Source organism: Apus apus, chromosome 14 (genome assembly GCF_020740795.1).
Source record: "Apus apus isolate bApuApu2 chromosome 14, bApuApu2.pri.cur, whole genome shotgun sequence".
Taxonomy (NCBI): domain Eukaryota; kingdom Metazoa; phylum Chordata; class Aves; order Apodiformes; family Apodidae; genus Apus; species Apus apus.
The window spans coordinates 4,616,987-4,900,064 of NC_067295.1; the positions used below are offsets into that span (position 1 = coordinate 4,616,987).

The 283,078-nt window shown below is 46.3% G+C and overlaps 6 protein-coding genes across 13 annotated transcripts; 3 read left to right on the plus strand and 3 right to left on the minus strand.

Annotated features, from left to right (window-relative positions):
* Positions 1 to 7,185: 7,185 nt before the first annotated feature.
* GNA12 (G protein subunit alpha 12) lies at positions 7,186 to 48,594 on the plus strand. The gene is made up of 4 exons (XM_051632345.1): positions 7,186 to 7,952; positions 19,315 to 19,530; positions 40,187 to 40,237; positions 41,247 to 48,594. Exons 1-4 carry the CDS (start codon positions 7,632 to 7,634, stop codon positions 41,814 to 41,816), a joined length of 1,158 nt encoding a protein of 385 aa, XP_051488305.1. The 5' UTR covers positions 7,186 to 7,631; the 3' UTR covers positions 41,817 to 48,594.
* A 5,584-nt stretch (positions 48,595 to 54,178) lies between these two features.
* On the minus strand, positions 54,179 to 62,622 carry AMZ1 (archaelysin family metallopeptidase 1). Its single transcript, XM_051632618.1, has 6 exons — positions 62,171 to 62,622; positions 61,376 to 61,543; positions 60,410 to 60,538; positions 59,906 to 60,069; positions 58,404 to 58,580; positions 54,179 to 54,901 (listed from the first exon to the last, which is right to left on the minus strand). Exons 1-6 carry the CDS (start codon positions 62,472 to 62,474, stop codon positions 54,332 to 54,334), a joined length of 1,512 nt encoding a protein of 503 aa, XP_051488578.1. The 5' UTR covers positions 62,475 to 62,622; the 3' UTR covers positions 54,179 to 54,331.
* A 22,250-nt stretch (positions 62,623 to 84,872) lies between these two features.
* On the minus strand, positions 84,873 to 94,553 carry BRAT1 (BRCA1 associated ATM activator 1). 3 transcript variants are annotated; one of them, XM_051632393.1, is made up of 13 exons: positions 94,307 to 94,553; positions 92,843 to 92,997; positions 92,105 to 92,252; positions 90,825 to 91,197; positions 90,626 to 90,745; positions 89,819 to 89,910; positions 89,447 to 89,565; positions 88,787 to 88,973; positions 88,338 to 88,411; positions 87,663 to 87,765; positions 87,287 to 87,385; positions 86,095 to 86,237; positions 84,873 to 85,850 (listed from the first exon to the last, which is right to left on the minus strand). In XM_051632393.1, the coding sequence occupies exons 1-13, from the start codon at positions 94,482 to 94,484 to the stop codon at positions 85,128 to 85,130; spliced, it is 2,514 nt and encodes an 837-aa protein (XP_051488353.1). In that variant the 5' UTR covers positions 94,485 to 94,553; the 3' UTR covers positions 84,873 to 85,127. The 3 variants fall into 3 exon arrangements, with proteins under 3 accessions (XP_051488353.1, XP_051488352.1, XP_051488355.1); XM_051632392.1 differs by having other exon boundaries at positions 86,095 to 86,273; XM_051632395.1 differs by lacking the exons at positions 92,105 to 92,252; positions 92,843 to 92,997 and having other exon boundaries at positions 86,095 to 86,273.
* A 400-nt stretch (positions 94,554 to 94,953) lies between these two features.
* On the plus strand, positions 94,954 to 124,820 carry IQCE (IQ motif containing E). Of its 5 annotated transcripts, none has more exons than XM_051632323.1 (22): positions 94,954 to 95,112; positions 96,458 to 96,505; positions 97,136 to 97,178; positions 97,707 to 97,850; positions 98,144 to 98,275; positions 99,263 to 99,333; positions 100,077 to 100,190; positions 100,844 to 100,894; positions 101,418 to 101,488; positions 101,708 to 101,780; positions 102,176 to 102,225; positions 104,841 to 104,998; positions 105,485 to 105,540; positions 106,234 to 106,439; positions 107,246 to 107,350; positions 108,084 to 108,186; positions 110,398 to 110,493; positions 111,207 to 111,230; positions 112,204 to 112,299; positions 113,308 to 113,438; positions 114,158 to 114,276; positions 118,590 to 124,820. In XM_051632323.1, the coding sequence occupies exons 1-22, from the start codon at positions 95,071 to 95,073 to the stop codon at positions 118,718 to 118,720; spliced, it is 2,064 nt and encodes a 687-aa protein (XP_051488283.1). In that variant the 5' UTR covers positions 94,954 to 95,070; the 3' UTR covers positions 118,721 to 124,820. The 5 variants fall into 5 exon arrangements, with proteins under 5 accessions (XP_051488283.1, XP_051488285.1, XP_051488281.1 ...); XM_051632321.1 differs by lacking the exon at positions 94,954 to 95,112 and having other exon boundaries at positions 96,221 to 96,505; positions 118,590 to 118,726; positions 123,016 to 124,820; XM_051632325.1 differs by lacking the exon at positions 97,707 to 97,850.
* A 4,558-nt stretch (positions 124,821 to 129,378) lies between these two features.
* On the plus strand, positions 129,379 to 206,843 carry TTYH3 (tweety family member 3). Of its 2 annotated transcripts, XM_051632259.1 has the most exons (15): positions 129,379 to 129,602; positions 168,535 to 168,704; positions 176,404 to 176,515; positions 177,147 to 177,367; positions 178,138 to 178,233; positions 180,746 to 180,818; positions 181,144 to 181,219; positions 187,779 to 187,834; positions 189,058 to 189,150; positions 189,271 to 189,363; positions 190,103 to 190,239; positions 192,188 to 192,364; positions 193,287 to 193,362; positions 195,514 to 195,615; positions 201,099 to 201,178. In XM_051632259.1, the coding sequence occupies exons 1-14, from the start codon at positions 129,480 to 129,482 to the stop codon at positions 195,592 to 195,594; spliced, it is 1,584 nt and encodes a 527-aa protein (XP_051488219.1). In that variant the 5' UTR covers positions 129,379 to 129,479; the 3' UTR covers positions 195,595 to 195,615; positions 201,099 to 201,178. The 2 variants fall into 2 exon arrangements, with proteins under 2 accessions (XP_051488219.1, XP_051488220.1); XM_051632260.1 differs by lacking the exon at positions 195,514 to 195,615 and having other exon boundaries at positions 201,099 to 206,843.
* Positions 206,844 to 212,951: 6,108 nt separating this feature from the next.
* On the minus strand, positions 212,952 to 224,557 carry LFNG (LFNG O-fucosylpeptide 3-beta-N-acetylglucosaminyltransferase). The gene is made up of 8 exons (XM_051632398.1): positions 224,102 to 224,557; positions 217,064 to 217,112; positions 216,036 to 216,135; positions 215,740 to 215,893; positions 215,567 to 215,652; positions 215,100 to 215,265; positions 214,708 to 214,793; positions 212,952 to 214,618 (listed from the first exon to the last, which is right to left on the minus strand). The coding sequence occupies exons 1-8, from the start codon at positions 224,489 to 224,491 to the stop codon at positions 214,552 to 214,554; spliced, it is 1,098 nt and encodes a 365-aa protein (XP_051488358.1). The 5' UTR covers positions 224,492 to 224,557; the 3' UTR covers positions 212,952 to 214,551.
* Positions 224,558 to 283,078: the final 58,521 nt, after the last annotated feature.

Sequence of the window (283,078 nt, forward strand, 5' to 3'; positions counted from 1 at the left end):
TTTTTTATCCCCCTGCAAACTGAAATATATATTTTTTTTTCCATTCCCAATTAACTGCCTGCCACCCCGCTTGGGGTAAAACCTGATTTATTTCTCCTTCTCTGCACTGAGAGGACAGGATACTTAATCTCCTCTGGGTGGATGCTGAAACACCGTCTGAATAAAATGCTGATCACTCATCTAGTTAGCTCCTGCCAGCTCTCCTCTGCATTCCTGCTGCCTGGGTTTTGCATCACTTGCTGTCGTTTCTTTAAATGACAGTCCCTTCCCTCTCCATTTTTGGAGACTAACAATTCCTAATTAGCTGGTAGTCACGTTTAGGTGTGCATGTGAGTGTTTATCCTTTCACATTATCCATAAGACCGTGAACATTCACAGGCTAAAAAGGATTGTTTGGATAACACTTTGAAAGAGTATTAAGCTGATAGCTACAATTAATTACACTTGCTATTCTTTTGGGACATTTTTTTGTTGACAGGGACCCCCTTTTTCTGTATTAACGTCCACTTGGTAGCCACAGAGCAATAAAGAAGGCTTGGGATCCACCCCTCCCCCCCCTCCGTTCAGGGAGTCATGAATAAACATGTTGTACAAACAAACAAATATAGCAGCCCCACGAAATAGCATTTTGAGAGCCTCTGTGTTTGGTACCCATCTGCAAAGCAAAGAATGAGGATCAGCTCTGTGTGGCTGCCTGCACACGTGTTTGCAGTGGCAAGCTCCTGCAGATGGCAAACACTCACTGCAAGTGCCAAGGGTTTTTTGCACATCTTGAAAATATTTGTGTAAAAAAGGGAAGAGAAAAGATTGTCCATCTGTGGCAGGAAATCCTGTGGACAGAATGCACAACATGTGCTGAGTGAAGGGAGCCAGGTGAAGCAGGTGAGGAATGGAGATTTCTTCCTGGTGAAGCCTTGGGAGACCCATTTAGTGACATCTCCAACAGCTCATTTTTCAGCTGCGCGTCCATTCTGCCTCTTCCTCCAAACTAACCTGGGCTGAGAAACTTCACAATGAATGCAGCCAGAGGGCCTGGAAGCCTGACCTGCCAGCCCGTTAATGATCCCAGGCAAAGGCTGTGGACTCTGTTCTATTTATTCTTCCTAAAGTGTAGGTGTTGAGAAATATGAGGCCAGTAAGTGGGTGACAGGCATCTGCAAGCGTCACCTCAGCAGTTCAGCTTAGCAGAGAGCCTTGGAGTAGGACTGTAAAATTGCATCATTTGTAATCTTTTTCAGCACCAGCCTTTTAAAAAAAAAAAAAGGAAATAATAAAAAAAATATAACCAACAGCTTTCCTTTGGACACGAAGAGAATAACTAAAGAGAACATCTGTTTTCCCTTTAGATGTGGAACTGCAATAGCAAGCCATGCATAAATTTTATTAAGGCTTGCTAATTTCCTATGAGTTTGGGGAGCTACACGTTACCCGTGGAGATACTTGGCTCTGCATCACCAGATGAAAAGCCATTTTATAAACAATGCAGAAAAAAATGGACATAGCTCAGCAGCAAACGTGTTAGGTTCTGTTCTCTGGGAACTCCATTTTCTTTAGCTTTGTTTTTGCACATTTTAGATTTGTTGTTTTTTTTCCCCGCTTAATGTCACTCCTCTTGTTTTCCGATGACTTTTCATAACTAAGAGGACTAAACAAAACATGCACCTGAATTGACAAAACCATCTACTGCTTGTCTTTTGTACTCAAAATCAGAGGTCCAAACACTTTTAGGACTGATATCTGGGTTTTATTTGTTTCTGAGATGCCAAACTTTTTCAGTATGTTGAGAACAGACACTCGAGCCACCGTGTGCCTGGTCTTGTCCCTTTGTGCTCTAGGAATATGTCTCCAGAGTAAGAGCTCAGAAGGAAGGGCTGCAGAGACACAGCCCTGCTCAGATCCCACCAGCCAGCTCCTGTGCCCTCTAAGGAAACACCTTTGAGCAGAACCTCACTGATCCTCCTGTACTCTCAGAACCAAGGTTCACCATCTCTGTGGGTAATCACAACTTACCACAGTACAATTTGGGTTGGAAGAAACCTTAAAGATCATCTAGTTCCAACCCCCCTGCATGGGATAGGTTGCTCCCACTAGACCAGGTTGCTCCAAGCCCCATCCAACCTAGCCTTTCTTCACGCCAAGGATTTAGAGCCTGCAGGACACTCGCCAGGACATGCCTGGAAATACACAGATCAGGCCTTGTTGCATGAAATAAGTAGAAAAGTCACAGGCTGGGTTAAAAAGATGTTTGTCTTCTCTGAATAATTAATTGTTTGGAGATTAATATGAGGTTTTGTGTTTTGAAAGGAAACTAATCCACTCGTTGGCTGGTGTGCAATGAAGAAGAACAGGCAACTGTCAAGCAGTTTGAAAACAGTGAAAATTAACTACGTGAAGTGTCACAATTCACGTATTTTATGTATATGAGTAATGTATCCTCTGTGGGACAGAAGATGAAAATATCACATGGAAAAGAAAAAATGATGGCTACAAATGTAAGAAAAGAAGCAGGCATATTTTGTTTTGGCATCATTTTGTATTTTTACTGCTTAGTGGCAGCTGGGCTGGACTCTTGCAAGAGAATCCATGTTTGTGAATTCACAAGCAACATGAAGGAAGAATTCTGCAGCCTCTGTACTCACAGAGCTAGCAAAGGGGAAGGAAAAGAGTTAAAATTTGAAATACACTGAAGTAAAAAATTTAAGTTGAAAGGACTGTTTGATATCTATTTCTCTTCCAGTCTTACCATGCCAAGGCTGCTCATGGTTCACTAGTTCTTTGTCTGGACCTAGTTTCCAATGTCATGATGTCGCCAGTTAGAAGCACAATTGAGTTCAAGAAAATCTGGATCAAAGCAAGGGATGTGTGTCCTGAACAACAATGTTGAAAGGGACAAGGCAAATATTGAGATACAAATTCACTAGCAAGTGTATTTTTTCTTGAGAGATGCCTAAGTCCCTCAGTGTTCTTTGGCTTCAAGGGAGTTAAGACTGTAATCACTGTGAGGAACTGGGGTCTCTGAGAAAGAGCATATTACAATATTGATCATAGAGTCCTGCAGAAAACATCCAGCCAAGGTCTCAACACCTGCAGCAACCTTAGTACTTGAAGGTTCCCATGTACTTAATGATTTTTCTAGAAAACAGTTGATCTATCTGAAGTATTCTTGTTTCATTCCTCCACAGGAGAACATTATTTACTTTGTCTCTCTCTACTTTTTTGTTCTGCTACAGGGAATGTGCAGAGAGAAGGCCATTGAAAAAGCCACATAAAACCTCTCAGAATGTAATAAGCAGAATATGGCTCTTTTAATATGACAAAACTACCAGCTTCAATAAGGGCTTGAAGTGCATTTAAACTTCAGCACCTCCTCAGGCAAAGAGAGTCACAGGCTCAACAACAGAGAAGCAGCAAAAGGAGCTTAGATAATAAATCTTTTTCAGATCTAGAAGCTTTGCTACCTGAATGCACAGCAAGTGACTCAAGGGTCCCAACATCTTTAAATAAGTCAGACTAAGCCAGGAATGTTTCTGCCCTGTGGTAACAACAGTTCCATAGTTTGACTCAGTTTGTCCCTCTAGCACAGCAGTCAGAAAGGACAAGGTGGATGATTTATCTACTCACGTGATTCCATCAGTGCATATTTTTTCTTGCTGTTGTCTTAAGATTGCTAAGTTCTCTCCTAAACTCTGAAGTTTAAGCACTAGCTCTGATATTGCTGCCAGGTGCTACACTGCAAGGTGCTAAGGCATATCCTACTTCTCGTTTCTTTGCTTTCCACTTTCACTGAGCAAAATATCCTTCCTGGCACTGACAATGTCTGGTAGAGCTCAGAAAAGCAACAGCCATAACCCAGGGATGGGCAAATACTCAGTTTGGTAATACTTCCAGGGTCCACACCTCAAGTGGTAGCCCTGTGGCTTCTCTGCTGGTTTTGATGATGCACTTTCAGAGGCCAGAACACAGGCTGTGACTATAGGTCACAGTGGACAGGGTAGAGAACGGGCCATCATCACCCAGGTGGGGCCTTGGGCAGACTTTGGGAGCAGTCAGCTGTGAGCTTCAAGAGACTGAAATGATGGCTCTGTGTCCTTTCAATGGCTGCATCCACATGTCCTCTCTGTGCCTGACCCGGGTAGAAATGCCTGGGGCCTGAAACACACAGAACCAAGGCCAGGCCCTTCAGCCCTCCTCATTTCACAGACTTTGTGCTGCCAGCATTCCTCAGTGAAGCCATGTCCTCTTCTGGCCTTTCCGTAAGCAGAAAATGGGACTTCCTGACTGGAATTCAGTCAGTGCTTTTTCTGTAACTGCTCCTTCAATTACCAGGGCCCAGATGTCACTCCCAACTGCAATAAGGTCTTCATGGTCAAGCAGTCCACTAGCTTCTCCAACTGCCCTACAGCTTTTCAGCTTTAACATTCTGTTATCTGTTTTCAGAGCCAATGCCTCAGAATTTCATGCTCCAGCCTTTCCCCCAAGATCTCCCTGTCCTTCTGCTCCTAATTCAGTTGCTTTGTAGTCAAACAGGGCAATGGAAATAATGTTGCCTCATTGCCTCATTCTTTCTATCCTCCAATCCTCTATTTTCTTCTTCTTTCAGTCTCCTTCTCCCTCTCTCCATATCTATGGGAGATGAAGGAAGGAGAAAAAGAAGATGAGGAAGTACAAGCATTTCTTCATCTCAGCAGAAAAAAAGCTATAGGAAGAAACAGAGATGAGGAAAGGGAAAAGAGTGGAAACAGAAAGAAGGTAAAGCTGGAAAAGCGAGAAATTAAAAGACAGAACGGAAATATTAAGTCCTTAATGTATTATTATTATTTTTGTATCAATAGAAATTGCTTTCATTTCAGTCTAAGCCCAAAGAAGGGAGATAAAGTGGAAATCCAGAAGCATGGAACTGTGCAGATAATAAGGACACAGACAAAGGAAAGGCATTGAGGCTGACTACAAGGTTCTCTCTTACAAGGTTTTCTTGGGGTGCCTACACCTATTCTTACACTCATAAGTAAACAACTGCAGAAACATCTAGAGGGACCATCACGTGTTTGTGAGGTGCTGCCCAGTCCCTCAGCAGAGCAACAGAAGGCGTGTGCTGCAGGTCTGCAGCAGTAAACAAAATCCAGTTTTGTCCTGGTTTTAGAACAGCTTCTGAATGATTAGATGAGGAATAACAGTGCTGCGGGGGAGAGGGGGAGGGGTGGACCTTTTCCTTTTGACAATTAGATGTGAGCTGTTGAAAGCTGCTTTCATGGATGAATGCAGAGAGAACTAAGGACGTCTGGCATCTGATTTGATTAGTTTATTGTATACGATAATTTCACTCTTACAGATGAAGCAAATCTGTCGCAGGAATTGAACTTCACAGTTGTTTGAATTCTCTGCCCAAACCCCTCAGAACCTCAGCAGTTTGAAAAGAACCTCAAGTAGGGCACAACGAAGCTAGTGGGGCAGGAGTAACTGAGCTAATCAGCAAATACCAGTTAGGGCACTTAGGAGTCGCACAGGGTCTGACTGGCAGGCAGCTTAGCATCTGTGGATTCCAGCGGGGGTCCTGAGAGCTCAGCTGTTCCGAAAATCAGGCCTATGGAGTATGGGGTGCCCGGGGGTTGAGTTGTCTCCATCCTACTGGCCAGACTGGCTTCTTGTAGGACAACGATGACATCCAGTGGAGACACTCCTGAATTACAGAGATGTTAGACGGGCGATGAGCTGCTGCCGAGGCTCAAACTGCAATCGAAGGGTAAGATCCTGGAAGAGAAAAATCACTTTGTCGACAAAGGGTCTGTGCTGCAGAACGGCTCATGACTGAGGCTTCTGCTGTTCTCCTCCTGACTTCTGCAACACCTAACGGTGTTTTCAAGTGTCTCCTCTTGGTAAGGAGAAAAAAGACCTGCTCTGTGGGGAAGCGTTGAAAACAGCATCAGTGTGATTAACAGGCACTCAGGATTCTCACTTCCAATAATGGTTTTATTTTATTATCTAACTCTGTGACTCCTTGATCTTTTGGGCTTCTTAACAATCTTAACTTTCTACAAAATCTGTCCTTTTAGTAGTTTCCCTCAGCTCTTGGTGTCATTTGCCCCAGTACGTGCTGGCCTAAGCTTGCCCCAGGGTTTGGTACAGGCCTGGGGCCGGATAAATTGTGCAAAGCTTAAATTGGATTACATGTTTATGCCCTAAATAACCGGAGGCACAGACAAGACCCAATGCAGAAAGGACCATATAATCTCATAGCACTGAGGGCAGGTGCCTCGTACGCGGCCGGGAGGTGCGGGATCCCAGAGGCAGCGAGGTGCCCACACACCTGCTGCTTCTGAAAACGGCTTCTCTTCCTCCGGTACCTAAATCAGGAGACCGAGGGGATCTTCCTTCAGACACTGTAATCCCCGCCTCCTCATCAGCCCGGCGCCAGATCGCTTCAAGGCGCCTCGCAAGGAATCACACCTGACAGCCGGGAAATCACGGCTCCCCCCCAAAGGCGCAGCAGGGCACGGGCCGCTCGCTGCTCTCCGGGCTGAGGCCAAACCTCGGCGGCCCCATCGCAGCCCCCGGAGCCGCTCCCGAGGCAGCGCGGGCCCAGCCCGCAGCCTGCGGACACCAGCCCTGGCACCGCCTTGCAGACCGGCCTCCGCAGACACGGCGGCTGCGGCAGCGCCCCGGCCCCGCACCCCTGCCACGGCCGGGGACGCGTTTCTCCACGTCACTGAGCGGCTTTTTCACCCTGACGGCTGAACCGCCCCGGTGCGAATTAACCCCCGCCGGCGGCTGCGGCTGCAGCTGCCGCCTCCGGGACCCCCAGGACCCCCCAAATCCGCCCCCTCAGCCCCCGCCTCCCGCCGGCGGCGCGAGACGCGACGTGACGTCACGGCCCTCGCGGCGGTCCCGCCTCCTCCTACCGCGAAGCCCAAGCCCCGCCCCCTGAGCCATCCCTTGGCCGCCCCCTCGCCTCTGATTGGCTCTCGCCCCGCCTCCCGCGGGGAAGCTCCGCCCCCGCCCCCGCCCCTGCCGGCCCTTCCCGCCCCGCCCCGTCTTCAGCCCCGTCGCGAGCTTATCCCCGCCCCACGTGGCGGCTTGCCCAATTGGAAAAAGGCGGCGCTGACTGACAGTCCTGCTGCCCAATGAGAAGCAGCGGTAGCGGGGCGGCAGGGCGGGGCCGGCCCCTCCCTGCGCAGGCGGTGGCGGCAGCGCTCCCTGACGGAAGGGGCCGGGGGCTCCACCGAACCCCCCCGCGCCTCGGCGGGACCGGAGGCGGCCGCTGGCGGAGCCCGGGCCCAGGGGCTCGGGGCGTCTTCCCGCCGCTCTCCGACTCCTTGGCGCCCCTCGTCGGTCGGAGAGGAGTGGGGCGGCGGTGCCCCCTCCCCGGGCAGGGCCTTGGGGCCGCGCCCCGCGGCCGCCGCCACCCCTCCCCCCGGCCGGCCGGCCTCCCCGCGCCGCGCCCCGCCTCCCGCCCTCCGCAGCGTCGCCCAGCCGAGCTAGAAGAAGGGGAATGGGCGGTCCCGGCTCTTAGCCCCCGGCTGCGGCTGCTCCTCCTCCCGGGTCGCAGCGTCTCGGTGGCCTCCGCCCGATGCTGGCGGAGCTGGCTGGGGTCTCCGCAGCAGCGTTGTGAGCGCTCCTGCCGTCCCGCAGCCGCCATGTCCGGCGTGGTGCGCACCCTGAGCCGCTGCCTGCTGCCGGCCGAGGCCACGGGCCGCACCGGGGAGCAGCCGCGGCGGGAGGGCAAGGAGCGGAGCCGCGATGCGGAGCGGGAGGCGCGGCGGCGGAGCCGGGAGATCGACGCGATGCTGGCCCGGGAGAGACGGGCCGTGCGCCGTCTGGTCAAGATCCTGCTGCTGGGCGCCGGCGAGAGCGGCAAGTCCACCTTCCTCAAGCAGATGAGGATCATCCACGGCCGCGAGTTTGACCAGAAGGCGCTGCTGGAGTTCCGGGCCACCATCTACGAGAACATCCTCAAGGTGAGGGGCGAGAAGAGGTCCGGGCCGGGAGGGGAGGCGGCGCTGGGGCGGCCGGGGACCGAGGCCGGCGCCGCAGTTTCGGGAGTTTGGGCCGTGGCCAGAAATCGCCGTCGGAAAAGGATGTGAGCTGGGCCGGGGCGGCGGCTGCTGCCCCTGGGTCGTTCCGCCGTCGCTCTCCGTCGCTCCCCCGTCGGGGAGGGGGGTTTCTGTGGTGCAGGTGCTTGGGAAGGCGGGTACCTTTTGTGTGACTGTCGGGGGGGGTGAAGGGGGCGAGACTCGGTGGGTTTCCAGCGTCATCCGTCAGAAGGCCTCGGTGAAAAAAAAAAAAGGCTCAAAGAAAACTTCCCCGCAAAGGGGATTGAGAAAAGCTTTGTGGAAACGCAGAGGAAAGAGGATATAGGTGTGGCCTGTGCTCTGGAAAAAGCATTATGAGAGCATCCTTTAAGTCAGAAGTGGAGAAACTTCAAAATGGCAAGAAATAAAGAATTTCTCTGTCTCTGCTCAGCACCCTGAGGCCCTGTACCTCATGATGGGACAAGAAGTGGGTCCCCATATGGGTATTGTGGCTGCGAGTGGTTCCTGCTTGGTCCATCCTTAGAAGCAGGGGAAGTGTTGGCCCTTGGAGTTGCGTAGTGTGGGATGGAATCAAGCTCAGCTCTGAAATGGAAAGAACTTTGTTTTGGTACCTTTGCAGAAAAGGTTTTTGTACAGTGCGTGTGCAGGCTGTACAGTGTCGGTAATGGATTCCTCCAGTGACTGCAGAATATAAAGGCTACTGATAGAGCCCACAGGTAGAGCCTTTGGTCTACAGGTGATTGAAGAAAATCAGCCTTGACAAATACTGTTTCTTTATGGTAAACAAGCCTTCATTCCCTGTGCAGGTAGAAGTGATCATATCTTAGAAGATACGTAAAGATGCATAAAATGCTTGCTTAAGAATATATCCCTCTTCATCATCATAATCTTTCTCTTAAAGAAGTGCTACTTTCCTGCCTATATTTTCCTGTAGGACTGTCTCTGTTCTTACATGGGTATGGATTCTTGAGGCTTTATCAAACTGCATAGAAAAATAAAGGGAACTGTACAAGTTAAAGATACTTCTGAATGTTCAGATTTGCTTTGAATAGAGGAGCTTTATATGCAGTTAATAAGTGCACACATACAATGGTTCTTGTTTTTAAGAATGCTGCTATTCCATGAATGGACTTTGCTTCTGGTAGTGAACAGGAAAATTGTTGACTGATTTTCTTTTCCTTTTTTCAGTCCAGTTTCAGAGCATGTACATGTATTGCAGGAACCCGTTTACTGCAAGAACATTGGAGCTCAGAAGCTTCTCTTTCATTGAAGTTATGTGAGCAAAGAGTGTGTCAGGAGTTTTTATCTATACGCGTAGAAATAAGGAGCCTCATTTTGGAGATCTGAATGTTTATTTTGGTATTGGCAGTGATTTATTTGTTACTGATATAAAGCAGTAGCAGAGGCTTTTAAAGAAGCTATTGGTGAAAACAGAAAAAATCTGAGATCCCTTCCTCTTTAGATTTTCTAAGCAATACTAGTTATGGTAAAATGTAATATTTTACCATAACATGGTATGCAGAAGGCATAGAGCTCTCAGCAGTAGAATTTAGTGTGCTTTGGAAAGGAAAGTAAGTGACTCCATCTTATAGCAGGGGAGGCTGAGCTGTGCACTTGAAACACTTGTCTGCTGTGTGGCTTTAGGCAAATTTGCAAAACGTGGAGTAGAATCCAGGTCCTCAAGGTAGCAGTCAGACAGTCTGATTTCAAGACTGGTAGTTAACAATACTTCTTGGACTGTTGTCAGCTGAACACCTTTTTAAGCCTTCTAATCATGAAACTAAAATTCGGAAGTGTTTTTAAAGTGAGTTGATATGGCTCAGCAGGTCTCCTTTTTGGCCTTGTGGTTGGTTATGGGAGTGTGGGTTGGGCTGCCTCTCTAGGAGCATGGACCACATATGTCTGCCTGCCCTTCTCTTTTTTCCCCAGATGACAGAGATGGCTCTTGCATATAAGAATACAGTTTTACTCTTCACCCATAGGATTTGGGGAATGGTCGCTATGGAAAGAGTATGCAGAAGGAGGGAGAAAAACAATGGGAACTAAATGAGTTTTCTGTGGGAAAGAGACTGGAGTGTAGGGAGAAGCCAGTGGATATTTTGTTTGCTTTTTGCTCGTCTGCAAGAAACCTGATAGCATCTTGATACTCTGCCATAATCATCAGGAAGAAATCAAATGCAAAGACAGAATTACAAGGCTTTCAAAACAGTGATGTTGTCAGTGTAGTTATTTTAGGGTAATTGTGTAATACTTTCTTGTATTAAACTTTGTTCTGTGGAAATCATAAAATGTTTCAAGTGAAGTTACATTGCTTCTTTGCTGATGTAAATTGTCAAGTGAACATGTTTGCCATTATTTCTTTAATAAAATGTTTAGACTACAGGTTCTTTTAGCTTTTTTCAGGAAGTTCAGACTAGGATGATCCATGAAGACTAAATGGACCAGAGATCACAATGTATGTGACTTACAAGAAAGGATATAGGGTGAATTTTTATAATGCGATACGTGGACAATGTGAAATGAAAATTATCCTATCAAATAGCATCTAAATCTGTTTGACATTGTGAAATACAGCTGCAGCAGACTTAGCCCCTTTTTCCGCACAGTTCTCAGCGTGGTGAAACAATGGTCTGTTAAGCTTCTGCAACACTGAGATCTGAGTTAGAAATGCAGTGTAAATCTCTGGGATTAAATGGTCAATTTTCGTTTTCCAACCATGACTAAACTTCTCTCTGAAGAAGGAGGATTACTACTCTTTCAATAGTGCTTCATATTTCTAAAGTGCTCACTGCAGTAGTTATTTGGGCAGTCTGTGCAGCCTATGGAGAATGAAGGAGCTGATTCAGAGAACAGAACCTGAGACCTCTTAGAAAATAACGGTGCTAAGTGTGAGTTGACATTAGTGTCAGGTTCTACTTTATTTTAAGCTTTCAGCCTCTTGCTTTTCTGATATCTTCTTAATGCTGAGTTCTTTTCTTAACCTAATCTCTCTGTTTCTTATCCCCTGCTTCAGGAAACCCTCATTAGGAACAAAATGTTGAAGTGAAATACGTCTGTGATACAGAATTTACTTTTCCATTTAGTACAGGTGATGGTTCAGGGCCTTGCTGGCTTTTTCTGGCGTTTGTGGGACAGTCTTCAAATACATTAGTTTTGCTTTGGTTGAAGGTAAATAGTCATCGGTTAACTAGGGCTTTGCTTGTTAGTCGAGGCTAAGTTTCAAAGTAACTTTCTGGAACTTTTTGATGATTGCAGTGAAAAGCAGTAGTGTTAATGCTCTGGTATGAGTACACAGGCTTCAGGACTTTAGCACACCCACCTGGAAAAGGAAAGTGGAGAGGACAGGAGGAGCTGCTGCAGAATGAGTTTTAAGGCAACCCTTGGATATAGAGAGAAACTTGGAAAACTTTTTTGTAGCTTAAGTTTCAAACCTAAGAAATGGCTGCTGGTGTTACATGAGTGTTTTGATGCCTTCCAACTGTAGCTGAAGGAATAATCTTTTCATACCTTTCAAAACAGATGGGCTGGCCTTGCTACTCTACTTGCTTCCTTTGATAACAGTTGAAGAGCTTAGATACTTGATGAATCATGTCTCTCATGTTCCTTGTCTACATGTTATTTTGTTTCAAGTATGAAAATATCATGCTGCTTTAAAAAACCCAGTTTAGCTGCGTAAGAAAATAATTAATCTACAAACACCAGAATGGTACTTGCAGCAGCTTGTTTGAGAGATTTCAATCTGAAGAGAGAAAAAACCCTCAGCTTTTAAAAGCCTGAAGTACAATCTGTTGAATGTTTTGGTGATTAGTTTCCATGTTGAAAATGGGAAGGCCAGCTCAAGGTTTTAATAAATATGTTTTCTTGTTGTCTTGTTCTGATGATTGACTAAGGAATTGAAAAGCCTGGAATTGGAGAGGAAAAAACTACTGGAGAAATGATGTGAAATGTCATTTGTGGGCTCTGGGTGGGGAAAGAACAACCAAAGATTTTGAACATGAAAAGTTCCTGAGGAGCCATCTTTGGGGCTTTAGAGTTCAGATGCAATTCATGTGGGCATACCTGAGAGCATTTCTCCTCAACGGCTTCATTGTAAGTGACAGGAAGGAAGGCAAAATGAGTAGCCTGTGCTGAAGTCCCTTGTAAGAACAACTTTGGACCTCTGTAACCAGTGCTAAGCCTAGACTGCTGCTGCTTCCTCCTTGCATTCACTCTGTACACCTTGAATGGGCTTCTCTTGCCTCTGTGCTCTCCGACTATAAAGTAAACGTACCTTGTGTCACTGGAAAACAAAACTGGAAAACTCACTTGCGATCTGTGAGCTTGAGTACAGACGTAAACTCTGGGAAGTGGGAAAGGAATAGTCCTGAATTTATTTGGGAGCTATGCAAACATGTTTCTTCTACTGACCTACAAGTGAAGGAGGAATACATCTTTCCATTATGTGAACTCCAGTTACTCTTTAAATTGACCTGAGTACATGTATCTTTGGATTTGCATGCCAATGGCTTTGGTTAGGAGGTAATGGTAGTGACAATCTGTTACTTCAGAGTTGGGATCTAGCTGTAATTGACTATTTGATTGCAGGACAGTGTCAGTCTTATTTCCACTGTGATAGCTTCTTTTGAAAGGAATTACAAGGAAATACTTTGTTGGAACTGTGGCTAATTAGGAGTTTTTCCATTAAATTTAACATAAAAGTGCTAAAGCTCCATGGTAGAACTAGTGTTTAAATCTGATTATCTTTGCTTTGTGCTTTTACTCCTTAATATGAAAAATGTTATTCATGGAATTATGTAGAAAAGAAAAAAAACTCTTAAGTGAGTCTTTTTTTTCTTTCTCTTTCAGGTTCATTTAATCAATGAAACTCACTAACTTCCAATTGATGTGTTTTCTGTCTCTTAAATATAAATTCCATCAACTCTGGAGGTCTCTTTGCATTTGGGGTGTCTCTTGGTTGCGTTAGGAGAGAGCAATTTGTCTTCATCATGGTCGATAGTGGAAGAACAGTAATGGTCAGTATTAAGTGATACATCTTTGTTGGTCCAAAATAGAGCTCACAATGCTCTTGTGATGTAGTCATTAGTATTGTAGAACATTAATTAGTCCCTGGAGACTGGAGACACACACACTTTGATGTGTTCCAGACAAAAGTTTAGTATTTTCAGTGACTAAATTTGGAAACTTACATTATATTCAGTTGCCTGGTTGCAAGTAAAGCTTGCTGGGCTAACTGGTACTGCTTCCACCCCTACCCTTGTGTCTGTCTCCTCTGACAGGAAACTAATATAGGTGGAGGAAAACACTTTTTATATAAATGACTATGTTTTTGGTGATATTTGCTCACTGGATTGGCTTGTGGGCTCAGACAGGTGATAAACAGATCAAACAGCAGCGGGTGGAACTACAGTACCAGGAAAGATGCCCCATTTGATGGTACTTGCCTGTTACTCTGACTGCTCTGTAACAGGAATCCACATTCCTAACATTGGGTTCTTGGCTGCTGCTTGGCTATAGTGTTCCAGGGACATAAATAAAATAAAACCAGTTTATACTTTTATGAGAACATGCAGTAAAAATCTGATTGTCTTGCTATGACTTTGACAGTAGTAGACCATCTTCTTCCCAGTGTTCCAGACAGCAATTTTTAAAAAGTGTATGTGACTATATTTGCAAATATTGACAGCTTTATTTTTTAAAAATTCTATTTGAAAATGTCTTTTTTTAGAAGGTTAAGAGATGTTTTCTAGAAATACAAGTAGGTTACATTTTGTCATCTTCCTTTACTTGCCATTGCTGCTGTCAAGCCCAGTCCCCTCTGTGTGATTTGGCTTCTCTCTTGTACTGGCACCAGTGACCACGGAGCTGCTGCAGGCTTTGGATTTGCTGATCCAGCTGGACCTGTGCTTATATAGCTGCAGTACTTTGTGCTGTTCCACTGGTTCAAAGGGTGTATTAGAAATACCTTTCTGAGGTGGCATTTACTTTTGGCGTTAGTTCGGGTTGATATTGATCTCTGGGAATGGAGATCCCTAGGCTTTGTCAGTTCCTTGTCAACCATAATGAGAGAAAGCACAGTGTAGGAAACATGTTTGATTCTCTCCATTGCCTGCAGTGTTCATATTGGTTTACAGCCATAGGAGAAGACACTGTTGCCTGTTAGGTGTGACTTGGAGTTCCCGGGTCGAGTGTTCAGCAGTTACCATCACTTCTCGCACAACAGTTTCTGTAAGTGATCGAGATGCTGGAGATCTAGGGCTTTGGTATGAGGCTGAGCAGTGTGTTAATGATAAAAGCTGAAAAAGCAGCTGCTGCAGTATTCCATGTGTAACAGTTACTGTGTTTTTTGTGGTCTCATACCCTGTCTTAGTTCCTTAAAATTATTTTGAGAAAATGCTCTGTAGGAGCCTTTTCTATTTGTATACAAACACTAAGTAGTTTTGCAAGTTCTCTCTAGACACTTGACTAGAATAATCCAATCTTTTGATCACTTGACTGTCGGTTTGTGGCTGGAAGAACCTGTCCTTGCTTATGAGCAAGTCCCCCCCAGACCTATTGTTTCCTTTATGTTTGGTGCTTCACTGTGGTGTGTTCTCTCTGCCTCTGAGTTAGTCCATCTGGTGAAAGGTGTGGGATTGTTAGGATAACAAATCCTTCAAGTACTGGTGTATGTGAATAGTTTAAAACACGAATGTTGTGTTTTATGTAGTAGTGTAACTACTGATGTAAGATACACTTAAATCAAGCTGCTCTTTAAAAACTGCAGCTCTTCAGATATTGGCAAGCATCACTGCTTCATGTGACATTAGCTGGTGGTAGTCTTCATAATAATTCCCACAAAATAATTTAATTATTATTTTTAAATACTAGACAGCCTGGAATTTTTTTCAAAGCTAGAGCACTCTCAAAAGTCAAAGGTGACAAAATATATTTGAGCCAGTCTTAGTAATGGCCATTTGTGCAAATGCTCCTAAGCCTTTATGCTGCTGGTGAGTAGCAAACATTCTGCTTAGTGCCCAGCAGCTGTGCTCTGTCAGGCCAAGGATCTGGCACTTTGTCTCTGACATGAAAAAAAAACAACACCTAAATGGGTACAAGAATAAGGCAATATGACACCTGGGTATACTCTTCCAGTTACTGGCAGCTTTTGGGTTTGGAAACTTCTTGAGCCAGGAGCAGCATCTGGAATGTAATCGAATAGTCCTTTTTGGAGCCTTCTTCCTACAATTTGTCTTGATTGCTTTTTGAGTCCATTTATATTTTTGGCCAACATCCTGTGTAAATGAGTTTGTCTCACTGGGGGGTGTATAGGAAAAACCCTTCATTTCATTTAACCTTCTCTTTGAGAACTATGTTTCAGTAACCACTGGTACTTGTGTAGCAAGGGGCAGGGAAGAGTAGTCTTTTTCCACTCACTTTCTCCAAGTGGTTTGTAATTTCTGTAGATTTCTGATACATCATGCCTTAGTTGTCTTTTTCTAGATCTCTTTAATGTTTTCTTCTGTGTAAGACATGATACCTCACAAGTTAGATTTTGTGTCATGCTCTTATTGCACCTTTTCTTGGTCTACCATATCTCCATTCAGGTACTTGCCAGGGATTTAGACAGTGACTTGAGTATGTCACATTATTAGGAAAGGACTGGACCAGAGAATTCCTCTTTTTTTCCTGCCTAACTGGTAGATTTTGAGCACAATCAACATTGTACTCATGGAATAGTCTCCCAAGGGAAGTGGTTGATTTCCCAACATTGGACAGTTTTAAGTCTCAGCTTGACAGGGTGCTGAGCCACCTCATATAAACTATAGTATGATCTAAAAAGGTTGTACCAGATGATTCTGGAGGTCCTTTCCAACCTGGCATTCTGTGATTCTATGAACTGGTGTTTCCAGTATGCTGCTGTTTTGCCATTTTCTAATGCCTGACACTATCCTTACTGTGATTTTTTTAGTTCTTTCCATCTTTGCTTATCAAATGGTCATGGATTATCAAATGGTTACTATGTCTGCAAAAAAATAGTGTTGCCAGTAACTTTGAATAGGGAGAATAGCAATACATGGGGTCTAAATTTGAGCATTTATCTCTTTCTCCTAATCTTTGGCACCTGCTTGTAGCATTTGTAGAACCATTTTGTGGGGATGGACAAATATAAAGTTTAGATTCACTTTACTGGGGATCTTGCTGAGTCACAAATACTTTTAACAGCTAAAAGATGAGAAGAAACATTGGCTATTTTGCTCATTATGTGAAGCTTTTTTTCCTCCTGATGCATTTCAGGTGTATATCTCAAAACTGTTGTGTTCTACAAATTCTGATTTGAGGGGTGCTGTTTCTGTGGGCAGACGTAGGACAGCATTCCTGCTAACCTGTTTCCTGTTTTTTGTGTTCTTAATTTGATGCTTAAAATGGACCTTCTCTGTGTCCATGTGTCTCTGTTCTGTCAGTGATGTATCATCTGCTGATGTATCTACATCTGAACCTGCCTCTTGTTCCCAGGTTTGGGCTCTGTGTGTGATTTGGTGGTAACTGTTTCTGTCTCTTGAACAGTCAAAAGAAGGTACTGATGCTACATGCTCCCCATGGGTGACCTTATTGTAGTTAATGCACTCATGTAGGGTCTGTGAGATCTAAGTTTAGTTCCCTGTCTTGCCCCAGGGAGATTCAAACCGGCACTGCCAAGGAGCAGCAGCCGGCAGATAAGTGACTATTCTGGGACTGGAGCCGTCACTGCACCCTTGATTGAAACTCTGTTCTTTGGGTTTCTTCAAACAAACAGTGAAACTCTCCCTAATAACAGTCTCTTGAGATCTTTTGTCTCCAGTGGGAGCAGAAAAAGGTAGAGCAATAGTGGGGGGAAAATGCCCCAAGCCTGAGGTCCCACTGCCTCTGTATCCGAACAGAAATGGTGCAATCTTGTGGTCATTCCTTTGAGATGCTCTGAAGGGACTGCAGTAGCTGTGAGATGGGTAAGGATTAAATCATTCCGAAGGCTGTAAGATGGAAAAGCTGGAGCTGCTGGGCTGGGGAAGATGGCTGGAGATGGCTGCAGAGCTGCAGCCGAAGCAGGTGAAAGGTCAGAGCTGGCTGGCGTGTGTGGGCTGGGAGCTCGCAGGGCCCGCGGCTGGGGAGATGGTGATCGCAGGCCGACACACTGTGCCCATTAACTATTTCTCTTCTCGCTGAGCAGGAACAAACCTGTCATTAAATATCTAGAAACAGCGGTGTCCCACCAGTCTCTGTTACCACAATAATCTGGAAAGAATTAATCTCAAAAGTTCTCAGCGGGGGGTGGGGGGATGCTGACACTGACTTTGAATTGCACCCAGGATAGTGTTTGCTACAAGTGATGGGCTTGCAAGTGTCTAAGGTCGTGAGATATAGTGCAGGCATCTGCAATTCAGAGGCAGAACCTTGTATTTTTTTCCACATGCTTACATTTGTTAACACCATTCAAATAAAGCAGATCTAAAGGCTTCTGTTAATAAAGGGATAAGCTCTAACTAGGACGGGGAGTCGGCTTTTGGTTTGTATGACAGAGTTACTGAATAGTTATGTCTGGAATTTAAAGCAGCAGTTTGTAAATGTACTGAATTTTAGTCTTTTTGTGGTATTGTGGAGAGATATTCCCTGCTTTATAAGAACAAGTTAATAATCACTGGAGAAACATAAATATTTACCTTTTTGGGAAACTGCACTTGAGGAACACTGCTGCACAGTGGCAACTGCAATGCTTCACTTGGAGTTCCTGTTCTGTGCCACTCAGACTAAGTTGCTTCTCCCTTCCCTCTCCAGTCTTCATTTCCATTGGGAAAGTTACTGTTCTTGTGTGTGCTGCTAAAGGACTGGAGAGGTGAAAGGTTCAAGTGTTAAGAAAACATACGTGCAGTCTTGATAGCTTAAAGTATGCAAAAAAAAAAATCCAGTGGTGTGGAGGTTGTGAGTAGCTGTGGAAACAACTTCAATTTTGTTTTTCTATTTATTTTTTTTTTCGTTAGCTGTAAAAGCAAAATATCAACAGGATGAGAAAAGTAGTTTAATATAACCCACAGATTTTACTGTTGAGTTAGATGATACTTGAGATGCTAGGTCACCATTAACAAAAGTATTATCTGTTATTCAAATGTTGCTTATTATTGGGAAATTAACTATAGGCCATCTTAAACTATTTAAGTGTTGGCTGGTTAGATTCAAGACTGAAGTTTCAAAGTTACTTAACCTTGTGTGTTTGGCTGGCTGCCATGAACATGAAATTAAGTTTCCATAAAAAACAGCAAAATGTGAAATTAAACAGTCTCGGTAATCCTGAGTTAAATTTGAGAACTAGATCACTTCCAGATTTTTTTCCCAGAATGAGAGTATCAAAACTTTCCTGTCATGACAACTTAGCAAATGTGTGGCAAGCTCAGAAGCAAACTGCTGCAGATGGAAAGCTGCACCTGCTTTACTGAGCCTAGTAGCTTGAAATTTGTGCAATGTCTTCAGTCCTTTTGCTTCTAGGCTTTCCTAGTGGAGGTAGCCATTTGGATGAAAGTGTCTCATTGGAATGTGCTCATTTACAGCTATTTTTCAAAAAGTTTCTAAAGCTGGATAGCTGTGTTTTCTTGAGCTGTTCCCTGTTGTGTAGCATCCAAGTAGATTGTATCAACATGGTGCTTTACAGCAACATGCTTTTTGGATCTTGCTATCTTTTTACCTAAGTGTTTAACCAGTTATTGGACGAATATAGCACTGTAAGTTACTAAGTTTTTTCAGTTTTGGATGCTCACTATACTTTGTGGCACCAGAATATACAGTATGTTCTTTCAACAATACTTTTTTTTAATGTTCTTCTGATCTCTTAATGCTTGAGAAAATTAGTGTGTCCCTTTTGGTATCTAAAACCCAAACACAAAGAAGCAGCTGGAAGAATACAGGTTCAGGCATGGTGTTAGTTTTAAAACTACAATTACGAGGTTCATATGTTAGTTCCCAGACACTTTTCTTACACATATGATATTTACTTTTATTATGTGTTGGTAGTTCTGCTTGTGGCAACTAGCTGTTGCTGCTAGTATTTTTTTTCCACCTGAATAAATATAGTGTGGCTGAGTTGCTTACACAAGCAAGCTCTTTCTGTCTTATTTCTGTTGGAGATGTTGCAATAAACAATGTTTATGATTCTCTCCTGAGTTCAGTCTCACCAGAAGAGTGTCAAAAAAAAGGAAATAAAGCCTTCGAGTGCCTCAGAGTCCTTGTTCTTTTACACTTTAACTTTTTTATCACCGACTTTCTTATCTGCTTCATTCTTTAGGGCTGCAGGGTTCTGGTTGATGCACGGGACAAACTGGGGATCCCTTGGCAGTACACAGAGAATGAGAAGCATGGAATGTTTTTGATGGCTTTTGAAAACAAAGCTGGAATGCCCATCGAGCCTGCCACCTTCCAGCTGTACGTACCTGCCCTGGGCGCGCTATGGAGGGATTCAGGAATCAAGGAAGCCTTCAGCCGTCGGAGCGAGTACCAGCTGGTGAGTATCTCCATCTTCATGGTGGGGAAAAAAAAACCCAGTTGCCTGCTTTATAAATCTCTCTTCAGTTGAAAGATTGCTTGCTACGTGCATGATTTAGCCATCATAAGAGCTGTTTGTAGTAGCACTAAATCTGAGCACTTGAGCAGCAGAAACAAGTGGTAATTGGAGCCGAACTTGAAAAACTACATGGCAGTAAAGAGGGAGTGGAAAAGTGCACATGACTGGATAAACTGGAAGAACAAGAGAAACCAAAAAAGGCAGGAATTGGTTGAACTAAAAATATTATAGCAGCTCAGTAGGTCTGTTCATAGTAGGTCACTGATGAACGCACACTTAATTTGTAACTTTCCAGTCCTGCCAGCTTGCACTATATTGATACTGGCACACTATTCCTGCATGCAGACCTTTTGAAGTGAATGCAACACCCATTCTGGCTGCTGCTATTGGACTGTTTCTTTTCATCCTGACGTCTGCAAGTGAAACTTGGATAAGCAGCTGAAAGATGACAGTGAACTTAAAAATGTGCTATCTTCCTTGCCTTCTTGCTAGTATGTTTTCATGCTCTTGTGCCAAAATAGCTGCACTTCTGGTATGGAATATGTTTCTGACAGATGTTCATAATCCACTCTTTTCCTCCTATGTGCAAGTTGGAGATGCTTTTTTTTTCTGTCTTTGTTCAGTGAAACAAGGTACTGATCCATGCAGCTTAGAATCACTGGTACTAGTTATTGGAAGATTATATGGGATCATAGCCCAGTAGTTCTAATAAATGTATCTTTATTAATTATGCAGTAATCTACAGGTGGAATCTTTGGCTTGGGTGTTGTGTCCCCAAGACTTCATTCAGCTTTTCTTTAGTAAAAAAAGAAGACTCCTGAAGGTGAAATACTTCATGCCTGGATATGTGATCATGGTTTAATTAGAGGAGTTAAGCACAGGTTAGAAACATGGCTTTGTATAATCTGCCTCAATACAGCTGTATTGACATTCAGCAGCGAAATTCTCCGTTTGTTTCCTCATGCTGTTCCTCTGCATGGGTTCTCTGGTGCCTAATACTGCAGTAAACTCATGTTGCAGCCTTTAGGTCCTCAGCTGTCTCCACTACTAGGATGCCTGTTTGAGTCTTGCTGCATATTTTGGAGCTCTGACTGTAAGGTATTGTGAGAGTGGTAAATGGCTAAAGAATAATGATGAGGTAAAATTGTCACAGGATGACTGTATAAACCTCATTTCCTTTGGCTAAAAATGTAACTATTTCCATGTTATGGCATGGGGGGGGGAAAGATGAACAGGAGGGAGAGAAGATAGATTGTTTCATAATTCCTAGTGTCTGTAGACACAGACTAAGACTTTGCTGTTCTAAGCACTGTTGAAATGTAGAATAAAAAGCTGGCTCATGCTACAGGGAACTTGAATTTAACATGAGACAACTACTAAGAGAATCCAGTATAATAAGCAGTAATTGCATCAACAGTCTGTTATTATTATTTTGTTTTTCCTGGGAAATGCTATGATCGAGCCTGGGTTTGTTTTTGGGGAATATTCATATTGGGATCATGTGGGAGGTTCATTCCTGTACTTGTTAGCAATAAAATTGCATCAAACTGGAAAAAACGAAGTCCGGTTTGTTGAATACATAGCATTCCAAGACTACTAGGCCTACCTCTGCATTCTCTGGCTTTGAGAGCAGGATTAAACAGGAAATACCAAAAAATAAAAAAACCCCACAAAACCCAAACATAACAGGCATGCAAGTGATCATTTAATATGCTGTCATCTCCAACATCATGATACAGTTTTATCAGGCATCTTTTTTGGGTGGCATTCCTATAACCTGTGTAATCTAGCTGGGGCAACTGGAACTGCTGCAGACACCAGGTCTGTTAACTTGTATGGTGCAGTACAGAAATACTGTGTGACCCAGCCCTGCAGCTGTGGTTCTAACAACTTGGAAATCCTGGATGCTATTCTTTTACTGAGCAGGCTGCGTCATCGGGTGATTATAAAGTACCTCCATTTAAACATTTTTAAAATGTAATAGATTGTTCACAAGGATACGGCTTCTGGATTGATCACTAAGCAAATTCTTTAGACCTTAGTGTCTTGCAAAAGTTTCTGTGTCTTGCTTCTAGATTCAGGAGAAGTCTAATTCCCTGAGTATGTAGGGATTAGCAGTAGTAAAATTTCTTTAATATAGAAGATGAATTCAAAACTGCTTAACTTCTTAAAGAAAACAGGTCATTTAAGAAGATGCCTTATTTATACTTGCATATGATGTTTATAAACCCATACCTTCATTTAGTTTAAACCTTTGCTGCATATAGACTCTTGTAAATAAATAGAAGCCAGATATAGTAGACTCTAAATAAATAAATCCTTTATCAGAAAATAAACTGATCTTAACTAAGGCTAAAGAAAACCTCTGCATCAACACTCCTTTTCTTAATTTGTATATGTGAGCTGTTACATGGAATATGCTTGGTTTGAACTGAATTTATTATCTTTACATTAGTTTTAAAATCATGACCAAAATTCAAATCTTTACTATGATTTTTATGAGTGTTTCTGGTCAATGTTTAATATAATGACCTTGTTCAGCACTTACATTTTCTTCATCCTGGGCTTTACAGTCAACTGAACACCAGCTCTTTTTTTTTTTTTTTCTTTTTTTCTTTTTTTTTTCTTTTTTTTTTCTTTTTTTTTTTTCTTTTTTTTTTTTTTCTTTTTTTTCATTACTATTATTGTTGTTAATTTGGCTTCTAAACTCTAGGCTTATATTATACTGCTTTTGAACTCTCTGGACTTCTCCTGGAAGTTGTGTGACTTTGTTTAAAAATAAAAATGAGAACCTGTCGGTTGGTTAACTAGAGCTGAAAATTGCAGTTTACAGGTGCCTTCCTGTGGTCTGCAGTGCGGGGCTGAATGACTGACTCAGCAGTAGAAAACTTGTTGAAAGAAAAAGGCTCTGACCATAACCTCATACAATCTGAAAGCTGCTTTTCTGGGGCCACAGAAGCAGCCTCTGGGCATTTGAGTGTTTTCGGCTTCATATTCAGTGCCTAGAAGTGCTGGCTGTAAATCCCTGTCTGGGTCTTTGAGCATTTCAGAAGCGAGTGGGTGGATTCTACAATAGCAGGGTGCTTTTTTTTTTTGCTTTTTTTCCTTCCCCATCTCCCTTAAAGCAGACTAACCAATTTCACTTTCTTTTCACAAACATCAGCCTCTGGTTCTTCCCCCTCCCCAGCCTGTCCCCACCGACCCAAGTTCCTCTGTTCCTTGTATGCAAGCCAAGTAGTTGGGGGACAAAAGCTTCATTGTGTGTTTGGTTACATTGTCACATCTCTGTCCTCATTTTTTAACTACTAGAATAGAAATTCCTTTGTAATCAGTATGTGATTCTTCTGTCTTTTCCCTTGCCCTCATTATCCTACCTCGTTTTCTGTCTGTATGTTAGAAAGGAATACATTTATTATGTGTCTCAGTGTAACATTTTTTTCTTTTGAGGTTGCCGGTGGTAGTTTGGCCAACTGGGTGTTAATTTTTCGTTGCCAGCAGGTGGAGACAAATTCTATTTTGAATGGTTTCCTCGGAGAAAGGACCTTGGGATTTCAATTATGGTTTAGCCAAAAAGGTTGAAGCTTCTTCACTTTGAGCCTAGTAAGAAGTATTTGGGTATATTTGGGAGTTCAGGTGCATGTATCTGAAAGCTTTTTTGCACCCATAAGTGGCGTTTCATTTTATGTCTTAAGCCATGGAGACTCAGGTCAAGGTAGGAACTGTGTTGGTCAGGTGGTTTCTGTTTGGTTTTCTTGGGTTTTTTTCTTCCTCCCAGGTCTCAAGTGGCTGAATGTGAGAAGCCATTCACTTTTGTTTTAAATGTGTCCAGAAGAAGCAAAATCTTAAGTGAGGTTTGCTACTTTTTGGACTTCTTGCAACTTGGCATCCTTCATGTCATTATGGGTAAGGATGGGACATGCAGGGCTCCTCAGGCAAGAGAATACTTTTGTCATGGTCTGAACATGTTAGTCCCATGCAGCCAGACTAGCTTTTGCCCTTCTTCACACAGCAAAGAGCATGGCCATCCAGGGGGGCTGTAAAAGGCATCTGTTTGAATGCAGTTAATCTTACTATACAGAATACATTCATGATCCATCACTACAGTATCAATTTAAATGTAAGTGTTAGTATTTGTGTATTATTATTCATGTTCACTTCACTATTGAAAGATTTTCTGACGCTTTTATACTCCTTTCAAAAAAACCAAAACAAACCCCACAAAAAAATCCTCCATTTATCATTAATGGGAAGTAGTGGTTCCTGAGAGGGAAGTAAGGGGCTTGCAAATAGAGACAAAAACTTACTACTGTGTCCATAGCTATTTTTAGATCTCTGCACAGGGAATTGTATGGAACACTTCCAGTAATACTTCAAATACTAAGAGCCTCTGAAGCCTTGAGTGTGGGAAGGCTATGGAAAGTGTTCTAAAGACTCTCTCTTTTATATCAATTCACCATTCTCTGGGTGTTTTGATGTGTGGGGGTTTGGGGGGTGTTTGTAATGGGACATGAGTCACTCCCCTATTAACTAACTAGGTGAGTTTTTTTCCTTCTAAGCAGACACTTGAAATAAATCAAAGTGGTTAAATTATGCCTGCCAGAACAGATAGAGTGCTGGAAATGTTGCATAGTGAACAGCCTGCTCCTTGTCTTAGTATAGCGTTGTTGCTGCCTTCTGCTTATGCAGGGAGCTGATGGCCTCAGAGCTTTGTAGGCAGCCAGCTGTGTGTTTTGGGCAGTGTGGAGGTGAGGCACTAGTATTCCCACTACAGAGTGGACAAACTGGTGCTTAAATGGCTCTATTTTGGTACAGAAATACTAAGGCATAGCAGTAATGTAAGGTGATCAGGAGTCAGGCTATGTCTGAGCTGCTGTAGCATATGGAGGTTGTGTGGCAGGATTTGACTGCTTCTGTAAGCCAAGTGAATTGAGAGGTTGGGCAGCAAAGGAGAGTACTTCCTTGGCATGAAGAGTAAGTGACTTCTGAAGTGATATGTTAAATGAAATCAACAGGAGTGATCTCTGTTTCGTCAGAACTCTTCAGCGCCCTTGAATAGGGATTTCTTGAATCCTTAAGTAAAAAGTTTTGTAACTGATCATGTGTCTTTAAGACACAAGGGCAGAGTAGAGTTAGCATTTAACTCTCCTTTCAGCATCCATGCCACAGCCCTGAAACCTGCAGTACTTGTGCCTGGTGTCAACATAATGCCCTGGCTACTGCCCTTCCTCTTCAGGAAACACCCAGTGTCAAACCCAGCTCATACAATTGAACATAACACAAAAACGAGCTTTTCTTTTTGCAAACTGCTGTTTAAATATGAGCTAGAAGAAGGTATTGATGTTGCTTATTCTGAAAGGATGAATTCTTTAAATTTTTTTTAGAAATCCATTGGGGCTTTGCCAGTATTGGTGAGATGTTCAAAGGAAGTAGCCAAACTGTTCCAAGTGCCATCATGGGAAATCATGTTACCATTTAATACACAGAGTTGGGTCCAGACAACAACTCTTGGCAAAATTACTTTTGAGAGCTTGGGTTTTTCTAGTTTGGAGAACTCCAGTGAAACTAGGTTATTGCTGGAGAAGTTATGTGAATTTTTTTATTTTCTAAACCTGGGTGGGACACAACACTCTGACCCAGACTTTTTTTTAAAAAAACAAAAACAAAACAAACAAACAAACAAACAAAAACCACCTCAAAAAAGTAGTGCTACAAACCAGAAACTCATATTTGCTGTTGCTGAGCCTTGGTATTTTGTGATTACAATGTTGGTGCTGAAAGTCAAGTAGATGTGTTTATAACAACATTATGTGACAAAAAAGCTAATTATGAAAGTGTGGATGATAAATAAGCCTGTTTGAATGTAGCATTTATACATAAGAAGTCATAGTGCTATATAAACTAAATCTTCCCTTAAATTTGCCACTTGTTTCTTGTTATAAAAATAACAGCAATAATCTGTTATAATCTGGTTTTGTTATGTTAGAATTCTGAAACAGTGGCTTAATATGACATGTCATATTAACTTGAAAGATAATTAACTTCTAGACTTTCTGTGTGCAGCTTGAATAATATCCTCCTCTCGACTCGTAGGAGGGTGAATTATGGAGGTGTTTTTCTTCAGTTAAATACCTAAGCAAGGTTTTACACCAGTATTGTGGCAACTTAAGTGACAGAGATCCAGATTTAAACTCTTAAGTTCTAGGTCTGTCTTCTGATTCCAAGACCTCAAAAGTTTATGGTCAGGTTATGGAGCTTGACTCATCTTTGTACAGCCAAATAAGTTAATTGCTTGTTTAAATATAATACTGCAAAGCATTGTGGCTGCTCTGTAGTAGGAAGAATTAGCAGTTAGAGTCCCTGACTTCTAATCATGTCTCTAAAACAAAAAAAAATTTTTTTAGATCAAAGTCTAAAGTAAGAACTCTCAAACAAAAATGGCATTTCATTAAAAGAGGTGAAAGTTAGTGAGTTATAGTTTTGGTTTTATTAAAAATTGAGAGGTAATATAAAGCAAAATGCAGCTGGAAACCTTTGCATAAAATCCTGTGTATGTATTTGCTAATACTGTATGTTTTGTCAATTTGCATCTACAGCAGTTAAATGCTCAGTCTCCTACTATATTTGCAGTACTCTAAAAATAAATGCTTAGATGAGATATGTCAATGGGCCTGCTGCCACCAGAAGAACTTCTTGAGCAGTGTGGTGTTTGGCTGCACTGCAGCTAGTGTGTCTTGACAGTCACTGAGATTCAAATTCAGGGCCAAGCTGGAGCAGGAGGCAGAGCTGAGGATGCCTGCACAACACATTGTCACCTACACCAGGGAATACTTCACAGTCTCAGTTTTGCTCTGAGTGCCACTGAGCAAGAAGTGAGAAAAACTTGCATTTAAAGTAGGCTGGATTCAAACCCATTTAGAGAAGTAAAGGCGATAAATCATTTTACACTGCAAATAATTTTGAATTCTAGGAAACTCTACTTGTGCAGTAGCTTTTCTCAATGACAGCAGCCATTCTCTTGAGCAGAGGCATCCACAGAAAGCTGTGAGATGGTTAAAATGGTTATTAGCTGTTCTGAAATACTTTCTGCTATTGGAGAGAAATAACACGAACCAGAAAGGTCAGAAGTGCAAATGTGAAAGAGAAAGAGAACAGCAATCTGTTACAGTACATACCTGAAGTCTCCACCAAGGATTAAAGCCCTCTCTATTAATGCTCTGTGGAAAAATAAAATTATTCCTGCCACTGTTTGCTCCTGGCCTTAGGTTATGACAAAATGTAACAGCTGGATGAAATGCAGCCTGCAGGGAATTGGGATGATAAGTTAGAAAGTAATGAGCAGATCATACATAATAAATAAGTGGCTAACAAGAAATTGATATGCCTACCATATGGGAACTGAGGTGGATGCAGAATAAAAAAAGCTGTGCTACTGGCTGTTGTAGTATTCTATATAGTGAATTCCTGGCACTCTATAATTTTTTTCCTATTCTTCCTCTTTTTTTTTTTTTTTTTCTCCTTCATTTAAAGATCAAGAACTTGGGTCAAAATTATCTCTAAAGTCTGTAAAATGTAAAATGTGTTAATGCATTTCATTAATGCCCTGCTGTCTATGGATACCAAAAGGCTTTCAGACTTTTCAGACTTTGTGTGGTCCTACTTTTTAACTTTTAGGTTCCTGGAGATAGATTAAAAAGCATTGTATTTTTATGGTACTGTGTAAGGCTGCCTATAGGAGTTGTTGCTTTTGGTCCTTGAATGCCAATAAATCTGGACTGTTTTCAGTGTGGTTAAGGTGAATAAGAGATACAACTTCATAGATACAGCTCCCACGTTGAAAGTTTGTTGTGAGAATTTGCATCTTGCTTAATGGTTGCCACTTGTCTAGTTAAAAGGTTTCTTTTTACTGATATTTTATTAAGAACAAACTTTTTGTCTTCACCTCCTAGTGCCTGAGCCCATTAGAGCACTGTCTGGGTGTCCCAAAAGTTTGACAGAATCAGTAGTGTATCGTCCTTGTCTCTGTATGCATATGGCAGTAGTTCTAATTTGGTGTCTTACCTTCAGCAATAACACTGAAACAGAAAATGTAACATTCTTAGACTGGAAAAGCCCTCTTGGCTCCCAGCTCTGGAGAATAAATACCACCCTGCTTCTGGAAAGCAGCTTTAATTTTATTATGTATAAAATAATTAGAAAAAATACTCAGTATGTCTGTCTTTGCAGAATTGTTGTTCTAAGCCCTCATTAGTGCTACTCTAAATCTTGCAGGACTGTATTGAAAATAAGGATTTGTTCAGAGCAAGTACAGCTGTAATTAATCTTAGCATTCCCATCAAGAAATGCTGGCACATGCTGTGAGAAACAAGGAAGGAAACTTTTCAGTTCAGGCTGCCTGAGCCAGTACCCAACTGCAGCTAAAAACCACTGGAGTAATCTCTTTATCCCTTCCTAGTGTGCAGGAAGGTTCTGGGCAGAGATACATCTAACCCAGGGAGCAGCCTGTAGCTTTTCATTATGCTGTTTAATTTCCATGTTCAGAGAGACTCTAATGGATCTTGGTAATTCAAGAGACTTCAAAATTGGCAGCTAGTTTGTTAGTGCAGATTCCCAGTAATGAGAATGTCTTTCAGAAATCTGAGCAAGTTAAATACATTTAAAGGTGTGCTCTTTGTATGGCTAAGGGAGTCTAATAAACAATTCCTTCCTACTGAAATTTGGTGGAAGCAGGAGAGAGCTCCTATGTTAAGTAAAGAGCATATGCATAGGTTAAAACCATGGCAGCACATGAGGACAACTTTTCATCTAGTTGCAATAAAATACCTGCATTATGCAAAGGCTTACAAGTTAGTATTTGTTTACACTGCAGTCTAAAAACAATCAAAGAACACTGTATCTAGTGGAAGGGCTCCAGGCTCCACTTGTCAGACTGGTTTCTACCCTTCAATCTCAAAGGTGCAGCCCAAATGGAGACTCATATTTGTGTTCCTTGATACAGGTTTTCAAATGGTTTTGTGTATTAAAGCTACATGCACCACTTGAAGACCCAGCGAGGACTGTCTTAGCTGTGTCAAAGAGAAGAGAGGGCTCCTGCAACTTGCTATGTGCTACATTAGCACTTTTCTGATCCTATGGCTCGTTTCAGGAAATTAGGCCAAAAAAAAGGCACTGCAGAAAAAGAGGTGAACAGGTTTTTTAAGTATCTCCCTGACTTGGCTCACTCTGCTCAGAAGAGCAGTGCTGGCAATGCACTTTAGAAAGTTCCAGTTTTACAAGTCATCCTTTTGCACCTCATTTGTATGTTCTCTGTAGTAATTCTTTCACACTGGTACCAGACCTTGTCTTCTCCACCTAGAATTGGGAGGGTGAACAAGGGTGATTTGAGTGTCTTTCAAAATTCTCTAAAATGTTCCCTTGAGAAAAAACAGTAAGAGGTTAAGGCTTGGATTTTTCCATGGGGCCACTGAATTTAATAGGATAATAAGTAATGAATGCTTTCAAGCTTTTCTGAATATCCTAGTTTAGAGTAAGCTATGTAGGATCAAGAACAAGTAACAAACACAGATGAACAAATAAGCAAAATATTAAAAACTAGGTCTGTTTTTATGAGGAAGCCTTACTGATGTATCTTCCGTATTTTTATACTTAAGAGAACAGATATTTGAAGGTGTTCTTAACTTGTGACATGGATAGTTAATTATGTTTAATGAGCCTGTGTTCTTTTACAAGACAGGATCTGGCAGAAAGCTGAGAAGGAAATTGCAGGTAGGATAGGTAGCAATAACTTGCTCAGTTGGCTGTGATTGTGTTCTTGTTAACTGCCCAAATCTTGATCCATCTACAGTGACTTCTTGAAAATATTGTCATTTTCTTCAACCTAATTTTCTTCTGTTTTCTTCCCCTGCCGTCTCCCTAACAAGCCTGCTCTGCCTTAAAACAATGACTGTTTTACTCAAGGTATTGTGCAAGGATAGAGCTTAACTTGGGCTGTAGCTCTGTGATAATGATGGTGAGCAATAGGAAATGGTGGTTAAAGGAGCTCTGCTTTGCCCTATGCTTTTGCTTATGTTGGCACAACTGGTTTTTGGAAGCTCTGCTGTAAATCGGGAAGCTCGTCAGAGGCCGAGTCCAACCCTATGACTGATGGTAAGCACAGCCAAGGTAGTGACATGCTGTGGCTGTGTGAAGGAGCAAGCAGCTGGCATCACACGTGACCACAAGTCACCTTCATGTGGTGCTTGCCAGGAAAAGATGGCAGTGTCTGTATCTCACTGATCCTTCATCGAAGCAACGGTTCCTTTCCTCCATAAATATTTCCTGACACTAAAATAAGATGCTTGTACTTTGAGGATGCTGTGTATTTTTTAAAATGTTTGTATTCCAAGTTATCAGAATATACAAAGTGTTTGCATGCTGTTCAGAATCAAGATTCTGATCCATGGGTATTGAATGTAGAGGAGGAAGTGGTGAACAGAGGGAGGGAAGAAACAAAGTATTTGACTTTTGAGTTTGCGTTGAATTATAGCTGTATGACAGTGGAGGTTTAGACGACTTAAGGATGCGTCTGAACATGATACTGTTCCAGAAGTACCTCTCAGAGATTCTCTACTGTCACAAAGCAGTCAGCTGATAATTGAATGTTAGGGGAAGGAGCAGAGCAGTTGTCTTCTCAAAGGAGAAGAGTAAGGTTAGCTCAATACTCTGCTGCTCCTTTTTCTGAACCTGCACTAGCTGGGAAGGTTTTCTGTTACAAAGGCAAAAGGCAGCATGGTCTCTACCTTGTCCTTAGTCTGCAGCTGTACTTAGAGTGGTTCTGTGGAGTAAACCTGTTTTGCTCTATTATTCACTTAGTATTTGGGGTTGAGGAGGAAAGCTTCTTGGAAACATCACGCAAGATTTTCTGTTTGAGAAAGTGGAAAACATGTTGCTCTGAGAAGTAATTTACTGACACCTTTCAAATGTCACCTCTGTATACAACACAGATTCCTGCAGTTCAGACTGTGGCAGACTTGTGCTTCATTTGGCTTTACTCCTGAATAAACTGTTGGTGTTTCTCCTTGCAAGGTCTGCTCTCCACCACACCCCCAAAGCCTCTTAATTTGACTTGCTTTCCTTGATACTCACTTAATTCTACTTTGGAAAACTCAGTAAAATCTGAAACTGAAAAAATAGTGATTTATTGATTGAACTCTTTCCCATTCAATTCCATCTCTGAATTCTGCTTATTTAAGACTTATCTCCATCTAGTTTCAGTCTGGTCAGAGTACAGTACTGAGTCACTAATGATGTTAGATGTGGGCAGAAGACAGAAAAACCACCTACTATATGCTTTTTTCTGTCTTCTTTCTCCCAGTCCAGCACATGCATTCTAAATTACAAGAAGTTCAGATGGCTGTCTGCATGGTTGGACAGTTTCCCTCTCTGCGGTTCAGTAGGTTGTGACTGGAGCTTTAATTAGAATTATTTTTCCAATAGGCTAGTCTGCTCAACAGCTTGTAGAAGTTTGTTAAATCAACTTGTGTTTCCACTGTGGCTTGATTAATTTACATGTGTAGATAAGGCCTTAAGGATGGAAGCTAAGTCACTTCTTTCAAATTGCTTATTTCATATTTGTATTTGTTGTTGGACGCTGATAAACTGAGGTTTGTTTCAGATCACCAATGGTTGTGTGAGGTTCACTGTCATTTATCTGCTGAACTCAACATACAGCATTGTCACTGGCAGTAGAGCAGGAGAGATGAGGTTCTAGGGAGGGCAGTCACATCTGGGGTGAAACACTCAGACCCACAGTACAGCTGGGAGCTAATGAAGTGGGTGTTCCTGGCACAGGACATGAGACAGCTCGGTCACTAGTGACCTGTGGGATTTACGGGGGCACGGAAAGGTCACACTTTGTAGAAGTCAATGCCAATCTCAAGTGTAAGTGGGTGAGTGAGAGATGTTGAGTAGCTTCTCAGTGCTGAGAGCAATCTAATATATGTTGTGAAATTCCATTGATTTAAGAAGTCACTGGAAAGCAAGCATGGTAACAGCTGGCAGAAACAGTGCACTTTGTAGTTCAGAGTTGGTCAGTCTCTTAGAATTAACAGAAAAACGTTTTTTTCTTTCTAGGGCAAAAGATTTTTGAAAATCAGACACTGGCTTGAGGAACCCCTCAGGCTTGGAAGCTTTGTGTTTGCTGTAGTTGAGCTTGCTGAGTGCTGAGGTAATGGGCATGCTGAAAAACTTCAGAGTAGTGCAAACAAAGTGGAATTAATTTTTGTTTTCTGCACTCTGCTGCGGGCACACTTGTTTATACAGGAATTAATCTGTTAAATAGCACACCTGAGTGCCATTCAGTTGTAACTTGCGTTTTACCTTTGTCTGATTTCCACCTAAAACCTAATATTCAGATACTGAACAGCTTTCTGAGTCTTACAAGACAGTGAGAGGACAAGAGGTAATGGATCGAAACTGGAAGAGGGGAGATTTAGGTTAGACATTAGGAGGAAATTCTTTAGTGTGAGGGTGGTGAGACACTGGAACAGGTTGCCCAGGGAAGTTTCTGATCCTTCTGGTCACATTTTAACAACAGACATAGACAAATTTCAGTAAAACATGTCTCGGGTGATGTTTTCACAGAAAGCAGAGCCTTTGGGCACTCTGCACCAAATGCTGTGGTGTAGAAAGCATCATTCTGCAAAATACTCAAGGTTATGCCTGTTGTATTGGTATTCAAGTTGCTTAACTTTCCCACTGGCCATCTGCCATGGAAAAGTCCAAGCCCAACGTTCTCCCATGCTGCTGTAAGCTTTCATTTTTCAGCCCACAAGATCTAAGATACTATTTCCCGTCCCTTTATCTGATAAGATTCGAAAGGGAAACTCTTTGGTAAACTTGTGATTCAGTCTTGATCAGATGGTCATCGCTGCTGACCAGATTCATTCAGAAGGTAATATTTTTTTGTGTCTAATCTAGTTCAGCAGATGTCTTCTGTAAATAAAACAAGTTTCAGGTTTGCATACTGAGCTGCTGAAAACAAAGCATGGGACCGGGGTCACCGAATAACGTAATTGTGCGTCGTTCCTGTTGAGCTGTGAAAACATTTAGTTGCTTCTAAATGCTAATGTATTAAAATGCCCATTTTTGCATGGCAGCTGCCCACTGAGACTCAACGGGATAATTTTGCTAGTGGTTGACCAGAATCTTGGATCCAGCCTACCATTTACTCCTTGGAACTTTCTATTTTAACCGTGGCAAGATTGCTGCTTTCAGTTGCTTTCTCTTGTGCGTCTTAGCCAACTGTGCTTGGAATGAGAAGCTGGGCTGGCATGTGTTGGTGCAGCTTCACCGAGAATGGCCCGTGTCTGAGATGAAAGGGTTCTGGCAGCAATTTTAGACAATGTATTTGCTTAGACAGTTGGCAAGGAAACAGGAAGGAATCCTTTCATGGGATGCTTATGGCTAGGTCTGTTGTTCATCCGTGCCAGGATGAGTGTGTGTGAGCTGGGCACGCTGCTGGTGTTGGATGCAGTCATCGGACTCTCTTAGTTCATAGAATTCTTAGAATCATAATCATGATTCCTCCATATGAATTGGGTATCTAAACCCTTGCTAGTTGCCAGTCAGTGAAGGTTATGAAATGCTAAATCACAGTAACTAGTGTACAAGTCTGCCTCATTAGGAATTTTTCTAGAAATTAAAAAAACACAATAATTAAACCCTTTTGTATTGCAGCATGCATCTTTGTTTTGTTTATTACGAGTAGTGTTTTCTCTGCTTTTTGCACATGCTTTTCTTCCAGTCATAGCAATTCTGTGAAACAAGAATAGCAGAGATGAAGGAGTCAGTAAGTAGGAGTAAAATCAAAACAACAGGATTTTTTGTTAATGTTTCTTGAAGCTCATGGTGTAGGATGAGCTTGCTTTAGTCTATTAACAGAAAATTCCTTTCTTTCTTGAGACACTGTTTCTAGTGTGCATATTTGAGACAAAGAGACAGAATTGTTAACATAGTATCAAAAGTAATTTATCTCATCTACATCCTGTTCTTGTAGAAACACCTAGAATTTCTGGGAAAATGTAACTTTTTACATTGCTGCACTCTGAGACGGAGTTGCTGTATTTAACTGCTGGGAGAAGCTTGCACATGTACTAGTTGCCCTTCACTAAGAGTGTCTCTTAGCTGGAAGGTTGGAATTTCACTTGGTCACAATTTTTGTGACTGATGTGAGAGCTCAGATTAGCCTAGACATTTTGGGGAAAATTAAATGAATATTTATCACCTTTATCTTTTGTCCATGTGCTGTAAAGCATACAGTTTGGCCAGTGTGTTATGTGCAGGGAGTTTATAGAAAGCCAGCCTGACTTGGACAAACAGATCTTTGCATTGCCTGTTTGTACTGAGCTGATAAAGCATGAATTTCTAATATATTTTCAAAGATTAACATCTGATAGCTAGGCAGTAGAAGGAAGAGATAGTTTTTAGAAGAAGCTGGAACCAAGTGGTACTTTTTTGTAGTTGGTATGTTTGTAGGATACAGATAGCAGCAACTTGGATAAGCTCTGGAGTTGCTGGATGGAAGCCAGTGGCTTAGTCTGTTGTTAAGGAGGAAGTAAAATAATACTAGAGGTTTGATAGTTAGAAATTTGTATGGCTTAAATAAGGAGAAGTGATTAGTCTCTGCCTTGGAACTCGTGATTGAAAAATCAATGTTTGTCTTGTGTCAATAAATTTCAATGCCCAGACAGGGTGTAGAACGGCATCTACAGTGTAGAACAGGCATCAGCATTGCAGGACAATTTAGTTTCCCACAGCATCCTTGTGAGTGAATGGTTAACAAGCACAGACTTGTTTACCTTCTTGGAAAATAGTTCATTACAGAAGAACACACTTTTGACTGTAGTAAATCCATGCCCTGTTACCTGTGAGGCTGAATAGAAGTGCAGATGTAGAAGTAATCTGTTGGAAAAGCCTGCAGGTTCAGGGATGGGGGGGTTGGTTGTTTATAGTTGCACCTCGTGAGAATTTTAAGCCTGGGTCTTCAGGGTTTGTAAAGGACTGCTATTTCCCTCTGACAAAACCTGAATGCAGAACCTGGAGCTGTGGCTGTGCTCAAAGGATACATGGATTATGGTGGCCAGATGTTAAGCTGCTTGTAATGACCAGTAGGTCAGATTTCCTCTGTGTTTCTCAGCTCTGCTGCTGAATGTTTTGCAATCCTGAATGGAGAAGGGGATACAAACACCCGCTGTTCTTTAATTCATATTACTGTTGCTTTCACCTTGCAGATTCAGTTGCAGTCTGTGGTAGTTACAGTATCCGTTTCTCCCTGTGTTTTGCTGTGTTGTGGGAATCTTGTTAGATCTGTATTATATGGTTCCTTCCTGTGGGGTTTAATTCATCATCTGAAACAAGCTAAGACTGACAGGTCTACCTTAAACTGTGCTCTCTAAATTTAGCAGCTGCAGACAGAATGATCAGGAAGGGCTAAATTAATATTATGTCAAAAAAAAACCTTGGGACAAGGAAAAGGGAAAAAGCCAGTTTGGAACAGAGAGTCCCCTTTCAAGTCTTTTAGTTCAGATCAGAATGTAGAGGAACTGCTTTTCAGAAGGAAAAGTTTGAAATGCATCTGTATTTTGGGGGATTGGACAATAAAACATTTCATTATCACTTATGATCTAACCAACTGCCAACTCTGAGTAGCTGGCTGAGGGGTAATGTGAGAAGTTGATAAATTCTAGCCTTTCTTCTCATTCCCGAGTTTCTGTGGGTATTTTAAAGCAATCCACATATTATCTGTTGTGCAGTTATTTCCATTAAATAAATGCTGCTTGGTGACTCTGCTCAAGTGTTTTCTGCTTGCTTTTTGCAATGAAGCTCTGAATGGCAAAGGAAGTGATGCCAGATGAGTTATATTCTTTCTTTAGGGAGATTTCATATGTGTTATGAGCTTAACCTGAAGGGGCAGAGATGTTACTTTCAAGGTAACTTATTTGACAGTAATGGTAAGATGATATTCATATAGTAGAAAATATATACCAAAAAATGGAATAAATATTTATCCATTTTGTGTCTTTTGCCCCTTGAGAATACTGTGTTCAAAATAATCTAGGATATAAAAGAAGAGCCTTAGAGCACTATTTCAGGAAGTGTGTGTGTTTACGTTTTACCTTTCCTCCCTTTCTCCTCCACCAGTCAGTTTTTAAGCAAATTGTACTATTCTCTCTGGCTTTGCCAAACTTTCAACTGCAGATAGGGCAGTTCTACAAAAAAATAATAATAATCCAGTGGTGATGCTGCAGTGTGGGACTGGTGGGCTCATTTAGGCCTTCTGTTTGTGTTTCTCGATTCATACCCCCCCCAGTTCCCAGATGTGCAGTGACTCATCCTGCGGAACAATGGGAACAGCATCTCTTATTCCTTCTCTTGGTCCCAGTTGGCAAAACGGTTACTCAGAGGATATGTATTGCAGAGGGAGAAGAGATCAGCAGTGAGAGAATGAATCATCCAAGGTTTGTGGTAACTCTTGCGGGGTGAGCAAGAACTTAAGGAAGACCAATGTCTATACTATGCACTGGTTTACTCAGGAGTATCTGAATTATATAAAATTCACAACCTGAAAGCCATTCTTCCTTCCCTCCACCAGTGTCCCAGAAAACACAGGACATGCATGGAAAGACAGCATTTTGGCATCTTGATGTATCAAAGATTATTTTTTTTTTAAAGCTAGCTGGTTTGTAACAACAGGAAAATAGATGATGGTCATCTCAGGCTTTGCTGATATAACTTTAAATGCAAGATATGCCAATAGACTATTAGTTAACAATTTTTTTACAAGTCAGTAGAGACAGGAATGAAATAGTGTCTTTCAGATCTTAAGAGTAAAAAGGAATAGTGTGCCAACAAGGAAATACAAGAAGATTTGACTCCTTTTTCAATCTGAAAAGACAGAAGCTCAACAGTCTTCTATGAACGTGGTTGATCTGGGGAAGTTTCTTGAGCTGCTGGTTTTTGTTGACACACCAACCTGTAAAAGATGGACACATCTGACCTAGATCTTTTTTTTGTTTGTTTTTTTTTAAGTGGACACACCAAGATTTTATTATCTTTAGGTATTTAAATATAGTATAAATAACATTTACGTCTTTCACTTTGCTGCTTGCAAGCGTAGTTCAAAACAGATTGCAATGTTCAAAAAATTACTGAATTAACTTTTTTCACTACAACCGTTAAAATTGTGGGATTGAATTAGCCAGTCTGAAAAACTAAAAAGCTATTTTCTGCTGAATCTATTGCAAGTATATGTTGCTACTTGTATAGGAAGTCATGCTAGTGAACCCGATACATCTGAGATCTGGAAAAGGAGAGCATTCGAAGTGCTGAGCCAGCTTTTGAATGTAGTTGAATGACTAGATGACTTTGGAGAAACTCTGAAAGTTTGTGCTGAAAAAGCCACATCAGCTTATTTATAGTCAGTATCTTCAAGAGAAAAAAATAATTCAGCATGAGAGGGGCAGCTGAGAGGTTTTTATTTCAGTAATAATTCGCCTTGAATGGAAAACCTACCTTGATTCATAAACTTGGGGTGTGTGTGTTTATTTATATATTTATACACATATACACAAACACTCATGTGTTTGTATGTCTGTATAATACTTAAAGCATGGGGTAGCATTTCATAGGTAATAATTTATTGATGGCATTCAAAGTTGCATTCAAGTGCATCTTGATATAAAGCTAAATAAATTTGACTTCTAGATCTAATTAATATTGCTATTTGCTTTCCCTGGATGACAAGGAAAAAATTAAAAGCTAAATAGATGCTCAATTGATAGAATTGTTTTGATTAAAAGTACTAATAGAAAACAGTCCTAACACCTGGAGCTTCCGTATTTCCCTCATTTAAATCCATTACAAGTTCTTCATCGAGTCAGTTGGTGCCATCTGCAGTTGGTCTGTGCTGCCAGCTCGAGGAACTGAAATACCCCACATGCTTTCCAGAAGCAACTGAGTTTGGAATGAATCAGAGTAAAATGTAGAGCAAGGTTACATAGGCAGTAACACAGGACTTAATCAGGGAATCCGCTTTAAAGTAGCAGATTTTGAGTGTGTGGTGTGGCTTGATTATTTATTTTTTGGGGGTGGTGATGGTGGTCGTTGAGTTTTTTTTCTTCTCTCTGTGGGTTTGTGCACTTTAATGTTTTGAGCTTTTCTGAACTTCAAACCCCCTGGAGCTTGTGAGGGATTTGTTGTTTTGACTGGAAACAGATATTTTGACTTAGGTAGCGAATGTCTTTGAATTCTGGGCTAGAAGAGAATATTCCGACACCTTCAGATCTGTCAGCCCATGCATATGGTGTTCACACCTGTTCCAGCAACCTGACTCGGCTACCCAGCTATCCAAGTGTTTTGCAATTACTGCTTAAAATCTCCCAGAATGAATTATTTGGCTTAATTGCAACATTACAAAGAGCTCTGTAAGAAACTCAAGAAGTCTAGTTTCCCTAAATCACTGCAGAAATCAGATGTTTATTTTTTCATTAATCATGCTGTTTTTCTTACCTTCTTATAAATGTACAAAATGTTAAACTGATGCATGCGTGGGGCAGGAAATGGGGGAGGCAGGAGCTGTAAATCAGGTGAGTTTTTGCTTGTGTGTCCTAGCAGTTTACAAGCATCCAGCTGTTTCCTGCTTCCAGCGTGGGAGGGTGCATGGACAAGGCAGGGACTCTTAAAGCAACTGTGTAGAAAATAGGAACAAGTTGTATCAGAGATGGCCCATCTGCAGTCTTGTTGCACGTGTACAGGCATTGTCTAGGACAATCCACAATAGATAGAGAAGGTTTTTTTTGTAGCTTTTCTTTTTTGGGCTCTCCCATCTCCTAAATATGAGTAATGCTGTACAGGAAGATCTTTTTTTCTTACTCATGCAGTCTGTGATAACTCTTCTGATCCAGCAGAGTGCCAAAACATACAGGAAATTACTTTCACCTTATGAAAATTCATGATTGTAAGGAAGCTCTTAGAGCAATTGTTCTTTAGAAACTTCCCCCCCCAGGAAAGTAATTTTTTTCTGCTAGTGATCCTCCGTAAAACTTTTGCAATACACAGGAGTTTTTTGCAAAGATGTGTGTTTTATCACTTTGAAAAGACACTTCAATTGTAAATGTTAGGAAATAATAAGCTACAGCTCCTTTTTGTCTATGCCTTATGCTGAAAGTATGTACTTGTACAGTACACTGAATCCTCTGATCTCCAGTCTGATTCTTTAAAATGAACTGTGCTGTTGGCATCTGTTTCCAGTTGCACTGGAGGGGAGTAATTCCATTCTGCTGTCTCAGGCCTATGGTGTAGAGGAGAACGTTTGGTTTAAGAGTTTGTATTGCTGTTGGAATCTGAGATGGTATTTTGAGTGTTTGCATTCTGGTAAGGACACCTACTGTCATTACTGACACAGCCCTGTAATGTGACATATGCAATGTGTTTTGCTGCCTAAGGTGATTAAAAGGCAGCAGGGTTTTCCATTGTATCATTCTTACAGCATGGCTACAACTGCAAGACACGAGTCCTAAACAATGAAGATACCCTCTTACTGAGCAGATTATCTTCATCTGAACAAGTGAAAGGGAAGTGTTTGAAGGAGAATGGACTTCTGCCAAAGATAGTTTTACTGCAGAAGTAAAGTCTGCATCTATATGGAAACAATTTTATTTCTTCTAAGGAGTATGTGCAGGGCTTTTTGGATCCATTAATGTGAAGTGGCACTTGATTTGAGGGTGATTTGGGGGCAGGCTTGTTTAAAGAAGAAAAAAGAAAAAACAAAACCACAAAAACCTCTTATGCATTTTCACGCAAGAATAAATAAATGTCTTTGTAAATGTTGCTTATGTTCTTCTTGATATAATAGCTCAAGGATTTTGTACAAGAATAGAAAATCCATTCTTAAAACTCTTGAGCCTAAAAGGGAAGCTATCTGGAGAAGAGAAATTCCTTCAGAATGTTCCAGATTTGGGGAGGAGGGATTGATAAGCAAGCTTAGCTTAAATTATCGCAAATTGTGGGTACGTCTTTCACTTTTCTAAAGATGAGCCAAGCAGTCTAGGATATGCTTTTATTCACTGTTACAGCTTTTAAACAAAATACAGTGGTTTCTTAGAAGTGTGTTCCATCTTGACTCCCACTCACTGTCAACTAACTGCATATATTGTACAAGGGGATAAAACCTAATTCTTTACCCCAAAGGACTGACTTTAATAACACTTTCTTTTCATTGTAAAGACTTACTCAGTAGATTTGAGCATTTATTCAGATCTTTACTCAGCTTTGATTTTCCTAGAACTAATAGAGAATCACTTTTAGAGGAATTATTACCTTACCTACATGTGGGTGGTGTGTTCTGGCAGCTCCACTTCATTATCAGCAGTTTCTGTGAATGGAGCTATGTAGTACTTCTGTTGTTCCAGCTCCTGAAGCATACCAGGATGTTATCCAAGCTTCCACTTATGATACTGCTCTGTTAGATCTCAGTGCATGTTGGACAGTGAAAAGGCTACAGTTCAGTTGACTTTGCTGTCCTAGAAACAAGTTTAGTTCCCATCTCTTTTCTTTTCCACAGGGCGAATCGGTGAAATACTTCCTGGATAACCTGGATCGGATCGGTCAGCTGGTAAGACAGACCTTATCTTTCTGAACCAAGAGAGCTCAAAGAGATAAAGGAAGCCTGAGTGTGCTTTTTGGTTTGGTTTTTGTTGGTTGTTATTTATTTTTTTTATTATTATTATTCTTTATTAGTTATTAATAATAATAATGCATTAAACAACTTCAGTGTTTTTTCTCTAGAAAAAAAAAGCCTTGTAAAACTGAAGCTTAGTATTTATCTAATATTTTTTGACAGACAACAAATTTGGCTTATGGAAGTTGTATTTATACATGCATTTTCTTTTATAAGTCCTCCTACACATTCTCTGGATCTCATTCCCTTTCTTATGATGATCTGATGGCTGGTGCTACTTAAGGTGGCAGAATGAAACATTACCAAATAAAAAAAAATTAGTAGCGTTTGTGGAATTCAAAGTCTGTAATGAAAACATCTGTCAGGAGACTTAGGGGAGAAAGAAGGGAGATGATCTTCCTAAATAGTAACAGTGATAATCTTTTGAAGAACAAACCTCTCTACAGGGGTGGACCGGGCCACAACCTCCAGGGAGTACAGCAACTGTATTCACTGGTCAGGGAGTGTGAACCTGGAAGAAGTATTTACTCTAAAGCTTGCAAGGTGTCCTTTGTAAGAGTCATGAACTGTGACCAACTAGGTTGCAAAGAAATCATTTCAGTGATGCCTTCTTTACTGAACACCACCTAAATGGCAAGAACACTGCAGCTAAGAATTTCATAATTCAAAATAGTCTTCAGCCTGAAAGTGAGAGGCTTGAAGGATGAATACATGAAGGAGTGCATTACTCCTGTATTTTTACTCTCATATGTCTCAGGAACTTTGGTAGCTGTTTACCAGTGTGTTGAGATAAATGGTCAACAGTCCATTATTTTGAAGTGGAGTATTCATTTTTCACTTGACAGTTATAAAAACATATCTTTGGTTGATTTTTCCCATCTCTGGTGTTACCCAGCATTTTTTGAAGGACTTCTTTTTGACACTTTTCTCCTTTCTTTTACAGAATTATTTCCCCAGCAAACAAGATATTTTGCTGGCTAGAAAAGCCACCAAGGGAATAGTAGAGCATGATTTCATCATTAAAAAAATACCTTTCAAGATGGTGGATGTGGGTGGACAGAGATCTCAGCGTCAAAAGTGGTTCCAGTGCTTTGATGGAATAACTTCAATTTTGTTCATGGTCTCCTCCAGTGAATACGATCAGGTTCTCATGGAAGACAGGCGCACAAATAGACTTGTGGAGTCCATGAATATCTTTGAGACAATAGTCAATAACAAGCTTTTCTTTAACGTTTCTATTATCCTATTCCTCAACAAGATGGATCTTCTTGTAGAGAAGGTAAAGACTGTCAGCATTAAGAAGTATTTCTCGGACTTCAAAGGCGACCCTCACAGGCTAGAAGACGTTCAGCGTTACCTGGTGCAGTGCTTTGACAGAAAGAGGAGGAACCGTAGCAAGCCACTCTTCCACCACTTCACCACTGCCATAGACACTGAGAACATCCGCTTTGTGTTCCATGCCGTGAAGGACACCATCCTTCAAGAGAACCTGAAGGATATTATGTTGCAGTGAAGGAGAGCAGCCGATGGTCTGTTGAAATTGGCCGGAGGGTTAGATCAAAGTTTTTATCCTTTCTTTGTGGCCCTTGCATGTGGTGTAGGACCCATGCTCGTTTCTTGGCTCAGGAATGCTGTAAACTAGCCAGTCCAAACATAGGAGCTGTAGGCCGAAGGAGCCAAATGTTGATGTTAGCTACTGAATCATTTGGACTAGAAACACTACTGAAACCTGGCCATTGTAGGTTCTGTACCTAGTTTGGAATGCTGAATAATACAACCACCTTCTGCCTTCTTAGAACAAAGGAACCTCTGAGAAACTATGTACGGAAGACACATTGTTTTCAGTGAATATGCTCATTTTTCAGAGACACTAGTCATACAAACTGCCTTTTTTTTTATAGTTTGGAGGTGCTGAATCGATCAAACTAATCTAAATGTAATGAGATTGGCAGCTGTGTTGGAGAAGGTTAATAGAATTTTCAATCTTAACCATCAGATCATGTGTGCATGTTCAACTTTGCCAAAGGTCTGGAATCCACGTATCAACGTGGATGCACAGCTCTTGTCTGAAGGCTTTGCTTGAGTCTCCGGAGGCAAAAGTCTAAAACTGTGTGAGGAAACCCGTGTTGGAGTAGATTGGATGAGAAGTTCAGGCCTTGCTGACATGGAGAAGGGGTAATTTTGCACTATGTGTGGAGGGTATTACATCATGGTAGAACTGATTTCCTTGGTGAAGCAGCCTATGCTAGAGCACCTGGCCGTGTGTCTGCACAGCGGGTGCTCAAGGAAGATGTAGTTCATGGACATCCAGCCCAGTTCTCTCCCCTGCAGTTGGCAGAGTTTGTGAAGGTCCAGTGTCTCACATGACAGGGCTTTGTCAGTATTCAGAAGTTTGAAAGCTGATTAAACTCGTAGGCAGAGTTTTTGGTAGTACAGCAGCTGCTTGATTAGTTCCCAAGAGCTGACCTTGAAGGAAAACTGAACACTCTAGAGATCCCACTTTTACAGCTGCACTGATGTATTTGGACAGCAAAACCTTGCTGTAAAATTAGCCTTTAATCTGTGTCTTAATGGGATCTTTAGCCTATAGTAATGCACACATAATTCTGAGTACAGTCAAGCTTGGAGCTGCCCGTCTGGGGCAATGGTTTGTGTGTAAAACTGCAAGAGGCTCTGAATAATATTGATATGAACTGTTAATTTCCTAGCTCTCAATCTGTGTAACTAACTACCAGGTGCCTTTATTGTGTACAAACATATTTGATCTTTTCTACTGAAGTGGGGTACGTGGACAACCTGAAGATCTGCCTTTTATATCAACATTGTAGTGTTATCTGTTAGGTAATTTTTCAAACGTAGCTTCCTGTGCAAGAATAAAACCTGAGGGGTTGTTTGTACCCATGAAAAGTCAGCAGATTCCCTGGAGTTCTTCTCCTCTTTGAGCCTATAATGGCATGTCAAAACAAGCAACGTTTTACTTCAGCTGGTAATCTCATGGGAAATGTGGTCAAAAAAAGTCCTGTTCTGTTGTCCTTTCATGTTAATTTGGATAAAATCTGGAATCTTTCTTCCCCTCTGAAGCTTGCAGATGTTCATATCAGTATTTTGCTGTGGTTTCCTAATGTAGCAGACTCTTGGCTTTCTTTGTGCAGACTTCAGGGTGGAGAAGATGTGGCTGTTTCAGTGCTATGTCACTTGCACAGTATCGAGGTAAGAAGCAACTGAAAAGTTGCAGATGGGAAAATCTAACTTAAATTTGAGCAAACTTAAACAGGAATTCTCTTCCTTCTAACAAGTCTTATTTTTGCCAGGACCAATTCTGTCTTTTAAATATTTATTCATTTTGAACCTTGAAAGGGGAAATGTTATGTGACTCTAATATTCAGATGGGGGGAAACTCTTTAAGATTATTACATTTGAGAAGGTAAATGTTTCAACACACAATGATGCAAACAAGTTTGTTCATCATAGAAGGTTCATTTCTCTAAGCTAGCCCATTTGTTTGGCTGAAGACTAACACTGTTTCCAAAGCTTTCAGATATTCTTGGAGTTCTTGGTAGTGATTTCCCCTTCACACAATACACTGGGAAAGAGGAGGTAGTTGTGGGCTGACCTGACTTCTAGGTTGACTTGACTTTATTTCCTAGTTTGCAGTGAGCTTTATTCTTTACTAAATTTTCTAGATGGATTAATATTATGCTTGGTTTCTCAAATGAGTTAAACATTCCCTTCCAACTGTATTTTTTCTCAAGAATTACCTCAGTTTTATGTCTGAATCTACTGTAGTTTTACCTGGGAGGCATAGCGTGGAATTTCCTGTTCCATTTTTCTGTTCATGTTCATCCTTGGTTTTCTATTCCTGGTCACCTTATGGATTTAAAACTCTGAACAGAACTAATAATGAAACTTATATTTTAAGTAACTTAATCTGCACCTGGAAAAGGAACAGTGAGAAGTATCTCATTGAGCTCTCAAGCATTTTTTGGTATGTTATGGCAGTTTTGCACACTAAATCAGAGTTCTGGGGAAGCAGTTTGATCACTTCAGGTCCATTATTGCCTTCTTTCTTATTGATAAAATGGGCCAAAGTGTGATGCTGTAGACTGCAAAAACAAGTAATTTGGCTCTGGAGGCTGTGTTCTGACAAATGTTGGTAGTGATGGTTCACACCAGGAACCCAAGATCAGGAAACTCTTCTTACAAACATCAAGCACTTCCCAAATTAGCAAAGGATCTGGCCTATGAGTAAAAAAGACTTTTTTTCTTCAAGTGGCAGCTTTCTCTGCAAAAATACACTTCCCTTCTTGCCACAACTGAGGGTCTTTGTGTTTAGGGTTTTTTTTTTTTTAGTGTATGTTGTAGTATAATAAAGCCAGAAAGTCATGTTCTGGTAAATCAGTTCATTATGAAAGCAAAACTTAGGTAGGTTGGGTCATACAAACATCTCAGGACAGGCCTGGTCGGTTGCTTAGTCCTTCCACATGAAACAAATAGAAAACTTTATTTTAAGTGACATCCTGGAGAACTTTGCAGGTAAACACAGCTGGAGAGAACATCTTTTTTTGTTAACTTTATAGGCTTATTGTTCATTTAGCTAGTCAGGAAGTGGGTCACAGACAGGATGATAATCAGATGGAGACCTTGAACAACTACTTTTTTTTTTAAAAAAAGCAGCCTTTTACTGTCCCTCCTCTGACACCCACAGGTCAGTGACCAGTGGCAGGGTGTTGCAAACAGGTTGTCTCTCACAGGAACAAAGAGAGGAAGTGCTCTCAGAAGAGACTTATCTTGCAATTTTAGGTAGAAAAACTAACTAAATGGGAGTAATTTATCAAACACTACTGTGTATTTGTTGTCCTCAAAACAAGCTCGAAGCTAATTCACTGTCAGTCAGTGCCATTCCTTCAGACTGCAGTGCTGTCATTCTCTCAACCATTTTTGCATTGCATTAGGAGGTGACATGGTGAATTGGAATGAAAAAGAAAGAACAGTTTTCTGTGACATGTTTAATAGGCAGTTTTCACTTTGAAGGAATGAAATAGTTCTTAATGCTGAAAATGAATGAATATCGATTATGGAATGGAAATTACTGGCCATTCAACTTTACACTACACTTTATATTACAACTCAAAGATGCTTCCAGTTTGAAATAAAGACTTGATCTTACTTTATTTAATATGGCAGCATAGATTATTTGACTTATTAACATGTTAATATATTTTTAAAAAAATATTGCTGTGCAAAGCCTGGAACTAGGCATGTAACAAGCATGAAGAAACTCCTGAAGATGACAGTTTATAGGCTTTCTGAGCCAACTGAATGCTGAACCTCAGCCAAGCAGAGAGGAGAAACTAATGGCAAAAAAAACCAAAAAACCTGTAGTGAAATAGGAGTAGGAAGAGCTCATCTGTATGTGGCACTGCAGACAAAAGTGTCACTCCATTGGGATTGCTAAAGTAGTTTTTGGTATGAGAAATGGTGCATTGGAAAAGTGTGTCATCCTGTGTGTTGCCATTCCCCATCCCCTCCCAGGTATTCACCAGTCCTGGTTACTGTAATCTGCAAAGAATTGTAGAATTAAAGAAATAATCATAGACATGGAACCACTGAAGAAACTAACAGCCTTCTTGAGTGTCAGACAGCTGCCTTCTACAGAGTGTCATTTTATAAAACAAGTCCTTTGCTGCCTTTAGATGGTTATCTTTGTGGATATTAACTCATATTTTGGAGCTTTTGGACTCCTTTGAGTCTCTTCAGTTCTCTTGGAAAAAAACCTTCTGCTGCTTGGAACTACAGGGCTTCAGTAAAAAGCCCCTGTGATTGTCAAGCAGTGAGTTTTGACACCTGACTCAGCTTTGCTTGTGTCATCAGATTTTCAGGAGTACCTGCTGGGTTGATAGACAGTTTGATGTGTGCCAGCTTGAGACACCAACGTGATATGCAGTAACACCTCCATGCAGTGCAGCTTGTCCTGTGAGCCAGACTCTGATCTCATGATGAGAACTATGTTGATTCCTGTAAGTTTAGTAGTAGCCTCTTTTCTAAATCATTTTTCAAGTATAAAATCACATGGTGTAGTCAGGGATTCTCATATAGCACTGCCAACTCTTTACCTCAGTACACTATCAATTCTGTAGCACAGGAGTGGTGGGTAGGGTGTTTCAGTAACAACCATAAAGCATCTGTGCCTACTTTTGTTAATGGGTTTCTAACAGATTTCTAGGGAGCATCTGTTAAGGGACAGGAGGACTGGCATGGTCTGGGCCAGACTTTGGCTGAGTTAATACTGACTTCTGGGTGAGGACTGTCTTAGCCTAGTGAAGAAGTAATTGGCAAGACAATACAAGATCTAATGCTTTTTAATATTGCCTGTTTTGTAATTAGGTGGGGTGATCTCTGCTTTGTGCTGTGAAGTGGGCACTTCTTTGTTTTAACACTAATCTTTTTTTACATAGATGGAAATGAGTAAAGCCAGAATATTTGGAGCTGAAACTGCTGCTCTCCTAACCAGGTGATACTTAATCTTTGCTCATCTGGGTGGTTGGACAGTTTAGCTTGATTCTCAATGTTTTTATCTTTCTAATGGCATTTGGAAAGCAGTGTTGAAGCTTGTCTATGTGTCTGTGCTTGTTTTCTTATTGGGTGGGGAGTATGGAGGTACTAGATTGTCAGTGCTGGTGGTTCTGTGCCTGACTTGAAGAACTGTATCACAGCCTGGCTTTTGGCCAAGGTCCCAAGGTTGTATCTTCTGTCCCATGTGAAAATATTCACAGCTGGAGAGAAAAAAAGGAGCAGCACTGACTTCCAAGGTGGATGTTGTGGTTAAAAAGCCGAAGTATGTTGGAAGGGAGCAAGAGAGGGGAGCTATTTTCTACACAGATCCCAAAAGCTGATGGTGCTTGGAGACTGATTGTTGAATTGAAATGCCATCTGCATTGACCCCTGAAGCTTTGAGTGACTCCAGAGAGCTATTGGCTGTGAGTTGGCAGCAGCAGGCTGGCAAGGCTGCACACCCTTCCATTGTAAATCTCTCTTCATCTGTTCATAACTGAGTGATAAAACTCAACTCCTACTGAAACATGGTATGCAGATCTCTGGCCAAACAGTGTCTTACTCCTTTCCAGCAGCTACTTAACCTTTCTTCAAGGTACCAGAGCATGAGAAGCGTTTCAGGGGAACAGCTAGGTAAGAGACTGTTGCCTTTATCTGAATAAAAACTGAACTGATGGAGAGCAAAATTTTTGTATAAATAGGACCTGACAGAGCATCTTAGGAGGGAGGAAGCATTTTGAATAGCACTGCTTCTCTGCTGATACTTCTCATCAATCTCTTGTGCTGAGCTTGAGTGCAGGTGGTTGGGCACAAAATCTGAGAGAAGGTAGGAGGGAGAGGGGGGATGTGGAAGAGAAATGATCTTTTGGTAGTTCAGAAGACTTGGAAAGCATGCTTGGTGGACCTAGGTTTGGAAGTGTCTGTTCAAACTCACCTTTGCGTTGAAGCCAGTAACAGTCTTTAGGATAATGAGTGTTTTTTCCAGTGAACAGGCTTCGTTATCTGGCATGTGTAATGAGCTTGAATTGATGAAACATGTTAAACAGTATTTCTGGAGACTCCACGTAACAAAATGGCTAGTATTTATTGCTCTTGTGATGAGTTGTCTTGTTTATGGAATCAATATGTATTAAAGCAAACTGACAGAAAACAAAGTTATCTCGTGACACAATCATGTAGCTAGGAAGCCAATTAATGTTTCCTTTTATTCTGCAATTTACTTGCTCTCTGGTGCCTATGCATTGTAACACACATACTATGCAATATCATTCTTTGTTTTTAAACCAGTTCACTGCATTGGGCAAGAAAGGCCTGAGTTTAGCCTTAATTTTCTAACAAATCACAGGAAAGTACTTTAAAAACAGTGACAGACTAAAAGAAGGTGAAAAATGCATAAAGTAAAAGCACATTTCCAGACTGCTCACATAAGTGTCTTTCTAGCACCAAAACAGCATCCATGATAGAAGCAGCTACTTGCTGTAATAGTTTCAATTTATGAAAACTGTGTACTAGATAAAATTATATTGTGATGTGTAAAAAGTGTATTTTATAGCTTTGGTGACTTAGTTTACTGTTTTGTATATATGAATTTTATAAATCTATTAAAACTTGACTTGTTATACTGTTCTTCATGGGTTTCATCTTTCAACAGAGTCTAAAGTGAGTTTTTTTTGCTTTGCTCAGAATTTTTCTGCAGAAGAGCTGCTTTTTGAATAAATTACACCATGGACTGCATGAAACTACAGCTGTCATGCAATAAAATCTTGTCGTGTAATCTTTACATGTCTCCTACCTCTCCAGTTCTGGTCTGAATCATTCTTCCCAAGTGTGACTAGGAATTGAAGGCTGGTGAAACATTAACCAACAGAAAATTTCCAGCTTGTTTGTCTGCAGCATTTCAGTAGCTGACTTGGGCATTAGAACTGATGGGAAATGGGAGGGGAGACACAGCTAGAGTTTGTGCTTATGTATTTTAAGTTCGGCATGAGAAGATAATTAAGCCTGTTGAGTTGGCAGCACCTGTTAGAGATTCCTCTTCTGCTGTGTAGCATCTGATAATAGCCATGGGAACTACACTTGCTTCTCTCCCAGTGCCAGTCCCCTCTGTTGCTCTTCCTCACTTGTGTGCTGTGGTATCTTGTGCAGCAGTGCAGAGCCAGTGACCTTTGGAGAGTCATTCCCTGCCTTACAACATTGCCTTCCTGGCATCAACTATTTCTGCCAGAACTTGAGCTCCAGTTCTTAGGAATGTCGTTAACCTTTCCTCACTTGCGCTTCCAAAGGTCACATCTGGCAGATCTTTGTGGCAACTCTTACTTATTCCTTGTGTGAACTGCTAATGCCTCATCAATTACATTGGCAAGTACACAATGTGAGACACTTCATGGAGTTTCATTTGTCCTTTTTCTGCTAATCACTGGAAATGTTAGATCCTCAGCTACATCAAGCTTTTGGTTGGTAGGGTTGATTCCTTTTTTTTCTTCCCTGGAAGTGCTGAGCACTTCAGGAAACAATGTGTAATGTCTGTGTTCAGCATGTCTGAAAATGAGGGTGGATGAATTGCAAATCCAACATGCACTAATAGGAGCTTTTGGGGCATGATCATGTCCCTTCTAATCTGAAAAGCTCTCAGCAACAGCAGCAGCTCCAAGTGATCTCTTTGATCAGCTCCATGAAAGCAAACCGGCCCTTTTCTGGGCCAAAATATTGCTGTTAATTACATCCCTACAAGATAGCATTTAGAAAAAGTGCACCAGGTTTCTCATGGAAGGAAGGAAGAGCTCTTGGGGGCAGTGTCTGCTGGGACACACTGGCATTGTGACAGGGGCTGTGCCAGGCTGTTGAGGCACTTGACCAGCAGACAGACAAGGGATTTGTTTGAAGTTGTTACTTTTGTCTGCTCGAGAGCTGGTTGGGGTTTGGTTGGTTTATTTTGATGGATTTTCTCTGATGTCTGAATTGCTGAATCTCCAAAGCTTTCATCAAAATCAGAAATGCTTTTTCACTGAAGAGCCTGCCCCTAACCCAGCCTTTCCCCAGTCAGCAATCATGAGCAGGTGCTTAAACTGTACCAGTTTCAATGGGATTTAAATTTTTCTTTGGAACACAAGGTGGGAGTCTTGATCAAGATATCTTGGTGACACCATTTTTCAATACCTGTCAATATCTCTGCATCTGAAACTATCGCACTTCACACAGCAAAAAATGTCCCTTTGATAACTCAGCTGCACAGATGCTTCCCCACGAGAACAGAAGCTGAAGCAGTTGATCCTGCAGGTAAGTTTGTCTGCTCAGTGCTGATGGATGCTGGTACCCCAGGGACGGCCTAAACTCTACATGTAAACCTTGAATTCTCTTGCCTGGTTCAGCATGGCTACTTGTTACTACATTATATCTTCTGCACTTTTGATAATCCAACATTGAAGATAAAAGGAGAAAACATGGCTGTGTCGCCAGGGAGAGGCTTCTCTAAAATGCAAGTAGGCAGGGCTATCCAGCTTTGTGTTTGTGCTCAGCTGTACAAGGTATAATGTTTGGGTTGGTTATTGTAATGTTTAAGTATTCAGTACAGCTCTTAGAGAAATTAAATCCTTGTGGTTTCTAGCTCCAGTCTGGTATCTCATTATCCTGTACAGACCTGGGAGGAAGTTTAATCAGTTACTAATGAGTTATGCCTTTTCTTGCCACTCTCTCCAGGACTGACCAGTATCTTGCGGAGCAGCGTGGTGTTGAGGGAGGAAGTTATTGGGAAGAATGTTCAGAGATTTTTTACAAAAAGCTTTCCTTCAAGGCCTTAATTTTGCACAGGGGAAACGGACTTCAGTGAAAAATACCATTTTTAGGGGAGGGAGGTGGTTATATCTACTGTTAAATGAGAAAGTACTGGAAAAGGAATGTCTATGGAAGATGCTGGTTTCTCCTCTCCCACCTTTGCAAGCTGTTGTAGGGAGTTTCACTCCTAACGAGCGGAGTCTGGAGGGGTTTTGTTTTGTTTGTTTAATTTTCCCTGGACAGTTGCATCGAACCCCTACTCCCTTCAATTATAGCAACTTTTTGTTTTAAAGGAGCAGAATGTTCTGCATGTTTATTCTTGGGAGAATATATTTGTCTTTATGAGCTTGTAAAGCTATTAAAAGACTGTGTTTTCTGCTCTGCTCAGGATTATAGACTTCAGAAGTTCCTTCAAAACAAGTATCCTTGATCTTGGGGCAGAAAAGATATGACTGGAGTTACTTGGGTTGTGAAGGATGCTCCAGGTAGCCACAGGACGGTGTGATCTGGAAGATGTTCTGAGCCAGATGAGTCTGATTTGAATCTGTGTTGTACCTTTGCCATAGGGACTGTTACATGAAAGGTAACAGCAGCTGCAGGGAGGAGTGACCTGGTCCTGCTGGAGGATGTCCTGAAGGCAGGTCATGTGCAGAGTTAATTTCTAGATCATCTACCTGCCACATGCAAGGCACCCAGAGGCCACGAGGCAGAGGAAGAAAAGCCCTGCCTGCCCAGGATGCTGCAGCTGGGGCCCAAAGCTATGCCCAGAGGAGCTCTGTGTCAGGCCACTGGTGCTGCAGCCCTTTGACACTTGCCTCCTTTCCCGTCTGGTTGCCTAACTCCTTTTGCTTCCTGTCCTCCAGCAGAAGGCTGATCAAACTGTGGCTGAAGTGCTGCACAATCAACACCCAGGTTCTTCTGCCTGCTGCCTATTACACAGTTAAACTGTTCCTCAATCATTGTAACCAACTCACATCTTGGCTGCTGAGTTGCAAGAAACTTCTGGGTGTGCATCTATATATGGAGTACTCTCCTACTTGCTGTTGGCTCATCTGCAGCTTGACCTTCTAAAATGACTGCTAAGTATCTTGTCTGTATTGGTTTCATAGCTTACTGAGCAGATTACTAGCTGCAAGTTATGCTGCTGTTCCCATACCCTTCCAAGTGGAAGTCTTTCTCCAGAAACCTGCTGCTTAAAATGTAGGAAATCTTATTTATTTTCTGCCCCTCCGGCAGCTCTGGGACACACAGAAGAGTAGGAATCACACCTTTATTCTTTAGTCCTTGTTATAACTTTGATTTTCTGTGTAACCTTGGCCAGTCATTTTATTCCTCTGTGACCCAGGTTGCCTCCAGTCCTTTCTCACACTGGTGCAGACTGTGTAGTGTAAGTACCAAGTGCCACTTACAGCCCCTGGGAGCAAAACATGCTGTAATGTACAGCAGCAGTGCTGGAAACCTTGGCTGATGTGAAGAACAGCCACCTCCATGGGACTGTCTTTGTATGAACAAAAACCTGCAGTCTAATAGTGCATGGACCTGCTCTCCTCCAGCTGCCTAAGGACTTAAAAGTATATTCAGCCACTTTCTGCCATTGATCTTGTCTGTGGAGCTGCCCATGCCAGTCAGTGAGGCTCTGAGTTGCCAGGTTCATGTACTTCTTACCTGGTGCACTTCTGGACAAGCTGAGCTGGTAAGTGGTGGTTCTGTCAGTGATGGTGTCAAAAATGCCTGTTACCGGTAAGCAGCAGCTGTGCAGCAGAATTCATGCTTTCACAGCAGAGCTAACATGAGCCTTTAAGCCAAGTGTCATGTAGGGAGTTTCCCATCTGTGACTTCTGCCAGCAGTTCCATTTGTTTCTCTGCCACCCCTTTTCTCTGTTGTCTTTGGATTTTGTTATGACAGAAAGCTGCCTCTTCCCTCAGGCAACGTTGTCATCCCGAGCTGATGGTCTCTTTCTGGAAAGTTTCTGAAGTTCAGCCTAATGATTCAGTAGAGAGTCGAGTAAGAGCAAACAAGGCTGATAAAAAAAACTTCATCTTTTGCTTAAAATAGTAAATCTGCTAAGGCAACAGCTGAGCAAGTACGGGGCAGTACACGGATTTGTAATTCAAGCAGGATTTATTCAGAAAGTTGCTGCTGCTGGGAAGAATGTCTTGGATGAGAACGCCAGGGCCCGGGAGGCTGCCAGGAGAGGGCGGCAGCAGCGGCTCCCGCGCCGGGCCCGGCGCCCCCAGCCTGGGAACATGTTTCCAGGAATCGCCGTCATCCGTCCCGAAGCCACAACTCCCCTTTTCTCCCAGTGTGAATCATGCGGATGTGAAGTTCCTTGTGTTTCCGGAATCCAGCGGAATGTGTGACCGTACCATCTTTTCTACTCACCTGCAGGAGTAAATCTGCAGCGTTTCTCGAGCGTCTTTCCCTGAGCCTCCCTTCCCGCTCCGGAGGTGCTGCAGGGTTGCCGTGTGGCTGGAGGCCCCCACGGTGCCCTGGGCAAGTGCTCAGCAAGGCCAAAGTTGTTGACTCCTCTGAGGGAAGCATCCTCTCTCCTGCTGGCTGACCTGGCCCCAGTCCTACCTGCTGGTATTTTCAGACAGGAGAAATGGGAAGCGTGGCCATGGAGCTGGGAGCTGTGGAGAGCAGTGACCTGGGGGTGGTGCGGGGCAGCCTGTCCCCAGCTGCTGCTGGAGGGAGCTTGAAAACCCACCCTCCTCCTGAGCTCCATCTAGAAACGGAGGGAGGAGGAGGGCACGCCCAGCCCTGAGGGTGCAGACTCCAAGCTCCTGATGCCAGGACAGCACCGTTCCTGTCCAGGGGGTGACTTACGGAGGGGAGAAGGGAAGGGCCGGGGTGTAACTTCCCAAGGCAGAAAGGGAGGAATGCATCTGTAGTTCCCCTTTTAAAGTTAATAATCAGTGTGTGTGTGAATGTTTTCAAAGGTTTCTCCCCCTATGCCAATCTACAGGGGAGGTGAGTAGTCACAGCTCATGGCTCTAAGCCTGGCTTGCTTTGAACTGCAACAGCTCTGGAGATCCCCTTGAGTGTCCACCAACAGAGCTGTCACACTGTTGCTGGTCTTCATGGCAGATGAGCTGCCAGGAGCTTTCTGCTTTAGTCACCAACTCTGTGCCTGTCCCCATCCATGTGCCCCCCTGCTCACAGCACCAGTCTGTCAGCATCAGCTGTGCTCCTGCACTCAGCACAGCCTCCAGATGATGGAGCAACAACCAGAACAGAGATGAACATTGGTGCGAGGGGAAATGGAGGGGGAGAAACATCATCAGTGTTTCAGACGGAACTGCTAAGCAGAGGAGAGCTCTGTGAATGGGAGAGCTGCCCTGGTTTTATTTGCATCTGTTTGTTCAGATGGCCCAAGCTTCCGTGTGAATTTGTTCAGCGTGGATCTCTGCCTGACTGACTTTGGACCAAATGAACTGTGGCATGGAAATACAAGCCCCTACGTAGGACTTGATGTGGGCTTGAAGTCATGCTGTTGCTTAGACCAGCACAGGAAAAATCTTTACAGAAGAACTGATCACATCAAGAATATGTTACCAATCTCAAAAAGAAACACCTTTTATTCCTGTGGGGAGTTGCTCTTTCTCTCTGACAGCAACAACTTGTGGCGAGAAAGGCCAGAAGCAGGGCACTAAGGTAACCAAAACTGTGGGAGCAAAGCTGGCCCAACCCAGGGCAGACCCAGCCTAGTTTTCCTCCCACTGCCAACGATGAGGGGACGATTCCCCTTTGGACAGTTTTCTGGAACTCAGTTTCCTCCTCAAGGAGGAAAATTTGTCTCCAAGAACTTTCCGTAGCCCAGAGCTGTCCCTAGCAAAGGGTAGGTCCTTCTTCATAGCAGGCAGCTGTCCTGTGAACATTTCCCACTTGGCCAGGGCATCCACGGTCTTGTCTACTTGGGCCAGTTCCTCCTCAGAGACATTCCTCTCCAGGGCAGCAATGCACATCTCCAGCCACAGTTCATAATCTTTAATGGTATCTGTGGCCTTGGTGGGCCTGGGGACCTGGGCCTGGCTCTGTGCCTCTGCCAGAGAACACGAATGCTCATCCTGTTCCAGCTCCTGCCCGATGGAGAGGGCCTGGCTGCAAGTGTCCGGTGTCAGTGGCTCGGACAAGGAGGTCACAGCCTCAGAATCATTCTCACAGCACATCCCAGAGTCTGAGCTGAATGGAAGAATGTCCTCTGAGGTGGACAGGTCTGCTGACTCTTGCCTTGGCCACGTGGACAACACATTCTGTGTCCAAGTGTAGAGTTTCTGTGGTGAGAGGAGAAAAGGTCTCACTTTAGAGAACGAGAGAAAAACAGGTATGTCAGGTAAACCTATTCACCTTGAGTGGCTGAGTTCCAGATGCTATGGTCCTCTCTGCCAGAGCTGGGTTCAGACAACTTGTGGCTTCCCTCTGAAGGGACATTCTCTTGGCCCATTTTCTTGGAGCCAGTGTTAGAGCTGCCTCCTGTGAGGTGTGGATTGTATCTGCCCTATTTATTGAGGATAGTAGGAGAACACAGCACAGAATCTCTCCCTGCTGTGCGGATATGATTGCCATGAGAGCCAAACCAGTGCCTCCCTACAGGAAGCTGGATCATTATAAAAGCTCCTGAGATAGTGGTGAATAGTCTTGTTTCATGTTGTCGACTCCTGTGGCACTGTGGATTTTAATGCTAAGAATAGCTCTTCCCCTCTTGAACTTAAATGCACAAATGGGAAGGCTGGGCTCTAGGCAGAAATTAATGAGAGGAAGATGCCTGAGACATTTTCCTTTTAAAATATTAAATGCTGCAAGGGGACATGTGACAGGTTGCTTCTTATGCTCTGGGAACTTAACTGCAGTACTCTAGTTGTTGCTGGATAAAAGGTGATCTTCTCTGCTTTGTTGGCATGTGTTGGAGAGGCTTCTGTATGTTTTTCAGCTTTTTCACACCCTTATGGCCTCTTTCCTCATCTTTGCACACTGCAGCCCCAGTGGATGCCTTCTCAGAGCCCTGTGATTGCTCTGGGAAACATGAGGATGGCAGAGCATCAGCTTGAGGTGCTGGTGGCTGTGCTGGGTCCATACGTGCCCAGCTCAGGGTGAGCTGTGGTGTGTGAGAAGTAGGCAGGAGATTTCCAGCCCCACAGAGCTCCCTTCTGCTGCTGCTCCCTCCCCCTTTCCTCCTCTATTGCTCTCTTCAGGCAAGTGACAGAAAGGATAAAGAGCTCAAATTGAGTGGGTGGGAGAAATTGGCCCTGGTTCTCATTTCAGTCTGTGCATGAAGCCTCAGGGAAGAATTTCATACAAGAACAAAATGGACTCTTTCAGCTAAGTTAATCCACCCTGCCCCCTCCCTCTGGGGCAAGAAAAAATGCAAAGGGACATCTTTTCTCCTGCCTCATCCCACCTCCAATACCCCTTCCCTCCCTCTGGGTTTTAAAAACAAAGGCGGCACCAGAAGCTGCCATGGCAGCCAGACTAGGGAAGGGGACAGCAAAGCTATTTGAAAGCTGCAACCAGCCCGTGGTTTTATGGTCTCTTACAATTCCCAATAATTAATCTGGGAAGGGTTCACTACTGCTGCTTAGCTCAGCTCCCCAGAAGAGAAGAAGCTGCAGAGATAAGGATGACCAAACAGTACTTAAGGCGAAAGAAGGGGACAAATGACTCAAGATCCCTACCAAAACCCCCAAATCTTTCCTCTCTCATCCCTTTGGTTTATTGATTGGGAGGGGTTTGTAGTGCTGCAGCCTCTTTTTATGTTCTCCTATTTAACCAGACAGGGACAACCTCCTCATGAGTTTAGCTGACCCACAGGCAAGAGCACTTGAAGCGGATACCCACCCTAAGTAAGTCACTAAGAATGAAACCTGTTGTCTGACACCTCAAGGGGCTCCAGGTTTGGCACTGAAAGCTTTTCAAGCCCCTCTGCTAGGGCTGTGCTGTCGTCTCCAGCAGCAGTGCAGCCACACTGCGCCCCAGAGCAAACACCTATTAACGCCAGGGTGAGGATGTGGCTCACCCAGCCTCTAAGAGCAGCTCTAGCACTGTTTTCTTCTGCAGCATGGCCACTAGGTGCAGAACAGCCCGAGATGCTGCAGAAGCAGCAGGTGGAAATGTTGATTGTGGTGGGGAAACACCGTGTGGATTGATTCGCTTTCAGTTTTCCAGATGACTCAGGCTGGAGGAAAGCAGCTGTGATGAAAAAAAAGGAGGGTGTTTCTGAGCGCAGCTCAGATAAACAAATTGAGGGGCTCTTCCTCCTATGTAAGGACTGGTTTCCTGTCCCACATGCTCTTCTGCCCATAACCATGTCTCAGTCTCAGCCTGTAGCAGCATTACCTGCCCCTGGCCAGGAGCAGCTTTGTGTCTGGCATTTCCTGATGTGTGCTGAGTGTCTGGGGCTGTTATGTGGCAGGTGGGGATCCGTGCTAGTTTCCCCAAAGGGAAATGTGACTTCAGGCTGGCACTTGGCCCACCACAGCCTCTCAAAACATGCTTAGCAAGTAACTTTGCTATCTGATACTGTCTCCAAATGCTTTGTGCTCTTCTCCTGTCAGGTTCTTTTATTTAATTCATCTCTGGCATTTTTATTTCCTCTCAATGCTACAGCAAAGCCTCTTGCAGAGATTATCACAACTGTCTTATAGTAGCCTGTACTATATCTAGGTGAGCTTTTCTTTGTCAAGGAAGCAGGTGTGATATTTGGCAAGTTCAACCTTTCTTCAGGTTCATGTTCTGTTGCCAGGAGATGCTGACTCAATTACAGCATTTACTGCAGGTGTAAAGTCAAAAATGTTTCTAGAAAAGCTTAATGCAGCTGGCAGTTTTCTCCTAGAAAGCAAGAGCCAGGTGCTGACAGGTTGGGTGTTCAAATAAACCAGAGTGTATTCCTCTGGTTTTCTGGGCAATTTTGGCACCTCTCAGACAGAAGAAGGGACTCAACAGCCACAGAGTCAGAGATGTGTCTGGCACCACAGCAGAGGCACAGACAAGCAGCAAAACCACACAAGCATCTTTTCCCCCATGTGCTTTGCTGTGTGTCTGATTGAAGCTGAATGGAACTAGAGGCATCCCCCTTCTCATTCTGTGTGTATCTTGTTGCAAATACAACCCAAAGACTTCATAGTAGGCAGCCTTGGAAAATCGTATCTCTGAACATAATCTGTGTCAGACAGGAATTCTAACCAAGGAGAAAAGAGGGTACTGAGTGAGAAAAGTGAAATTATTTATATTCCATCAGCCATTTGGATACCAAATTCAGCTTTTTAGACAACAGAGGTAGAAAATCCTTTCCAGGGATAAAGACACCTTAGCACCATTCCTGATGTTCTCTAAACATGGCATTAGCAGTTCTATAGATGGGAGAGAAGAGGCAAAAGGTGAGTCTGGGACCTCCAGTTATTAGGGAGTAATTAATTGGGGATTTTTCTCATACCTCTAAACAGAGGAACTGCAGCAAAGTGCACACTAAATATTTCCTCCCTGTTACCAGCAGCCCTGGAGAGGCAGAAAACCATGGTGGCACATGAGTGGCACAGACATGGGAATTGCTTCTTCTGGCTTGAAATCTGCCCACCCTCCTCGTCTCGTTTTTAGAAGCAGCCACACATGGTGGGACTGTTACACCGTCCCTTGTAACCTTTCTGTCTTTAGCACCTTGCACCCAGAGCAGCACCTTCACTTCGGACGCTGCCACAGCACATTTCCCGCCGTGGTTTGGGGTGACCCCTCTGCTCCCCTTGTGTCCCTTTGCCCCGGGCAGGGCTGCTGGGGCTCTCTCACCCTGTAGCGCTCAATGAGTTTGAAGCCCACGACGTGCTGCAGCTTCCTCAGGCAGATGGGGCAGGGCTCCAGGGGCCTCAGCAGCGCTTCCTCCAGGCTCAGCGCGCCCTGCATGATGCACTGGAGCCAGCGGCAGGTCCCCAGCCCCATCAGGTGGCAGATCTCGTGACAGGTCACCTTTCAGGAGAGCAAAAATCGCAGCAGTGCATGGTCATTCCTGCTTACCTCTGCCCCCTCCTCTCCCTCCTCTGCTGTTCCACTTTTCCCTGCTCCCCAAAGGTCTAATCAACTTGATGTCCAGCCTGGGTGGTCCTTCAGCCTAAGCTTTTCTGAGGTGAAAGGGGAATGTGACTCCCTTCTTCCCAGGGATCCCAACATCCATGTTTGAATGCTGAACCAGGAAGAGTGGGTGTGTTTTTTAGAAGGAGCTGTGGGAAGATGCTGTTGGTGGCATGTTCAGAGCTCCAGGGCAGTACTGCTGTCACTCTCTTCCCCAAGGACAGTGCTGTGGTTTTATTGAGGAGAAAACCAGTCCCACAGGGCTCTGAAAAGAGCAGCACAGTCCGTGTGAGAAATCTGTAAGAAGCTATTGGCAATAACAGATCTGGGTCCTTCCAAAGCAGATGCTCTAAACGTTTGTGTCAAAGCAAAAATTAAGCTGGAGTCATCTGGCCAAGCCTGATTGCCTTGGGAACTGACAACTCTGGAAAGGCTGAGGATCGAGGATTCTCCTCCTCCTCCCATTGCCACCTAACAGCATTTGAAATTGCTATAGGAAGAGACCTCAGATTAGAAAATCCTGTGCAAATACCAGGGGAGGCAGACAGAAATGGCTCCAGGTGGGCCAGCTTTAGGAGAAATGCTGGAAGTCGAGCTGGCAAGAGGGCAGAGGGGAGCTGTGGGGATGAGGAAGGGCAGCACTCCTTAGCTGGAGCTGTTGGAGGTGGATGGGGTTTAAGGGCATCTGCATATAAATCCATGTGCAAACTTGTCTAAGGTATTTTCTCACCCATCCATGTAAGCAGGTCTGGCATGTGGTCCTCTCCCCTTGTAGACACCAGAGTCTGAGGAAGACACAGCCACCCATTCCCGGCCACTCATCAGTGAACACACAAATCCACTGGCTACCCTGATAGATCTCTGAGCACTCCATCAGATGGCACTGCCCAGGCCTTGCTTGACAAACAGAATACTGAGCTGTCCCAAGCATGAACCTGGGAGCTGGGCAGGGTTTTTGTGTTGTTGCTGCATGACACCAGGCAAATCTTGAAGCCCCTTTATACAGCTGGTGCTATAGTTTGCTCCAGTGGCAGGGGGAGTAAGAGCTGTTCATGTGGTGCACCAAAGTCTGAGCTCTTCAGGACTGTACAGGTAAGTGCCAGTGTTTTCTGGGAGCAGCATCTCATGCCTGCTTCACCAGAAAGAGATGGATTATGCCCAGCCCTGAACTGTTTAACCTTCCATGGCAAGAAGTACAGGGTGCAGGAGATTGCTGGTCTTACCTTGCAGCACTGGACCATCTCTTGGGCACTGAATGGCAAGGTCTGGTCTCTGCTTTCTTTGCTGACTTCATTTAACTGTTCCTTCTGTGTGAGTGGCTTCAAGCTGCTACAGCCAGCCTGGGGGAAATCCCCAGAGAATCTGGCAAAGCTGCAAACTCCCACTTCTGTGAAGAGAAGAGCATAAAAGTTAGGCAGCAGCTCCCTCATGACTGTGTCTCAGCTTAGGCAGCATGAAAAGAAAACTGTTGTATCACAGTCTAGTTGAGCACACAGGATGGGGTGAGACACAGACCCCAAAAGGTTTGTAGCACCTCAGTTATCTTTGTCTGGAGCAGAAGCCTTGATTTCCCTAATTTTAAATTCAAATTTAAAACCTGTTTCCTCTTATCAGGGAGTAAACAAAATGTTAAGATTTGGTTATTCCAGTCTTCTAGGGAATGCTTTGTGGTACAGTGCTGCCTTATTCACACAGTGTGCTAAGAGATCATGGGACACTAATCCCACCTTGTCCTGGCAGGAATTTGCTGAACGTGAAGCTCCAGGTCTCACATGGGTAAAGGTCCAGCAGAGTGAGGCCAAGGACACACAGGGCATCCATGGGTTTGTTGTTCTTCAGGAAATTCAGAATCCCATCTGGACAAATACAAGAGATGTTCATTAAAGGCATTGTAAGAGCCAGAATTTCTGCTGCTCAGGGGAAGAAGGATGTAACCCAAGTCACAGAGCTGCTGGATTCAGCATCTTGGATGGAGAACCATGGCTGTGTAGCCCATCCCCTCAAATCAGAGCATGAGCAGAAGTGAGGTTTTAAGCGGTGCTGAGCAGAATTAAAACAGAGCAGAGCTAAGGGCAAATATGTGGGTGAATTCAGTACTAACCCATGGAAATAATTGCCTGGAAGCAGAAGAATTTCTCCACAGGTATTTCAGACCTGAGCAAGGGCAGCTGCTGGGTCTGTGCTGAGCAGGTACTGCCTGGGCTACCTGCAAACAGCTCGTTCCAGAGGGATGTTTGTGCAGCACTAGTTTGGCAGCTGACAAACCCGTTTCCCTGGAGGGCTGTGTGACACTTGAACTCAAACTTCCTAACAGGAAAGGGCAGTGAGTTCCCCACCTGTGCCACCCAGGCCACTGATTTATTTTGGCTCTGGACAAGAGGAGGGAAAACTCAGGCTCCAACAAACCTACAGGTCCTGTGGAGCTGAGCTGATCATTTTACAGAGCTGGACCTAAACATAATAGCAGTGAAAAACACAAACAGCAGAGGAAAAGATGATGAAAGTCACTTTGTTTTTTATTCCTGTTTCCAGCCTCAACGTTCTGGCTTTTCCATGGGAACAGGATTTCTCCCTTTTCACTCCCTTCCTCATCCCCTCCCTGCCCAGGCAGCAAAGGGCTATTTCAGGCATTTCCCAAGGGAGGGCTGTGCCTGCCTGCCCACCCCAGGGGCTCCCTGCTCCCAGCTCCTCACCTGCGTGGAGCTGCACCCTGTCCGAGTCCCGGCTGTGGCGGTAGCAGCAGTGGATGGAAGAGATGGGGATGGAGGGAAGGCACTTCACACGGAGACCCAGGAAGAAAGACTCAACACAGCTCTGGAGGGAATCCAGCAGTGAGAGCCCAGCAGGCCCTTCAGTTAAGTCTAAGAAGAGAAACTCTGCTATCAGTTCCTTAAAGCCAGAGGGAACCATAAGGTCTGAGGGGGTTTTGTGGGGCTGGCCACAGTGAGCAGGGAAGAGGAAGCCTGGCTCATTCCAAAGCTAATTGCTTACTCTGGGATGTATTGGGCATCTCTAGATGGTTATATAGATATGGAGGAGAAGAGGGGGCTCTTTCTGAGAGGTGGCTCAAGGCATTAGTACACTCTCACTAGCAGAGTGGATGTGCCAGGAAGGTTGTCTCCTAGTGCAGAAAGATTAAGGTGGAAATGGGTGGCTGATTTTAATGAGCTGTCAGGGATGGGGCTCCAGAAATGCTGCTTTATCCAGCATTGGTTTATGTACAGATATATATGCATGCGTACGTATATTCATAGCAAGTCTCACCCAGGGGCACATGTGCCATTTACAGGGGAGATCTACTGCTGGTTGTCATCATGGCTTGTGAGCTTGGACTGAAGTCATGTCAGAGCCTTTGGTATTACACTTCTCTTTGCTATGGCAGTTGCATTTTGCAGGTCAGTCCTTAGAAGAGGATGTTAGTAGCATGCAGCACCACCCACCTCCCTCCCATGTCCTTCCAGGTAGGTCAGTGAAGATGCCCATGTTACCTATAGGTTGCAGGTAAATGTGCTTTCGATAGAAGTTCTGCTTCCTCCTCATCATGGCGTGGTAGAAGGTCTCAAAGTCCTCGGGGGCATCGGGGTGGCTGAGGAGCCAGTCGAAAGCTGTTCTGATGAGGAGTGTGCAGAAGAGAGTTCTCTGGGGGTTGTAGGCTTCAGAGAGGAACAGCTTCTCTGCCCTGGAGAAAGCTTTGGCATAGAGCTCCTGCAGGGCTGGGTTGGTGGAGATCAATGCATCCTTCAGAGCCCGAGGCCCGAAGCTGAACTCCTGAGCGTGTTTGCACTGCAGCATCGCGGGGATCCCACTGGCTGCCGTGCTGCCTGCAGAGGGGACAGAGCCTGTATCCTCCTGAGGGGCCTGGAAACCTTCTCATGCTGTGCTCCCAAAGCAGTTTGCCCCAGGATCCCAACTGCAAGGTCTGACTTGGAGCCTGTCAATGCTGTACTGGTGCTGGCTGGGAGCCCTGTGCATTTACACGAGAGTAGCTGTTCTAGGGTGCTCTACAGCTGTGTGTGTCTTGCTGGTTGATGGACAAGGTACCAGCAGATGGTGCTCAAGAATGCACAGCCCCGTTATTACTACCAGATGTCTGGATTAAATCAGATTGTTTGATTGTTTTAGTGTGTGTGTGTGTGTGCTCTATCCTGAAGTCCAAATAACACATGAAATACCTGTGTGTTGTGCAGCTGGCTGTGCTGGCCTTCATGTGACATCTGAAGGTGGTGACCCCTTTTCCTTGGGCTGAAACACTCTCCTAGGGCTCTCAAAGGCTTAGGTCCATGACAGGAAGGAGGAGGTAGACCTTGGTCTTCATCTATTGCAAGCCTACACTCCTGACTTACCTGACTGCAAGACAAGCAGCTGTTCACTATTGACAATTTGCTCTAACAGCTTCAATTCCTCACTCTTAGGTACTGACCTGGGGCATCTACTGGCCCACAGGGCTCTTATCAGGCTGCAAGATGTGGAAGGATTGCCCTTGGCATGTGAGACTCATGTCTGCTGCTTCTGCCTCTCTAACAAGACACTTAGGGGCCCAATGCCATCATGTCACTTCAGGAATAACTTTGTGTCACAACGTGTTAGCATCAAGAATGCTGACGATGATGTAAAGTGGTAAATAAAGAGCAAATGAAAGCCTGCAGCAGAAAGAAACTCATTCAGAGCATCCCAGAAATATCCCTTCCAGGGTCCTCACTAAAGCCAGCATTTCCCAAAGCTGCAAAACTCAGGCACCTCTGTCCCATTGCAGTTTATGCCACCACAGGTAAGTGCTTTACCTTTATACAGCAGAATGAAAAATACACAGGTGTACATGCACGGAAGCACAGGCTTTCTAGGAAGTAACATCTTCTATTAGGCAAGTTAATACTAAGCTAAAATAAATCAGACAAGCTTTCTGGGCAGGTAAGCAAATGTATCAGCTGCTGACCATCACCATCATCCAATCACAGAAAAAAAGAGGTGAAATACATTCAGAAGGAACTGGTGAAGTCTCTAAGTAGGTCTGCAGTCTGGCTCTGTGAGGTGAGTGACATTCAGTGGCCCTTGAGGACAGCGACACAACAAGAAAATTCAGTATTTGAAAACTAGTGCCAAGATGAGCCAAAGTCTTCCCTGAGTTATGCATAGAAGGCTCTGGTAGTTGGCATAGCAAGAGAAAGGTGGCAGCCCATTAAAATTGACAATTAATCCTTTCCATCTAACCCTTTGAATATGTGTATTTATAAGCAGTCCTTAAAAAAGGGTTTGTATGATCTTTTTCAGTGCTAAGGGTACACATCCTAGGAGATGGAACAGGTAAGCAGTTTTATTTTGCAAGCTTTGGATTTCACTAGCATTAAAGGCTGACAGCAGGTGGCACGGCGGGATGTGGAGTGGGACAAGGACCCTAATCCAGTGGGAGTTTAGACATAAAATCTGCAATGCTTTCTCAGTGACCTCTTCTTATTGCCCAAACAAATGTCCAGGTAGCTTCTGCTGGTTTTCACAGGTAGCAACAAGAGTTTGTGTGAGGTTGTACTGCACTTTGTCACTCAAATCTCTATATTTCTGACTTTCTTCCAGAGTTGGGAGGACAAAGTGAGAGTCTGACCCCACCAGGTCATCAGGAGTTTTGCTTTGGGCTAGGGTGAACATTTACCTTTTCCCAGAGCCAAGATTTCACTTGTTCTGCACAAACTTTAACTACAAGCATCTTTTTTCCAGTCGTGCAGAACTGGGGAACTACAGCAGTATTAAAATTGTTAAAGATGTGATCCTGCAAGCTCCTGGCTGCCTATTGCTCCCAGGGGAATCATGGAGAGACTTTGCACTTTGTCCAGGTTAGGAGTGATCTTGTCAAAGAAGGTTTCTGAGAGGCACGACCTGCTTTCATCAGCCCTTCCTGGCAATAAGTGGAGTGTGGGTCTGGGGCAGGAGGAGCTGGTTAGAAAATGAATGGATTTTTCTCTTCTAAGCAGGAAGTGGCAGAGTGGATGTTTGCACCAGTAGATACAATGAGCACACAGTATTTTAGCATGTGTTCCCCCAGGCACTCCCATGGAATATAGTTTGTACCCAAAGCTATGGGGTATACATTGTTTCCCAATGCTTCCTAAAAGGGGACATTCACACAGCTCCAGACATTCCCAGCTATGAGCACGGGTGTTCTGGGATGTCCATGGTGCCCAAGGATGTCCATGATTCTGCTTTAGTGGTTTGAAAGCTCAAACACAAGAATTGACACACGGTCTGGAGCGACATGTGCCTCCTCCTGCCTTTGCTTCTGGCAGACCAGCAGCAGCCCATTGCACTCTCCAAACCCCACACAATCACTTCTCTCTAACAAGCTTTTCTTAAATACTTCACTGGAGAATATTAACGCTTCAGAACCTTTTTATGGACAATTTTAGCAGTTTCAAAAAGGAGCCGTTTTACAACATTGACTCTAGTAGATGCTATATGTGCTTGATCTAACATATGGATGTAGTGCGTCATTAACTGGAGTAGTGCAAAAGGGCTTTGTAATTTTTAGCCCTTATCTTAAGGAGGGAATGGCTCTTTGACCTGGATTATCATTTTTTTTTCCCTCAGACGTTAAGGTGCCAAGGTGGTGAGGAAGGAGTTGGAAGCATCAATCCTTCAGATATCCAGGCAGGAGACATCAGGTCGGTAAACAAAAAAGCAGCTAATTTGGTCCCTTGTTTAGTAACAAGCTGTAGGACTTGACTAGCAAGTCTTGAGGAGGAGATTTAAAAGGCCATTAACTTGTAGTTGCACTTGAGGAAATGCTTTAAGCAAGAAGCTGCACAACTGCTGCAAGTGGAGACACTAACCACAGCCACTCCTGTGCAGTTCTCTGCTTTTACCATTAGGAAAAAGCATCTTATTTCCAATCTGCATCTTGTCATTCCATCTTGTAGCTATTTGGTAACTTTGTAATTTTTCCAAACTAAGGAGCACTAGTACTGTATCGTAGGGAGGGGCAATGCCTACCTGTGCAGCATGAGACTTGAGCCCATGCCCTGCTGCCACCCACAAGGTCCCTAACGGGGCAGGGAAGGAACCAGCCTGTGCCAGGAATCCTAACCCAGTCCATGGAGATCTCTCTTTTCTGTTATTCGTATCTTTCATATTATTCATCACCACATCCATGCCCTGCAGTGGGGACAGACATAACCCAAAGGTTTTGACACTTGGCTCCTTGTCCACCCTTGGGAACAACCTTTTCCCAGTGATCATGTTGCAGGAACCCAGTTGTGGCCTTTCTGCTCATGGTGCACACTGGGAGGCAGGAGCTCCAAGGACAGCATGGACTGTACGTCTGGTTTCTGGTAAGATACAGGGGTTTCAGGTCAGATGGGGGATATGACACAAATATTTTTATTAAGGGATTTGATGGATTTTATTTTTTTTCATTATGGTTATTTTCACAAGAAATGCCACCAAAATCCAGTGTCAGCACGTGACAGCTGAGCAGTTGATAAACTCCCTTTCTTACACTAACCTGTAAGTATGCTTTATATGTATTTCAGGTTACTTATAAATTATTCTCCTTGCAAATCAGACACCTATAAATTATTCTCTGTAATTGAAAATTACCTATGAATTATTCTTTTTGTAATTCACAGGTATGTCATTTATTCTTTATTATATTGACATTGTTTTCTTGGGCAGATGTGCCCAGGGCTGACAGCATCAGTGTGATTCTCAGCAGCCAAGGCAATATCATACAGTGCAGGTTCATTCAGGATATTCTGACAAGGTAGAAATGGTCCAGTGTGCAGAAAATGTGTGTTGTGCAGGTCCAGGGAAGGGTGCTCATAGAATGGTTTGGGTTGGAAGGGATCTTAAAGATCATCTAGTCCCAACCCCCCTGCACGGGCAGGGACTCCTCCCACCAGACCAGGTTGCTCCAAGCCTCATCCAACCTGCCCTTCAACACTGCCAGAGATGGGGCAGCCACAGCTTCTCTGGGTAATTTGTTCCAGTGTCTCACCACCCTCACACTAAAAATTTCTTCCTGCTTTCTAAACTAAATCTCCTCTCTTTCATTTTAAAACCATTACCACTCATCCTCTCACTGCACACCCTGGCCGAAAGTCCCTCTCCAGCTTTCCTGTAGCCCCTTCAGGTACTGGAAGGCCACCATGAGGTCTGAACAGCCCCAACTCTTTCAGCCTGTCCTCATAGTAGAGCTGCTCCAGCCCACAGAGCATCTTTGTGGCCCTCCTGTGGACTTGTTCCAAGAGCTCTTATGTCCTTCCTGTACTGGGGGCTCCAGAACTGGACACAGCACTCCAGGTGGGGTCTCACAAATGCAGAGCAGAGGGGCAGAATTGCCTCCCTTGACCAGCTGGCCACACTTCTTTTGATGCAGCCCAGGACACGGTGACTTTCTGGGCTGTGAACAAACATTGCCAGCTCATGTTGAGCTTCACCCCCGAGTCCTTCTCTTCAAGGCTGTTCTCAATTCATTCTCCTTCCAATCTGTATTTGTGTTGCAGAATGGATTTATGTGGTATTTTACATAATTTGGCCCTAATATACTTTTTTTTTAAAAAAAGAAAAAAAAAGCTGGTCATTCTGAAATTATTTATTTTTAAGTCAACTTGTAATTTCTGTCTCTCTAATACACTGTGCAGGCTGCAGATGCACAGGAGATTCCTTCTGTTTTCTTCCCCTCTCCTCATGTGAAGTATTTACAGGCAGACTCATTTAACTGGGCTCTTCAGATGTCAGAGGGACATTAGCAGAGTCTTAAAACTGATTAATTACCTCAGTTAGGTGCTGTACTATAAACAAGCAGTGATAGTGCAGAAAATTCACAGCCAGTCAACAGGAATTAAAAGCTCAGAGCAAACACAACAAGCATTGCCATTATTAACACATGCCCTAGTTGCTTAATAGCACTTTTCCTGAGATTTGCAGTTGGTATCTGCTGCTGCTCCTGTAGGATCAGTCTCTGCTTCCCTGTATCACACATATGACAGCCTGAAAGCAGTTTCCTCAATTTATTTGTTGACATGTATAGAAAGAGATTTTTCTTGACTGAGAAGCTGAACATCAAGGTGTGAGAGCATTTAACTCTGGGCCAAATAAATCTCTCATTAGTCCAGCTCCTTCCTTGAGGACCCCAACACAGCCCCTTGCACAGAGCCAGGCTTTACCTGCTCAATAGGCTCAGCTTCTGGGGTCAGACCTAATGTCTGACCAGGTTCAGACCTGAAGTGGGCAAACCCTGGGGGCTACAGAGGAATTTCAAGATCTGAGCACTTCTCAGAATCCATCTCCTCTTCTCATTGATAAAATCCACTCTGGACCTGATCATCCCCATACAGGGAGCTATAGCATATTCCATTCCATTCACTTTGCACTAAAAGGCCACAAAACACTGAGTCAGATCTGTCTGTGTTCCAGACCGTCAAGTTAGATAAAACCTTCTGGCCTCACATACTGACAGATCCCAATAATGTTTGTGTCTGATGTCTCTAGAATATATTTGTGACTCGGAAACAGATGCTTTGTGTGGTCTCTCTCAAAATGAGTCATTTCTGGAGCTGTGGAAACCATCAGGGATTCACACATGCATTTGCTGGGAGGAGAATCTACCTGTCATATTGGAACTATGATTGATATGTTATTGCCTCAAGGCTCAGTCCTGGAAGGTTGTCCTCACATGAATCTTCATTGTTAATTTACTTGGACTGTTGGATGGACAGCTCATAATTTGCAAGATTAAAGACTAGATTTGTAAAGGTCATGAAATACCTTGGTCAGAGACAGGTGCTTCCATCTGTCCTTGTATAAGTCTTTTTATATAAGTATTCTTAAGTATTTAAGAACACCTGCACATCTGCTTTCCCCTTGGTTTTGTTTTATGTTAAAGCCTGCTCTCTTCACTACTCTATTCTTAATTTGAATAGGTATTCAGGACACACATTATCCATAGTTTCAGACTTCTGTCCTAAGGATTTTCTTTATTCCATGCTCATATACAGTGCTACTTTTCTTTTTTTAGTGCCTTCTATTTGAGACTGGAAGTACCATACAAACATTGATGGACTCCATTTTGATACCCTCCAGAAAGTAAGCTGACAGTACATGCCTTTCCCCTCCTCACCCATTTATTAATGATTTTCATGCTTTCTCTGTTCATTTTAATCTGGTTAAACTCTCAGTGCTGCTTCTCCCGTGCACGTGTGTGAGGAAGGGCTGGCTGCCTGCTTCTCCCCTTGCTCCTACATGGAACAAACCTCCAGAATCGACTGGCTGGTTCCTGTGCATGTGCTGAAGATCCAAAAGCATGGAGCAACACCTATCAGCCCTGTCCAACAACCCCAACACAGCCGAGATACCCGAGCTCTCATCAGCCACAGCTCCAGGCACTTTGCTCTTCATCACACTCGTCTAGACAGACTAAATGGTTTCTGTGAGACAAGCCCAGCGTTAGCCAGGAAAGAGGCTGCATTTTCCATACAGATGAATTCCCAAACAGGTATAGCTATGGTTAGATATTCCCTCGAGCACAGGCATTAAAAAAAAAGGTTCATCATGCAGTCTGAATGCACTGTAACGTTGTGCCTCCTCCCAAGAAATCAAGTGCTTTTCAAGTGGTGCCAGCAGGTAGGGCATGTTTATGGGCATTTTACAGCCCAGAAGGAGAGGGCTCCAAGGAAGTACCACAGCTGAGGAGCCACAAAGCCAGCACGGTTTGCCGGGGGACAAGGACAGCCCCCAAACCCAAGCTTTCTTAGTGGCCAGCTGTACCCGTGCCACCAGGCAGCTCTGCGAGCCCGGAGGTTTGCTGGGTAAGGGGCACCTTCTGGAAACGCTACAGGAACAGGTCCAGTTCCTGGGATACCTGAGCCCCCCGCCCTGTTGATTGGGAAAAGGGGCAGTCGATGCTGATCCCCGGGGTTGGGGATGGCACGGGTGGGCGTGTGCGAAGGGCCAAATCCCCCAGTACCCTGGGACGAGGCGCCGAGCTCAGCCCCCGGCATCCCCAGCCCCGGGGAAAGATGCACCAAGGACGTCCCGCGGCACTGCTGGGAAGTGCCTGGGGCACGACCCCCAGCCCCCCGTGGGGACGATGTCCCGAGCACAGCCCCCAGCCCCAGACGAGGGATACCCCCAACAGGACCCCCACCACCCCGGTGCGAGAGGGGATGCCCCGAGCGCGGCTCCCGCACCCGGGCGGGGGGATGCCCGAAGAAGAACCTGCCGTCACCGGGAGGGGATGCCCCGAGCGCGGCCCCGGCACCCGGGGAGCGATGCCCCTCACCCGCGGGATGCCCCCCCGCCGGGGGACGCCCCCAAGAGCCCCGGGGCCGGTCGGATCACCCTCCCCGCCGCGCCGGGCTATGCCCATCCCCCAGATAAGGGTGACCCCGTGTCCCCCGGGGCAGGGGCAGGACTCACCGCTGGCCGGGCAGGAGCTGCGGAGGCCGGGGAGGTGCGGGCAGGGCCGGGGCAGCCGGCTCGGGGCTGGCGAGGCGGAGCGGAGCGCGGCAGTGGCGGCGGCGGCGGCAGGAGGAGCAGGAGGAGGAGGAGGAGGAGAAGGAGGAGGAAGAAAAAGGGGGAGCAGAGGGGGGGGCTCGGCCCCTCCGCCGGGAGCCCGTGGATTCGCCGAGAGCGCGCAGAGAGCGGCCCCGCCCAGGGGGGGGCAACCGGCAGGGGGAGCCCTGGGGAGGGGCTGCCCGGGGGGCAGGGCTGGGGGCAGGGCTGGGGGCAACGGGCAGGGCTGGGGGCAGCTTTGGGGGCAAGGGACAGCTTTGGGGGCAGCTTTGGGGGCAGCTTTGGACACAACGGGCAGGTCTGGGGGCAGCTTCGGGGGCAGCTCTAGGGACAGGTTTGAAGCACAGGGGCACCACCGCTTGGCCAATCTGGGGCGAAGGGTGCTGGGGTGCGCGGCTGGGGCCGGGCTGGGTGACAGCAGAAGGGAGAAGGTGTCCGTGGGCACTCGCAGGCTGGTGGCAGCGGCAGGTCCCTCCCGGCTGACTAGAGCCTGGGAGAGAGGAACGAGAGGGAGGTCAGAGCTCGTTTTGGGAAGCGCGTTCCCCAAAGAGCCCGGGGCTGAGCAGCCTGGGAGCCCCGGCGCTGAGCGCCCTTCAGCCCCTGCTCCTCTCCAGACCCGCACCAGCAGCGGGTGCCCGGGGGGGCAGAGCGCTGGTTGTGCCGGCCGCTGATGCCATCTCGGCCATGGGAGCAATGTTTGTATTTGCCTCGATGCTTCGCTGGTTCATCTCTCCCACATGACCTGGATGCATTTCTGTGTCCCCCACGACGTCCTGTAATTTGGAAATATTATCTCTTCTTGTGAAGTTTCATTAGATTAGAGGAGTGGATTTCCATTCCCATTTCTTTGTGGCTTCATTTATTCTGGCTTTCATGCTTTGATCCCTTCAGTGCTTTGATCCCCCGTTTCTGCCATCCCTAGATGGAAGGGAAAAAAAGAATACCCTGGCTGGGACCCAACTGAAATTGTGACATAAACTGAAATTAGGAAAAAAATATGTTCTAGAGCCTCAGGAGCTGGAGAGGTCCTGGCAGCACAAATGCTGCTCTCATTGCCAGCATGACCAAGGGCCATTCAAGGGCCAGCAGCAGGGTCCCACCAGAGCCAAAGTGGCCACAGAAGTGGACAAATGACCACGTGCTGTGCTGCAGGGTTGGGAAAACTGAGCCCATCAGTGTGTGCTGCAGCCTGCTGCTCCTGAGACTTGTGTGGCTCTTGAGGCACTGACAGCATCAATGGTGAAAAATTGCCCTAATTTGCTGCTATCATAATCAGGCCAAGAGATGAAGCAGCAGCTTCTCCTGCAGTGACAGCTGCTCGTGAAGCCTTTTTGTGGGAAACCTTCCTGAGATTCAGGGTGTGGGGAGGGCAGGAGGGAGTCTGAAGGACTCGCAGTAGCATCAACTTCCACTTTGGCTGCTACCCCAGGCACAGGAGATGCCCTCTGTGCTGTTTTAATTGGTTTCTGCCTGTAATTAGAGTTTATTTGTATTAATTAACTTAAATTATCTGTTTGTGCACTGCTCATACATAGCACACCATCAACATATTCATAACAATTCAAGCCTTGAAGAGCCAGCTCCTGCCCTGAGGAAGCCAGGAGCTAAAACCAGACAAAAATACTGTCCCTATACAGTGCTCAAAAAAATGCATTTATTTTTTTCTGTTGAGAAACTTATTGCATTTAAACTTAATAATCCTTGGCTTAGCTGCCAGACCACGGACTGGCAAGCACAGGTAAACAGGACTGGTGGTGTCACTGAGTGTTCAGAATGATGCATTGGTCCCAGACAGACACAGGAGGAGGGCAGGAGGAGGAGGACTTGAAGTGGGGGAGATGGGGAGCAGGGACACAGCAAGTGAGGAGGAAACAGCCATGTGTTCACTCTCTGACTTTTTAGGAGGCATGTGGTTTTATTAAGACATCGGTACAATGAGAAGTGGAAAAGAGTAGAGGAGGTGGTCAAAAATCAGATGAGAAGACAGCCAGGAGTTAGAGAGCCCAAACGTGCAGAGAATAGGAAGGATGGGGACATAAGGCTGGGGAGGGAGCAGGAGAGCCCCGGGGTGGCTGTGCTCAGCATTAGCTCAGCTGTGATTAAAGCTGGTTGCAGTGGAGACGTGATGCTCACCACAAGTGGCCTTTATCTGCAGTGAGCAGCAGCAATCATTGTTCTGCCTCTGAACTCAATTGTTTATGCCAAGTTTTGCTTCCTAGAGAGGCCACGATCTGTTGCCTCTGCTTAGAAGGCTCCAAGATACAGAGGCACATGCCTTAAGTAGGTGAGTGCAGGGAACTTCCTGGAGCAGCACATCCTCAGGGGGAAGTGGAATGAAAAAAGAATCCTCAAACTGATGCCTAAGACCACAACTTCAGCAACTGTAGTTGCTCAGCTGGTGAAAATTGTAAAGCAATATCCAAATAGCTCCTCCAGGAGAAAAGACAGGTACCCAAGGGCTGCTTATGTCAGAGAGAAGAGACATGGCTCAAACCCACAGCTGCAGGCTGAAGCCAGACAAATTGAAATGAGAAAATAGGCATTAATTTTTGAAGAATGAAGTTGATTAGCTGCTGGGACAAATTACTGGGGAAAGTGAAACTCTTTCCATGTGGTAGTGTTTTCCAATCAAGACAAGATGCCTTTCCACAAGCTGGGCTTCAGCCAAGCACGTGTTCCTGGGTTCAGCAGAGCAAGGATGGGGTAAAATGTAGTCATCTCTGCTCTGTGTTAAGAGATGACCTTGGGCTTCCACCTCACCTCTAGGAAATGAAGACTGTGCTCTTGGTGTGTATTTCTAAATTCCCTCCTGGCTGTGATGGTGCTGCAATGGGTTGTCCCCTTCTGAAGAGCAGCTGGGCAAGCACAGTCAGAAGATGGCTCAGCCCCAGCCTGTCTGATGAGTTTTTGTGCCCTGTCATGGCCAGGGTGTTGGTGTGTGTGAGAAGGGTGCAAACCTGTCAGGTCTCTCTGTGTTTATCACCTCAGGTAGGCCTGAGGTTGCTGGACACCTGGTTGAAGGTAGGTGACCCCCAGGCAGCATCAGCTGGCCACACAGCAGACAAAGAGCAAGCTCTGTGCTGGCTATCAGGACCTGTTAGAATGCCTGCAGTGTGACTGGGGCAAATAGTTTCCCTTCTGTCCTGGTTTCTTTTTCAGCCTTGCCTGCCCTTTCAGTTTCACCCAGGGCTCCTGCAGGGGCTCTCTCCCCATGGGATTATTCTGAATATCTGTGCAATTATTTTTCAGATGGCAAATTGGCCACTGCACGTGCAAAATACTCTCTTGTTGTAGGAGTCCTGACTATTCAAAAATCAGAGTACTTCTGCATCCTTGCAACCTTGAGACTATTCCAAAGGGGTCAGCATGCCTCTTCATTTCAGTCTGTGCTGCCATCACAAAGTGTAAAACCACTTTTAGCTTTTAAAGTTAGCACAAACCAACTTTTTTAAAGCTTGTGTATTACTAGCAGTCTAGGGAAGAAGTTTGGGTCCAGCTGTTGTTCCTGCTCTACTGGTCAGCCACAAAGCACTAACAGAATTAGCAGCAGTTACTTTGCTCTTGCTCTTGGTGCAATTGCAGCCACAGGTCAGCAAGGAGCTCTCTGGCCTTTGGACTGGGCTGGGAACAAGGAGGAGAATTTGGGACTGCACAACATAATAAGAATTTAATCTCATGTTGCTGCTCCTATGAGAAGAAAACTTGCTAGCAAGGCCAGGCATAAAAGCCAGAGGGTGAGATATGCTCCATATTAATGATGATGGAAAGGAAGAGGAGAAACAGGACTGACTGGTTTGTGGTGGTGATGGAGAGTTCCCATCCTGGGAGTTACTGGGAGGATGCAGCATGGACTGCTCTGCTGGGGACAGGTTTGCTTCCTTTGCAGGCTGAAGATCTGCTGGTGTGTTTCTGATCTGAAGACCAGAAGGTCAGAGAGTCCAAAGCAGGAGATAAGGAATTACTAAAGCAGATGTTCGACTTGAGCAGGAGAGCCTGAGGGACCACATCTGACAAGACTAGAGGAGCTTTGTCCTTCCTCACTGGAATCAGTTGGTTTGGCTCCCTGCATACAGCAGAGGGCATGAAAGGGAAATGAAATATTCCTTGTCTGTTCCATTCACTCGTGAGACCCTTAAAAACACAACGTATTGTGCTAGTGCTGCAGAAAGGCTCCTCCTCTGCCCAGCTGCTGCCCTGGATGCTACCCAAGCTGGTCCTGGTTGTGTGTGAGGACGTGCCCTGGGATGCTGCCTTGCTCCCTATCCATCCCCTTCCCTAAGAGCCTGTGGGTGAATGTCATGGAGACACAGATGAATAACAATGCCAGGGTGGCACTTGGGTTTTCCTGTGATTTTTCTGGAGAAATCCAGGTGAAGCAGCTGGGATAGGCAGCAGTGAAGGTCAGCTTCCTTCCCACAGTTGGAGGTGGTAGAAGAGAGCAGCAGGCACCTTCTGGTAGGTGATGGAGTGGAGGTATTAGTGTCCCTAAGGCAATGCTCGTGCTCCATCTGGAAAATGCACTGGGCCAGCAAAATCATCTTTCTCTGCTGTGTCCTGGCATGGCCCAGGCTCTGCTGGCAGGCTTAGGGAGGAACGTTAATGAAAACAAGTGTTTGGCTGGTGTCACTGTAGTGCCACAGACTTTAGGAAACAAACAGAAAGAGCCCAGCCCTTCTCTGATTAACGAGAGCAATCTGCTGCCATGAGCTGCTGCTGGAGGAAAAGAGAACAGCTATGGAGGAAGATGAAAACACTGGGCAGAAGATCTGTGAAGGAATGAAAGGGAGCCATTTATTTGCACAGAAGTCACTAGACCAGGCTCCAGTGTGCATCCTGGGCAGCTCCTAATAAAACAGGTTTATTCAAAGTTAAGGTTTTCACTGGTGTTAGAGCCCCTTGAGAAGGGGCTGTAGACCCATGGATCTAGGCAACAGCTGCTCCAAAGCTGACTTTGTGCCAATCGAAGGAAAATGTACTTTATCCCGGGCTGTGCCCATGTGGTCTTCCTTTTTTACCACTGTTTTTGTGTTTGAAATCACAGAATCACAGAATGGTTTGGGTTGGAAGGGACCTTAAAGATCATCCAGTTCTGATCCCCCTGAAAGGGCAGGGACACCTCCCACTAGACTAGGTTGCTAAAATCCCTCTGCAGGAAGTCAGTGTGGATACTCCATGATTCATTCCCACGAGGAAGCATGATTTCAGGTGCCCATATGGTGGCAGAGGCAGAAGAGGGGGCAGATAGATATTTCTATAGCAAGGAGAATGCCATTTCAGTGTACAGATTTGGCCTGGCATAGAAGATTTGGGGAATGTACAGAATGATTCTTGATTTTAAATATTTTTTAAAAATTCTTTTCATTATTGCCTCCTCTTGGCCCCTGATTAAGACATAGGAATAACAAGGAAGGAGGCTTCTGCTGGAGCAATCTATCCCAGGCTTTAAACTCAGCATGGTACCTGGTCTGTGTCTTCCCTGGGGTTCAGCAGAGTCCACTTATTGAGGCCAGCAGAAATAGCATCTCACTTCCTGGTTTCAGAGGAGATGTTAAGTAGGACATAGTTAAATTTGGGATTATTAGCAAGAGAAGAAGGGTAGCTATTTCTTTTGAAAGGCTTTGATTTGATAATAGATCATTGGGCAGAAAAGTGTGAAGAGCTGCCCTTTGTAGAGGGGTAGAGGATGAGAAGCCTGCAGTAAGGGAACAGACTCTGATGCAATAAGTTATTGGGCAGAAGTGGATGTTTGGGAGCATTTCAAGTTTCTGTACATGCAGCCCTGACTGGCACCCAGTCCTGCAGCATTTCAGCCCAAGGAGTATCTTGCTGATGTTAGCAGCCAGTAAAGGGCTGGGTCATGCCCTGCTTTGCCATCATGGTCTACAAGAATTTGGGGCTCCCTGTGTGATAGTGCAGGAGGAGAGGTTCTTCTTGGTGGCTTCTCTGTTTTAAGGTTTATCAGAGTTTTCCCTAAGACAGAGAGACATCAAGTTTCACATGGGCAAAAATCTAACTGGAGACAGAACCCTTCATAGAACCATATATTCCTTAAAGACAAAGGGAAGTCTGTGAATGAGAGGCAAAGCCCTGCAATGAGCTATCTTGCTAATTAAAAAGCTGCAGCACTAGGAAATAAGAGATGGAGAGGAGAGAGAGTTGGAGGAGCTGAGGAGCAGAAGAGCTTTCAAGTATTTTGTTGCAGAGACAATTAGAGATTTTGCCAGGAGTCTGATTTCCTCCCTGTGCTGTCCTTTGCTAGGTGACTTGCGCTGTGCAGCCTGGTGGACACCATCCCTGACCCAGAAACCTCCAAATGCTGATCCAGGTGTGAGGGTTAAACCAAGCTCAGGCACATGGCAGCAGAGAGGCATCGGGCTGCAGAGCTTCAAGTAGGAGCTAATATGTGTCACCTTGGACTGATGCACGGCTGTGGCTTTCTTTCTGCTGGTGGGCAGGCTCCAGCCCACTTTGCTCTGGGCTGGGTGATGATCCTCTTGTGCCCAGGGATGCTAGGAAGGCAACTGAAGGCCGAGAACTGCCATTGGAAACTGCAAGTGAATACACGGTGTGTGATTAATGTGCTTTTTAAAATGAATTCATGTCCTGTCGCACTGGCTGCGGCTCTTGTGTCACTTTCGGTGTTCTCAGAACATTTATTAGCCTTACAGATCCCTTGATTATTGCTTTCTCTTTTATAATTAAGCCATGGAACTCAGCATGGTGCAGCTTATACAATATTAATTCGTGCCTGGTGTATTCTGCCAGTGCCCTAGGATAAGGCTAAATGCTGACAGCTGGATTGCTCTCTGCACAGTTGCTGTTCTGAAATTTTTTAATATGATTAGAGAAATCACATTCTGTGTGCACATGGGCAACTCAGGGCTCACCACTGCCACAAGGAGTAGTGAGATGTGGGCTAAATTCCTTGGGAGCCAGTCCCTGCCCCCAGTGGTGCTGCGAGGTGGGGCTTCCTCCTCTCCCAGGTGCTGGCTGATGCTCTCCAGGTGGGTGCTGTGGGCTCTGCCTCGGTGCTAATGCAGCCCTCTGCTCCCTGCTTGTCCTTCTTGGAACATGCCTGGGAAAACCAGACACTCACAAGTGAGTTCTCTTTCGCTCCTTTCTGTCTTGACTTTTATTTATAGGAGGTTTAAGCTGAATCCAGGATTTCCTGCAAGGCTGCAGCTCCACATCAACTTTCTGTTGGCAGCAACTGCAATGGCCGTTTGAAGAGCTTTTCCCCCAACTGGTCTCTCCCAATACAGCAGTTTGTGTGGCCTTGTGGTGAGCTGAACAGAGAACAAAAATATCTTAAACCACATCTAGTTTACGCATTTAATTTTTTTTTTATTTTTGCCTTTTCTGGGCATCAGTTGTAGGAGCGACTGTGCTGAAAGGATTGGAGCTCAGCGCTACCAAGAGAAAGTCACTGGAATGACCCAGCACCAGTGCCCCAGCTACTGCTGGCCCAGAGGTACAGGTTTGAATGCAGAATTATGAAGGTTGGGCTGGGCTGGCTGTTGGGCCACTTACCAACTCCCTTGGGTGAGTCCAAGCAGCTCCAAGGCTGGAGATGCAGCACTGAGCGGGCAGTAATGGTCTCCAGCAGCTCTGCCCGTGTGGCTCTGATCTCTACATTTGAAAGTCCTACCAAACTTCAGGTGTGGGGACAGAACGCTGGGGTGCCAGCTATCAAAGAACACATGCGTCAGTGTCCCTCATCTACTCCAGATATGAGGAAACAGGCTGGAAGCTGTAGGAGCCAGGGCATGGGATATCTCCGTGTACAGCTGAAGGGCTGCAATGTTCAGGGACCACAGATGCCTTGATGTGATGGCAGTTCTGCTCCTTGGTGTCCAGGTTAGTTGTACACAAGTGTGCTGCTCAGCTTATCAGTGATTACCAACCAAATCATTTCTGTACAGACCTGAGTGCTGATTACCTCAAAGCTTCTGTTTCAAACAACAGTGTCAGAACCCATATGCAGGATGCAAAGCCAGAGTGCGGAAACTCCTTGAGCTCCAACGTTTCCATGGAGATGGAGCTTTGATCTTGTTGTAATAAATAAAGGGTGGAGAAGATGCTCCAAAACTAGGGAGAGAGGCAAGGCTGATCCCTACAGGATAGAAGTTCTCAACAGGAACTAGGGAGACAAGAGGTTTCTCTTTTTTTTTTCCACCCCCCCTCCCTGGTGCCATGTCTGGAGCAACAGTGAGGTTGAGCTGCCCACCCGCCAGCACTGCAGAGCACGTGGAGCATGTGCCTGACCCCCCCGGATGGTGTGCTGCACCTTGGAGCTGCCTCATCTAATGCTGCTCAAAAGTCAGACCTTTGCACAGCAATATTCACCCTGTGCTGTGCTGTGGGATTTGGAGAGCAGCAACACAGGTTTAAGATCAGCATGAGGGATGTTTGTTTTCTTGACTGTGGTAAAGCAATCGGAGGAATAAGGAGAACAACTAGGAAAGGTGCTGCATTTAGGGGTAAAATATAGAGGCGGGGGGGGGGGGGGGGGGGAGGGCGGGGAATAATCATTTTATTTCTGGTACAGTGGGCAAAACAGAAGTGTTTAATGTGCTGACAGTGACCCAAGGCAACAGTCAAGTTGGCTTTATCCAAGTGGATAAGCTTTGACTGCACTGGAGACTCGTGTGTCGTTAGAGCAGTCGGCAGGATCAGGGCTGTTACTCCTGCCACTGGAAATGGAGGCTTCCATGGATGGAGCTGAAAGAGAATTCATTAGGGAAAGGCATAATCAGCTTCAGTAGACGCTGAGAACTGCTGCTTGGAGTTAATGTGGTTGCACGCACTTTGGTAGGATGTTTCCCACCAGGAAGCACTGGAGATGATCCCTCTTGGAGTGCCCGGGTCAGCCCGCACAGCTGGTGCCTGGGGTGGCAACTGCTGGGCTGAGCTGTGCCCACCTCTGTGCAGCCCCCACTCCCACTGGCAGCAGGGTGGTGGCTTTTCCTGGTCACTTCTGATCTGTTCACAGGATGTTGACAGATCCCCCCCCCTTTGTCTCCAGTACCAGCACAGCCTCTGGCTATACTTCTTGTCCTCTTTTTTTTTTTTTTCTTTTTTTTTTTTTTTTTAATTTCCCTTGGATGCCCTGAGCTGCCAGTTGTGCTCCTTAGGGTTTCTGTACTTGAAGGGTTTGCAGTACTCCATCCAAGCAAAACAGTCTTTAAATCTTCCCACTTGGTCCCACCACTGTTTAAACTGGGACAGGTGACTTCTTCATTGAATCATGAAATGTCTTGTGTTGGAAGGGACCTCTAAAGGCTACCTAGTCCAACCCCCCTACAAAAAGCAGGGACATCTCACACTAGAACAGGCTGCTCAGAGCCCCATCAAGCCTGACCTTGAATGTCTCTAGGGATGGGGCTCCCACCATCTCTCTAGGCAACCTCTTCCAGTGATCTACCATCACCCCTTGTCCTATCTTTACATGGCCTTGTGAAACAGGTCTTCTCCAGCCTTCTTATTTCAGGTATTCAGGCCTTGCTGGATCCCAGACTCCTTAACAACTCAATCATCATTTTAAGTAATTTTAAAGTTCCAGTTTAAATACCTCATTTATAAGGATATGTGTTGTTTGCAGCTCTGAAAAAGTCACCATCTCTTCCAAATATTGCAGAAGCCTTCAGAGTTGAACAAAGCCTACAGGTTCACTTCAGAAGCTGACAGCTGGGTTTTCTGTTCATTTTGTTGTTTTTCAAGTGACCCTGACTGAAAATACTGTCTTGTAACTCCCTGTTTTTCAGAAATGGACCGGTTGGCCAAGAAAGCTGTGTTCTTGTCTTGTGCACTAGTTCACTGGGAAGAAAATATGTTGAAAGAGCACGCAGTATTAAAGATACTTTTTGTTTCAGTGGAGGCTTTAGCCTTGTTTTCAAGGGGCTCTTTGTCAGAACCTAAAGCATAAAATATTCTGACAGGTCAAAGTTAAGGTTAGTAGATGTTAATGAAAACAGCATTTTTATCCTCAATTACATGGACAGGATGGAATTGCTGTGCAGCCACAGCTGTTTGTCTCAAGGCTGTGACAAGCCTGTATGGATGTTGTCACTTAGCAACCATTGCCATTTGTGTTTTAACTGCAGCTTTTTTGTTGCTGTCACATAATGAGAGTGGTAATCACAAGATTAGTCCCATCAAGGGTGTTTGTTTTTCAAAGCAGTGGGCTCCAGGACTCCCCTGTGCCCCTGTCCAGCCTGTATAATTTCAGAAGAATTTCATGTGTGATAGTTAATGGAGTATAGTAAGGGTTTATTTTGGAGATGGCTTGGCCAAGTTGCATTTCAAGATGTACAATCTGGATTCACCATCTGCCAGACCTGGCTCTGCAGCTCCCTTGTGTTGGTCACAGCCCAGTCCAGAAGCTGGTTCAAGGCCAAAGCTCTGAGCATGGTGGTGAGGGACCAGCCAAGGCCAGCCTCGATGTACCTCTACATGGCAGCACAAGCTCCCTGCTCCCTTCTACTGACCCAGCCTGAAAGCTCAGGAAATATGGGGCCAGTGGAGGCTGAAAATAAGAGGAGCAAGAGATAAAGAAATGGGAGAACTGAAGATCTGAAAGTGTATCTGTCTCTTAAGGGTAACTTCTACATATCTTGCACTGAAAAGGAGTGACAAGGGACAGTTCTACTGTGGTTCATGCCATCATTGTTTACCAGAGCCTTTTAAGGCTGTGGTTTTACTGTACACCTTATCTGATGTAACTGGCCAATGTCCCTCTAATGGGTCAGGTGCACCCTCTGTCCCAGAGAGCATGTTCTGCCCTTGCACAGAGTTGAACAGCTGGGCAACTGCAGAATGACCTGGGGAGTAACCTGGTTTGGATGGGATTGTTTTGGAGGCAACCACGTGAAAGGCAGCCCTGTTATACGTTTAATCTAGACAAACACATGAAGCTGCTGTGCTCTAAGCAGAGATTTGGTGTTGGTACTAGAGACAGAAATATGTTTTCTTTAATTTCATTTTGCTTTATCTGAAACAGTTGTGTCATTGTACCTGTAGTGCTGCGGGGACTCTAGGTGCAGACTGCTGGCTTGTCCTACCTGAGGATAAGGGTACCTGTGGTGTGTCTGCAGAGCCCTGACTGCTTTCATCACAGCTGTATGTCACCAGCTTAGTTCCACCTTGTTCAGACAGACATGCTGCTGCTTTGAAAGAAAACCATGGTTTTTTGTGTGCTGGCTTGCAAGGCTATAAAAAAAGATCTGTTCTGTCTGAAGAGGAGTGTGTCTGATGCAGGCTGAGGTCTGGCCCTGTTGAAGTGGTGCTTTATTTCTCTGCAAAGGACAAAACCCCACTGCTCTAAAGGGAAATGACACAGACTGTAGAGATGCTGCTGCTGATAGTAACTTTCCATTGTAAATTGTTGAGAACTTCTGCTGTGAAGCTCCTTGATGAGTTTCCTCTCTAGCACACAGTGGATTTTAGAAGCCTTGGTGAGTACGTATTGAAAGGCAGAGCAAATTTTATTACAGACAGACAAAAGAAATTGGAAAGATATGTATGGGTTGATCTGTAATCTCAGATCACATAGATTTAAACTAAAGCAACAGCCTTAGATGTTTATGGCCCATTTTTGACTAAGTTGTGCAATTAGTATAATTGGGCAAAGAATATTCTTCGGATTTTGAATGTTCAGTTCTTAGAAAATTAACAACCATTCTTTTGGCAGCTTTCATAAAGCTGTTGCTACAGTAGGGCTGTTCCAAAGATGCTTATTCTTCCTGTGCCTGAGTCTGAACAGGTAAAGAAAATATCCTTTCTTTAGAGCTTTGTTGAAATATGGTGAGAGCAACTCTAGGAATTTCACACCTGCATGCAGATCAGGCAACAGGACACACATTGTCCCTGTGCAGAGAAGGAGCTGAGACGAGCTTTGTAATCATCAGTATGAGCTCAGTATGAGCCATTGGAGACATCAATTTTTCTAACCTGTGATGGTCTGAATTGATGCCACCTGTACTGTTACTATCTGCTCTCCCCAGCCCACATTACAGCTAATGAGCCTTGGTGCTTTTTCAATTAAAGGAGGCCTGTGTCTGGCCACAGCCTTTGCTGAAATCCTCTGGGATGTGCACGTGTGGAAAAACCTCTGGGTGGTGCCTGCCTCCTGCAGGACCTGCGCACAGCTACAGCGCTGCTGGGGTGAAAGCAGCAGTTTCCCCAGAAAACCATCCCAAAACAGGCAGCTTTGAACTTTCTCCTGTGTCCGTAACGGAAGGGCAGCCCACCCACCTCCTCCTCTCTGTGGCTGGAGTTTGTGTGTGTGACAGGAGTGAGCTGGCTGTGCCGAGTTGATGGAGGGAGCGGTGCTGTCACCTTGGGAAGCGGTGAGCAGCAGCAGCAGCGCCTGTTGAAGCGAACGCTCGGTGTGAACGTGGCGTGACGAGTCTGCTTCTCGGGGCTGGCTCCTTCAGACCTGAACCCTCCCGCCCAGGTGCACCACAGCCGCAGCTCCTTGACAGGACATACCACAGGGTGTAGACTCTCCACCCGGCAGAAAACTGGGCGGCTAGGATCAAGGATCTTGTGGAGGTGCAAAAAAAATCGAGCTGTGGTAGGTCAAGAAGTGGGTTGGAAATGAGGTAGCAGTGGGAGCAAGCGGGGTAGGGCCAGCGTGTGAGCTTTGAAGTGGCCAAAGATGGACATCCCATAGAAGGTGTGGCTTCCCTGCATGATGGATGGCTCACATTAGTAGTTGTTGGTGTTTACTCAATCTGTCGCTGAATTTTAATCCCGCAAGACCAACGGCCATGGTTTTCTGTGGAAATAACCATGGGAATTTTTGTTTGCTTTCATCTCCCACTATCTCTCCATTCCCTGGCATTTGTTCCTCGTGCTGCTCAGATGTTCATGACCCTTCATGTTTCTCCCAATTATCAAGTGCAGGATGTCAGTCCAAGAATGTCAGTGTTAATAAGACTCTCTACTGTAACTAGAGCAGCAGGAAAAACAGAGTTAAGGCCATGGAGCGAGCTCAGGAGAGAGAGAAGTACAAAATCAGCACTGAGTCACCTAATTACTGGAGGTGGAGGCCTGTTTTTAATGAAAGATGAAAGGAATCCTTATTTCTCCTTTTAAAGATAAGGACCCCTCCCAGTCTCTTGCACATTGGGATTTTCAGTGTACAAGCATCCTGTGTATAAACAAGACCTTGGGCTGCAATTAGGCAAATGGTATAAAATTAAGAATGTCACTAATACCCCAGCCAATACAAAAAGAAAAAAAAAAAAGTGCCATTAAAAATTAATAGGTCTGGGAGTCAAGAGACTTCACTAATAAGCAGTGGAATTTCCCTTCTGTAGCAAGTCACTTTTTTCAATTTGCTAGTATTTGAATAATTCCTTGGAGCCTCCTAAACTTCACAACCCTGAAATAACAATAGTAGGGCTGAACAGGAGGAAGAACTTTACCCAGCAACTTGCTGTCTCCTTTTCTGGTGCATATCTGACCCATTGCCAATACAAATGGTGGTTTTGGAACTAGAATACCTTAATCCTAATAGACAGGACTGCTAAAACTCCACAGACAAGCCACACCTCTTCAAAAGCAAATCCCCCCTCTCTCACTAACTCTTCCAATTTCTGAGAAAAACACAGTGGCAGGAAAAGGCCTGATTTTTAATATCTTCTGTCTTTTGCCAGAGTTGGACCCTGCTCAAGTAGAATTGTCTGTCAGAAGAGCTAATGTCTCCTAAGAACAGCTGCTGGCACGACACCCAAGGGCTCTGTTCACACACAAAGCTGTGCACAGAGTGTGCTGACTTCACTGAAAATCTTCAACCTCAGCAGCATGAAATTCTAACTTCACCTTACCCCATGGTACTGACTGCAGGGCTAATACTGAAGGAGGAGGTTGTAGAAGTTCTTCCACTGCATTTGATGCTGCAGCCTCCATTGGCCTAAAGTGTGTGTTGTGTTCCTGCCTCTAGAAGGGCTGCGGGAGGATAAAGGATGCCAAGCAACACCTCAGAGCTGGAAAAGAACACAGCTTGGTTTGACCTACTGGAAAAGGTACTTTTTCTTTTTTCCTCCCAGGTTTCAGAAAGCTCCTTAGCACTTGGCAAGACATTGGAATATGTTGCAAACTACAGCCTTCCCCAAGTTTTTAAAAAATTGGCCATTTTTTCTCTCTGAAAACAGTTGCCATTCATGCTATAGCTGCTTTTTTCTAGTTGTTTACCAAAGCTAGGTGTAGATCTATTTTTATCAAGCAAAAGCTGCAGGTGGCAGTTTCTCTTATTAGTTAGAAGCTATGGTAGTTCTTTAGGAATGGAGAATAAGAGCACTTCCAGCTAAGTGGACTTGCTTCTGGCTTCAATTAAAAATTAAGTCAGATTTTCAGTGTCACTGCTGAGATCAAACAAGTCTGTTATCACAGAAGAAAGGTTGTAATGTTAAGGGTTTTCAGCTTGTGACTCCTTAAATGTCACCTTCTGCTCTAGACCTCAAAATGCGACAGGGAATTGAGAATTGATTTTAGAATGGATACAAACAAGGTCAAAACAAATACTCCTTAAAACCAGTCTTCATCTGTTTTAGCTACTCTGGCTCTAAAGGGAGCGTGCAACAGTTTGCTTTCAGTCACTGTTGTGCCTTTTAAAAATGCTTCCTCAAATAGGCATCGTCTGGTACTTTCTTAAAAGACACAGGATTAAAAAAAAAAAAGAACAAATGCATTTCTTTATATATTTATTTTGAAAAACAACTCCCCGTTTATTGGAGACCACACTTTACAACAAAATAAATTCATCAGTATTACAGCAAAGATTTTCTAACCCATTTAAAAACTAACAAAACCATCCTCTTCTCCACGCAATGTAAAACTTCTTTTTATCCTCCCTCAGGAAAGACTTTATGGCTGGTAGCAAAAAATTCTTCACCAGAAGAAAACTGCTTAAGCACTGCTCCCTCAGAGCAAAAGATGTCTTCAGTAACAGTCTGCTTCATTCTCCTCTGTAGTGCCCACAGTAGCAAGGATGTCCTCTAAGAGGGACTTGGGGCTTTTCTCCAAATGGTCAGTACTTTTATTTAGCTCATCATGTAGCTCTTCTAAGTCTATTGTACCCAAAGCCAGCATCATGCTCTCTGGATCTTGAAAATCTGCCCCATCTGTGGGGAAGTTCTGGGCCAGAGAACCCTGCCTTAGTGTCCTCTGTAACCAGGCAATGGCAGGTGTTGCAGGTGAATTTCCAATCTGCTCTGAAGCTTCCAGGGTACTAACTGGATAGAAGGTACTTCTTAAGACAATCAGTAAATCACATGCTTTCTGACCTACTGGTTTGTCACAGTCACACAAAGACTGAAACAAAAAGTGGAACAGTTTTGCTCGGCAGAGTATCTTCAGCACCTCCTCCTGATGAACAGAACTAGTGACTGCAGCTGAGACAGGAGCATATGGGCATTCAGAAAGGCCATGTTGGTAAATTGTCTGATTACAGAAAATTTCAGCCAGTTCCAAACCACCAAGTCTGACTTCCCAGTCTAAGTCATGCTCCACAGTCTGGATCACTCTAGAGACAAACTGCTCTGTATCTTGCAGCTGAGCTGTGCAGCCCTGTCTCAGCCACTCAGTGAAGATGCTAATCACAGCCCTCCTGGGAAAGCCCTCTGGGTCCATTGACAGGATTTCTTGAAGCTTTTCTACAGTGTTCTAAATGTAAAAAGAGAGAAAGCACAGTGAGGAGAACAACATTCAAAGAAAGAAGAAGGGAGGAATATGCAAAGAAACAAGAACAACAGAAGTAAAAAAAAAAATGTAGTCTTTTCATCACTGGTTGTGAAATCTGCCAGCATGAGACTGCAGGTAACTTGTGAAGAAAGTTTTAAGTAGTAGAGCAGTAAATTGAAGTGTAGTTCTGCTTGATTATGCAGTGGGCTACACAAAGTCATCCTACCTCTTTATTATACCAGTTCCCTGTGACAGGTGACTCTGGAGCAAAGTAAGTGATGAAGGCCAAGTGTCCCACAGCAGTCACGGCACTCGCTCGCACATAACTTTCTGGATCCTCAAGAAGATCTTGTGTAAGCCTTGGCAACTCTGAAGACAGAAGAGACTTCCTGAACTGCTCCTGGTCTGTGAACAAGGCAGCAATCCAAAGAAGTGAGGATTTACTCTTTCAGAGCACGAAGCTGTTTCCAGTGCAAAGGTTTCTTTGCACCATACAAGGATGCAAGGAGAGCTGCCAGTGAGCTGAGCCACTGCAGAGACCAGGCAGCTGCTCACAAGACCACAGACACTCTGTGTCAGGCTCCCCATTTTCCAGCAGCTTGGTGGCTTTCAGTCAAGCCCTACTAGACACTGGAACTTGGAAAAATCCATTTACAGTTGTTCTAGCAGCAAGAAAAAACTTTCTCTGGGCAAGCGAGGACACGGTTTCAGCCTCATCACCCTTATGTTTTTGCTTAAAGGAGGAAAAAATGGGTCTTCCTTTCTTTTTGTCAAGGCATACAGCAAAGAAGAAGAATGCAGCACTGAGAGGGGGCTGCAGGGTAAACTGCTAATGCAGCTGAGTGTGCTGGATGCTTCCTTTGTGACCTGGGGACAACAGTAGTTGACAACATCCCCCGCTCTTCCAAGACTGCAGAGCTACTGTAGGAGAATTAACATGGCCTTAGTGCTACCTGCTGCAAAGCCTGAGCTACCAGGGAAGTGGAATATCAGCAATTAATTCACAGCACGTAAAGCAGCTCCAGGCTTTTAGCCTCCTAAATCCCAGCCTGCAGAGTGAAACGAAACAGACACCACTGCAGAGCAAAGTGAAAAAAGGGAAAGTACCATCTGCCATTAAGCACTGTCACCTGCCTTGAATACGTCTCATCATATATGATTGTCTCAACACCCCTCAGTTTAACTCACCAAAATTGCCATTAAGGAGGGTACAGCAATCTGAGTTCAATAGAAAAGTACAGTAAGTTTATTAATCTCTTTGTCAAATACTGATCATGACCTAGAGGTAAAAATCTAGGTGCTTCTTTCTTGGCCCTCCAGTTATGGGTCAGAAGATGCTTCACAAGCCTGACTGACTGACTTTGAAAACATTAAAAGAAATGCTCCTCCAATCTGAACTGTTAAACCTCTGTACCTACCTCTCAAATGTTTGATCAGGACAGTGAGGAACTCCAGAGAAGAATCTCTTACTTCCCAGCAAGGACTGTACAAACGCTTCTGTAGCACCAGAAACACCCCTGTAAGAGCCAAGGGACAAGCCTGAATGGACAAGGCAACCAGCCTTACTGAAGCCATCACTGTGCAACCTCTGGCATTTCATCTGATGTAATCCCTTCTGCTGCTGCTGTGTGTTTCTCCCACAGTTCTTCAAAGCACTATTTGGGCAACTAAACCTAAATCCACTGTAATTGCAACCAAATGAATCCTGAGTGCTTTAAGCAGAAAGGGTGGGCAAGTGCAGATCTCATCCAGGGCACTAGCTGCTGCTTGTCCCAACTTCAATAGCTTTGTTACCTTCCAAAACCTTCTCAGTGTGTTGCCACTGACTGTTGGAGCAGGACAGTTTCTGCAAGTGCACCAACCACTTGGCTGTAGCCTGAAATGTTTTCTTCAGAACCTGAAGCAATATAAAGCAGATTAACTTTACTACAGGAGGCACTGCTGCCTTTATGCTACAGAAATTTGTTTTAGCCTCAAACTCACAGAGAAATTCTCAGGGTAAACAAGTACATTTGCCTCCTCACTAAAAGTAAGCACAAACAAATGGTGCTTACATAACATTTCTAACAAGCACTGAGAAAATACCTATTCTTGGTTTAATACTACCAAGTTCAAGTACCTGCAGCTTTTGATTTGCAGTTGTCATCAGAGCCATTAGAACAAAGCAAGATGACAAAATCTCTCAGTGCAAAGCACCCAATACTTAAGGGCCATGTCAAGTTGAGTTTGTTGGCACTACTCTTGGACGTGATGGCTCCTGTCTTTTCCAGAGCACTCAATGTATTGGTCAGTTACTCAGTCATCAGAATTTAAGCTGTTTCCTGCAGGCCATCCAGACCCTAGACAAGTCTCTCACATATTCTAATACAAACTGTGCTAAGAAACAGTTATTGTCAGACAGTGCCTCAGAACTACATCCCATTGGGGCCAAGCTAATTGATTTGCATCTCTCCATAGCTCTATACTCACAGTAGGGCTGCTGTTTGGACTCTCCAGGTATGCCAGAAGGACATCAAATACACTTCCTATGAGGGTGTCACAGCCTGAAACGTGGAAAATAAAACTAAAGGACCAAAACTAAGAGAAGGAGCTGTTGAATCACAATCCAACTGCTGAAATACAGAAGACACAGGATTATAAAACAGTTTTGGAGAAGAAAGCAAGTACAGGCCTTGAAGCAAAGGAGAATCATCCAATTTCTCACAACCACTAAAACCTCTTTAAAGAATTGCGTGCCCTAGCTCATCAACAGAAGGTAAGGTTAGGAAAAACTGGAAAAAAATGAAGACATTTCAGAAATGGAAGTGGTAATTCAGAAAGATCACTGAAGGGCAATGAAAAACTCTGCAACCAGGGAATAGTCAATTATTTCCAAAATTAAAAACACAAAACAACCAACAGGGTAAAGAGTAACTCACCTTTTTGCTCAGACAGTGCTGCCAGGACATCAAGAGCTGATCCCTGTACTCTGGAGGAATTGATCAAGATGCGGCTTATGGTGCTTCCCAGAGGAGAAGCTGGACTCAAGAGGCCATTACAGAACTGCAATATTGTCATGAGAGAGTGCAGCAAAGATGTGCAGGGTAAATCCACTGGCAAATGAACCTAAAGGGATGGGAGGAAGAACAAACATTTCTAGGAAAAGTCTCAAGCATGCATACAGAGCAGGAGTTTTTGGTCAGGAGGCAGCAGAAATGGCAGTTTCTGGTGTATTATTAAGGTATTGCAATGCTAAGAACTACAAACAAATTATCTTCCTGTCTCTCAAGAACTATTGCACAGATTGAAAGGGATTCACTGCTTGGGAAAGTGGGTCAACTTATGTTTTATCACTGGACCAATAACTGCAGTAGAAGTAAGGTATGGTAAGAAAGCTTGTGAAAATGGATTTAAATCTTAGTGCAGTCCTTCCTTAGAAGCCCCAATATTCCTGTTTTTCCTGTGCTAGACTTTGTTAATGTATGGAAGTCCTCACTGTCAACTCTCCTCCAGGTTCTGTTAAGCTCTACTGCAAAAGTTTGCAATCAATATTAAAACTGTTTTCAAGGACAGGTTTGTTTTCCTTCTCTGAATGTTACCCAAGACAGCAGCTGTTCCAGATGAGTGAGGGTCTGACACAGGAGACCAGCACAAGATGACTTGGAAGACAGAAGACTTTCAACAGTGGTGGGATCACTAACAGACTCATCCAGCAAACCTAGAAGACCCAAGGAGGAAAGAGCTCAGGTTGTTAGTAAATACAAAGGACTATGATATTTAAAGCTAATCAAGATATTCAAGTGATGTAGCATGAATATCCCTTCAAATGCAACTGTCAGTAGGATGCTGTGGTTTACAACAAATGTGGTTACTGTCCTTGATTACTTCTGCTCTTCCTCCTCCAGTTTTGTCTGCACCAGACACTTAAAAAACTGGCAGACTAGCCTCTAAGTTTTATATCACAACTATACCTGAGTATTCCAGAGGTTGGGAGGCTGCTCTCAAAATACAGTCCATTGGCTGAAGTAGAACAGTCAGTGCCTTAATCCTCACATCTTGTGGGCTTCAAGGAGGAAACAGCAGTTACGAAAACAAGGACATTTCCATTCCTTCCCAAACATCTGCCCTCAAGTGCTGAGCAGAATGATATTTTTCATACAGGCTTTTAAACAAGCCAGCAACAACAGAGCAATGAAAGTACTATCACAGTTTGAGCCTTCTTCCAAGCTCCCCTGGCTAACTGAAAGTAGAAGAAAAATGGCTCTGGAATTATTAAGCAGCCTTATCATGCTGTGCAAATGGAGACTGGGATTCTGTGTAAGAAGGAAGGTTAGAGAGAGGCATTTCTTGCCAGTTAAATGGTGTCCTTAAATCTTAAGACACAGGTGTTATTTAGCCTGTAGATCAGTTATCCATATGTGCTGTACTCATTTAACATCTGATGATTTCTTGATGCTTTTTCACTATCTAAAGTGGTGTTAAGGAGAAGATGCAGGCAGACTTCTCAGAGGAGCACCAGGATAAAAGAATCTTCAACTGCAACACAGATTCCAATTGGATTACAGCTCCTTTCATTTCTCTGTCTTTGAAACTGTATTATTCTTACCATCAGAGCCTGAAATTTGCTAGCTACTGGCATGGTTGTTGCATATTCTTACATATTAAGGAATGTAGTGGAAAATGTAGTAAGGAAAAAAAAAAAGTTCTTGGACAGACTCCAAAGATACTAGCACAGAAACATTTGGAGAGTGCAATAATTCCATTGCAGTAAGTCCTACCATTTGTAGATCCTCAGAATTCCCACTGCCAAAGGACCCACTTGTACTGGGGTTAAGTGTTCCAGAGCAGAAGTCACTAATGCCCAAAAACTTCCTTCAGTGCCATTAAACACAGGGGACCTGAGAAGAAAGAACTGTAAGTAATAGGTCCTTGGTGGAAAACATAAATATGCCATCACTGGATCCAAAAGATCTTTACCATGCCATGTTAAGCAAAAGATTGGCCAGCAAGGGCTGTGCTTGAGAAGTCTCTTCCATCAAGAAGGATTCTATTTGCTTTGCTACACCTGACCAAAGCACTTCAGTCCACGCAGCATGGCAACTGCCAAACAAACTAGTTAACAGCTTTAGTGACTGCTTGATGTGAGAGGCAGAGCTGGACCGAAGGGAATCTTCTATATGCTTTATAATCATTTGGGCACACTCAGGCCAGTCACAGTCCTTTGTGGTGGCAGGTTTAGTTGGTTCAGACTCTGCAGAGAGGATGAGCACGTGCACCAGAAGCTGAGTGGCAGCTGAAGCCACAAACAGGCTGGGATCCCCTTGCAGAGCGAAGATCACATCTAAGCCTCCTGTGTGCAAACAAAACAAGTCACTAGAGGAAAAAACAACAGCCTTCCTATTGTGAGGTGGAGCCTTGTTGCACTCCAGCCATGTATTATTCTAATTCAAGTAACAAATAGCTTGAAATGGTGTTGGTGGGGTTTTTTTTATAGTCTAGTCTCTATGGCATCTCAAAGACAGCCAGTCCTTAATAACAAACAAGCAAACAAAGTAAAATTGGTTTTGCCCCCTCAGGTGTTTTAATAAATTAGGAACAGAAGAGGACTTCAATGTAACTTTAGTAATATTAGGAGAGTTGACAGCACAGTTGCTGTGTATTTATGGAAGGAACCTGTACCATGTGCAGACACAATCAATAGGAAAACCATGGAAGGCAGCAACAGTACTATTTTTCCATCACATGGACAGCAGCACATACTGAACATCAACGTCAGTCCAGTCTTTTAGGCCCTTCTGTACATGGGATCCAAAGTTAACAGCAGAATTTACATACCTGTGTAAGAACAATGGGACTGCAGAAATGTGCAGGTATTAAGAGATAAATGAGCCCCTGGTTAGTTTTTCTGCACTAAAATCAGACTGAAATGTATCTTTGAGTAAGAGTTACAAATAAGAGTACAGAAGGCTTTCAATAAGCTATTTTTATTATGTGTTTTGTAAGGTGTGCCTCTTTCCCTTCTAAAAAGGGCACCACCTTCAGTGTTTGGGCAAAAAAACCCAAGTTAAAAATTCAAATGCATAAACCAATCTAACAAAAACCCCAACATCTTTCGATGAGTATAGTGGTTTTGACCAATGGCTTATTTTTAACTTAAATGAATGAAACCTCCTGTCTCTCTCACTTGCCACCTGAGCCACAGACCGGAGTGGAAGGGGCAGGGAGGTGTGAGGAGCTCCCCGCGGTGAGGCACTCACCAGCAGGGCAGAGGAAGCGCAGGGCAGGCTGGTGCTGCATCATGCTGTGCACGCCCCTCACCCACCCGCTCCGCACCGACGCGTCCCCCCAGGCGCCGCTGTCCAGGGGCCCCTCCCGGCCAAAGAGCTTGACCAACAGCTGCTCCTGCTGAGGCCAGAGGAGAACACGAGAGTTAAACGGTTAGTAAAGGGGCTCAGGAGAGTGGGAAGGCTGCCTCGTCATCCAAGTCAAGAGTATATCAATGGTGCAGTGAAACCTTTTCTTGCTGGAAGTTTCCACGAAAGAGAAGTTTTCAGAATCCCAGGCTTAAACTCAACAACTGTCTCTTTCATGGACTAAGCAATAAAGGTGTTCAAAACCAAAACTGCTTGTTTTGGAGATGCTACAGACAACTTGTGTATCCATCAGTTCTATGAGCCTGCTTTATGCAGTCATACACATCCCTTCCCTTAAAGCCTTTTGGGTTTTGAGCTTTGTACTATAAATACATTCTTTGTAGAAAGCGGGTCTTTAAAAAGCTCCCCCATTTCTGCAGGGAATCAGAGGTTTCCAGTTCAAATCCATCCCAGTTCAAATCTACAGCATCAGTCCAGGAATGCAGTATTTTGCACTGACTGCTGTGAGACAGTGTTATCCCATATACTGTTTTGAACTGAAAATGAGAAGCACTCTAGGTGCCCTCCACACAGAAGGAGGGAACAGACACGAAGCAGCAGGTACCTGGGCAGCTGACTCACCTGCAAGAGTTGGAAGCGGTTTTCGGAAGCAGCAAGTATCCCAGCTAACTGCAGAGTAAAGGAGAGGATGCTCGGGCTGGGCTCTGGAAGTGCCAGCACAGAGGTGATGAACTCTGTCAGACAGGGGTTGTCCTGCAGCAGCTCCACAGAAGGATCTGGTGACCAGGTGTTGCCCAAGAAGAGGCCAGAAAACAGAGGGTCACTGCCAGGACTTCTGTACGGGTGGGTGTGTGCTTGGCTGGGTCAAACCTGGCTGGATGGCCAGGCCCAAGGAGTTGTGGTGGATGGAGCTAAACCTGGTTGGCAGCCAGCCACAAGAGGTGTTCCCCAGGGCTCAGTATTTGGGCCAGTTCTCTTTAATAACTTTATCAGTGATCTGCACAAGGGGATAGAGTGCACCCTCAGTTTGCAGATGACACCGACACCTAGTTGGGCAGGAGTGTGGATCTGCCTGAGGGTGGGAAGGCTCTACAGAGGGATCTAGACAGGCTGGATCAATGGGCCAAGGCCAACTGAATGAGATTCAACAGGGCCAAGTGCCAGGTCCTGCACTTTAGGTCACAACAACCCCACACAGTGGTACAGGCTTGGGGAAGAGAGGCTGGAAACCCACCCAGAAGAAAAGGACCTGGGGGTGTTGGTGGAGAGCTGGCATAATACGAGCCATCAGTGTGCCCAGGTGGACAAGAAGGCCACCAGCAATCACATTGCATGAGAAAGTGTGGCCAGCAGGACCAGGGCAGGGACTGTCCCCCTGTGCTCAGCACTGGTGAGGCTGCACCTTGAATCCTCTGTTCAGTTTTGGGCCCCTCACTACAAGAAGGGTATTAAGAGGTTGGAACATGTCCAAAGAAGGGCAACAAAGCTGGTGAAGGGTCTGGAGAACAAGTGCTATGAGGAAACTGGGGATTTTTAATCTGGAGAAAAAGAGGCTGAGGGGAGACCTTATCATACTCCACAACTCCCTGAAAGGAGGTTGGAGCAAGGTTGGGGGGTCAGTCTCTTCTCCCAAGTAATGAGCAATAGAACAAGAGGTAATGGCCTCAAGAGCTTCCAAGGGAGGTTTAGATTGGATAGCAGGAAAAACTTCTTTACTGAAAGGGTTGTCAGACACTGGAACAGGCTGCCCAGGGAACTGTTGGAGTTACCATCCCTGGGGGTATTTAAAAGACACGTAGGCATGGTGCTGAGGGACACAGTTTGGTGGTGGACTTGGCAGTGTTGGGTTCATGGCTGGATCTGATGATCTTGAAGGTCTTTTCCAACCAAAACAATTCTAAGATTCTGTGACTCATGCCTCTAAGGTGCTTGCCCGGGCTGAGCGCAGCCCCTCACAACCCTCAGGGAGGAATCCGGGCTCACCTGAAGCCCAAGCCCAGGTACAGGCAGCGCTCTGAGGTATCACCCAGGGAAGGCCGCTTCCCTGGGAGGCTCCCCGCGGGGTCCCGGCCTGCGGGCACTCACCGTGCGTGCTCAGGAGACGGAACCAGTCGAGCAGCTTCTCCAGGCAGGTGTCATCGCAGCCGGGACGCCGCGGGTCGGCCAGGGCAGCGCAAACGCGCGGCAGCAGGAGGGAGCACTCGGGGCTGACGGCGAAGCGCTGGCGGCCCCGCTGGATGCGCCACGACCTCTGGGTGGACATGGCGGCCCCGGGCGCGGCGTGGGGACGGGACCGGCCCCGCCGCGGGGCCCCTCCGCGCCCGCCCCGGAACCGACGGCGGCCGCGCTCCCGCAAAGCGAGTGTCGCAAAGGCGGGGCGGGGCGGAAGGACGCTCCTCCCGCCCGGTGCTGCGGGATGCGGGATGCGGGCCGGGGTCCCGGGGCAGCGCCCGTGAGGGGCCGAGCGGGGCTGTGCTCCGCCGGGGGCTGCCCCCGCGCCCCGGGGCGCAGGCTGCTGGCGGGGTGTCGGAACGGAGGCGGCCCTGGCAGCGGCGGCTCCGGGGCCCGCCGGGGTGTCCTGCCTGCCGGGGCCGCTCGGTGGCAGCCGCGGCCCGCAGCAGGGCCCAGGCCGGTCCGGCTGCGAGGCCCGGGCGGAGCCGCTGCCGCCCCGCCCGCCTCCCTGCGGCCCGTTGCCATGGTTTCCGCAACCCGGAAGTGCTGGGGCGGGGGGAGAGGCCTGCGCGCCACTCAGGCCGCCGCGGTCCCGCCTGCCCCGCGCTGTTCGCCATGCCCCGAGCTGCCCCCCGCCGACCTGCTAACCCCTGAGGCTTCCCCGCCGCCCTCCTGCCATGGCCCGGGGGGCCGGCGAGGCGGCCGCGGAGGGGGAGCTGGTAAGGAGCGGGCGGCGGGGAGCAGGAGGCCTCAGGCCCGGCTCGGGAGCCGCGCTGCCTGCCCGCGGGGTCGGGGCAAAGCGTGGAGCCCCCTCGGGTTCTCCAGGCCTGCGAGGTGCTGGCTGGGAGCTGGAGAAGGACAGCTTCGTGCCCGCGGCAGGGTTCTGGGCTCTGCCAGTATCTCCTTGGTTGGCCAAGGGTGTGGGGGATGTGGGGAGGGGGCTGTTAGCCCCCGTTTTCCTCCCCCTCGGCAGCCGCGTGGAGGTTTTGGGGCCCTTTGCTGGGGGCCAGCATGTTCTCCGTGGTAGCTGGCCTTTGCTGGGCCTGTTTTGCCACAGTAAAGGGACTGTGAAGGTTTCCAAGGGCTGCAGTGCTTTTCTTATTGCACGTTATTTATATCCTGGTGAATGTTTTGTTTACTGTCTCCTATCAAGGCTGGGCACCTTCAGCGTTCTCTGATTCCTACTGCGATAGCAGCAGTTAGGTAGGGAGATCTCCCAGGGTGATAAAAAGGCCTTAAAATAAGGAAAATAATCAGTGTGCTGCAAGGAGCATTGCCTCAGGAAATTAAAAACTCTGTGGCAAGGGTGTATGAGATGTATACCTGCTTGTTCTCAGCCAGCACAAAGAGCTGGTTTACCTGCTCTGTTGTCAGTCCCAGCTCCTGGTCTGTCAGCCAAGGTTCTTGAAGTCACTTCACCCTGCCCTGCCTCTTGCAGAAACAGATCAGCATCTGGCCAAAGAATGGTGCAGCAGCTGTGAGCCCCTTGGAACCAGCAGCAAGTGGGAATGTTCTTTTAGTGAGGGCAGTGGGAATTTTCCTTCTGCTGTGGCTATGTTTACATTTGAGAAGCAGGGAAAGCTGTCAAGTCAATCTGAGGAAAAATTAACTGCTTGCCATTCTTTGGGTTTTTTCCCCCCACAGCGTGGTCACTTCTCCTGTTGAGTTTACTGAATGCTCCCATAGCACAGCAAGGGCAGGAACAAGTGAGGGAGGGAGGGGACAGACAGATTAGCTGCTGCTTAACTCTTCCTGGTGAAGAAATTCAAGCAGAACCAGCACCTTGGCGGATAGGGCATCTGGAGGCTCAGCTGTTTGGTGCTGTCCACTGAAGGGTATACAAGTCTCTGTGGCTCTTGTCTGAACTGACTTGTGCTCTCTCACCCTGAACATTTGTGTTAGAGCAAATGTTGCCATTTGTTGCAGCTGTGTTGACACGTTTACCCTTTGAATGTGTTGCACTCAAACTGTATTGCGATGTTAGCAGGATACAAAGTTTTCTGGACATGTGTTATAACCAATTACTTAGTATCAAATGTCACAGCTGATATCTCTGTTCCCCAGGGAGATGACAGCCTGTCTGGGATAACCTGTGAATCAGATACAGAAATGGTGAGTTGTATCAATGGCAGGTGAATGCCTTAAGAGGCCTCTTCAGCATGTTCTTGCACAAAGTTCATCTGTGTGGTGCCTCCTGGTTAAGAAGACACCCTTCACAGAGGAGAGCTGACAATAGTCTTGCAACATAGTTTGATTGAAAAAAACTTCTCTTAATTCCATGTGTGATTCAGGATCCTCTGGGTTCTAAGTTGTCAGCACTGGGGGCTGCAAATGGTGTTTGGCTTCATTTAGCTATTCTATCAAGTTACTGGTCTATGTAACCCTTTTACAGCATTTTAATGGAATTGAGTCTTTCTTTTAGCTAAATGGTTCTACAGATAACCCTTTACTCTGTAATCATCTTGAATTTGCTGCTGCTTGTATTTAATATACTGATGGGGAAGGTATTAGTGTTCTGAGCATAAAGAGACTACTTTTTGCCTGTAGCATAAAAGCTTTACTAGGCACCACCTTAATTCTGGTGCCTTTTGCTGTGGGCAAATCTGCATATACTTAAGATTTTTTGCTATTAGAACTAATGATCTTCATACAAAATGGAGATTGAAGCCAATTTTCTGATTATATTATGAAATCTTTGAAGAGTGAGGTATTTTAAATAGATACATTATTTTTCTCTTTCAGAAGTTAAAGAAGAAAATTTTTCACAAGCCTCCAAAGTCACCAAGTAAGTGTGGAATATTTTTTTTATTCTGCTTCCATTATTGCAGAGCAAGATAGATTTGTGGGGCACAGGAACTGGGAGATGCTCCAGCATAAACTACTTCCATTTCATGTTATCCCTTCTAATGACAGGCACTCTGAATTTCTTTTGTCTTTATGGAGAAATGGTTGTATTTGCTGTGTAGAATGAATCTAGAATTACTGGAGCCACCTACCATCCAGTGGATACCTGTGTTTGTAGACTAAGCAGTTCTGGTTTGTTTGTTTGTTTTTTTCACCTGACCTTACAAGTACAATGTTATTACATCTGCAGTTTTAAGGTGGATTTTTGTCCTTTTTTTCTGAGGCTTAATTATTTTACTACACTGCTCCATTTACTTTCCTTTTTATACTTGCAGTGAATGTTTCAAAGAAGATTTGACCTCAGAGTGTTGCTGGTTGTTGTTACTTTTACCTTGGAGCACAAAACAGAAAGAATTTTTGTGAACTTGAGCTTTTTAAGGCCAAGCTGAGAGATTGTATTTTGTTTTAGAGTCTCCCTACAGCTCTAGCACACAATTGTATCCTAAAAAAGCTACTGCAGTTTGGAGATCTCTGCAGGGATCAGGCAGTACACATCTTGAGACTGCAGCTCTAAAACACCCAAGGCAGATGTGGCTGGGATCACTGAAACAAGGTATTAGTATAGAAACTTTGTTTGCATATGTGGATAAAATTCAGTGTTGTGGACAGCTTAAAAGATAAATTTTAAAATCATAGATTTGTGTTTGGTTATAGGCTACACAGGAAGTCATTTCACTGTTATGTTTTGGGGTGATTGGAATTATCTGGTCTTGAGCATTGGAATTTATAGAGGGAATAATTAACAGCATCTGGAGCTTTCTGTGTTGCATTTCCTCTGAAGAAATCCACACATTTAATTCACAATTTTTCCTGATTTTTGCATTTTGGTTCCATTTTTGTTGGCAGGAATCAGCCATTCCCTGAAATCAGATGTTGACATGGGGCACGTGCGAGCTAACATCTCTGGTAGCACTCCAGAATATTTGAAGGAAGCTCTAGGAATGAAGAAGCCAAAACATTCTCGTTCATCTAGTAATGGTAAACTGTGTAATGGTGTGGTAGATAAAAGTTAATCATCTTTTTCCCCTGCAAAAACACACCTTGCTTAAGATCTTAGCTTTGGTAAAGCAAGAGCCATTTCAGTTTAGCCTGTATCAAAATACATTTGTGAAAATATGATCTGTGAGATACTTTTTGAGAGTTCCAAATTGGATAAGGCAGGGGTTTCCACTTTTTTCTTTTTTTTTTTTTTTTTTTGAGCAATGAATCACTATTATCTTTCAGAACTTTTTGCAAATTGCCATGCATTTGCAGCTGAAAACATTGCAAATACAACATGGTTCAATGGGCCAGCTGTAGACAATTTATTGTGACTTTGCAAAACATAGTTTAGGAACCATTGACAGAAACCATCTGCTTGCCTGAAATTCTATGTAATTGACTCCTTTTACTTATTTTCTAGAGAGTGTATTATCATGTGGTAGTGATATTAAAATCAATTGAGTTTTATGAGAAGAGCAAAATTTAAAACTTTTATCCTTCTTTTCTTAAAGGAGAACTGTAAACTGAAAAGTTCCACTGTCATTAAAGTTGCACCTATACCATTGCTGGTAATGCAGAGTTTCTGGCAACTTTAAAGGATGATAGACTTTTACATGTTAGGCATCAATAGAAAAATGTATTCTGGCCATCTCTTAGAAATCCTTTTTTTAAATAATGGATTTGTTGGTTTGAGAAGCCAGCAGTCTTCTGTGAAGTGTGTAACTTTCATGGGATGATTATTTTAATCTAGCACCAGAGAGAAGTAATTACTAGAAATTTGCTGTAAAATCTGGCAGAAGTTTCTTACAGTGACATCTCCATTTCTAAAATTAATTTACTTGCTGATTTTTTCTTTTTCTAAAAAAAAAAAAAAGTACCTAGTTTCCAGTTTGGTGTTCTAGATATTCTCTTTAACTGTAAGATTTCTGGCTGGTTAAAAATACCTCTTTTATATGAGTTTATTTTACATACCTTTTTCTGTAGGCTACATTCCTGGAACTCCTGACTACAAAGAAAAAGAAGACATGTATGATGAAATTATAGAGCTGAAAAAGGTACAGTAGTCTCTCTGATACTTGCATAGAAAGTCATAGTGTCACTCCATCCACCTGGAGATGTCCAGACCTTGTTAGTTCAGAATACTTCAGTGAACTGAAGTTGTTTCTACAACTGGGATATCCACCTTTTTTTTTTTTTCTTCTTTTTTTTTTGTATTTGTAATGTAAGGCTGAACTAAACTTGTGTCTGTTTAAGGCAATTTCATTGTTCTTATGGTATGATAGATACTTCTGAGTACTGGATGTGGAAGCCTTGAAGTATACCCAGCCCTGAGCCCCAGCCATGGCCCTAGCTGGACACTGAAAGGTTCATTGCATTTGGTTTCTTTGTCCCTCCACCTCCATTTATAAATTTATCATTTTTTGCCCTGGATGTTACCCATCCCATTTAAACAATTTCTCCATTGAGTTCAGTGCAGTGTATGAAAAATGAGGACTGGGCATGTTGAACACAAGCAGTACCTATAGACAATTATCTTGGCTGTTGTGGATCACTTGTGTAAGGTTGACTTTCTGTTACACCTTTTCCTTTTCCCTTTGCCCTGTCCCCTCTCTTACCTGTCAGCCCTGACCCAGTGTGTTGGTCTCATTTTTCTTTCTTTTTTTTTTTTTTTTCATTTTCCTTCATCCTTACCATCACAGTTGGATTGTTATTGACATCAGAATGTGTTTCTGTGCAAAAAAACTCAAGTGTGTTTCTAGTTCTGAAATGTGCTTACAATGTTTCCTCTCTCTTTTAGACAATACAAGCTCAGAAAAATGAGGGAGATCGAATGAAAACCAAGCTCCGTCGACTAGAAGAAGAGAACAACAGAAAGGATAAACAGATTGAGCAACTGTTGGATCCTTCCAGGGTGACTGTTTCTTGGGGGGATAAAAGTGGGACAAAGGAGTGCTGAGCAGTGGGATCATCTTCTCCTTGCCTCTCTAGATTTCAGGGGTCTATAATGTGTGGTCTCCTAGGAATGATGATATTGAATATGAGAGGTGGTTGTTGGTGTGAAGGGATTTCTGTTTCATGTCTCACCAGTCCAGCTCCGTTCAAAGGGAGATCATGCCATGCTGTGCAGATAAGTTTATTTAGCAAAGGTACTTTTAATTTCTGAAGGTAAAATTAAAATGCTGTCTCTTTAGAGATCCACTTTCTAAATACTTTGCCTGAGAGTAGAAGGGAGTTAACCTGTTGCATGGTGACTGATTCCTGTAGCCCTGAGACCTGAATCAGGGAGCAAAAGCTGAACCTTATTGTCACACCCACCAGACTGAGAAGCATTTAGGGTCATAGGTAGAACACCTGAATTCCACTGAATTTCTTGTGGCTGTCGTTTCTTATGTGCAGACCTACATCTTGGGAGAGGTGTGCTAAATTAAACAATAGGGACTTCAGAACTGCAGCTGCTGGACTGTGAAATGACTGTGGAGATGAGTGGGTTAGAAAATTCTGTGCAAAGAGCAGGCAGTAGACTAAAGCAACAAAGTTGGTCCCTTGCTTTGTCTTATCTTGCAGGGCTCTGAGCTGGCACGAGCTTTGTCAGAAAAGAGGACTGATAATGGATGGGTAATATTTTCTTCTACCTTTGGTTCATTTTTCCTATTTTCCTCTTGCCTAGCTGAAACACTACTGATTAAAAAAAATAAAATTAAAAAAGAATAAGCAATTAGGGAATCATATAACCATTATTTCTATAGTCAGATAAGAAACCAGTCATGAAGATCTGAAATTAACAATATTTTAGGGAACCTTCTTTGTCATTGTCTTGTATCCATTTAGGTGGCATTTTCCCTATTATTTGCTGCTTTGTATTTAGCAGGGTAATGGACAGAGGTTTTTTTTATTAAGTGTTTGTGAATAAATACCATGAAGCTGGTCATGTTACGACAGATACAAGTGAGGGATCTGATTTGATTAGTGTTCTCTTTGTCACAGGGTAGCAGACATGCATGTGATTTACTAAGTACTAAAACATGTAGGAATTTGTTTAGGTACAGTTTATAAATACAGGGCAAGATTATGGAGAAATGGAACTTTTCGGAAGAGATGGATTATTCTAGGACTCATGAGCTCTTTGTTCTTTCTGTAGGTGGTTAGTGGATTAAAGCAGAAGATTCTTAAGCTAGAACAACAGTGCAAGGAGAAAGACAACACTATTAAGTATGACTCTGGGGGGTAAAGGCTTGTATTAGATGAGATAATAAAGAGAATTTGAAATGTTATTTTTCATCTATATTGTTCTGTTCCTTATGATATTTTAATGAACTCTGAGAACATAAGAGCAATTATAAAGCAGCCACCCAGAAATTTTAAGCCAACAGGTATTACAATGTCTTTGCTGGTCTTACTGAATTGTTTTTTGTATTATTCTCTTTCCAGCAAATTCCAAGCTAACATGAAGACCACTGACTTGGAAGAAGTGAGGATGGCCATGGAAACCTACTATGAAGAGGTACATCTGACAGGTCCTTCATGTGCATGCAGGAGAGGAAGTTTTTCAGTTTTTGAGTCTAAATATAAATGAAATGGTTTAGGTAGGTCTTTTACAGCTTACCTGCACCTGTGACTGAAATCAGATTTTCATAGGTATTCTTGTAGATCCAAACATATGTACTGAAAAACCTTTTTCTTCAATAAGTTGAAAAAGAGAAATAAAAAAGTAATGTACATCCATAATGTCTAGATGAAATGGATGGAACAGTAGCCTGATTTTCAGTGGTGTCATTGCCTCTGCTCCTACCCAAAGAGGCTTATCCTGATTCTCACCTAATGGGCAGATGTGTTGCACTAGCAATGGCAGCTTTCACAGCTCATTCCTTAATGGAATCTCTCTTTCCTGTTTCACAGGTTCATCGTCTCCAACTCCTCCTGGCAAAATCTGAGACTATGAGGAAAAAGTATGTTTAATTCTTTTGAGGCAAACTTTGCCCTATAGGTGTTTGATATATCACTCATATAACTGATGGAAAACAACTACATGAGAACAGTTTATTTTGTCATCTAGATTGCTGGATTTACCTTCTGTTACTCCTATGGTTGCCTCCACAGCCTTGACATATGTCTTAGTTACATTTTTTGTTTCTTCTAGCTAGATCATTTTGTGGATGTGGAAAAATGCTACAGCTATTTTAAAAGTACATGAGAGCTCTGAAAATTTATCATTGTTAAATAAAATCCATCTGCCCCCATAATCACACCTATTCTAACATCACTGGTGATTGAAACAAACTCACTAGGTGGTTGGGATTTTAATCTTGAGTCAGTTCTGCATCTTGCTCTAGGCTGTGTGCTGCAACAAAGGTTTTTTTGGAATAAATGTCATTTTCCTGTGGTAGAGACAGATCTGCAGATCAGGGTAGCTTTTGTGAGACCTCCATGAGTGGTGACACTGTCAGAAAATCTTGGATTGGTGTACAAGTGTATCCGTGGTGCTGAGGGTAAATGGCATATAGAGGAAATAAAAATCAAAGCACAATGGCAAAAGATAAAGCTCCAATAAGAGAGCAAAGTAAAAGCATCTCCAAGTCAATGCTACTCAAGCTGAGAAGAGGATATTAGGGGGTAGGAATATTTGTTACTACACCTCTACAAAATATGCTTGCCCTCCTAGTGTTAAGCACAAGCAACCATCTTAATTTTGGGGGTAATTATTTAGATTGATGGAAGCATATGAGAACTCTATGGGTCATTATGTATCCCACTTGTGTTTCCCTAATTCACTGTCTCTTGTAGATTGAAAACTGCAATTTGTTTTGTCACTAAAAAAAGCAAAAGTACTTCTCTTGGCTCAGGCTTGCAGTAACCAGCCTCGGGGAGCTGTAAACCATCACACCTCATTTACAGGTGAAAACAAGTCATCAGGTCCCTTCCTTGTCCTCATTTATTCATAGCTTCAAAAAGCAGTGGTAAGGGCAGTCTCTCCTCATGATGTGACTGTCAGTCTATACTTGAGAGGCTGAGCACTGAATTGCTGAGTGATGTTAAAGATCAGGACTCTGGCACATAGAGTTATAGGCGAGTGTTTCTTTCATGATGGTTCATGTTATTTCTGGCTGAAGTGAATGGCATTTAGCTCCTCTTTTTCAGTGTTAATATTGAAATATTATTATTTATATGTGAAGTTGTTAGTATATAATTGTAGCAAGAAACTAGGCAATCTTTCAAGTCCTCAAAATGGCCTGCAATTCTTTGGTTTAGGTTTTGATGAACCTAAAATAATAACACTTAGGGATATGGTTATTATTTCTATTGGTTTTGTCTCTTCTCATTTTTGGTGGTATGCTGTGTTGGCTTTTTTACCTTTATTTTTTCCTCTTGCCTTTCTTCCAGCCTACAACAGCTGTATAAATAGTCATCCCTGTGAATTGGCCAGTCCTGTTTGTTTGTTTTTATGACTTCATTTGCTTTTAACTTCCAAAAGGTAGATTAGATTCAGCTTTTAACTCTGATACACTAATTGTAGACTCTCTCCCCCTTTACCTTGTAATTATTCCAATGTGTAAGATTCCTTCACAGACTCTCTGTGGCTGTCATTGACAGTGGCATTTCTCTATAAGTAGGTCTGTCAGTTACTTCAGACCTTTGTTTCCAGAATTAAGTTTTTATGAACTTTCTCATAACAACAAAGAACAAGTATTTCATATCACTAGAAGTGTTTTGTGAACAAACTTTACAACTTTGCTTATTTGGAAGCTGAGATTTCTTCCCCTTTTTTGTAGAACAATTAAAAAGGCAAAATCACTGCAATATATTTAAAATAGTGTTAACACATACCAGGTTTCCCCTTTTCTGAGGCCTTTTATTCCCATGCTATCAATATTAGCTGTATTCTTCAAATCTCTCATTGATTGAAATATATCTTAGATGAAGACAGACGTTTCTCTGGGGTTTACTTTCACAGGAGTAGTTTTTTCATTAGAGTAGCATTCACAGTTATCTGAAAATACACTTGTGTATTGGATTTGTTTGAGAATTATTCCATCTTGTAGCTCTCTCTCTCTCCTAAGCTAAGTGGAAGAAGGCACTTCAGAGCATGCAGGTTAGCTTTCTGTGCTGAACAGGTTTCTTTTGGAGGAGTCTCCCAGGTGGCTGAAGATAAGTGTTTTTAAATCAGTGGTCCATGGAGCACTGGTAAAGCATTCTAAGGTTGGTTAACAAAACAAATAGAAAACCAAGTAAGTAAAACTCATATCAGTACCTTGTTTGTGTGTTAATGTAACAGTGGGGGAGAGAGTAAAAGGAATAAATTAATTTTCAGTTTACAAGTATCTTCTTTCTTTGATGTGAATTAAAACAATTGTGCAAGTGTTGAGCAAGGTGATCTTTGCATATTTTTTCCTAAAAGAATAGGTGACTCCTCAAGTAAAAAATGTTGAGGAATGGTATTGGAAGGGACCTGGAGCAGTAAACTTGAACAGCTGACTTCAATAGCGAGGCTGTTCCACTCTTTTTATTGCTACTTCTTTGTTCTCTGCTTTTAAGTTAACTTTCTGGTTTTGACCCTGTTTCCAAGTACAGAGGGCAGAGATACCCAAAAGCGACTAAAGGCTCTGAATGCTGCTGTCCTGAGACTGTCCAGGAACATCAAGGAGTTGCAGAATGAGAATCAGAGGCTGAAAGAAGATCTAGATCATGTGCTGAGCAGTTCTCCTCCTTCCAGTAAAACAAAAAGTAGGTGCTGAAAAGTTGGTGAATGTGGGGGAGGGGATGTAGGTATATTTGGGATCTGTATTTGAGAGCAGGGCCCTGCAGGGGTAGAAAAAAGTGATTCAGGAGAGGCAACAGTTGGAATGAGAAATGTCTTATAGGAGTGTCTCTGGCTTCTGGATATGCTGATCCAGTCAGACCTGGGTTTCCCTTGTTGTTATCCCTGAGAATTCTGGACTAGAATCACGTGAAGACTTAACGTTTCACTGGAAAATAATTTTTCAGTTGTTGAAGAATGATGAATGGGAATGGTTTGTATTGACTACTGAGCTAATCGGTGTCAAGTCGGATGTTTTAAGACCGTTCTCATGTTTTCCTTACTGCATATTTAAAATAGGGGTTCAGAGGTGTTTAAATGGTCTTTTTGTATGGAGAGAAGTTTCAAAAACCAAGAAGAATGTTGACTCATTGATTATAGTTTCATGTTTAAAGCTTTGTTATTGTATTTAGATTATAGTGAGTGGAGCAGACAGAGGCTGGTGAGGCGGATTTCGGAACTAGAAAAAGTAAGTCATCGTAATCATAGAATCATGGAATGCTTTGGGTTGGAAGGGACCTTAAAGATCACCCAGTTCCAACCCCCTGCATGAGCAGGGTTACCTCCCACTAGACCAGGTTGCTCCAAGCCCCATCCAACCTGCCCTTGAACACTTCCAGGGATGGGGCTTCCACAACTTCCCTCGGCAACCTGTTCCAGTATCTCACCACCCTCAGAGTGAAGAATTTCCTCCTAATGTCTAACCTAAATCTCCTCTCTTCCAACTTAAAACCATTCCCCCACTTCCTACCACTACACACCCTTGTAAAAATTCCCTCCCCAGCTTTCCTGTAGGCCCCCTTCACAGACCATGGTCTTCATGGGGGATTTCCACTACCCCAACATCTGCTGGAGGGACAGCATAGCAAGGCACCAGCAATCCAGGAAGTTCCCATCATACCTGTATTTAAGCAGAAGGTGCAGAACTTATGGCTTCTGCTTGTGGCACTTACTCCTTTAATGTAGCAGCCTTGTGCCTTCTGGCACCTGTAAACTAATGGCTGTACCATGTGCCCTTCCTCACTTTTTTCTCTTCTCATACTTATTACATATAGATGCACATTTTAAAATTAACTTTCATGTGACTTTTTTCTCATGTCCTCAATAAAATTTTATTTTATTCTTTCCTTTTTTTTTTTTTGTGTGCATCTATCCTGTTTAGAAAGTATGTGCCATGGAGAACACCAGGGTGTCATCAGCAGGTAGTGACTCCTCACAGTTACCTGCTGTGTCATCACCTTCTGTGGACCTGGATCATCCAGCCTCTCAACAGGTTGACCATGTTGAGGAATGTCGTCAGCTCCAAAGGGTAGTGAAGAAACTGAAGAGTGAGAGGAAGGCACTTCAAAATCTCCTACTTAACAAAGAGTATGTGCAACTCTTGTCTGAGATGTTGTTCTTTTCTAAGTGTGAAATACTTCATTATTTCCTATCACATTATGGACCAATGTAAGAAGTCCTTCACATTTTCAGCATTAAAAGAAATGTTGAGGGTCCCTTCAGCTTTTATTTGAAAAGCTTCTTCTAGTCCAAGTAGCATTGTAAAATTATAGTGCAGAAACAAAACAGTGAGGATGGAAAATGTGGTTTTCTGCCTGTCTATCACATTTTTCAAGGCATATATTTTTGCCAACCACACTGGAAAACTTTTGAAGGGTTATATGTCACTTTACATAACACTTCTTGCAAGTCTTTTGCTGTAAAAATTTGTCTTGTTTTTTTCAACATGTTTTGTCCTGATCTACCACTTTCTCCATTTAAGCCCTCTGCCATATGATGCACTGTGACTTCTTTCCTCCCACGCAAGAAATTGATTTGCAATTTGTATTGTCTGGCCTGGTTTGGTGTGTGAGTGCACAAGGGCAGACAGGCTAATCTGCCCAGGAGCAGAGATGTGCACACACCTATGTATTTTTTTTATTGTTGATAAGCCCCTCTGCCTCCTGCACCACCTCACCTCTCAACAAAGCTGCTTAGTGAGAGCTCCCAAAGAGGCCTTTTGCTTCTGAACAATGAATGCTTGCATTTTGTTGTGTTTAAAAGGAAAAATTAAACCTTTAGTTACTTTACACATTTGAGAAAGCCTATTTTATTTGGAAGTTAAAACAAAAAAAATAACTACTTTGAAGTCTTAATGTTTTAAATATTGCTTAGATTTCCTTATGCCTTTCTAGATTAGATTTCAAGCAGTTGCTGCAGGCTAAGGCTGAAGTGGAGCTGGAGCTGCAGAAGTGGCAGAGTAAGATGGAAGAAAAAAGTAGAGAAGAGCAGACTTCAAGGTATCATATTTTGTGTTAGAACCTTTCAGAACCAAAGAAATATCTGTTAAAGTATCTGTCTCTTTTGAAGTGGCTCAAATTTCATATGAATTCATCTGAGCTGCAGGAAGCTTATTTAAACAGAACTGTTGGGGGGGAGATGGAGTGAAGAATTGTATAGAGTGGGTTTTAGAGGAAGTGGCAGACTAAGAAGTATAGTAAAATAAGAAATTATAATAGAAATTAATGAGATAAAGGGGAAAAGGGATCTGCCATTTTGGGCACAGAGACATTTTTTTCTCTTTCTAAGGAAAAAACCCTGTAGTATCTTTACCTAAGCCTGTGCTTCTGCACCACTGCCAAGATGTCACTCCCTTGACTTCATGTCTTCTGGGTAACTTGATAATAGCTCCATATGATGTGGCAAAAAAAGTGTATTTTTCATTCTTGCTTTGTAAGAAAGTACTCTGACTGACAAATATGAAACTGCAGCAGATCTGGATGCAATATTAATGGTATCAATGACACCACTGTAACCTTGGGACTTCTTAATTTTAACATAAGGCTGTGCTATCCCAGCTTGAGAATTGGTGTTACATATCTGTTGCTATAAGAGTATGTATCATGTTATCCTGAGCATTTTCCCACTTGGATCTTTAAAAAAACCCAAAAAGCAACCAAATCTTATGAAGCAGATTCAGTATTTTTACCAGAAAATATCTAGGTATAAATATCTTTGCTTCTCCAACCACAGTGAGGAAATCCAGAACCTGACACAGCATGTAGGGAAATTGGAGTCAAAATTGGACAAAGAGAAGAGAGAAACAGCAGAAGATACAATGGAAAAGCTTTGTAAGGTACAGACACAGGTTTTTGTTTGTGGGTTTGTTTTTTCCTCTTGCATCTAACTAACAAATTGCAAATTGAGCTGATAGTCTAAATAGCTGCTCGTGGTGTCTTTTCAGAGAGGCATTACATCTTGTTGTAGAGATTCTGAATGATGGTTAATTCCCAGAGTTGATCAGTTGCTTCGGTAATTACCATGGCAACTTGGAGGTTTCCTTGAGCTGTTCTCTTAGTGATTATCTGCCCCACCATCACTTTTTCTTATTCAGTGGAATGTTGCAAAAAGTTTATGCTTCTAAGTGCTTGGAGTTTTTGCCTTGCTTTCTAAGAAAAAAAAACAAAACACAAGGCATTTGCAGTTTTGCTTGTATCTTCTCCTAACATCTGAACCTACTAGCTAACTTCTGTCCAATTTTGTAGACAGAGGGAGATCTTGTAGGAGTTGACAGATAAAGGATAGAGACAGAGGTAAATGTGCTCACTACCAAACTGGCAAAAACAAACACAAAAAACCCTTTTAAATTATCTTTATGCTGGTCAAGTGGCCAGTTAGGGCACGTGTGCTGTCCGGACAGAAAATATTCATTAGCTTTTCTGTTTGGATGGAAGCTGGGTGCTTTTTCATGGGAAGGTTTAAAGGCTGTAGAGCAGGAGTCATCATGAAAATGAAACGTTTTCTTAATTCCACTGCTGATGGGACACTGAATTTGAGTAAGGAATTGGGAAGATGACAATTAGATACAAGAAACCTTTATCCCCTTTGAAGTTTTTTCTAGTTTATCTTATTTCTGGATTTTCTGGTATCTGATACTTATTTGTGCATCTCTTAACCACTGACAGTCTTAAATAGGGCTCTGTAATCACTTGTGGATTTGCAGTCTTCCATCCCACTGCCTAATGTTGGAACTGGCCAGCAGAGATGAGCAGGCACTGTCAGACATGCTTTCAGATGCAGTGTGAGCATGTTCATCTCATTTTTCTAAAAACTAGTTGAAAAGAATTGCTGGGGATTTTGATTGTTTGTACTTAAAATAAAGACAGGTAGTAAAAAATATGAATAAAAATGTCCAGTAGTTTAAGAGGGTGTTGGGTTTTTTTTATATATACCATGCAATTCTTTAGATTCTTTGTTGTGTGTTATAGGCTGATGGATGCTAGATGATGTTTTGAATACCAAATAACTCCAGTCCTTAAAAACAGCCAGCTAACAGCTCCTTTTTCCCTCTGCAGACTATATATATTCTTGGCCAGTAACCATCCATTTATTGAAATGTTCCCATTATTTGTAATTATCACTAAGTTCCTATCAGTTTTTCATTTTAATAGTAGGTTGTCATTTTTAATATGACATGATCCATTTGCTAAACTTAAGCCTGTAACTCAGCATTTTTAGGTTATAAATAAATCCTTCTCATAGGACCAAGGTTTTTTGGTTTTTTTTCAGATTCTATAAAATCTCATGTTCCTCTGCTTAGAATTTTACACCAACAACTTAAGTTAATCTCTTGAAGTTGCAATTAACTTCTGTTTGGCAAGCGAGGCATGGGACAATTGGAGATCAAAAGGATCAGATGGTGAGAGGTGGAATATGCAACTACACTTAAGGGGAAATAACTGGAATAAAATCTTGTTTTGTCCTTGTTTTCTTTTTTACTCGAATTAATTTCTTCACGGTAGAAAAGTCCTGCCAATTTATGCAAGCTCTTTTGTTGGTGTCACATGATGACCAGCTCATCAGTAAGATTCAACAGATGATTATGGGGCCACAGTTGCCAGGATGAGACATAAGAGAGCTCCCCAGTTATTTAATACTAGTTTTTCCTGGAGAAGAATTGAAAAATTAGGTATCCTGACATTTGTTCTCAGTCTGTCACTGACATACAAACCATTTCTGATCCACAAAGCAGTGGGTTCCACTGTTGAACATCCTATTGCTTCAGCAACAAGTAGAAAAATAGGAGTATGTGTCAATGAAAACCTTGCCATTCCCATGCTCCTGGGGACAGGAGTGTGTTTTATTGTTAACAGTCATCTAGATGATGAGTTTGAACATGAGCTGTATTCAGAACTAGGAGTTTCCTCTTTACCTTCCTTTCACCCTGCAGGCAGGGAGGAATTTTGAATAACTCTGGTGCTGATTTATCTGAGTAATTTGTAACCTGTTTGCTTCACAGAATTCCAACTTGTGTCTTTAGTATCCTAAGTTAGATTCTCCTTTGCAGTCTTCACCAATCTGCACAGTTAAAGGCAAAGAAGATCACAGGAAGGAACAAGCAGCCAAAATCATCCAGAGACAGTGGAAGATGTACCGAACCAAGGTGAGATTCTCCTTTCAGGGAGCAGCAGGGCATCCCCTTCTGAATCCAGCTCTTGTGTTAGCATCTGCAGTAACCCTGATGCCAGGCTCCAGGAGCCACAGCCACACTTCCTAGTGATTCCTATTATTTCTTACCACCATCTTCTCTTCCACTGCTTTTTTCAAGTCCTCTCTGCTGCTTCTTTTGCCTTTGCTCCTTAGAACCCTGTTCTTTCTACAATGAGAGAGCCAGTTTCTGAGTGGGGGACTGAGGAGAGCAGAGCACTAAGGAAGCAAAGCTGTGTTTGAAGCATCAGTGCTGCTGTTGCTTCCTTGGAGTAGGACTGAGAAGTTAAATTCCCCTTGCAGAAAGCCTCCAAACAATACAAGAAGTCTTGTGTATTGAGTTACACTAAACTAGGACAAAAGGATCTAGAAAAACAGCCATGTACCTTACATTTTGTTGTATGGGCAACAACATAATGCTGCTTTTTCTGTGGCTAGGAAGGTATGAAATGGGACTTGTAAACACTTCCTAGGAAAATAAAGGCAGAAGAACTATCCACACATCTTTCAAAGATGAAAAGCTTTTCTCTGTTTCTGAAGTTTTGAGTTTTCAAGGGGAGATAGAAAAGGTGTTTGTGTGTTTTAATTGTTGGGCAAAATTTGGGCCATCATTATTTGATAAAACTTCTGTATATTTGTGGCATTGACTTAGGCATTTTTTCTTTTCAGAAAGCAGAAATTGGTTTGGATGAGGTGAGTGTGTTTATGATACCTAACAAAACAGTAAAACAGATTCAATTTGTATCAAAGCACAAACAACTTTTTTATTTTTAAAGAGGTTTTATTGTGAAATGAACTGCTGTACCAGTATCATGGTTGTTCTTCAGGCTGGCTCACAATCTACTTTTCTACATGCTGAGGTTTTTTAATATCTCTTGTCAAAGCATTCCCCTTTGGGTCTCAAATTTTCTGTACTTGGTACCTTCTGCAAGTTGAACATTTCTGAAAGCTTTGAGCAAAATTTGATACAGACAGGAAAGTTTTTCTATATCAGGTAATTCTAATAATGCTTTCATTTTCACCATGGTGGGTCCACAAAAATATTTGAAGAAGGAAGTTGAAGCCTTTGTTAATAAGAAACATCTCTGAGTATTATGAAGAAATGGATTTTGACAAACTTGTCACTTTTTGGTCACTGTTTTGTACAAAGGTTTTAACTGTTGATAATTAGCACACTGTAGCATCTTATATTTGTTTCTTCCAGAACATTAGAAACCCTACTTTCAGAAATTAGAACAAATTCTAACCATGTGATGCAAACTTTATTACACCTGGATTCTTTTTGTTGATTAGAATCCAGTAAAATCTGAGTAGAGAGGAAAGATTTATGTTCAGCAAAATCACCACAGTGGTCTGCCAGACTTGGCAGCTAGAACTTAACTACAGTAGGTAGGATCAGTCATGAACACCTCCCAGGCTGAATTTAAACCATGGAGGTGTATGTCTGGGTTTTCACAGGCTGGGGATTCTCTGGATTTCCCAGAGTACCTGTGAAGTAACAGGGACTTTCCCCTGAAACATAAGAAAATGTCAAGACATCAAAGAGTTTCCATTGCATGGGGGAAAGTTATTTTCCCCGTGTGCCTCTTCCCTCTGGACTCTTGTTTTAATTTATAGCTGCCATCTGTCAGAGGAGCTAACATCTACTTACTTCTTCCCATGCTAGGCAGTTGTTGTGCTTCAGGCAGCTTTCAGAGGACATTTAACTCGACAGGAACTGTTACTGAGTAACAGGAGGCATGATGCAAGATCTCACAACAAGGTAATTGCTGGGGCCAAGTGGTATCCAGGCATCCCCTTATGTTTAGTTTACAATGTAAAGTACTGTAGTTCCAGACTTGATTCTCTGAACCACCTGGTGATGTTGTTTTAATGCACTGGACTGGCAGCACCACTGCAACACCAGGAAGATATCGAGCTCATTCCCTGCCCTTACTTTCCATCTTCTTTAGCCCACAGTTTTTCTTCAAAATTAAATCTGTAATTTCCCTGCAGTGTGGACTGTAAATGGGTCCCTTTTTTTTTTTGGTTCTCCCATCAGCTAATAATGTGCCCTTTAAATCTTAAGTCTGGAGGGCTATTGAAAACTGTGCCTGCTCTCAAGTGTTCACCAAATCGTTGTAGTGAGAGACAAACCTTTGTCACTGAAGTTGAGAAATAAGAGTTTAGAAAGCATCTTTGATGCATTAAAAAGTAAATGAGTTTCATGTGTGGTGTGCTCAACCTCAGACTTGTAGTGTCCTGTGTCACATCAAACTTGTTCCAGACGGCTCAGTTCTGAATATGAAAAAATTTCCTTACCAATTACACATTTACTTTCTGAGCATCCTTTGGACCTTTAGCAGGCTAAAGGTAACTTTAATTTTCCACCCAGGCTGTCCATCTGGTTGTATTTTACATGCACTTTTACTTCAGTAAACTGGACCACTGTAGTAGGACAGAATATTTTTCTTGGTACAAGCAGAAGAAATATCCATCATGAAGGTTGCCTTACCTCCTTTAACTTCAAAAGCTTTGCTTCCTGGAAAATAAAGGAACTTTCCTTGCAGGTGTCTCTGCTCTTTCATTAATTAAATACAGTTTTTTTCAAAGCTTTTGTGATGATCAGATCTGCATTTCCTGCTGGTTTAGTCTTGTAACACCTTAAACATGGCAGACCAAAAAATGGGAATATTTGCCCTACTACCACTTTCCCCATCAGGAGTAAGATTGTCAAAGCTTCTGTGCAGTCTGTAAAAGGTCAGTTTTCTTAGATCTGGTTGCTTTGCAGATGTCCTGCATGTCTCCTGTGTCAAACTCCTTGAGCTCATCTTCTGATTGCACAGACAGAGATGAGATTGTGACCTTCATCCAGTCCATTTTCAGGGCTCACTTAGCTCGTACAGTCCTGCTTGAGGAGAGGTAAGTGAAAAATAGGTATTTCTGCAACATGCAGTAGCACAATTGTTTTTATTACAGGAGAAGGATCATATTTTTTATAGAATTCTAGTGTGGGTTCCTTGACAGAGAAGGAGAACAAAGCCATTGTTCCAACAGACAAGGGAAAGCTTGTTTGTGAGAAAATGCAAAGGGCAGCAACTTGAAGGGGTTTTGTGCTGCAGCAGTCCTCTTCCCATGTCCTGTTCCATGTTCTTTTCCATAGAAATGAGGAAAAGTGAAGTAAAGCAATTACACTTTGGAGAAGAAAGAGAAAGCATTACAGTAGCTATCAAACTGATTGCTAGTGCACTCAATATACCAGAATCTGAAGCCCTGATGTGTGAAACTTAAGAGTTATGTGGAAGAAGATCAGGGATGACCTAGAATACCATCTTGCTTATAGTCTAGTGATTTAGCTGAGGAAGAGCACAGTGATTTGCTTACTGCCTTTATGGTGACTGTCTTGAAAAATACTTCCTTTCTCTGTAGGGTTTCCTGCTCCAAAAGTCTTTAATAGTGGCTGCTATGGTTACAGGAAGGGTTACAGAGCTGTCACCTCATTTCAGTATCTGACTTCCCTTCTGCAGGTGATAAGCTTCTGTCTCTTGGAGGCTAGCAGCACACAAAACTTTTCTGCATACCTCTGAAGACAGACTGCAGTTCCTGTTCTGTGCCTCATGCTATGCTGTGTGTCTTTCCAGGCCCTCTGTGTCCAGTGCACCAAGTGAGAAATCAGATTCTACAGCTTACATTACAGAAAAGAAACTGGTCTCAGCAGCACTCCAGAAACCTCCTTCAATCTTCATGTCATCTCTTCCTGGTAATCTCATTTCCCCTCCATGTTCAAAAGTATATGGGTTTTGAGGGGGTGCACACACAGTTTTATAGAGAACATCTGCACATGCACAAGCTTACTTGTGCTCTTTGTGTTTGTGTCTTCTTTTAATTTGATGGCATGTTGCTTTTACTGGCAAGTGCAGTCCCCTCCATAAAAATGAAAAGCTTTAGCAGGATCAGCACCAGCTTCCCCACAGAGCCTCCTTGTCACAGCTGTGGTTTGGAAGGTCTGTCTTTGGGATGAGTGGTGATGGTTCAAGGAACATGGTGTTCCCCTGTATTGCTCTCTACTTCTCTTTTACCCCCCCCAGCCCTGTAGCTGTAGTGTGGTGCTTTCCACTACGTTTTGGGCCCAAAGCCATGGACAAGCTGAGGATGTTTTCATCCTGACTTAGTTTCTGCAGAGGACAGACATCTGGTTAGAAGAAACATTCTAGTCAACCATATGTATTTAGTCACGTTTTTCAACAGACTTCAGTTGCTGCAGTAAGTAAAGAAAATGAAGTCCTGGATAACCTTGCCAACTAGTGTTATGGTAAAACAAACTGGGACTTTTTTATGGCTCATGCCATTTGGTTTCTTTCTGGAATTCTCTATTGCTGCTTGGGAGAGGTTGGAGTTAATGCCAAAGAGGCTTTTAGGAGGATGTTAGAAGTACCAAGTAGGAAAGGCAAAACAATGATGCAGGTAAGACAGCCTTAGACATGCAGCTTCAAAGGAATTAAAAACTAATTGGAAAATGTTGATTCTATCCAGAGTGGGATATTTTAGGTTTTTATGGACCAGTAGGAGAATAAAGAGCAACTTTGAGGGTGACCTGAGAAACATTGACTTGTTTTTTGTCAGTGAAAATCTGACAGTCCCTGCAGACTTCCACAGAAACAGAGCATGCTGAAAGCAGCTGAGGCTGTTTCTCTGGGGTATGAGACAGGGAATAAGGCAGATTTGCAAGAGCTGTGAAGACAGAAGTTACCCTTCAGTGAAGAAAAATGTGTTTAGGAAACTTTGCTGTATTCCATATTCAGGAGAATATTCTACTTTATGAAGAAGTAGGTAGTACTTGCATCTGAGTTAGTTTTAAGTGATTTTAGTTATGTCTAGTGACAGTATCCAGTAAAACAAAAATGCTGCAGCATCCTGTTTTGCTTGGGCAGTCCTGCAGTAGTCATTATTGGTATGCCTAGTCTAAAGCTAGAGTAAATCAGTTGTGAAATTGTACCCAAAGAGAAAGAATCACTAAAAAAAAAATATAAATGCTTAGTGCTTCTAAGGCCTAAAGGAGGATGTAAAATGAGGCTAGTCTGGTAGATGCAATAGGATGAATACTAGTAGAGCATTGTCTAGTTATGGAGTCTCCAAAGCTAACTTTTCTTGCAGATTATAATGACAGAGTGATGAGTGAAGAAGTTCTGAAATAATCTGTAGATATATAAATTACTTATATATCTATATAATTATATGTTATATCAGATATAAGAGATAGGAGACCATAAGCATTCAAACTTCCTTACTTGCAGTCCTTTTCTGGTGAATATTGAAAAGGAGAGATTGGGAGCAAAGCAGGTTGTATTTGTGTCTGGTTTTATGAATATAAGAGACGTATTTAAAATCTTGAGTGAGGATAAACTGTATGTGGGTAGCTTGTGAAGAGGAATACTGGGTATGTTCTTCTGAAACTGCATAACTGCCAGAGAAAGACTGTCCTGTCCTAAGTATCTCTGTGAAGTATTAGCTCTTGGTGCATTGGAAGGTGTAACTAAACTCTCCCAAAGGACAAATTGGGAAAATCCCACTAAAAGAAGAGCGTTCTGGTATAAATGCCACCTCTATGAAGAACTCTAACCCTTCAGCAATCTGTTTGGTTATAGCAAGTTTTTTGCCTTTTGAATTCATGTAGCTCAAACAGGTTGAAAAACGGGTTAAAGTTAACTAACAGCCCCACATCTGTCATGCCTAGGCTCATGACTGATGTAAAAATCCACTAGCAAAATTGGGTTTTGATGTAATATATTTCATTGGTCCTTCTGCAGCTTGGAAAATACATGAGACAAGGAGCTTGTTGAACAGCTGAGTGATTTAAAGCAATCAGATTCCTTTAGCTTTAAATCATGCAGCTGTTGAACTTGCTCTTGCTTTATTTGTCCCAAGTCCAAACTTGCATTTCGTGACCTCTAGATCTTGCAATGATCTTAAAATTTCAATGAAAGTGAGTAGTTTAATTATTTTGAGAGGAATGGGAAAGATGAAAATGTGTTTTAAAGATCCTATGTATCTGCTAGAGTAAGCATCTATAATCCTGGTCTAGCATTGCAGACTTTCAATTAATTGTTTGCTTGAGGTTTGATACCTCTGTGTTTTCTAGGAAAAAAAAAAACAACAAACACACAAGAAAACAATTGCAAAAGTGGTGTAGCATTGAATGCTGCTTTGCTTTTCTTTGGAATGTGGACAGTACTTGGAGATCTACAAAGCCATTTCTGCTGCTTCCCATGAAATGGAACAGATAATAACAATTCAGGCTGTGAAACTTAGCATTTTGTTCTTGTCTGTCAGAGGAGTGACAGGAAGGAAGAACGTGTTCTGTACATGCTCAGCAATCTTGAATAAGGGCTGCATTTCTCTCTGCATATCACTAGCTACTCTGGATACAACTTACCTTAAATTGAGGCTCATTTGAAATCATAATGAATTAACATACAGGCCTTAACTTTAATCAGTGCTTACCCCTTCACAAGCACAAAGATAAAGTTGTCATTCTGAAGTATATTAAACAAGGACAAGAAAATCTCAGACATGAAAAGCAAGATACAACCAAGACTATTTTGGACAATATTAAGCTATTTCATATATAGTATTTGTTTATTGTTGCATCTTCTAGTGGTGCCTACTTGTGGAAGTTCTCTTTGTTCATCCTTGTCACTGACTCATAAATCTTCCTGAAAAACTCCTTATTTGTTGTCTGATGCAGAGAAGAATTTCACTTAACTGGAAAGCCATGTGTTTCTTTGCTTCTGAAGGTTGAGGTCACTGTGATGGCCTTCCTGCATTCCTCCTTTCTATTCACAGGCTCTGTCTGTCACTCTTTTTCTATTTCTGGGCTGGTTGTGGTCCCCTTTCTTTATTCCACATTCCAGTTGCTGTGTATACCTCCTCTTCCAGAAGGTTTTTTTTTTTCTGTGTCAGGAACCTCTTACTCAGTTAGGAGACCCATGGCATGTCTGTTCTTGTCCTCAAGTGACATTTTCTGTGTGTCTTCCCATTTTCGCTTCCATTTCAGTGTCAAAAATCTCAGTGTATGGCTTCTGACTTGTCTGTTTCCTCTTTCTACCACAGGTTTTCTTGATTTGTTTTCTTCTCTGGGTGATAGTCTTTTCAGATAATTGATATTTTAAACTGAAAAATAAGTGGAACTGAGGGGAGAATATTGTGCTGGAAGTATTATCAGCTGAGGGGAGGATATTGTGCTAGAAGGTATTAATAGCTGTCATCAGTTAGTTCATAGATCTCCCGCAGAGGGGACACAACTTAAGGGTTCTGCTCATCAGAGGTTACTGATAGTGGCCTTGTATGCATCCATTTTATCCCTCTGATTTTCCAGTGTTTATTGGGATCATAGGGTTGTATTTGTTCATGTTTCTTCAAATGTTGGAATCAATGAGATGCATCAACCAATGAAATGGAATCAACTATATGTCAAAAAACCCAGCAAATAAGCAAAAGGGCAAAAAAAACCCCTCAACCCTTCCATGGTGGGCTCACCATTTTTATTGTCATCAAGTGAGGTAGCACAGCATAGGAACAATATTTTTGGTATTTTATGGGTATAAGGATGAAGGACAGCAACTGAGAGCTTTCATCCTTTTCTCCCCTCACTGATTTCCATTCTTTCTGTGTCTGACTGAAGCTCTTGTTTGCTTTATGGACCTTCCTGCTTAGCTTAAGCTTGGCTGGGTTAATTTTTCCTTTTCTGGCCATGTAATAAATATTTATATTTATGATCTGAGATGGCTTCAGTATCAAATTGCTTTACTTCGTGGTGTGTAACCACTTGCAGAGATGAATAGACAGTAAGACAAGTCATGCATGGTGAGTGTGTCAACTGAACACTTGTCATGCATGCTCTTTCACTAAAGAGGAACTGGAATACTTATATGCAGGAAAAGATAGACCTGAGTTGTTCAGAACTGCATGTAATTCTGGAAACTTAATGGCTCAGAGAATATTACACTTCCCACAAGGGCTTGTTTTTGTCAATGTTGTTTATTGATGACCTTGTTTCCTTTCTAATTATTTCAGCCAGGTCTTCTGAGAAGCAATGGCAGCCTCCTCTCCCTCTGTCTGTGGATGAAGCTCACTCAGATGATTCAGATGACATTGTCATTGTCTCTCCATTGTTGCAGACGAAGAAAAACTACACCCACTTTTAAGTTTTGGTAACAGGCTCTGGTGATCTTGAATTATTCAGTTGACAAAACTACTACCAAGATAAAGCATATCAAACACGAAATAATGACAGTTGTCATTATTTCAGCCATAAGTAATTGTTTGGTGTGTTGTCTCTGCAAACTTTATGGCTAAAAGCCACCGACAGTTGACGTTATCCTCCTTGTACACAGAGACAGTTTGGATTTAAAAACTAAAACTGAAACAAAACACTTCAGTGTTTCATCTCACAAAGAGGATTATAAATTCAATTGTCAAATTTAATGAAAGCAATAAATCCTTAAGCTATTTTGTATCAGAGTTTTTCCAGGTAGATAATTTGTTTAATCAGAAAGTGGTTAATGACATGGCTCCAATTTTCAGCCTGTGTATGTGAAGGGGAGCAGCCTTCATTTGTTACCAGGTCCTCTCTATTTAAAAACTTTACTGTGTTACATTTTATTATTTTTTATACTGAATGTTTGAAGTCTGTGCAGAACTTATAAAGGCTTTTAGAAAGCCATTTCTTTGTATTCTAGGCCTACTGTATCAGCAGGGTTTTCTTATTTATTGCTTTCTCCACGTGTGCTTGCAATGATATGTATAGTTCTAGTCTGTATTCAAAGTGTCCACTCACCTAATCAGTTTTTTTGTATTTGCCAGAGAAGGTGCATAATAGTAGGAGTGATCTGTGGAGGATACCCTTGTGACTGCTCTTTCTGCTTAGGTGTCACAAATGAGTGGATTATGCAGGATTATCTCTAATAACTTGACATGGGCAGCACGTTGCTTTGTGGCTTGTTGTAGCTGATGTCATTTGACTGTTGAGACTTTCCCCTAAGTAGGTTGCTCACACACTGAGCACTAAGGACTTTGAAGTCTAATGTTGCTTGCTGTTGCTCTCTTCTTAGTGCTACCTTTGCATGTGCACACGTTTTGGTTTTATATATATGTGTGCATGTGTGTACACTGAGTGCACAGGAAGTCCAGTCACAGGCTGGGAGAAGGATCACAATATCCAGCCACCTTCTGCCATGAGGTACAGCTGACTGCTGGAAAGCATGAGCATTCTGCTCTATTCTGAAGGACATGAGCTGGAACTAACATAATTTACAAAACCTAACCCATGCAGTTCTGTTTAGAATCATAGAATCATTAAGGTTGGAAGGGACCTTAAAGATTATCAAGTTCCAACCCCCCTGCCATGAGCAGGGAACCACTAGACCAGGCTGCACAAAACCTCGTCCAACCTGGCCTTAAAACCTCCAGGGATGGGGCATCAACAACTTCCCTGGTCAACCCATTCTGCTTAAGAACAGAAGGTTGGATTATAACAGACATTAAGGCCAGATCCAGAAATAACATTCTTTGGCAATATTGTTGATTATGGAAGGACCAAAGTCATGAGGAGCTGTGGAGAATATGGTCAGGAGGGTCTTCCCAGACCTCCTATGCAGACTGTATCTTTTCTTGACTGGAAGCTTTGTAGTTCCTCCTGTCATGCCAGCATCACTCACAGGTATTACAATGTGTGTGGGGGTTTTTTGAGGTGAACTAGATAAATGATATGAAATTAACTGGAAGGAGAATTTAATATTACAAACACAGTGAAGTTTTTATGGAGACCCTAATGGTTTCTTTGTCATCAAGCAGTAATAAAGACTCCTGTAAACAGAAGGCACACTTTTAAATATAAGATTGTTATCATCTTTTCCCTTTTCTTTTTAAAATTAAAAATCAGTTGCCACTCTTTCACAGAATACTAATAAGTCAGAGCTGTCTCAGTTCTGTGATGTCAATGAAGCACTATCTGAAGCTTATCAGCTTATGCCAGTACTTGCAGCCAAAGAGGAAACTGGATGGCTGCAGCACAATGCAGCTGATTTCATTTAATCCCATCAGTGGAAATGCTGCCTGTGCTCTTTCCAATGGCAGTTTTGGGAGCTCTCCATACCCAAAGCAGTCTAAAGAATGTCATTTACACTCCCATTGGGTAAATTTTTCCTGATGGTACTTTGGTCACATGGCTGTCATCTGCAGAGAGGATTAAAAATATATAAAATAAAAGACTAAAAGGGATAGAATGCTCTTGGCAGAAGCTGAGGCCTGTGTCCCTCATTTTCTGGAAGTCATATTATGAAAAAAAAGAGTCATTTTGCTAAGTAGAAGCAGAGTTATATGGAGCTGTTTCTGTATAAGGTTTCAGGTCTGTAACTGTGACTGTGTCACTGATACCTCCAGAGAGAGTAACTGGAGCTGAGGACTGACACATCCAGGAAAGAGTATGCAGTGTGTCAGGGCTGAGACTGGTAGAAAATACCTACCTAGCTGTTACCCTATACAGAAAAACTTGGACAATAAATATAATGAAGCTGACATTCTTTTACTTCACTGTGCTGTAATGACCAAGATGAAAATATTAGAAAGTACCAAAGCAGAAAGACTGATGTTGTAATGGGGCATGTGACCAGCACTGTGTAAGAGACAAGTTCTGGGATGAAAGGAAGGCAGTAGCTTGGTATGACCCAAAGGCACAGACAGAAATCAGGGTGAAAAGGAGCAAACGTTTTCTGGGATGAATGAAAATGTGTCTAAAGCTTTCTGAATTTGAGTCTGCTATCTCCTAGCTATCAAAAAGCTGATACTTAACTGCAGCCAGGCTTCAGACTCCTGTCTCAGTTTGGAAGATGACTGTGTGCTCACTCTTTGGTGTGGTGCAGTAGAGAGAGAAACCTCCATGATATTAGTAGCCTTTTGTGTTGTTTTACTATATAATATATTGGAATGTGTTAAAAGGAGTAGTAATTGACATGAGGTTTCATTCTGTGGCTCTCCATCTGAATGCCAGCACCTGTAAATCTGGGAAGGAATATGGAATAATGAATGAAGAAAATCAGGAACAAATGGCATTTTCCTTAAAAAGGAGCTGGGGACATGAAAAATAGAGGTAGTCCAATAGAAACATATTCAGTTTTGGAAAAATAAGTCCTCTGTAGAAAGTGCTGGTGACCTTGTGGGGGCGTCAAGGTCCTGAATGAAAATTAAACTCCACTGGAACCCGTGTAACCTAACAGCACACTTTCCATTCTACTGGTGTAGGATAATGTTGCCTACCTAAAACCATTTGCAATTCACAGTAGTGTTTTGTTAGAGACTGAGTGTGAGTGTAAAGGTCTGACTTTCGTGGGATGTTATCTCTCTTGATCTCTTTTTACCCTGAAGTTGCCTATGCCTGTAAATCTTTGCTGAGGCATCAGGACCTGAAAACTGTGTTGTTTTCTACATAGCTGTAAAAATAATCTCAACACAGGCAACTCTTAATATAGTCAAAATGGAAAAGGATTAACCTTGGCACATCAGAGCACTATTATTTTTTATTATCTTTATTAATATTTAGAATTTTGTAAGTTTTATCTAATTTATTTGGGGATCTTTTAAAAACTAAAACAATTGTGATGTATTTTATCTGAATCATTGAACTTTCAAATAAAGTTCAAGTTTGTGAATTAATTGTTCATGCATTCCTGCTGCAGTTGCTTTATTTGCATTACTCCTCTGGCCTCTGCTTGTGCTCCTGTTGTTTTCACTTTGCACCTTGCTGACCTCTTACCTCTGGCTGTTTTCCTGAGCTGATAGTAACAAGATAACTCTGAAACATGTAGGGTGTGTAATTTCTTCTTTGGTACAGATTCAAGGTTTTCCCGTCAGGAATAGACAGTGTTCTTGACCACAGCCTAGTGAAATTGAAAGACTCGGGCTTTTGCTTTCAGTCCTGGCTTCTGGTGCTTTACTCAGAGAAGAAACCCTGTCAAGTGGTTCTGTAACTCAAAACTGTGCTGTTGCCTCAAGCATAGGTATGTTTGTGCAGGGGACATCAAGTTTCATTTCTGCCTTTTCAGCTATTGTTGTGCCTCTTGCTTGTTGGTTGCAACAGTCAAACTGACCAGCTACCAAACCAGTGAAATTCAAAGAAGAGTTTCAAAAGATTAATTGTGGTGACTGTTCATGCCTGAATACAGATTGATGGATACTTCTCAGAAACCTGTTGTAGCAGGGTTGCTGAAAACCAGTACTTGCAGTCACTGTGGCTACAGTGCAACCCCTCTGCTAGGGTTTGGTTATGCTGAAGACACATAGAGGACTGGGTGAAACTGGTCTGCTGTCAGCTGGGGGAAGAACAGGAGTTTGCAGGGCTCCAAAGACTGTCCAGTTTACTTATAGTCTATCTCCTTGCCCTGGTTATTGCTGCTGTTTGTGAAGCTCTGGTGTGAGGAACTAGGATGTATGCATTCCTTCCCAGGTGCCCTGAGAAGAGCTTTCAGGTACTCCCATGCAAACAAGCCTTACACTGCTCTGTAAAGATAGAAGACCCTGCTACCTGCTGTGAAGACATGGGAATCCTGTAGTCATCTTCCTGTCAAGCACAGTCCTTGTTGTAGGACTAAACCAGCTGTAAGAGAACAAGACTGAAATGATCTGTGTTTGATGAATATATTATCTAAGCTTCACTTTTTTTTTTTTTTTGCTCTTTCCTCTGCTCTGCTGCCGCATGCTCTGCATTTCGTAGCAGAAACTTCAATTTTAAATCTTAAAGCCTGGAGGTCAGCCATGCAGCATGAATGGAAAAGTTTTTACATGATTTCTTGGAGCAGACTATTCCTGAATTCAGCTGAAAGCAATTAAGTTTTCACCCTAGTTGTATTAAACCATACTTTGGCTGCATCTGAAGTCAGAATGCCCTTGACTCTTGCAAGCTTTGCAGCATCTGTTTATGGTAGGTTAGTCAGCTAACTAATTGCTTTCCCCATGTGAATCTCTAAGGGGGAAAAAAAAAAATTAAAAATTAATTCATTCTGTGGGCATCATTAAGACCTGCAAAGAGAAAAATATCCATGTTAGACTCTAGGTTATTAGGAGAGGGTTTTCAGGCATGGCTGGTGGTCTGGTGCTGCGTTGGTTCCTCTGATGTTTCATCCTAACTTTTGCTGATGTTCTTTGGCTTGTGGAGACAGCACTGACAGCAATTTCTGAATGCCTGCCCTGTTCTGAGATGTGTGTAAGGCATGTTGCCTTTGCTTATATGTGGCCTTTAGCACTCATTCTGTCAAAGGAATAGCCTTGAACAGTGAGTGTTGCTACATTCTTACTAACTCTGTTAACTACTCTGTTGCAGTCTCCTGATTAGGTTGTACACTGCTCCTCTTGCCCCTTCCACTGTCTGGCTGTCCTAATCACCCTTTGCAAATGTGGGAGCATATGTATTCATACATCTTTTCAGGTCCCCAGAAAAGTGTTCATGTTGTTCCCCTCACTGGAGCTGTTGCTCAGACTGTGACAGCTCCATAGCTATTGGACAGGGTTTTTGCCAGGATGCCTCAAAGACACACAAAGCATTGGGTACCACATCTGTCCCCTGTTCTTGGTAGTGTGACCAGATGTGCCATAAAATCTTGATGCTCAAAATGGTTTGGGAAGAAGCAGGAGGGACATTGTGCCCCTTGTGTGTCTTGCCTCCCTTGCTGTCAACAAAGTACCACCACCCTTAGACCTCGCTGCTCTGACCCTCCTCAGTCCATCAGCTCTGCAGCAACGAGGCACTGCTTCAGTAATGTAGCACAGCTGCTGAGACTTATGATACGAATTTAGAACTGAAATACTGTAAAATCCATAATTTTATTACAGTGCTGCTGTAAAAAGAAAAAAAAAAATGCCTATGTTTAAATGCCCTTTGGAAATCTGCATGGAAAATTAGAATAGCTTTTGATAAACAGGGGATTGACCATGAATGCCTGTAGTACAAGTTACAACATTCTGCAAACATTATTTAGCATTGTCATTGTCTAGTAATAATCCTTATTTGCATCTTACACAAATTGTGGCTGAACCTTCTATTTATCTAACCTGGAACTTTTTCCTCAACAGGCTCTCTGTAATTTACACACAGAACTGACAATTTTCTTCCTCGTCTTGGCAGATATTTGATAGTCACATGTTGCATTTATATGCTAGTAAACCTTCGTTATTATGCAAAACGTGGTAGAATGTTATGAAGAAATACCTTAAATAATTAAACAGAAACTGTGAGTGACAAAACAAACAAACAAAGTGCAATTTGAGCCGAGTTATTCTTTTCCTTTTATATTCACTTATTTGCTAATTTGCTGAAGTTACTGAACTGTGCTGGGTCTTGCTGTGATTAGAGAGAATTTGCCAAGTTCCTTTGTAATTGTTTCTTTGCAATTAACTAAATAATAGAATGTTCTGTGTGTTGCTCTCTGGGGAAAGGAAAGGAGCAGGCAGGTGCTTTTGCAATAGGATTTCCACATCTTCCACCCATTTCCCTGGAACTTACCACTTACAAAAAAAAAGACTGGTAGAACATAAGAGAGTATTGCCTCAGGACTGGAAATTACATAATTAACCTTTTCTTATGATTTATCTAAATCTTAAAGCTTTCTATGCTCACCCTGGTTGTGGTTGTTCTTCGTTTAAACCCAAAGGTCCCTAGGAGGACTTCAGAGGAAAGCAATAAACACCCAAATGTGTGTTCCTGTCTGCAGCCATTTCCACTCAGGAGAAATCCTTCAAGTTGGGAGAAGTCAACTGGGAAGGGCCCCAGCAATGTGGCTGGGCTGGGAAGAGTGGAGTCTGGGGCTGAGCTGTGATGAAGGGGGGCAGAGAAACCTGGAGGAGGCTGGAGAGCAGCCCTGGCTTTGTTTTGTCCTCTGACTTCCAGCAGAAAAATACAGAGGAAGCCCTGGGAGGAGAGGAAGGATAATCTTTCTAAAGGCAGAGTCTGGCTCAGCGGGAGGGAGGAAGGGATAGAGGGGAGGGCAGAGTTCATGGAGCAGCAGAGGTGAGTGCTGAGACACTCTTGTGACTCCTGATTGTCCATCATGTAGTCCCTACTCTCCAGAGGGTAAATCATCCCTCTGCTGGCACTTGGAGTTCAATCCTAGCTTTTTTTTTTTTTTTTAATCTGTGTTGTTGGTGAAAACCTTTCATGAGGCACATCAGGTCTGACAGTCTGGGGAAGACTTCTTGCTTTGCAGTGTATTAAAAGCTGAATTATTTCACCTCATGGTGAATTAAAAAAAAAAAAAAAAAAAGCCAGGGGAGTGGGATTGCTGTTGTAAAAGGTGCTCTCAGTGCAAGTATTGCATCAGTGGGGATGTCTGGAGTCAGAGAGGAGCTTGAGAAGATTGAAAAATTGTACATTTCTAGGAGTGCTTTTGAAGGCTGCTTGATGGTCTCAAGGGAACTGGGGACAGCACTGGCTGCCTTATTTTGGAGATTTAAACTAGCCTTTTTATCTTCACTGTCTTTAATCTGGAACATCTCTCATTTGCGTATTTTGTCCAGTGATTCTTTACCAAAGCCACTGTCAAAGCAAGTTAGTGAATGCTAATATGGCTCTTAGGGTCACTTTTCAGCAGGATTACCAGCTAGCAAGCTGACATTTGCAGTTTGCTTTGGTTGATTTTAGAACTGCTTTCCTTGCAAGGCTGATTTACTGTTAGTTTTTATTCCTAGGATGTTACAGCAGTGGCTTGTCTGTTTATTTTGCTTTGGCAAAACAGGGAGTACCTTTTTGTGTGGTGATGGAAAAGTGCTGCTATCATCTAAACATGAGAGCCTTGATAGCTGTCTTGTTGCCATGTAATCAAGAATTACCTGAATAGGACCAAATGAGAGATGCTAGACATCTAAGAAATGCAAACACTGCTTCCTGACATGGTACAACAGGCTGAATTGCCCTGTCACAGAAAGTACAGCTAGTGCTAGATCCTGTGCTTTGTCTCTTATTCCTAGTTTGCTGAATTCAGTTTACTTTTCATTTTCATATTTTCCCATATAATTCTAAATTATTGTGGAGGAGAAATTAAAAATATTGATGCTTCTGCTTCTCTCTAATCCCAAATCCTCGTTCTATTATCATTTAATCCAGTTGTCTCTGCAGCAAATGGCTGTGAGAGAGGCAAGCACACCAACACTGCTGAGCCTGCTCCCTTCCCCACTTGCCACTGTCCCCCACATGGTGCCTCAAACTGCCACCCTGCTACTCTGGTGCTTCCACCCTCATTTAATTTTTCTGTCATTCATTCCAAAACGTTTGGTTTGTTTTGATTTATATCAACATTGTCAAACAAGGGCTGGCTGCATCTGCTTCTGTTCCATGTCCATCATTTTACTGACAGAGCTACTTGGACTTGCAGCCTGGTGGGGTTTTTCTGTCTATCCAGAGGCCTGTGGCAGCAGTAACATCTGCAGGGCAGGTTCCAGCCCTGAGCATTTTAGTGCTGAGTTGCATAAACTCTGTGGCATAAGTGGCTTATACACTGAGATCTCCTGCCCCCAGCTCTTTGTCTCCGAGTTGTTTGAACGGGAGGTGAAATGTTAGATCACTGGTCTTCAAAATAATTCCTTCCTCATCCTTGTTCATGCTGGAAAAAAAAAAGGGGGAGGAGAAAAGTAGAAGAAAACAAAATGGTGGTTGTTTTTTTGTCCTCCTGCAGCAAAATAAGAACTTTTCTTGCAAAAAGCTGGAGGGAGTTGAGGTCTTATATCTTGTACCCTTGTATATCTTGTACTTGTTCACATGCTGCTTGGCTGCGAACTCTGATGTGTGTCTTAATGCTATTTGTGAATGATAAGGTTTCCTTTTAGTTAAGTTAATAACACTTGTAGGAAAATCCTGTCCTGGTCAAAAGCTGTTTAAATTTCAGAACATCAGCAGAAATATATATATAATTTTTTTTTTGTCCTGATGTGTTAAATGGCCCATTTTTAGCATTTTTGCTTTCCTTATTTACAAAATGCATCAGTGAGAACAGCATAAAGTATAAAATCCTGGCTGGGTTTGGGGAAAGTAATAAAATCATGCTTGTGAAAGAGCTGCCTCTACAGTATCTACTGATTTAGGAGAAAAAAAATCAGTTGCTACTACCTTTTTTTTTTTTCCCAATGAGTTACAGAGCACTTTGATATTTTTTGAGTTTTTGTGGGCCATTACGTTTTCTAAGTCTAAACAGTGCTAATTAGTTGAGGGTTTCTCAAGCCTGTAAGATCTGTGAGACATTTGCTTTCCCCCCCTTTCAATTCCAAGCTGCATTAAGTGATATTTAAAACATGTTGCTTTCACCTGGTCAGATCAGCAGTGGGTGAGGTGCTGCCACAGAGCTGGGCTGGGGATACCTTGGGTTTTTTGAGTGTATGAAGAGAGGAGAGGCCCAGGAGACGATCTGAATAGACTGGCCAAGTTTAGGAGCTCCTGCATTAATGCTGGATAACACTACATAGAGCAAGGATGAAATTATTTGATCTATTGCTTTAAAAGAAAACAGCAAATATTTTTATACATTTCAGTTGGAATAGGAACAGTACAATCTTTTTAATGAAGTGAATAAATTTGGGATTGCTGCTGCTTAATGTTGTTATCTTTTCTATATTATTACACTATCCTAATGTTATCCAGATAATTTATGTACTTTCTGGTTTCTGACGTGTCCCCCTGAGAGGGAATGCTTGTATTTTTTACCTTTAAGACTAAAAATAGTGTGGTTATGTTCTCTTTAGAAAGAAATGAAAAGCCTTTCCCATCGGATCAGAGTATGATCCTTGGGAAAGCCATGTCTGAGTGGCTCTCTGGGGAGCAGAAGACATGCTGGTTACAGAGAACTCTGCTGGGCTGTGCAGGAAGGTGCTATCGTTGCTTAAATCCTGAGGTGCTTGATTCACAGCTAGTCAGCAAAACAAGCTGACAATTCCAAGTCCATTGAAGTTAATGAAGCAACGTAATTAGCTTTGGGAGAGGGTCTGGAAGAGGCCAAACCTTTGACCTGCAGAGAGCAGGGTTGAAGCTAAACCAGAGCATCTCCTGTCTCTGTGGAACAGGTGATGATTTGACACCCTGGAAAAGTGTGAGAGGTCTGCCCACATCTTCAGACACCTTGGTGCTTCTAGAAATTTCCTCCTGGCTCTTGGAAAAGCCAAGACAGGTTGGGGATGCAAAGAGGGAGCCAGTGCCCCAGGAAAAAGTGTTTTGCACAAAGTGTGGCAGCTCGAGTGAGCACGTTGATGTCTGAAGCCTGGGAACAGCACTTCCCTCAGCGGCACAGGGGACAGAGACCGAACGGTTGGGTCCACTTGGGTGTTATTTTAGAGGGACAGGCGCTGGTATGAGAGGACGGGGCCGCGTTGCTGCCCCGGGCGGGACACCCACCCTCTGCAACACGCGACCACGGCCCCCGGAGCCACGTTCCAGCGCGAGTGCCGGCGGCGGCCACGCGGGGCTGCCCAGCCCGGGGCGCTGGCGCTGCGGGAGGCACCAGCGGAGGTTTTTAAGCCCATTTTAAGGCCAGGTTGGACGAGGGTTTGTGCAACCTGGTCCAGCGGCAGGGTTCCCTACTCACGGCAAGTGGGTTGGAACTTGGTGATCTTTAAGGTCCCTTCCAACCTTAAGGATTCTATGATCCAGGCAGCCCGGCAGCAGGTCCCCCCCCGCTCCCCAGCCCACCTGAACCCCCGGCCCGGGGCGGGGCGGGGCGGGCGGCGGCGCCAATGGGAGCGGGCGGGCGGTGCCGGGCGCGGGGGCGGCGGAGCCTCTCGGCGAACAAAGAGGGAGCGAGGAGGCGGGGGGCAGCGGCCATGCGGGGAGGCCGGCCGGGCCGCGGGTGAAGAGGGAGGGAAGGAAGGAAGGAAGGAGCAGCGCGGGCGGCAGCGCTCCATGGCCGGCGGGTCGGGGTGAGGCCAGGCCAGGCGGGCATGGCGGGCGTCAGCTACTCGCCGCCCTGGTGGGTGAGCCTGCTGCACCGCCTGCCGCACCTCAGCCTGCGCTGGGAGCTCACCGCCGCTGATTTCCGACCGCACGACCCCGAGTATCAGCAGGTGGGTCCCCTCACGGGGTGTCTGGGTGGGTGGGTGCTGTGTCCCCCTTGCAGCCGGGCTGTGCGGGGCAGGGGGTGCGGGGAGAGCTCGGCCCGCCTAGGGGCTCTGGAGGAGGAGGGGAGACCCAGCCCCAGGTGGGGCACCTCGGGTGGGTGTCTGTGGGTGCTGTGTCTGTCCTGTTCCGTGGGGTGGGTGCCCACCCCGCCAGGGGCAGATGAGGGGGCTGCTCCCCCGCTGGGTCGGGGCAGGCCGGGACGTGGGGACCTCGCTGGCCTGGGCCGGGGGCAGGAGCCCATCACCCCCCGGCGGTGCGAGCAGGAGCCCTCAGCTGCTTCCAGCAGGCAGGAAGCCCAAGTTCTTGGGAGGAGGTGGAATGATCCCTTGGAAGGGGGTGCAGGAAGCAGCCCTGGGCCAGGTGCCCTCCCCAGGTCCCTGCTGCCACACGCTGCCAGGTCCAGGCGAAGTCACCGACCCAACCTGGTGCCCCCGCCCGGGTCATAGCCCCTCATCGCTGGTGATCCCTGCCTTGCCCTCTGCTCCCCATCGAGCCCACCAGCCCCGCACCGCCGCGACCTGCCGAGATGCCAGCAGCGCCTTTCTGAAACTGACCAACTGCCTGCTGGAAAGCAGATGCCTCGGTGCTCCCGCTGCTCCCATGCACCAAGCGCACAGGAGGATGCTCGCAGAACACTTGTGTGCCGCTTTTTTTTTTTTTTTTTTTTTTTTTTTTTTTCCTTTTAATCCCGCGCTTGGTTGGCTAGGCATGTAATTAAAATGATTGTGGAGTGAATCTGTGTGCTCTAACATCTGTGTTCTCTGCTGTCATCTTGGAACAGAGCTGCAGTGACTCTGCTGCCTCGTTTTGCCACAGTCTCTGGTTTTGAAAACACCATTTTGCTTTTCTGAACATTCTTGCAGTGTCCTATATATGCAGCTCCCTCTCAAGCACAAGGGGCAGAAAGGCTAAGGTATCTGCATGGTTCTTGTTTATCCTAGAAGTAAAAGGTATTAGAAATATTTTAGCAGGCAGTATGATTTGGCTTTTTGTTTTAAACAGATTAACAGACCCATGGGCTGGAGCTAGAGCAAAAGGTGAGGGTTGTATTTAAGGTCTATGGGTAGATACAAAGAAACATATTCAAACCAGTAAACAAAACAGAATTTGGACCTAACTTGAGTGTTTTGGTCTTCAGTTTGTTAATTTCGTTGAGTTCCCTTGGCTTAGCAGAGTTCAAGATGGCCACACGCAGCTGTAACGCTGCACAGCAGCTCAGCTGTGTTTCCATGACCTCAGAGGGTAGCTGCCTTTGAAGCAAGGGATGTGAGATGCTGAAGATCAGAAGTTAAAAGTTCATGGAAAGATGTTATTGGGAGTGTGTTATCAGGAAGCAAACATGCATTGACCTTTGAATAGACAGCAGATGTGCTATTTTGCACCTAAATGGCTTAAAAGCGTTTTTCACAGCAATCCTGGGTCGTGTTCGTCAGTAATTTTTCTATGGTAATCATATTCCAGCTTAAAGCCTTCTACTACTCTCCTCCTGTGTAGCTGCCTCCCCTCTCCTGATGACATTAAGGACTTCTTGCACAGCAGTAGGTGGCCTTTTAAGTCTCCCTATCAGCTCTCAAGAAAACGTCTTATCAAATCCAAACCCGAATGGGCTGGATTACTGAAGCGTCTGTCGTCAAGAGCATTATTTGAGTAGCAGGAGCTTTGCTGGTTTTGGCTCTGGTGAGGGGACAGCCAGCAGGCTCCAGTGACACAGCCCCTGTCATCAGTGTCACCGCTTATGTAACGAAGCTGCTGTGGCTCTGCAAGTTGACTCTGGAGTTCGTAGCCATGTAGATTAATTCTAATGCAGTGGAACAGGGAAACTTAATCCGGGAGTGGGAACTGTCGTGCTAAATGCTCTCTCATGCTTTAAATTGTTCTGGAGGGCTTCTGGGTTGAATTCTAGCTTTTTCTGTTAGCTGTGTTATGAATTTTGCATCCCTTGCTCTGTTTGCAGCCTGTGCTGGCATAGTCTCCCCTCTTCTTAAGGAACCTTTTGTATTTAGCTGTTGAGGTTGTATAACTCCTGAAGATATGAAAGTAAATATTTTGGTTTAAATTCTGCATATTTTTTTCTTATTAGGTCTCATTGGCACAAATTGTGTGTATTTTTGTTTTCCATTTGTGGTCAATACTCCAGTTTTTAAGTATAAGCTGTTAAAGTGCACGCTGCATTGGGTTCTCCAGTGGCTGGAGGGAGGTCAGTGGGGATGCCAGCTGGAAGTTTATGGGGATGGGAAAGGGTAGAGTGTCCTAGCTGTAGTAAGGAAGGACTACCCTTACTAAACTAAAAATACCTTTAGGTTTCCATGACTTCAAGTCATCAAGTAGCTACACTGTTGTCAGAAATAGGCATAGAGCAGGACTCAGTGTCCACTCTCGTTCTGATTTGTTATGAGGAAGGAAGCAGGGTATCCTTTCTGGTTCCTCTTTGCTTCTCTAGAGAAGATTTCCCAACCCATGACCAACAAAAAGCATTGTTTTCCCTATAAAACTGTTTTCTTGAGTAACATCTTAGTCGAGACCTACCTTTTTGTGTGTGTGTTTTGAGTGATGGACTTTGAACTTGGGCATCAAGTGAACCTCCCATTCAACCAAAAGTTAAATACTGTGGCTGGGATTTGGATGGTATGTCACTCGTTACAGTGCCATGTGCTTCTGCAGGTGAGGGGGCTGCTGTTTTAACAGGCTTTCCACCTCTACTTAGCCAGGATTACTGGAATGCACAAGCCACTATTCCACTGAAGGAGCAGTCATGCTGTTGTCCCCTGAAACCTCTCTGGAGTGCATGTAGCTTGTTGATAAGCAGATGCTGGCAGTCTTTGAAGCCTAGTTTTTCGTTGTATCTTCTGGGACTCTGGATGATGGGGAATATCTGGAAGGATGCAGATCTGATGGCTAGTTAAGCTGTTCTTTCCCATGTAGTCCCTTTCCTCAGAGCAGGAGGGACACCCACTGTGCACTGGCCTGTCTCAAGTCAGCTGCTTCCATTGTGAACCCTCCTACAGGGGCTTCCTCCTTTTGTCTGAGTGCATGAGAAACACTTACGGCAATTTTGTTGCCAAGGGCTGAGATCAATGCAGCTCCAGGGTTTGGCTGCTTACCTTCTTCACCCCAGTCAGTCTCTACAATGCTCTCTCTTGGTATTACTTACTACTTATCTTCTCCCACAGTGTATCTTGTTGCGTTAGGTTAGAACAGTGTGTGCTAGTGTGGAGGAGCAGAGCAGATCCTTCCCCTCTGCACTAGGTTGTTTAAAAATGTATGTGTACACATATGTCCTTCAGATGCTTCACTTCCATCATGACAAGCTGGAGACAGCAGTACAACTAGTTGTTTCCTTTTTCTGAGGGAATGGAGGTGAGCTTCTATGTAGAATGATCCTTCTTTTCCAGGGCTTTGGCTTGCTGGTGAGTCCTGTCGGAACTGCCTCCATGTGCTGCTTGCAGGACTTGCTCCATAGAGTAGTCCCTATAGAGGATCTTATCAGACCAGTTCTTTTCCTAATCCTTCCATGAGTCATTTGGGTTGAAGATATCTTGATATCAACAGTTTTGTTCTGGCAGTATTCTCATCTGAGTCATACTGCAGTGCTCTGCAAAGCCTTTTCATTGTGTAGTGAGTCACAAACTCTGGAGTGAAGGCAATGTAAAAATGGAGCAAAGCTTGTGTTCCTTCTGACAGCATCATGCTAATGCCAGGTCTGGTCTCTGTGCCTTTTGCTGCTGAACAAATGATTATGATCTTACCAGTACTGTCTACTTACTCCCAGTTCAGTTAATCAGACCGGTGAGATGGTCCAGAGACTGCTGCTGTTGCTAGCTTAGTATATTTAGTAAGGTAAGTACTTCAATACCATGCAACTAACTAAATCACAATAGAAGTCACTTCATTTTTCAGAGTAGAGTTGGTTAAGAGCCTTGAGACAGTGTGGGGGTTGCATGCAGGAAAGAAGCAGAAAAGCTTTAATACAGCACAGCAACAGGTATTGGGATATCTACTTGAGACAGGGTGTCTTTGGTACCAACATAAAAGGAGCCTGCAACACTTTATTGTAGATCTTAAGGCCCATTCTGTGCTGAGAAGTGTACTATAAACACTGAAGAAGAAAAGAAGCTGTAAAAGCTTCTACAGAGGACCTTGACTTGAATTTAGAGGGTTTTTTTTTAACTTCTGCAAAATGGCAATGGTGACCTGAATCTGTGGAAATGCATGAATCAGGCTAGACTAAAGCAAAGTTCTCCAGCATCTTTGAAACTCTTTTCTTGCACCACTTGTGCTTTATCTGCGAGAGCCAGAACTGCAAATGCTTGGATAATGGCAACAGGATTTGCTTTAGGAAAAGGCTGGATGATTGAGTCACACCACTTAACATGCAGAACCAGGCTGAAGGAAGCAATGATAAGAACAGCAATGTGTTCTAGTCCTTGGTTTTGAGATGGTTGCTTTAGTGTTGTCACCCAGGAGTTTCCTTTCATACATCTGCCAGTGCTTTTGTGTTGTCATATTATTTTTCTACTAACGTATTTGTGTTGAAGGGGAATCCAGCAGTGAAAGGTGCTATGAAAGCCCAAGGATGCTTCCCTCTTTTTTTTGGCTTGCAGACTCTAATCCAAGGCATCACATGTATTTTAACCTGTAGGCAGCAGGGAATGAATTCTGTCAGGTACTTTCTGGCTCTGTGAGGCTGTTTCCCTACACAAAACATCTAATGTCTTCTTTGGAAGTATTTCTTGGCTGGAGAAGCATGATGGAGCCTACACTGCAAAAAAACTTGGATTAGGGAGATTGTTTTAGAACTTCCTCTACTTTACTGGCGTCTTATTTCAATTCTGAAACCAAGAGTCTTTCTGTAAATTGGAAACATGTGTATTAGTCAAGTTGGATGACGTGTTTTTGTCTAGTTGGCTCCAAGTCAGAGAGTAATGTGCCTTTCTTCAAGGGGTTAGACTGAAGGTCTCTTTCAAGAGTAGATGGACCACTTCCAAGTGGTCCATCAGCTATCCTGCTGTAGCACTAGTTTGCTTGTATTTCCAGAAAGGTTAGGTGACCCTGGTTAGTGGAATCCAATGCTTTCTAATTAAATTGAAGTGGCTTTTAGGTTTTTAAGAACTGATGGTAAATCCCTTCTTCGCTTTACTCATCAGTCTCAGTTGCATGAGTAACCATGCAGTAATACCTCTTCTCAGCAAACTGGTGCTGTTGTCTGACTCCTCTAATCTGAGTTTGATCTAGAAGAGGGCACAACAAATAACCAAAAATGTAGAATCAAGATAGTTTTTGATGGATGATTTTTACTAAAGGTAGACACACAATGGTCTTTGTTGATGACGCATCCAGTCATGCAGCAGCATATGGTGTACAGACAGGGAAAAAAAAGTCAACCTTTGCCAGCTTTCTGTCTGCAGCCTTACTTTTTTGCTGACCCATGCTGTGCTGCTACGTTTTCAGATGGTCTCCTGAGAACCGACAGTTTCTGGAAACCCTGAGTGTAGTTTACCTTACTCGAGTGAAAAAAAGTAACTGTTCTGAATGTATGGTTTTAGCAGACCAAAGTACACACAGAGGGGTAAAAGGTGACTTGGAGAAATGTGGAACACATTGTGGAGGGAGGAAGGAATAAAAGAGATGCAAGTGAGTGTGCAAAGATGTAAACCATGCTTGCTTCATCTGCGTAGAATCCTAAAAATTTTAATCCTACACAGAGAAGATGATTTTGCCAGCCCTGGTGAGTTTCCCAGACTTAGGAGGCATCTCTGCAGTTGTGGTGCTCTGAAGGCATCGTGCTGGTGTAGGCTGGAAGAGTAGAACTAAAGTTAAAATGCATTACTCTGGCCAGCTGGTGGCCAGCCATTGACACCTTGGTGTTTCTGCACCAAGACAACATTTGTCCTCTTAAAAATCCTCTTTTTTTTTTTTTTTTTTTTTTTTTTTTAATTTTCCTTACATGAGTGTAGCTGCCTATGTCTCCTGGTCTGGATTTAAGTACTTAGGAAGTAAATCTTGGGTAATACACCCACCTCCTCCAAGTGTTGCCTATATATTACTTACCTATATGCACACAAGTGTGTTTATTTCTTTGGAGGAGCTGGCATTCAGGAACCTTGTATTTTGTATTTGCTTTGGAAAAAGGAAGTCTAAACAGGAACTGAAAATGCAGATGAGGGTCTCTAACCTTCAGTTTGCCACCAAAATTGTATAGCTACCTAGGAGGCTTACCTTGGTGTCCAGCCGCAAAGCCTGATCACCAGCATTCTGGAAAGGACTAAATCAAAGTCAGTTCAGACCTAGCATCTCTTCTCTTTTTTCCTTTGTATGTTTTCTTGCCCTCAATTCTTAAGGCCTTTTTGAGCAGAGGAAAACTACACATTTCAGGTTAAAAAAAAAACACTTTTGTTTAAATGTTGATCCAATAAACAAGCAGATGTTAGTGTGGATTTTTACTGCTCCTTATTTTTCATTATTAGGGAAAGTGAGGAATTCTCACCCAGAAGAACATATCCTGTTAGGCATGACTCTGGAGATTAAGGGTGAGAAATCAGGTGCTTTTGTCTGACTTAATCCCAAGGCTTTGAATGTGGATTAAGGAGCTGTGCCACAAGTCGTCTTGATCTCTCACTTGTATTTTGGGGTTATTTATTTTTTAACCTATAGGTGAAAAAACCTGTTCATTGAGAATGCACTAGACAAAATTATGGGCCTTTGTCACATCTGGTTTCTTGTTATACATGTTTTCAAAACAGACAGTTGGAGGGACAAACACCTTCCAATCCCTTGGCATTTCTCCTTCCCTCCACCCCCCTCTTTTTTTCCTCTCCTTTTTCTTCCAGGACAAGGCTAACTTTGCACCTCTTCTCCCCCACTCCTTCCCCCTCCAGCACATTTGCTGAGGGAAAGGGTGAAGTCCAGAATTGATGGTTCATGCTGTTTGTGTTGAAGTGGTGAGACTGTTGGGGCACAGCTTGCCTGGTCAGTTCTTTGTGACTCCTTTCTTGGGACGCTTCTGTACCTGTAAGGATGAGTATGCTAAAGATTAAACACTGATGGTTAATACCTCTCCTGAAGTCACTCTTCTATGATCTTTGATGTCAAGTGAATATGCTTGGGTGGCTGCAAACAATCACTGAGTAAGGTCGTGCTCACTCTTAATTTTCCTGAGATGGAGGGGAGTCAGCATCTTGTTTGCAACTAACCTTTTGATGACTGTCAGTTTTCCTCTTGTTTCTGTTTTATCTTTTAGTATTAAACTTTCAACCAGTTACATTGAGATTTCCCATTCCCCTTTGAGTGGATAGGAGAACTTGGCTTGTTTTCAACTGAGTGTAATTCCCATAGCTGGGGGAAGGGACGTGATGTCTGGGAATTTATTTGCTCTAAGATTCAGATGACACTTGAATTACTTTGGCATAGATCAGGATTACCTTCTGTACTGAGCTTAATTCACACTTTTAAGAGATGAATAAGACTCAAAATACTCAGGGACATTGATGTATGCTGGAGAGTTGTCTTTAATAATAATAATAATAACAACAAAACACAGTAAACCTGCTTCTCTCTCAGCTAGGCTGTCTGTACTTTATGGGCATGTCATCCTACTAGTTCTTTGTTTTAGCTGATGATGATGAACAAGACAGGTGAGCTAAAATCAAGGAAGATCAAGTTAATGCAAGATTTTTAGTCCTGGGGATGCACTCCCATGACAGCCTAAAATAACAAAAAAAAAGCCATCACTGCATGAAGTCCTTCTCTCACCTCCACTTCAAGGAGTGGCTGAGACTGTTGGTTGTATCACAGTGGTGAAAAACTAGAAATTGGTTACTTTTATCCTCAAACTAGAAGTAACTTCTGCTGCACGGTGAAAAGGTCTGCAGCTACCTAGTGAATAGTCACTGTGAGGCAGTGCCATTTTTTCATATTGGATAATTTAGGGGAGGGCAAAACACAGTGCACTTCCATGCTGCTAAGGCTTTAATTCCAAACTTTTTCTTTTTTTAGATTTCTGGGTAATGAGCTGCTTCTAGTTTTTGAGTCTGATCTTATAATTGAAAGCTCTAGGGTTTTGTAAGCCACCAATGTGCATGTTCTTGCAAATAGGAATCCGTGTGCTCAAGGCTGCAAAAGGAGGAAGCAGGTTTGTGTGCAATACATGGACACAACAGTTGGTGTAACTCAGTCATGTTACTGGTACCAATTCCCTTCTCTGGGCACTTGGATATGAGGGGAACATTTATAATAACACGTGCTTTCACATGCTTATCAGGTTGCTTGCTTCAGCAGATGTAGTGTGTGCCAGACTTCTTTTAAGTCAATATTTAAACAAATGAGCATTTTTTCAGTCAGTAGTAAGAGCAGCATTGAAACCAGCCAGGAGAAAGAGCTGACTCCCATGCACCCTCATTTAAGCTGGAACTGCACCCTCAGATTTCCTTGGTCAGTGCTTAAAAGCTTTTTCTGGCTGATCCACCTCAGAATGAGGCCACACGTGCATATGCATGAAAGCTCTTTGTAGAGTGAAATTAGGGATGAAAGATATTGCTAATCAATCCTAACAATGCCGGACTTATTCCTGGACAAGGGGAAACGGGAATGTGGGGAATGGATGTTTCACAAATGTATAACACATTCAGACACGTTGTTATGCCAGTGTTGGTGTCTGTGCACGGACACCCTTTTCAGTCTGCAAAATGCTGCTGTTCATGCAGAGAATTTAAACAAGCCTTCTATTCACCAGTGAGATTCAAAATAACGCCAAAAAACAAATGGAGGCACTTCAGTTGCATAATAGTGTCTGTTACAAGGAGAATTCAGTGCAGGAGATGATGTAATGCTCAGCAAGATAAGGCCCGAGCTGGGGGAGAGAGGGAAGAGGGTGTCTGTGAAGGAACCATTAAGGCTCTTGCAAGTGGTACCAAAGCTATTCACAGGGTGTTAATTAGCAAACCTGAATAATCTCAAAGCTGATTGGGTGGCAAGTGTACATGTGGAAAAAAATGACCCATTGCTTGGTGCTGCTTGTTTTCTCTGATGATCATGATTGCTGTAGTGCTCAATAGTAGATCTCTGAATAATGAAGTGGGCAGAGCATGACCTCACCATGCTTCATGTTGTTTTCTTGGGGGAAGCTTTCTTGCAGTTTAACAGTGTGCTTGAGTTCCTGCGGCTGATAAACTGGTAATTTTGATACTTGCTATAGCTAAGATTTCTTCAGCCTACCAAAGAGCTGCTTTCTGTTGCATTGCTGGAAATGTAAAGCTCTGCATCTGGGCTGTGCCTGTAGCCTTGCTATGTAAATGCTCGTAGTAACGGATGATGTTCCTGTTCTGAGGCCTCTGGCAGTTTGTTCTTACCTTCCTCTCTGAACTTAGGTTGAGCATATCCCTGTTTCCTTCAGTTTAGGATTAGTCCTTCTGCATGTTGCTTCCTTGCTGCAAGTCCCTCTGTAGTCTCTGCCCAGACTGGCAGGGTCAGAGGGGTGGCACAGAGGGGTGGCACATGATTGTTGCCTTGCACGCAGCCCTCCTGCCCCTTAGTTGGTACAGTATTCACTCCAGGAAATGCTGAGAAAGCTGAGAGTAATGGAATTCATGAAATTCAAGCTGTGCTTCAATGAAAACGTGTTTTCAATTTCTGCCTCCTTGGGAGCCTGGGACTGAACTGTAGTTGCTGGCGCGGGGTGGGGGCTGGGGCGGCGGGTGAATGGGAGCGGAGGAGGCAGCTCCGCGGAGCCTCTGCCCGGCATCTCCTCGGCATTCCCAGGCTGGGCTGCTTTTTCTGGCAGCCTCAGGAAACGTCTTTGTATTCATCAGTCGAAAAGGCCCAGGCGTTTTCCTGCTGGGTTTGTTCTGGCTGTTGGGGTCCGAGTGACAGTGACATGTTGGAGAGGAACGTGATGGGGGAAGCATCAGCTGGGGGTGGCTTATCCCCCCTCTCAGCTCTTGATCCTGCTCACGCTGTCCTTTGAGTGTCCTGCTGCCGATTAAGGGTGAGAATTATAATGGTGACTCAAAAGCCTTTGGTAAAACTCATTAATTCATTCCTCCTTTAATTAGACGCCCAACCATGGTCTTATAATTATCAGAGCCTGGGAACACTTGCAGCTGTAATAAGCTGTGCTACATCAAATGAAAAAAAATAATGGATTTTTGGCAAATGCAGATGTAGTGAGCTCTCACTTGGTTTGGTTTTTGGTGAGGGAGATGGAAAGGCACAGAAATGAAGGAAGCAGCTGAGGGTGTGGAGTGGCTGACCCCTGGCTGAATATTGCCTCATGGTGTTGAACTAACAAGAAAGGGTGGAGTTGTCCTGCTTATAAATACTATTTTCCTTGGGAGGTGTAATAATGTAACTTTCAAGGACAGAAAAGAGGAAGGAGACTATTGAAAAGTTATGCAAACATATTTTCTTAAAACTTGAGGGAATTTTACTTTGGAATAAGAGTTGAACAGGAGCAACTGCAGGCATTGTAAGCAGTGCCTGTTCTGCTGTTTGGAAGTGTAGGGAATGGCCAAATGTTTTACAACAAAAAGTACCAGGTTGTTTATTTGTTGGGTTGGGTTTTTTTCAGTCTTCTGGGAGAAAAAAAAATCAATAGTAAACTTCCATTATTTTGTCTTCTCTTCTTGTTTCTGAAATGTGAAGGAAGGTAATTTTCAGAACTCATTTGGGTGACCCCCTGCAACAGATGACTAGGGAGAGAAGTTTGAGGCTACTTCTAGTATCTGAAATACTTATGGTTTTGTTATTGTTATTGTGGGTTTTGGTTTTATCGGGGGTTTTGTTGGGGTTTTTTTTGCAGAAGGAGAACTAGGGAGAAGGCTGAAAAGACTTAAAGGAAGGACTTGTTATTTCTACCCTGTTGCAACTCTACTTGTATTTACTATCACTGTGAATGCAATGGCAGATCCTGAAAACATGATCTACATTTAGCTTTGAACTGACAGGCTGTCAAGTGCAAGCAATACCAAAAGGCTAGAGACAGAGACAGGTTTGCTTTTTTTTTCCTTAGGATTTGAGCTCAAGGTGAGACTGAATGCCTTGGACTTGAGTAAATGGGAGTAATTGCACAAGACTAGATTAGAGGTGCTTCTAGTCAATGGCAAGTATTAATGTTCATGCTCCTTTCAGAGGGAGACTGTTTCAGTTGTAGTAGGTGGCAGGAAAAAATGGATCAGCTGTGTTTTGGGTCTTTTTCTGTCTGGATTTAGTGGAAAGCACAGATAGCACATCCAGTGAGGATGGAATTATTTGCTTGACACTTTTGTAAGCTAAACAGAAGTCTACTTGCGAGGAGAGTTCTATTTTAAAAGCACTGTACAGTGCTTCCTGTGTGCCTTTTAGTATTTCAAAATGTGACCAATATCTTCTGTCTGTCCTTCTCATCCTCTTCCCCACACAGTCTGAGTTATTGTTGGGTAACGAGACTGAGTAGTGCGTAGAGCTTGGGTAGGACAGGGTCTCATTCCTGGTCTCTGAGGTTAAATCATGGGATCACTCACCATTCCTTATATATGTGTATATCCAAAGTTCTTATAGGTTAGAAAACAGATGTTGAATCAACTTGAGTAGACAAATCAGTGGGAGCAACAAATCTATGAGATTAAAATAGCCTTTCATTCTCCAAAGTACAACCAGGTAGAGATCCTGGTAAGTTTCTTGGCTGGTCATGAGACCATGTTCTGGGGCAGGTTGAGTGCTCTAACAGTCACCTCTTGATCACTGCAGGGGTTGTTTTTCAAGCTTGTTCAGCTTGACCTGCTGCAGGTTAAAATCTCTTCAAACACAAGCTCTTCAAAAGCATTTCAAATGCTTTAATATTAAAGGGTAAACTAGAGGTGATGAATATAAAATACGTCCAGCCCTGTTGACAAAATAATCCATGTGGGCAAGTGGTGCTCTGGGACGTGCTTCCAATGCCTGTGCCTTAGCAGGCAGCTCTTGGAGAAGCTGTGTGAGTGATGGGAGATGCTGGGAGCATTCTGCTGAGGTGTAAATAACAAGGTTGGACAGTTTATGCTAGCTCTGCTGTTTTTATTAGTACAGCTTAGCTTTCGCCTTGGGCAATGTGGAGGTTATGGGAGAAGGAGGAAGAGAAAATCTGTGAACTTGCTTCCTCTCCCAGCAGTTGATGCTGAGGAGGTGTGGGGATCTTGTTACTCTGGTCCCCCCTCGGCGTGTTAATTCTTCTTGTCCATGTGTTTGTATCATAAGTCTGAAATTCTTACTGTGCCCACTGCTCGTTGGGTCACGTGTGTGTCTCACTCCAGTGCCCTTTCAACCCTTTTGGTCTGCTTCATATGGATTTTGTTGCAGCTATTCAAATTCACTTGGCTTCTACAGTCTTTCATTACTGTTTATTTTGTTCTCAAGATGTTGCTCTGAGAGACTGCTGCTTGTCTTATTAGTGCTCCTAAATATATTTAATAGCTCTTTGCCAGCTACTGCATCTTCTGCCTGTGATTGACCTGCCTAATAACATGCTCCCAGTGCTTAAGAGGACTGCGGATCCAAGTCTGTTTGGTGGTGGATCTGAATCTTCTGCTGGTGTCAGATTTGACCTGGGAGGAGATGTCTTCTGTACCACAGCAGTGGTATAACCAACAGGGGAAATGTAGTTCTGCAGGTATAACCTATGGGCAGGACTTCCAGCACGAACTTAATGATTAGGTTTGGTTTACTTGTGCTGGCTTCAGTAAGAGTGATCTTCATTATTTGATGCAATCAGTGAAATACAAGATCCCTAAGAAGAACCAGTTTCAAGCACAGGCCTTGAATTTTTCATCAGAGTTCCAAGTTCAAACCAGGCATACCTATTTATTTTCCCTTCCAAAGTGAAATTTGCTGTCTGATGTAGTAGATGCAGATGGATCCACCAGCAATTCAGTTCTTTACTTCTTACTTGCAGTCACATGCACCACTGCTTATTTGGTACTAAAACTAGTCCTACAAACTTCCATCCTTGGGGATGTACTCAGCTAGCCTTTGACATGCTGTTGCCTTCTGACAAATCACTGGTGACTTCTCCTGGGAAAACAGAGATCCTGAGTATTTTCTGTGCAGCTGCATGTGGACCTTGGTCAATGTGCATTCTCTCCCATGTGCTGTGAACGTAGGCTGCCTGTAAACAGGGCTGAGAGCTTCTGGAAACTACACTGTAGTCTTTATCTTTATTCTCAGTGGGGAATATTTTTTGGTTAGAACAGGACACGTGTGAAACAGAACCACAGGGTTGTTCTAATGCTGTGGTAAGGAACTATTAGACGGTGCAAAGTTTGATGTTGACTACAAGCTATATACTCTTCTTGTAGCCAAAATGTATATAGCTCTACTGAGGTAAAAATCTTGATCTTGGTGCAGCTGTGCTTTGGATTGTGCCATTGTTCTTTGGGTTCTACTCTAGTCTGTATTGCCTGATCTAGGTAAGTGTCCTGAGGGCTGAAACTGTGCTGCAGGTCAGGAAGAGTTCTTCAGAGGCAGGGATGCATACAAACATAGCAGCAGTTGGGGGAAAGGTGCTAGCCACTGTGTGTCACCTGTACTTGGGGTCTTGACTCCTTGTAGAGTCTTTGTCAGTCTAAAGCCCCTCCAGTGCTTCTGAGTGGGGTCTAGGTAGGTAGGGAAGTGTCTTATTGATTCTCAACTGCTTGCAAAGAGTGGGGTCTTTAGACTATGGTGCACTCAATAGCTGTCATGTATTTAACTTCCAGGCAGCACCCAGATAAACCCCCGTGCTTGTGCCCCTGGTAAACAGGCTTCCAAGTGGGGTTACACATTCCAGGCACGTACGCTGTCCTGCTCTGCTGGCTCAAGCTGGGTTAGTCATGCGTCTCGCTGAGTGTTTCACATCTGAGACAGCCTGTGTCTCTTGCTTCTGCTCTCCGGTTCCTAAGAAGGACAATAATCAACAAAAGAGCAATTAGAGTTGTGGAGCTTGGTCATAGGATCTTGTCACTTCTTTCACCCTCATCTGATAGTGTTTTGAGCGCAGAAAAATTTTCGGGGTCCTGGGAAAGAGGCTGGAGCTGTACTGCTCAGCTGCAGGGCACTGTCTGAAATTAAAGTGGGAGCCAGTGACAGGAAAATAAAAAAGATGAGTTTTAGGAGAAAACCAAATGAAAACTTGATGCCATACCTCGTGATCATGCTCTGTATCCAGAAGGTACTGTTAAAGCTCTGACTTGTTACATGTGGGATTGTACCACCGTGTCGTTAAATGTACGCAAAAGCTTCCTTGTGTTCCTTCACTTAGACTTTTCCACCTGAAGGTATGATCTAGTGACTATATAATCACTTCCGTAGCAACCAACATGTTGTAAACAGGATTATGATGCCTAGTAAGGATGGAGGGCATAAAGAATTTAGGAAAGCAGTATTCCCTCTTGTAAATACCCTCATTAACCTGGAGCAAAGGGTAAATACAGTGATGTCTGTGTGGAGAGCAGAATCCAGCTTTGCAGGATACATGGCACCCACGGGCTGTGTCACCAGGTGAGCAAGGCAGGAGGAAGGGCACACGTGTGTGGCATGAGGTGTGTCCTTAAACTAATGGAAAAAGGCCTTAAGAAGGTGAATCTGTATGTTAGCAAGCCAAAGTAACCCTCCAGAGAGGCTGTTACTGATTTCAAGGTGCAAGTGCAGCAGGCTGCCTTTTCTCAGCTAGTGTGATTAAAACCCTGAAGGCACCAGGGACATATTCTAGCCAAGTCCTTTTGCCTTCTTTCCACTCCCTCTTCAAGAGCTCCCTTACCCTCTAGTCTGGAGAGGGTAAGATTTGTCTGCTACAAAGTACTGCATTTTTTCCCACTCGTATTGTCTGTAGAGTTAAATTTAAATGCTTTCTCAATACATTCAGGCTTGCTTTCTCTTTTTAATGAAAACTTGAGCTGGCTGTTTTATTGTTAAAGATGATGGGAAGAGCCAGCAAAATCAAAAGCTTTTCTCTTTAGCTCATTCTGCAGTGAAGACTCACGGTGTGTTGTGACGTTCTTCTGCAGACCCATAAAGAAAAGAGAACTACTTTGCTTGCATGCATTTACTTCAGAGATATCGTGGTGGGTTTTATGCTGCATAGAGTTAAGTGAGAACAGTTACTGAATGCTCTGTAAGAGTGTTTGAGCAGATGCTCTGCTCTACTTTGTTCTGCAGTTTATGCACCACTTGCTTTCATTCAATAAAAAAAGTAACGTGAAGACACGAGAGTTATTGCAGATATTTGCTTTGTGGCTTTAGGGTATCTTATCTTGGGGCTGCTCAAAACTTCTTTCTAGTGAATTGCTCTCACTTTTTGCAGTGTTTGGGTGATGTAACGAGTGGTTTGATTGCTTCAGTGAGTTGAAAGTGCTGCTTGGCTCTTTCTAAGATGTTTTAACACCTGCTAAAAGGGTGAAGAATTCCGGGCAACTGCTGCCAGCCCTTAAGTGCTGTGAAAAGTCTCTTGTCAAAGATCCAGTTTTCTGTTGGGAGTCAGATAATGTTCCCTGCTGATCTAATGGGGTTGGTCAGAGGGGATCTAACTCTTTATTATTGCCCAGATTACTTGTTGATGGTGGTTTTTGTGAGCTGAGCTTATCAAGGGCTCGTGTTCACTAGTGGTGAAACAAAAGAGGTGATGGAGAACATGGCTCATTTTTTAGATTCAGAGAATCTCCAGTGGGTGTGTTTTTACTGCAGGTTCCATAGTTAGTGAGGTTTGCCATCCCCACCTGATTAGAGAATGGACTTCAGTCAGAGATACCAAGTCCTACACTGGAATGTATAGTTTTTTGCTTCTCTTTGTTCCTGATTAAGTTGCTCTCTGAAAAAAAAAGTTCACAAATGAGGTTTAAAATACCTGTCTATAAAGAGTAGAAAGAAAAATTCCATGTAGGGAAGGGTGGATATTAGGTTTGAGATATTTCAAGTGCAAGTTGAATGTCTGGTGCAACCTGGCTTAAAAATCTGTATATAAAACTACTCAAATGCAAAAAGGTCCACCTGGCTCCCTTCTGTGGCATCTTTCATGGGAGAGTTCATAAACAGCCTGGAGGATTTCTGCTTACACATGGGTGAATCCTGCTTTGTGGTAACGTTCCAGACAGGCAAGCTGCTGATCTGCACAGGTAACAAGGTACTTGGTGCTCCAGAAGAGCTATTTCCAACTGGGAAGGTAGGTATTAACACTGAAGGTTATTACAAAGCTAAGGAACGTGGTTCACCAGTCAGGCTAGCTGGCCAAAAGTCCATCCAGTTGCAGCAGTGAACTGAAAGACCCTGAATTAAAAATAAAGCAGGAAGTAGTTGGCAAATAGCAAATATGTAACTAAGCACCAGCTCCTGGTGTAGATCAGGAGCCACAACAGCTAGAAAAGGTGAGATCATGTATTTCTGCATTCCATGTTGGAGAATCTCTAACTTGAGAATGGTGATCTGTTGGCAGCCCTAACAGCTGTTATTTAAGTTTCTGTAAGCACTCCCTGAAGGTCTGGTAAATGCTATTTTTGTTGTTATTTAGTGGAAGTGGCCAACCTTGGTGATGTTGCAAACATAGTGAAGTCCTTGTAAAGCACCACAAGGTGCATGTTGGATGGCTTTCCAAGCTAAAGGTCAGAGAAACCACAAGGGTGGTTCATAGCAGGAATGACCTACAGCTCAACCGTCAATGGCTGTAGCCTGGATGTTGTTTGGGAGGCTGAGTTAGTCTTCTCCAAAAGTTTTCAGGCCAGAAATCTGTCCTGACTCCATGTTGCTTCCAAGTGCTGCAGTATGTGAGTGCATAATAGTGAGTGGACAAGGCAGCTGGCTGTTGCCCATTGGATTTCTTCTTCCTTTGCTGGATCCCTCCTCACGCTCCCAGTTTGAATGTCAGGGGGCTGTGTTAATAACCCCAGATGTGAGGTTAAAAAAACCCAACAACACAGCAGAGTGAAGAGTTTGTGCTCCTGGTTTTTCTTTCTGAAAGACATAATCCAAAATCTGCCATTCTTCTGCCAGTCAGTGGTTGTAAAGATGTTGGAGAAGAGCCTGGTTTGTGGTAAGAATTAAAAGTCCCTCACATGGCCGCATGAGGAACTGGTTAGCTGGGAGTACTGCAGCCTGGTTCTTCAGCTGGTGCTGCTGTGACCACTTGTTGAGTCCTGCTCTGGTGGCTGCTCTGACTCGTGTGCCAGATGCAGATGGTGTGGCAGGGGGGTGTTCACAGCAACTGCTTTCAGCAAAGAAGCCTTTCTGCTGAGGTTTATTGAGTGGCTGAACAACACCTTGGACTTGACCTGTTAAGCTTTTCAGCTCGAGTGCTTCTGTCTTGTTGTGATTCCTCATGGATGGAAAGGATTGCTCTCCAGCACTGGCTATTAATCTAAAGGTAGCATTGAGACAACAGGGAAACATAGGTATGGACAGTAATTACAGTGTACCTAGCTAGAGACTAAAGAAAAAAAGGGTCAGTGGGAAGCATAGCTCAGGGTTACACTATGAGGGGGAGCTATCAGTCAATTTAGGATGTGAAAGAAAACGTCCTTCCTCCTTCTACTTCTTTATGATTTTGTCCTCAGTGAGTAGCTCTGCTGTTATTATCTGAAGGAAGGCTTCAGAGTGTTTAAGGTTTTCAAGGTCAAAGGCACAGGGCTGCTGACTAATGAGACTGTCCAGTGGTGGGAGGATGTGGTGCTTTCAAAATCAGAAGTGCTGTGATGAGATGCATGAATGACCTTTAAGTGGGTGGAGAAATGGGAAAATCTCCATGTCAACAGCAAGTGTCCAAAGTGACTTAACTTTCCCAACGAAATAAAAGGTAAACACTTGCAAAGGGTAAGCTGATCACAAGTGGGGAAACCAATCTGCAATCAGTGCCTTTATAAAAGGCACAAATTTTGCTTCTAGCTTGTGGGGATCACTTTTTCTAGGCAAAAGTTGTCATTAGTGCATCTCTGCATCAGCAGCAGTACGTAAATCATCCATGGAAGGGTCCTAAAAGAACAGTGTTGCCAGATGAAGGCAAGTCAGGATGATGGTTTCCCTCTCTGCAGTTGTCAGCAGGTGGTTGAGGTGTGACAATAACAACAGGGAGCTGTTTGCTGGTGCTAACACTGCTACTGCAGACCCAGCTTTGGAGCAGCAATCCCAAGTCATGAAAGCTGCTTGGGAGCTGTGTCCAAGTGGCACACACACACAGTTCATTTAGCACACAGGGCTGGGCTGGGATGGCTTATAGTGACAAGGCATGGACTTATGAAGCTCTAAGCAGCTAAAGCTTCAGCAGAGCATATGGTGTATGCATTTCTGCCTCTAAAACTGATCCAAGTAGTTAGCTGCTGAGGGGTAGATGCTTTGCGGTAATTTCTTCCCCAGATGTAGCTGCTGTAAAAACAAATGTTGAAGGACTTACTTTTTGACAATGACCCCCTCTATCAAGGGAGCTTCAGTCACTGGAGTAGCATAACAGGGGTGGCTTGAAACACTGCCGATAAAAGCAGAGTTTTTCCTGCTAAATTAAGACCAAATGACTTAAAATTCTGCTGTCTTGCACATTTTTCAATTCCAGGCTTAACAGGAAAGCTGTCGCTGCCTGAAGTGTCATCATTTCCTCTTTTGCATCTGTAAATTGCAGAAGGATTCCACAGTGTCCAACCCTGCAGCACCCAGACTGGGGTTAGTGCAAGAAGAGGTTCCTCTTTGTTCTGGGAACAGTGAAGCATCGTTTCTTCCCTTGTGCTGTGTTTGGGAAGACTATTATTTCTAATAACCCAGAAAAAATGGGGGGGTTGTCAAGTCCTGTGTGGGTTTGGGTTTTGTTAATTTTTTTATTTTTTTGCAGCATGCAGGTGCTTAGATATGCACAAAAGATCCAAGAGACAAGTCACTGTTGTCACTTTCCTTACCAGTTGGAGGGAAGTTTTGAAGCAGTTTAAAAACAACAACCCCCCCACACACCCCCCCCCCCACCTTTATATTGCAGAAGTTCATGCAAAGAAGTTGACTTTAGTTTTGCCAGTTTGTACACTGAAAACCCAGGAAATACCACAGTTCCACACTGTCCAAACTTTGCTCCATGCTTTGTACTTGCTATCTGAATATTTGAAGAGTGAGCCCACTTCCCTGCAGTGTGGCAGATCCCTTTTTAAACATCCACAAATTGCTTCTGCTAAGCAGACCATGACTGATTTTGAAATGTGTGCTGGAAATGGTGCTTGCATAATGCACAGAAGCAAGTTCTAAGGTGCTGTGCACAGGTAACTTCTGCCTGTTTATGGGGAGCAAGGTTCTCACTAGCTCTTCCTGACATTATCTGTACCTGTGAGCTCAAAGTCTCCTTATTAGCTTTTTCTGTAGAAGTCTCTTGCACAAATTCAGCACTGAGCTGTAACCTTGGAAAGCTGGATTCTTTTTTAATGGCATTGAAGACTTTTTTGCTGCTGAACTTCTGTGGAGTGGTGCTGCTGTAGTGTGTGTCCTGTGTGTGTTGGTGAAACTGCTTCTAGTGCCTATTTGGAATAAATACTTACGAATTCCTTGTTGGACAATATTACTGTACAAGGAAAAAAAAAGTATAGTACTGTTATTCTGACCTACTATGCATGATTCAAAATTAGATTTGGGCTGTGAACATGGTTGTTTGTCTGGGCCAAGCCTCTTCAGGCAAGACCTCAGTGGAGAAACAGTGCAAAACTGTGGTTTCAACATTGTGCCTTTGTTTTGTGTAAATGGACTCTAAACCTGAGGACCTGCATGGGGAAGCCTAAAATTGTTGTGACCTTTCCATCCCTAATGAAATTTGCAGCTTCAGACCCTTTTAATCATACCCTTCTGAAATTGTGGCTCCTGAGGTCCTGGTCCAGCAGGGCAGCAGGAACACTTTTCAGCTTGCACCTGCTCAGTGATTAAATCAAGGCACTGACCTGGCTGAAAGCAGGTATGTCTGATTCAAGTTACAGTGTAACTAGCCCTGGTGCAAAAAGAAGCAGGCCTGCTAACTAGAGGCAAGGGTATTTTAACAGCTGCCCAATGAGCCAGATTGACCACTTGATACAGGCATAAAACACTGTTTCTTTGTGTTGGATGAGTTGTTGTGACCCTGGTCTGGCATAAACTTGGGGCAGGAACAAAATACCTACCTGTGCTTCAGCACTGAGGGAGTTGGGTGGGAAAATGCAGGACATGCAAAGCTTTGTGTTGAATCTCCCTTTGATAGTGTTTTGGATTGTTGAATCAATAAGCAGAAATTGGAAGCCAAAGAAAAGATTCCTGGCTGACTTTTGTCTTCATGTGACCCCATAGGTTTTTCTAAATCGTAATGGGGTTTTTTAAATGCTTCTGGGTTTGGCTTATAGATTAGCTGTTCCTTGCTCTTTATAGCTTCTTTCTGGTTTGGAGTTGGAAACAATGCTGAAGGCTGATAGAACAAACCACTGCACCACTAGTGAAAGGGATCTTTAATAGTATTTTATTTCTGGTTCCTTTGTGACCTGCAGAATTGTAGCTGAGCTGGGAATATTCCTGCCAAAGTGCTAGCATCAACCCATCCTTTGCAGAGCTTACTCTTTCTTTGTTTCTCTTTGCCCTGTAGACTACCCTTTCCATCAGTTTAACAGTCTTGAGCTGCTCTTGTTGCTACCTGAGCAGCTGATCAGTTTTTCACTTCTACAGCAGTAGATTGTGTGATTTGATACTTTCACTGGGTGTTGTGTGTGTATCTCCTCCTCACCAAAGTGCATTAAAGCTTTGGACATGACCTGTGAAATCACCCACAGCCATATTGTGTTGACATTGGGTGTCTAAGGTGATGGTGTAATGCCATGTACAACTGGACAGGCAGTAACTCAACAATCTTTGCTAGACACCTGGAGTTCAGCTGCATGTCTGTAATGCACCTACAGTCCCCACCTTCCTTACAAGTTCCTCTGTTGCATGTCTGTCTGCGTTTTGAAGCCCTTTGCAGAGCTGTATCTCTGGAAGAGTAATGAGGTTGAAAGCAAGATCGAGGGCTGTGTGACTAGTTCAGGCCCATCCATTTATCAGGGAAATTGTTTTCTACTGCTGCATACGGGTATAAAGTGTCAAGGCTGATAAATACGCTCGAGCTTCTTCACTTCTTCATTCTCCCTAGAGCTTGGTTTCTACAAAGAAATATTGATATGTAAAATATGGGAGATACTCACCAGGGACCAACCTGGAGTAGAGACAAGGCAGGAATATTTTAATTTTGAACCTGGCTGGATAAACAGTCAAATGAACAAACACTTTCTTTAGTTTTGTAAAGACTTTATTTAAAAAATAAAAAAAATAAATAAAAAAGAAAGGAACTGAACTTCATAGATTGAAGTGTCAGGGAGGGAACATCCTTTCAGATGTGTGGTGTGTTGGAGATAACAGCACCCTTCCTTTAATCAGTAGCCTTTTTTCCAAGTGCTTTTTAATACAGGGCAGAGCCATTGAGTCTGGGCTTCTGGGCATCTTTTTTCTGTGCTCTGGCTGAAGTAGCTCTTCCTGCTGGAATTGAAGTAGGAAATGATCTGAGCTGCACACACTGCACAAGAGGAAGATGAGGAGGGGCTTACTGGCTGGGAACTTGTTAATTCTGTTTATCTGTTCAGCAGCTTAGAAATAATTACTTTTGAAATGTTAGGAATTTGGCTAGTGGGAACATTCGCTGTCTTGTTGTCTGTGAAAGTATGACACTGGGAAAAACTGGTGTTCTCCTTGTAGGATTGTAGTTAAATGTGTGATTAATGGTTACAAAGCTATTTATTTTTTTCCCTGATAACACCACTTGGATGAGAGAGTTTTCTTGAATCTGCATCAGAACTATTAGTCTGAATAAAAGTTTCTACATGCTTGGTGAAGAGGAGACCAGCAGTCAGATAAAGGCCACACATGGGATAGGGCTGGACATGCTCTAACTGCAGTCACATGGGTTTGCAATGTCACAATGGTCAGGTCTGGTATTTGAATGTCATGCTGTTATTCAGCTGAAGTTGGGCATTGGTTGTAGTAATGGGAGTTCTGTGTATAGCAGGTCTTTCCTAAACCTAGGAGAGCCATTTTTGTGCCTGGAGAAATCACTAAGGATATGAGCAAAGAGGGCAGAAAACTAAATCTATCTTGTCTAGAGATCAAAAGTTTCCACTAGAGTGAATATTAAAAATGGTTTGGGGAGCTAAGATGATCTTTGCTGCCTACAGCAATGAACTACATGAAACAAGCTCCAAGTTTCAATTCTATGATTCAAGTCCTGGGACATCAGAGGCTTGTTTTGAGCTGACCTCTTGTTAAAGGACTTGAAAAGACAGCCCTTGTAATTCAGCTTGTCCAACTTGATTAGATTTTATCTGGAGCTGGATTGAGTTTGTGGACAAGATTATGAAAAGCAACATGACTGTCAATGAAGTGAGCAGTCTTTGAGGGGAAATTTGCTAGTATCCCAGAGGGTAGGGTAGTGCTTTTAAGTTCAGTTATGAATGTTAGAACTCCTTGGTTTAGTCACAGGTTTTAGTAGGGCATTCTCACTGCTGTGCTGTTAATGGTGCTAGTTTAACACACAGCTTGTGTGGTGCTTGTTACCTTGAACTTGGCATTTGCCTAAATATCCTGAAAGTGCAGAGTTTTCTTTCCATCTTAGCTGTTACCAAAGTGGTCTTAGCCCCTGGGATCATAGCTTTTTAGAGAAGAGCTTTGATCTTCAAGCAGAGCAGCAAAAATAGCCTTGCTTGTTAGGGTGGAGTTGTGTTTGCTGCGCTTCACTGCTCTAGCGGGTCAGAGTGGATGGATGATGACCTCTGGATAGCTTGCTTAAACAACACATCTTCATGTTTGTGTAGTGGATATCAAAGTCAGAGGCTCATTTGAGGACACTGGGATAGCCTTTTTGTAAGATGAGAGGAAAATGGAGGAGAACCTTAGTATCTTCCCCCTGTGGAAGGGGCAGACAAAAACTCTGAGGGGCAGCTGTGCTGCCTGCTCTGTCCTTCCTTTGCTGGCTCTGTTCTACTAAAAGTGTGGCTTTGTCTACAGCTCAGAGACTGCACTAGTGGCATGTTGGGTGATTGCTTGAGCCCAGTGAGAGCCAGCCTACCTGTCACAGGGGTGAATTGTCACAGCCTTTGCATGTTGGTGGTCTTCTTTTCTTCAGTTGCTAAATGCTCAGCAATGATGCTGGAGAAGAGAAAGAAAACAATCTCCGACACATTCACATATAGTGACAGCTGTTAATGGGGAAAGTAGCACTTTGTCAATACTGGGGAGATCTCACTTGTTAAAACTATGCTTTTTACCTTTTTTGTTGATTTTACAATCAAGTTGATGCAGAGATAATAGTAATTTATAAGCTTGAGAACTATGACCATATAAATGATGATGAACCTTTTTGGCTACTGCTGAACAATGAAGAAATCAAATCTTCAGCTGTCTGCTTGTCACATGTCTCTACTACTAGTTTTGCTGTACGTGACTCAAGGGAATTTTAGTCCCTAAAAGCTTTAAAAATATTTTTGTATTGGGTAAGCTGGCAGGATCTGCCACTTCTCTCTGACAAGAAAGTGTATGGGAAAGGTGCTGTGCTTCTTGGAGGATTTTCTCCATTTGAGATAATCGTAGCTGGAATGGGGGTGTGTGTGTGCAGGGAATCTGTGGGTTTTGTCTTCAATATATTAGATCCACTCCTTTCTCTATTTACAACAGAACTGGCAGCATGGATTGCTTCAGAGCCTCCCATTTCAGTGCAGAATTTGGTTGTCAGGAGCCAAACTTACCTATTTGACTTCATGTTAATGCTTCTGTGCAGTTTGATCAGGTGAGGGGCAGGCAATTTAGGGGAGGCGGTGACATCCAACACTGTTGTTTCTACAGTGGTTTGAACTCTGGTTTATAAGTAATGGGAAGCAGGTAGCTGCTATAGGCTGCACAAACAGTTACTGTAATTAGTTGTTTGGCAAAAGGTAGAGATGCTAATGCTTTTCTATCCTCTAATGTGCCTTTCTTTGCCAGTGAAGAGGTGAAGGTGACATTGTTGTATGTGATGGACTCCTGAGGTTTGTAACAGCTGGACCATTGGAAAAGGAGTTGTATGTATATATGTTCTAAAATACCTTTTCCCAATCCCAGAATTCTGTCATCTTCTGTTGCATGCTTGTATTTTACCTGGGATTTTGTATGGGCCTCAGCATTACCCACATCAACTTGCCATGCTCTGTACGTTTGCTGTGCTGCCCTGAGACCTTGCAATGATCTTTGGTTTTGTTTTCAGTGGCCAACTCAGGAATGTAACAACATTCCCAAATGTAGCAACAGAGAACTTTGATTTGCTCACTTTGAAAAATTTCAGAATTTGGGGTGTTTGTTTTGCTGTTCAGTTTTCAACTGTCTTCTCTCAGTTAGTTCTGTTTTTCCAAATTGAGAGTCAGCACCGTGCAATCAAGTTCTGTCTGTGAAGGTGCACCTGATCACGAATGACTGCTCAGAAGGTGATCTTCTTTGGCACATACTGGGAAGTGGGGCAGAGGAGTTCAGAGTGTCCTTTGCTTGGCTATAAATACTTCTGGGAGATAATGATTTTGGGTCTGGGCGGAAAGAATCCTAGACCTTTCTTGTGCCTGCAAACAATTGCATTTGGAAAAAGAGCCAAATGCAACTTTTTTTTTTTTTTTAATTTATATTAATTGTGTGTATGTCTCAGAGATGAATTTTTGCCCCCATCTAATGTTTTGGTTTATGTGGTTGTGCTAGAGGAAAGCTGTAACAAGCTCTCCTGCTGTGAGCTGTCACGCTCAGGCTCTAGATCTAGTTTTCCTCCTCCACATCCGTAGCACACTTCATGATCTGCTCTGTGGCTGTGGTGGTGGTTAGCCCAGCAGCTGCATCAGTTGCTTTTCCACATGAGGCTAGTTTCTTTACTCTGTCCTGCTTGTCCTTCTGCGAGAAGCTCTGATCTCCTTTTGTGACTGTTGGTGTGGTCTAGGACCCTGGAATTGGAGCCCCTTTCCTAGGGAAGCTGAGGCTGGGTAGCTTTCTCTGTTGCGACCATTTCCTCCCTCACTTGACTAAATTCATGGAGTGAAACACCTACAAGAGCAGCACTCATGCTGCGTGGTGCTGTCTGGGAGAAGTACTAATGTCTTTTGGGTGTCAGCACTTCTCTGACCTGTGTCAGACTGGAGCACAACTGCGCATCTTACCCCTTCCTTGTCGCCCCATCCTTATTCCGTACCATATTCCTGCTTGCCAAGGAAAGCCTGAGCCATGGACCAGGCAGAATATGGGATTGTCCTATCCTGCTTTTGTTGAAATAACCTGGTGTGACTGCTCTGCATTGACACTGTGATTTGTTTAACCAAGGTTCTGCCTGCTTTGGCTGCCTCTCCCTGACTGACCTCTGGTAGAGGGAGAGCAGTCAATACTGTGATTAACTGGAGAGCTGGATTGGTATGGGTGCTTGTTAGGCTGGGCTGTGGGATGCAGAGGAGGGGTTGAGCAGGAAGCTCTCATATGTGCTGGCAGCTTCCCACCTCCTAGGCTCGTTGCTGTGCAGCTCTGGAAGGTGGCAGCCAATGGGAAGCATGAGCATCCATGCAGTTTGGCTCACCAAATAACTCCTGAGCTACCTTATTTTCAGTCTGAAGCATGTAACCCCCCTTGCTTAACTCTTCTTCGTCCTCAGCTGTCTTATTTTGTTGTGAAGAAGTAACATCTATGCTGTTGAGTCTCTTACTTAGTCTCTAATGGCACATACTGGATTTCTCTTGCCCACAGAGTGATTGCCCTATGCTGTTCAGTGCTGGAGGAGATATGTCACCTTTTGGTGCTGCCTGACCATATCAGGTGGGGTAGGTCATGTAGCTGGAGGCAAACCTGAGCTCTGAAGGCTTGTGCTTTGCCTAGCCCTCTAAGCAAGCTGGAAATAGCCCTAAAACGGGGTCATCAGCCATTTAGTGTGCGTGGGCTCTCCTCCAGTTACGTGTGCCAGCTCAAATGCTGTGTAACTGCCTAATGATTTGGGGCCCACAGTGCAAGAGAGAGGTTGACTTGCTGGACTGTGCCTAGGGAAGGGCCACTGAGATGGTTAGAGCCTGACCTGTGAAGAGAGGCTGAGAGGCTTGGTACCCTTCAGCATGGAGAAAAAATGGCAAAAGGGCAGATGTGGGAGTAGGCTTCATGTACCTGAAGGAGGTACTTGGAGAAGACAGCATCAGGCTCTTCTCAGAGGTGCCCAGCAGAAGGACAAGTGGCAGCAACCTCTAGTTGCAATGGGAAATGGCACTTGGGTGCAATCACTTAGGAATGCTTTTCTTTGTATTGCTGGAGCAGGGACCAAGGGAACCTTTGGAAACTCTAGCCTTGAATTCTTCAGCCGTCTAGAGACACTTGAAACTTGCCTGGACAAGGCTCCTAGCAACATCTCCTATTAAAGTAGCCCTACTTTTAGCAGCAGGTTTGACTACAGTGACCTCCAGAGGTCTTTTCCAACCTATTGTTTTCTGTTATTTTATGGAGTCTATGAAATTAAGGTTGGCCTCTGAAATCTTGTTGCAGTAACATGTTGACTTAGTGGAGTGAATGCTATAAAACTGGAGCTTTAAATGTGCACATTTAACATTTATGGGAATGAATCTTTCAGGACTCTGTGGTGTCTATTTTCAAATGGCCCCTTTACAGGGAAAGGAGACCAGATGACTGAATATGGCTTTCCCTCTTCTCCATGGGATGCTGGGTTAAGGCTGAACAATGCTGTTTTCCCAGTTATCTCTACCCTAATTAGTGTGATCTTTATTTAAAAAGCTTGCCTAATATTAATATTTTCCCTGTATAGTCCTTTCAAAATCTATTGACTCCATGTCAAGAGGAATATGTAAGGAAACAGTCACTTTATCAGTGATGTGCAAACGGGTTACAATCTAACTGTAATGAAAAGCTAATCACCAGCCTTCTCCACCCTCTGGGATCCCAGGAGGTTACTGGAGCAGCACACTGTCCCAGTTTCTCTTCCTCATGTGTGGGATGACTGAATTTTTTTGTTTGGTGTTTTAAGCATGGCTCTTGATAAGGTAGTTTGATAGTTGGCTGCTGTGTGTAGGGCCAGCATTTGACAGATGACTTTAGAGTGGGGGAAAGCAACTTAAGTAGCTTAATAGGATTTAGCTCTGTCTACACTGTCCTGCCAGAGCACGTTATTAACCACTTTAGTGGGATTCCTTCTTTAAATATAGCCATGACATCAGTGTAGGCAGAACCTCTAAGAGAGCTCTGGGAACTTTCCCGTAAAATCAATCTCAAGATGCAATTCAGAAGAACTGATGAATGAATTAATCCTACCAGGATTGATCTCATGAGCAGAATAGAAGGATGCCTGAAGAAAGGCTGTGTGCATATTAGTTTACCTCTGAAGTGCATTGATTTCTAGTGGAAATGATGCATCTGTCTTGGGTAGGCAGTGCACATAATGAAAAATAATGTTAGGACACAGTGGGGCAAGCACCTGCTTTATTTACCTGACATAGCTGCTATTACAACAGAATAGCTCCATGTCCTATGTATTCCCAAAACTTATTGGTAAAGGAAGCTAAAAGTGAGGTATATTTGTCCCGAAACAGTTGATACAAACCCAGTTCTTTTAAGTTTTTTTAGGCCAGTGGTCCCTGACAACTTGCAGCTTTGCAGGCAGACAAGCCCTAAGAGAGTTGAATAGCTTTTCTTAGTTGAAAGGAAACTTTGCTTAGTTTTCCCTCTTCCCCTGACCCTGTGGGGAAAGGGAGAAATGGTGAGAAGAGACACTCAGGCCTGAAGCTGCAGAGCAGGATGCCCTCTGTGAGTAGGTGTTGTGGCACCAGATTTGACTTGTAACTGCAACATTTGTTTGTTTCAATCTAGGTACACGTTTACTGTTAGCTGTTTCCCTGTTCTCACAAATGGCATTCAGGAGGTGAATTTAAGAAGCATGTTCTTCCCTTGTCATCAGCAGGGCAACTGGGCAGCAGAAGCAGAGGGGTGAGGCTGTGACCTCTTGCCAGAGCACTGCTCTTGAGGGGGCAGCATCTGCCTTTACCCTGCTTGCTGAGGAGACCATCTGCGGCTCTGCACCATTTTGTGGGGAAAACCGTAAAGAAAGCCTCTCTATTCAGGTTGTGTTTCCCTTCAGCATAGCTGCTGCAGGCCTGAATCCCTCCTGGCATTTGGCAGGAGCCTGCATGAGGCCTTTCCCAGCTCTGCAGCTTCCCCCACACAGGCCGTGCTGCTGAGAAGTGGTTAATGCAGCTCCCAGTGTCAGTGGTGCAGAAACACAGGCTCCAGCTGTGACTGTGGTGGGTCTTGGCTAGCTTGGGTAGCTTTTTGATCTGCTTCCTCTGTTAGTCTTTCTCTGGTATTTTTGTGTTTTGTTTTGTTTTTTATTCTTCAGGGTTTGAAGGCGCTCAACAGTGAATATTGATTTTGTCTTTGTCCCTGATTTTTATTTTGCTTTTGAGAGTTTGTTTTCTTTTCTTCTTCTTTACAGAAAGGAAAGGGGGGGAAAAAAAGAAAAACCCTTCAAAAAAACCCAAAATAAAACCAAAGAAGACTCAATGTGGAAATGTTTCCTGTCCATGAATGAGCTTCTTTTGGGGGAGGGAAATGCACAGCTTGAAGTTGAAGGAAGAGATTTCCTCCTTTTTTTTTTTTCCCCATTTTTTTTTTTCCCTTTTTTTTTTTTTCTTCTTTTTAACTCTACTGTAATAGTCTTCAGAAAGGAAGTTTGGAATGAATTTATGGTGAGAAGCATGGCACTTGTTTGTCCCTGACAGTTAAATGGCATGTTGACATTGTTTGTGCAAGGAGGTCAGTTCAGGTCTGCAGTCAATAGCTGGGTCAGAGGTCTGTGTTCCTCCTTCTTCAACTTAGAGAAGATATCCCTATGGGACACTGCCCCTTTCCAGTTCTCCGTGGCCTCTCCACATGACTGACATACTGCATTAAAGCTGACATCAAATACAAATAATTTTAAGGAAGATGTCATATGGATTGCTAGCTGGAGTACAATGGGCTGTGACTTTTTAAAGACGTAGGGCAGTTTGCCTTTGATTTTGTTCTTTCTCCCCTCCCAGAGGTCAGCTGTCAGGGCAGCCAGACCAGTGTAATTTGCTGATGCAAGCAAGACTGCTATTTCTCTCCATCTGTAGTAGGCTTAATGTGTATTATGAACGACACTAAGTTTTAGCTGTGTAAACAGTCATTTGGCTTGCTACAGTTGTGTAGAAAAATGCCAGTGAAGCTGAATGGGGTAAATATCCATGGAAATGCAGTGACTTGTTTTTTATTTTTGTTGGGTTTTTTTTCTTGTTGTTCCAAACTTGCCATTTGATTCAGGAAACTGACTTCAGGTTGCAAACTGAGCACGAACTAGACATGGATCTACATGTTGAAGGCACCTGAGTAGCACCAGTCCAGCCCATTCCTGTCATTGACATAGAAATGCAGAAGCCCAATTAGAGCAACTTGCCTTCCTGTCCCTTCAGTACTAATACCAGTTTATGAGGCTATTTGCAGTGGATTTGTTATCTTGGCCAGAAAGTAGCGTTTTTCCTCCTAATTATTATTTGTTTTTAAACTTGGGTGCCTTTGAGTGCCAAAGTGTGTGCTAGAGTTGCTGACTGTGGCTTAAATGTTCTCCTAATAGCTGTTGTTTAGAAAAAGACCTCTTCATGGTGCTAATGATATGAAACAAGTTGCACAGATGTTAGCAGGCACCTTAAGTTGCCTTTCAAGTCTAGCATTAGTAACAATTTGATGTTGGAGTTTCCACTCCAATTTAGACTCTCTCTCAAATTATTCTGCATCACTCTGGTGGTTCAATACAGCAAATGTTATGCTTGAGTTTATAGTGTGCAGAAGTAGATGCATGGTGTGAAAACTCCCAAGATATAAATAGAATTAAAATGGTGCCTGCAGAGATGCTGCCATTGAGAATTTTCTGGGCAAGATGTTGTTCTGCAAGTGATTCAAGGACACAACCCCATTGGCCCAGCAATGATCACATTTTCTACATTGGCTTTCAAGTTTTTTATCTCACTTGGGTTTCTTCATACTTCCTTATACTCCTGTGGTGCAGTCAGGACACTTTTATAGTCCTTCTGACTGCTTAGAAGTAATAATTCTTTGTTTCCAGGTATAGCTGATGTTTTGTTTTGTTGTTTAAATTTTTTTTAAAAAAGTGGTTAATGTTATTTGCAGATCTTAAAGATGGGTCTTAAATAATTTCTCTACCCTGAATAGTCCATAAAAAAGAGCTTGATAGGTCTGAGTAAACGTGGGACTATGTTATTTGCACACAGTGCTTAGGAACTAAAGTGATATTGCTGCTTGCTTTAGTCCTGTTGTTGCACTTCTTCCCAGAGTGAATGAGCTTCTCTGTCTCTTTGGGCCTGATTAGCAAGCCTTACCAAATCCTGGTGATCATCCCACAACATCCCTTGCCTGTGGAAGGTTGCAGTGATGTCACGAAGGGAATGAGGCAACATGCACAGTCCCTCCAGGGACACCCATGAAAGGCAGCTTGCAGTGGCTTTCCAGAATCACTTCAATCCAAGTGTGGTGGTTAAAAATATCTTTTCTTTAAGTGAACTTCTTTCATGCGGAAATTTTTGGAACCAAATTTGGGTTTATCACTTGGGGTAGGCAGGAAGTGGCCCTACTCAAACTGTTTTCCTCTCAGCTGCTTTGATATGTCTGCAAGTCACAAGCTGCATAGGGAAGTATAATGAGAAGAGAAATGCTTGTGTTGAATGTCTGTGCTTGTGTCCTATGCAACTGAATGCATACACAGCGAAGAAATTTGAATAAATCTACTTTTGCCTGGCAAAACTTCTTAACTAACACAGAAGGTGTGATACTGAATCACTGAAGACAGTGCAGCGAGTCTAAAATAATGGCAGAAGCAAGCAGAACTGCAATGTCTGCAGTGGTCATACTTACGGAAACACTGCTGTCCCTGATGATGGGTTGAGCTAACCATGTTGATGGGTTGATGTTCTTTTGGTTGAAGTTTCCACAGCTGGGACAAGCTTTTGTTTTCTGTTCCACTTAAGGGGTGGTTCTGGTTGTTTCCATTCTCCTGTCCCCTCCCCAATGTCTTGTTTATCCTCTACCAAGTGGAAATGGTGTGTGAAAGGCTCTCTCACAGCAGACTGATGGCTTCCCACTGAAGTGGTACTGTATTGGGTATGCAGCTTGCAGGAACCTCCCTGCCAGGCCCTTCCTGCTGTGGACATCAGGGCTGAGGTTTGAGCTCAGTGTCTTCAAACTCTCTAGTGGCTGATTGCTTCTGATTTGGTTGGCTTTGAGGTGGGACTTAAGGGGGGGACGATTAAGAAGATCAAGAAAGCTGCTGTGAGCCTAAACATGACATTTAATCTTAACCAGTGCCGTGTCATTACCCATGAAGTCCTGGAAAGGACAGGCTTTAGGTCCTGCAGAGAAGCAGGAGACTTGTCATTGATGCGTGTGGTGATTTCTACTGCAAGATTCTATCTTGAAATTCACAGGAGCAGTATTAATCCAACTGTATCTAATAAGAAACAGCAACAGCTAAAGAGAGCTGGTAACCTGCACTAAAGCACAGCCTCCTTACAGCTGGAGTCAGTTCTTGGGGTTGGTGTCCACTCCAGAGCATGCCTGGTCAGCACAGATTAAAAAAATGCTTTGCTTGATAGTGTGTAAGGATGGACACACAGGAGAGATTCCCCCCCTCTAAATGAGGTTCATAGTCTCCGAGAGCCCACGTTGCAGGAGGGGGATGGGAAGAAGGATGGAAATTGGATTAAATCACTGGGCTTCGGGCCTAAGCATTTCCTGCTTTTTCTTTCATATTTTTTTTCTTCTTTTTTAACGACTCCAGAGCTGCCTGGCTCACGTGCAGGGCTGTGCCAGCGTGCCCTGGTCCCTGCCTGGGAGCAGAAGGCAGCTTGGCACTGCTGCCTCCTGCCTTCAGGGAGTTCCAGGCCAGCAGGAGCATAGCTGAGCTCCTGCTGCAGAGCTGGGGAGGGGGAATTGTCCTGGCATGGGAATTTATACAGCACTTGGGCTTCAGCCAGGTAATGCAGGCAGTGCTTGCTTATCCCCAAGTTGTAGGAATATTAAATTCATACTTTCTTTATAGCATAGGGTTTCTTTCCATTATCCAGTTTGCTGGAAAATTACCTTGTGAGAAGATTGGGTTTTAAGTCTTTAATGGATGATACAGCTTTCTAACCAAGGAAATAAAGCTGCTTCTAAAAGACCTTGAGTATAGGAGCTGCTGTTGGGCAGGAATGTGTGAGCTAATCAGTCGTGGGAAAGGAACGCCTGGTGAAGCTGTGCATGGACACAAGCTGTGCAGGACACCCACTGGACTCTTCCAGCAATCCTATTGGTGCCCTTTGCCTCAATATTCCAATTATTTATCTGATTCTTGTCTTTACACAAAGTTAACTAATAATTTTAACTTAGTCCAACTGAGAATACTGGGAAGGAGAAAACTTCTAAAGCTGAAGGCCTGTTCCCAAGAGGATTCCTACATGTTTTGCTGGTCTGGGATTTGGGGCAAAGAACTGCATGAACATTGATGCATCCGTGGTGGGGTTTTTTCAGAGCCCTGCAAGGGAATTTGCAGAATCCCCAGAAAGGAAATCCGCCTTTTCAGTGAGAATGCTCATTTGACAAGCTGCCAGTTCTGAGCTAAGCCTCATTTAATAAAGATTTAGTCTGTGGGGACCTGTCAGTGGAAACTGAATTTGGTGAGAGTGTCTCATTCTTTTCATTGCTGTAGTGCACGGAGGCTTTCAGCCAGCATTATGGTGAAACGAGGGATAAGAACATCCAATTTAGAGGACCCCCTTACCTCTGGGAATGTTTCCTTGCTGTGTGAGATGGAGATTGCTGAGCTGGTAACAGCTAAGGGAATAAATGGATTGCTATTTGACTTCAACCCAATAGGACTCCAGTGTTCACTACTGATTAGCATGGCTTAGATCTGCGTTCGTGGGCAGAAAAAAATAAATCCGACCCAATTGTTAGGGAAATCCTTTCTGCTCAGTGCTTTCCACCTCTCTTTGGCTTGTGGTATGAGATGCTCTGATGAATTCTAGCACCTGCCCCTGTGTAACCTGTGAAAGGTGAGGTGTGCAGATCTCCCTGCCTTATATGTTGTTCAACCACAGCTCTCAAAACTGTGGCAATGATTGCATTGCGTGGTGGCTACTGCCATAAACCCAGCAGCAGCAAGGCTGTGTCTGTTTGGCCTCTGCACTGCTGGCTTCTGTGAATTGGACCAAACATAAAGGCACTGTGGAAAGGCTGTAATTACGGAATAAGGGGTCAGAATGTTAGTGTGGAGGAAATTATGATGAATCTTTAATCAACCTGGCCTTGTTCTCAGTCATTGCCTGCACCAGAGCACTTGAGAAATTAATCTGAATTAACTGGAGGAATAAATTCAAAGCAGATTAGTTAAACCACTTTAAATGCACTGAAGTGAATTAAACTACGCTGAATTAGGGCTGTTCTAGTTAGACTACATTAAACCCCTGTGTGAACACTCATTTGTAATTAAAGTGGCTTTAGTTTGCAGCTCTAATGCCAATTACCTGTGGAATGCCCTTGCTTGTGTAGCTACCTTCCCAGTACTGAGGAAGATGGCATGTTTATTTAACAAACTTAGTTAAACAGATTTGAGCTATCTAGTCATGCTAGGAGATGTTTCAACTCTAGATCTGTTTTATTATGAAGTCTCTGTTGTCTTAAGGCGATTAAAAAAAATTAAATAGCCTGACATAATCCTTGGCAGTTTCCCTTTCCCAGAAAGGAAAGCCAATAGGCAAAAAACAGGTGAAGGCAAAGTGTTGGCCTACATTGTTTGCTCCAGTGTGGAGTTGCCCTAAATATAAGTACTTCCTGCACTCCCTTGCAGCATTCTTTCTCTGAGGATGTCTGTGTAAGGAGATGAGATGGTGGAACCTGTCCTGTTTCCATGGTGCTCTTCCGTGCTGCTGAAGGACCCCTCATGAAGGAGAATACATCTCAGTACCGTGGGAAAAGCCTCTTCCACAGCATGTTTCCTGCCCAGCCTTGCTCCTCTGCTGTGTTGAGTACAGTAATTGGCCTGGGAAGGCCTGTCCCTCAGGCAGAGGAGATATGGATGGTTTAGTGCTGAGATCAGCAGTGGTTTCCACATCCTCCCCCCATGTTACATTTGCCAATCCACTGTTGGCTGCATTCCCTACCAAAGCCTGCATCCTTCTGTAGAGGCTGTGGGATGAATGACATCCTGAGACATGCGAGTATCTCAACAAACACCACATACAGCATTTTTTCAGAAAATCAAGTCTCTGAGCACACAACATGTTCTGAACAAGTTAATGGGAGGGTCAGAGTGTCTTCCTTGTCTTGCCAGCGTTACATGAGAAGAATCCATTTGGTAGGACATGACTACTTATTATCTATGAGTACGTAAGCTTCTTAGAGATGTCCTGAAGTCTGAAAAGAAAAAAAAAATGTGGTGTAGGAAGTAGTGTAGGCATGACACTATCCCACAGCAGCTTCTTTTCTTGCTAAGAAGACTTCCGTCCTTCATGGAATAAATAGAGATGAGTGCTCCTTTGGCAGCAGCCCAGTTTGCTTCATTTGTTCTTCTGAGTGAACGTTTTTCTCTTCCCACACTCCTTTAACCTCTTCTTGTATATTTTATTATCCCAATCTCAAGTCACTGCATGGAAATCCAGAAGGAACATTAGTTGCAGATCCAGTGGAAAGCTTTCTTTTGGCAAAAGCTAACTTTAAGGTAAAACTATAAACAGTTCTCAGTCTGACAATCATTAAGACAGCTGTGTTGTTGAGATGCTCAAAAGCTGTAGCTGTATTGTCCTGTGGGTTAAAATGATGAAGTTTTAAGGTGAAATAACTTCAAAATTATTGATGGAAGATTAAAGGTGAGACTTCATGCTTTTCAGGAACCACCTGAAGGCTTCAGCTGTGCTTTCAAGCTTCTTAATGAGGTTTTAGTGGATTTTGTGTTTCTTCATGCAGTTTTAATGGACTTCCTAACTAGCAGTAAACCAGCAGTGCTATCCTGAAATAGCAGTTACCTGTTCCATGCAAAAAGCTGCTCACTAATCCATGTTGCTGTTAGTAAAGTTAAGGTCTAAAGAATGTGGAAGCTGGATAGGTTGAGATTGGTAAAACTTGTACTTAATGAGTACATGGATTATTTTGAGCCCATGTGTGTTCAGAATTGACTTCCCAAACCTGTCCTGCTGCCAGGATTTCTTGTGCTAAGTAACCTTTCGTGGCAGAGGGGACGTGGTGGTGGGAGGAAGGATCCCTAAGCTGACACTCCTCTGTACAGCTGGGTAACAAACAAGCAGCACTGAAGTGAAGGATTAGCACTATCTCAAGGAGCCTGCAGCCCAGCATTTACCTCCTGCATTACAACGCATCCCGGGGGTTTTTAAGGCTTTATCTTCTAAGGAAATATACTCAAATGTATCTTGTATATCCCTTTTGTCGTGTTCTTATGTAGATCACTTCTCTTTGTGACTAGGTATGTAGGATAGGATGGAGTATGTAGGTCCTTTCAGTGCAATTTCAGCAGCTGAAATTAGCCTTCCAGGACCACAGCCCACAGGTACAGTCAGGTAACTAGTGATGTGGATCAAAGTTTGGAACTTGCAAGCTGAAAGCTGCTTTTTTTTGTATAGACATCTTTCATTCAGTAAACAAGGCTGTATAGTGGTTTGGTTGTTCCACAGTAAGACATGGAATGATCTTGGAGACCAGGGATTGTGCTAGTTGAAGGCTGCTCTACATATATGTCCTTAAGTATAATGTGTGGATAACCTAACACCACATTGAAGAGCTAACCAGCCCCCTGGGTATTTTAGCAGGCGATATTTTTATTGTGCCCTGTGTTTCTATTTGTGATGGTGTCTCTCTTTGTGCATGGGGACCTAGATGTTTTCTGCCCATTTTTTGGCTTCTTACTCCCATTCAGAGAGTAAATATAGTAAAAATCTGGGCAGCCATGCTGGAGCTGAGAAGGGCTATTAGCATTCCAGCATGCTGCTGAGAACCATCCCTGCATAAAACTGAGTGTATTCAAGTTTCATGGTGCCTTTCTTTCCAAGCTAGCAATGCTGCTCGTGGTTTCTTTCCAGTGTACTGCTGTTAACTTTTATTTTGAAAGTGCTTCCTAACACTGTAGCTTTGTCTCCTGCCAGTCTGGCTGATACTGCTTGGATTTACACTCATTTTCAGGGACTGCTCTTTCTCCGCTTCTGCCATTAGTGTCAGCACAGTGGTAAAATGTTGCTCCTCCAAGTTGTCTCCATTTTCCTGTAAGGGTAATTCATGCATCATTTGCTATAAAGGTTCTGATAGCTCAGCAAATGTTTGAAGATGAATTGATGCTCTTTTGTGGCAAAAGGCCCAGTGCATAATTTTACATTTACTCGGAATAACGTGGCCTTGGATAACCGAGTCCCAGATTTACTGTTGCAGGATAGATTGTCTGAGGGTTTATCCAGCCTCAACCCTCCTTTTTAAAATACTATCGTTTAATCCTGACAAGCAAGCACAAGCATATCTTTGGTTGCAACCAGGCTTTCACTGCCAGCCAGTCTCTGGGTCCTAAACTGACTCTTCAGTTAGAAAAATTAATAAATGCTCTGCTGGATGGTTTCTCTTGTTGTCATGGCACATATCCATTAATGGAAAACAAATATTCTCTGGAAAATGAAACACAGATCGTGGTGTAGTGGCCAGCCAAGTCCTTTTGGCCAGATGTATAAATTAAAGCATATTTTAAGTGTCAAGAACTCCAGGTTGCTTGCTGCATGACAGTCTTTAATTACTATTTTTTCTCTTTTCAGTATTTCCTGTATTTATTTTTTTTTTCCTTTTAATGGGGGCTGCTCCTCTACATCTGGAGCTGCCACGAGAATTTTTTGCTGATAAAGAATCCCTGGGAGGATGTTTTCAGCTGGGTTCACCTTTCCAGTGGTAGTGCCTTTTAGGGTGTGCAGGAAGGTTGAGGGTGTGAAGAAAGAAGTGCAGGCGAGCAGGGCAGGAAAGCTTCGCGTTACAGCAGCCTGACGTGTTTAAAAAAAAAAAGAATATCCCCAAGGAGCTTTGGTATGCCAAATGTGTTAGTTAAATTAGCATTGAGTGCTCATATATGGCAAGCCTTCAGAAGTGGGAGAATGTGGGGCTCTGAAGGCAGCTTCCCTCTGGAAGGCCCCTTTCTGCTCAGGAGCTCAAACGGCGCGCACACCATCTGGCGTCATCTTGGGAAAGGGGGATAGGGCTTTTTCCCTCCCACTCCCACTCTTCTCGATTAAAGATTTCAAAGTTCACTTTCTGCACCAGGACCAAGTTTCTGCTGTTTGGTTTGGGAAAGCAGCACCTGGAAGCTCTCCCCATCCCAGGGCTCTTGGTGGGCTTTGGGTGAGTTGCTGAAGGCTGGGAAACCGAGCGGCACGTGGCTGTGGGGAGATGTGGGGTGCAGCACTTAGCTCCAGCCAGCATGGATCTCATTATGCCTGGCCATGGGCCCTGCAGGCTCTACACACTGACATTTGCTTGGCTGGAAAGTACGTTGTGTGGCTCATACAGCTTGCCAGGTGAACAACTCAGCAGGGAGTACCTATGGAGCAGACTGGAGGAGAAAGAAGGGGAAGAAAAACCTACAAAGACCAAGTTATTACCAGATCTTGTTAGAAATGGTCACCAGTTTTGTTGAGAGTCTTACTTTAATCACAGCATTCTTTGTTTCAATTCTTTGACCAGGAGGAAGTTATTGTTTCAGTCAGGAGGAAGTGTATAAATGTTCTTTAAGGAATTTCTGCATGGGGAGGAAAAGAGATATTGATTTTTTTTAAAAAAAAAAGCCCACAACCCAAACCTTTGTTTTAGCTTTGCTGATACAGATCTATGTCTCTCTTCCTGATAGTGGGGCAGCAGCAAACGACTTAGGCCCTTTCCAGATATTTAAGTCATTTCTGATAAATTGACATTAGTCACCACTACCAAGAATTTATCCAAAAAAGCTTATGGGTAAAGTACTTAATTCATGCATGTGGGAAAGTGTGGCTGGATTTGGTGTTAGAATGGATTTTTTTTTTTTTTTTTAATGTAACAAAATTGGTTTGCATTTTTGGCTTTTGGCCAGGATTTTTTTGAATAAAAAGAAATTGGAGTGGAGTTAAACACTTATTGCTTTCCCTTCCTCCCAGGGACATCTGACTAGAAACAGGTATAACAATAACTCAGCTTGTGACAGCTCCAAGCCAGTGTGTCTCTAGGATCCACATTTGTTGTACCTATATATATGTGGATGTACATGGAGGGGTTTAGCATTTACTTGAGGTCTACCTTGAACAGAAGCATTGCATGGGGATTCATTTTTTTTTTTTTAAATCAATCTCATGCATGTATAATAAATTCCACCCCCTTTCAAACCCACTCATGCACTTGGATTTCTAATGAATAAGCCTGCATATTTATTCATGAAGATTAAAGGACTATACAGATAGAGGCAGCTGGCTGAACTATTTTTTTCCCTTTTTTTTTTTTTTTTCTCTTTCAATCTGCTGACCTCTGATTAGGAGTAAAGAGGAAACCCTCTCTGATTCACTTAGATTGTTTGCAGTCTGGGACAGACAAAATGGCTCAGCTCCTTGCTGCTTAGGTACAGGACGTGGTTTCATCAAGCGAGATGCAAAGAGGGGAGAAAGTGGGGCTAAAAATCCTCTCTTTATATTGAAAAAAAAAAAAGTATATACAAAACTCACAAAACAACTAGTTTTCTAGGTGCACCTTCAGTGCTGTCTTGCTGCAGAGCCCTCAAACACCTGGGCCCTGATCCACGCCCGTGCCGTGGCTGTCCTGGGGTCAGATGTGACATCTGTCTCTTTTCCACAGGCCCTGTTGCTGTTGGGTGGCATCGCTCTCTCCTGCCTTGCTCTGGACCTGCTCTTCCTCTTGTTCTACTCCTTCTGGCTGTGTTGCCGCCACCGGAAGAGCGAAGAGCATCTCAACGCTGACTGCTGCTGCACAGCGTGGTGTGTCATCATCGCTACCCTGGTCTGCAGGTAGGCCTGATGCCTGGGAGGACCTTCCCTCTTACTTGGAGTGGCTTCTCCTCTGTCTGTAGATAGTCAATGTTGGCAGCATTCCCTCTTTCTGCTTGGTGTATGTATGTTTTAAATATCCGTAATCTATTTTCTTCCCTTCTGCCACTTGCTGAACTGCCCAGTGGTTTGAGCGGTGTGAAAAGGAGAAGTTAATGTCCTGCTCTTTGATACTTTGCAAGTCATAAATCAAGGACACTGCGCCCTCGGGAGCTTATCACTTAAAGAAGATGGTTACAGTTGAAATATTTATTTCAGAGGTGGAGATTTCTTAGAATGTCCAAAAAGAATGGCTGTGCAGGATAGTAGATCAGGAAGAAACAGGCACAGATGATTCTTTTGGGTTTTGAAGTATTGGTATTTGACTAGAGTGGAGGTTCAGATTTTGCAGCCTGTGTGAGATACTGCTGCCTTTCATTATCTGCACTAATGTGTCATCTCCATGGGTTGCTAGAAATGGTGCTAGTGTCAGCAACGTTTCATCCTATGACTAAGCAATAGAAGCTTTTGGAGGGGAGGTGAGAAGAAGAATTACTGAAAATGAAGAAAAAAGAAGTAATTAGTGGAAAATGTATGCAGAACTTAAAAGGAGATAATTTTCATTTTGTTTGTTTTCTGGGTTGTGGTTTGGTTGGTTTTGGTTTGTTTTTTTTTTAGTCAACACAGATGAGGATCACATTTCCTAGAAAGTTAATGATAGGGCATCTGAAAGCAGGAACATGTTTGCAAACTTCTGGAAGGAGTTTGAGACTTAGTTTTCTTTTTGGCTGGGGCAGAATGAGTGCTCTGAGCTCTATGTACGTGTCCCCTGAGATTGAGCACTGCATTTCTTATCAGTCCTAAGCATCACCTGCTCTTCCCTGAAGATGTAGGTGGTCTTAGTTGCCCCTTGGCAGGGCTGGAAGCAGTCCCCTGTTCAGAAAAGAGGTGAGAAGAGGATGGTATTTAGTGGCTCAATTGTGGCTTGTAGCTCACTTTTCGTATTAACCTGCTGATAGGTGGTGAATCTGGTATGTGACCTTTTTGGAGGCAAGTATGTTCCTTGAAGGCCAGGCTTAGCTGTTCAAAGGCTCAGCTGTTCTACTGCTGCATTTGTGTGTTTGCTCTTTCGAGGCACACGCTGAAGAGAACAGAAAACCCCTGAAGTACTGGAACAAACACTCCAGAGCAGACTTGATGTTGTGAGCTTAGCAGCTGTGGATGGATTTGCCTGTTAGAGGCAGAGGCTCAGAGCTGAGGAGGAGACCTCATGCACTCACCCATGTTGCTGTCTCTGCAGAGAGCTCTTCTGTGCTTGGCTGACTGCAAATTGGTGCCTGGATTGGAAAGGCAAACCAGAGAACAACTTGCAAAAAAAGAAATTTTAGGCTTATTCATTTTTCTTTTTAGTGATCTTGAGCTTCAGCTGCATCCATTCCAATCAGCTGAAAGTGCTGGGGTCCTAGCCCTTTCTTCCAGAAGCTCTGGCTGATGCTATTTATAGTTGTGCGGCTGCTACAGGCTCTTGTTAGCTGTTATTATGCAGCATATGTGTCCAAGCCAGCTGCTGCAGAGCGTGGCAGTTGTGTTTGGTTTTAATTGTAGAAAGGGTGAGAAGGAGGTTTTCTGCACATCTCCCAGGGCGTGTGTGAGACACTTTAAAATTGGAAGTTCAGCATATAAATTCTGGTAAACTTAATATCACTCCCAGTCAAGTCCTCAGGCTGGAAAACTGCTTAGGCTTCCTCAAAATCTGATCCATGGCCAACCATTTGTTTTTGCAAGTATTCAGTGCAAGAGTATCCTTCAAACTAAGATTCTACCTGAATCTACAATGAGGGTGGGTGAATTTTTGTCTTGACTTCTTAAGATTAAGTTTTAAATTGCCTCTTTGAAGTCGGTGTGCTTGAGCAATAGCAGGTTGGTACCATCCATGGTGAATGAAGGTCCTGTCTAAGTGTTGCTGCTCTCCTGCAAAGCCAAGGTCAGTTTTCTGCCCCACTTAGAGCTGTTGGATGCACTAATGTGCTGGAACCAGTGTCTTTGGTGCTCTGTGCTCAGCATCTGGCTAGGAATGCAGGTACAGCTTCCGACAAGCAAGGAATCTAGTCTGTTCTCCAAGTTCCAGTTAGACACCACCACTAGACATATCCTATCCTAGCTGTGCTTTACACATAGCAGAAGTGCCAGACAGGCAGATGCTGTTGAGTTTAGAGTGATGGAGGATAAGGCTGTTCTGAGTGTGTGCCTGACAGCAGGCTGACCTGGGAGACAGTTTGTAGCACCGTATGCAAGGGGAGAGAAGTAACTTGGAGCCTGAAGCAGTGAGAGGTTCCAAACAGCAGCTAGTCTGGTCTGTCTGTGAACTGTCAAGTAGACTATTGTCTTCCTAGCTGAGAACTAGTTAACTCTGGTTTAGCCCAACTGTGCCCAGTTCCTGCTTATCTAGGTAGTACTTAATCACAGAGGGCTGTTTGTACTGTGAATCTTGCTGAATGCTGTGGGTCACTGTTTCCTAATGACTCTATTTCCTGCTGAGCAACAGGGCGAATGTTGAGCCAGCAGGAAGGCATAACTGGTTAACAGATCTCCAACAAAATGTCTCTCTAATGAGTCTTCCTAGTTGTTGTAGTCACAAAGCTGCAGGAGTGATTTGCCTAGAATATTTCTTGAATACTTAGTTCATTTCTAGTCCTTACCAATTTTGGTTTCTGTGTATGGGGAGTTGTCTTACAAATCATCTCATCCACCAATTAGGTGACCCTAACTCTCCCAGAAGGGAGCTCAGCTCCAAAGGTGGGTAGGAAGCTTTCTGGAGACGGTATCTGAAAGAAATGGGCACAAATAGATGATGAAATCTTGCTTTCTCAAGTGCCAGTTATAGCACTTTCCCTTGGTGTTAAAAAAGTGCAAGGTGGTAATTAGACAGACAAATTAACATTCCTCCTGAGAACATGAAGTCTAAAAAGGGCTCTCCTTTTTAAGTTCCTGTAATTAAAGATGACTTGGTGTAGTTAGATTATTCATTTCTAAGGATGTGATTTGAATGGCTGGTGCTCATCTTTTCAGACTGGCGACTGGGTACCCAAAGGATTTTTCACTCTGTGTGTGTGGGTATTACAACAGGAGGATCTCTTCACCTAAAGGCCATCTATATGATCTCTGTATCAGATGAACGCTCTGCTGGTCACATATACCTTGTGTCATACAGAAAACATTGTTTTTTATAGGTTGTGTTGCAAGCTAATTCAGAATTACTCTTGATTTTTCTGTGCTGATTCTTTATCCTAAGCCCCTGTGCCCCAAGCCCATGTATGTATGTAAGTGGCCTGTAAGAGCTTGATAGATTAATTTAAAATATTTTTTATTATTATTACTTAAAAATAAGTGTGAAGGCAGGCAGGAGAGAGGTGGGGTAGTGAAGTGACAGGACTGACAAAGGTAGGTTTGGGAGGAGGAATTGAGAATGGGCTGGTGTGGATTCAGAAGGAGAGGTGTATGTGCACGAGGAGGGGGCGAGTGTGACAGAAGCAAGAACAGCAGAAGCAGAGATGACTTTCCTATAGAAGCATTGAAAATGCGTTGGAGTATCTTGCAGAGGGTGCTGGGGTGGCAGAGAGCTGTGTCATTCAGGAATGCTGTTCTTGTATCCATGCTGCGTGACAGAAGTGCAGGCTTCCCCATTGGGTGCTGATTTTGTCATCCCCTACTGGGAGATGGTTCTGCTATATCTTAGGCTACAAGAGTCTCCCCAGGGCTTGTGCAAGGAGCCATGTGGTTTGTCCTGACCTCAAGGCCTCACACTGTTGGGTTAAGATGAGTTGATCTATTTTTACTTTAAAAGAATGCGCTTAAAAGGAGCCCCTCTGTTTCCCTTTAATCAAATAAAAGGTAGTTAAAAACTAGTGCAAATCCTTAAATCTGCTTTAAACAATAGCAACTTGCACCACCGTGTGTAGGCAGGGATTTGAAACAACTGTTGGATTGAGATGGAGCCAAATGCAAACAGAAAACTAAACAGCAACAGATTCTCCTCTTCCCCCAGCAGCAGTTCCCCTGCTGCCTGCCCTTCAGCTCTGCCCCCTCCTTGGGCACAGCGTGGGTGCAGCAGCTGCCCCCACCCAGCCGGGGCGTCTGGGCTTCAGCAATGGTGCCCTTCCCTCTCTGGTGTGATGGAAAGGGGAACAGCCACACGACTGTAGAGCTTGCTCCTAGGAGGAGGGATGGCTGTGGAAGTGGCCCTTGCTAGCACAGGGCATGAATGCAGAGCTGGTTTTGCTGGGCAGTAATGGAATAATTAATGCTTTATGTGTAGTTGCCAGTGAACGTGTGATATGCATGTCTAGAGGAATTTGTTACTTGAATTAAATGGCTTTTATCCCAATTGCTGTTACTCTAGTGTTTTCTTTCAGTAGTGAGTGTGCCTAGAGGGTAAAGGGCAGCCTAAGCTGTGGTTCATACAGGGCTGGACTGGAAGCCTATGGATGGCTGCTGGGGTAGTTCTGCCTTGAGCAGGGTAACAAGTTTCAAGTCTGTAATTACTAGGCCTTCGTAATTGGTACATTTGAATAAACTGGCTGATGGATTTGGCTAGGCTGCATCTTTAAAGACAGGATGACTGCTGCTACTTGAGAGTGCTGGTTCTGAGGCTTTTCCACAAAAGCAGGGTGACTGTGCTGGGAATACTAAGAGCCAAGCAGCAAGTCTTGGGTACTTAGCAATCCTTTGCTGAAAGAATAGGCATCTAGTAGCTGTAACAGGCTCAATAAAACTTACTCACCAATTAAAGGGTCAGATCTGCATATTCAATGTCAAGAATGTTCTGGAATTTATTTGGAGTCTGTAGTAGAAACAACTGCTAAAGTTTCCTGCTGCTTGGGAGTATAAAAGAGTCTGTCTGAATTTGTTTGCTGTGATAAGACAAGGCAAAATTCAAGCCAGAAGTTTGTAATTGCTGCAATGGGATGCTGAGTTGCCTTATCCTGGGCATAGCTTTGGACCTGTAACTTCCCCAGTTCAGGGGGAGGGAAGTGTGTATCTTTTTTTATCCCCTCAACCCCTGTGCATCCTAGGCATGTGTTATCAGGCTCTGATAATAGCTCTAACCAGGGAGAAATGCAAAGGGCTTTTCTATCTGTAGTAATTAACATTAGGGAAATGTTTGAGGAATGGTGTTAATGAATGAAGAAAGAGGCTAACTTCTTTTACTACCACTAAATATGAAGAGTTACATACCTACTGCCTCTCTTTCTGTATATGAGGCAGGCTGCCTACTGGCCCTGGAAGACTGAGGCTTTTATGGGCCAAGCTCTATGATTTATGTAGATTTAAGTGTTGGAAAAAGCATGAGGCTGACCCAGATTTTCACAGGGGATCTGCTTTCAGTGTGTGATCTTTGCTTCCATTTCTTCTGTGTATGAGGAGAAAGTAGAAGTGCAACAAAGTCAACTATATTGTTCTGCTCACTCTTTCTGACATGGATGAGCCCAGGAAAGGAGGGCTGAATGCTGTCATCTCACAGGAGAGAAGCTAAGCCAGAAATGGTCATTTGGACTGCAGATTGATGGATGTGCCACAGCAAATCTGTCTGTTATCTAGACAAAGCCCACTCTGGCCTGCCTGCTTGGGTTCATTTCCCAGCCAAGTGGTGATGGTGGTGAAGAATGCCTAATATCCTTTAGTGACCCTTCCCATTCAACAAAGGCCCCACACTTGCTTGTTCTGATAGCTGCAGTTTGGCTTGTTTCCTTCCTCTTTTATTCCTCTTTCAAACCAACTCTGTGAGGGCCATTCTGTAATGAGAGTACAAAGTTTTTGTGAAGAAACCAAATGTTTCATCCAGAATAACTTTAGAATTACACAGAATCACAGAATCTTAGGGGTTGGAAGGGACCTCAAAAGATCACCCAGTCCAACCCCCCTGCCAGAGCAGGGTCACCCAGAGCACATCACACAGAAACACGTCCAGTTGGGTTTTGAATGTCTCCAGTGAAGGAGACTTCACAACCTCTCTGGGCAGCCTGTTCCAGTGCTCTGTCACTCTCACAGTAGTTTTTTCTGATGTTTATGTGGAAATTCCTATGATCCATTTTGCACCCATTGCCCCTTGTCCTATCACTGGACATCACTGAAAAAAGCCTGGCTCCGTCCTCCAGACACTCGCCCTTAACGTATTTGTAAACATTGTAAACAAACCTCTCAGTCTCCTCTTCTCCAAGCTCAAGAGACCCAGCTCCCTCAGCCTTTCCTCATCAGGGAGATGTTCCACTCCCTTCATCATTTTTGTGGCTCTGCATGGGACTCTTTCAAGCAGATCCCTGCCCTTCTTGAACTGAGGGGCCCAACCCCTCAGCAAACCCACCACCACCTTCCTTTGCACAAACATGTTCTTGCTGTCTTGAGAACCTTCCCAGAAAAGATCCTAAGTCCTCTGCAGCAAAACATGACCACAAGAATAGGAAACTTGTATCTCGGTAATGTTTGTTTGTCATGAACTTAGTTGTGTGACCTTTTCACAAGTTGTTGCCTCCACTGTTACTAGGAAAAATGGGCTTGGGAAGAGGAACTGGGAGTTCCTGTAGTGATGTATTAATAGAAGAGGTGTCACTGACTTGCATGAGATAATCTCTTGGTTGCAGCTCATTTACAGGATCTTCCTTCTTTAAGTAAGGCTTAAGTTAATATGGTTTACTTCATAATTGGGGCAGACTGATAAGTGTGGACAGTTATGGTAAATCAGCTGATAATAGGTGGTAATTTGCTAAGCACTGGAGTTGAATTGTGTCTGCAAGCTTGACATTCTCTTGCTTTAAAAATAAATAAGCCTTTTGTCCCAGTGAGTTATTAAGCCTTTCTTCCCAGTACTCTAAATCAGTGCAACACAAGTAGTTCTACTGGCAAGATAAATCAAGAGAGATGATGTTCACAGATATTTCACAGTGTAGAGAGGAGGACATGGAAAATGTACTTAGAAGAACCACCACCATGACCAAGTAGTCAATGCAAGCTCTTTGTGTGCTGCTCTTCAAATATCACAGAATTATCATGGTTGTAAAGGACCTCTAAGATCACCAAGTCCATCCATCACACAAAAAAACCAACCAAACAAAAAAAAACCCACAAAAAAACCAACACACAACTCAGAAACCTCACAAAACCACAGCCTTGGCCACTACAGCATGACATGAAGTACCAAATCTACATGGCTTTTTAATACCTCTGGGGATGGTGATTCAACCAGCTCCCTGGCAGGCTGTTCCAATGCCAAATGTAACAAATCCATCTGTCCAGAGAAGGCATGTGTCTCCTGGCGTATCAGTGGCAGCTCTTGCAGGAGCTGCTGTGAGAGCTGCTTGGCAGGCTGGATTTCTCGTTGCCCGTAGCTAGGTCTGAACTTCCTAGCAGCTCTCTAACAGATTTTCATTATTGTATCATAAATGAACTGTGTGTATTGAGAAGGGATGGTGTTCCACTGTTGTTCATAGTGCAATAGAGAACTGCTGTGTGGGAAACACAGGCAAATGTTTACAGGTGACTTTTTTCAGTGGTTGCTGAGGAGCGTGACTCCCCCAGCTGCCCTTTGGGAGGCTTCCCTTTCTGTGCAAAGTGCCGACGGGGCTCCTTTGCTACAACAGGGTCTCTTAGCTTTATCTCTACTCTTTCTTTCTTGTTTTCTCTGCAGTGCTGGGATTGCTGTTGGCTTCTATGGGAATGGAGAGACAAGTGATGGCATTCACCGGCTGACCTACTCCCTGCGCCACGCCAACCGCACCGTGGCGGGCGTCCAGGACCGGGTGAGCGCTGGAGGAGACACGTTAGCAAACGGGGAGTGTGGGATTGAGCAGATTTGCTCAGCAGCTCTTCACTTGAATCCGGCTGTGGCTGTATCTCTTCCTATTTTTTTTGTTAGTCCCTGGACTCAGAGATGTGCCAAAATTTCCGTTAATGGAGTGGTGCTTTCTTCAGCTTGTCTAAAAATATCGGAGGAAGCGCAGCTTGTTAAATGAAGTCTTCTCTTTGCTAGGTTTAAAAACAGCTTCAGATCAGCTGTCTTCCACTCACAGAAGAGGAGGCAGGCCAAAGCAGACAAGATTCTTAGTAAAATGTATAATTTTAGTACAATCAGTTGTTGCTGCGCTACCTCTAATTTCATGGTATCATTCTGGAACCTTCATGGCTGCAAAATGTGTACATGTGTTAAAGGCTCAGCTGAGATGCCACTATCATTGAACTATGTGCAAACAATCTACTTCCTAGATGCTTAAAAGTTCCTTTTGAAAGGTAAGCAGTCTGAGTCTCTTAAGACAGAGAGGACTGCTAACCTGGCAGCTGTCTGTAACTTGGTAATAACAATGAATCCTTTTTATTTCCTTGACTTACTTTCCTTCAGTATTTTGTTTTTCCTTTTTCTGTCCCATACTATAGGTACTAGACACTGCAGTGGCCCTGAACCAAACAGTGGAGCCAAACTTGCTGGTCCTGGAGGAGCTGTTCACAAAGCAGACAGACTACCTGCACGTCATCCAGAAACTGCAAAGTCTCCTGGATGGTCTGGTCAGGCAAACAACTGAGATCCCCTTTTGGAAGAATGAAGAGCTGTCTCTGGAGGAGCTGGCAATTCAGATTGACCTCTATGACTGGTACAGGTGTGTAGTATGCTGCAGTGGTCTGGTGGTACCATCTGTTTCTGCCTGTTTTGCAGCAATGATGTGCGTGTGCGGGTGGCTGAGCCAAAGGCTCTCTGTGCCACTGCAGGTGCTCTTGGCCCAACCAGCCGATTTGCTTCTTACAGCAAAATTGCAATCAGTTTAAATCAAAATGCATGGCAACAACTCTTTTTCTTAGCTGTGTGTATTGTCAGCTAAAGGGAAGCTTCTTCTCAGTGTACAAAATCTGTAGCTTGTGTTTTAACACTGGGGGGGTGGGAACAGCCACAGAAGTAGCTACTTTTGTAGTTGTATGACATGTTAACTAAACAGAAAACTGCCCTACTTCTGTAAGTTATCATCACAACCTAACATTCATTTTTCTTAAACATATTTAATAGAAGACTGCATCAACTGTATTCCACAAAAGAAAAGCTCTATGCACACATGTGGAATAAATAACTGAAGTACTTTCTGGGAAGTTCAAGAAGCTGCGTTGTCTCTTCTTAACTGGGTGGTGTCCGGTTGCATGTAATTTTACACTAGAACAAGATTAGCAGTCTCACATCTCAAAAACTGTATTTTGATTGTGTTGCTTAAATGCTTTTTTACCTGCCTCAGCTCCAGAGCTCTCTAATGATTAGTGGTGACTTTTACTTGAAGAAAAGAAGGGCTACATTTTTCTTATGAGTTGCACTAGCTTCTTATTCTGTGTCTTTTATGCACCAGTTTTCCTTTGCAGACCATGTTTTGGATTTATTTTGCTGCAGATGGCTGGGATATCTGGGTCTACTCCTGTTCAATGTCCTCATCTGTTTGCTGGTGCTCTTTGGGCTCATTAGAAACTCCAGGGCCATTCTCATGGGGTAAGTTCTGATGGAGTCACAATGCTCAAAGAAAGGTCAGCTGAATGCAAGTGCCTGCTAGTTCAGACCTTTGGACTCATTTCAGTTCATTCAAAGGACTTCTGAGACTGAACAGCTCAAACTTGCCTCTCCATACAGAGAGATTTCATAGAGCAGAGCTCTGTGGGTAGGATTAGGGCTGCATGAGAGATGTTCACAGGATGGTTCTTGAGCTATCAAATGTGATGGTACTGATGTCCATTATTTTGGTATCAAAGCCAAGTAACTCATTTGGGCTGTCTGCTTTTCACTGGATACCATTGGTAGCCTCTGTTTGCTGGGAGACAGTAATACAGACATCATCCCTTAAGTTTACAGGTATTAAAAATCTCCCTTCAATTCTCTACAATTGTGAAGGCATTTGTTAATCAATGATAAGCATTTCACGTGTCTACACAACCTGGTAGCATGCCCTTTGTGTCATGATCTGCTCTTGTTTGCCTTTTGTCTGTCGCACCTGAAGAAATGTTAAACTGAGAACAAGGAATGGTTTATACAGTTATGAGGAGGAGTCTTGTTTCCATGGCACTGCAGAATTAATCTGTGTATATTTCTGAAAAGCCCTGTAAATGCTGCCATGTGTAGATCCATTACAAGAAAAAAATACATTCCTCTCCCTGTCTTGTAACTTGGTTTAACTTGGCATATTTGGCAAAGGCGCCAGTATCATAAACACAGTGACAGTTTGACAGCTGACACGGCCAAGGGTTTATCCTGGTACATGGTGATGCCTTTAATAATTGGAATGCGTATTCAGATTTATTATTTGCCAGGTGACTTCATAGCTGGCAGGTTATACAGACAAAAGTCCAAGTGTATGCACAGATGGTAAACCCAGGGTTTAAATTAGAATCTAATTCCCTGTTAGCCAGAAGTTCATATTAAGGCATTCCCCAAGGGGAGCACATGGCATAAAGCAGCAAGTGTATCGTAGCCCAGCAAGATGGTGAAATGCCAATTTTAGATCTTTTAGCCAAGCAATCAGTTGCTGACCCAGTCATCTTCATTTAAAGTAAACCAACAAATGTGTCTTACTGAATTGATTACCATGCTCAGCTGGAGGCACCAAGTTGTGTTGTCCTTATGTCATAAAACCACAGAACCTTGCTAATCCATGCCTGATAATTTTTGCATCCATTTGGAAAAAGCAGAGCAAAGTCTTGAGCCATTTTTTTCCAAAGTGGTGCACAGAGGTCAGTCTGGTGAAGCTCCATTACTTCTGCAAGATATGCCATGGGTCCATTCAGAGAATAGGGATTTTTCAGAACTAAAATTAGTTGATAAACTGAGGGATGTATTATTTTTTCTAAATACAGGCCCATAGATTTATATTTTTTGAAAGCTGTAGTATTCAACGAGACAAAGGTAGCAGAAAAGAGATCAGTCCCTTCCTCACAGAGATACTTGCACTAGGTTTGAATAAAGAATGTCTTGGTTATGAGCACGTTTTTGTTTTGTTTTCTTCAAAGACTGGGTGGGAGGAGCCTACTTGTGTTTCAAAGCCTGAAGGAAAAAGCATCCCTGAGAGAGCAAGCCAGTGTCCCTTTGCTTTGAAGACAGAGTTATATAAAATGAAACTGCTTATTAGTTTGCATCCCCATACCTGAGGGAGTTGAGGACTTTAGCCTGCATATCTCTGGCAGTCATACTGACAGCAAAGGTGAAGTGCTAAGTGCTGGTTGGGAAAGTACAAAAGCCTTCTCCACTAGCGTGTGCTAGCTGAATGTCACTGAGACCACTGCTCTGTCATCCCTTTGCCTTGTCTGCTTGAGACCAGGCACTTCCCATTTCTCTTGCTAATGAAGTCCAGCTGTCAGAACAAAACTTAAATTTCTGCAGAGATAGATTCACATGACTGGTAGCACCTGAACTGTTGCTCTGAACTCTTTCCCTGCAGGTGACTCTCCTGGGGCTATGTGGGATGCTTAGGTGCTGTTTGGATGCACACCACTTGGAACCAAAGTTAGGTGTCCTCTCCCATCCTCCACAGCCCAGCAATGCTTACACCTGACAACCTCATTTATTCTAGAAACAGGAGGGATTTGTCCAGTTTTGGATCAGTATGGTTTTGTGGGATTTTTGATATGGCTTTGTTTTCTTCAAATATCTTTGGACTCAGAAAATAAAGTCCAGAATGGAAATAGTGGAAGTGAGGATATTATAGTTATCCATCTCCCAGTCTGCCTTCCCTACAGCCACCCCTGGTCTTTGTGCTGTTGGCTTCCCTGCTAGAAGCAGGATAAGACTTTGCTTCCACACTCTTCTTCCTTCCCCTCCAACCCTAGGGCCAGGGAGCATGGGAACTAGAACTTCTCAGGTTGCTGTTCTCCACGACATATAAAATGGGTTGCTTTAACAGTGGCTGATAATTTCTTGATTTTGGTAATTGCTTTGGACTCCAAATAATGCATCTCATGAAAGGATCTGCTTGAAGTCAGAGTCTCTACATCTGCCATCTGTCCATCTCCCGCAGGGTGTGCTTGCTTGGGGTGTTTGCCCTGATTGTCAGCTGGGGATCCCTGGGTCTGGAGTTGGCTGTTGCTGTGGTAAGTGGCTCTGATCCAAGTCCTATTCACCCTTTGCTGCAGGTTTTTCCAACTGGAGATCAATGTTACATTGCCCCTGTTTTATGGTGCATCTTGTCCTAAGTAGCTGCCCAAGCAATCTGCATCTCTGGGAAGTACAGAGCTGCTCCTTCCTCCGTGCTGTGCTGCCCTAGTTCGTGCTCCAGCACTGCTGCAGTGTGTAAAGCAGTGCAAGGGGGGGTGATTATGAGAATCTGAAGAGCCCTGATAGTAGAGAGTCCTGTGATGTTAACCAGGGTGAACTTGTCTTTGACTTTTTTTCTTTCTTCCCCTTGCATCTATCTAGGGCTCCAGTGACTTCTGTATTAACCCTGATGCTTATGTCTCCAAAGTGGTTGAAGAGAATGCAGTGCTTAGTGCTGGTAAGTGCTGGGACTGTCTTTGGCACAGGTGCTGCAGCTCTAGCTGTCACTTCAGAGCATGGCAGTGGCTGAGAATTTAAGGTGTTGTTTGGAACAGAGGAGCTTGCATGCAGTGAGAGAAGCAGATCTGTGTGAAGCTCTGGAAAACCAGTGTTCTTCCCAAAGAATCATTTATGCCTGGGCCAGAAGTGCACGTGTGTACTTCTATCTGTCAGGAGAGCCCTCAGAATCTTTCTTCTGACTTGTCTCTTATGTAGAAATAACTGATAAGATGGAGCAGAAGTCCCTGGATTGTTTTGCTTTAAAGGTAACACTCTTGAATATTGTTCTCCTGTCTAAGTGACAGAGCTGCAGTAATAGCAGTGTGCAGTTTGAGTTGTCATTTTTAAAACTTGATCTTGGTCTGCATTCCTGAATCTAGAATACTTATTTTTTTATATCTGTTATCAACAAATATATATTTTTTTTTCCTCTTAATGTTGGCTTTAAAGCTAATTAAAAGGGTAAATGAATGGTGAAAATCCTCTCTTGGCTGTGAAGGTGATGATGATGTGGCTTCAGGTACCACACTAGTCTCCTAGCTGTTCAAGGAGGCACATCAGTCAGTGAGGCCAAGGGGAAATATCTGATGAGACTGCCAGCTGTGTGCTGTTGTAATTTATTAACCCAGATCAGCTCTGGAGCATGTCTGGTAACAATTGGATTGACTCTGGGAAACTGAAGAAGTGCCCCTTTGTGTTACTTCTCCATTTCAGTTGTCATTGTCTGCTTGGCTCCTGCAGTTTTTTCTTAATCAGTATCATTCATTTAGAGGCTAAGGGTGAGTGCAGGTCTGACATTCTTGCCCCTCCTCCTGCTCCCCCTGCAGGGACAGTCATCCCTCAGGTGAAATCAGGTTCTGTTCTGGCAGCACTTCCAGCTATAACAGTTGTTAAGGCTCCATAAATAACTGTGGATGGGTCTAAGTGAAATGCTGAAGAGGAGGAAGAGCAGATGTTGCCACAGGCTTGAGTGGGAAGGGTGGCCCCTTCTGTGGGCTGCTGATGTGTCAGCTCCCTGCTGTTAGGCAGCCAGTGAGTGTTTGTGAGTGTCTGTGCCTTTTTCCAGAAGGAAATCAGTCCAACTTCTCAGCCTGCCATCACACCAGGCAGCTGGTTGAGAGATGATTGGATGTTCTGCTTTCCCATGTGGATTTTCACTGCTGTGTCAGAGTTTATATGATCAGGAAGCTACAGAAATAGCTCATGGTCCCTGCTGTTAGGACCATCCTGGACACCTGAGCAAGAAAGAAAATCACAACACAAGGAGTGCAAGTAATCTCAATAATGGCTCCTTGGGCACATCTTTAAATAATTGTTGGTATCCCTTCACGTGCTTGGCTGTAAATTGTCGTTCCAACTAGTCTTCATCAGACCATGCAATTTTTTCAAATCAGAAAAGAGATGACTTAATAGAGGGTATGAGTGGGTGGAGGGGCTCAATGAAAGTCCATGGTAGAAGAATCCATTGGGAGTTACCCTGTCTGTAGGAATCACATTTACCTTGGGAATCGCTTGAGCTGAAGTTGGGCTGAGAGGCCACTTGTGTGCTCAGTCTTGCCAGGGTATCTACTTCAGGCCACTGCTGGGGTATGGCACACTGATCTGGGTGCTGCCATCTGCTTTGAAAGAGATCAGATCCAACAAGTAACTTTAAGAAGCTTTGTAGTGCTGGATCACTTTTTCCCTTTAACCACCACTTTTAATTGTTTTTAGATGTAATCTGTTGTAACATTCCCAGCCCTGTGCTCTGGCATTCAGGCTAGGACTGAGTTGTGCAGTTTTGCCTATTTGCAGTGCTTTTTGTTGGTGATGGGGATAGGAGTTTTCACAGAAAAATAACTGTGTTGGATACTAAGCAACTAATATGTTCATATTGCTCTTTGTATTAATTGCTGTTTGTAAATCTAAATTGAATTAATGGAGCTGAGAATAATCTGATTAAGTGCATTATTATTGTTGTCAGGTTTTTAGCTCGAGAGATGTCCTTGTTTTGTAGATAAAATGCACTGCATGAAGAGAAGGAAGGGGGGTGGAGGGCAAAGAGCCTTTAATGCAGGTTTCCTGGAGAAGGAGAGACTTAAATCATTTTGCAGAAGAGACTGATGTGTGTGCCTAACTCGCTCAGTATTCATTAATTGAGATAAAGCCAGTGGAGTTGAACAGTGGCTGCATAATCGGCTCTTGCTGTTAGTAAAAAGATGTGGTGCAGCCAAGATGTTTTCAAAGCAGGAGGCCATCTTCTAGTCTCCTTCTTTTTAATTGGTAGTACATTATTATCAGAAGACTTATTGCATAAAATTAAATAAAAATCTGTCTGAACAACAGGAAGAGCTTTCTCCAGGTTCTCTTTACTGGGAATCTGTGTAGGGAATAGACCCTTGCTTCATCTGACAGAACTGCAAACCTCAGGGGATGGATGATGGAGCCTTTTGCCTCCAGTCCAGCCAAGTTGGTCAGGCTGGATGCTGAGATGTAGCTGCTCAGATATATAGCAAGTGTTCTGATTGTGCACAGCCTCCTAATTGTTCTCTCACTGATTCACTCTTCTCTTAGAAGTCCAGAGCTGAATCAATCAGAGAACTGCCACTGCCACCACCTCCCTGTCCTCTCTAGAAGTAAGGTCAGGATAAAACCTTATGTGGGGCTTGTGGTGGCTGCATAGTTACAACTTTTGCTCAGTGAACACTGCAGAAGAGTTTGTCCAAAGAAACACTCAAGAATCCTGGTGCTGAGAAGCTGTTTTCCTGTGTGTTTTTGTTGGACTCCTGATTAACAGGCAGCTTTGAGTGGAGGTTATGTAGGATGGCTATGAACTCTTTGCTGAAGGTTCACAATGACTGATGTCACCAGGGCAACAGTAGCATATATGAGGGAAATATAAATGCTATGCAGATACCTCTCTTTGCTGTCAGACTGTTGCCTTAAGGAAATAACACCCCTGGTGGGGAACACATTACCTGGCCAAGAAAATCTGGCCAAAAGTGTCATATTCCTTTGCTATCACAGGTGATATGGTTCAAGTTTCTCTGATGACCGAACCCACAGAGACAGTCTCTTCTGGGTGAATATGTAAAATGCAAACTGCTTAGAGAATGCTCAAGTAGAGATGAAGAAGGGCTGGCAGAAGCTGTTCTGGGTGTGGGGATCTTATTTTTTAGCTAGAATCTTTTATCTGATTGCTCTTTACCCTACAGACCTTCTTGCTGCCTTTTGGAGGGTGCATAATGGCATTTTTGCATTTTGGCTGAGCTTTGAAGGGAATAGTAAGTCTCCATGGTTGCAGAAGCAATAAGCAGTTCTAGCAGCTGAAACTGTCTTTAGTAGGCAGTTCTGCTTTCCTTTCTAGGAAAAACAGACTTTGCTAAAATAAAGCATTTGGGGTAGTTCCCTTCCTTGCCTTCTGCTCCCACACTGCCTGTGCACCAAGAGAGTAGGTCAGGACAATTGCTGCTAGCACAGTGGGCATAGGCAGCTGCAAGTGTGACCCTGCCTGACCCTTCTCTTATGAACTAGCTCGCCTAAAGGCTGGCTTCAAAAATCAGATCCAACCTTCAGGATTTTTTTTAAGAGGAAAATACATAGGAAAGATAATTATAGTAAGAAATTGCCTGGAGCTGTTAGCAGAGTGCAGATGATGGGTGAGCATAGCTCTTTTCTGGACAGAAATGTGAGCTTTGGTGTTGTACATGATTGTCTCTGCCAGGTTTAAAACTGCTGAAGATGCCTCCTGCTTTTTCCTCTTTCCCATCCTGGTGGGGGTCACACTCCTTTTAGTTTCCAGGCTTTGCAGCACAGCGTCACTTCAAGGCAGCTTCACTGCCTGTTGTGGCTTCAGCTTTAAAGCACCACAGCTATTAGCACACTGGGTTCAGTGCAGGGGAAGCTGCTCCTGCTGGCTTTGCCATTTTGGAAAGCATGTTTTATGTACAGAGTGTCACACTTGTCAGCTGCAGAGCCAGCACCACCACAGCGAAGCCTTGTTGATCCTGCCTTCCCGGGCAAGGCAAGGGGAGCACTTAGTTCACTGTACTGCTTTTCACTTCACTTGTAACCAGCAATCTTCACCCTGGTCTTACAAGCTGCAAACTCTGAAGATATCAGGAACTCTCATCTGTGATCTGCCCACCAGGGATCCAGAAGGCCCTGAAGGAACATTTCTGGAGCTATGTATTAGCGGTATGTCCTACAACTTAATGCACCTACAAAGGCAACGTAAACTTGATACCACTGTGGGAGCCTGAGAAAAACTTTCAGCAGTTTGTTGATTTGGAATAAATAGGTGACAAGACCACAGCTCCTTTAGGTCACTGTGTGTGATGCTGTGGATGGCTGTGCTGTTCTCTCAGCGTAGGTGTGTGTTTAATCTATATTTCGCATGAGTGTGATTTATGAGTCTGGGAGAAGCAGTCCTTTCCTTGGCTCAGTTGCTGTGGACAGTCATTTGTGTGGTCTGCCCAAGGTGAGGCACACAAAGCAGATTTTGCTGCCCTCCTATCTGCCCAGATTTTGCTAATTGCTCTTTAGAGGCTTGGCTGGGAACATATAAGTCATCTGAGAGAAAGAGTCGGTGGTGGTAGGAGCTGGAGCAGCTGGCAGAAGCTGCCCCAAAGTAAGCTAATGAATTAAAAATAACAGCTGTCAGGCTGTGTTGCCAGTGTGCAGGAGCTGACAGTCTGTGTAGTACCACTTGGTCTCCAGTGTGTTGGCTTGCCAAAAGGTGCATTCAATATTTATGGGAAGCAGAGTCAGGATACAGCCAGGTCTGCTCCCCTCGCAGCGCTGCTCACTTGTGGTTCTGCCTTTTCCTCATTTCTGAGTTGGGACTGATTAGATACCTTTACAGCCTGGAATAGGTGTTACTGGAAGTCACAGACAGGAGATTAAAAGGAATGGAGAAGAGGATGGGAGTGGGGAGGGAAATGCAGATTGTGTGTGTGTTTTGGGGCTTTTCTTGTCTTTACTGAGCCAACTTCACCCTTGATTTTCCTGAGCTGACACATTCCCATTCATCTGAAGAGGAACTGTAAATGTTTGAGAAGTAATCTAAAGGTATTTGGATGAGCAAGTGTTTCAGAGCTCCCTCCCTTGACAACATGATGGAGAATGACAGGGGAAAGCCTGATATTTGTAACTTGTGCATGCTGAAAGTTGGTGTGCTGCTATGGAAGGCTCATGAGGGCACCAGGCTGGTTTCATACACATCTGAATGAGGAGAAATAAAACTGTGTCTTCAAGCCTAGAAATGATCTTTAAGGTCCCTTCCAACCCAAACCATTCTATGAAATGAGTGGTGCTGCTGGCAGAGCCCTTCAACACTCTTATCTGCAAGTTTATGAGTATGTCTGTGGTGTGCTGTGATTACTGATAGAGCTGCTCAGTATTAAGACTAATTTTGGGGATTTTAGAAGCAAATGATCTGGGTCCCTTGAAAAGGGGCATATTGCTGGCCTGGTACACGGGAAGAGCTTTCTTTTCTGATCAGTTCTGCAGTATTGATTCAATACCAAAACAAACTTCTTCTCCTAAATCAAAAGAAGGATGCAAAACAAATGGCATACATTCTTTTAGTTAGTCTAATTAAAACATCTAATTAAAATCTAATTTTGTGCAAGTGCCATCCACCAGAGAACAGACTACTATTTACTTGTTCATCCCTAATACATGTCAGAAAGACAAGAATTTTCTTCTAAAGCAGTGCTGGTTTTAGGAAATGTAACTGAAAGTTTTGATTTTCCTGCACCGGGAGGGCTTCTTTACATTCCTCTTTAGAACACTGCCTAAACCCAGTCTCTCCCTGAATGTGACAGAACTCCTAGCTGTGAGAGGTCTTTTTGTTGTTTTGTTTGCTTGGTTTTTAAACACTTGAACTTGTACACTTTGAAAACATTAAATTTAGCTTTGTGTATTAGCACAGGGATGTGCATTTGCACTCTTTGGCCCCATGGTGTGCCTCTCCAGGTGGTTTTGGTAGCAGCTTGTAATTGTACAGGCTCTCTCTTGTATTGGCCTCTCCTGTGCCAATATTTTGTGGCTGTGTCATGATCTAGCTGGTGAACTGAATTGGCTGAAAGTTGACTTTTGTCTTTGCTCTGTGCCCTAGGCAACAGGCTGTGGCTGCTTTCAGTGATTGTAGAGTGTGAAGCTGCAGAAATAAAACATCCAGCTGGTTTTATCCTAGAGCGAGGTCTTTCCTTATGTTTATACTCTGGATAGTGCTGACTTCTGAATAAAACTTTTTGGATCATCAGACTATTCAAGTGGGGCAGCCCCATTGCCTTTCATTCTTAAAAAATAAGAAAAAGAAACCAAATCTTTCTTTTCTCCCCAAAGGCAGCTTGCATCCCTTTCTCTAATGCCATCCATGCACTGTAATCCTACACAGAGAGAAGGAAGTGATCCCATGCATATTATGTTTTCATTTTGTGTGTTGCTTTCAGAGCTAAACACCTCCCTTGTGGCAGTCCTAAAATACTGGAACAATGTGTCTAGAATGACTTTCTTTTGTTTTGTCTTTATAGATACTCTCCACTACTATATGACCTGCAGTGCTGGATCCCCCAACCCGTTCCAGCAGGTGAGTGTGAGCATCCTAGCTCCCCTCACCTCTTCTCAACATCCTTCAGGGTGCTGGATAAAGGCTTTTGAAGCCTGCAAGCTGCAAGATGTGTTAGCTTTGGGGAGCACTCCAGCTGTTGGTAGAGCTTTGGTAGCTACTTTCCAGCTGTTCCAGAGGTGGCACTGTGATCTAGGGAGCAGCTTTTTCCACCTTCATCCCTACCTGCATAACTTCATGTCCAGGATGCCCTGTTGGAGAGGCCCATGTGTGATGTGGTGAGGACCACAGCTTTGTTTGTGGTGCCTCTGTTTACACGACACTCTTCTAAGGGCAGCAACATGAAGAGCACACACCATTAATGCCAGGGTGGGAAGCTCTGAGCTTCCTGCTTTGAATCTCTTCTTGCAGGTTCTTTTGGATTAAAGAGTGGCAACATTCCACTCCCAAAGTGCAAACACTTCTGTGGGTGGGGGCGTGATTTTCACATACGCCTCTTAAATCCTTTGGATGTTGAAGGGTTTGTATCCTGAAGTATAAATGTGAGTCATTATTCTTTTGTGTGGGGGCTGAGGAACAGCACCTGGGCCCATCCCAAACTTTGTCTTATGTATCAGAGGCCAGAATGAACCCACACCACCCACCGTTTGGCAGACACCAGCTGCTTCACCATTTATATTTAGGATTCTTTAAGTCTGGTCTTCCTCTGTTTCAAAGGGTGGGGTAAGAACACTTCAAGTTCTGGTATGATGCACCGTTGCCATCTGTTGCATTTTTGGTTGCTCAGTGTACTCTGAAAATCCCATGGATGCTTCAATGGGATGTGAAGGCTGCATCCCAGTACAAACAATTTCTAGTGTTAACATTAAGTGTTTCACAACCATTTGATTTAGCAGAAAAACCCAGCTGTGCTCTGGTGAGAACATGAGTGCTTTGTGCCTTTTCTTTCTCCTTCCCCTCTGGCCCCAGCTGTGTGTGGGTTTTGTGCATGTGTATGTGTTGTGGGTTTTTTTCTTTTGGTTCTTCCCTTCCCCTCTTTGTCTCTGTACTTTTTCCAGGTTGGTAAAAGTCAAGCTTAACCCTATGGCAGCTGCACCCCTGTCAGTTGAGACATCCTTTACTTGTACCATTCTTACAGATGATGCTTCAGTATTTGGGAGTAGGATTTAAGCCCTATTTCTCAGGAATTCTTTTGCTTCATGTGGCCTGAATTGCTGAAACTTTGCATGTTTTGTGTTGAGCAGAAGCTGTCAGGAAGTCACAAGGCTCTGGTGGAAATGCAGGATGATGTTATGGAACTCATGAGGTCAGCAAGCAGAGAGCAACCCACCTCCAAGGTAAGTCCCCTCAAGTTTGCTTTCCCTGTGCTTTCTGGCTTCCCTTACCTTTGTGCAAAGCCCAAGATCAGCTCCAGCTGAGCCATTTCCTTGCCATAATCACTAGCTTGTTTCTTACAGGAATATCTTACTCGGATCCAAGAGGTTTTGAATGCAACTGAGATCAACCTGCAGCAACTGACAGCTTTAGTAGACTGTCGAAGTCTGCATTTGGTGAGTATTCAGTAACTGGGCTTGAACTAAGAAAGAACAAAGGGGATGTAGAGCCTGTAGCATACTGATTATTTTGGAGTTTCATATCTCTGGTGTGCCAAAACAGTTTACAACAGCTTTTACTGATTGGCTTAGCAGAAAGAATGGCAATTTGGATCAAGTTAACTTTCTGTTTAAAGATCAACACTGGAAACTAGATAACATGTTTTTATGCATCTACAAGCTGCAGCCCTAAGGTTTCAGGGGCCTTCAGGGTATTTTTTCTGTAGCACATGGCTTGTTGCCTTTCCTGTGAAATGCTTATAGCTGTAGTAGAGCATGGCCTGACTGTTGTCCAGCTGTGTCTCCAAAGACAGAGAAACCGTCCATGCTTGTGTTCTTGGGCAGTGGGACACAGTGAAGGAGTTGAGAGGCTTAATGAAAATTGTGGTATCTTAATTGGGTGGGTATGTCTGCCTTGGATTTTGGTTTTGTTTTGGTTTTCCCTCTTCCTCTTAAAGTCTTATTGTGTGAGGTTGGAAATATTTCCATGTCTAAATCTGAGCTGGGCTTTGTGAGGGGGAGTAGGGTTAGATCAGTTATGAAAAACACTTGAGGTCCTTGAAATTAAAGTACAAATATGCTCTGGAAGAGGGACTATGGTCTTTTCAGAGCATGTAGTCCAGGGGAAGGGCTTTTGAGTTAGAGTTCAATGTTAACTCTCTAGTGATCAGAAAACTCTGCTCATTTTTCTCTCCAGGATTACGTCCAGGCCTTGACGGGCTTTTGCTATGATGGAGTGGAAGGCCTCATCTACCTGGTTCTCTTCTCCTTTGTCACAGCCCTCATGTTCAGTTCCATTGTGTGCAGCGTCCCACACACTTGGCAGCAGAAGAGGTATAGAGAGGGTGTAGATCCTCTAGCACTGTAGAACTCTTTCTTAATGAAGACTGGCTATTGGATTTGCGCCCATGAGCATATGGAGCTCTTTCCCATATAATCCCAGGAGTGTGAGAGATGAGGCTTTATAAGCACAGGTCCAACAGGAAAAAAAAAACAACCGAAACAAAAAAACCCAACAGCAAAACTATTGGCTTTTGCTCTGGCTGTGGTTAATATTCACATCTGAATCTTACTGCTCTGGGATGCTACGTGTGCAAAGTACTTGGTATCCTGTACAGCTGTGAGTCAAGGCAGAGATGAATGATTATAGCTGTAGAGAGGTAATGCTTGAACTATGTACCATCTCTGTAAAGTGCCTATTCCCTTGCACTGCTTTGAGACATTGTTCTAGTATGGGGAGGAGATCTGGAATGGGAAGCAGTTCACACTTGCCTTTCTTGGCTTGGCTTGGCTTGCACCGGGGCAACTGACTAGCATAGCTAATACAAACTGGGAGCTGTCTTGCTGACAGGAGAATGGGCAGGTGAGATATTAGCAAGCTGGTGGCAGTTATCTAACAGCAGAGTTGTGTGGAACTAGCATTAATGATGGTAACCATGTTGATCAGTAGGTCTTGAGCAAACCTTCGGAGGGCTTCACTGACTGGCTGGTGCACCACATGCAGCTGTTAAAATAGCTGTGAGTTCTCTGTTCTTGCAGAAGAGCAGTAGACTGTGCAGCTAATTCTCTTCTGTGGTCCTGAAGCATGATTTTTGTGGTTTAAGCCCAGACTCAGGGTTCAAAGCAAAATGGAACATCCTGAACAATAGCAGGAAGCCAGAGCCCGCCAGGCCTGCAGTGCCCACAGGGAGAGCCCTGGGAAATGCGTCAGAACAGCGCTTGAGAAAATGGCTTGTTTCCTCACCTCTTCCACTTGCAGCTGCAGAGGCTCTGCCAGGAGCAGAGGGGCAGTCTGCCCGTTTGAAGGAAAGGGGTTTACACTGGTATCTCTTGTGCTGCCTCCCATGTGGGCTCCTGCCTGCCCCGCCAACTCCAGCAAGGCTCAGGCTGCTGTGAGCTGAAGGTTTCTCTCTTGCATTCCCTGGAGCGCCATTTCTTCCTCTGCCTCCCTCTGGGAGGTGATGGATGTCATACTTTATTGCCTGCAAGAGACTGTGCAGGCCCCACTTCCCTGAATAAATCGTCAGTGCCACCTCGTGGTACAGAAGCTGCAGGTGATGGTTGGGATGTTCTAGCGATGTCCACGCTGTCTCCCCCAGCAACAAAGTTTTTTTCTGCAGTATATTTTCCTAGCTTTAAGTGTCACTGAAAGAGACTTAAAATCTTCGTGCTTCATCCCATAATTGGGGAGACAAAATAGTAATGTATATTACAAGAGAATAATATGGGAAGGGAAGAATGAACCAGCTGGCAAACTGGCTCTGCATTAAAATAGATTTAAAATCCTGGCATTTTTGAGAGGAGAAAGCCTGTAGACATGAATGTTGCAACTTAGTCTCTGTAAAATCTTCTGACTGAACATGGCTACAAGAAGTGGAAGGGCACAGTGCAGTTTTGAAGGATGCTTTCTGTGGGGTGCATGGCACTGCATCCCCACTGCCTCCCTCTTTTTATGCTGTTTATTTCAGCGTGTGTGTCCATCACTTGGTTGCATGACTGGGCAGTGGCAGAACTGTGCTGTCTTGCCAAGCCCTGAAAGAAGGCTGTAGGGAGACTGGAGGGGGATCACGCAGTGTGAAAGTCCAGATGGTACCTGTGGGAGGTCTGAATCACTGTGGTGTAGGCTGTGTTTGACACTGCCACCCTGAGCCATCCCAAATGGGTATAAATGTGGAGGTGTGGAAGATGGTTGGGAGGTTCCTAGGATTACCGTGATTTCCTGCAAATCCCGCGTGTGGGGTGATTGTAGAGTTCTAGGAGGAACTTTTTCTCCTTCTTGCAGAAGCTCAGATGATGATGGGGAAGAAGAATCAGCTGCTCAAGGGAGTAGACAAACACACGATAATCTTTACAGAGTGCACATGCCCAGCCTCTATAGCTGTGGGAGTAGTTATGGCAGTGAGACCAGCATTCCAGCAGCAGCACACACAGTCAGCAATGCTCCCGTCACGGAGTACATGTGAGTATCCCAACAAGAAGCCTGCAGTGTGGCTCCTCCAGGTTCCTTCACTCTGATCTTGGTGGTTGCCAAGTGCTGTGAAGCTGGTGCTCTCAGCCAGGCACTAGAAAGTGATGAAGGATTTTGTCCAAAGTGTCAGAAGGCATGTTTTCCGATGAGCATCTGCAGGGAGAAGGAAACAGCTTAAAAGTGTTGCCGTAGAAAGAGCTGTATTAGACAGTGTGCTCCAAAATGTGAACAGCTCTGTCCTGCAGGATTCAGAAACCTGTCTAGAGAAAAGAAGTTGGAAAGTATTGTCTGGGCTCCTTACTGCACTATGATTCTGATCACCGGAAGACTTAAGTCTTCAGACAGAGCAGTCTTGCCAGAAGACTGTAAGTCTTCTGAGGGACTGAGAGCCAACATAAAACCTGCAGCCTCCTGTTTTCCACAATATTTGCAGTCAGCTCTGACATCTGTTGCAATCTGGAGCTACCAGGTCCAGGTGGGATCTTCAGAGCTTTCTCCAGAGGTGCCTGATTGCACTTGGCCTACCTTCAGGGCCCATCTTTTTTTAGGCTGACACATCATTTTGTTAGACTTTGTCCTCATTTTATCTCTATTCCTGCAGCTTGGCAGTTCTGATGCTGCAGGGAGGCAGATTTTCACACAGGCCTATTTTTAAATCACTTGACATGATTCAGTGTGGACCCTTCTGAGTAAGAGTGCTTAGACAGTGATTAATCTGAGGCAAGTAATGCTAGTTTTGTGCCTGTCTCCGAAAAAGGGAATCCACCTGGCCTGTAAGAAAAGCTTAGAGGGAGACTGACCTGATACTGTAGTCCTGGGGGTGCATACACTCCACCCCATGTCACCATCAGAGATCTTCCCCAGAGAAGTGTGGCACATACCCCCGGTTACCATGTGTGTCTTCCTTTCCTAGGAGCCAGAATGCAAATTTCCAGAACCCCCGTTGCGAGAATACCCCGCTCATTGGCCGGGAGTCCCCACCTCCCTCAGTAAGTCTCTCTTTCCTGCTCCTCTCTGCTTCAGCAACTTTGGGGAATACACATTTTCCACTCCTGTATACTCTCAAGGGAGCTGATGGTGCAACAAAACACAGGATCTGGCCCATAAATGGCAGCAATTTGAATAGACAAGCCATGTCTCACCTGCCATGGAGAATAAAAATAAAACCCTGCTGTGCTACTTTGGACGTTGCACATAAAAAGAGTAAAACTCAATCTGTTAACACTGGAAATCCTATGGGCCCAGTCCTGCCACCACTGAAGTGCATGAGTGTCTTGGTGGGTGACTTCTGCAGGATGGTTCACTTGCATGCACTGTACTTGCTACCTGTGGCATTGTGTCCTCAAGTTTGAAAAGAAACTTGTTAAACCAGTAAATTCAGAGTTATCGCTGAACCTCTCTCCTTAATCTGCCCTAAAGAGATGATAGGATGACACCTGTATTATTTTTTGTTGAGATTTTTTGCTTGGTTTTTTTGGTTTGTTTTTTTTAAAAATCTTTCTTTCACAACTGTTTTACTTTCTTTGGAATCTATTTTTGTATTTAATTTCCTTCGGAGGAAAAACAAAACAAAAAAGCAACAACAAAACAACTTTTGTGGAAGGTTTTGTTATTCGGAGTGGCCATTTCTGTATGCTGGATAAACACAGGCTTGCCTTCATGTCTGTAAGAACTAGATGAATCCTGCCCTCCTTCACTGGATCCTGAAAGCCTTCCTCACACCTGAACTTGGAGAACATGCCCTCACAGTGCTCACTAACTTGGTGGGGTGGTTACAGAGGATGGGTAGTAGCATGCTTGATAATCAACCAGGTAAAGAAAATACACTCTGTGGTACATGGTTCAGATTCATGGGAAGGGGAGGAAGAGGAGGTTGGAGGATGAAGGAGTAGGAATTATGGTGCAAAAGAGGACATCACATTCATGTTTTCACTTCAAAAGGACCAGTCCATCTTGCTGTAGAGGAAGTGGAGAAGTGGAGAGTTGATCCTTGTCTCTGTACTTGGCCAAACCTCTCTCAGCCTTCACAAAGAGTTTTTCCTGGTCCCTGGTGGTGGTCTGATCACAGGCTCTGTTACCTGCTCTCAGCAACGAGATGGTCCTCAGGAGAAGAGCTGATGTGCTGCACACAGTGCAGTGTGCTTTACTGCTGGCGTTCCCTGTTGTAGGAAGGGCACTGTCCCTCTGGCACATGCCAGGGCATATGTTCATTTGATGTCTGACCAAGGTCCTGCTTCTCCTTGCCCTGCAGCTCTTGTGCTTCAGTGGAATCACGCTCCTTTCCACAGGGCCTTTAGTTGTGCGAGAAGTTACCTGGTTCTTCAGTAGTGGTTTGTGTTAATAACCTGAGAGAGGATCTGAGTCCTGGTGCCTTAGGCTGGTTCCTGAGAGTAGGTAAAGATGAGATTTTTTATTTATTTTTTTCAGAGTAACTTGACAGGCATCAGCTGGGGCTATAGGGAAGTGCGGGAGCTGGGGGAGGAGAAAAGTACAGCTCTGCACCTGTAGACAAGGGGAGCTTCTCCCTAGATGAGACAACAGGCTATAGAATAAAAGTGTTTTCTGGAGGGACATAGTAGATGGGCAGTGGAGAGAAGAAACATGCAGTGTGCTCTCATATTGGCAGGCAGAGGGAAGGGAGCTTATCTGGAATTTTTGTGTTCTCAGCTCTCCATAGCAGGTTGCTGAGACCATACTGAGGCAGAAGAATTGTAACTTTTCATAGGAAATAGTCTGTGGGAGGGGAGAGATGAAAAGGAAATACCAATGCACGTGTCCTGCCTCTTTTGGGGAGGGAGGAGAGGGGGATAACCAGCCAAATAGGTTATTCCCAGTGGGCGAACAGGGCTGATACCTATATTTCATTTAGCTTTCTGTGAAGAGATGGTGAAAACTAAGATGTGATGACCCTGCTGCATTGTTTGTCCGTTACTTTTCCTGGCTTTTTGTTTGTTTGGTTGTTTTTTTCCCTTCTCTCATTCCTTCTGTTTTCTCCTTCTTGCCGCAGGGCTATTCCCTTAGGGTTGTAGAGCCCACCTTGTCGCTGACACACACCACAGCGTTTCACTTGCTTGCACTGTGTTTTTCATGCACGTTGAGGCTGCACTCTCTTTTTCTCTCTCTTTCTTGCGTCATCACAGTTGTATTTGGCTGCCATGGACAGTAGCAGCCATATGAGCTGGCAGCTTAAGCCCTCGGACAGTGCACGGACATACTGGTAACAGCGCCCGCAAATGGAACAGGTACTGGAAAAAAAAAGGTCCTTCTTGCTCAACCCCTTCTCCGCTCCCAACCACTCCCTTCATCCCTGCACTGTTTATCCCAGGCCAGTGCCTTTTATTTCTTCACATTCCTTCCCTCTGCACCTCCCACCCCATTCCCTCCTGCCAAGGGTTAAAAGTGAAATCAGTTTCTGCTCTGGCACAGACCCCAGGAGAAGTCTCAGCCTTGTGAAGGCTTCTGGAGCACGTTGTGAGGGTTACAGGCACCTGTGCCTCACCAAAGCTAACTCACAGCAGTTTTAGCTCTGAGTCCACACTTGGACACTTAGTCCTGACTGCTGAACAGCTTGAACACTTAGTGCTGGTTGCTGCTTGAAGGTAGAACTAATCTGGCATTTCAAATGCAGAATAGAAGTTCTTCCATCACAAGAAGCCATTTTCTAGAAATAACGGGAACTAATCTAGCAGCTTCTCTGTCAGGACTGGTTGCCTTAATTCAGCTTTTGGCTTCCCTTGAGCCCTACTGCTGTTCTGTTTCTCTTAACTGGTCCTAACAGCATATGCCTGAAACCACTGATGCTTGCCTGCCACAAGCTTTTAGCTCCTCAGTAGGATTTTTAATTTGTTGAAAGATCCTGGCTGGTAACGGTGGCCTGTCCTGAAGACTCCATTGCCTGTTAGATCTGTGTGCAGCTTCTCCTTTTATCCTTGCATTTAAAGTCAGAAAGGAGCAAGTTTGAAAAAAACCAACTTCCTCAAGAGTCCTGCCATTAGCTCTAAGATCTGTTTCATTCTGTTTCAAAACCTTTTACTGTTTTGTTTGTTCTGTGTGTGTCCAAATCAACCCATCCATGTCCCACAGGTTTTGTGAACAGGGCCCTCCTAGTACCATGTCACTGTCTGAATGCCTAACAGGCTGTAGTTGCTGGTGTTCTCCAGGGTAGCCAGTGTTTCTTCCCTTGCCATGGGCTGTGACAAAGCCACATGCCTACAGAGAGAGTAGGTGGTCTGCATTAGACCTGGTAGTTTTTTAGCTTGGCTGGATACAGGGTATAACTAGAGCTACCAGGCAACTCATCTACTGTGAAGGACAGTGCTCCTTCAAGGGAGCTACAGCCACACAGTGTCTGGAAGGTGTTGGTTCCAGTTGGAGCAGAGAGCCTGTTGCTTTTGGCTCATGCAATCGATGACCCGTATCTTACCTTCTGTTCCCAGAAAGACATGTCCATAAAGCTGCTGTTCCTTCTTTTCTGCTGTTCCTGTTGGGACTTCTGTCAGCCTTACATTGGATTCCTTCCTGCCATGTTGCTGCTCGGTCTGCATTCTTGCTGCCTCCTGCTGTTGGTCTGCCTGCCTGTGACATGCTGGGAAGGGTGCTGTCTGAGTTGGTGTCTTGATGCCCTCTGTCATGGTGCATGAACACAAACGTGGTCTTGAAGCATGGTGCTGGCACCCTGGAAAGGCTCACAACTTTCTTCAGTCTTAATTTTGCCAAGACTGCTCTTGGGCATCAGCTTATGGTGGCTTTTCTGAATTTTTGGCTCCTGCAGGTGGTATTGTAGCAGTCTTAGATGGGTCTGTTCCATGAAATAAAATATTCCTCTGGGGTGGATGCTGGGGGAAGGGAAATTTGAGTGTCTTCATTCTGGACTTGAAATCTCCTCTGGGCTGAAACTTGACCTGATCTCAGTCTGCACTGTTTTCTGTTTAGCTAAGTTCACACCCAGAGTTTAATGTGGCTGTCTTCAGGGCTCAGAAAAAAAGCATTGCATTCTTTCCAAGACTTTAAAAACAAACAAACCAAACAGAAAGTCTGTTCTTTTTACTTTTGGAAACTTAAATACCTTTGAATTCAGAACCCACTGGCTGGAATTGGCCGTTTCCCTGCATCTTGTACCTCCCATACATAAAGATACCAAACCCTGTGTGTTTACTGTGCTCTAGCTATTTGAGAGGTGGGTCAAGCTTTAAGAACTCAATTCCAGAAGCTTTGGTCTTTATTGGATTACCTGAATAGCTCTGGCAGGAAATCAAAGTCAGGGGAACTGAAGGCAGATACGTGTGGGGTTTTAACCACAAATAGTAAATGGTTTATACTCAGTCATGGTTTCATATGGTAAGTGATCTTCCAGCACAGCTCAGTTAGCTGTGAAGTGCTCATGATCTGCACAGTTCACAGGACATGGTAGGATTTATGGTCTCTAAAATTAACTGATTATTCCCATTATTTATTTATTTTTGCAACCAATGATTCCTTTGTACACAGGCCACATGTGTTAAGCACCTAACTAGTATGTTCTGGCAAATCATACCTATGAAAGTTTATACCTCCAAGAAGGCTGAATGTGAAGGAGAGACTGTCTTTTTTTTTTTTTTTTCTTCCTTTGGAGAAATACAAAAATAAGCTTGTGTGCAATCAGCTGTGTTTGTCCTAGCTGGCTGGTAAGTGCCTGAGAGGGTGTGCTGTGTTGAATAGCATAAGCCACCAGGAGAAATGGCAACAAGAAGCCTTTTAGGTACTCTTTTTAGGGCAGCTGGCAGGGTGGTGAAGGTATGGGTTGAAACTTGTCCTCTGTGCTGTTTTTCAAAGGGAAAATGAGGGTGTACAGGCACATGGGCACTTCAGTGAGAGTACTGGAAGAATGACTGCATTGTGCATGTTCTTTAACCTTCTAGGAAGGCTCCTCTTTAAAGGAAACTAAATGCAACTCTATACCTTACAGCTGTGTCAAGCACTGTATCCAGGTTACCTCAGAGTCCAAGACCTCCTCAGCTCTGAGTCGTGCTCAGGTTTAAGTCTTTAGATTTACTTTTTAAAGGAGCTAAAGGCTTAGTTATTTGAACTATGGATAATACAGTTTGGTTTCATCTCCATGTGACTGGCAAGCATCTGCTGATACATCTTCATCTGCTGGCCTGTCCGGATGTTGGGATCTGTGTATTCCACAACATCTTTCCTCTGCTTCCCAGCAGAGGATGCACTGAAGGACTTGGAGAGGGACTGTTGTCAACAGCAAGTGGAGCTGACAGTCTGAGGCAGTGACTGAAAATCCAGTGCACACTGATAGAGCTCTGCTGGTTATGAGAGATGCACAGTGACATGCTAGCTCTCTGCTTCCAGGTTTCAATCATACTTACCACGGTCATTAAAAGTACACTTTAACAGAAGGAGTAACTTGTTCAAATTTTAGTGGGAAAAGGTACAAAGGCGCACAAATTCTGAGTTAAGGAGAGAACCTCAGCCCTAACTCTGACTACTCTGAGTCTTGATTTGTTCATTGTGGTGGATTGCAGGTAGGTTTGAATGTAAAATGCTCTCTGCCTGACTGTCCAAAACTTGTGTCTCTGATTACTTTGTTTTGTGACACTTAAACAACTGTGGGGTGTTTTCCTGGTGGAGGAAGGAGTGAATTCTTTTTGACTTCTCCCTCCCTGGTGGGTGTATTTTGTACATCTTTGAAAGCTCATCGAGTGACCCTTCTTGATTTTAATGCTCTAGAGAAAGTTGATTTTGCATGTTGTGTGCTGAACCCATATGACTTGTCCAGGAAGATGCACAATAGCCTTCCATGATCCAAGATGTTTTTTTCTAAATACTTCTTACAAAACCTTAGCACCTGGAAGTTCTTTGTTCATACTCATCTCCTGTCACATGTCATCTAAAACACAAATGGAAAGTGAGCAATCAAATGCATTTTTCCTTCTATGACCTTCTTTGCATGATGCTTGGCTGCTCATTTCAGCACTTCACTACCTGCAACGTGCCCTTCTTTATGAGAAAGTTCTTGGAAGTCAAAGCCTCTCTGAGCCTGTTGGGTTAGACTCATATGTTTTAATAATGCCCTAAGCTTTATTTCTGAAAGAGTAATCACATTTAATAAACTGTATAGATTATAGTCCTTAAGCTGACTTAGCTTGGTATTTTCTACCTTTTTCCTTCTCACTGGCAAAAAATACACCTTAAAAAGAGAGAGAACAAATGTACCCTTTGTCTTCTAAATATAGAAGCCATTTCTGGGCCAGGGTTTTATATAAAGATCCATACTCTGCAGAAAGTTTTTCAATTATAGAAGACACCAAAAGATGAATGTCTAAAAAAGCCACAGGTGTCTTCATCTTGTGCCAATGGGGCCAGTTCTGCCAAAGCAGCAGTTTCTCTCCTCCATTGTGCAGAGTTTCAGCCTGGGTCAGTCTTTGAAGGAAAACTGATAAAATCCTGTTCATTCTCTGAAAACCCCTTTGAACAGCTGAGCCTTTGAGAGCCTAAAGATGCCTCATAATGTTCTTTCCTAGTGGGCAACCTAATCATATCTCCTGGTGAGGAACTGCCTTTCTCTTGTCTTTTTGCCAGCTTAACCACCTATTTCATGTGGTTCAGTTTTAAAGGTGATAAAAAGTCAGTATGCTGAAGAGCACTCTTGGGAAGTAAGATGTGGGTATTGTAGAATTATTCAGGCTCCAGCTGGTATAAAAAGAGGAATAAAATGTCTGTCCTCGTTGCTTGGTTGTTAATATCATGGCAGCAAAATCCCAAAAGCAGTAATGTGGTGGTGATGAAGGCATTGAATGCCTTGGCATAAAGAGGCAAAGTCTTTTTTGTTCTTACTGCTGGGTATTATTTGCATGCTTTTCAGCTCGTTATTCAAAGCTGAATGGCATGTGTTACTTCAGTAGTTTTTGGGAGCTGTTTTGGATTACCTAGCTTAGAAAAACAAAAAGAAAATAAGGAAAAAAATAAACCAGCAAAAAACAACCATCCCCCAACCCAAAACTTCTCCTCTTTCTGACTTTCTCTTCTCACCCCCAAGCTGGAATCTTGTCTACTCCTGCATTGTATGCAGGTTGGATCCCAAGCTGGGGTGGGTTATTAACTGAGAACTGTTAGCTAATATCATCTTGTTTGATGGCAGCCTGTTTCCAGCCTGACAGGGTCTGTTCTTTCTTGGGCATAAAGTGTACAGTTCATTTTTCACATTTTTTCTTTCAAACTGCCCATCTGTGATGCCTGCAGTCTTCTGATGCCCCCATTGCCATAACATGCAATGTAAAAATGCAGTCTGCACCCATTTTCTTCTCAACCTTCTTTTCTGGCATGGTGGAAATGACGACATGACTAAGAGAGGATGAAAGTGTGAGGTGGGTTTTTACATCTGCATCGCTTCTGTTTTCCTCTCTTCTCCCAAGCAAAGCATGGCATATTTAGACTCTTGAGTATTGGATTTCCTTCTCTGTAGAGCACTTGGGTAAATCATTAGCCCATCTGTGCTGACCTGGCCAGCATCCTTGCAGCAGGCTGACAGTGTGCTCCTCAGACTGAGCTATGCAGGGACTTGCGGAACTTGCCTTGTCAGATCAAGCCTGCAGCTCCTCGCTAAGCTTGCTGTAAATACAGACCATTTTATGCTGGGAGGTGGTCATAATCTGTGGCTCTGTGTTTACATGAGGCATTCTGACTTACTTTTCTGTTCTGTTTGTTTTGTTTTTCTTGTCTTGTCTTCTTCCAGTACACCTCCAGCATGAGAGCCAAATACCTCGCCACCAACCAACCTCGTCCAGATGCTGGCAGTGTGCATTAAAATGCAAAAACAAAAGCAAAAAAACAAAACCCACACGTGCAGTCAGACTAAACAACGTGCCAACTGCTGTGCCCCTGTGCTGTTCCCATAGATCAATCCTGCTGTTCTGCCCAAAATTCAGTGCAGCTCCTTCTGTTTCTCCAGTCCAGACCACCCCTCCAACCCGGTACCTGCCAACTGGAGTGGAAGCCTCATTGGAATTTAAGCCTTCACCTTGGTGTATCTGATGTGTGAGAGAGAGCAAGCACCTGCAGGCAAGCAACTGAGAGCACCCAAAAGCTGGGTTCACCTGCCTGGGGATCAACTTATTAAGAGTAGCCCATCAGAAAAAAAACGGGGAATATCTTCTGCTCCCTTTTTTCCCCCTTCAGTTCTCCAGAAGGGACACAGTGAAAGATGGTGGTAGATCTTCACTTCTGCAGTGGGATCAGCAGGCTGTCAAACACTGAAGAAGCAGAGGCTCAGTACCTGTGACTAGTGTACAATGAGGGGATGCAGAGCCAATGCACGATGCAGGATGGTGGGAGTCCTCTGGTCCATTGCCCAGAATGAGGGAGGAGGAGGAAGACTCCTGCTTCATGGTGTCACTGCCTATCCATTGTAATTTGGGAGCGTGGGGCTCTTCTAGACCCAACCATTCCACTTACCCAGGTTAACTTTAAAAAAAAAAATCCATTAAGAAAATGCCATTTTCTTTCCCACTGTATCTAGCAGATGAACCCTCAAGGAGGAGCAGAGGGCTCCCAGCACCACTCAACTACCCTGTCCCCTTTGCTCTGAACCTGACCTCTCTGTTCCACCAGGGAAGCCCAGGTGACACTTGCAGATGACAATCTGGGTGCTGCCTTTACCAGGCTGACACGCAGATCAAACAGGAGCCAGCCACCCACTTGGTGCCAAATTTTTCCAGGAAAAGACTTTATTGGGGTGGGGGTGGGGGGGTATTTTTGCACTAAAGAGTTTCAGCTCTCTGATGCTACATCTTATGGGACAGTCAGCTTGCAGATGCAAGAGGCTGGAAGCACCAGTGGATTTATAACAAATGCAAGCTTTCCCCACAGGAGTGACCTGTGAACTCTGCTGGACTTTTTCTTTTCTTTCCTTTTTAAAAAATTGTAATTTACAGCACAGGGTTGCTGAACTGGCATTAGAGGAAGTTTTGGGAACCTCAGTCCTAACAAATTCACAAGATCATCAGTAGATCTTCTTCTGTGTTCCAGAATCAGAAACCCAAATGACATCTGGAGAACATTGTGACTGTCAGAAAAGGTTTTAATTTTATTCTCTTTTTATTTCTTCTTTTTTTTTTTTTTTTTTCCAAGGCATGTTGCTAACCACTATCTGTCCATATTGAGGCACATGTGGGTGTTTTTATGGACACAAGGCAGAACAAGGCTTGCAAAGGGGCAGCTGGGTGCCTGCAGAGGGCAACATCCTCCATTGGTGCTGTACTTTCCACTGAAGAGCAGTGCTCCAAAGGGCACTGACAGCTTCCTACTGGAAGAGGACACTGCCTCTTGGGAGTTATTGTCAAGTACTGCCCTTTCAGTAGGGTAACTCTGATGTTCCCTTTTGTCTTTTTACCTCTAAGCAGGGGCATCTTAGTGTAGCTACTGGGCATTATATTAAATAACTGGCCAAGTAAATAGAGTGGGAAACATCTCAAACTGGAGTGGAGCCATTGGCAGAGGCAGTTAGTCTTCACCTCAGTGATATTCAGACTCAGTGTCTGTTTACTCCACGTTGGCTGTATGGGGCACAGAATCTACCAATCTGCCTTTCCTCAAGTCAGTTGCCTTCTTGCAGTAAGGTAGGAATTACTCCTAGCAGGTAGCTAACTAGGATGATGGTATCTGCTGTAAAATGGTACCAGCTCTGTGGAAGAGCAAGCTTTGAGTCTCTTCTTAAGAAGATAGAAACCACTAATAGACTGCAGAAGCTGTAGGCCAGCTATTACTGTTCAAAGGAATGAGGGAGACAGGGAGGAGTCACCACCATGCAGACAGGAAGAGAAGGTTTTGGAGAAAACTTTCACACTTCACCGTGAATCTCTGGGAGCAGGATTTTCTTGCTCAGGACTGAGTGTGCCCTTTCAGACACGTTTGATGGGCTTCACACTGAAACATACCTCCGTGTTCTCAAATAACAAGGGCAGGGACATGTGGTCACAGGTGGTATGGAGGGACACTGTGGCTCATAAGCACCAGGTTTTCCACCCTGTCTTAAAGCCTACCAGAAGACTCAGATGTCCAAGCATGTGGCAAGGGTAGCTTGCAGGGCCCAAAGCACTCAACTGCTATCTGAGGGGAGTTCAACCTTCCCCTTGCTTCAAAGAAGCAAGAGCCATACAATTCCTGTTAAGACTGAGTTGTTCTGCCATGATCTCTCCTTGCAAGGATGTGCTTGGATTGCTACTTACACCATCGATTTTAGGGCAGCTGCCCTAAAATCTGTGGCCTGGTCCTACTCATTGAAGGCAAGTGTTGTGAAGGCTGGACAGTGTGGGGGACCTTGTGAGAACAAGTGCTTCTGTATATGGCTTCTCTGTGTACAGAATGCACCTTCAACACGTGTGACTGCACTTTGGGTTGGATCTGAAGTGCCACAGTGGTAATGTCTGTACCAGCAGGGATCACGGGGGAGCCAGCCTATGCCTTTTTGTTTGCAGCATCTAATGGAGCAGCCACCTTGACCTGCTTCCTTCCAAGGTCTGGCATAGCCACCCATAACACCCAGAATAACTTCTGACAATGTCTGGGGCTTGCAGCAAGGCACAGATGTGGAGATACGTGCTCTGTGACTTCAAAAATACAACTGGAAAGAACGTTACAGAGCTAACATTTTGCTCTCTGGAGGCCAGCAGAATGTGACTGCAGTGTGAGCTGTGTACCTGTGTCCAGCCAGCACTTCTTTTACTTGACATGGATATTGCACTTTTGTAAAGCATCCTGGAACTCTGCTGCCCCACTGCATGCAGTGCAGAGCGCTGGATAGGAAACACAGACAAATGGGTTTCTTTTGGTTTGTTGTTATTCCTTTTTTTTCTTTTCTTTTTCTTTTTTTTTTTCTTTTTCTTTTTTTACTGGAACCTTGAGCAACTGTGGCATTTCTGCAGGCTGGTCTGAATGGATCTGCTGAAGAACAGATGGCCTTTGCCTATTCTTATGGCTGCGACGTAATCAGCCTCATCCATATGGTCACATTTGGTCTGAGGAGTGGACTCTGAAAAGCCAAGATCTCCCAGACTCTGTGCCTCCCTCTCGGGTGAACAGCAGGTGCTATCTGGCGAAGACTCATCTGTTCTAGGTGGCATTCATGGTTGAGGGAGTCCAAACTCTTCAAGCTGCAGGAGGTAAAGCTGTAGAGACTTCTCTCTCTTCCATTGTGTCTCTGGTTTTAATGTGACAAATGCCAAGGCCATATCGCTTGGTGTGTTCCAGCTGACCTTATCAGGACATGACTTGTGTTACTGGTTGCTAGAAAAAAGGGTCCAGAATTCAGGGGAGATGAGATTGGCCTCTGGACACTTCACTGACTGCAAAATGGAAGGCAGCTTGTCCAGTGGAAGGTGACTGCACTGGTGAAGACACTTCATGTTACTTTTTCAGAAGCACAAATGTGGTCATTGGCTTGTCTGGTTGGCTTGGTTTATTTCCGCTGCATCATCATGTGTGAATGACACTTTCTTTTTGAACTGAGAACTCTTCCAAGCACACAAACGTCTCCACAATGTGAAATGTAAATAGCATGTTGGACTCTTGTGTCCAGTGTTCAAGACTGCATTGTAACTGTAAAGGAAATCGAATCAAGACTTGGCTGTGAATTTCTTGTGCTGTCTTGGGAATATAACTGTAGTGTTTGTATCCTGTATGTATTATTAAACTGAGTTCATTTTATGTGCTGATAAAAGGGTTCAAGCTAAGATTTTTAGCGTGCATCCATGTATCCAAATGTGAAGGATGGAGTGCTCCCTTCCCCTCCTGTCCTTTTTGAGTTTGCTCCATTTGATAGGTGTTGATTTTCTGTGTACAGTCATCTCAGCCAAGATGCAAGGGTGCTCACTGGAGTGCTTTGAGGGGGACACAGTGCATGGGGTTTTAACTGATCTTAAGTTTGGATTTCCCTGAAAATACTGAGTGTTCACATGAAAAGTCTGGCCTTTCTGAGAGTAAACTGTTTCTCAGGGGTCTGCTTAACCATCCCTCATGAGAGCTCTGGGTGCTGCAGGGTAACAGGAGACAGGAGTGGGTGGATACCTGTAGGAGCAAGGTACTGGTACCTGTGTGGATAAACCCATGCTTCACCTCTGGTCCCACCTTCTCTTCCTTCTAGCAGCAACTGAAATGTCATGCTGAGCCCTTTGAAGAAGAGAGAAGTGTCTTGGCTTGATGATTCTGCCCACTCCACCTGATTTTGGGGTAGATGAGATGGGTGTGTTTAGAAAGGGAGGGGAAGGGTCTTTGAGGTACTTCCTACCTAGGGACCAAGGAGAAGCCAGGGTCTTCCCCAGCTCAACAAGTCTGCCAGTGTAAATGAGTGAACATCTCTGTGTGGGAGGGGAAAGCCCCTCCAGGCAGATACCAGGAAGTAGAATGAATACCTTGAGAGAAGAGAGCAGGCAGGACTTGATCTGTACCTTTAACCAGGCAGTTTCTTTCATCACAGCCTACCCCCCTTTTCTAGAAATTATTTGTGTGCATGCTATGGTTGGCTTCCCTAGCCATTCCAGGAGGCCCAGCAGAAGCATGGGATGTTTTGGGAGCAGTTCCTAGATGGCTACCAAGTGACCTGTGCTCTTTGGAGAGGGAGGGCAGGATGTCCTGCTGAGCCACGGTGGTGAGTGTGTTGCCCAGCTGGGAGAGAGAAGGGATGGGTTACTGGTGGCCTGGAGCTCCCGGGTGCTCACCCAGCCCATGTGGCTGCATGCATGAACAAAGTGGAACATAAATTGATGTACAACCAGAAAGTTCAAAATATTCCTAAAGAGGATTAACTGTAGCATGAAGCTCTTAGGTGCTCTGCATATTTGATACCATATTGCTCCTCACTATGCAATTCCCACCTCCTTCCTTCTTGTTCCTCCTCTAATCTCACCCCAAGACTTCTCCAGTTGTCTCCACCCAGGAGGCCACTGAAGTCCCAGAAAATCTTCATTTCTTCATTGTCCTCTGCATTGGGTCCAGGTGCCCAGCTGTCACACCCTGTGCCTCAGGTCCCTTGTTAATGGGAGGCCCCATGAGTTTTATTCACATCATTCAGAGGGAAGTTTCTTTTCTTGGACACTGTGCACAGAAACCTGATGTTGAACATGTACCTGGCCTTTTTGTAACTTTTCTGTTTTTTCTTCTTAACCATAATGGTTGTATATCATACCACTTTATATACATATATAATATATAAATATATATAATTTTTTTTAAAACTTTGGACCTGCTAGTTTCTTTCAAGTGTTCCTGCACTTACCCAAAATGTTTTTAAATTGTGAGGGTTAAAGAGGATTGAGCCCATTTTTGTATCTTTACTTTAATTCTGTAGTTCTATTGATTGTAATGTAGCTATTTTTTACTGTTAACTTTTTGGTTTGCAAATACTAAACAAAAAACCTAAATGTAATTTCTGTGGTTTCTATTCAGCTTGGGTTTCATGTTTTAAAAATAAACGATTTAAAACCACTGTTCCTGCTTACTGATATTTTTTTCATCTCTTTATTTTTTTTTTTCTCCTTGTTCATAAACCTGCCTGAATTATTGTTGCCTTTCATACATTCTGGTAGATCCATGAAGTGAGGGTGGGAAAAACTGTCGTAAAGCTTACCAGCCAGTAGAGGAGGGAAGGAACAGGAGCATGAGTGCCCTGTACTACAGAAATCAAATGATGGGTGTCAGTGCTGCTGTGGGAGGTGAGGGCTGCTCACTCCCTTTGCCTCTTGGTCTCAGCCTGATCTCGTTGCTGTTAGAAATCCAAGAATTTGGGATTTCTAATCCAATTTGGAGACTGGGCTGTTAAGATTGAATTAGGCAGCCTCAAAGCAACCTCCAGAGAAAAACTGATTCAGACAGTTCCTCCAGGGGAAGAACTGCACTGATCCTGCTTTAGAAATGAGGTGGTTTGTACATCTCCTGGGCAGGTTGGAGTGAGGGGCTGGGAGGGGGATGTTTGGCGGGGGGGGAGCCTGGAGGGGGAGCATGGAGCTGGGCTGGTGCCTGCTATGGGGTTGTCCTTGTATGGGGGACTTGCTGCAGGGGTGTCCTCATATCAGGGACCTCCATGGGCTACAGGCACCACTCTAGAAGATGGTGAAGCAGTTGGGAGATGTGTACCTCAGCCTGTGGAGATGTTCCCCTGGGCACGGTGCATGCCATGGGATATCTGCCTCCAGTCCCCCTCTGCTGCTTTGCTCATGCAGCACCACAGCAGCAGCGAACACCAGCTGCTCATTTGCACCAGCAGAAGCACAAGAGGTGTGGAAAAATGGAAGGGGGGTAGAGCACCAGCTCAGCCCCTGCAGAGGTGTCCCTCTTCAGAAGCAAGGGCAATGTTTGTACGTGCCTCTGGCAGCGTGGGGTGCTGGAGGAGCTGGTGCTGCAGCCCCGCGTGGGCTGGTCCTTCTGGGCTCTGCCCGAGGCTACCACGGGTTTCTTTTGAGCTCTTCGTTTGTAGTGTTCTCTGATCACGGGCCCACGCTGCTGCATCTCTAGCAAGTACTGAACTACAACCTTTCCCTTCCTGTAATCCCCTTGATCTGTTTTCTGCCTGATCCTGCCAGTCCAGTCGAGGGATGGGTCTCCTGCCTCCCTCCTGTGCTGTTCTTGCCCCATCTCAGCCCGTTGCTTCCCAGCTGCAAGTCTTTGGGAAACTCTCACCCTCCCCCCCCCCCAAACTGTGGGAAAGCTGAAAAGCATCTGGTGCTGCTGGATGCTCCTGCACCTCAACTCGACCCCCGGGATGAGGAAGCAGAGCAGCTCCTCATGCAGGTCTTTTTCATGACAGGAGGCAATGGACTCAAGTTGTGTCAGGGGAGGTTTAGCTTAGATATTACAAGAAAATTCTTCACTGAAAGAGTAGGTAGACATTGGAACAGGCTATCCCGGAAGGTGGTTGAATCACCATCCCTGGATCTGTTTAAAAGAAGTATAGATGGAGCCAGCTGTCCCCAGCAGCCACAAGCTTCACACCCAGCTACACCACTCCCTGTCCCAGCAGGAGCAGGGCAGGGCTCCCTACTGAGCAGAGCTGAGGAAAGCTGGGAGAAAACAGGAGGGTGAAGTATGTGTTTGAATAAACCTTGCCTTCTGATCAGCCTTCAGTAGTGGTCCGTTAGATCTCTGGCCTTGAAGATAAGACAGGGAGGGATGCCCCAGGGAGATGCTTTCAAACTTACTTGTTCCTGCAGTCCTCTGAGCTTTGCTAACAGAAGCGTTGCCTCTGGGAGCTGTTGGTGGGTTGGCAGCTGGAAAACCAGCAGCAGAGCTGGTGGCTGCAGCATGCTGGCTGGGACACGGGTGCTGGTTACATGCCCCCATCTCCTGTCACCTCTTGGGTTGGGAAATGGCCACGTGTTCCAGGCAGTGCTTTCTGCTGAAGGTGGCACGGTGCCTGCAGGTTCTGCTGCCACAGCCTGGATCTGCCCGGCTTCTTCCAGCACTCGAAAGCTGCAGTCACAGCATTCCTTTGGTAGGGTCTCCTCAGGACTCTGCCTCCCACGTGTCCAGGGAAGGAAGCAGGCAGCTGAAATTGCATCTCCTCTCCTCTAACCCCTCCTGAAACACCTCTGCTCCTAAGGAATTGCTCCATCTTCCCATCCAAATCTGCTGGACTGTGTCTGGTCATCCGGAGGTCCTGGCCACTCCTTGCACTGTGCAGGTGGCCAGGACAGGCAGCTGAGTGCCAGCTGTCCCTTCGGCTTGAAAGAAAAGCCTAAGTGGAGAGACTCTGATCTGTCTGACCACATGGGGATGCTGAAGTCCTGCTCGTAGCAGTTGGAAGGTTTGCAACGGGAGGCAATGGCAGGATCAGAACAGGGAGCAAGGCTGCTGCTGGCCCGTGGCCCCTCGAGGGGCTCAGTAGGGTTCCTCTACACCCCATGTTTGCAGCCCAACCCGGACCCACTCCATGGGTCACCGCACCACAGCAAGGCGGGAAGTGCCCACCTGGCAGAACTGCCACCACTTCCACCAGCTCAGGTGGCTGGGCAGGGAAGGACCGTGACCTGGCTGTGGCCACCTCAATGGAGCAGCTGGTTCCACTGCCATGGCCTCATGCTGTTGGGATGGGCAGTGGCAGGAGCAAGAGGACTTTTCCTTCTGTGACTCATGTCTCCACTGCTGCACGCAGGACCACAGGGAGGTTTGCCTTGGCTCTGTAGGCAGGAGGGTGTTTGCCTGGAGCCGGCGGTGTTTCTCACCATGACTTCAGCAAAAATTCCTGCTCAGGGATTTTTAATCCCACCACAGTTCATGGAGGGGAGTGGGAGGAAGCACAACTCCTTTCTCACTGCGAGGTGTTGCAGATGCTGGTTCTTGGAGCCCTTCTCCCACACGCTTCCTCTTCCCACCAGCAGAACACCATGGGACCCGGTGCTTACACCCCATAAATCACTTGGTCACTCATGATCCTCTCCAGATGCGGCTGCGCTGGGGCCAGTGGATGGGCTGCTTGGGCAGGGAGCCAGCATGGATCCCCCTCTTCTAAACAGCTTCTAAACAGCCCACACTGTGCCCCCATAATTAAGGGGGTGACCCTCAGGCTGATGTGGCCACGGCTGGAGCACCACCCAGCGCTGGCCGCTGAGATGCCACTGCTTTGCTGTGTGAAGTCACTGCTGCATTGTCCTCTGCCCTTGGCAGGGACAGGCACAAACCTGACAGTGTCCCCACCCTGAGGAAGGCACCCTGGTTTGGGAGGATGGAAGAGGACACATCTGCCAAGGAGGAGGAATGACTGGGAGCAGGGCTGTACAGTGGTACCACAGCTTCATGGGTCTCGTCCAGCAGCACCGTGAGAAGTGTCTCCAGATGCTTTTAAGACACTCAGTTCATCTCCTCCTCTCTTGGCTTGCCAAATAGCTACAGGAGCAGAGCCAGCCCTGCTGCACAGCTGAGGGAGACCAGAAGCAGCGGGTGCTGGGAGCCCCAGGCCAGTGGGAAGGAGGGAATTGGTTTTGAGTGATTCAAGTCTGGTCTTAAAAGTCAGGAAGAGAAATATAAACTTTGATGAGCTGGGGGAGTATTGCTTTTAACCACCTGCAAGTGATGCAGGAGTGGGAAGCAGTAAGAAGGTGAAAAAATTGAGGGGTTGTGAGTGATGGCTGGAAGCTTCTTCTGGGGGCATCTCAGCCATCCTGCAGCCTTCACTACCTGCCACAGTGATTCGCAGCCCCTCGCTCCAAGGCAGATGATGCTAGTGGGGGATTTAGTGGCCTCCAGCTGCTCAGAGGTGGTGGGATGCAGCTCATGGGGACCCAGAGCTCTCCTCTCCCAGCCCAAAGCCACAGCTGGAGCACTGTGTGCATTGCTTAAGCCTTGCAATTCGGCTGCTTTTATGTTCTTTTCCCACAAATATTCCAGCTTTCTGGGCCAGAGCAGCTGGAAGTGGAACTTGGAGCCGATTCACACAAGTTTTGTTGTCTCCCAACTACCTCCCCTCACACCCCAACTCTCAAATATATCTCATCCCCATGGGTGCCAGGAGGGGTGTTTGTCCCATTGCTGTGCAGACACAGTTCCAGGCTCCCCAGGGAGAAGTCCCTGTGCCATGAACTCCAGCACCCCACTGGGGCTGGGAATGAATAAGTCACACCAAGTCCAGAATACTGAGTGACCCAAAGGCAAATTAAAGCCAAAAAAAAAAAAACAGGGAAAAAAATAAAAAGAGCAGCAAAACAGACTAAAACAATGTGTTACTCTCTGCCCTCAATGCTGCAACCACCCAGGGACTGGGAAAGCCTTTGGCCAGGCACAGTGCTGGAACATCCCTTGGGCATGAGGGTGTCAACAGCAGCAGTCACTATGTACTGCCAGTGTCCTCGCCAAGCCAGGTTTGTCCCCACCCCAACACTGAGCTACTGAGCACCCTCACTCTCCAAAAGGTGCAGCCACCTTATCAGCTGTCACGAGCAGGCAAGAGTAAACAGGACATCCCACAACAGTGCCGGGGAGCAGATGAAAGCAGGCTGGTCTGACTGCCCGCCAAGTATGTGAGAGCAGCAGGCTTTGCTTTTGTTTTCCTTTTGTTTATTAATGTGTGTATTTATTTACTTTTCTGCCCACGAGAAGGGACAAGGGGGAGGGAATGGCTGGGAGCCTGGTATGGGATGGGCTGGTGTGCTGCCTGACCCCTCTCCTGAAGGCTTGGTGGGATGATTTTTATTATTATTATTTTATGTTCTTTTAATTTATTTAATCTATTTTTAATTCTATTTTTTTAAGCCCTCTCCAGGTGTTGCACCATGCCCAGCACCCTCCCTAAGGGGTGGGTGGGATCTAAGGGGCTCCCACTCCTTGCCCCATGCTACAGCCCCTGGCTCCCCAGGTGGATGCTCAACACAAGATCTGGGCTGTTTTGCAGTAAATAGGCTCTCCCCAGCACCCAGCCCTGCCTGGGCTGAGATGGCTGCTGCTCTCTCCTTGCTGCATCTCCCCATCATCCCACCCAGGGCGGGGGGCAAGGGAGGACCAGCCTGCAGAAGGGGTGACAGGAAGCACCCATGCTGCTGAACCCACAGCTCAAGAGCTGCAGGAAACCACACGAGTGGCACGGCTTCCTGCGCCTGGCTCAGCTCCCCTCTGCTGACTCCATGCCCAGGGAGCCCAGGGGCACCAAATCCTGCACCCATCACATGGTCCCTGGCACCCATCACTGTGTGCTGGAGGACGGCAGATTTGCAGGGCTCACTGTCCACCCTTGCCTTTCTTCAGGGAGATTTGTGGCTGGGTACCTGTGGGCTTTTTGCAGGTTCAGGACAGAGCAATGCTCAGTTCCCTGAGGCAGAAGCCAGAGCCCCCTCCTCTGCCTACAGCATCCTAAAGGCTGCAAAGTTTGGGGGAATTCTGATTTTTTTTGGGGGGGCTGTCTGAAGGGTGTGTGGGTGTTGGGAGGAGGGGGAGTTGCTGCTTTAGCACATGCCAGCTTCCTGCTAGGCTGTATTTTTAGCAAGGCCAACCCCTGATAACCCAGAGATTCAAGCAAAACTGTAAAGCAAGTGTGCCCTGAAAAGATTAAAAAAGAGAGTAGGAGGAAGATGGGGGGGTGGGGAGGAGAGGATGGAGCAGGCAAAAGCTGGTACCGGTGCAACTTCAGAAAGGGGGTGGGGGGGGGGGTCAGATCTTACGCTTTTGCAACAATCCAGGAGAGCTGGGGCTTGTCACTGGCAGGTGAGCTCTTGGTGTCCGCTTAGAGGCAGGGAGGGAAGGGGCTCAGCCCCCAACCTTCCCACGGAGACGCCTGCCCGCCGGCTGTTAACAACACCGTGCTAACAACCCGCTCTCACCTCGCCCTGCCACCTCCGCCCCCGCCCCAGAGCCTGGGAAAAGCCAGCCCCGAGGCGCCAAGCCCTGCCCGAGCCTTTTGGGGAGAGGAAGGAGGAGAAGACCCTCACGCCCTGGGATGCAAATGGTCGGCAGATCCCGGTACCCGTGGGAAAAAAAGGGATGCAGGCACAATCCAGCCTCGGCGCATCCCTAAGAGCTTCGTTCGAGGTGATAACATTCGCGGGGGGGGGGAACGAGGGGTGTTCAGAGCAGCCCGGCCATAAAAAGACACCAGAGCCCAGGACCAGGTGACTGTGGTCAGCAAAAAAGCTGCTTTATTGGTGAGGGCTCCCACGGGGACTCCGTGGCAGCCATTGGGTTCAAGTCCCTGAGAACACACTGTCCATGCTGGTTCCCCATCCCACACCTATTGCTTTTAACACATCCTAGTTACAAAAAGCACAGAGTGGCGTTCCAGATACTGGAACATATAAATTAAGGTAAGTGATAGTTACAGGACATTGCAATTATTATTTTTTCTTTCTTTCTTTCTTAAACAGATTATAAGAAGGTTGGGTTGGGGTTTATTTTTCTGATCCACAGAAAACGTATAAAAAGCATTTTAAAATCTACATATTCCTCAATGTGTGGGGGGTTTTTTTGTTGGTTTTTTGTTTTTTTTTAAAAAAAAAGCACAGTAAAAAAAATACTGGCGCAATAACATATTTACAACACACCCACTATGGGCTATTTTCACTCAGCTTCAGGTTGGAAATGTCCAGCTCCAGCTCAGCCCACTTACCCCAAAGGTGTAGGGCTTGTAGTGGCAGGCAGGGCAGCTTGGAGGGTTATAGAGACCCTCTCCCTTCCTGGCTAAATCCCTCCTCAGGTCCCAGCAGGAAACGAGTGGCAGCTGGGCTGGGAAATGCTGCCTGCCCATGGTGTCCAGCTGGGCACTCCGTGGGTGCTCCAGCCCCATGGCAGGGATGGGTGAGGAACACTTCATGACCCTGAAGTGCTCCTATGGGAAGGTGCAGAGCTGCTGGTGCTCAGCCTGCCTGCACCCGGCCCACAAGCAGGCAGGGAGCTGGCACTGGAGGGAGACTGTACAAACACAGTGGCCACGCATGCTGGTGGCTCCAGAAAAGCCCTCCTCCCTACCCTCCATTTATAGAAAGTCTCTGCATTAGGCTCTACAGATAGTGCACAGATCAATGCTGCCGGCAACAACTCGGCCAGGCGGGGGCAGCTCCGGGAAACGGAGCTAACGCCAAGGCCAGCTCGAAGCCCACCCCACTGTCTCCCTCCAGTGAGACCATCGAGCACCCAGCAGCTTTGCAGCACCCTGGAGCAGCGTTTGCCACAGCCGGCAGCTTCCCCTGCCTGCACCCTGCCTGCCAAGCTGGGGAACAAAACTGACCGGTTGACCCCTCATCTGAATTGGGAGCTGGAGCTTCGCTGCTGAGATGTTGAGACTGGGAAAGAGGATGGGACGGGTGGGGGGTTGTGGGAGTGGGGTGAGGGAGGCACACACCAAAAAACTTAACATTTAAAAGGAAAAAAAAAAAAAGAGAGAGAAGCAAGCCAGGGGCAGGCAGAGCCCCGCAGCACCCACGGTCACTCCCCACGCATGGCGTGGGGTCAACCAGGGCCACAGGGGTGCCCAATGGTTAAGTGCTCAGGACCCGTCCCTCCCTGCCATCCCGGCCGGAATGGGCAGCGGGGCAGGCAGGGCAGGGGAGAAGGGGCCGCACAGCAGCCTTCAGTACACACACACACTGTGCAATACCACAGCAACAACGTCCGCCCGTCCGCCTGGAGGTGAGGCCGGACTGACACACCCGCACGCAGGTCCCACATGCCCGTCGGATACCGGGGAAATTTGGGACGAGGTTGGAGGGGACACATGTCTCCTAGTAAACCACGTTAGCGGGGCACCACGGCGTGTCGGGGTAGAGCAGGCAGTGCACGGAGCGAAACCTGCGGAGGAGAGGAGTGATGCTGAGCATGGGGGGGCTGGTGGCCTCACGGCACCCCGGCTCAGGGGGGACAGGGTCCCCATATCTCACCTGGATGGGTCCTCCTCGACAGAGAAAGCTCCCTTCATGTGGATGGAGTTACGCTTGTTTTCAAACATGCCATAGCTTAGTGTCACCTGGTGGGCAGGAAACACAGAGGGTTCGAGCAGCTGACATGGCCATGAGGATCAAGCAGGGTCATGAAGGGATGGGGAGGGGGAAGGGATCACTGCAAAATTCACCCCTTTTCTCACAGCCTCTGGTCACGCTCTGCATCACCCCACAGGGATGGGCTGATGGGGCTTTCCCCCTTCACTGACATTTTGGAAGCACAACAATCAGTATCTTAGCTGCAAAGCCCAATTTTTAGGTCATAACATGAAACCAGGTAATACCATCCATCCCAACCCCTCCATCACCCCAGAGCATCGGGACAGGCATACCTGCTTGTGGATCTCTGTCTTGGGCACTTGGTGGAGGTTCTCCAGGTGCGAATGGAAAAGATTGCTCCGGATGAGCTTCACTCCCAGCACAGACTCGATGATGTAGCCAATGGTGCAGTCATCAGGCAAGCGGATCTTCTCTGCTGTGCTCATGAAGTGGCCCCCGCTGTGGGGAGACACAGAGGAGGTGAAGAGGAGCAAAGCCTGGGGGGATGTGGACACCCCATAGGGTCCGAGCTTGGCCAGTAGGTGCCCAGCTTTAGCTCTAATTAAAAGTCAATTAGACTTAGGGGAGCTGAAGTCCTTCCCAGCCTGTTGCTAAACCCTCTGCAGAAACCCCCAGCAAGGCAAAGAGAGCAAGGTGGCAGGACATGGTCCAACATCCATCCCCAAAGATGTTGTCACCGCTCTGTGCCCTACTGGGACCATGACAAGTCCCCACAGGAGAGCAATGCCAATGGTCTTACCTGGCCCATGGGCTCATCTTCAGTGCCAGCCCCCGGCTGATACAAAACCCTGCTCCTCCCGTGGCAAACCAGAAATGCACGGGGTGCTGCGAGAGAGGGGAAGCAACGGCAGTGAGACCTCCTCCCACTGACCAGGAAGCAAGCCCCAGCCCCAGCCTCTCACCCCCTCTCACCATCTTGTTCTCACTGATCCTCTCTGTAGCCTGGATGGGCCGGTCCAGGCTGGGCTTCCCGATGTAGATGTCCTGTGTGTGGGGGTAGCTGGAGAGCAACTTCACTAACATCCGCACGTTCACGTAATTGTCATCGTCCACATGGCAGAACCACCTGCAGTGGCAGCAGTGTCACGGTGGGCCGGGGCAAGTCCCCATCCTGAGATACAGCCCCAAAAATGCCAGCGGCCCCTGCCGACACTGTTCTCCCCCCCAGCAAACCCACAGGCCCCCCGGCAGCCCCAGACACTGCTTACTTTCTGCCAGACTCGATGAACTTGTCATACTCCACAGCCATCTTGCAGGACAGGGCCTGGCGGCTGTGGGCAGCCGAGCAGTTGGTGTTGATGACATTTCCTGAGGGAAGAGACAAGGGTCAAAGCCCAGTCCTGGGATATCCCACACCTTCCTGCTTTCTCAAACAGGGATGCTTCCCCAAGCATGTTCCAGTGGCACCAAGCAGATGAAAACCCCACGATCTCCCTGATGCTTGGTGGCCTCCACGTCACATAATTTTGGGCAAAAAATGAATTTTTGGGGAATGGCTTTTGAGTCCATGATAGACAAGGAAAGGGATGAGCAATGGATGCAAATACAGCAGATGCTCCAGGGTCAAGCCATATTTCACATGTTATGTACGATGCCATCCTACAACACCCTGCCCATCCCGGGGCCATGTACCAGCCACCCTGGCAGTGAAGGGGTGTCCGTGAGCCAGCTTCTCCACCCAGGACACGACAGCCAAAATCCTGCCTTATTCCCGCTGCCTTTTCCCTCAGGGGCCACCTGTTATTTGCTTGCCCAGCTCAAAGGCAATCACTTCCCGGCCTGAAAGGGAGTCATTTGCATAGGGAGAATAGACTGAGCTGACCCTGGCCCCAGGGATCGGCTGCCAGAGAAATGCTCCCATGAAAGCCTGGCTGCGTTGCCCATCAATCCTAGCTCACCCCAGGGACAAACCAGTGCAAAGGAACCGATCCTGATAGCCGGCTCCCCGGCAGCTTCATGCAGGAGATGGGCTGGGCTGACTGGGAAGGGAACCTGCCCCCAGGGGGGACTCCTGGGCAGAGGCTGCTTTGGGCATTATCACTGAAATGAGTGGCCTCGTTCTCAGCCCTGGTCCCTAGGACAAGGGCCTCTGAGATTAGTGTCTAACTGGTGGCATTCTGACCATCTTTTCAGAGTTTCCAGGGCAGGCTCCATGCCAGCCATGGTCCCCAGGCAGGGGCTTCTCAGGGGACCTGGCAAGGGCATGCACGCAAAGGGACAAGGGCCACAGACTCACGTGCTTGCTTCTTCAGCTCCTCATCCTCCCCGTCCGTGAAGATGAAGGTCTGAAATAGAAGACAAAGCACCTTTGACGATCAAGGCCATGCAGCTTGGATGCCACCCAGCATCCCTAGGCAGTACTGGACCTTGATTCCCCTGGCCTTGGTGTTGACTTCTTCCCCTTTGCTAAAACCCAAAGCAGCTCTGAAGGGCTGAGCATCCCCGTGACACACTCTGGCTCAGAATAAGAAGGGTGCACCCCAGCACCCACACTGAGCTTCTCCAGCCTCTTGCCTTTTCCGTGGGGCAGCAGCAGGCAGGAGGATTTTGGTCACGGGGTGAGTGGAGAGGAGCAGGTGACAGTGAGCAGCTGCAGTGCCAGGACTTCAGCCTTTATCCAGCACAGCTGGCACGTGTGGCCAGGGACGCAGGAACAGCCGCCAGCCCTCCCTGCCCGGGCAGGTGTGTTTGCCCACGGCCCCGGCTGCCAACCACATCCCCACCTGTGTCAACAGCACGTGGCTGTCCCTGGCCACTTGCACAACACCCCCATGGCTCCTCTCCACTCCCCATCCAGCTCAGGGGGGTTGAGCCATGCTGGTGGGTGCCCCTTGCTACCCCCGAGGAGGGGATGGTCCCTCACTGCCCACCCCAGCACAGTCCCCAGGGCACCAGGCAGCATCCTACCTCCTCCCCCGGACACCCACGCTGCCCATCCGGCTGCACTCCTTTATTTACACAGCTAATTCCTGGCATCTGCTCTGAAAGAGGATTGTGAGGGGCTGCTGTCGGGCTGGGATTTGGGGAAGGGCAAGAAGCAGGAGGAGAGAGCAGGGGGTGGGAAAGGCATTGCCATCAATCAGCGGGCAGCAAACAAAGCTGGAGGGGAGAAACCACAACCAGCTGCCAAGCGCTATTAAAAACCAGACATGCACAAAAGGGCAAAGGAAGAAAGACAAAAGGGTTGGGGGGTGATGGGGAGGGGGAGATAGGGGGGAAGGCATGAGGCAGAGGAGGGGGCACGATGCAGCCTGAGCCCTGGGGATGAAGAATTACAAGTGAGCTGGAAACTGGGTGTCACCCCGCAGCCGGCTGGCCTCGGGAGCGCGCTGGGGTTTTGTGGTTTGTTTGAGGAGGTGGGTACAATAGCGGGGCTGACTTTACTCAGCACAGGAGAGTTAAGCGGGCAGCAGCAGGCATTAGCATACAGCTGCACTGGTTAACCCAGCCGGGGCCTGTTTGCTCAGATCTGGAGCTGAGACGCTGGTGGGGAGAGCCCACATATGCAGAAAGGCCGAGTGTGAGGGGAGGAGGACATGTTCCTGGGGACCAGGTTACAAGTGACCTTTGGGGCTTGGCAAGCAGAAAGGAAAAAGAAAGAAGAATAAGAAAAAAAATAATAAAAAATAAAATTAAGGAGGTGGGAAGGCAAGTTGTTACAAATGCAAGAGCCTGCCCTGCAGCCTGGCTTTTGGGGACGGACAGAGGTCAGCTCTGCAAGGGGCTGGGAAGGCATTGAGTAAAGGGTTAGGGGATGAGGAAACTGCTGATGTGGAGGAGGCAGCTAGGGGACAGGGACCTTAGCCCATCAGCTGCAGGGCCATTATGGCTCCATCACTGCTAGAGTAGGACATGGTCAGTGCTGTGTATGGAGAAGGAGGAGGATGTCAACTCAAACCAATGCGGAGTCCAGCCAGCACCTTCACTGCTGGTCCCCATTTCCCTCAGGTGCTCAGAGAGACCTCAGTCTGGGCATACAAGCTGAACCAGGGCAACAGACCATCCAAGGATGCCTACGACAACCCCATTACAAGTGCTTTCTCATCCACCCCAAGACACATGCCTCTCCAGCACCCCCCCCACCAGGCTCCAGCCCTGCCAGAGTGGGACAGGGGACACGCAGCCAGCACACAGGCCAGACAGAAAATATTTGCTTGATTAGCTCAGAAGCACCATCCAACAACTGCCTTCAGCTGCTCCAAAAATAACCCTGCAACTAATCCTCCGGCTCAGTCACTATAAATAGACCACAGGGACAATTGTTTATTGCTCGCCGGCACCGAAGGGCTTCTTCCTGATGCAGCATCTTCACCCTGGCCTCTCCCCACATACAGCACCATAATTTTCCTGGTGCAGGTGGACCAGGTGATACCTTGAAGAGCAGGGCAAGGGCACACAGTCCTGCAAGTCACCTTATAGGGACTACCAGGGCTTCACAAGTTCCCAATCTCCCTTCCAGCCCCACTACAACATTTAATTACAACTAAAAAAAGTTTTATTTTTTTTTTAAATTTGTCTGTGTTTATTGGAGGGGAGAGCTGCACCCTTCCTGCATGGTCCCCCTGCTCAGGGCTGCAGGGGAGAGGAGCAGAGGTGCCAGCTGAGCTTGGGAGGGGACAGGCCAGAAAAGGAGGGAGACAAGAAAGCACTGTGTTCATGTGACAAGGAAAAACCATGGTTCAGCCTTTGGCATCCCCAGTGTGGGGTGCTGAGCAACAGTGCAGTGCCCAGCTTCCAGTGGTGCAAGTGGGATGGGACACCACAGCCACCATCTCCAGACCAAACAGCAGCAGGGCCAGCTCCCCACCCTTCTCCTAGTCAGAAAGCAGCCAAAGTCCTGACACCCACCCTTCTCCACCTCCTTCCCACTTGGCCTCTGTGCCAACCATGGCACCAAGGGGTGCCAGGACCTCATGGGCCATCCCCCCCCCAGTAACTTTTCCTGCAGGGTGCAGGAGAGGAAGGGCCCACTACCCCCCCCCAGCCCCTGCAGGAAACCTCATTGTTCTCAAAACTGCAGCTTCAAGAAACACAGGATGCCAAATCCCTCCTGAACAATAGCTGCCACCGCTCCCCACAGCCCCGCACAATGCCTGGCCTCCATGTACAGGACCCAGAGGCACCCAGGGTCCCTATGGCCAGGATCAGGTCAGCCCCCCCAGCTGTCTGCGAGGAGCCAGGCAGCCGCCGGTAGCCTCTCCACCTCCTCACCCCTCGGGAGGGCCTATTTCTTTTCTTTCTTTGCTTACCCTGCATTTCTCCTTTCGCAGTGACTCATTTCCCCCTCCAACAACCAAGCTCCTGGGTTACTCATGGCTGGGTGCTGCACAAGACATCCCACCAGCCAGGGTCATCCTACTCCTGGTCCAGCCAACTTCCCAGTGTGACACACACCCCACAGACCCAGTGCCTGCTGCCATCCCCACCAGCACTGACCAATAATGGGAACTTTGGCCAGACAGGCATCCCCATGACCCCACATCCTGCCACTGTGCCATGTCTCACTTCCTCATGCTGGGGGAGAGGATGGAGCACCCTAACACCCACCCACAGAGCACCCAAGGGGGCTGCACTCCCTTCCACCCCAAGGACAAGAGGGAGGCAGCCACCCTACTTGGGTGCCAGGGAAGAGTGGGGGGAGTGTGGATGGCAGGGACAACAACTCAGCCTCCAGCTGGGCAGGGGGCTCCATGGGGAGCTGAGGATGCTGCCAGAGCAGGTCCCTGCCCAGCTTTGTGCCCCACAGCAGGTGTTTTCCCTCCAGCCCATGGGGGTTAGGAAGGAAAATTCTCACCCTGCTTCAACAGGTAGAAGCAGCATGATGGCTGTGTCCCCGTGATGGCAGCACCCCCACTGCTGCGTGACAGTGGCTTTCCCCAGGATGGGGGGGCTGGGTGGTCTGTGCTGGCATAGGAGGTCCCAGGGCTGGGACCTGCAGAGGCAGGGAAGGGCCTTGCAAGGCCGCAGGCTCTTCCTCCCCCTGCTCCTTTCGGCAAAAGGAAGAATCCTCCGCTGTAATTTTAAATGGTATAATTTTTTAATAACCTCCTCACAAACAATGAGCTCATTGTGCCGTGAGGGTCCCCCACCCTCCCGCCTGGCACTCCACGCACGCCGCTCGCCGGCTCCAGGGCTTTTATGGACAAGGACAGCAGCATCGTTTGGAGCAGGCAGTTAAGGGGCCCCCACCCCTAAAAAACACACAGGCTGTTTAGGCAGGGACTCTGATACATGAGCTGAGTTTAGCAGTGCTCAGCAGGTTCTGGAACACAGCCCAGGGCTAAGAGGAACTGACTGCACAGTAGAGCTGCTTGGGGATGAGCTGCCCATCTGGACCCAGCTGCTCAGGTGGGAGCCCAAGTGGGACAGACACACACACACACACACACACACACCCCCCAGCACTCTTCCAACGGAACCCTGGCCAAGGTGCTAGATAAATTTGGGAGCTGACTTCTGAGAAGTATGTTCTCCAGAAGGCAAACCTATTCCCTCTGCCCTGAGAGCAGGAATTTTTCAAAGGCTGCAATTATCCTGCTGAGCTGGAGGAAGCCAGCAGATCCCACGCTGGTGGGATGGCTGCCCAGCCTGGACCCCTCAGGCACCACGGCGTGTGCCGAGCGGCCCCGCGAGCAGCCCCGCTGCCTTCTGGGCGTTCCTCAGGGGTAGGGGATGTTTCTTATGCAACTCTGACACTGCAAATCACCCAACTCAGCAGTAAAGCAGTGGGTTTGGACTCACTCCTGTCCAGGATTTCTGCCTAATGGCCATTTTCTTCCCCCTTTCTTTCTTTCAAGTGCAAAGTCTCCCCAGCATGCACTCCAGCATCCTAAGGATACTGAGACAGCTGGAAACTCTCTTCAAAGCAAGGCAGGGAAAACCCATAGTTCTCCTCTAACAGCAGTTTGTCCAATCTGGATTGTGCAACCCAACAAGCAGATTTAGAAGGAAATAGGGATCTGTCCTCCCTGTGCAGAGAGAAGCAGGAAGGAGAAGGGGGTGCCTTTTGCAGTGTCTTGGAAGGGACAGAGGGCAGGAAACAGGGACTATTGTGGGCAGAACAAAGAGAAGCCAAGGAAAGACACAATAGCTATTCCCCCTATCAACCAGGGTCCAGCCTGGACTTACCTGCTGGATTTAACCCCTTCTCACGAGTGCCTACCTCCCTCCTGCCCAGAGAGCTCCCTGGCTAATGGACAGCCAAGAGAGGCTGGGGTTTGATGGGGAGAGAGATGTGGCATTAGGCACGAGGGAGTCTCAGCCCTTGGGCAGGAACTTCCCCATGTAGGCAAGGCAGCACATGCACCATTAGTGAAACAAGAGCAATGAGGGACAGGATGAGCAGAGACAGGCCTGACTCAGACCAAGAGAGACATTTGAGCAGAGGCAGTGCCCTGCTGTCACCTCACCACCCTCCTGGGGCAGAAACCACAGGGCCAGGCAAGGAGGGGATGCAGGACCAACACAGCCCCCCCTCCCAGGAAAGAGAAGCAAGGGAGGAGCCCCCTTACTCTGCAGTAAAGAAACCCCAACAAGAGGCCAAGTTTAGTAGAGCCAAAGGTGCCCCGAAGCTTCCCAGAGATGGCAGCCAGGTCAGCGTGGGAAGGTCGGAGCTGATCACCACCAGCAGTGTGGTTTCATTCCCCTTTGCCTCCATGTGTCATCCCCCCCCCCCAAGTCCTCGCTTTGCTCCGCAGGAGTTGGTGCCGCCTCCAGCTCTCTCGGCAGCTCCTCGTCCTCAAGTGCTGTACAAGAGCCGTCACTCAGCGGCTTGGCTTGTCATGCAGGCACCTCGACTGGCTGCGGCCCCCCTGGCTTCATGGCCCTCATCTCTAGGCAACCTGACCTGGACACGGCCGGCTCCGGCTCCCCCGTTCCCATGGAAAGTGCCACACAAGAGGCTGCGAAGCCTTTTCTCTGCGCCAGGAGAAAAGGGGCTTTGTTAGCTTGCCCAGGGGGACAGCGTGAGAGCTGAGCCTCGGGTCTCTGGGAATCCAAACGAACAAACGAAGCACAACAACAACAACAAAAAACCTAGAAGAAAGCCGGAGCTCACAAGAGGGAGGGGAAATAAAAAAAAAAAAGAGCAGCCATTCCCAGGATCATCTGTAGGTGCTCAGAGAGCGTTTTCCCCCACCATCACTTGCCACCCTTTCTCAGTGACAGCAGAGCATAAAAGAGGTTTCCATTAAGTAACTGTACCAAGGCGATACGGCAGAGCCACTGCCAAGCCCAGGAGATCTGAGCTAATAAAAAAAGGGACAAAATTCACAGAGGGAGAAAAAGATAATGCTTGTGGCAAGCTTCAGGCCAAGCCAAGACTGCCAGGACCTGGGTCCAGCAGACCCAGGTAAAGGAGACAGAGGCAGGTCAAGATTCTTCCCACCTCCCTCCTCAGCCACTCCAGATTTAAAAAAAAAACAACAACAACAACAAAAAAAACCCACAACAGTTTGCAAGCAAGCAACAGAATTCCAAGCCAGGAGGAAACACGTGAAGACAGTAGGATGGAAAGGTTACGACCAGCCATAATTTACTTCAGAAGCTGTCTAAGGGCAGAAAAAGTGTCTTAGGAGCAAATGGCAAGGCACATTTCCTAAGGAAACTGATTTTTTTTCCTTTTAAATTTGCTGTAGTACTTGAAGGACAAAGTAAGTGATCTGGGCAGGACATCAGCAAGGTCAGGAATGGGTCTTGCTGGAACTGCCCTGCCACGGGTGAGCCAGAGCAGACCTGCAAGAGGCCCCAGCCACTCCGGTCCTGCCCAGTTCCCGGCAAGGGGACCGAGAGCCTTGGCACATCCCAGAGCTCTCACAGACCTGGGCTGCTAAACTGGCTGTCTTTTGGGCAACCCAACTGCAGGTACCTCGTGGGGCACTGCTAAATCTCACCCACCGTCAGCCCCTGCAGCCCAGGAGATCATCCACAGGGACCTGACCCTGATTATGGCTTGCATCCCTACATCGTGCCTCAGTTTCCCCAGAGGAAAGCAAGTCAGGTGTGCGAGGACTGCGAGGAGCCCAGGTCAGGCTCCCTCCATCACTCACCCATCCCAAACTCTCCCCGCAAGGCTACATTTCACCCTCCCAAAACCACGGCTGGCTCCAAAACAGCCCGGACAGTCTCGAAGAACCCACTTGCTCAGCGATAAGGTGAGAGCAGAAAGAGGAGGGGGAATTTGCCGGGCCACAGCACCCCCCGGACCCCGCACGGCAAAGGGCTACCGCTGACACCCGCCCGTGTGCCTGCATCCCGGCCGTCCCCATCCCCTTACCATGTCGCGGTTGCGGGAGATCCAGGTGTCGAGCAGCAGCTCCAGCCGCGCCTTGTGAAACTTCTTGGTGGTCTTGACGGCGATGAAGACATCGCGGGGGGAGATGTCCTCGGCTGGCGGCCGCGGGGGGCTCGGCGGGGCGGCGGGCAGCTCCCGCCGGGCTCGGCTCAGCCGCCCGAAGTAGTCGGCGAAACTGCGGAGACCGGGGGGACCCTGCGCCGCCGGGGGAGCCGCCGCCGCCCCCAGGCTCTGGAGCGCCCGCTGAGCCCCGCCGGCCTCCCCCCGGGCCAGCCCCGGCCTCCCCGGCGGCTCCACCATGAGCACCAGGAGGCAGGTGAACATGGAGCCCACGAGGGACAGGAGCAGCTTCCTCCCGCAGCTCTTCAGCATCCTCCAGCCGCTCCGCTCCTCTCCGCGCCGCCGCCGGCCGCGCTCCGCCCGCCGCACCAGCGGCCCCCGCCGCGCCGCCGCCTTTAAACCGCCCCCGCCCCGCCCGGGGGGGCGGGTCCCGCTCCCGCCCCGCCTCCTCCCCGCAACCCTCTACATGCGTCCTGCCTTGCCTTGGCCCCGGCCCACGGCTGGCCTCTGCCCCGCCTGGCTCATGGAATCATGGAGTGGTTTGGGTTGGAAGGGAACAGAAAGATCATCTCGTTCCAACCCCCCTTCCATGGGCAGGGACACCTCCCACTAGACCAGGCTGCTCCAAGCCCCATCCAGCCTGGCCTTGAACACTTCCAGGAAAGGGGGCAGCCACATGTTCTCTGGACAGCCTGGGCCAGGGTCTCAGTACCCCTCACACCAAATAATTTCTTCCTAATATCCTTCATCTAACTCTACCTTCTTTCAATTTCAAAACATTCCCCCTCATGTCACTCCATGCCCTTGTAAAAAGTCCCTCCCCAGCTTTCCTGTAGCCCCTTAAGGTACTGGAAGGTGCTTTAAGGTCTTCCTGGAGCCTCTTCTTCTCCAGGCTGAGCAATCCCAACTCTTTCAGCCTCTATTGACAGCGAAGGTGCTCCAGGCCTCTGAGGAGCTTCATGGTCCTCCCGTGGACTCACTCTAACAGCTCTGTGTCCTTCCTATGCTGGGGAGTCCAGGACTGGACACAGTACTAGATGGGGTCTCACCAGAGCAGAGTAGTGGGGGAGGATGCTTTCCGTGGACCTGCTGGTCATGCTGCTGGTGATGCAGCCCAGGATATGGTTTCTTTCTGGGGTGTGAGCAGATGTCAGCTCATGTTGAGCTTTTCATCAACCAACACCCCCAAGTCCTTCTCCTCAGGGCTGTTCTCAATCTATTCTCTGCCCAGCCTGGAGTTGTGCTTGGGATTTCCCAGACCCACCTCTTGCTTCTGCCTTTCCCTCTTTGACCACATCTGGGAGTGCACGGCAGGATGCAGACAGGTTGTCCACTTTTCCTTCCCTCATCCCATTGGGGCACCGGGGGATGGTGGGCCAGGTGCAGGATGGGGGTACACTGGTCCCTGCAGCCCCCAGCATTGATCCCTGCTTCAGCAGCAGCAACGGGAGCGTTGCCCCTCCCGATTGTCCTGAGCTGGCTTTTCCCAGAGCCATGAGGTTTTCTCACAGCCATGTCCAAGGGGTTACCAGAAACCTGACCAGCCTGACCAAACTCCAGGCAGTTTCCCATCAACCTCTTCTAGAAGAGGCCAAGCATAATATAAATAAAAAAAATAATACCAAAAGCCCACAGCACTCCTCTCACTTCCATCAAGCTTTGGTCTGGTGGATAAATCTGGGAATGGGGCACTTCAGGGTCTGGTCCCACTCCTGCTTGGGGAGACCTGGAGACAGTCCCAGACCTGGCTAACCCCATCCTGGGTGCAGTGTTGGGCTTTGGAGCCAGCACTGATGGGCAGCCCCACGGTGCAGAGGTGGCTGAAAATAAATGCTACATAGATGCCAAGCAAACCCCCCCCTCCCCCCAGTGATTGCTAACCATGATAACAATGCCTTGTTAAATGAGACACTGTTTTTTCCAGCCAGTCAGTGGAAGAAGTGGTGGCTGCAAGGAAAACTGGGTTGAAATCTGCTCCTGGATGTGCCACCAACCTGGTATTTTACTGACGCCAAAACCTGGGGTCTCTTTCCCCCTTATCCACCCTCTCTGCACGCAGGGAGCTCTTGGGGTTTTCTCTCCCAATGTGTGTGCTGCTACAGGGAGGCGGGTTTGGGTTTGGGCCTGGGCTGCAATGTAATGCCATAATCAGGGGTTGCTGCATTTTTGGGCAGGGACCTTGTCCAACTTGCATTTTTCCTGCTGTCACGTGCTCCATTCATCTCTGGCACTGGATAAACAATACCATAATACCAGGCAGGACGAAGCAGGGAGGCTGCTTCCTCAGGCAAGCCCCAGCATTTGCCTTCTTCTCATTTTAGGTTCTACATTCCCCTGGTCAACCCTTGAACCATGGCCCAGGGCTAGAAATGCTTGGGGAGACTGTGGGGTTTGGTTTTGCTCGGCACTGCCCGTGTCTGGGGAGAGACCTGAGCTGCCAAAGAAGCCTCTCATAATTAAAAAAAAAAACAAAAAAAAACAACAAAACAGTTAGACCTTGCAAACACAGGAACTGAATCCCACACTCCCCACTTCCCGCTATTGCTGCAGAGCCCAGCCTTCCAGTCTCAATTTGCTTTTCTTTCTTTTTCGGACACCCTTTGTCTCCAACCCGATGGCACAGCAACCGCTGCTCGAGAGGCAGCTGAAAAGCCCCATCAGCAATACCCTGGAAGAAGAAAGAGCCCCTTTCTCCAGAAGCCAAAAGGGAAGGAAAGACACTTTTCCCCCGACCAGCTGCTCTCCCGCTCCCGCAGCCCCGGCTGGCTGGGGACACGCGCCGTGGCCAGATGTTGGGGTCCTGGCTGGCGCGGCGGGACGAGGGACAATACGGGCTCTGTGTGCCGCTGGCCCCCGAGCTGTGCGGCGGGGCCTGCTGAGCTGCCAGCCCCAGCACAGTGGCTCTCCCGTCCCCTGGTGCTGCCTGTGACCCCCTTCCCAGGGCTGGTGCTGGGCTCAGCCTGGATGCCCAGGGTCAGTGAGCCACAGTGTCCAAGGAAGGTGTTCTTTCAGCAATATTGTCCCACTGGAGTGAGATTCCCCCCCGGGGCTGCCCGGCTGCTGACTGTCCCCACAGGCTTCCTCTCCAGGTGCCTGACCTCTTGGTTTGGCTCTCACCTGCCACATGGATGTCTCCAGCAAGGCAGTGTCCCCCTTGGGGAAATGGTGATGTGGTAAGTGGTTGCCCTGCTTACCCCTCAGGGAGCACAGGATGGTACCCAAGGGGTGGGGAGCAGGAGGTTGCTTCAGGGAGGATGCTCTTAGAAATGTCCTGTGCCCAGTTTGCTGGCATTCAACCACTCTTCTGGGTACGAAGAGCCTAACCCTAACACAGTGGCCCCAACACAAATCAAGTTTGGATGCCCCATAACTATGAGGGACAGTCACATCTGCGTTGCAGGAGGGATGCCAGGGCTGGACTGGAAGGGGCATTTCTTTTCCTCCTGCAAAAAGGATCCCATTTTGGACAAGCCTTTGAGATGTTGCAGGGTGAGTCTGACTGTGGCTGAAGGGTGATGTTGTGCTCCCCACTCTGCCTGGCTCCACAGAGCCAGACCTAAGCCAAAACCCACTGCCAAAGTCCCTGATATCTCAGGGATATGCCCTTTGCAGAGGAACCCCACCAGCTCATTCCCACTGCCAATTAACCTCACCAAAACCTCACACTTGTTTTCCACTGGAGCTGGTTGGATTCAGCCCTGCACTGACCCAGAGCTGGGGCTGCACGTGGGGCATCTCCCTTTCAGCCGTGCCGCAGTATTAGGTCTGTTTAAATTGGTTTAAACCCTCTGCATCACCCCCGCTCGCAGCCTGACCCCAGCACTCGATAGGTGGTCCCTAAGAGGCTCCCAGGTTCTCAGGGCTGCTAAAAACGGTTAATAAATCCCCAGTAATAAAGTGTTCAGGTCATCCGAGAGAAACGCTGCACTCGGGCTGCAAAGCCGCATTGTCCGCCTGGAACAATTTGCGCGCTTCGCCGGACAGGGGTTAAGAGCTCTGTCAGGCGCCGACTTCGCCGCCGTCTTCTTGTCCTGGGTATTTACCGGGGTTCAGCCCCAGCGTGTGGCCGGGCGGCCGCTGCTCCCACCGCTCTGCTGAGGGGTGTGAGGGAGATGCTGGACGAGGGTGGCTGGGGAGCTGGATCCTGCCTCTGGTCCCACCTCTCACCCCTCTTTCCCCCCAGCTTTTTCTTTCTGGGATTTTCTGAAAGCACAAAAGAAACTTTGCATCAATTACTGGGAGGAAAATGGCAGCACCCCGCGGCAGACTTCTGTCCTCCCTGCCTGGGTTTGGTTAACTTCCCATTGTCTGATGGGCTTCACTATTCAGGGCCGGTGCAAGGGCTTATTTTTTTCATCTGTTGGGTTTTTTTAACCACCCAGAGAACATCAAACCTTCCTGCCCTTATAGCAGAATGTCCAGCAGTGCCGTTGGAGTGGTTGAGGAGAATGGAGCAGGTTGGTGCTCCTCCATCCAGCACCCAAATCTCATAACGCATCTCTTGATGCTGAACTGTCCCCATCCCCATCATCCCTCCGTGTGCTCCAGCTCTGGCACCGCTCTACACCGGGACCTGCTGCAAAACCCCATCCACCCTCCGTGGCCTCAGACCCCTCACCACTTTCCCCCTCCACCTCAGGGGACTGCAGGCCCCCTTTGGCAGGGCGAGGGGGGGACACACGATGGGATTCGTGCAGGGTGCTTGGAGATCCCACGGGGCCGGGGGCTATAGAAATGCAAAGCGTTATTATTTTCCCGAGGCTGAAGCAGAGGCCTGAGAAAGGTTGAGGGAGAGAGGCAGCGAGCGGGGAACAGCGGGGGATTTAGCTCCTGAAAAGGAGCTGGGGAAAAAAGCGGGCGAAGAGCTTCATTGTGCGCTGGGCAGAGGGGGTCACGAGCAAGTTAAACTGGTTAATGTATTGGAGCAGCTTCCTCCAAGCTGCCGGGAGCAAGCAAAGCCCTGCAACAAAAGGCTGAGGGAGCATTCTTGCGGGGAAAGTGGGCTCTCTTTAAAAGGATTTGATTTCTTTTCTGTCAGTTGAATGGAATTTGGTGGTGACTCCTCCAGGTCTAAGAATCTGGGGCTTTGGCGGTGGTGGCACAGGGAGGGGACAGTCCCCGTGCCCCCCTTCCCGCTCCCACATTCCATCTCCAAGCCCACTGCCCCCAGATTACAGCCCCTGGTGTTGCAGGGGGGAGAGGGGCTCGGGGAACACAAGCAGCCCCGTAGACACGCTGATCCTGAAAGAAAGCGAGGGGCACGGGGCCCTCCCCACCCGGCCTGGTTTCTCATGCTCCCTATTCAGCCCAGGGGAGGGGAGGTGGAAGCAGGAAGCAGGGAGGGTGGTGGGATGGATGCCTCTGATTTAATGCCTCTCTCGGGGCTTCACAGCTGAGGTGGATCTCAGGAGGGTTTCAGCAGTGTAAGGTGTGCAAGGGGAGCTTTCCGCTCCTTCCTTTGGGAGTGATTTTTTAACTGTGGAGTGAAGGTAAAAACAGGAGGGAAAGGAAACTTGAACTAGTGAAACAAGCTGGATCTGACCCCACTTCCTAGCAGCCTGTGCATCCCTCCTCTGCCAACAGCAGCTCCTGGGGCAGACCTGGCTGTACAGACCTGGCTGTTCCTCTCCAAAATCCCCTGGCTGCCAGGCAGGAGCCCCCTTTCTTTATAAGGCCATGGAGGGGGGAACTGTTGCCGGCCAGGGATGCTGGGCTAGGCTGGATGCAGGCTGGCTCCTGTCCCTCATTCAATATTGACCCTGTCAGGGAGCTTTCAAGCTGTCCTGGTCTGGGGCCTTGCTGTCACACACTGCTTAAATTTTACTGTCAGTGTGGGTTTGGGGTGGTAAAAGACAAAAATTAATTAAGTAGAGCTGAAGTGATTGGTGGCCCTAACACTACATGAGGTAATGCAGAGCCAGAGCCTTTAGCCGCAGTCAGCTAGGCAGACAGAGGTGAGTGGGGCAGCAGGTTCCCACCAGCTGTGCACAGCTCACCGTGCCTCAGTTTCCCAAAAGGTGACACACGTCTGGCAGAGATCCTGTGGTCCTTGTCCCCTGGGCAACTGCCTGTTTGGAAGATTGTCTTATGGGCTGTCCGTGGAGCCCCTATGTGTCTGTCTGTACAGGCTGGACCAGAGAGCAGACAGCTGAGATTGCTGTTTGCTGCAGTGATGGCCAGCCTGTTCCAAGCTCCTTCCAGACAGAGGTGGGGTTGGAGGAGCTTGCAGCTCCTGGCCTTTAATTTCTGGCCTCTCATTCTTTCTGGCTCCCATTTTTTCACATTCCTGTCCTAAAGTGTCTCTCTCCTCACTGTCTTTCTGAAGATGAGCCAGAAGCTGACATCAGGGATGTCAGATTACACCAAGGAGGAGGCAGGAGTCAAGTCTCATACTGGGCTGGACTGGGCTGGACAAAGGTCCAGTGAACCCAGTGTCCCATCTCCAGCAACAGCAGAACTGGAGTATGAGGAACAGCAAATGAAGGGGGGCTGTTCCTGGACCCCAACCCAGCCAAACCCTGCTCTGTGTTTCCAGCTGCCGCTGTGTGTCCTGTTTGAAGGGAGCAGAGGCAAGAACCAAAGGAGGCAGCAAAGTGGGACCAGGTGAGGTCTGGCCCCAAAACACTGCCCATCAGCTCAGCGTAGGGCAGAACCCAGCTGTGCCCAGCTGTGCCAGCAGCCATGGGCAAGAGCAGTGCCTGGACCCTCCTTGCTGGTGACAACTCTGACACTGTGTCAGGGAGCTGAGATGAGCCCAGGTGGCTGTTTGTCCCCAGGGCTCTTCTGCAGCTCAACACCTGCCTTACTGACTCCCTAAATCTCCTGCTTTAAGGTCCATGTTTGCTGTAGTGGCTGGTCCCCCTCGGCAACAGGATGCCAGCCAGTCCTTTCCTGCCCACAGCTACCTACAGTTCCAGGGCTCCAAAACCTCCTGGGGAGAGGCAACTAGGGAGGAGGACTGGGGATGTATTTTAACTCCCTGCCCAGACCTGAGCATCTCAGTTACTTGCAGCTTGCCCTGGAGCAATAGCTCCTGCAGCCACCTGCACACACCCTCTGCATCCAACCCAGATCAGATATGTGTGTCACCCTGGCTGTGATTCGCTCCTACCAAGGCTATTTCCAAATGCTGGCTGCCCCCAGGGAATTTGGCTTCTCTCTGGGCCCCCACAGCTTTTCCGTTTCTTTCTTGTCCCTGCTGAAGTTGGTTTTTCAAAGGTAGATCAGTAAGACAATATTCACCCACCACTCCCCCCAGCTGGCCTTGGTGGTCTCCAAAAGCCCCTTCCCCATCACACCCCTGGGAAATAATTCCCTCCCTTCCCGTTCCCCCTGCAAAGGGGATTAAAAGCAACAGTTCATTTTTCATGTGATGTTAGTTTAAATAGGCATCTCGCTGCTCTGGCTTTGCTTGGTTTCCGGGAGCTGAAGCCGAGAGAGGGTGGTATTAACGCTGAGCGAGGCAGGGAGGAGGAGGAGGAGGAGGGAGGTGGGAGTTGAAAGGGGGAAAAGGAGGGGGGGGGGACGTGCGGGGGTGAAGACGGGATTAAAACATCCCATTAGAATTTCTGTTTTTGGAAAGCTCACAAAAATGTTGACATGTAGCATGACTAACATAGTGCAAATGTCAGGCCGGCTCTGCGAACGGGGGCCCTCGCTCTCCTCCCAACACGCTGGCCCCCTTTTAAGGCAAAAATATACAATGAGCCGCACAATGGCCGAATTCCAGAGAGCAGCGCTAATTGTTCCTCGCTCACGTCGGGCTAATTGCTTCGCTGAAACCATTCGTGCCTGGCCTGGATCCCACGTGTTTTTACCGGTTAATTAGGAAAGAAATCTGGGGCCAGGAAACGGGATGAGATAAAGGCAAGCAGAGATGGAGGACAGGTCTGGTGCGCTAACCTGGAGAGGAGACGTGCTACGTGTGCTTGAGCAGGCAGGGAACAGCCTCTGCACCGTGCCAGCCTCCAGCAGGATTGAAGCTGTGCAGGCACCCAGGAGATGAGCCGGAGACTAGGATGGCTCATGAGCCTGGAGAGACCAAATGTGAGATGGAGAAATGCCACCAATGGCAAACATTTGCAAGACGCACAATCATCCAGCTGCTCCGTGACTGCTCCAAGGCTCATGCAGACAAGGCATAGCTCTTCTCCCTGTGCTGTAGTTAGGTCTGTCCATTTGCAGACCATGTGCAAAGCTTGATCAGGACCCGGAGAGAACAATAGATGGGCAGGAAATGCCATTTGATGGCTGCTTATTGTCTTCCACCTTCTGGGGAAACTGGAAGTTTAACTAGAGTCTTCCTCTTTCAGGTATTTCTGTATGGCTTCATGCTCAGAGGATGCGCCTGGACCACAGCATCCTCTGGCTCTGGGCTCCATTGTGCTGAGAAACGTGCACGTGGTTTTCCCCTTTAATAGCTCCACAGAGACTGCAGGGACCCAGAAACACTGCAGGGCCCCAACAGATCCCCTGGGGGGAGAAGGGTTCCCTTACGGGTGCCACCATCTCCTCCAAGGCATGGAGCAGCACCTCTGCCGCCCCTCAGCCCACTGCTGTGCTGCAGGTGATGCCACCCCCAGTACTGTAATCAGGGGTGGGTGCACAGGGTTTTACATTAGCACTTCCTTCCCTTTCTCCTCATCCATCTTACAGAGTGCTGCTTGCTTCACAGCACCTCTGGGAAGCTTTCATCCAGGCTGTGCAGAGAAAGCCACTTAATATATATGATCTGACACCAAAGTGCAGCATATTCTAGGGTGGACCCTGATCTGTAACTCCTGGAGGCATTTTATCACCCTGTGAATGCCAACAGCTGGGGATTCCTCTGTTGCCCACCTACACATCTGCCTCTGATGAGAGCAACCAGCAAGAAGCCACCAGCCCTATGGGTGCAAGGGGGTTTGATTCACTGGTTTCACAGAAGCCAAGTACCATGAGCAGACATGGAAACAGCTGAAAATAGGGAACTTAAACCAGAAACACTCCTCAGAAAATCTGCAATTCTCTGTCCCAATGTAACAAGGGTGATCTTCTCTTTGTGTTTCCATGAAAGCCCGTAAGAGCACACCCACAGCCTGAGGACAAGGATGTTAACAAACAGTGGAATTTACAACAGTGATTTATTCAGAAGAAAGGCTCCAGGTGAAAAGTACTTATACTTTAAAAAAAAAAAAAAAGAAAAAAAAAAGAAAAAAAAAGAGAAAGAATCCTTCATAGATGCAAATTAAATACTTGTAAGTCAATATTTGCTCTTGCAGTATTGGCCCTGGCAGAAACCATTTTCCAAAATGAATAGTTTTCAGCCCAGCTGCTCCGGGATTGTGTTGCTCAAAAGCATTCAGATTCACATCTTAAACTTCATTAGAAATGTGGTTTTTTAAAGCCTTTGGGGAGCTAAGAGTCTTTTATGACAAGTCCTTCTAGCCATTGAAATCCACCAGTGCCATGGGGTGGCCTCGTGGTAGTTAACCAAGAACAGATGATCCCTTTGGGAAGACAGTATTTAACCCCCCCAAAATACAGGCAAGTCAGAACAAACCCATGTGGTGATAAGACAGTTGAGAACATTTCTTCCCAGATCAGTTGGTCATAGGCAAATGCCCAGACAATATTTAGTCCAGGACTAACCCCACCCCATGCATGTTTCCAGCTCCCTCCATGTCCTGGAACCTCACACCAAGGTGCCCAGCGCTGGTCACTCATTTGGGGTTTTTGATCAGTCCCATTGAAGTTACTGTCACATCTGTATGAGCAAGGTGCCTGGGATGCTCAGGGGACATTCAGACCTGCTGGCCAGGCACAGCCCATGTGTACTGCAAGCCAATGTCCCTGTCCCCTCTGCCTATCTACACACAGAGCCCAGTGGGGAAGTCCCCAGCCAAGAGATGCAGAAAGATGCTTCTAATGCCCAGAGAGACCAAGAGTGTTTCTTCAGACCTGCATTTATTTTCACAAAAGAGGAAACAGGGTCAAAATACTGGGAATTAATTTTCCTGTGTGGAAGGGGAGAAAATAACCCAGCCTAATCACTGCACTGGGTGCTCTGGGAGCAGCTGTCCTGATTTGTGAGGTACCTTGGGATTCATGGACAGCTTGTGCCACTTGTTATCCTGCTGTAACGAGATGAGCCAAAAAGCAAGTGTACTGTAGGCTGGGAAACCAAGATGCAGTGCAGAACCAGGCAGTCCTGCATACCACCAGGGAAAAACCTAGGTAAGTGATCATCATCAAAAACTGGGAGCAAAAAAATGAGGAAACTCCTTATTCCTGTTCCCCATGACTCCAAAAAGTTCGCGTCAGGAAGGGTGGAGGCAACATGTTCTGTACTCTTGGAAGGGACTGGGTGTCCTCGACAAAGCAATTGCTCCCCTTGTTGCTGCAGAATGATCTCTGTCCTTTGCCCCATTCCCTGACCTTGAAGGACCACATCTCATAGAGTCACAGAATCATAGAAAGGTTAGGGTTGGAAGGGACCTTAAAGATCACCTGGATCCAACCCCCCTGCGTGGCAGAGACACCTCCCACCAGATCAGGTTGCTTAGAGCCCCATCCAACCTGGTCATCTAAGGATGACAAGAGCATTTCTTTTGGATTAGTTTTGAACGTTGCCCAGTGAGAGTGTTAATTGCAATCTCCACATAGGAATATCATCCTGGGTGTGTGTTGTCCACTTGGGTGGAGAAAGAAACTTATTCAAGAATAATCATCCTGGTTTTCACACTCAGAATAAGGTGACTTTTATTCTGGAATAAGCTGGTTGCTGGCTGCTCATCTGGAACAGGCTCAGGGAGCGTGCCAAGCCCACAGAGAGGATGCAGCCACCTGCCCCGTAGGAAGTGGGACTGTGGCCAGGCGGCGTGGTTTGCACACACCGCTGGACAGGCACCCAATGGCAGCAGCCTCCTCCACTGCTGAGCTGGGCTGGATTCAAACTGGCAGCTGAGAGGGAAGAGGAAACCATATTATATTGTTATCTCTCACCTTGCTTCCCTTTCGTAACAACCCCATCCCTTTGCAAAACAGAAAAACACAGTAGTGCCTTGCAGGGGCTGCCAGAGCCCACGCGCTGAGCCAGGAGCTTCCCCCACCCAGGGCTGTGCACAGACAAGCTGTCATTTCCCCTAAGCCCAAACTGGGTCAAATGCAAAAGGAGAAAGCTCAGGGAACAGCAAGACTTTGTTTCCCAGTTTGACCCCAGCCTCTTCAGGGTGGGATGCTGTTGCTGGCAGGTTTTCACCAGGAGGCAGGACCATGCCCCTGCTGGGGCACCACCTCCAGTTCTGAGACCCTGCAGTGCCACCTCATCACTTTTACTGGGAACATCCCTTACAAATGCACAAACAATCCAGGGATACATAGCAGAGATCTATGGAGCAAGAGAGACTGAGCTCTCAAGATGGTTGCCATTGTGATTTCCCTTTGTGCTGGGCAACTCTCCCATCTCTTCTCAGTTTAAGGTCCTGATGGCTCTGTCCCAGGCTCTAATAGAGGGCCAGGCTCTCAGCTCTGCCCACCCTGAGCCACTCCTGTGGCTCCCATACAGGCTTCCAGGGGCCACAGAGGCCATTTCTCTTTTTTTCACATTAAGAAAATTCACGAGCTGGTTTCACATTTGTTTTTCTTTCAAACTTGAGGCTTTGCAGATATTAAAATATAATCCAGGAAGAATTTGCTTTGTGAGGGAAGAGTATGGGATCACGAAGGGGAGAGGGGTCAGTGGGGGAGCACAGGGAGCTGGGGGTGGCAAAGGGATTTTCATTTCCCCTCTGTATCCCATTGGAATCAAAGTCTTTACCTCCCTGCAAATAATAGTGGCCAGTATGGGACAACTCGGAGGTCTTGGGAGACTTCAAGCTTCCCTGAGCTGGAAACTTCTGTTAGCAGCAGCAGTTTTAGACATTGCCCATGGTGAAGGCAAAAGAAATGCTCTTTGCAGGTGGTAAGAGCTGGAGAAGGTGGCTGGGACTGTGGAGAAATTAGTAGAAAGGACTAGAAGAAAACATCTCTCCTGGTACAGAACTGTTGCTATGCAGTTACAAAAAAACAAACAAAAAAAAAGAGAGCAAACAAATATAATTTGTGTTATAGGTAAACAGAGGAACTGGCCAGGCAGGACAGGAAGGCAGAGCTCCGTCAGAGCCCCGCGCCGTGCGGGGAGATAAACAAGAATCCTAGAAATGTGGAGAGAGGCTCAAGGTGATTGCTCAACGCGCGAGGAAATGCGGGGCAAAAGCCAGATATCAGGGAAAGGAAGCTGGAAAAGGGCAGACTGATACGAGCAATGAGGTCAGCACTGCAAAAATAGTGCGGGAAGGCTTCCTGCAGGCAGCCAGCCTGCAAAGCACAAGTGGTCCTGCTGCTCCTCCTGCCTTAGATGCACAGGTGAAAAGGGCTTGCTAGCCCCATATTGGGTTAAAATCACTCATAGGCAGAGAATTCATCCATGGAAAGCTCCTAAAATGCAAATCCCACTTCACAGCACCTGAAGCTGAGCTTTAATTCTAAGGGAGTACATCGAGGTTGACGCAGCTCTGTTGGCAAAGTCCCATTAAGTTGCCCTAGCTGAGACAGTCACCCAAAAAGCAGGAGGAATGTGTGGCTGCATCCACTCAAAACAGTCGTTTTTCTTGAATGAGTATCAGAAGTGGCCCCAGCTTGTTGTCAGAGCAAGCACGAGACAGACAGACTGCCCTCCCAGCTTGGGTTTGGTCCCCAGCCCTGCAGCATGGTGAGCTCATCTCATCTGGACAGCACGGCACACTGCTGGGACAGCAGCCAGCTGACCTGTGTCCCCCAGGCACTGGCAGCATGGTTTGTTTGGGTTCCCGATATGCCGGGGGTCTTGAGGCTTATTTTGAGATCATCTCAGTTTGGCAGTTTTTGATGGATTCTGCTTTTCTGATCTGGTCACAAGCAGTTGAATGTTCATACCAATCTTGCTCTAAGACAAACAGCATCCATAAATCTCTGGGTGAAGCCAAGAGAGTCTTGTATTTCATTGCTCCGTGTTGTCCCCTCAGCCCTTTGAACCCCTGGTGCCTTCACAAGCATGGAAGCCTTAATCAATGTTCTATCAAAAGGAGCAGAATAAATCTCATTTTCTTGTGAGACAAGGTCACACTCCCTGTGTGGCCATCTGGCAACAGATGGGGCTGTTCCTTGGGTTGTCTTCTCTTTGCAGGAAGTCTTCCATCAACTCTTGCAACCCCTGAACCCTTCTGTATCTCCAAAATAGAGATCCAGCAGTTGGCTCTGCTGTGGCTTGCTCAGAGGGGCACTGCTCAAAGCAAAGGACTTCCCATTGTGGTCCACTCTACCAATCCATTCTGCTCCAAGGAGACAATAAAGCATTCCTCCTGTCTTGCCTCCAGGATCTCACTAGAAGATCTCACTAGGATCCTATGTGGTATTGAGTAACTTCTCCAATTTCTTTGAAATATTGCCAGGGTTTTTTTCAGTTACCTATAGAAAGAGGCATCTCCTCCAGGAGGACACCATGCCTTGTAGTCCCTTGTGCTCAGTCAGGTATGTTTGACCTGCTGCTGGGGCTAGTGGCAAGGGTGGCTGTGCCGACACAAACACGTGGTTTTAGACATTTTCCCTTCCACCCTCAGGCAGGGAAGAGGACGGGAATGTTGAGAAGCTGTTTGAAGAGGATGCACAGCTGATAGCATCCACATTCGTGACAGTGTTTATTTGCATTTCCAGCAAGTCTTTGATAAATCCCGGCTTGTGCCTGCACTGCCTAAGTTCCTGGGACCATGGGAATAGCAGGAGGACAATCTCCCCATCTGGGAGAGGACACAGCAGATCCAATGACCAGCCCACTGGCCCAGCAGCACATTCAGCTGGACATACATCCCCTTCAAGGGACAAAGCAGCTTGTTGAGAGAGGAATAACCCATGTGTGGCCTACAGGAAGGAGGGGGCTGAAGAGGACAAGCAGTGGGGAAGGAAGATAAGGATGGAAAATCAGATTGTTTCCAGCTCATGACTGGGCAATCCCTGGGGAAGAGGCTATTGGATCCATGTGTGGTGTGAAGGAGCTGGAAACTGGGGGAATTTGGGAGAGCCTCCAAGAGGCCCTGTGAAGCCTCTTTGTCTCCAGGAAGGTGATGTTCTCTGCCACGGTGGCAGTGGCCCGAGGAGGGTCTGAGTGTGGCAAAGTGAAGCCAATCCCATGACCACCCACTACTCTCCAACCTCTGCTGGATCTCACCAGAAAGGTGGACCCTCAGCTTTCTCAGAGCCTGCAAAGGATTTTGTGGGGACCATCAAAACACCTCACCCCATATGAAATATCATAGCAGGTAGCTGGAGAGACACAGAGAAATGACAGTGTGTTTCCCCTTCTCCTTGGGCACCCTGCAGGGCTCACAAGGCCATCAGCAGTGAGGATCTGCTGGGCAGAGGTGTCTGCTCATCCTCCCTGAGAACAGGGACCCTTTTCTGCCTGTCACCCTATAGCCATGACCCAGTTTCACCATGGCATTTCTCAACCCTGGGCTTTTTCCTTTTTGTGTCCTCTCTCGCCAGTCCCCCCCTTCCCTTTGGCACTGGCATTTGATACTTACTTTCAGGCTGGGAGGGACAGTGGAGGCTTTTCCTTGTGTTGCCCCCACATTGTTCCCTGCTGGTATTTGGGAACAAGAGTGACATTCAGGGGAGCCAGAGCAGACAAAGCCTGCCTGGAGGTAATCATACTGCGGGCAGGAGTATCGGGTATCCGTGGACACAGGGCATCCAAGAGCTTTTGACTGTGTCTTTTTTAGGAAGAGCTTTCTCAGCCTCGGTATCTCTCAGATTAGGTTTTGTCCCCAGAGGAGCCTGTTGTGCCTCCATTGTGGGGCAGCTGTGGGAACCCGCGGCACGGCTCAGCACCGGAGCGGTGGGACAATGCCAAAAGGCACCGGTGTTCCTGACCTATCCCATGGGCAGCTCTTCCTGCAGCCCAGAGGGACCCATCTCTTAACAAGATGCTTGTCTCGACAGCTGCTTCCCGGAGCTTTCTCTTCTGTATTCTCTGTCTTCAAAAGAGCAGGTATGCATGGAAGCCCTGTGCCCTTGGCAGGTGTCCCTGAGCCTGTGGATGGAGATGGAGAGGGTGAGATAGACACACACATTTGCATAGCCAGGGAATGGACAATACTCAACACCCAAATCTGGGTTTGTGCCTTGGATGTGCAAGGAGGAGGCAACACAAGGAAGCCATCTTGTCATCCCTGGCTCTGCCAGGGTGCTGGGGGAGCAGACACAACCTCAAAAACTCAGCCATGAGTGGAAAAATGCAGAGGAAAGCAGAAGGCTGTCTCCCTTTCCTCCCACGCACCCTTTGGCATGGCCAAGCAGAGCTGGCCCTGGGCACAGAGCACCCACAGCCTCTCAGAAAAAGTGGGAGATGCCTGCCTGTCTCCAGCTGTCTTTTGCACTTTGGGATGTACAGACTGAGATGTTAAATGCTTTTTGGACACATAGGAAGGGATTTCAGTCCTTAGTCTCTGCTGCAATGCAAACTGGGTGTCCTGAGGATGTTCAGCCCCATCCAGCAACAACAGAGCCTGGTTGCTACGTGACCCTGCCTGTCCTGGGATGGGAGAACACCTAGAGCACTGACAAGTCCAAGAAGACTGCAGTGTCCTTCTTCTCAAAGAAATCAGCACCCTCTCCTCCCCCATCCCATTAACATGCCTGATTTGGTACAGCCATGAACTGTGGTCCATGTAAAGCTACTCCTGGCTCTTCTCTGCTAGGAGCTGCGTAACACTGGTGAAGCCTCCCTGATATAAGGCAGCCATTGACTGATCTCTTATCTCCAGGCTTCTCGTGCTGACTGATGGATTCCTCCCTCTTCTCTCAGCTGAGCCTCTGCTCTGGATTCATACAGACTTTTCATCACTTTTAAAATCCTGGCCCAATAAAACATTAAAGCACTTGAACATGAATGGGACTGTTTACTTGCTTAAACATAAACATGGATGTAGTTGGATCAAGACCTTTCTCTTCCTGCCCAGTCCTTCCTCCTCCAGTGTCCTGGCTGCTCTCCTCAGCATCGTCTGTGGTTTCTCTCTGCTACAGCGCGATGTCACGGAGAACCAGCAGTTTCCCATTTGTGACACACTGGTTTTGCCTAAGGTGACAAATGACCTTCTCCTCAGTGATAAGCCAATTTACTCATCCTAGGCTACATCTGCTGGTTAGTCACAGTTTGCTCTCGAAGCTGAGGCTTTTGGTTCTGCTCAGCATCTGCACTACAGCTGTTGGCCATTGGCTTTCCCCACTGCCTTTAGCACCCAGCCCCTCGCTTCCTATTGCTCTGCAGCTCATTGCGTTTCCTTTTAATATTCTCAATTCTCTAAACCAAGCTGGCTCCTTGCTTCATCTTCTGGGAAGAGCAATCTTCTGCCAGGCTGTGGGGCAGCCCTGAGTGGCTCAGTGTGATTGAGCACGCTGAGTTTGGTGGGAAGCCATTCTGAAGATGATGGGACAGGCAGGTGGGAGATGCTGCTAGCATGGCTGCTGTCCAGGAGCGCTGGCTAGGGAGGGGACATAACCTGCTGCCATGTCTCTAGATGTGGAGGGATGATCTTGGATGGGTAGAAATCTCTGTGCAGCAGCTGTGGAGTGTGGTGGTGAGGCTGTACAAGGCTGGTGTCTCCTCAAGGGGTCCAGGGCTGGCTGCCCACAGCTGCCGAGCTGCTGCGGCATGTGCGAGCGTGCAGCCCGCCGGCCGTGGCCCCGGCCGAGGTGTTTGGGAGCAGGTCCAGGCTTCTGCAAGTCAGGCTGGCTGCCAAGAACATGCATCCTCTGTGCAAGGAAAAGATGTCTTAGCAGGGATACAAAGCACACGATGGGCAGGTCCCTGGATGAAGCCACTTCCCTCCAGCACATCTGGAAAATTGCTCCCACTCTCTAGTAAACAGGCTTCCAGAGGAAGATCTGTACTAGTGTTGTCCTCCCTTTGGGACACAGTGGAGCCAAGGTAGGAAAATCCAGAGGGATGGGAGGATATAGGCTCTCCTAGAATAACTTACAGCTGTCCTGGAAGCTCAGAGACGTGGAGGGCTGAGAAGCATGTTGGCAAAGTCACAGATTTCATCCATTTTCTTTATTCTTGGCAGAGTGCCTGGAGAAGACACACGGTTTCCGCAGGACAGCAGGGATGATGGAGGTACATCTGGATTCCCAGTTGAGTTCAGCCTTTTCTTCCACTTCCACAGACCCAGAGGAACTGCAATACAGGTGGGTCTCTGAGCCAGGCTGAGGAGAAAGCCTAGAGGAGCCAGCACAGCTGGTAGTCCTCCTCCACCTGATCAGGGGAGGTCTCAGGAAGTTTCAGTGATGTGGTATCTTTAAAAATAATTGCATAACACCTGGCATCACTGAGAATGGGTTATTGTTTAAGAGGATGGTGAGAAGAGAAAAGAAGCAGTGTCATGGTCCTCCAAGTAAGGGGGAGACTCCAAGAGAAGGACCTCAGATCCCAGGAGCTGAAATTTGCAAGGGTCTATTTCAGGTCTTCTGCTCCAGTGCAGGGAGAAGCAGTGAGAAAGTGCTGTAGTGCTTGGAAAGCAAAGGGAGGGTTTGCTTAAACCTCTAGTAACAATAATTATGTCACAGCTGTTGAGAAGACGGCCCAGAGCTATTTTGTAAGAGATTGTAACCCCAGATATGGGTAGATCAGGAAGCTCAACTCTCTCTTCTGAGGGGGATAAGCAAGGAGGTTGTTCTCCAGTGAAGATGGACGTGGAGCCCCGTTTTCCCTCCAGGGACCAAAGGTAGATGTCACACATGAGAGCAAACGAACCAAAGGCATGATTAATGGTACATTGTATATGATGCTGAGGTCCCTCTCCAGGGCTGTGCTCCCAGCAGCCCCAGGCATGGAAACCTTGTGCATACAGAAAGGAGAATGCTCTTAGGAAACCAAGAACCTGCTAAGGTCAGCTCTGGTTACAGCCTTAAACCATCATGTCATAAATCTTTTTTGCGGCATCCTTGTCAAGGCTGTTCTCCACCAAACACCTTGCTCAGCAGTACAGGAATTGTGGCAGCTGGGTTTGGGGATGTATCTCTCTGCTATGGGAAGGACAGCCCCAAAGTAGCCCTCAGAGCATACTTGGGCCTTGGGAGCCCGGCACTGGGGAGGTGACAGAAGATGTGACTTTTCCAGCCTCCCCAAGGCCTCTCCCAGCAGGAGTGCCCAGCCTTTCCCAGCTGAGCCTCCTCGAGCAGCGTGACAAGGCAGACAGTGCTGGACATGCAGCTCTGAATGTTCCAACCCTCCTTCCAGAGAGAACATGCCCAGGCAGGCTGACCAAAGGCACAGAAGTCTCTCCTCCCTGCACTGATGCCCACACACTCAATGGCAGGAGAGCCAGGAGGTCCCAGTGCCACTCTGTGGCTGGGACACTGGTCCCCTGGGAGGGAAGAGAGCTGGTGGGGGGCCTCACTAAAGATGTGTGGTCAGCACTGAACTCTGAAGCCTTTTTATATTAAAGAAACACGTACAGGAGTGTGTTCAGACTGAGTGTTTCAGAGTTCTCCCGGGCACCTCTTTGCTGCCCCTCTCCCTCCCCTTGTGTGGCTCAGCCAGGTCTCCTGTGAAATCTCCAAGCGACAAAAGGCTCTCTGGGGCTCAGCACCAGTCACAGCCCATCGCCTGCCTGCCTGGCCACATGGATGGAGGACAGGACCATCTGCTCTAGGGCAAATGAACCCCATGGCCAGATGCTCTCCTTTGCTAAGGAGGCTGTAAAAGCCTTGGACCCAGTTCATGGGAACTGCTTCACTCTCCCCCGCCTCCTCCTCCCACACACATTAACCTCTTTACTGCCACTGATGTCTTTATAGCAACATCTGAGAGAGGAGAAGGAGGTGGGTGAGAAGGCACGGGGGTGGAAGGGCAGGATGCTGCAAAGGTGTGCTGGGAGCTTGCCTGACACGGGGGTGTGAAGTTTGCCATCCTTCCTCCCCGCTCTGGGAAGTGGGGAATTAGAGCCTCTTCCCAGCAGGGAGGCTACAGGCAGCACGGGAGCGGGTGCAGAGGCACCGAGGGGGTGGGAGGAAGAGGTGGCAGGATTGGCACTTGCTTTGGAAGTCCCTCCACAGGGGGTTGCTTTCCATCACCGAAGATTCCCACGAGCCAGCCAAGACTCACCCCCCAAAGCGTGCCCCAAGGTTTCCATGAACCATCCTGATGGTTCCAGTGAAGGCACCCAGTGTTTGCTCTGGGTCCTTCAGCTCTGTGTGAAAGGACAGGAGGGATTGAGGCTGCCCACAGGTCTCTGTGGCTGCACTCCCCAGGGCAGCCTGTCCCTGCAACAGTCACCCCACAGTTGGCAGCTGGAAGGTGGAGACCCACAGCACAGCGTGGGGGGGCTGACTGCCATGGTTCAAGCCCCCTGTTTGCCCTGCCAGACACAGCTGATGTCCTGCCTGCATGGTGTTCCTCACAGTAACACACATGTGCACCAGCACATGGCATACATCTGCACCCAACGACATGGTTTTAGGGAGGAGAGGGACCCTCCAGTCCTGCGTGGTAGCCCCTGTCATGCCACTAATTGGGAAGAAGCCCCATAACCTCTGTATTGCCCCTATTCCTTCCAATGATGGAAAAGGGGATGTCAGTCCCACCTGGCAGGGTGCTCCCACTCAGCACGCCAGTTTTAGGCAGGGCTTACAATCATCTGGATGTGGGGGAGGTACCACCTGCGTCCTGCTCAGTCCTACAAAGCTCATGGCATGGCAGGTGAGCAGCTGCTGATCCAGGCTGGCTCCAAACCTCCTTTCAATCTATTAACAGATGCAGGGTGATGCAGCTTCTACCATGGTTCTGCATCTGCCTCACCCCTCCTTCCCCCACGTTTTCTGTTCCTCCACATTAATTTCCAGTCACCCAGGCCACCAAGGGTTAACACCACCCGCTCGGTGGGCTGTCTGGGGTGGGGGAAAGACAGCCACTGGGGACATCACAGGTGGGATGCGAGCTTGCAAGGCACGGTGGCCTGCTGGAAAAGACCTTGACTATTGAACCCTGAAAAATCTCCTCCTTTCTACCAGAGCCTTCCTTGCCCTGGTTCCCACAGGGCTCCTCAGCCGCTCCGCACCTCCAGGAAGGTCACACGCCGCTGCTGTATCTCGTCCAGAGCGGTGGGAATCCGATTAACAGCCCACCCCCCAGCTCTGGGATTGGGCAACGATGGGCAAGAGAAGGGCCCCTGCGCCTGGAGAAGAGCTTTCCCACACTCTGTTCCCCCTTCGCCGGCGACGGCGGAGGAAATCGTCCATATCTAAATGTGTCCTGATAGCTGCGCTAATCTAGAGCTGAATGTGCAGCGCGGGGTGGGCTTGCCGGCAGCTTTAGCTCAACACATGGCCCATGTTCAGCTCACACAAAGGGCCGTATTCTTCCTCGCCCTGCCTGGGCATGGCATGCTCGAGTGGAAAAACAGAGCCGTGCCGGGGGTGAGGGAAGAGGGGAAACCGTTGGGATGGAGCAGCTGGTTCCCCTCGGGGACGCTGGGGGATTTCTGACCCCGCGGAGGGTTTGCTTGTCACCCTGCTCCTTGTCCCCACCAGGCAGAGAGGACTGCATGATGCTGCCTTTGCAGCTTGGAATATTGGGCAGAGAGAAGGGGAAAATGGGGTTTTCTAAAGAGCAGAGGGGTATTTTGGGGTTGCTGTATGACAGCCTCCATCCCTGGTGTGCAGGGGTGCTCCATGGGATGGGGTTTCTCTGCTCACTCTCCACACCAAAGAAAAACCAAAGGGAAAAAAGTTGGCCAGATGTCAAAAGAAAAAAGTCAGTTTAGCTTAACCTGAAACATCCCCCTAACCAAACTCACCCAACATTCTTCCTTTTTTCTGGGTACTTTTTCCACCTTTTTAACCCTTCTCCTTTCAGCTCACAACACTGTTCAAATAGGAAAAGCTGTTTTGAAATAAAGAAAGGGGGGAAAAAAAAAAGGTTTGTTTTAAAAAAAATAAATATGTTGAAACAAGATGTTTCGACATCTTCCAAATAATCTCCCTCTCTTGTTTTGGCTGAAGCCCTGCATTTGCATTTGACCTGGATTTGCACATTGTTGGTTCCCCACAAAAGGGCACATTTTTTGCTGAACTCAATCCCGTTCACCAAAAGGCAGCTTGGCTCCTGGGCCAAGCTTCTGTAAGCAGAAATTCTCAAAACGATGGACTAAGTGGTTGGTGTGGATAAAGGTGAAGATCCTCTTCTCCAAAGGACCTTAAAATGCGCCTCTCTGCCCCACAAAGTTCCACTTTCCTGTTTCCCCTTTTTTTTCACTGCTTCTTCTCTTTTTGCCGCTGTGATTAGACCAACCTATCACCTAAACCTCTTTCTTTCACAACTCCCCCTTTTTTTTGGTCATTTAGTGATTAAATGCTGCTTGGATGTAAATTCTTAGAGCCTCAGAGAGCCCAGAAAACCATAAAGCCCAGCTCCAGGATGAGGTAATCTCCCCTTGGGAACCATTCTCGGCCACTGGAGAAACTTTTTAGCCTTGGGTAAGGGAAAATTTCCCCCTGAGAAAGAGATGCCCCAGCCCTGCCTGTTCCTCAGGGATGCCTTGGGGCAAGGCTCAAGGGAGCAGCAGAGCAGGCACTCGTACACGTGGGGATGCTGGGGCAGTGAGCAGCCCTTGCCTAATCACCCTTCAGCTCACATTAGCAGCAAAGTCCCCACCCTTGCTTGGAGCCCTGTCGTGTGGCTTCCCATCAGCTCCCCACCCCAACACCAGAGGGAAGATTTTCCTCCTCCTTGACAGACCTTTGCACAAGGTCTGGTGGGTGCCAATGAGCTGGGAAAGCAGTGACCTTCCCCATTTCCACTGGGAAGGGTGGTGAGTGAGGGGAGGCAGCCCTTCCATGTCTGGCAGATCCTCCACCATCCTCCTTCTGGGCCCTGTCGAAATCTGCCTGTTTTAACTTGTCCGTATGTCTCACTGGGGAGATGGACTGGAAAACACAAGGCAGATCCAAGCAGCTTTCTCCACGGGGAAAGCTTTCAGCACATAATAGTCTGGGGCTTGTTTGATGCCTGATGTAAGATGCAGCTGAATAAAACCACGTAGAAGGAGCTTGAATAGTAAAGGGCATCTTGAGAAACAAGCAGCCTTTTCTTTGCTCTCCCGCTGCAGAAGCTGCCCCGGAGCTGCGGTGTGTGTGGGGAGAAGGGCTGGTTCCCTTTTAATCTCAGGATGAAGGCTGCCACTAGAAATGAAAGTAAATATATAATTCCTCCTATTGCTGCCTGGTTGCTGTGGAGACCACAGTATAATTAACCACAATGCTGATGCCCTGCATGCCACAAAGCTGCCCGGGAAAATATTACGGATGTCTCTATATGTGTCAGTCCTACGTTTACTTCTCAGTTTTACTCACTTCCAGAACTTGCCAAAAGTACTCGACGGGCACGTGGTGCAACCCGGCATCATTGTCGTTACAAGCCACGCTGACACTTCCCACAAGGAGCAGACAGGGAGGGCAGAAGCTTCTGAAAATAGATTCCTTGTTATGTTGTGCAGGCTGAATGGAAAAACATACACATGTAGGGAATTTCCAGAGAAGAAAGGGGAGAGATCAACCCTATTTAGTCTTCTCAGGACTTCACTTGGAAAACCCACAGAGATACAGCTCGTGTGATCCCAGTTACTTCTGTCTTGTGGACTGTGGCTTGGCAGGAGGCACTGGAAGGGGAGCAAAAGGTGGCTGCACATCTCACCTAGGCAAGGTTAGCTCCTGAGAAAGCCTCCAGCCAGGCCTTGGGGCAACCTTTGCAAGCAGCTGGGCTTGGAAGGGGTTTTATCTTCCTACCAGAGACCTGCTGGAGTATTTCCATCACATCCAGTCTCCAGTTGAGCTGTTCTGCTCTGCACCAAGCCCCTATTCCCCCACAGTCCCTCCCAGGTGGGGAGCAGCAGGCCAAATCCATCAGAAAAGCCACCTGTAGAGCAGGAGGTTTGCAGACCCCTCACTGCACACCCCAGATTTCTCCAACTCCTCATCTCCAGGGGAGCTGCATCCCCCAGGAGCTGCAGGGGGACCGGGAAGAGACCTGCCGTGGGGAGCTGGCACAGGCACAGGAAATCCAGCTGTTAAGAAGACTCCAGCTTGCTTACCCATCCCTGCCTCCCGGCACCTTTTTCTGGTGTGCACTTGTGTTTCAGACAGCGCTGATCCTGCCGGCCAGCCCTTACCTGCCAGCCGCTGTCAGACGCCGCAGTCAAGAGCCGCCCGGGGGCACGAACCGCCCGCCACGGGGGCCGCACCCAAACCCACCTCCTGATGTCACGTCTTGCAGCTGCTCCCCTCGCTGCCAACAGCCCCCGCGGCCCCGCCGGAGACTCCGAAGTAGGAGCTTTGGCACTTCCCCAGCTGTTTGCTCAGCCCCAGCCTTGAAAGCGCATCTCAACAAATGCCAGCAAAAGCCTTTTCTCCTGCTCCCGGGAGAGAAGTCCAAGGGTAAAGCCTTGACTTGGTCAATCGAGAGAAGGAGGGATGAGCAATAAAAAAGACCCATCCCGGTGCCTTCACAGCCGCTGTCACCAAGTGTGCCAGGGACAAGTGCACACTCTTCTCAGGGGGACTGCAGAAGAGGATGAGCTGTCTGGCTGTGCCAAACTTTCTGATCCTCCTGACCTAGTCCAGAGGGACTCACCTCTCCAGGTCACCAGGGGGGATTTATTTTTTCAGTTGGAAAATTACACACTCATTCCCATTTCTGAGCTCCCCAGGGTTCTGGAGGAGTCCTTCACTGTTTTTACAGTTTCCATTGCTTTCCCTCTCCCTCCGTTTGCCTTTTTGTCTTCTCCATAACATGAAGCTTAACTAAACCCCAGAGAGGGGAGAGGGAGGAACAAGATGCTAACACTGGCTCAAAGTTTCTGTTAGATCTCCAGGGATGCAGGAATGGCTTTAAGCTCCCTGCAGGACGCAAGCAGAGGGAGAGCTGGGGATTGCCTTTTGGGCCAGTCAGAGCTGGATGAGTAATTCACAAAGCTGTTCTTCACCTTTTCCATGGGACTTTCCGGTCGCTTCATCTGGGCTCTGATCTGAGTCCACATGCAGCCAGGATGGCTTGAAAGGATGTATTTTTCTGGGATGGTTTCACTTGCGCTTTCTCAGGATGTTGATATCAATAGAGTTTCTTCTCTCTTGGTAAGATATTAGCATTTTTATTGCTGAAGGAACCCGTAAGATGCTCTCAGTGAACAGCAGCTTGGCAGCTGGAAGCCCAGTTGCAGCCTTGCCAAGCTGCCTGCCATGCTGCACCTCGCTGGGAAGCTGACACCCTTTTGGCCCATGTGATGGGAACTGAGCCGAGGATCTCCAAAACACAGGACAGCTTTAAATAACTGATTAGCAGGGGGCTGTCATCATGACTCTGATCCATGCGGGACATGCAACATGTGGAGCAGCGGGCATCTGTTCAAGGCTGCTGTTTTCAGGGTAGGTAGTGCTTTGCCAAAACACATCCTGTCTCCTCAGTGGCTCATCTGCCAGCTTGGGGACAAGGGAGACAGCATTCCTGGGAACAGCCCTGGCTTGAGGGCCATAAATCGCAGCCAGTGGGAACAACAAAGGTGCCTCATTGGATGGGGTGAGGGGCAAGAGTCATCGCTGAGGGCTGCCTGAATTTATGGCACCCTCTGGCTCCTTTAGCAATGGATGCTTTTGACATAGGAGTCCAAGCAACAGCCTTAGAGGGAGAGATAAAAGGCTAGGAGAAAAGAAAGGATCATCTTTTTTTCTCCTCTTTCTTTTTTTTTTTTTTTTGTGTAAATCAGCAGAGGGAGAGGAGGCACCATGACAACGCCAAGCTCCTTGGGCAGGATGCTCCACCTTTCCCCAGTCACACAGCCCTTGGCAAACCCCATTGCCAGGCCATCCCTGTTCCGTGCACCAAGTACTTATGGCCAGCGTTGCCTGCTCTGCTGGCAAGAGAATCCATTCCCAAGGATGGGATCAGCCACTGCCTGGGCTCCTCGGTGCAGCAGAGGCAGCAGGGAGGGAAGGGAGGAGGAGGGTGGCCTGTTAACAAACCTCAGCTAACCAGGCTGCTTGGGGCTGTGCAGGCAAAGCCGAAGCCCTCATTGATATTGAAATCAGTGCAATCCATCACGGGGAGAACAGGCTCCTTTCATGGGAAGCTGAAAAGAGCCACTCTCAAAGGGAGGGGGAAAAACTTGTCCAGGGGAAGGGCGAACCAAAGCGTGGCAGGTGTGGTATGGAGAGGGATGCTGTCCGCGCCAGGCAGTGATTCATGGCTGAGCAGCACGGTGCCATCGGCAGCGCGGGCACAGAGGGCAGGCAGCAGAGGGTCCCCTGGGTGGCAGGAGGACAGCAGGCCTGGAGACATGGGGTTTCTTGGTGTCCAGTGAGAGCGCTGGCAGCGCAGAGGGAGAACGGCTTTGGTTTGCATCCCAGTGTGGGAAAGTCCCTGTTGGAGTTGCTGTGACCGAAGTGGCAAGAGCAGGCAGCTCAAGGGTGTTGGGAGAAGAGGAGGCACTGGGCACAGCCGTGGAACATGTGTCTCCTGGGCCACCTCAACTCCTTTCACCTGTGATTGAGCTCCCATTCCCATGAGCAAAAATGCAACTGTGCACAAATCTACCATGCACGGGGCGAGGTACCAGAAGTCTCTTTTCAATCAGCTCCTCATTTCAATTAGCATCCCTGTGGCTCTGGGGACTCAGGGCTGCCACCCACACTGGGGGCAACATCAAGACTCCCCCTAGTGCTCCCCAGGCAGGAATGGAGACCAGACCACAAAGGCCTTTGAACTTGGGTTGCTCTCAGCTCATTACATTTAGCTCAGCATTTAAAAATAAATAACAACCCAAAGTGAAACTGAGTTTGGTTTCCTGTGTCTCAAACCAACTTTCCACAGACCTCGAGAGCCACTGCTGGCTTCGGCACAGCCTGATATGATGGGGACTACCTCCTGTGGAGTGGGGTGCAAGAGCTGGGTCCGTGGGAGAAGGCACTGGGGATGGTGACCAGCCTCAAGAGCTCCCCAAAACTGTCTCCCTACTGCAGACATCCCATGGATACAAGGCATGGCTGCTCTCACCCTGCAGGGTCTTGTCTTTCACTGTGTGTACCGAGGGTCATCCCGGAGTCATCCTGCTGCAGCCTGCAGTGCTGTTCAAGCAGAACGATGCCAAATCTGTCCCAGCATCTCAGCACTCAGCCTCCAGCCTCAGCTCCCCACACCTGGATGCAATCACAGAGCAGTCCGGAGAATGGGAAAAAGCCATCGGATCCAGTTCACCAGCAGCTGCTGTTTATTTACCCAGGATCCTTCCTACCGAGGAAAGATGGAACAGGGGATGAAGCACTTCCCACCCCCTCGGGGCTGCCACTCCTGGGCTGATGCGGGGTGCGGGGGATGCCGCGGTGGGGGGGTGACATCCTCAGCAGAGCTGTGAAAGGACCGTGGCAGGTTTGGCCTTTCCCAGCACAGTACTGGGGGCCCGGGGGAAGCCCACATCTGTGTGTGGGGAGCTGGGCCAGCGCCGAGTCCTGCGGGGGCGGCCGGCAGAGGAAACCAGCCGCGGGGCTGCAGCCCCACGCTACCCTGCAGAGGCGGGGGCTGTTTTCAAATATTGCATTCTTCTCTGATTGTCTTTCTAGCTTTTCATTTTTTAAAATTATTTCTTTTTTTCCCCTCCAAAAAAAGAAAACCATACAAGCTCTGGAGTTAATTAAGCCAAGGACAGAGAGGCTGGGATGTGCTGGGGTGCAGCTATGGAAGCGATTCTGTTCCAACAGGAAATGGGTTTTGGTTCTGGAAGGCTTCCCCTGGCATGGTGTCATGCTTTGCACTGGCCGTGGGATGAGCCCCGGGGATGGCAGGGTTGCTCAGTGTCCCCTGTGGCATCCCTCACATTCCCTCTGACAATCATCTCTGACAACGTGAGTGGTGCTGAGCTCAGCTTCAGTTCTGCCATAGGGTTTCTCAGTGCAGCAGAAAGCGAGTTATAGCCAACTAGCTCCTTGCCAAGTAGACTTGGGCATGTCCTGTCCCTGCTTAATGTCTGAGCTTTCTCTCTGCCATTTGTCTGCTGCATAGAAACTCTAAACAGTTTTTTGGCAAAATAGCTCTGTATAACACCCTGCCCCACAGTACACTATTGAGACTTGAAATGCTCCCACTTAAACTTATCACAACAGTGAACTGAAAGGCATATGAGACAGGAGCCCACCAAGGGAATCTCCTCCTCTAGGCCTGGGATTAGGGCATTTATCCCAGGATATGGACTCTACCACACCAGAGCAGGCAGGCATCCCTTGGGGGAAGGAGAAACATCCCAGGCTGCATCTGTGCCACTGTGCTCAGCTGAATGATGGGAAGGGGAGTGAAGGGGAAAATTACATCTTCACCCTCAGCCTGGAGATTAGTCTCCCCTTATTCTTATAGGAATAATTAAAAATTGTTGCCCACATTACTCCTTTTCACCTTCTCATAACCCGCTTGCTGTATTTGATTCCCCAACCTCCTCCTCATAACTGCACACCACAGTGTGCTTTTACAGTACTGCACATTCCCTGTGACCATGAGCTTTTCCTCATTGCCACCCTCCCTTTTCACTCCATTTACTTTGCCCTTCTGAGTGAGGGGTCCCTCATCTCCCAGCCCGGGGCTGGGAGGCCAAGATGGGGCCCATGAACCAACATGGGGTAGTTATGGTTGCCCACATTGCCCTAAATAACACAGTGCAGATATGGAAGGGACAGAGCAACCTCCATGTGGTGCTCTCCCAGGCTTGCAAAGGAGCAGAGCTGTTATTCTGGATTGGTTATTGCTGCTTTATTCCTTCCCATATTGCTGGAGCTGGGTGTGACTGGGCTCTGCCCTTGGTACCCCTGCATTGCACTATATAGACCCCGGGGGAGAAAAATGTGGAGCAAGCTGCTGTCCAGGGAAAGCCTGCTCATGGCCCTGGGGAGCCACAGCATGATCCAGGCAGGAAGACACGAGCACTGCTGGGATGAAGGCTGCCAGGCAAGAGGGGACCAGCCCTTTTGGCCGCCTTAGACAAATAAACACAGCCCTGGGCTGGCGGGCAGTGACCGGCGGCGGCTGAACAGGTCACCCGGCCCCCACGGCTGCCATCTGCTACTGCAACCTGCAGGTCCCCCAGGGCTGGCCCTGGCTGCCTGTGGGGGTCCCCCAGGGGATGGGGATGGCAGGACAGGGATGAGGAAGAGGAGGAGAAGGAAGGAAAGCTGCTCCCAGCAGCTTTGGGAGCGGGGCTGGCGTGAGGCTGTGAGCTGGAGAAGGCATATTCTGGCAGAATAATTATGAAAATAAACCTCACTAGACTTATTTTTAGCCCTGCTGATGGTGCTGGGACTATTTAGAAGCTGGCTGACACTGTGGTCTGAGGCTCTTTGATGAGCCTCAGTTATCTGGTGTTTTGTCCTTCAATCGTAAAACTTGGTGGGAGAGAGAATCGTTTCTGTCTGTTGGTCAAGGACCCAATGCCTAGGATGCCTGAGCCCTTTAGTGTAGCAATTAATAAATACAAATAACGATTCACCAAGAATTCACTACATCTGATACAAACTCTTCAGCTATTCAAATGGGCAGAAGGAAATCTGCAGGGGTGACTTTGATCAGTCTAAGAGTAGAGATGGATGAAGAATCAGGCAGGTAACTCATCAGACAACAAGGCTGATGTTTAAAGTCTCTTTCAAATACTCAAGGACAATGTCGATGAAAGCAAAAAACCTTTGCAGAAATGAAATTAAGATCAAAACAGCAGAGATGGCAGTCTTTCGCCTGATGGAGCATCTGGGTTTGAGTGATGTGGTCAATGCATTAAACAGTATATGCTCCCATGGGTGGATGGGGGGCTATGGAGAAGATGCCCCTCTCACAAGGCACAGCCAGTCCCCCAGGATGCACCCCAGCTCTGCTGCGTGAGGCCAGGAGGGACCTAGAGCCAACATGATGCACAGCAAACTAGTAGCTCTTACATTTCAGTTCAAGCAGTGACACAACTTTTAGGGAAACTAACCCAAACCATTTTTAAAATGGCTTTAAACCCTCCCTGCAAGAAAGTTTGACAGGGCAAACACATGCAGACCCATAAATTAGCTGTCATAGCTGAAGTCCCATTGTGTAGGCAATGGCTCGCAGCACACAACAGCTACTCCCAGTTAACAATGCGAGGAAAGTCACTCTGCACATTTTTTATCCTTTGACACAAAGTGCAGCTGCAGAAATACCTCAAGTGGGATTTTTATAAAAGACAATCATGTTCTCTCAGCTCTGCACATTCGAGAAAGAACCCATGGAGATAACGGGCCCAGGCTCTCAGTGATAAACATGTCAAGATAACTAAAATTATGTCTTTCTTCTAACAGAAGGGGCAAGATCCTCATCTGATCCAAACTGTTGTAGCTCCACAGGGTTAGTGGAGTCACTCCTGCTCAACCCACTGGAGACAGCCCATGGAATTGGCAGCAATAGAATGGGATCCTGCAAATGCAGAATAGTCAGAGAGGTCACTCTTTGGTTGTGAGTGCCAAATTCTCATCTTTCCCCATCCAAAATAAATCCAGGATTTTTCTGTGTGAGCAAATGTCATTTAGGAGCTAATCTGAAGGCAGACAAGCTGCCTGTGCAATAGGGGAGCCAGCTTTCAGGGCTGCAGGCAATGAGGAAAGGATTGGGTGCTAAATGAAGGACACAAATGAATTTTCAAAGTGGTAATGATGCCGAATTTGGCCAAGATGATGTTGCAGGGAGCAGAGACAGCAGGAGAGCAGGGTCACATGCATGCTGGGAAGGGCTGGGAGCAGTTTTCACTGGGATGAGAAATACCAAAAGTCCACAAGACAGCCTGGGCCAGGTTCCCAGAGGACTTTAAGGAAGGGAGGAGTGCTGGAAAATGGCAGCCTGAAGGAAAAAGTCTGGAGGAGCCTCAGGCAGCAGGAGGGGAGAGCAAGCAGGCAGGATTGCCCTGCAGAGGAGGAGCAAGAGCCTGCACAGGGCCGGTGTCAGGGCTTGTCAGCACAGAGGAGCAGAGCAAAGCTGCTATTGTGGAATAAAATATGCTGGAATGTGGACACGCCTAATCCAGAATAAAGCTGCTTTTTCCTAATTTAACTTAATCCACTATTTGTTTTTATTATTTTTATCATCATCACATGCAGCTAATTTGGAAAAGCTGTTCCAATTAATTTCCCTGCATAGACAAGCAGTTACACGCTGGAAAGCCTTTGTCTCTTCAGTGGCAGCCTGACCAGCAGCTTCTATTCATTTCAAAACCAGCTCCTTTCTTCTCTCCTCTGACCATTTTTCCTACTTTGTCTCGTCAGACTATGAGGAGAAGAGAGGCGGGAATTTTTCCTGGGAGTGTGGAGCCTGACAGCCTTGTTTATGGGAGAAAAATCAGGGAAAAAAAAAAAAAAAAGGTGTTCTTTAAAGGGAGGAAAGACAAAGACCTCAAGAGAACAAGAGTCCAGGGCACTGGTTCAAGAGGCCATGATGACCCCATGGATGGCCACAAGGAGTTTGGTGTGAGGTAGTGTCTGCCCTCCCCTCTCTTTAGACTATTTAAACCTTGGGTGTTGCATGGCCTGAGCCCCAGGAGGCTGGAGTGCACTGGGTTGTCCCCATTAGAGAGACCCATCGCTTGAATCAGGGCCAGAACAACAGCTGTTGGTGGTGCCAAGACTACGCCCAGGATTGAGTAGCCCCCTTGCATGCATCCAAGGTTCTGAACAACAGGAGTACCCCATGCTGGGGGGACTGCACAGCTCCTGGTGAGGCAGAGCTGGCTCTCAAGGAGCCCAGATGTTGCAGAGGAAGCTGCTGAAGAATGATCCATCCTTTCCTTTGGCTTGGAGATGAAAGCAGCTCGCAGGAGCTCGGGGCTATGAGCGAGTAACTGATTAACCAGGGCCCTGCAGATGCTGCAAGAGCTGCTGTGCTGCTTTTGCACAGCTCCTTCAAAGGTCCTTCTCCTGCTTTTGGCCAGAGCAAGCTGAGACTGGGGGGATCTGCACATAGGAAAAAGCCAAGACAGAAACCCCTGTCTCCAAGGTGATTTTTGTCCCCTTGATTCTGCAGCCTGCCTTTTTTCCTACTCTTTTCCTACACTTGCACCCTTTTGCTTTTGGTCCCCACCATCTTCTCACCATCCCATGTGGTCTTGTCCCTCAGCACTTCAGAGACTTGGCTCCTGCTGACTGGCAAATGTTGGCAGGCCACAGCTACACATTTATCTCCAAAAGCAACCTGAAAATGGTCCAGTCAGTCTTCCCCTGTGGTCTGGGCAATGGAGCCAATGCCAGCAGAAAGAGCAGAGTACATCCGTTGCTTGTGAGGCAGGGAGCTCATGAGATAGAGATTTTGGGGGATACAAGCTAAAACCCCAAAGTCTTCTACCAGATGTTGGATGCACCTAAAGAGATGCCAGTGGCTGAGACTGGAAGGAAGTACAGCCAGATTTTCTACAATTCCTACATTGTTTGTGGAATCCTTTTCCCTCCTAAGGCTTGACCTCAAGAGACACTTAATGCCTTAAAATTTCAGTATGAGCTATTTCAGCATGCAGGCAGGTTATCATTTAGTACAGTGTCTCTCTGCCCTTCTCCCTCTCACATCTTCAAGAGGGCTGTGTTCAGGGAAAGCTCATGGGTGAGTTCCTCATGCCCAGCCTCTGATGGGTTGAAAAATGAAGGATTCTGACTCACCAGTGTATTTGGTTCCTCTCACCCAGCGCTTGCTGGAGCTGTATCTCCCTGGTACTTTGTAGGGGCAGGCCTGCAAGAAAACAACAAACAGCTTCAGCACAAGGGACGTGCTGCCAGCCCCCTCCCTTCTCCCGTGAGTGTTTGTACAGTCCTGGTTTCCGCAGAGAGACTCTGATCTGCAAGTTGTATTCTCAGCCATAAAACAGAGATTAGCTCTTATCTCCGGCTGGCAGCAATACCAGGCACCAGTGAGGACCAAGCCCAGAACACGAAGATGAACTTGTTGGAAGAGGAGATGGTAAACAACATGGGGAAAAACCAGTTGTGGGAGGTGAACGTGGAGGATGGGATGATGCCAACCTGCCCTGGGCCCCGGCGCAGGGCTCAGGCAGGGCAGGAAGCAGTGATTAGACACCAGCCTCTGCAATCAAGGGGCAGGAAGCGCGGTGGCCGGGAAGCACCCGCCTCTCCCCGTGCGCGATAAGGCCCCCAGTGCCCGCGGAGGAGGCACCCAGCCCTTCCGTGCCCCCATGCCTGGCTGCTCCTGCCAGCCCTGAGCTCCCATAGTGCTGGTCCTGCACAGCAACATTGCCCCTGGCTTCCAATAGCCACTAATTTTCAGGGGTCCTACAGAAATTCCCATACCTGTTGGCTTGCAAGAGGGATATCCCAGCAGGGATGTACTCCCAGCACCAATCCTTCCCTTTCCCTGGCAGTGGTGATTGTTGTAACTGGTTGGAGGAGCTGTATGGACAGGCAAAACCCCATGGCTGGTTTGGAGCCTTACTCACAGAAAGACAAACACAGCTCTGCTTATGTAGGGGTTTGGGTCTATTCAGCAGTGGTGTGAGAGGGAAGAGGCTTGGGTCATCAGATGGCTGAAGAAGAGTGAAAGAGAGAGTGAAAGAGAGGAGGGGAGAAGAAGAAAAAGAAAGCAAACCAAAATAAAAGATAAATAAATAAATAAATAAAGAAAGAAGGAAGAGAAGAGAAGAGAAGAGAAGAGAAGAGAAGAGAAGAGAAGAGAAGAGAAGAGAAGAGAAGAGAAGAGAAGAGAAGAGAAGAGAAGAGAAGAGAAGAGAAGAGAAGAGAAGAGAAGAGAAGAGAGGAAGAGAGGGGGAAAAAAAGGAAAGGAAAGGAAAGGAAAGGAAAGGAAAGGAAAGGAAAGGAAAGGAAAGGAAAGGAAAGGAAAGGAAAGGAAAGGAAAGGAAAGGAAAGGAAAGGAAAGGAAAGGAAAGGAAAGGAAAGGAAAGGAAAGGAAAGGAAAGGAAAGGAAAAGAAAAGAAAAGAAAAGAAAAGAAAAGAAAAGAAAAGAAAAGAAAAGAAAAGAAAAGAAAAGAAAAGAAAAGAAAAGAAAAGAAAAAGAATCCTTTTTGAAAGCCTTAAACCTGCCTCTTTATCTCCCTAATCTGTATTTCCCTCCCAAAGCCTCTTTCTGTACAGGATGAAAGCAGATTTCTCCTCTTCATTTTCTTTTTCTGTGTCCTTTAGGAAGGCATTTGCTCGAGACTAATTGAATTTTCTGCCCATGGAGAGAAAGACACGACACAGAGTGAGTTAAAGTCCGACACCAGGACAGGGCGCAGGAGCCGTGTTAACTGGTGTGGGGGACAGCCCCTCACTTAACAAAAGTGTTTAATTCTGTCCCCTCTTGTTAAGAAGGGGTGGAAGGAGGGGATATTTATTCTGTTCCTTTCTCAAGGTTTTTCCTTTCGGGTCACAAAGTGCCCCCCACGCTCCCAGCCCCCCTCCTCTCCCTGCTTTTGTGGCAGCAGCAGCTGGTGGGTTGCAAAGGGGACAGGCTTTGTCTTTTGACACACTTGAACATTTCTGCACAGAGCTGGGGAAACCTTTCCCTTCCCCACCTCTCGCCTTTCCAGGAGAGGAGGAGGGAGCGAGGGGCAAGCAGCAGAGTTACAGCCGAGGGGATAAAATGGCACAAAGGGTTGTGGAGCTGTGGTGGATGAGGGATTGGGGCCAGGCTGCGTGGGGCTGCAGCGAGCAGATGGTGATGGGCGCTGGGGAGGGGGTGGGATGGCCCCAAATGCCAGGGAGTCTTGTGTTGAGCAACCGGTTGAAGGGAGTGGGGAAGAAAGTAATGCAAGAGGCAGCAATCCCATAAAGAAGAGTGCAGGGGCTGCCTCTTCCCAAATCTGACAAAGGAACCTCTTCTTTTCCTTTGTCACCTCCCCAGGTTCAGGCCCCAGTTAATCTTCTGGCCACAACATGTGGAGGATTCTCTTGGTTTGTGCTACAAATCCATAAGAAGAGCTCCTTTTCCTGCAAGCTGTACTCTCAGGTCCTCTACAAAAGGTGTGCAAACCTTTCAGTCTCTCCACATCTCCTCCAGGGACAGACCATTGGGGCTGAAGCCTGGGAATGGGTGCAATCCAGCCACCACAACCACTGCTAGATATGAGGAATGTCATGGTGTCACCCAGTGGTGGTGGCCTGGGGCTGGAATGAGATCAAGATCCTCGTAGGCATGAGCAGGAAATTTGGGCTTGACCCCTGAGCTAACCCTGTGGTGGCTGATGTAACCTGCCTGTGCCTGCCCTGCACCGCACAGGTTTGCAGCCTGGGAATGGGCCCAGCACTTCCTCTGTCCTGGATAAAGTAGAAAGCTAAAATCCAGCTCTGTCATGAGCTCACAGCTTGAATTGAAGGGTAAATTCCCCCACTGTCTTCCTCGTGACCAAGGACCTCTTATGAGATGCCCAGATCTTATCTTGGGGCAAGACCACATGTTTATTCTGCAGTGAAAACCAAATCCTTGCAGCCTGATTGCTGTTACTGGGTGCTTACCTACCAGTGATACCCAGCAGCCTGCACCAGGAGAAGGTCCTCCCTTTTCAGCCTGAAGATGAGAGCACATGTGGACACTCCCAAATTGCGGCCAGTGGCCTGATTAAAGCCCATCTGTCTCTCCCTTATACTGGTGCAAGGTGGCAGCTTCAGTGCTTGGACACTGGGGTAAAACCAGCATGAGGTGGATGAGAGCAGAGATGTGAACTTGAACCTTTGCACAGCACCAGACACTTACACAAAGCTTTGGGAAATGCCTGCTTCCGCAGGAGCTTCCAGGAGAGTCCTTACGGATGGAAAATAAATAGATACGTTCATTATCCAAATTGTCTTATTTTTGTGGTGCCTCTTGAGTAAACCCACTTCTGAGGCTGTCCTAATTGCTTTGCAATAGAGCAGAGACAAATATTTATCAAACAGCTGCATCAGGAAACCACAGTTCAGAGAACCAGTATCAGGCGATGTGTCTCGGGAAGGATGAGTCTGAGTGGTTTTATCTTGCTGACCTGCCAGGCTTCCTCCCTCGCATGAGGCAGAAGCTCAGCCAAGCTTGGACCCACGTGGCACTGCACCAGTCCCATGCCACCACTTGGAGCTGGTCACACAGAGCTGTCAGAGGACTCTTCACACTGAAGTGCTCCCCTTGCCCTGTCCCATTGACCTGGTGTTTTCTGACACCTTTTCTTCCTCTGACTTCATGGCCTCTCTTGCTTTCTATTAAAAACTCCAGAGACGTGGCCTATATCCCTCTGGGAGCCCCAGTGCTAAAAGAGGCCCATATGCAAATATTTAACTGCACTATTATTAGCTCAGGAGCATCCAACCAGATGGCAAGGTTTCCAGGTCTTGCTGTGCAAAACTGGCTCTTTAGAGCTAAACAGGCTGAGATGGAGGCCTGGATCGCCTGCCGCTCCCGGAGATCCCAGACCAAGCCAGCAGGACACATAGGTCAAGGGCTTTTCTAGCATCTTGCACATGTGGGACATACCCTCAGCAAGTGACATCTCATCTAAGAGGAGAGGAAATGACGCTGACAGTCAAATTTTGAGGTTCAGCCTGTCAGATGAGAGGGCTGGCTTGCACACATTATCAGCACGGCTGAGCAGGTCTCCCCTTGCTCTGGGTCTACCTGGTCCCTCAGCAGAGAGGAGGTGTTTTGCATCAACTGCAATCTGCCATGTGCTGTCTGTCCATGGCTGGGGAGGGCAGGAGCCCCTCTGTCAACATTAACATCAGCAGCAAGTAGCCTCAAGAGCAAAGAGCCGAATTTACTCTGCTGCACAGTTTGTGCTCATCCTCTAAAAAACTCCTCCTCCCAGGAGCACTCTCTCAAGCCAGAAATGCCCACAGAGATGACTGCAATGCCGAGCACGAGCCAGCTGAAGTGCCGGTTTCAACTTCAGTTGGATGATGTTCCCATTTAATTGGGAACGGGTGTTTTCTTGACTCATGCAAAGGGCATGCTATTTTTATAATGAACTGATTTCAGATCACAGCCTCCTTCTGTTAGGCTTTGCACATACATCTAATGAAAGCCAGGTCCTGCCTAGAAGCCCATATAACGGGCTGAGAGTTGGGAAGAGCACTTAGAAACATCTTACCCAGGGGCTTTGTGAGGTTGCCCGCCAGGGTCTATTTTTTCCATCCTCACTCATGTCGGAGAAGTTAAATATTTACTGGAGCCATTAAATATTTATGCTAAGCTGCTCCTCCCATGGGGAGGCATCCTACCACTGGCTCCCGGGGGTCTGCGGCCAACTCACTCACGTGCCTGTGCTCAGCTCTGCTCCAAGAGTGCAAACACACACAGGCTTCTTGAGGCTGCCAAGTTCTGTGGGGAGGGGAAGGCTCTGGTTTTGGCACCAATAAAACTATTAGGTGATGGGGGTGTTGGCTCTTTGGGTGTCTTCCTGAAAGGTCAAGTTGTTCAGGAAGGTGTGGGTTGCTCTTTGCTGTCCTTCTGCCTGTGGTTTACAATGCCACCTCCTACCCAGTGTGCAGGAAGCTGAGGGAGCATTTCCAGCCTGCCAGCTCTGGCTCCCTTCATCATCCCACCAGGTCACCACCAGCAGTGGGAGGGCAGCAGGACTCCAGGCAGTGGTTCCCTACTCCACAGCATCCAAGGGAACCTGCAGCTGACACACCAAGAGCAGGAAGCACGATGGCGATGCCAAACCCAGCTGCTCTGCAAAGCACAAGCCCCATGGGAGAGGCCCCAAACCCATCAGCAGCCCCAGGCTGGTGTCCCCACTCCCACCCAGGCAGAGCGGGTTAACGCTGCTGCACCTCCCCTGCTGGAACAGGGCCAGAGGAAAAAGGCTCCACCGTTTCCCTGTCCTCCTGGAAAACAGGCTGGCTGTTTTCTCCAGTGGCAGAAGGCTGTTTATTCTGGGTCAGGTTCAACAACTAACTAGTTGTTCCTCTCCACCCCGAGCCCGGCCCGGGGGGAGGCTGAAGGGCACAACCTGCCCAGGGGAAGCCGAGTGCTCTCCACGCCTGGCGTGACACCCCCCCGGCCCCGGGCGCCACTCTGCCCTTCCTGTCCCCATCCCTTTCCTTTCCTCCCTCTCCCACTCCGCACGGGGCTGGGGACGCCCTTTCCTGCCTGGCACCCGGCTGTCCCCACAGCAGAGACTGTGCCACCTAGGCGCCACAACACTGTTCCCCTTCCCACTCCTGGCCCAAGCCTCACCACCTTATCACCCTCTCGGTCGTGCTATCGACCTGGAATGTGCCTGGGAAAGAAAGAAAGGAAAAGGAAATCAAGAAAGAAACCAGGCTTTGGCTCAAGTGTGCCGAAGGCAGGGGCAGCGTGTGCGGGTCTGGCTCAGTGTCCCGTCAGCTCTGCTCCCAGGGGAGCCGTAAGAGGCAGGGTGAGCACCATCGCCAGCAGGGCAGGCCCCAGCAGCTCAGCCGGCTCTGGGCCGGGACGGCCGAGGGACATTGAGTGCTCCACAGGGACATATTTCCAAAACAAAGTCATTCTGGTGCTCCTCCAGCACCGCTGGCCACCCGACAGCCCTGCTGACAAACATCGGTGCCGCCCCCGCAGCCAAAAATGGAGCTGTGAGGAGCCCTCACCCCACAGAGGCGCGTTCAAGTGCTCCCCAGGCAGCCCCCTCCTCCAGCCACCGCAGCTTTCAGGGCAAAGAGCAGTGTGTGGGTTCAGCTGGATGCACCCACAGCCTTCCCAGAGCCCTTGCATTGCCTTCAGCCCCATCTTCTCTCCTCTCTATCTCCCATTTCTCCTCCAGCATCGCTCTCTCCCTAGCCAGGTACAGCCATGCAAACATCTCAGCTCATCCTGAGCGCAAGATGGATATTTTGGGCCCAAAATACAGTTGGTGTTGTAGAAAGGCAGCTGGGAGGTCAGTTTTGAGCCTGCTCCTCAGCTGGCAGTGGTACACAGTGTACCCAGCCTGCTGGAAGATGTGGTCCGTGGACTTTGGTCACTGGGGTAAGGAGGACACTTTTGAGGACACAAGCCATTGGTGTGAGATACCAGTTCTTCTGGGAGAGGGCTCCCGAGGAACTTGATGGTAGAAAATGAAGGCTGGGAGAGGTTTGAAGACACCTCAGGAGACAGAGCCGTGAGGCCCAGCCTGCAGAGCCTTCAAAGTCCTCCTTGTTTACCTCAATCTGTCCAGTTTCCCCTTCTCCAGCCCCACAAGCAAGTGCCAAAGCCCCTCTACCCACCTCAGCAGCCCCACAGCTAATTCCTCTCCATTTTCACAGGCATGGATGAAGAGCAAACCCCAGCCATCTACTCTCCCATGGAATCCCATTCAGTGAACACTAGCCCATGCTGTCCTAGATAACCTGGAAGTAGATAGGATCCTGAAACTACCATCCATCTGACACATCATACAAAGCTCCCTGGAAGGTGACAGCCCCAGCCCTGAACTCCTCATGGAACTACCTCAGAAATCTGGAGGGTTCGACCACCTGCAGCATAATCAGGAAATGCCACAGCATGCAGCTGGCACACTCAGCTTACCCTGACCACTGTTCCCCAGCCCTTCCTCTTAGTCACCTCTTCCTTACCGTAATAAATTAAAAACCAAAGGGGATTGCAGCACTGATGGCTGTCCTCATTATCCTCTCATCAGCATTAAATTACCAACCTCGATAATGCCCTGATAGAGACACCAGCAGGGCCAAGATAAGCAGCAATAACAAAAGGAAATCAATCCTCCACGGCAGCTGACAGGGCTCAGTGTGTCCTGGCAGACTATTTGCCCCTCTGTGGTGCAAATGGGGTGGAGAAGAGACCCCAGTTCCCGTTGGAGGAGATTGGGACTAAGCAAAAGTAATCACATCCTTACAGAGAGCACTCCATGACAGGGAGACAGGGATGTCTGCAGAACACTCTCTGCCCGGAAATCTCATCTGAAATAGCCATGGATGCCTCATGACCACAGTCCATCCCCAGCTGATGTGAGCAGGAGTTGGCTTGAACCCACCAGCAAAGGTCTTGGTGACACTGTGCTCCTAGCCTCTCACCCACTCCTCCTTTCTCAGCTTCCTAGAAAATGGGCAGAAAAGGAAAAGCTGCAGCAGCCAATGATAGTTTTGCTCCAGCTCAGTGTCTGGATGGTGCAGCCCTTGGAGGCAGACATCATCAGGAGGGCTCAGGCCACCCCTACTCCCTGGAGAGAGATGGATGGAGAGGTGGGACACACACCCCTCGGGAGGGGTTCCTGTTTTGAGGGAAGAAGAAAAGGACACAGATGTGGCGGTCAGGGATGTACTGTTGGCTCTGCTAATAGAAACCCTCTGTATAAACAGGGAGAAGATCCAACAGAGATCAGAGATGGTTTTTCTTTCAAGAAAATTAAACATTTAAAACATTTGAGAACACACGCCCTCACCCCCTGGACAGTAATTAACTTCTTCCTGTGCAGAGCATGGAGCACTTTCCAAAAACAGAGTTAGATGGATTATTTTTCAAAGGAAATGTTGTTGAAAGGATCTTCTGTTATGTCCGAAAGTGGGAAAACAGCCACAGTGACTGAGGAAGAGCTTGATCCGTGCATGTGCCCAGGAAGATGGTGACACTCTGGATGCTGCAGGCTTGGAGGCCTCATGGTGGCTGAGCAGCAGTAACGTTGTTCAATGGAAAGAAGTCCTTGTTTGGTCAGTGTATTACCATAAAACCAATGCAAAGTAATCTAGTTACCAACAGGGAAAAAAATTCCCAAACTCAGCCTGTGAGAGATGCATTCCATTTCCCCAACATGCCACAACAGGGGAATCTTGCAATGAGAGAGGATGTAAATTCAGATGCAGATGCAAATGTATGCAGCGTTCAGGGGGATTTACATCCCACGTCCCCATCTGAGCCCATCTTCCTGTGAACTTAGGATGAGCTCAGTCCTTGTGAATCTCTGTTCTCAGAGCAGTAGCATGAAAAGAGGCAGCTGGGTTGTGTGTTAAACAAGCACAGTGTGAATGACATCCAGGCAATAAAAGGACTCCACTGCAAGCCAAGGTGTTTGGTGGGAAAAAAATAGCTTCCCAGGCTGATCCCACCACACTCCCCAAGCCTGTAGAGAGGCGGGAAGCAGCACAGGGAGGCAGGACTGGATGGAAATGTGTAAGAGCTGGTCTGAAGAGACAATTGTGCTTTGTAGCAAAGTTTGAGGTTTGGATGTTTGTTTTCAGTGCTGCATTGGGAGGAGAATAAAACCCAACATTTTTTGTGACACAGGCTTCTGGGGAAACAGCCATTCTCTGGTTGAAAAGGTCAGCTTTGCTTTTCATATCTCCCTTGCATCAAAAATGTCCTGCAATCCCTGGAGCTCGGGAGAAAATTTCCTCTTGCAAAGTTAATGAGGTCAGGCCTGTGGGGAGAGCTGATGCGGTTTCCTAGACCAGCTCAAGCCAGCTGGGTTGACGGGTCTGGGTTGGAGCACCCAAGTGTTCTTTCAGGTCTGGGGTAACCAAACACCCATCAATGCAAGGCAGCAGGAGTATGGCTGGAGGTGGGTCAAAGCCAGCAGCAGGCTTGCAAAAGCAAATGGTGTTACTGGGAACAGAAGGACAAGCCGTGGCGTGGTAACAGCGCCAGTTCTCAGTCACTGCACAGCAACTTTGGCCAAGCAGCCAGGCTGCTCGGCAGGACCTGCTTGCCTGGGAGACACAGGCAGCCCAGGACCACACCTTGGGACATCATGACCTGTTATCACCGCAAGCTGCATGTGACCTGTGTCAGAGCAGCCCTTGCACTCAGTCCTCCCTGGGGTACAGCATCCACAGGAGGCTCAGGTGGCCCCGCATGGGAAGTTACACTTGGGGTGGGAAGTTTTCTGGCTCTGCTCCTGCAATTATTCTGTCCCTTTTGCTATTTATAATCCTAAAATTACCTGAAAATTTCCAAATCCCCTTTGGGTATCTCTCTTCCCTGACTTCATGCTACACTCTTCCCTTGGCTGAGATGCAGCTTTTAGCATCTTCTCCCTAGTGAGGATCCCTCTGCTGTGGCATCATGAATTTTGGCACCACTAACCAGCATCTCCCTTATAACGAGACACCCAGTGCTGAGCCTGGAAGGATGGCAAATGCATAAAAGAAAAAATAATTCAAAGAGACAAGACAAAAGGCCCTGTTGGATGGGGACCAGCGCATCTGGGGAAACATCTTTGTTTTAGAGGGGTAAGAGAGCAAGAAGAAGAAAAAGAAAGAAAGAGAGGAAAAGGGTATCCGGAGCAGGATTGTTCCTTGCCTGCAGGTGTGTGGGGGGAAGGCAGGGCAGCACTGTGCATTTTTTACTTTAAAAGCATTGCAAGCCAGTCACCTCTGGCTGTTGACTCTGCTCCCTCCTGGGGTGTTGTGTTCCCTTGCCCACAGGCAGCATTCTTCCTCCTTTTCTCTTTTCCCCACCATCTGCCACTGCAAATTCCCCCGAGCATCTCCCGCCTCAGAGTAGAGTTTCAACCCTCAGTAGAAAACAAGAGGGAGAGAAACCCAAGCCCAACCTGTGGCTGTACAGGGAGGGACAGAACCCAGCTTGTGCACAGTCCCCATCGCAGCACTGTCTGGCCTCCACTGCTGGGTGCTTCAGAGCACCCTTGGGTGCCAGCAGACACTGGGGGCTGCCTGTCTCAAGGCTGAGGCAGGGAGAGGATGGGGAATGCAGAGCCGTACAGGCATTGGGATCCTCTTGCCTTGTATGGCCGGGGGCACAGTCCCTGCTAACCCCACTGTTTCAAATTACAAAGCTGTCCTGATCCCACCGAGCCACCTTGGATCCAAGGAAAGAGCCGGCGGCTGCTTTGAAATCTAGACTGGAGTGTCTCCAGCAGGCAGTGCTTAAAACAACAGCTGGGATCCCTCCCCGTGGGGCACAGCACCATGGCCACAGAGGGGATGGTGGGCTAGGAGTCCTCTGGGGTAAGGCAAAAGGGCATTCGGCCCTAGAGGAGGGATCTCATGGCCCCCCAGAGCACTCAGCACCCTTCTGCAACATGCCTGGCCACTACCATCTCCCTGAAGCGTCCACAGAAGACCCTGAACCGTGAGACAGAACAATCATAAGCCAAGGTCTGGGATAATTACACTTATGACAAGCTTATTGCTCTAAATTGGGTTAAAATCCTTTTATGCCCACCAGTTTCTCCAGCACATCCTCCCAGATCTTGGGCCAGGGTCCTGAGATCTCAGGGTCCCTGACCCTGAAACATTGTGTGGTGGGAGCTGGGAGGGTGGACAGGAGCATGGGTGGCTGACTGTCCCATGGGCTGATCCAACTCTTCACATGTTATTAACTCCCCCTTGGACAGTCAGGGAGGAGAGCACAAGGCTAATCGCTGGGACAAACTTGGTCATGCCCAGCCACATTCCTGCCTTCAAAAGGGTCTGGGGTGTCTGAGCTCTGGTGGACAAGGGCCCCAGGAGATCACATTACCCAGGGCTTTTGTAGCCTTAACAGCCATGACAGGGTAGCAAAATCTATGTGTGATGGCTGTGTGTGCATAAGGGTCCTGGAGACATCATCCCCTCCAGCTCAGCCTGGTGTTAATACCCCAACAGATTAATGACACTTAGTGTTTTGAAGGGGGAATAAAAAAGAGATGGGACACTAACTGGGGAGATCAGCAGGAAGAAATCTGGCACATACTCCCCCTCATCCTGAGCTCCAGACAGTTTTGGAGGGGCATCAGCTTCTTTCTTGGGTTCCCCCATAACATCAGGGCAGCTGCATGGGAAGCTCAGGCTGCCTCAGGACCATAGCCCAGGACAGATGGATGAAACCATCTTTGGGGTGTCCCACCAGCTGGGACAGGGCAACAGGGACCAACAACTATAGCTCAGTGTACACCCAGAGTCACAGATCTGTGCCCCATTGCTCCTCCAGGGCTGCCAAGCTCCTGCCTCACCCATGCCAGGAGCCAAATTCAGACCTCAGCCTCCCAGCCTTAATCCCTGACACGCTCATGCCCCATGGCTGGAGCAGGCTGAACAAACCCAGGCTGTTTGCAGAGCAGTGCAGGAATGCTGGCCCCGAGCCCAGCCATGCAGGGCAGCTCCCAGCCCTCCTCACTGCCAGCCTGATCCCTCCAGCTCTGGGGAAAGGAAGAAGGCTTTAGATGGGCTAGTGAGCAAGGAGGGAAGGATTTAACGGTGCAAAACATCAGTTGCTGGGTTTCACAGGCACCAACAGATCTGCTTTAGAAGCACATTGGCTGCCCCCTCAGATGTGCACACCCACAGTGACTGGAGGCAGCCCCATCCCTAAAAAGCTGTTAGACATCCTTCTAACTGCACCCACCTCTGCACTGGCATGGTCCCTTCTGCTCTGCCACTTTCCTGCAGTCCCCAAGATCCAGCCAGACTCTGAAATAGGTGTGAGGCAGTGGGTTCCTAGGGTCTTGGGCAAAGATTAGAGAGTGCAGTTGTCTCAGTCTTGAGGACCAGAGAAGTGCTCTGCCTCATGGCTTTTATGGCTGCTCCCTCCTCTAATTAGAAACATGCAGCCACCAATTACCTGCTCTCTCCTTAACACCTGCATGAGAGAGACCTTTTCTCCAGCCCAGCCTTGGGGTAGGCAATCAAGCACCTCCCTGCAAACACTTGGTGGGGAAAATGTCTCTCCTCCTCTCCAAGCACCTGGCCAAGGGTCTTTTTATTTGCATTCTTCATCCTGGCCATGGTTACTGCTGCAAAGTTTGTTGATACTTCCTCCATGCTTCCCAATAGCCCTTTGCAAAGGGCTGGCATCAGAAGACCTCCTAGGCTAAAAAGCACATGTTTCTACATCTTGCTCAACACAGCCAGGTTCCCGAGCTGGGACAGCAGCAGATCTAAGTCTCCGGGTCATGGGCAGTCGATGATGCATCCTTCACTCCAGCATCAGCTGCTCCAGCCTCCCACCCTGCCTGCCCTGTAGCATCCAGACTTTCTCAGCCTGTTCCCACTTCCCAAAGAGGTACAAAAGCTCTTAGGACCAATTTGCCCCATCTGTGCAGCAGGGGAAGCATTTAAGGCTTGGAGGTGTATCAGGGCCACTGCAAGCACAAAAGACAAATAAACGGGCACAGGATCTCCCAGCAAACCAGCAAAGAACAGGAGAAGAGGAACTGGCACCCCTCAGTGTCCCATGGGGGTGGTCTTATCAGTCTCTGGGTGTTGTTGCCATTGATTGCTCTGAGCTGGCACGGTACAGCTGCAGCCTCTGTGCTGGAGACATAAACATATCCAAAACCTGCACATCAGCTGTCATGTTTCCTAACCCATTTTTCTCCAAACTTGTCCTATCCCCCACACTCAGCAGGCATCCAGCTTTGCCATTCTCCTGGCCAAGAAATGCCTCCCAGGCAGGTGGGCCAGGGCTGCCTTTCCTGTTGCTGCCCTTCCTACTCATGAAAGAGTCCCCAAGAAGCTCTGGATGTGCAGGGGGCATTTAAAACCTGAGTACTGCAAACATCACTATGTTCCTCATGGCACCATCAGCACTGAAGTCCCAAAGGGAACCTGGGCTCTTCATCCCACCATGCCACAGTTCTCCTCCAGGACTGCTGTTCCCAGGGATACGGGGAGAACCTTTGTGGACATTTCCCTCCCTCCCCTGATGCTCTGGTACTTTCCTTCTACCTGATTCCCTCCCATTTCCCCTGTTTGGATATAACTGTGTGTGTCTCTTCCCCACCAAGCTGATGAAAGAGGCTCCTGGTCCCTCGTCACCCTCTGATGCTCCATCACAGTGAGCCCTTGTTTTGCAGAGTTAGGAATTAAAGTGACTGGCAATGCTTTCAGGCTCATCTAACGACTTCCAGAGCTTTAATTTAATTTAATTACCATCCCCTTCTTATCTTAATCATCCCGCCTGTGTTTATAAACAAAACACTGACTCCCTGCCCCACGGGCTGCAACCTGAGCACGGCACCTCCCATCTGCGCAACTCATTACATTCCTCCCTGGGCCCATCTGCCAGATGTCCTTAAGGAAGCCCATGCAAGCCACGACTGGAAAGGCAGCACAGAAAAAGTGCTGCATGAACCACTCCGTTTTCATCCACCAGCCCAGATTTTCCTGGAACGCCCTCTTTGCTCCGTGCCTGGGGTGAGGTATTTGGGCTGGGGTTGCTCAGCCCATTCCCTGCCCTCCCGTTGGCAGTGGTGGTTCCTGCTGCTGCCAGCTCTGCCCCAGCCCCTCATTTAGGGTGTTTATGCCAAGCAGACAGCCTGACAGGTTAAATTTGGGGAAAACCGAGATGCTGTGAGGAGCCAGAGTGGTGTCTGCAAACTGCTGCCCTGCAAATGTGCAGGGGAGAACATGAGATCAGCCATCCCAGGCAGAGATGAGCTCCTGGGGCAGCCCAGCTCCTGCCGGCGAGTAAGGGGATGTGGCCAGAGCTCACACAGTGGCTCTGCAACCCCAAAAGGAGCCCAGAAATGGAGGAGAAGTCCTTTCCTGTGCAAACCTTCTGCTCTGGGGAATGCCAGGGGTCCCTCCTGCCTGGTTCAGAGCATCTCCTTCCTGCAGCACAGATAGGGGGTGAAAGGTGGTGTGGCTGATTCCATCCCTACCCCCTGGACTTCAAGACCCTGTTTTCAAGGTTCTGCCCGTGGCTCCTAGAGGATGTCCATCTTCTGGAAATCTGTCTCTTCCTCTCTAGGTAATCCTGATCTTGATTATTTTCCAGCGGAAGAGAAAGCTGAAAGTCTTCCAGTTGAGCTGTCATTTTGTTACTTTCATGAAGTTAATTTTTTATCCTTCAAGAGCCCAGACTCTTGCCAGTCTGGACAAACACCACCGAGATAACCTGGCTGTTATAAAAGGTGAGGTGAGCCCCGACTAACCCCAGAGACTCTTGTAAACACCCTAACAAGGGACTTGGCTCAATGCAGGCATAAAAACAAACTTTGGCTCTGACTTCAAAAGCCCCAGAGTTTAAAAAGCAGTTATGATGCAACGTCCTTTGTATGTGAGAGGGGATGGTAACGCCGGGTTCTGCAGAAGGGCGGGATGTGCAGGCTGCCCAGGGGGGCATTTGCAGAAGGCTTTGCAAGCCCAATGTGGTCCAGTGGCAGCAGGCCTGGGGAAAAGGGCATCTTGCTCCCAACGTTCAGATTCTGTCTCCTCCAACAGGAATGAAGCTGCTGAAGGGCTGCCCAGGGTATGGAGAGGAAAGAAAACACCTTGCTCTGCTTTCAGACAGCAGCCAGGGAAGTGTCCCAGTAGCAGCCATTTAGAAGCAGATGTATTGCTAGAAAGGGGCACCCACGAGGTCCGGTGCAATTGGTTGGGTGAAAGCAGGGTGAAACTTAAAAATAGGTATTATCGTGAATTGGATGGGTGGATCAGGAGGACCAGGCTCCCTGGCAGCACTTTTAAGGTGTTTGTACAGCTTCTCTCACTGACTTCGGGGAAGATTGGTTCATGTCCCTGTGGAGAAATCCATTCCTGAGAACTGCAGCCTCAGCATTGCCCTGTGTCCCTGGACAGATGTCAGGCAGGGGCAGGTTAAACCATCAGCTCATGGAAGAGACCTGCAGGGCAAAAACTCCTGCTCCCCCGTGGCACCCGGGGAGCAATCACATCTGCTGGGGGCAGACACGGGACCATTAACAGCTTATGAGAGACCACACACAACCACCCTGATGTCCAACGTTATCTTCCCAGGGTGTTTGTTGGGGTAAATGAGATCAGAAAATCTTCCAGCATGGCCACAGCACTGTCCACTCTGCACAGGCAGGGAGCTGGGGCAGACCATTTGTAGAGAGCTGTTCCCCTCACACAGTTGCTGGCAGGAAGGACACAGGTTTTTCCTATTATAGCTTAGTCATGGGACTAATAAAGCCTCTTTAATCATTGTTCATCACTTGTACACACACACACACACACACACACAAAGGCAGGCTCAGAGCTGAAGTGCAGAGGGAGTCAGCACCTGGCAAAGTCATTATGGGCCACTTTAATTTCTTTCTAATCTGATGCTTCAAAAAAAAGTAAAAGGCAGACTGCCACCAGGAGAAGCACTTGGCCCACGTGGGAGGAAAGGCTGTGATGGATGTGTGTGGGGTGGAGAGGGAAGCTGAGGCAGGAGAGGATGTAAACCACTCTGTACATAAGCAGGATGGTCCAGCAGGGTGCAGCAGGAGCCCTTGCCATGCCAAGGTGGCTCCAGGAGCATGTTATGGGGTTGAGGTGTGGATGGGGCACAGGGGACACCAGGTCCCCATATGCTGCTACCTCTTGCAGGGGATGGAGATAAATATTTCAGTGAAACCCAATTCCCTGGTACAAGCTGCAGCTGTTGCCAGAGATCTCTGACGTGGACCTTCCTAGGTGTGCCTGAGCTGGGCACAGAATTGCCTGGGTTTTGCCATTATGTTCTGTGTAAAGTGGAGCCACTTACACCTCCTCTCCCCAGTGCAGGATCCCCACTTCTCTATTTCAGACATCCCACCAATAAGGCTGCAATAAAATCTTATCAATCCATAAAACGCACCCTCCTGAGCACATATTTCTGGGGGCAAGGCAGAGATAAGGGGTTCAAATACAGGAAATAGCAGAGAGACAGCAATAGCAATGGCACTTTAGGGAGGTCCTACCTAAACAATGGCCCATCTGTACATTAAATAAGGGATGGAGCAGGCTGTACCCAACCCTACAGCAGCATTGCACATGTGTCTGCAGGGCATGATGGAGACAGGCAGGCTCTGTCCTGGTGCTGTGCCAGACATGGTGTCCCATGGGTCAAGCTTGGGTCCAGCATCCCCATTTGAGCTTTCAGTCCTACAAGGATTTGGTTCAGGGACACTGGGGTGACAGGAACTGAGGCGTGGGGCTGAGTGAGGCAGGGAGGGTTACCTGAGGGAATTGCATCTGGCAGAGTCCAGTAAAACTTTTTTCTTTTCCTTCACTTTTTTTCATTTATTGTGGAATAACAAGTAAAGCTTGGAAAATGTTATTCAAATATTTGGGAAGTCAGGGCTGGTGTGTTCACTTCTGACAGCAGCTTCCTTGTGTCCTTTCTCTGAGCTCAGAAAGATCAACCCATCCGAAAGGAAAATACTTCAGTGACATGTTTACTTTTTTCACAGCTTGTTTTCTCGCCTGGATGGGAAAGCCTGGGGCCATCAGCAGGGTTCAAATCCCAGCAGCCTGCTGCTGGCTGGCAGGTGGAGGTACCCGCCGTGGCTTGCAGGAGTCCCTCATCCTGTCTCCCCAGTGCTCTCTGCAGAAGGTAAGGATTTCCTGGCAGTCAGTGCAGTCCAACGAGGTCTCCCAGTCTCCATTTCAGTATTTCAGATGGTCTGCATGTCCATGCCAGCCCAAGTTTGTTCCTCTTGGTATCCATCCATTTGTTCTTATCCTGCTTTTGCCTGTTGGCCAGGGAAACCCTCTCCCATCTCAACCCTGACATTTAGGGATACCACGGCCCATCAGCCAAAACTCTTCCATGTATAATGCTAAAACAAATAACAATAAATAAAATTATCTTCCCCACCTTGTCTGAGTAGGCAACATTTCCAGTCCTTGAGTCACTTCTGGTGCTCTTTTCCTGGACACTCCCAATGTGCCACCCTCCTCCTTGGCAAGGGGACACCAGAGCTGGGGACACTGCTCTCCTTGCTCTCACCCTGCTGCCACAGCAAACAAAACCTCCATCCTCACCCCACCACATCCAAGGGTGGTGGTTGCTCTCATTGCTGCTGTGTTGCACGGGGACACAGAGTCACTGCAGTACTTTGCAACCACAGATCTGATGGCCCTGGGAGTCTGGATTATCTCTGAAGGACCACAGAAACATTTTTAGAGGTTGTCACACTAAAATAAGTTTAAAACCCATGGTTCTGCCATGGCTTTCACATGCTTTGCTTCCCAAGACAGAGAGGTCGTCCCATCCTATAAATACCATCTTCCCTTTTTGTTCCTACACTCTTCATGTGGTTGTACTAAAAGAGGCAGCTTTGGCTTGCACCAAGCTGAGTGATCTGGTTTATTCCATAACAACCATTAACAAATGCTCAGAAGGGTTTTATTTTTCTCACTGAACAGGTAAAACTGGGGAGGCTGAAGAACTGATTTCTGTGCAGCCTCACTGCAAAGGGGCTGCGTGACTGCAGTTCCTCAGGGCAGCCATATCTCCCGACCCCATTTGCCCTCCCACCAGGTGAACCCTGCTGGTTTTGTTTCATTAGTGTTTATCAGCCTATCTAAGCAGCAGCCTCCACTCCAGCTCCATTTGTACCATGGCCAGATGCCAAGTCAAACCGCACAACCAAGGTTGCTGCATTGACAAGATCATCTTTATCAGGCCAAATCCTAGCCCTGTAGAAATGAAGAAGTTAGAAGAGCTCTATTTTCAACATTTTCTGGGATTGGCATCAGTTACACCCCTTCTTTAATTAACTACATGTTGCTTTGTATAAAAGCCATCTCAATAGTTCGGCTGTGCCGGATGTCAAGCTGGCAGCCTCCAAATAACCCGAGGGGCCTTTTTGCCCTTTCTGAAATGCCAGCTTCTTTCTAGACCTCCTCTCACCCTGAGATACAGGAGCTGGATTTGGGTCTGGGAGACCAGCGTGCCCACAATGTCCTGCACAGCACAGTGCCCCATCTGCATGTGAAGGCAAAAGGCATCAGTGAGCACTGGTGGGATCTCCTCCAGGCATGGTCTCTGGGGAGCAGGACCCAGAGGCACGTGGCACCATCTCACTGGGATTTTTCCAACTCTTTTTCTTTGCAAGTGGGGTGAGGGTTTGAACTCAGCCCTTCCCAAGTCCATTAATCCAACAGGGTGCCTCTTTTTCCATGACCCTATTTCCACCCTCAGCATTACTCTCCACTCCAGCTCCGTGAGCTCTTCCAGATGTTTTGGAAAACCCCTTTGCAGTTTGGTAAAAGCTCCAGGAAAAAAATAAATAAATTTCTCCCAGCAGCCAGATCTAAAGGAAGAGGAGGAGGAGGAAGAGAAACAGAGGATGTGAGGAGCAGAGCCATGGTTGGATAATCTCTCCCCAGGCTATGATCCACATCAAGTACAAAACAGGATTGATGAAGTGCTGAAGCAGGTCAGAGCTACCCCTGATCGCTCTTGAAGGTGGAGGTTGAAACCCTGCAGTCCCTCTTCCTTCCCATCTGTGAGAGCTTTGCCCCTGATGGTGGCAGACTGGCATCTCCCTCTGTGCCTGCTCCCCCAGCTCTGAAGAGTCAGAAACCCACCATCAGCTGTGGCAGAAGCAGGGAATATGGATACAGCCCACTCTGGAGCTGTAGCTTTGTCCACAGGTCCCAGGCGTGCCTTTGCTTAAATCAAGATGCTGCTGAGATACAAATGGGGCATCAACCCCACTTCTCAGATCTGTTCTACAAGGAAAATTTCAGTCAAGGTGTGGATGGGTCTGGATTAAGCCTTTCCTGGATTAAACCTCTCGAGGGCATGTGCATCCCCCCTCCCACACCAATTTATAGCCTTTCCTTTTGCTGAAATCTTGTAAAAACAAATGCTTCGTTTACAGAGCATCCCTTCACCTCCCCGCTGAAATTCTCACACTTAGCTATAGCCATAACTGTATAGAATCAAATTATATATAAATCCAGCACCAGCAATAGAGAGGGTCTGAATCAGCAGCCTGGATTCAGCCTCCACCCAAGTCAGGAGACACTGGAAGCTGGACCTGCCTCCAGACATTGTGGCTGGAGCCCATCTGCAGCTACAAAAGCCAAAATGAAAATAAAGAAGAAACCAAATAACGTGGCATCTCCTTGCCTTGACCACAGGCTCCCTGGGGCAGTGACTGTTTTTTGTTTGTCTCAAGAAGAACAACTTTGCTGTCTGCAAACAAGGAGCTGGAGCAGGGTCAGGGAGACTCACTGTGGGAAGGGGCACAGAGGAGCCGAGCTCCCGAGGGGGAGCTGTGCAGCACGATGGGCAGAAAAAAACATGCTCTAAGGAAGGCTACTGTTGTTTTTCTTCATCCTCCAGCACCACTGTGTGCCCCAAAATCTAAAAATGTGGTGCTATGGGCTACCACCTCCTTGGCTTCTCCTGGTGCAGCCCAAGGCTCTGGAGTGTGACCACAAGGCTCAGCTACTCCTGGTAGCCAGCCCTGTACAGTGGCCAGGGAGGAGGAGGGAGGGAAGCCAGGCAAAGGAGATGTTAGGAATTTGGATAAAGGCACCAAAGTAGGTCAGGGACTGATGGATCTGGTAGGGCCTTTGGTCCTTTCCAACTGAAAAAGGGCTACCCTGGTCCTGGGACAGGAGGAGTTGCAATTTAGTAACTTGAACTTGTGTCTCTCAGTTTGAGCTATCCTGGTCACATCAGGAAACAAACACGTTCAGTTCCCTAAACGAGAGGAGGTTTTTTTGTCAGCGTCAACATTTTTCTAGTTTCAGTCTTTGTCAGTAGCCCTTCCTCTTCCTCCCTGCTCTCTGAAATAGCAGAAAGCTGCATCCTCCTCCCTAGCTGCCTCTCATTGGTTGCTGCAACACCCAGCACTTCTCCCCAGCCATCAGCCCTGTGTGGCAAAGGTCAGAGCCCACATGGAGGGGACCAAGCCTCCAAGCTCAGGGATTTGTTGGCTTGGTGGCCCAAAACAGGTATGTATGGGGTCTTGTTGGTACCAGTCCCCCTTGGATGTGTGCCAGGCCATGCCAGGATGAAAATGCCCTTCCCATCACTCACCTCCCACAGGTCATCCCCCCTTCTCCCAGAGGGTGGGATGAGGAGGACATCGCATGTCCCCTCGGCAAACATCATGATCACTTTATGCTACTGATGTGATTACATAAATCCTGATGTCCCTAGACCCTGTCCTCAGGAAACCTGCCAAGATCCAGGTTGTGGAATGCACCTGCATACAGCTGCTCTCCAAACCCCACAGCATCCCCCAAACCTCACAAGTTGTCTCCCTCCTTCTCCCCAGCTCCAGGCTTCCCTCTCTTACACATTCTTCTCCAAGCCCATCTGCAGGCACACGACTGCAGCTCCAGCCCACGCATTGGTCCTCGGGGGAGGAATGCAGGCTTTGATATGTGGAGCGTGGCCCACCTGTGCCATGCACGGGCCTGCTGCCATGTGGGCTTCCTGGCCAAGGAGCTGGCATGAAGTTTGCAGGAGAGAGGATCAGGAAGAGACAGTTGTGCTCTTACTTGTATCCATAGCAGAGCACAGGAGCAGAGCAGCCCACCAAGCTGCAGCCCCTCTATTGATGTGCCTCTTCCTCCCCTGGTGTTTTGAGGCAGTAAATCATTCAATGCAGCATCAGAGATGGCCCTTGGAGACTAATCTCACCTGGGAAGCCTCTGGGAAACCATTCTGAATTGTCATGACCTAGTGATGAGGCAATGGGGGATGAAGAGGGCTTTGACAATGCTGATGCTGTTCCCCAGGAACCAAGAATTCAACGTAAAACTGAGCAGAAAGAGTTCACATGTATTCCCCCTCCTCCTGAGAATCTGTCATTGCTTCAGCTTGGAGCCAGAGACCACCATGGAAGGACAGGCAATACACCCACAAGCTGTCTCTGAGGAGCATGGCAAGGCCCAGTGCCAGCTCTCCTCCTTCCCCATTAATCACTGGGAAGAGGGAGACAGATGTCTCCCCAGGGAGTTTGGAAGGTATCACCAAGGAGCTGGATAAATCAGGTCTCTGCATATATAATGGGGCAATTATTTACGGATGATCAAATATTGGCTCTGGGAACCTGTGGCAATAAACAACAGCCCGTGCCAGGTCGTGTGTTTACCTTCTGCCTGCACCTTGCAGCACTGAGCAGGGATGGTGGGCAAGGGCCAGCACCAGCCACGTCCCACCCAGCACCCCTTTCCAGCTGGAGCCACTGTTGGGGACAACAGAACTTTCTCTGACATACCAAGGAAGAACCAAGGAAGAAACTCTGAAGTCATGGATCCCAAAGCCTGGCTGGATAATAAAACAGCAGGTATGAGTACCAACTGGCTGCAGCAATGCTTGTGTTGTGTAGCTGCCCTGAGACGAGGAAGTAGGGGTAGATACAACCTGAGCTCAACTGCTTGCTTCCCTCTCGTATCTTTCACCTCACTACCATGAGTAGCAGCAAGGTGGCAGCAAGGAACGCCTGGTCAGGATGCACATGTAAGAGCAAATTCAGGATCATAAACGAAACCCTTCTCTGTCATCTACTCATCTGACCTGGTGGTGCTGGAGCTGATAACACTGGTTTCCTTTTAAGCAGAGGCCAGTCATAAATAAAATAAACCAAGAGTGCTTTGTGTTTCCTCTGCCTTGCCTTTCATCCCTGCTCCTCAAAGCTGCGGGAAAGGGAAGTCCTGAGTCCAAGCAGGAGCTGTGCTGGGGACAGCAGAGGCTCTAGGCTTGGCCTCAGTTGCACTTGTGCTGGTTCATGGCCCTGGCTGGGATCACCTTCCTCTTTCAACAGTGCAACATGAAGCAGAGATTTTACTCCCAGGGATTCACCTTCCCAGCACTGCCTGGAATCAAATCACCATCCCTTCCTGACCTACCAGCCAACAAGCATAAAAGCAGAAGTTCATGCCCAGTAGCTGCCCAAAGAGCTGGGTAGAAAGGACATGCCCTCCCCTCCCCCAGCACCAGTGTCTAACTGGAACCAAGATGGGACATTCCAGCAAACAGCCAAAGAATGGAACAACTGACAAATGCAATGGCCTCAGAAGCTGCTGGCTCCGAGGTCATTCCCAATGGCTCAGCAGCTCATTAGTGGAGCTGACACTGCAACAAGGTGCATGAAGGTCCGTCAACACCAGGCCAGAGCTGTGCAGCAAGTGCTGGGGGTGTTAGCTTCTCCTGTCTCTCTCCACCTTGCAGGGTGTGATGTTTTCCTTTCCTCCCTCTCTTTAAGCTGGGCAGCTGCACGGGGCTCCGTTTTGAGAGAGACTGAAGTCTCCTCAAAGCAGGAAGGAGAGGTGCAGGCTGCAGAGCTGCCCCGCATCCTGGAGCAGCAGTGGGTGTTGAATCACACTCTTCTAGAGTTACAGCCCTGGGTGATTTTTCTAAGATTGTAATTTGTCTCAGGGATTTGCCTGGAGTCTCCAGCCCTCTTCTGGTCGGTCCCATGAAGCACAGCAGGGTGAGTGCAGAAATACAGAGATACCATTGACTGTTGCATTGAAACGTAACTCAAAAAGGTTCTTTCGAGTTAAATAAATAGTTTAAGCAGTTTATATTTAGAAAAGAAATTATTGTTTTTTCTCACCAGCACTAAGCCTGAAGGAGTACTCATACCTTCCAGCCCTGGCATGGCACCGAGGTGGCATGGTGTCTCTGGGTGCTGTTTGTAGAGAGCAGCGTTGAAGAGAAGATCCCAAGCAGAGCAACCAGGAGCAGGGATCTACCATGGGATTGTAGATCTAGGAGAAAGAGAACTGGGGTGAGCTGGTGAAGAACTGTGCCAAAGCCCTTCCCAGTATAACCCGCTCGCAAGGCAGCACGACTGGAGCAGAGGGCTGGCTCCTCATTGCACGGGGAAGTTTTAGGAATTCCCTGGAGGAAATGAAGTGGCTGTGGAGGAGGTATAAATCCAGCCAAGTGGCAGATAAGCAAGTCTGGAGAAGCCTCACACAGAGGTATGTGCTGGGGAAATTGCAGCCCTGATTTGGTCTGGGGTGGGAAGGCTCCAGGAGACCCGCCTGGATTTGGGGTAACCTCAACTCATCCTCCAGGAAAGGGCTGAGCTTGCCTGGAGTACACAGCCAGCAGGCAATGCCTGGGAGACTCTGCTTGCACCCCAACGATTGTTTTATGGTATGGCTTCTTTTCTGCAAAGCTATTGTCCTAAAACAAAGCGCATGGGGTTTTAGGAAAGTCAGTGAGTCACTCTGGCTCCAGAGGTGGAAGAAAAGGCCTGAGACCCCCCCTGAGGGGGTCATGGTGCACTTCCTAGACAAGTCATGCCTGGTGGCTGGATGAGGATGTTCAAAGCAGGAAAAGCAAAAGACTTTGCAATGGCAACATTTGCAGGCTCACTGCTGTGCCTGGCCTGGCTACTGGTCAGAGCCCACCACTAAAAAAATAAAATATCATTTCTTAAATTGATGTATTAATCTCAATAAATTAATTCATAAGGCTGCAGGTCTGGTGGCCCTGGACTAGATCCAAGAGACTCAGCCAAGGGTGATTCTAACAGAATCATAGAATCTTAGAGGTTGGAAGGGACCACGAAAGATCATCTGGTCCAGCCCTGTTGCCAGAGCAGGATCACCTAGAGAACCCCAGCTCTGGCTGCATCCCAGCAGTCACAGACCCTCTTTTATGGCCATGAGGTACCAGCAAGAAGCTTAGCACAGATTAGTCCGCTGGCCACACATGGCTATGGGCCAGGAGCACTGGGCTGGCTTGTTCACAGTGGTGTATTTAAAGGATGTGGGTTGATTTGTGATCAGAGAAGGTACATATTGCTGAGGTTTGGTGGCTGCTATACATGTATGTGGGAGTACATACACAGGTGAATATGACCAGGAGCCAGAAGCAATAATGTCTGAGGACACACACAGCACTATAATGCAGGTATGGGCACAGCCAGGGCTCTGTGCTGATGTTTCTGGCTGGCAGGACAAGGCAGGTGTGGGACAACACATCACAGTGAAATACCTGCCACAATATCCAAAGGCACCATCCACCTCAGGACTCCACTGAGTTCATCACAGGACGAAGGACTCTTTCCTCCAAGAGCTCACGGTAAAACCTGAGCGGGCGCCAGGAAGGGGAACATCCCGGTGCGGGTGATCCCCAGAGCCCGGCAGCACAACCGGGAGAAAACTGGCATGTGGTGTGTGGAGGGGAGCACAGCTTCAGCTCCGGAAAACCCAGGCTGTGCGTTTGGAGACCTCTAGAGACTAATGGAAATAATCGCACCTCCAGCAAGGCACCTGGGTCAGCGCAGGGAAGCTTTGCATGGAAACTGCCACGGGAAGCGCAGCGCTGAGCTCCTCGCCGAGTGTTTCTACCACATCGTGAGCAGCAGGAAAAAAGGCTGTGGAACAAACAAACAAGAGAGATGGCTAATAACAGCTTCAGGAAAGGTGCAAACTCTGGTGCTTGCATGACCAAATGGCTGGCAAATGCATAAGCAGGTCTGCTAATAAGTAGTTTGATAATCACTGAAGTGTCACACTAACAAAGATCCCCTGCAGTTACCAAGCCAGCAGGTTATCAGCTCCTTTCCTGCACAGCCTCCTTCCACCCCAGAGTGTATCTGTCTTTTCTGTACCCCAGTGGCACATAATCAGTGCCTTTGAGTTTTTCCCCACCCATCACCAAAGAGAGGGAAAAGTTATGGCATCAAGAGTTAACCACCCAGTGCTGCCTCCAGCAGCTGAAGTTTTAAACATATTCTTAAACAGATGCTACGATGGTTTCTGAGCAGTGGCACAAGAGGCAGAAGGCAAATTAGTCAGTATTTGGGCACCCTTCACTGGTGAAACAAGTTTGCATCTTTCCCCAGCAACCTTTCTTGCTCTCACTGAAATGCCAACAGGAAGCAAAGCCATGAATTTTGGGAAGCACTGAGTATGTCAAAAGTTGCTGTTCCCAAAACTGGAGCAATCCTAATTCCCCCTCCTTTCTCAAGAGCTTTCTCATCTCTCAAAACCTGCCTTACTGGCTTTTTTTTTTTGCTCTCCTACAGGGCAGTCCTGTGGCTCCCAGTGCTGCTTGGCCTGATGCAGCTTTTTGCAGGCAGAGAGCAAATTCTACACCTGCTAATGGTGGTGGCACCAGCAGAGGCTGTGGAGAGAGCTGGCATGAGACTCAGTGTGGCCAAGACACCACCCTGCCAGGACAGGCTGGGTGTGCAGATTCATGGCAAGTGCTTGGTTTTACTACACAAAATAAAAGGCTACAGCAGCTTCTCTGGAAGTCATGACTCATTCTGCCTTCTGCCCTGTGTGGGTAAGATGCAGCATCTGGGCACAGAAAGGACCCAATATTTGTCCCACCACAGCTTGCTGGGCAAGGTCCTCTGCTACCCCACTGCACCATAACCTGCCCTGTGGTGCCCAGGTCTTTCCCAGTCTACTGATTTCACTGACACAATGATGATAAGACTTGTCACAATTCTTTATCTTGCAGATCAGACCTTTCCTACCTGCAGGACTGCAGCGCCGTCTGGTTGGGGCCACCACCATGGTGGGTATCTCCAAAGCAGCTCCTTCTCCCCACAGTCCCTTGCCTGGCTAGCAGGGCTAACAACCAGGGAGGGAAGATTTGGGGGGTGAAAACACAACTTTGGGTTCAGGCCATAAGTAGAGGAGACATGCAGCTGGGCAGATCCAAGAGGCCAGTGTCCAGCATCCTAGTGCAGCCCAAGGAGGGGTGGGTGGGAAGTCCATGGCCCTGCCACCATCACCTCAGCACCTTCATCACTGGATTGCAGGTCCCTTGCATGTCCTGATGCTGCCATCTGTAGCACAGAGCTCCTGGCACAGTGCCTGGAGAGCTGGGAGCTGAGCAAGGAGACCACAGCACAGCTCAGCTTCACATGGCTTGGCTTTGTAGGAGTCCAGACGGGCAAATCCCAGCCTGGGACTTGGCTTTTTCAGCCCCGAGAGAGGCTGTTGGCTTCTATGTCCACTGGATTGCATTTTTAATCATCTGCCAAGGGCACCAGAGCCTGGGATAGTAGTTCTCATTCTGCTTATCTGCTAGAAATAAAACAAACACATTAAATAAGATCAGCACTGTGGCCCATGCAGTGAAGATGTTTTAACCACAGAAGCCATGGATTCCTGTAGGACCAGCTGGGGAGCATCACAGCCTCCTGTGCATGCAGGGAGACTGTTTTTAGTGCATTTACCTTGCAAAGGGAGGGTGTGGGGGGGTGGGGATGTGCAGCCATCCCTGCTTTCCCTGGCTGGGCTTCATGCAGCCATCCATTAGCACATGCTGACTGTCAGCATGGAAACCCCCATCCCTGACATTCATTTAATCACTACCCATTTCTTTTTCCACGACATTTCCATTTGCCTTTCCATGACAGGAAGTACCGGACAAAAGCTCCCTCACCCTGCTCCCAAATCCCTGTATTGTCCCCAGCAGGGAGGGGGTACACAGCCTGGGACATGCTGAGTTCAGCACAGCAGCATCCTGACACCATCCTCCCTCCTTCCCCCAGCCCCGGGGTGCCATGAGGTGGAAAAACAGCTGTGACAGGGCTGGCATCAGCTCATTTCAGACCAGGCTCTGACCCAAAATGAGTGAGCAAAAAGGAAAACAGAGAAAAAGAAATCTCTGTTGGTCAGGGTGAAGCTGAGCTCCTGTAGAAGCCACCATTTCTCTCCTGCCACCTGCCTTCTCTCTGGACCTTGCAGCAGGTGGGAATCCTGGTGTCTCTCCCCCACTTTTGGGAGTCTCCATCCTTCCTTCATCCATCACACACACCTCCCCCGCGCGGTGGAGAAAGGAAAGCCGCACAAACAAGGGCAAGAAAGGTGAAAATCCTGAAAGACGTGGGGATGCTGCTTGCAGCTCAGCCCCTCCGTTTCTGCCCAGTCCAGGCTGCTGCAAAGCCAAGAGCTGCACGGCTGCCGGTGAAGGACACCAGGACAGGTTTTCCATCTTGGCTATACCAGGGCTGGCCTGGAGTAACACTGCCCTGATAGCAGCACTTTTGGCTTGGACAGTTTAAGCTGAGACCAAAATCAGACCAGTGCTTTAGCAGAGGAGATGTGTGCTTTGCCATTTGTCTCCACCTGCAGCAAAGAGGGAATTGCTGTTCCCTGTGTATGTGGTGTTTTTTCCTGAGGTGGTTGTAGTGGTGACAAGCTGAAGGCCAAGGGCAGGCTAACCTGGGTGCTGCCATCATCACTTGCTGTTTGAAATGGCATCACCAGCTCCATCAGCCCTCTGTGTTTCACAGGGGGAACACTGGTGTGGCCAGAGCCTTTGAAAGA

Bases quoted from the DNA above. Each gene is read 5' to 3' on its own strand.
- GNA12 (XM_051632345.1), top strand. From the start codon at position 7,632: ATGTCCGGCGTGGTGCGCACCCTGAGCCGCTGCCTGCTGCCGGCCGAG. The intron at 7,953-19,314 runs GTGAGGGGCGAG...TTCATTCTTTAG, and splicing joins TCTACGAGAACATCCTCAAG to GGCTGCAGGGTTCTGGTTGA. The intron at 19,531-40,186 runs GTGAGTATCTCC...TCTTTTCCACAG, and splicing joins GTCGGAGCGAGTACCAGCTG to GGCGAATCGGTGAAATACTT.
- AMZ1 (XM_051632618.1), bottom strand. From the start codon at position 62,474: ATGCTGCAGTGCAAACACGCTCAGGAGTTCAGCTTCGGGCCTCGGGCT. The intron at 61,544-62,170 runs GTAACATGGGCA...TTCTCTTCTTAG, and splicing joins CATTTACCTGCAACCTATAG to ACTTAACTGAAGGGCCTGCT. The intron at 54,902-58,403 runs GTGAGAGAGCCC...CTCTCACCACAG, and splicing joins AACTCATTGAGCGCTACAGG to AAACTCTACACTTGGACACA.
- BRAT1 (XM_051632392.1), bottom strand. From the start codon at position 94,484: ATGTCCACCCAGAGGTCGTGGCGCATCCAGCGGGGCCGCCAGCGCTTC. The intron at 92,998-94,306 runs GTGAGTGCCCGC...CCTGGTCACCAG, and splicing joins CCGTCTCCTGAGCACGCACG to ATCCTTCTGTGGAGCTGCTG. The intron at 92,253-92,842 runs GTGAGTCAGCTG...CTCTGGCCTCAG, and splicing joins ACCGCTTCCAACTCTTGCAG to CAGGAGCAGCTGTTGGTCAA.
- IQCE (XM_051632320.1), top strand. From the start codon at position 96,371: ATGTTAGCAGGATACAAAGTTTTCTGGACATGTGTTATAACCAATTAC. The intron at 96,506-97,135 runs GTGAGTTGTATC...TTTCTCTTTCAG, and splicing joins GTGAATCAGATACAGAAATG to AAGTTAAAGAAGAAAATTTT. The intron at 114,277-118,589 runs GTAATCTCATTT...TAATTATTTCAG, and splicing joins CTTCATGTCATCTCTTCCTG to CCAGGTCTTCTGAGAAGCAA.
- TTYH3 (XM_051632259.1), top strand. From the start codon at position 129,480: ATGGCGGGCGTCAGCTACTCGCCGCCCTGGTGGGTGAGCCTGCTGCAC. The intron at 190,240-192,187 runs GTATAGAGAGGG...TCCTTCTTGCAG, and splicing joins CACACTTGGCAGCAGAAGAG to AAGCTCAGATGATGATGGGG. The intron at 193,363-195,513 runs GTAAGTCTCTCT...GCGTCATCACAG, and splicing joins GGGAGTCCCCACCTCCCTCA to TTGTATTTGGCTGCCATGGA.
- LFNG (XM_051632398.1), bottom strand. From the start codon at position 224,491: ATGCTGAAGAGCTGCGGGAGGAAGCTGCTCCTGTCCCTCGTGGGCTCC. The intron at 215,266-215,566 runs GTAAGACCATTG...GTCTCCCCACAG, and splicing joins AAGATGAGCCCATGGGCCAG to CGGGGGCCACTTCATGAGCA. The intron at 214,619-214,707 runs GTGAGATATGGG...TCTCCTCCGCAG, and splicing joins GTCGAGGAGGACCCATCCAG to GTTTCGCTCCGTGCACTGCC.